The 254209-nt window shown below is 43.9% G+C and overlaps 1 protein-coding gene and 1 long non-coding RNA gene across 4 annotated transcripts; one reads left to right on the forward strand and one right to left on the reverse strand.

Annotated features, from left to right (window-relative positions):
* Positions 1-9045: 9045 nt before the first annotated feature.
* On the forward strand, positions 9046-207709 carry TMEM240 (transmembrane protein 240). 3 transcript variants are annotated; one of them, XM_068240582.1, is made up of 5 exons: positions 9046-9192; positions 9439-9545; positions 140857-141065; positions 184639-184668; positions 200989-207709. In XM_068240582.1, the coding sequence occupies exons 1-5, from the start codon at positions 9136-9138 to the stop codon at positions 201135-201137; spliced, it is 552 nt and encodes a 183-aa protein (XP_068096683.1). In that variant the 5' UTR covers positions 9046-9135; the 3' UTR covers positions 201138-207709. The 3 variants fall into 3 exon arrangements, with proteins under 3 accessions (XP_068096683.1, XP_068096684.1, XP_068096685.1); XM_068240584.1 differs by having other exon boundaries at positions 9103-9192; positions 9404-9545; XM_068240583.1 differs by lacking the exon at positions 184639-184668.
* On the reverse strand, positions 200921-210725 carry LOC137521400 (uncharacterized). The gene is made up of 4 exons (XR_011022117.1): positions 210647-210725; positions 204699-204725; positions 201297-201391; positions 200921-201196 (listed from the first exon to the last, which is right to left on the reverse strand). It is a non-coding gene; the product is annotated as an uncharacterized lncRNA (long non-coding RNA).
* Between the last annotated feature and the right edge of the window lie 43484 nt (positions 210726-254209).

Consider the following 254209-nt stretch of genomic DNA (forward strand, 5'->3'; position numbering starts at 1 on the left):
CTTCCCTGGGCCCTCACTGTTTTTGTGCACATAGGCTGGATTCTATCCAGCCTTTGCCTTAGCCTGGCCCTTAGTTGAAGAAAAAACACAGCGCAGCTCCCTCCCCTTTGAGATATTTCATTCCTGCTATATCAACAGTAGGAGTTTAGCCCTGAAAGGAGGGCTTCATATTAACCACCCTCCCTTGCAGGTTGCTGCCTCCACTGCTTAATCCTGGCTCAGTGAGGTTCCCAGTGATAGAAGCAAGGGTTTCTGGTGCTATCTGAAAATCCCTGGGTGATCAGATAAGAATCCCAGCTCTGGCTAAACCCCTTACACATTTCACCAGTGAGTAAATGTTTGAGAGGGTTGTCATTTGTAATATCTGTAATTTGTTAGGTGTTTTAAGTAGTCATAGGCTATTACTTTCATCATCATTTTCGTGAAAATGTCACATTTACGTACAGATAAGAATATTATCAAAAATATATGGACATGAGAAAACACATTTTTGCAAACATTCCTTGAAAATGTGCAGACATAATTAAGTTCATTTTTTTTGCCAAAATGCATTGAATTCTACTGTATGCGCTTGAGAAATGTGCATGAAAAAAATATTTTGAACAGATAAGAATTAAAAAATATACGGGCATGCGAACACACATTTCACCAAATGCATTGAAGTCAATGGGCATGAAAAAACACATTTTCAGGAATGTTCGCATTTTGACAAAAATGTTAACCTGCAAAATTACCAAAAAAATATTGAGTCAGGCAAAATGTACATTTTGATGTACAACTAAGTTCTGTAAAAATATGGGCTCATCCTTAGTTATCGGGGCTCATCACCAGGTCACCCATCCTCACCAGCTCCTTAGATTACAGTCTTTTTCCTCATCTCTGCACGTTGATTGTAGTATAGCTCCTGTTCGGCTGATTTCAAGCATTTCTCTCCATTGTTGACTGCCAACTTTACTATTCATGTTGATTGCAGTCTTGTTCCTGCCCTATTGATTACAAGCATTTCTCCCCATTGTTGACTGTAAGCTCTTCTCATGTTGATTGCAGTCTGGCTCCTGCCCTGTTAATTGCAGTCATGTCAGTTTGCTCAAAGAGCCCCTGGAGGAGGTTTCAACCAGATGAAGCCTGTATGCAACATAGGGTGAAAACTCCTATCAATGAGAAAGGAGCTGGACTGCAATCACCATGAGCAGAAGACGGCAATCAACAAGGAAGGAGCCATACTGCAATGAAGGGTGCTGATAAAGATGGGTCCTGGAGAAGAACCTTGAAGACCTCTAGAAAGTTGCAGCGAATACAATTCTAACCCCCCCTCCCCCCCCCTTCCCTGTGTGTTTTATTGTCTCTAAAGTTTTCAGACTGGACATATGCATAAGGGGTATCAGGAGACCCCCTGTACACATTGGCCAGAGCTGTGGTGTTGTTCTGATTTTGAGGTGATTGGATAGAAACATAAACTCTTTCTCTAACTACCAGTACCCTAAAGGGCCAGTGGGTTTACCAAAAATACTCTTGAGCCCACCAGCAGCATCATGGTTCCCATTGCTGATATAGTGGAGTTGCTATAGTTCCGGGGGAATTGGGTCATACTTGTTTTATTTTAATATGTAAGTTTAAAAAAAAAAAGATAATTATAAAAGCCTTAAAATTGCTGTGGGCCTGTTGCATGCAAGTCTTAAAATAGTTCTTAACCCAGCCTTGCCAGACGAATAGATAGCTTTCATGAATCCCTTGGTAAATTTGAAATGAGATAATTTATGTGCACTTTTTGCACATGCATTAAGTAGGCACTAAATAATACAAAACATTTCTCTCGCCTTCCTATTGTTAGTGGGGTAAAATACTTACAAGATTACAAAGTTAGATAAAACAGGCATTGTGTACATTAGTAAGTTCAGCAAAAGCAGTCCAAATAGAACTCAAGGCTCGGCAGATGATTTATTCAATGCTCATGTTTATCACCAATTGTGGTTACACAGCATACAAAACCAGCACAACGTTTCAGCCCTCCTTACATCAAACTCTCACATATAAAGACAATGTATTCACACACCACAACCTAATGATTTGGGGGGCTCAATCTTGAAACATTAGTTAACCCTCAGAACAGTATGTCACTTTAACCCCCTTGCCATTCCAATTCTGACGGCAAGGGGGCGGCGCAGCACTTTTTTTTAAATTTTTTATTTTTTAAATCATGTAGCGAGCCCAGGACTCACTACATGATAGCCGCTGAGCAGCGGCATTCCCCCACCCACTCCGATCGCCTCCGGCGATCAGAGTAAGCAGGAAAACCCGTTCAGAACGGGATTTCCTGCTTGGCTTCCCTGGTCGCCATGGCGACGGGGCGGTATGACGTTACCGACGTCATGGACATCGGGACATCAGAGGGAATCCCGATCCACCCCTCAGTGCTGCCTGGCACTGATTGGCCAGGCGGCGCAAGGGGTCTGGAGGAAGGAGGGGGGGGGGGGGGGGGCGGTGGCGATCGTAATATGCACGCAGCTAGCAAAGTGCTAGCTGCGTGCAATAAAAAAAAATGCAAGTCGGCCCAGCGGGGCCTGAGAAATCCTCCTGCGCAGGTTATCCCGAGCTGAGCTCAGGATAACCGGCAAGGAGGGTAACTACTTATTATTTTATAGACAGGTTATCTACACCCTGCAGGACTTCACTTACCATCTCAGGGGTATAGATATTCCTCTGTGGCTTCTAATATGTGGCGCACGTTAACCCCTTACTTCCCCCAAAATAAAAAAAAAGTCTCCAAAATAAAACATTTGTTTAAAAAAAAAAGGATAGTATTAACCCTTTTGCGTGCCACAGTTTTTACACCTTAAAGTTTCTGACATTTTTGACACTTTGGCTGTGTCGTTTTGATACAGCAGTAACTTTTTAATTATCTATGCCATCTTAGTGATACATATCTTGTTTTTTCAGTACAATCTAGGCTTTCTTTGAGTAATATTTTTCTCCAAAACTATTTTGTTTTATAGTCAATTTATCGGGAAAACTTAGGCGTAAATGCAGAAAACAAACATTTTTTCTTTTTTCACCCTTCCTAATTTTCACATCGCAAGTTCCACGGTTATAAAACATTTACAAATAAATTATTTGGACCTTCCCGATTAAAATGATATCCCATATGCCACATTTTACTTCTATCCCCAGTCTGCGCGTCAGTGGCGATCGAATGCGTTCGCTAGGGCGACAGTTCAGGGGGCCCCCAGTGCTGTACAGATGCATCACTAGGCAAAGGCAGAGCATTACATCTGTAGAGCATTGGAGCCTGAAACTTTCACCCTAGCGATTGCATCCGATCGCTACAGGCGGCAGTCATTAAACGTTTATAAACAGGCATAGGTATTGCAGGGGTTAATAATGGGTTAATAGGATAAGTTTGGGTTAAAAATTAATGGGGAATTAAAAAAAAATTATTTTATTGGGCCCATGTCACTTTATTTTTTTCTAACTTTACTGAATGATTGTTGCTAGCTAACAATCATTAACAGGACCATTAACGTGACTGTGTCTACGTCCTAGAACACACAGGAGAACTAATTAAGACGTAGAATCTACGTCCTGGAACCTTAACCAGTTAAAAAAAAATCCTAAATAGTTACACAAGGGATTCAACACTTTTAACCTCTTGAGGACTGCAGTGTTAAACCCCCCTAGTGACCAGGCCATTTTATGTAAAATTGGCCACTGCAGCTTTAAGGCCAAGCTGCAGGGCGCACAACACAGCACACAAGTGATTCCCCTCCCCCCCTTTTCTCCCCACTAACAGAGCTCTCTGTTGGTGGGGTCTGATCGCTCCCCCCCATGTTTATTTTTATACAAATATTTTTGTTTATTTATTTTTTAATAAAAAACCCTATTTCTTTAAAGATTCCCCCCCCCCTCCCTGCCTCCCCCCACCAGTCTATCACAGCTTCAGCCTATCACCACCGATCGCTTCTAAGTCCCCTAGGGCATGGGTCCCCAACCTGGGGGCCGCGGCCCCCTGGGGGTCCTTGGGCAGATTTCTGTGGGGCCGCGGCTTCTCCCTCTCCCCCCGCGGCCGCCGCTCCTGTTACCTTATGAGCGGGCGGCCGCTTCCTTCTTTATATTCCTCCAGCCGCGGCTCTCCTCTTCACAGCATGTCGTATTACAGCAGCACTTCCTGCATGGCTACTGTAAGGAGCCAAGGGAGCCGGGACAGCGGTTTCCATGGTAACGGTGATGCGTATCGCCGCTACAGGAAGCCGCTACCCCGCCTCCTTCCCTCCTTACAGCAGCCGCGCAGGAAGCGCTGCTGTAATACAACATGCTGCGAAGAGGAGAGCCGCGGCTGGAGGAATATAAGGAAGGAAGCAGACGCCCGCTCATAAGGTAACAGGTGCGGCGGCCGCGGGGGGGAGAGGGCACCTCTGCTAGCTACACTGGGGCAGCTATACTGGGGTAACTACTGGCTACACTGGGCTAACTGTACTGGCTACACTGGGCTAACTGTACTTGCTACACTGGGCTAACTGTACTTGCTACACTGGGCTAACTGTACTTGCTACACTGGGCTAACTGTACTAGCTATACTGGGCTAACTGTACTTGCTACACTGGGCTAACTGTATTAGCTATACTGTGGTAACTGTACTAGCTATACTGTGGTAACTGTACTAGCTATACTGTGGTAACTGTACTTGCTATACTGGGCTAACTGTACTAACTATATTGGGGCAACTATACTACCTAACTAACTATACTGAGGCAACTATAGTCCTTATACAGGGGCAACTGTGTTAGCTACCTATACTGGGGGCAACTATACCTAGATACCTATATACTACACTCAAAATCAGGGAAAAGAGGGGGGGTGCCGCCAGGGCCGGGCCGAGGCATAGGCTGGAGAGGCTCCAGCCTCAGGGCGCAGTGTAGGAGGGGGCGCAGAATTCATTCAGCTGTCATTCCTAATTTTGTTTGAAGCAGAAAGAAATAAGAAAAGGGGATACATAGCAGTGACTGCACGCCAGATAACTAGATATTAAGGTGTTGGGGAGGTTGTGGGCCCTGTGGCGGCTCTTAGTCTAATAGCAATCAGTGTGTGAAAGCTGGGGTGGGAGGGATGGAGGGGTGCACTTTGGTGTCTCAGCCTTGGGTGCTGGAGGACCTTGTCCCGGCTCTGGGTGCCGCTGCCACTAACTACGCCCCCCCCCCCCCCTCGGGGGGCCCCACAGAAAAGTTTGGTCGGGATAGTGGGCCCCGGGCTTTAAAAGGTTGGGGACCCCTGCCCTAGGGGACAGCCATGTCACACGGTTGTCCCCAGTACAGCGCTGCTGCTGTACTGACGTAAACACGGCGGTTTCGCCATGTAACAGTCTCCCGAACAGTGATCACAGCTCGGAGACTGAAGGCGGAGCGGAGCCCCTCAAGCAGGACATGCGCGCACAGCCAGTGCGCGATCTCCTGTAAACTGCTGCCCCAGGACTTTACGCCGATCGTTAGGCAGTCCTGGGGCTGCCCCCGCGGCCACGCCCGTCAGCGTGATGCGGTCGGCAAGCAGTTATTATGTCTATCATGAGGGCTTGTAACTATTGACCAGACGCTATAAACCCAAAACAGGAAAATACACCTTTATTTCCAAATAATATATTGTCTCCAAACATTGAACATGTTGTGAGTACAGGGCAAATAAAATGTGTGGGTTTTATTTATAGTAGCATTGCTTATTTTAAAACTATAGGGGACGGAATTGGAGAAATAGTGTAATTTTTTTCATTTTTTTCTTGTTTTTCTATATAAAATGCATAGAAAATAAAATAATTACTGAAAACAAGTATCGCCCACAAAAAGCCTAATTTGTGGCGAAAAAAAAACATGGTATAGATCATTTTGTTGTGATAAGTAGTAATAAAGTTATTGGCTAATGAAAGGGAGAAGTGCTGAGAGGTGAAAATTGCTCTGCTCTATTAGGGTAAAAACCCCTTGGGGGTGAACTAGTGAAGGAAGCACCTGAGACTAATGTCCTCAATCAGACCCCCTGGTGTCTGCGTCCCCAGCCTGTCCATCCACCATGCCTCACGTCTTAGCAAATTTTGATCCGTGATGCATCCGTCGATCTGGAATATTGTTCCATCCCCAATCTTGCAGCCTGTTTGGTGGAATGGGTCCAAACGGGTCTGCTCCAACAAAGCAGTGTGAATAAATGTTGTTGATTAACAAAAGATCCATTTACATCCATTAGGATATGGTTTGTTATGATCCGCTAAATGGACCATTTTTGTGGCCAGTGTGAACCAGCACTTAAGGACCATTATTGTGAAAAAAATGAAGAATTTAAAATGCATGAGTGTGCATATGTATAAAAAGCACATTTGCCCCAGAATATACAATTCTTTTACAATATATTGAAAAAGCTGACCAACAGGTTTTGGACTAGTCAATTTCCTCATGGAGGATTCTCGGGGTCTTTATTTGCAAAAGCACTCCCTAAAAGGCAGTTGCTCAGTCCAACTGCCAGAATAGTGTGCAGTGAGTAGGTAGGCTGGCATCTTTGTATAGATCCTTTTCAGGGAGTGCATTTGCAAAGAATAAAGGAAATACTGACCATCCCCCAAGAGGAGATGGACTAGTCCAAAACCTGTCAGACCTGTAAGATTTTTACTGCTTACTATTAGCTACATCAACATAGGAGATAATGAAGTTACACTGCATTTTACACTGGGAAAAGTGCACTTCTTTTACATGTGTATTTACATTTTGTAATTTTGAGGGATAATGTTCCTTTTAATATAAAAAATGTTGACAGCCCACAATATGACATGTAGAAAGTGACAGAAAAAAATGCAGATGATTCTGGGTCTCTATCCACATAAACATGGTGCTATGGCAGTTTTACCTCAATCCCCATCTCAAAAAAAAATAACCTTAACTGGGTATCCCCATGCCAGTACCGGAAAGCAATCCAGAATATTTGCTTTTTGTGTTTCTTTTACCCATAAGAACCAATCAGCTATCATATTGTAAACTTTAAGAATGACTGCTGACATCTGCAAGGCGCAAAGTTCTTTTTCCCTTCATGGATTCCATACCCTTTTCCATTCACCCATACAAGCCTACCACCCTCTTTAGCAATGCAGTGTCTATTGGTCTATTAGCAAAGGCACCACTAGATGGCAACAGTAAGTAGATATCATGCACCATATTATGTGCCTGCTGAAGCCACCTATTTTGACACAAGTGGAGGAATCACCAGATCTCCATCCAGACCACGTATTGGACCATAGACACGTCCAGCTCTAATAAATGGCAGTCATCACTTTCAAACTTGCACAACATACATAGTACAGGGAAAAGTGGAAATAAGGCTCAGAAACCAATGAAAAATCTTCTTAACCTATGATCTGTTAGTGATGTATGGTTGCTATGGGATATGGCATTTTGCACAACATTATTGATGTTTTCTTCTCGATTAGCATATTGTGCAGTTGTGCAAGCAGAGTCACATGTATCCTCAGTTATGTCACATAATCGAAATCGTTTGATTTTGTAATAAAGAGATAACTGCTGTGGAATAAATATTTATTATAAACTATATTATAAACTAATATCATATATTTATTCAATTATTTAACAAATTATGATTTGTTGCTATGGGTTATAGCACTTTGCACTACAGTATAGCCACAAGTACACATCCTTCCAAAAGGCCCTATACATCAGGAATGCATGCCAGGGTTAACCCTAAGGTGCCATCAAAATCTAAATCGTGCTGTATTAAGTGCTTTCGTACAGGTAATCAATGTGTAGCTGATATGTAGCTCATAGGCTTGTGTTGCATAATCTCCTAACTATGCCTATTGCACTATCCTGGCCAGAGCCGTGCCTAGGCAGGTACTGGCAGCAGTAGATTCTGGCACATGACAAGGGGTGCTGTCAGGGCATCCATTGGCATTTTTACTTTCGTGGAGGTGCAGAATTTTTTTTAATTTTTACAAACTAGAAAAGGAACATTCATTTAATATGTATGCAATGCTGATTTATTTTAATATCACCTTATTTGCAATAAAATTATAATTTTACAGTGGGGATATATTTTTTTTCCATTGAGGGTGGAAGGAGGTGTTAGGATTTCCCTTTCCATAGAGGTGCACATGGTGTAACCCCCACCCACCCATATCCCCCCAGGCCCCGTAACAGACACCCATGGGTGCTGGGGGCATGGTATTCGGAGGGGTGCTATTGCTTCCCTGACTTTCGCTTTCTAGAGAGAGTTGTCCAGATGCCTGCTATTCACTTAAAACAATGGATGATGCTATTAGCATATTCTAGTAGGTGGAAGCCCAGTGGCGTACTGCATGGTGCAGAATATCAATTGTGGCTGCAATGTCACTGAAAGGGAACAGGGCGTGCAGGATGCTCCAACACATCACGTTTGCCCCCCTCTCTGGAGGGGACACACGACTCAGCTCCCCCCTACTTCCGCTGTGCCATCTGTGACTATAGAACCTACTTATGCCTTTAGGATTTTTTTATATTGGTTCATAGATGGGGAGAGGCGATTAGGAAGCGATCAGCCCTTATGACGCCAAGGGAGAAGGCTGCCCCGCTGCTTTGCCACCTCTGCTGTGCTGCCGTATAGAGATAACATCGAGTTTTGAAAAAAAAAAAAGAAAAGGAAAAAAGGATCCTCGAACCATTGACTTTCCCTGTGGCTGGATCAATGAGCGTTTGATGCAGAGAAGGGGTGTCTGCCTGGATGGCATTGTGGCAGTCCTAAAAATTAACAGTGAGGGAGGGAGGCAGAAAGAGAGAGATGCTTGTCACATTGGTTTTTATCATGGGGGGGAGAAGAAGAAGGGCCATCGACACTGAGCCGACCCCCACACTCCACTAAGAAAACCAAAGGGAGGGGGTTTGCTATTAATCCTTCAAAGAGAGCAATACAGTAGTTTACCAACATGATGGTGACTCTATACATCTATATGTAACTGGATCCTTTGGCTTGGCTTCAACATCAAGGATTGCAGCTTTTTGGGGGGGAGGTGGAGGGAGAGGGGGAGATGACCAGTTCTGACCTTTGCGGAGAAGAGGGAGGAAAGAGAAGAAGACAACCTGCTTTTTTGGGGGCAATACAAACAACCTTGTCAATTCCATATATATGCACATGAGCGCTAACACCATGATATTCATGGTACTGGGGGCGTCTGTTGTTATGGTAAGCCTCACTCTGTCACTTTATTTTACTAGCATGTTGATGTATTTGTAGCAATGTCATATTGGCTCTATTTGTGTATGTGTGTATACGTGTGTATGTGTGTGTATGCGTGTGTGTGCATCGTGTGTCCTTTGCAAGTAGTGGCAGTGTTGTGATGACTGCTCCAGTCTTTCTAGCCAGCAAACTAGAGTCAATGTTTTATTCCATCTAGAGTTGACCAGATGCCTTGGTTATGGGCTCTTACAGGCAATAGCTTGCTTGATGGACATGAACGCTCTTTTGGACCGATTTCACAATTACATCTTACCGCATTTAAGAGGGGAAGATCGGGTTTGTCACTGCAACTGTGGAAGGTGAGTCCCCTCCTTTATTGCTATTTGGTCTGTCTCCTGATTGCTTCTGATAATGCTGAGGCTTGCCTGGGTCTGAGCTGCCTAGCGATAGGCGATGCGCCTGGTTTCAGCACCTTGGATAATACAGCACCCTGGACAGCTCCGGGTCCCCCCTGCAGGACGTTGCTTGTGTTTTTGCATTATGTTTATCTATATTTTGATGCCACCCTCACTCTCGCCTCTCCCCTCCCCTCCTTCTTGTGTCCTGCTTGCATGGTAACAATGCAGTTGATGCTTATATATTTCCAATAAGGCAAGCGCAGGTTGGGGTATACAGGTGCCTGGAATCTCCCTGTGGACAGATCATCTGTGCCAATGAAATTGCCAAGCATGATTATTATGGAACACATGGAGAATGCAATATAATCTGGCCCTTCATTTCCTGAAAGTACAGTTATTTCACCTAATCGCTGTCCTCTTTATTTGTGATGGATGATCATTGAGTTTTGGGGACAGTGTAAAGAGTAGTGATAATAATGTGCAAATTGCAGTAACCCATAGCAACTATTAAAACAAATCCAGTACATATTATGTGAGTCTCTCTCTCTCTCTCTCTCTATCTCTCTCTATATATATAACTGAATTGTTATAATAGGTGTTTCCACTTTTTCTGTATCGATATATACATCACTCTATGCAACACCACAGAAGATGGTGCTATATTATACAATGAATAATAAAAGTAAATTAACTATGGCACATAAACTATTACAATGTTATTTCTTTCCCCTTTTGAGAAGCCTGTGCTTGCCTTATTCCTTTACCCACTGAGTGTGAGTCTGGGGCCTGCAAGACAACACTAATGATTCTTACCACTAATGTGCTGTGTTATTTACTTATACTGCATGGTCCTGTTTTAATGCCTTGCAAGTTGCAGTACTAATTACCTTGGCTTGTTTTGATCCACAAGAGGTATGCCTAATCTGAGCAGCATTCTAGGAAGCTCGCTAGGTTTATCATACTGGAGGAAAATGGTGCATACTGCAGGTGTCATGTATTTTGCATGTAAGACTTTTACAATTAGCCTGTTGGTCTGGATAGACAGGGAAGTCACAGGCCAGGGCTGCATCATTTTATGCAGAATGAAAAGCTTTCTTAAACTGACATTTTCACTCTTTCAAACCTAAAGAGGCAAAGTCAGATTTGTGAATCAGCATTATTATTATTATGCCGGCACTTTTTATGTCAAACCACAGAGCCCTTTTCAAGACACAAAATACTTAAAGTGGACATGAACTCTTGCACAGGACAGAAGTAAAACATAGAGAAGTGCACCCTGTATGTCTTTAGAGAGTTTAGCCTGTCTAATTCCCTCGCATCTGTGTCTAATCACAATTTGTAATTTAATCTCTCAGCTGTGTTAGCTGACTGCCTTGGCAGAGCAGCTCATTTGTACGTTAACTTAACTTATGTCTGCAGCTGTAACAAATACATGTTTTTCTTTAAAAGGTTACTATGCTGTTGCGTATCTTTTAGAGCAGAGAGGAAGTTCTGAGTTCAGGCCTACTTTAAAGTGAACCTAAAGTGAATGTTTCAAGGACTTCTGGCACCTCAGTTATATAACTGACATGATGAAGTGCTAGCTTTGTCACCTACTGTCCTCATATTCTGCCCTGGAGATCTTGATCGTTCTTCAGTTCTTTTTAGTTATGTGCAGTCTTTTCCCAACAGGACACTTAGGGCTTGATTCACAAAGCGGTGCTAACCTAGTTAGCACGCCTAAAGACTTTGGGCGTGATAAGTAGGGTACTAACTAGGTTAGCACCGTTTTGACAATCAGATCTCGCGCGCAAAGTCCCACGTGCAAAACATGGTGCGCGCGGAACATCGCACCGTGATGCATCAAAAATGGCGCACTCGATGCGCCTATAAGGTCGCACCCCATACGACCTTATTGGCGCATCGGGTGCGCCGTTTTCAGCGCATCGCGGTGAGGAGTTCCGTGCGCACCGAGCTGTGTGCGTGCAAGGCTTTTCACGCGGAACTTTGCGCACGAGTTCTTTTTAACACGCCTAAACTGAGTTTAGGTGTGAAGAGGGGCTTTTCACAAGCATGCTAACAGTTTGCACTGCTTTGTGCATCAAGCCCCTATTGTTCTAGTGACCAGTTGCTAGGATTCAGGCTGGTTACGCAGGGTCATATGAAGATATTAAAGCCCTTAGATTTTGAGACTTCCCTATAGGAGTTGTAGGTTACAGCGGAGTTTAATCAAGAGTTTAGAGGGCATTTGACTCAGCTGGCATTTTATAGGATCATCTCTACTCTGAAGGGTCAATCATCTTTAAAATGTGTACCTTAAATGAAATCAGAGTTGGATAAAAGAAAAAGTTTTATACATACTTGGGGGCTTCTTCTAGTCCCATCTGCTCAGATCGCTCCCACGCCGCCGTCCTCTGCTGTCTGCAGCTCCGGTACCGGACACTTCTGTCATTCAGTCTGACGTAAGAGAAGTGCGCTCTTTGTGTATCTCTCCAGTAGCCGCTGGATAGATACGTAGAAGGCGCACTTCTCCTGCGTAGACTGGCTGAAGTGTCAGGACCCGATACCGGAGCTGCAGACAGCGGCGTGGGAGCGATCTGAGTGGATGGGGCTGGAGGAAGCCCCAGGTATATATAAATCTTTTTCTTTTGTTCAGCTCTGGTACACTACTACTGGCAGACATGAAAAAAAACCAGAGAGCACCAACTGCCATTATCTATAACCACACCCCCTCACAATTCGATAGGCTAAAAGGTTGTTTTTTATAGATATACATTTGCACAGAGGTAGATACTGGTTGCTTGGCAGTTGGAAACTGCTGGTATTTCCCACAACACAACAAGGCTCACAAACAGGAAACTGTCAGGACCAATGTCCTGACATCACACTGTGGGAGGGGTTTCACCACAATATCAGCCATACAGACACCCCCCTCAATGAACTATTCAAGAAAAGGTAAAGATTTCTTATGGGAAAAGGGGAATCAGCTACTGATTGAGATAAAGTTCAATCCTTGGTTACAGACAGTTCCTCTAAAGATGAACGGTGCCACTACTGCACAAAACTCTTAATTTGTATCTTGACCTGAGAAAACATTTTTCCTGCAGTACAATATGAAGTGTGATAGGACAAGGCAAATAAAAGTGTTTATTGAGGTAAATATGAGAGTGCAGCACTTCCTGTTTTTACATCTTTCTGTTTACCAGCACATCTCCAGAGTGACACACTGCTTTGTTATGAAGAGTGCAGCAAAACTAAACTAAAATCTCTTTAGTCACAAACTTGACTTCACTTCTTTATATGTGAAAAAGTGACGGGGTCACTTTAGGTGCTGCACTACAGCCTGGAATCCAATTCCTGCAGAGAACTTTGGTGTAGTCAGATCACCAAATGTAAAACCTTACCTTGATGGACAAAATAAATATAAGAAACAGAGCAAAGCGATCATGAGAGTCATTCACGAGAGCTCTTAGCAACCAATCACATTTAGCCTTAAAGAGAAGAATGACAGTGGGAGAAACGTTTGAATCCAACTGTTTATTTTGGGCCTCTGCAGAAACTTTGATGAATAAATCCCTCTTTATTCTGATAATTGTCTTCCCTATATCAGTAACATTTCTAAAGCTTAAAACTTGTGATATGGCGGTTAAGCTTCTTGTGGTTTTGTTAGGGGAAGGGAATAGCTTGTAGGATCTTGTTTGCTGCCAGACCATTTTGAAATGTGTGTTTTCCAACAACTGCTGACTTCATTAATAAGCACTGACTTTCCATCGGTGAAATCTGCCTGCCCTGGCCCTACTTGTGGCACAGTCTTCCAGTTGGCTGTTTGCTTTCATTCAGTTCTTTCTCTCTCCCTGAAGTCAGATCCTAAAGTAACTCTATCCAGAGATGGATGCAGAGGCAACCATAGTTATTTCCTTTTAAACAATGTCAGTGATTTAGCTGCCCTGATGATTTTTTTGAGTTTCAGTAATGTGTAAGGGCTGGAACCCACTAGAGCTTTTGTTTTTGTTTGTTTTGAGCATTGAGGGCTCGTTCCCACTGGAGTCACTTTTGGAGTTTTTTAACAGCTGGCGATTTTTCTAAATTGCCCTGAAAGCGCTTGTGCAATGATTCTTTATGAGAGAGTTCACATCTGAGCGGTTCATTTCCGATCTGATCAGAGAAGCGCTGCATGGACCATTTTTGAGGCGATTTGCCTGAATGGAAGGTATAGGAAAAACGCAAGACGCTCACAAAATCGCTTTGTGCAGCGATTGCGTTTGTGTTTTTAATAATAAATACATTGTATTTATTCTTTTCCGGATCAAAGAGAAGTGAAAAAATGGAATCGTTCTGCAAAAGCGTTTACAAAAACGCTTATCAAAACCACCCAACTCACAGAAATCGCCGGGAAGGGGAGAAAAAAAGTGTCAAAAAATGCAAACGCAAACGCGATTGGAACGCAATGTGAACGAGGCCTTAGGGATAGCTTTAAATGGCTAGCGATTTCTCTAAAGACTCTGCCAATGTAAATGGATGGGACAGATTCCATTAGAGCGATTGCAATAAGGCAAATCACAATCGCAGGATATGCAGTATTTTGGGAACGTTTCCACTCTAACGTATTGCATAGGAGCAGGGAAATCGTTCCCAAAATTGCTCACAAAGTGCTACCACAAATTGCTAGCGATGACGATAACGCTTTGCGCTTTGTAGTGGGTCCAAGGCCTGAATCACACGTCTGAAACAAGCACCGGCCAGTGTGGTCAGACTTTCATCGAAGTACCTGATCTGCATACTTGTTTTGGGTCAGAGGCAGAGGATCAGCGGGACAGCCATCCATTTAGCATTGTGTAAAAGGAAAGAATATGGCAGCATCCATATCCCTTTCACTAAAAGATTACGTCAACTTTGAAGTTTGGTGGCCACTGGCCAAATAAATAAGATTGAATTCTACTTGGCAAGAATTAAAGCACACACTGTGCTATGATGCTCCTAAACTGGAGCAATGGTGGAAATGTGGAAATGTTGCACATGGCATCCAATCCGATTCTTTGTTTCTGTTATTGTAAACCAAAGTCTGATTGGTTGCACTGAGTAGCAGCTCTACATTTGCTTCAGTCTCACAAAGTAACCCTTTTTATTTTATTCAGCTAGACAGCTGATTTATGGCTACATTTGTAATGTATATTTTGAAAAGTTATGTATCATTATCCTGTTGTTATTGTTATCCTTAACTAAAAACGGCCAACATTATGCAGTGCTGAACATTAAATATGGGGGTAGATGTTAAACTTGAATCAAGCAATCGCTCAAATATCCCAGGAGGAGAGATGTCCCATTCAAAAGTGCTTGGAATCCAAGATCATTGCTGTGTAAGTTAAAGGACACCTGAAGTAAGTGGTACATGGAGTCTGCCATATTTTTTTTCCTTTTAAACAATGCAAATTGCCTGGCTGTTCTGACTCTAGTACTTTTAGCCACAGAACCTGAACAAGCATGCAGATCAGATGTTTGAATAAAGTTTGACTGGGTTTGCAGCATGCTTGTTTCAGGTATGTGATTCAGACACTACCAATGCATGAAAGATCAGCAGGATGTCAGGCAACTGGCAGGGGCGTAGCAATAGAGGTTGCAGAGGTTGCGACCGCATCAGGGCTGATGGGCCAGAGGGGCCCCAAAGGGCCCTCTCTCGACTGAAGTATTAGCTCTCTATTGGTCCTGTGCTCATAATAATCACTTCTATAGATACTTTGAATAGTGGTAATCATTAACTACAGTGGGATGCAAAAGTTTGGGCAACCTTGTTAATCGTCATGATTTTCCTGTATAAATCGTTTGTTGTTACGATAAAAAATGTCAGTTAAGTATAGCATATAATTTTGTTTAAACAATTATTGCACACTTTCTGTAAATCCCAAAAACTTCATTTCACTTTTCAAATATCACTGTGTGTGTTTCCTAGATAATATATTTAACTGACATTTTTTATCGTAACAACCAATCATTTATACAGGAAAACCACGACGATTAACAAGGTTGCCCAAACTTTTGCATCCCACTGTACCTGTTCCCCATTCCCTTCTTGCACCTTTGACACTGTAGTTGCCATTGGCAGGTTTTGGTGCGCCGTATCAATTGTTATTTATAGAATACTTGGGGGGCCCCATTGTAAAACTTGCATCGGGGCCCACAGCTCCTTAGCAATGCCACTGGCAACTGGTATTGTTTAAAAGGAAATAAATATGGCAGCCTCCATATGTCCGTCAGGTTATGTGGCGTCCTTTAACCTGCCAACTCCTTCACCAGTGAAACGAAGTGTATACTAACTTGTAGAAATAGACAGTATTACCTGATTTCCCCAAAACTATTTTTTTTCCTTTGTGTGAAAAGGATGTGTTGCATTTTGCAAAATCTAAGTACAATGACAAGAAGGAATATTAGCTTCTATGGAGACTATCAGTTATATGGTGGTTTTAATTCAGGCAACACCTTAAAGTAAACCTGTACTTCCTTCGGGAGGAAGAAACCTCTGGATATCAAAAAGGCTCCCCCCATTCTGCTCAGCCATCTGGATCCAGCATGGGCTCCCTGTATATAGAGAGCAGCAATAATATTTACAATTGCCGCCGCGCACATGCACATTAGCGGCTTTCCACTTGGGCTCCGTTGGAAGTAGCTGAGCCTGATCCGGTCCGCTCTACTGTGCAGATGCATACGGCTCGTACTTGCACAGTAGAGCGTCCCGATTGGGATTGGCTATTCCTGCCGGAGCCCAAGAGGAGAGCTGCTACTGTACATGTGCACACTGTGACAAGCCGCTGACAAGGAGATCCGCAAGGAGTCCCAGCGCTGGATCGCCTCTACTGAGGAGGAAGAGGGAAGTCGCTTTAGGATCCAGAGGCTTCCACCCCCGGGGGGCTCTTGTTTTTTTGTTACAGATTCTCTTGTACCCAAGGCATCAAAAAGGTAAAAGTTAAAAAAATAAATATAGTTAAAAAAATAAACTCTGGATCCTATAGAGGCTTCTGATACCATCCTCCAGCCCCCAAGCTCAAACCCCCCTGAATTACATCAGGGCCACGCTGCTCATTAGGCAATTAGCATGGTCATGCTGCACCTGTGCAGTATTCCAGGGCCGCTTGTGCATGAGCAGCTCCTTGCTGCAGCACAGGCGCTGCCGCACTCATGCCAGAAGAGGTGGCCAGCCCCAATGTTAAAGAGGGTCCCAGCGAGTGATGGGGACCAGAGCACAGTGTGGGAAACCTCTGGAGGATCTAGAGCATACATGTCAAACTCCAAATCTGGACCTCAGAGCCATTCAATTTGGCCTTCATGTGGTTTCCCTACTTTGCATTATGTTTGGCCCACTCAAGACCACCAGGAAAGCTATATTGGAGGTGAAGCCCTAGAACACCATTTAAGCCATATGGGGAAGGTAGGGGGAAAGCACTAAACACTAGGCAACTATATAGGGCAGGGTGGCGCCACTAGACACCAGGGATCTCTATAGGGAAGAAAGGACCACTAGACCCCAGATAACTATATAGGGGTTGGAGGGGGGCCATTAAACACCGGGGAACTTTATAAGGTGGCCAGTAGACATTGAGGTTGGCACACGACTAGATCCCAGTGTTCAATTTTGTCACACATTGTATTGGAGTTTGGCACCCCTGATCTAGAGGCTTCCCTTTCCTTAGGTAAGAATTTAACTCTGTGACGCCTCGGGTTTCCTTCAAAAACAGTTTGCCAGCAGCTTTCATCTTAGGGAAACCTGGATAAATTCGATGGACTTATGTATTTTTTCAACCCAAATAACTATGTAACTATGTAACAGCCCTGTTTCCAAAATATTAAAACCCTGTGTAAAATACATCTAAAAATAGAATGCAGTGATTTGTAAATCATAAAAATCAATATTTGATTGGACATAGAACAAGGACAACAAGACAAATGTTAAAACGGAGAAAAATGTATTGTCTCATGCTGGGCATATGATCATTCTGAATTTGAAAAATAATTGAAAAGTTATGCAACGTTGAAAAAAAACAAAACCTCCCAGTGGAATATCTAGCAACCAGGGCCGGCCCGCTCATGAGGCGGGGTGAAACTTTTGCCTCAGGCGGCAAAGTTCTTGGGGCGGCATCCGCCTGTCCGTGAGTGCGGGGGTGCCGGCCGCCGAGCTGGAGGGGTAGCTGCCAGGACGGGGGTATTGGGCCTAGGGGTGGGGAGGGGGGTCAGACCCCCCCCTTCCCTCGCCTGGGTCCCCCGATCTGCGCTCCTCTCCAGCTTTAAATGTAGCGTAAGCAGCCGACAGACAGTAAGAGGCACGGCCGGGGGATCATTCACCTTCCTCGTTCCAAAGTGCGCTCCACTGATGTCACTTCCTGCAACGCCGCCCACTGTATTGTACGTGGCCAGCGTTGCAGGAAGTGACGTCAGTGGAGCGCACGTTGGAACGAGGAAGGTGAGTGACCCCCCTCCCCACCGCTAGGCCCAATACACCCGTCCTGCCAGCTACCCCTCCAGCTCAGCGACCCCCCACGGGGGGGGGGGGGGGGGAGAGCGGGCGGCGGTGGCAATTTTTTCAAAACTTGCCTCAGGCGGCAAAAAGTCTAGGGCCAGCCCTGCTAACAACTAACTTGCCTAACTGGCAATATGACAGTAACATACATGACTATATACAGTATCTCACAAAAGAGAGTACACCTCTTGTAAATATTTTATTATATCTTGGGAGTCGGGACAACACTGAAGATATGGCACTTTCATTGGACAACACTGAAGATATGGCACCTTCATTGGACAATGTAAAGTAGTGGCACTTTCATTTGATTCAATGTAAAGTAGTCATTGTACAGCTTGTATAACAGTCTAAACCTGCAGGCCCATCATAATAACTCAACACTTAGCCGTTAATGTCTAAACTGCTGGCAACAAAAGTGAGTACACCCCTACATGAATACACCCATGAAGTAAATAATGTTAAAATTCTGCCTAAAGTTGAAATATTGTGTGTGCCCACCATTATTTTCCAGCATTGCCTTAACTCTCTTGGACCTGAAGCTCATTACAACCTCACAAGTTGCCACTGGAATCCTCTTCCACTACTCCATGATGAAGCTGGTGTTCCTCCGGCTTCCGTTTGAGGATGCACCACAGATTCTCAATACGGTTTAGTTCTGGAGACATGCTTAACCCGTCCAGCACCTTTACCTTTAGTTTTATTTTAGCAAGGCAGTGGTTGTCTTGGAGGTGTTGGTGTTTTGTTGAAATACTGCCTGGTTGGGATTCATGGTCCCCCCAATGAAATGCAGCTCCCCGGTGCAGGCAGCCCTCATGCAGCCCCAAACCATGACACTCTCCACACCATGCTTGACTGTAGGCAGGACACACTTTTCTTTGTACTCTAGTCTTCAACCGGTTACTGCAGCACATGCTTGACACCATTTGAAGCAAATAAGTTTATCTTGGTCTCATCAGACCACAGGACAATTGTTCCAGAGAGCTCTCTGCTATGAAGTGCCATGATGAACTTCCAGTGATCAGTATGATTCAGTGTGAGAGTGAAGACAACAAATGTAATACACCTTCTGCCCATTCACACCTAAGACCTTGTAACAATTTTTTTATTTATTCATTTTTGTATTTATATAGCGCTGACATATTACGCAGCGCTGTACAGAGTACATTGTCTTGTCTTTAACTGTCCCTCGGGGGCTCACAATCTAGTTCCTACCATAGTCATATGTCTATGTATGTATCATGTAGTGCGTGATTCATAGTCTAGGGCCAATTTTAGGGGGAAGCCAATTAACTTATCTGTATGGTTTTGGGATGTGGGAGGAAACCGGAGTGCCGGAGGAAACCCACACAGACAGGGGGAGAACATACAAACTCCGTGCAGATGTTGACCTGGCTGGGATTCAAACCGGGAACCCAGTGCTGCAAGGCAAGAGCGCTAACCACTGTGCTGCCCTCTAACAATAAAAATTAACATGACTCTGGTGGGAGGGAAATTGTCTAATTGGGCACAATTTAGACATTCTCCACTATGGGGTGTACTCACTTTTGCTGCCAGTGGTTTAGAAACTATTTGCTGTGTGCTAAGTTATTTTAATGGGACTGCAAATTTACACTGTTATAAAAGCTGTACACTGACTACTTTACATTGTAAGAAAGTGTCATATCTTCAGTGTTGTCCCATGAAAATATATGATAAAATAATCACAAAAATGTGAGAAGTGTACACACTTTTGTGAGATTATGTGTGTGCACGTGTGTGTTTGTGTGTGCGTGCGTGCGTGTGTGTGTGTGTGTGTGTGTGTGTGTGTGTGTGTGTGTGTGTGTGTATCTGTTAAATAGTGTGTGGACAAATGCAAGACTGCATAAACATTAGAATTACATTCCTCAATGTAAAACTACAAGACAATGGTGAGTTTATCCTCTGCAGTACATGATACCATTACATTCGTTTAGAAATTTTGGAGAAAACTCTGTGCACAAGACCAAGACTGGCAAAAGGCCGCCCTCCTTCGCAGAATAACAATCACAACAGGGGAAATGAGGTGCCCAGGAAAGCTAAAATACATGAAATCCTTAAAGAGGAGCTCCAGTGAAAATAATGTAATTAAAAAGTGCTTCATTTTTACAATAATTATGTATAAATGATTTAGTCAGTGCTTTCCCATTGTAAAATCTTTTAAATCCCTGATTCACATTCTGACATTTATCACATGGTGACATTTTTACTGCTGGCAGGTGATGTCAGTGGAAGGAGATACTGCTTGCTTTTTTGGCCGTTGGAAACAGCTGTAAACAGCTGTTATTTTGCAAAATGCAACAAGGCTCCCACAGTGTGATGTCAGAACCCTGGTCCTGACATTACACTGTGGGAGGGGTTTCACCACAATATCAGCCATACAGAGCCTCCTGATGATCCGTTTCTGAAAAGTAAAAGATTTCTCATGGGGGGTACTGATTGGGATGACGTTCAATTCCTGGTTACGGTTTGTCTTTAATTTCAAATTAGGGCATGGCTTACCACAAAGGTGACATGGATCTTAGATAGGAAAGAAGTTTATTTGCACTAGGGCAGTGCATTTTGTGAGCATGTACAGATAACTTCATCGGCCCAAACATCATTGCTGGTATACAAAAACGCGTACACTCTTGCAAAAGTCCTGGCGGTGTTAATTACTATTCCCCCTCCAGGTCACCAGGACACTGGGGAAATTCGTCTTTCGGCTATTGCTGGCGACCAAATTACGCTGTTTTATAGTAATTTCGGCGCCGTCTTTTGATCTGTTTTTTTTTTTACGAAAAAATGGGATTAATCTGATTGTATCATGTATGGCCACCTTTAGGGATATCAGGAGCTAATATACTATAGGGCTTAATGTAAAGGAGCGCATCTTCCTTAGTAACGCGTATTTGGAGTCCATCATCTCTAAGAGGCAGTGGATCAGCAGGACATCCAGGCAGTGTGCATTGTTTAAAAGGAAATAAATTTGTCAGCCTCCATATGTTTCTCCACTCGGGTTGCCGTTAAAGAAAATCTGTATTAAAAAAATCGTCCCCTGGCGCGTACTTACCTCAGAAGGGGGAAGCCTCTGGATCCTAACGGGGCTTCCCCATCCTCCTTCGTCCCTCCGTTGCCCTGCTGGGACTCCGCCCTTCCCCCGAATCATGGTGAGGTAAATATTTACCTAACATGATCCTGCGCAGGCACACTAGCCGCTCTTCCTTCGGGTTAAGGCCGAAATAGCCAAACCCAATCGATCCGCTCTACTGCGCAGGTGCGAGTCCTTAGCGTCTGCACAGTAGAGTGGATACGATCGGGCTCGGCTATTTCCACCTAGCCCGAACGGAGAGCCGCTAATGCGCCTGCGCTGGATCCTGGCGAGGTAAATATATCAAGCCTTGTCGGGGTAGGATTCTGGGAGGATTTGGGGGAGCCAGTGCTGGATTCCTGCAGGCTTCAGAGGTCGGGGAAGCCACATTGGGACCCTCAGGCTGCCCCGTCCCGAGGTAAGTACCCCCCCAGAGGGTTTTTTCTTATTACAAAGTATCTTTAAAGGAACCCAAGGAGCTTTCTTTTTCTGCAACTTGTCCTGGTTTCTATTAGCTGTAGGAGCTGCCATTCCCCCTCCCCTTCCCTCTGCCCTTATTTATCTGGGGGGGGGGGGGGGTGAAGGTAATCAAGTGTGACTAACTGAGACTTTTGAAGTACATTGTCCTTTTGTTTAGTGTTACTGCTAATTACAGCAATCCTTATCTGCCTGCTCTGTCCTCTTTCTGTGGATGGCAGTCTGGTGGATGTAGGGCAATAAAAACATTTAAATGTAAAAAAAGAAGAGGTAGAATATAATTTTTTTTTTGTAAAACAACACATTGTTAACCCCCTTGGCGTTATGATTAGTTAGGAGGTCTGTTAGCTTGCTCCTTGCTGATATTTATTGCTGAAAAGCACCCCAAAACAGCTCTTTTGAGAGCTAATGTTCTTGTGATGTGGTTTTTTTTTTGTGCGGCCCACTGACACTGACTGCACTTACAGCCCTGTCTGTCGCTGCTGGCCCTTGCTAATTGCTATACTGTGCCATGCCCAGCACATTCAGTGTCTACCTTTTTATTGCACCTGTGACTGCTGCACATTGTATTATAATACCAGTCACTGCATACCTTTCACTGCACCGCTGTGACAGCACATTGTTATACCAGCAGTCACTGCATACCTTTCACTGCATCTGTGTGACCGCACGCTGTTTTATATACCAGGCAGCAGTCAGTGCATCCATTTTCACTGCACCTGTGTGACTGCACATTGTTCTACCAGCAGTCACTGCATACATTTTTACTGCACCTGTGTGACTGCACATTGTTATACCAGCAGTCACTGCATACCTTTCACTGCACCTGTGTGACTGCACATTGTTATACCAGCAGTCACTGCATACCTTTCACTGCATCTGTGTGAGAGCACGCTGTTTTATATTCCAGCAGTCAGTGCATACCTTTCACTTCATCCCCCCCAATATGGACAAAACAACAGGCAGAGGCAGGCCACCCGGCAGGTCTGTTCGAGGTTGTGCTGTTGTGATTTTGTGCGGCCCTCGACCAAAGTACAGTGTTCATAAGAAGGCACGTGCCATCAACCCCCAATGTTGTCAGGACGTAGTTGACTATTTAACACAGAACACCTAATCTTCCTCATCTTTCCGCATGGAAGCGTGACATATCCTCCTCCTCCTGCTCTGATTCTGGCAGGCACCCCACTTAACACTCTGTCAGCAGCCATCACCAAAGTGCCATCATCCCAGGGCTCAGCGGTGTGGACATTTTTGTGTGTGTCTGCCATCTGTACTCTCTGCCACCAAAAATTGAGCCGTGGAAAGACCAAGACCTGCGTAGGGACAACTGCCTTACAAAGGCACATGATGAAAAAGCACAAACTGCAATGGGATGACCACCTGAGGAAAAGCAGCACACAAAAGCAAAGCCACACACCACAGTGGAAGATACCAGGCCGCAATTATTTCTCAAAAAATGCAATACCCAAACTGTACCGTGATGTTGAAAGGAAAGTGGTGTCATCTCTGGCACACAGCGTCGAGTCAAGGGTCCATCTGACCATTGATGACTGGTCTGCAAAGCACGGTCAGGCCTGCCCAAAGACTAGGTCAGTCCCCACACACAGCATCTCTGCCTGCACACCGTGTGACTGCCTGCCCCAACACTAAGTCGGTCCTCACACAGCATCTCTGCCTGCAGGCCGCTTGACTGCCTTCTCCGCCACCACCAACAGGGTCCAGGACTCCAGGTGGATTCCTGAATTATAGCTAGCAGCGGCCGTTATAATAATTTTTCTGGTGTGTGTACAAGCCTGCCTAATTTTTCTGGCTGCACTGCAGCTGCAACAACAAAACAAAAGGCATGTACATGTGTCAATTCCCCTTCATAATCGTTACCTTGCCGCTGTGAAGGCGCTTGCGTATCACAATGAAGCAATGACCAGCTATATGAGTGTGTTGGAGGGCACACAGGTCATTGCTTCATTGTGGACAGACCAAATTCGATCAGCTGGACAGTCACTGTTGTTCTGTCATTGAGCTACCTCAGCCTGACCATATGGGCTTGAAAACCGCCATGGCCTGCACTCTCGCCATGGTGCGCACCAGTTCAGCACGGCCGTCACTACACAATCAGCTGTTTGTGGTGCGGTTCACGCGAACACAAACTTTTGTGGAAGTTCGCGTTCGATGTTCGCAAACCTAAGATCGGAGGTTTGAGGCATCTCTATTTCAGACCCTGAAACCTGGAAAAAATCATGCTGCCAAGGAGATCTGCAGCTGTTCTACTATCTCTCACCTCCCTGGCTCCAGCGCTGCAGTTATGCATCCATCCTCCGAGTGGCGCTGCAACTCTAAAGTGAAATTGCCTGGCGAACTCACCAGCAGGAAGCAGAGCCCCGGAGAAGAGGAAGAAGAATGGCGGCCGACGTTGGGATCCCCGGGAGGTATGTAAAACCCTGCACGCTATACTCTGCACACAGCCTCCGGTGGCTACCCCGTGCAGAGGTCGGGATTACCGCTCTTAGCTGCGGTTTTCTGCCCCGACCCTAGCTCGGGTTTCCTGCCAAGTAGGTTAATATGTATTTTTAACTGGTACTGAGATGCCCAGGGTGCAAAAAATGGTGCTCAGTTCAAGGCAAAGGCCATTCAGTGGGCAGTGACGAGAAGGGGGGTTTGGTTAAGATGTGGTACAAGAGATGGTGGAAAATACATTTGGGCTAGTTAGATAGGTTCGGGAAGGGAAGGGAGTCTCACAGGACATTTATTACCAGGGTACATAATTACATACAGTAGGTTGAAAAAAGTCATCATGTTCAACCTCTTTCCTCAGTTCTGATGTTTAAAGGACAACTGTAGTGAGAGGTATATGGAGGCCTCCATACTTATTTCCTTTTATGCAATACCAGTTGCCTGACTGTCCTTTTTGTCCTCTGCCTCTAATACATTTAGCCATAGAATCTGAACAAGCATGCAGCAGATCAGGTGTTTCTGACATTATCGTCAGATCTGACAAGATTAGTTGCATCTGGTCGGTATAGAGAAAAGAAAGAAAAAACCCGCAGGGGTACCAGGAGCCCTTATGGTGTATTATCTTCAGATAATGAAATAAAAATTAAGAGTAGATATACTCACAAGTGTAGGTTGCTTGAAGGCAACCACTTGTACAGGCGTGTGGGGAAGTCCCGTCCCCACTCGGTCTTTTATGGTCGTTGGTCGCTGCTCCTTAGAAAAAGGCTTCGCTTCTCGTGCGTCGCAAAGAACCCCACGAGTGGGGTAATACAAGATCGGTTTCCGAAGAGGATAGGAGGCGCCCGTGTAGTGTATTAGGTGTTCTCTTTGTACAAAGAGACTCCACTTGGTAAACGGTTAAGAAGGTTTATTTAGCACAATAGACAGACAACGCGTTTTGCGGTCCAATCCGCTTCCTCAGGTCAATGACAGGTGCTTTTTTTTAAAAAAAACAAATAAATAAAATCAATAGAGGCGCTCAGAGTCATGTAACATAAATACAGACACATGGTAGTATAGTGGTAATATAATGATAAAATTAACATAAAATTATATATATAGAGCTTACCACTACGAAACATGTGGGTCCATGGGGTCCAGCCCTTAATAGTGATAGTATGCATGTATAAAAAAAGGACAAATAATAATAATAACAAGAAGGATAATGCTTAATGAGGAAGATGTTGGGTTGTTATATCACGTGTGGCAGAGGGTGGTAGGTGGAAGAGGGTGTGTGTGTCTGTGGGACCTAAATCTATAATTGGATAGATGTACCAGGTATATTGAGTAGTATAATAGGTCTGGAGGTGCCAGGGGGGGGGGAGGGAGTGGGATGGAGGGGACTGGTGTGAGGTGATGTCGACTAAGACTGAGCGTAATCGCCCTAAAAGGAATATCACTTGAATGGTATAGGGGATCACTTCCTGGTATTGGAAGCGGTCAGGCTGGGATGTCACAAGGGTACCTATAAGTATGTAAGGATATAATACGATCCAGGTATATGGTATAAGGAACTAGGAAGAGGTAATAGGGAGGGTTACCTGGGATGGACCAATGTGTCCTCTGTAGGTATATTCCTATGTGGGTATCCGTGTGGGGATCTATGAGGTAGTGTGATAGTATATAGGTGGTCCGCATTGGCCGTAGGGTCTAAAAGGGGACCCGTGAGAATAACGGGTCTCTTACCTTAAAGGTAGGTTCAGGAGAGCCTGAGCGCCAAGCCGAGGGCTCTGTGGACAGTGGTTTAAATCCACGTAGATTCCGGAGGAGGAGAGGGTCGGGTAGGGGGCGTGAATGTAGCGGGGGCCTATCGGATAGGGCAGGGGGCGTGGTCATAGTCCGTACCTCCAGCCGATTGGTGTAGCGGCTGGAGGATGGAGCGCAGTGCGTCTCAAGTCTCGCATACATGCGAGAGTGGACGGGGCCGCTGGATGTGCGGCTTTACGTCAGGTCTAGGGGTGGGCGCATGCGCATGAGTATGATTCTACGTGGATTTAAACCACTGTGACATCCCAGCCTGACCGCTTCCAATACCAGGAACTGATCCCCTATACCATTCAAGTGATATTCCTTTTCGGGCGATTACGCTCAGTCTTAGTCGACATCACCTCACACCAGTCCCCTCCATCCCACTCCCTCCCCCCCCCCCCCTGGCACCTCCAGACCTATTATACTACTCAATATACCTGGTACATCTATCCAATTATAGATTTAGGTCCCACAGACACACACACCCTCTTCCACCTACCACCCTCTGCCACACGTGATATAATAACCCAACAGTTTCCTCATTAAGCATTATCCTTCTTGTTATTATTATTATTTGTCCTTTTTTTATACATGCATACTATCACTATTAAGGGCTGGACCCCATGGACCCACATGTTTCGTAGTGGTAACCTCTATATATATAATTTTATGTTAATTTTATCATTATATTACCACTATACTACCATGTGTCTGTATTTATGTTACATGACTCTGAGCGCCTCTATTGATTTTATTTATTTGTTTTTTTTTAAAAAAAAGCACCTGTCATTGACCTGAGGAAGCGGCTTGGACCGCGAGGAAGCGGCTTGGACCGCGAAACGCGTTGTCTGTCTATTGTGCTAAATAAACCTTCTTAACCATTTACCAAGTGGAGTCTCTTTGTACAAAGAGAACACCTAATACACTACACGGGCGCCTCCTATCCTCTTCGGAAAGATTAGTTGCATGCTTGTTTCTGGTGTGAACCAGACACTAAAGCAGCTAAACAGGTCAGCAGGGCTGCCAGGCAACTAGTATTCCTTAAAAGGAAATCAATATGGCAGCTGGAAGAAACTATACGTTGGTTGCTATAGGCAACAACACTACATCTTTTTTCCGGCACCAGCAACTCATTAATAAGAGCTTCAAACACGACTCTCATCACAGCAACAGCATAGGAGATAGAACTTCTTAGGCGTCCTCAAAGTTTAGGAGTTTATTCAGTCAACAGATAAGACAGTACATTTCGTTACATCTTAGCAAAGCAGATTGTTCTCTAGTCAGTCCTTGGCGTTACCGCTTCTTGATTCCATTCCTAGTGAATGGTAATCAGTATTAATCTTCAGTCTATACTAAGTTACATCTAGACTGCGTATATACAGCATACAGTTAGATAAGATGACAAGACATAAATAAAAGTAAAATAAAGATGGAAGCCAGCCGTCACAGGAAGCAAAGAGTGACTCCCTGCAGCCAGTCACCTGTTTTAATACTGGTAGCTACTAGCTAGAGTTAAATGTGACATCATCTGAGCCATACCCCCCAATGCTACAATTGGCTCAGACCCTCGTGGTATCATGACATGCACAGTTGTTACTGTGCATGGCCTGTGGCCTGTAGAGTCCCATGTTCAAGGCACCGGTCATCTTGCTCTGAACATAACCAATGTTTACAGAACAAGAATGCCTACGTCTGTACATCGGGTAGATAACTATTTAACCTTGGCTGGTTCTGTGTAAGGCAGAAACACCCATGTTTCAGTGTTTCTAGAAATACTGTTTGAAGGGAGACTTTGCACATCAAGCCTTTTAAGTAACTCAGTTTAGATAACTGAGGCCTACATATAATACTTAAATTCTAACAGCAGCCTCCATATACTACTCACTACAGTTGTCCTTGATGAGGTGAAAAGAAGAATTCAAAAGAAGTTGTAGCCAATTTTACGTCACAGGGCAGGAACACACTTCTCAAACAGATATGCTTCCCAGACCAGTCGGTTGCATTGCATGCATCAAAGCCCTGTATGCTTATTGCACACTGTGAATAACTCTTCCAATCCCTGTCTACATTTTGGGTATCAGGAGAAACCCTGGCCCCTAATCCTCTTTGCCCAAAGTATGCAAAGCTACAATCACACATACAACCCACCAGAGCGTACATACAAAACCCTATAGTAGAATATCAGTAGATTTACCGATATTCTATTACAGTTAAAATGATGATAGTAAAATATCAGTAATACACACTGATATTTTACTATAGCCAACCAATCCTGTTCTCACACTGACCCCTCCCTCTACCGGTGCCTAACCTAAGCCAACCTCCATGCTTAACCTTAACCACCCATCCCCAATGGCTAACCTTAAAGGCCCCCCCACCACCAATTGCCAAAAATAAAGAACTAAAAAAAACACCATAGGTACCCATTGAAATATTGGCATTAAGGGGAAATTTAGCAGTGATAATGCCAATATTCTTTTCACCTTATTTTTGCAAAAATAAGTACAATTTTCACTTTGACAAGTGAAAATTTGTTCGCATCTTTTACCTTTTTTTTCGCCTAATATTTGCCGACTTTTGTGGTTAATAGCAAAGCTCCCTTACCAGGTAAAATCACCAAATTTGCATGGTATGTTAAAGAGAAGAGTGGGTACAAGATGAAAAAATATTTTCAAAAACACTGTATAGTTTTGGAGAAAATCGCTTTTAAAGTTACAATAGGAAAAAAAGGTATACATTTAAATGTGGAAAATGGCAGATAATGTAGCAACCTAATGGCAAAAAATTGGCTTGTCCGTGCACTGGAAAGTGGGCACGGTAATGACGGGTTAAGAACAGGGCCAAATGTTCATGAACTTAGCAGCAGTTAGAAATTCACTGACAGTGGACATCAACAGGAAACTTTATATGAAGCCCCCTCTCCTAATAAAAAAGGATATCCTACATACTATACATATAGCAGAGATCAGGGCCAGATTTCTACTTTTTAACACCCAAGGCCAGCTATCACCAGCCGCCAGCCTCCCCCCCCTCCCCCCCCCCCCCAAAAAAAACTTACACATCTAAATGAGGCCTGTACATGTGTTTGATTATAGCGCATGGTATGCTGTGTCAATTGTACTTTCCTCCTACATCCCCAAAAATATTAATTTAATTGGCCCGCCACAAAACTAACCTAACTATGACTATGATAGGATAAGATTTTGAGATCCTCTGAGGACAGTCAGTGAAGTGACTATGTACTCTGTAATGTACTGCAGAAGATGTCAGTGCTATATAAATACATAATAATAATATGGTAGGACATTAGACTAGGACTATGGTAGAATTAGATTGTGAGCTCCTCTGTGGACAGTCAGTGAATTGACTATGTACTCTGTAATGTGCTGCAGAAGATGTCAGTGCTATGTAAATACATGATAATAATATGGTAGGACATTAGACTAGGACTATGGTAGAATTAGATTGTGAGCTCCTCTGAGGACAGTCAGTGAATTGACTATGTACTCTGTAATGTGCTGCAGAAGATGTCAGTGCTATGGAAATATACTATAACAAAATGATAGGACATTAGACTATGACTATGGTAGGGTTAGATTGTAAGCTCCTAAGAGGACAGTCAGCGACATGACTGTAATCTGTAAAGTGCTGCAGATGGTGTAAAAAAAATCTCAAAAACTAAAATGGCATTTTCGATGCAAAAATGCCTTTGGTGAAAGTTCCCAAGCAACACTAAAATGTAGGTGCTTGGAGCCCCCAACATTACACAGGTGCCCAAATTTCCCCTCAATGCCAATAGTTCAATGGGGCCCTATGGCAGTGCCCAAACTCCCGCCGCCAGCAGACACCCAAATTTTCCCTCACACCACCACAGTTCTTTGTAAAAATAAATGGCCTATGCTATTTCAGCCTGCTTATATTTTTTCCTATGCATATAAAACACAGCCATACCACAGAGTAAGAGCATTGAGCAATTCCACACAAAGCTAGCTCTGTCACAGCCTCTTGCTAGTTATTGAATCAGTTCAAATGTTGAAACCAAGTATTTGTTTCCCAGAAAAATGGGAAATTCAAGGATGCCTGTACTTCAAAGAGAAAACAGGTCCATTTCTCTTTTGGAAAAACTTGGCAAGATTAAAATTGAAGTGAAAATATCTCTTTTAATAACATTATTGTATATTTTGGACCATAAAACTCACCTTTTCTTCCCCAAAAGTGGGTAAAAAAGTCACTACATCTTATAGTCCAAATGCAAGGAGTTCCTGACTTGTGAACGTCTGCCAATACGAACCTTCAACCTGCCGCAATATCGGGGACTCCCTGTACTGTGCCCATGCAGAGGAGGACACGGGGCTAAATGGAGAACACAGGGGACACAAAGGGGCATAAAGGAGGACATAAGGGACACACAAAGGGGCATAGAGGAGGACACAACAGGGACACAAAGGGGAATAGAGGAGGACAGAGCCGGACACATGGAGGACACAGGAGGACACATGGAGGACACAGGAGGACACATGGAGGACACAGGAGGGCACATGGGGGACAGAGGAGGACACAGGCAGACACAAGAGGTACAAGGGAGCATGAGGTACAAAGGGGGCATAATCCACAATATGCCGCTTTACCATGGATGCACCAAGTTTAGTGTATATATATATATATATATATATACATATATATATATATATATATATATACCATATATACTCACATATAAGCCGACCCGCATATAAGCCGAGGTACCCACTTTTCCCTCAGAAAGCAGGAATTAGTGGTTGACCCCCATATAATCCCCCTCCCCAGTATCACCCCCTCCCCAGTATCACTCCCCTCCCCAGTATAGCCCCCTCTACAGTATAAATAGCCAAGTGGGCCACCAGTGTGAGACAGCCCCACTTCCCATAGCCAGATGTGCATCCACATCTCTGATAATTGTTAGTGCCCCACACGTCTGCTTAGCTCCCAGTGGCCAGCCTCTTCTTGATACAAATCCTACTGGAAACCAGGGACATTGCCAAAGACAGCCTGGAATTTGGACTGTCAAATGACTGTTGCTGACTGTCTAGAGTGAATTCTGCTATAAGGGAATATACTCCTAAGTAAGATTAAGTGAAGCTGGACTCACCAGGGCACCAAGTACTTCCCCAGGAACTGCAAAGCTCCAGGCAAGAAATATAACTGCCTAGCCTAGAGACACACAGCCCACATTATCTCCTTTGCACTTCACATGCTGCTTTCCTGTTATCTTCCATTGTACTGAGCAATGCATGTGCAGGGACAGCAAAGCATGCGGGGAGATGTAGTCTCTAGAGATCTTCATAGAGTTTTACCCAACTCCCTCCCCCTGCTGGGAAATGTTCATGCAGCTCCTGCTTGCCATAAATGCCTTTAAAGTTCTGTAGATTTCACTCCCTCCCCCCCCCTGCGATGTGGCCGGGAAATGTCTATTTGTTTTTTGTTTTTTTTTATTGCTGTATCTCCTCTCTGCAAGGCTGAGCTGTTAGGAGTCACACTCAGGACATGTGCTTTGTGTGACAGGCAGCCGCTGCTTTGTGTGACAGGCAGCCGCACACTGAGATTATGCTCAGTGCTGCATATGGCCGTGGCTGCAACTCACTACTATGTCAGAAGCGCTGATAGTGAGCTGCAGCCACGGCCTTATGCAGCGCTGAGCAAAATCACAGTCAGCACATGTCCCGAGTCTGACTCCTAACAGCTCGGCCCTGCAGAGAGGAGTATCCCAGCTACATTACAGGGGGGAGGGAGGGTAAGTAGAGAGAGTGAAATCCTCCGAACTTCAAAGGCATTTATGGCAAGAAGAGGCTGCGTCCCTTATCTATAATGCCGCACGCTCTGGGACAGGTTAAGTCAGCTCACTACCGCACGGATCATGTTGCGAGGGCATAGGGGAGCAGGGAGCACAGCCAGCTGACCCGCATACAAGCCGAAGGGGGGACTTTTCAGCACATTTTTTGTGCTGAAAAATGCGGCTTTTATGCGACTATATACGGTATATATATAAACCCTGGTGCTTCTTATAGTCAGGAGCGTCTTATAGTCCGAAAATACGGTAATTTAAAAATATATTAGTACAAAACATATACAATGAAGGCTTATACAAGTATTTTGAGGAAAGTGGGATTTCATTTTGAGGTAGAGGATGAGAAGTATAGCTGTCACTGCCGAAGAATTCTATCTTTTGGTTTAAGGTAGGAAGTGTTAAAGGAGTCTGTAATGTATTTATTTCTTGTCTTTTTAGCTTGGCAATATATAATGCCTTGCTTTGTAAGGTACATAGAGCTGTCTCTGTTACTCACAATTGAATGATCCCTACTACATAGAGCGTGTAACCTTGGTAGTCATTGAACCAAGAATGCTAGACACTGAGTCACCACAATACTCATTTCTAACTTATTCAACAATCACTTAAATTCAAATAATATCAGGCTACTTTGTTACAGAACTCTTTTATACTGGAAAAGGCCAGCTTCCTTGGGAATTTACCAATACATACAGAATCTCACAAAAGTAAGTACACCTATCACTATGCCACCGTCAAGCATGGTAGCGTAGTCTGGCAGCTTGGTGGCGTAGTGGTTAGAGCACTTGCCTTGCTGGGTCCCCGTTTTGTATGCCAGCCAGGGCACTATCTGCAAGGAGTTTGTATGTTGTCCCCATGTCTGCCTGGGTTTCCTCCATGCACTCCAGTTCCCTCCCACAACCCAAAAACATACAAATAAGTTAATTGGTGTCCCCCTACATTGGCATAGACTACCATACGCACACTATACACAATACATATATAGACACATGGCTGTGATAAGGATTAGAGTGTGAGTCCCTCAGAGGGACAGTTAGTGACAAGACAATATACTCTGTACATCGCTGCAAAAGATGTTGGCGCTATAGAAATACTAAATAATAATAATAACAAAAATTTGAATTTTTTATATAATTTCATTGGACAGCACTGAAATGTTTAAATTATACTTGTAAAATAGTCAGCGCACAACTTGTATAACAGAATACATTTGTTGTCCCATCAAAATAACTCAACACCGCTGTTTGCTGACAACAAAAGTGAGTACATCCCTAAGTGCAGAATATCAAAATTGTGCTCAAAGTGTCAGCTCTAGTGAACGCCATGCCCAAGAAAGATAAGCCGGTGCTGGAAAATTACAGTGGCCACACACAATACTGACACTTTGCGCACAATTTTGACATTCTTCACTTAGAAGTGTACTCACTTTTGTTGCCAGCTGTGTGGAGTTATTTTTGGGGACAAGCAAATTTACACTTATACTAGCTGTACAATGACTACTTTACATTATATCAAAGTGCCATATCTTCAGTGTTGTCTCCTAGAAAGATAAGCTATTTACAGAAAATGTGAGAGGTGTAATCACTTTTGTGAGATACTGTTTATACATAAAAGTTTCAAGCTCTAATTAGAATGCAAGATATATTTTATGAATAGGTTAATAAAAAAATGCAGGGGTACGCTGCTATTATTACTGATAGGGTTTTGCATTAAAGGATATCAATTGGACCATAACGCTAGGCATATACCAGCAGGGGTTTGTGGGCCTCTGGCTTTGGCATGAAGAGGGTCACTAAAGGTAGGTAAAGGACATTACACTTCTGCAGGCAGAAATGTTCATTCTGATCATTTCATTTTACAATCTGCTTGCTGGCAGCCATGTGACAGCAGCCATGATGTGACAGTTCCTGCAGCTTTGGCGCAGCTCAGCAATATGTACGGTCCTGTGGAGAGCAGGGCCAGATTTGTACTTTTTACTGCCCAAGGCCATATCGCCAACTGCCCCCTGACCAACAGCAAAACCCCCCACCCACACTTATATTGGTTCCAGTAATCAATGTATTTAAAGGTGCCCATTAAAAATGCAATTTTACTGAACAATCAATTTTCCGATTGATCGGATTGGACAGTGTTGATGGGGCCAATCGACCATAAACAATCGCATTGTCAATCATTGTATCAATCTGTTTTGCTGATTGATTGCATCTGAAATGATTGGATTGGTTATAATTTTTATACCATCTATGGGCCCATACAATGATTTCCAACTGTTTCCTTCTGATCACAGTCACCAGGTCGGAAGGATGATCGTTCTGTAAAATTGCATCTTTAATGGGCCCCTTAAGACCTTGGTGGTGCTATTTTTAAATTACATATCACACAATTCGCATACCTCTTTTTCTCTCTCCTCTCCTGCCCTGCTGCAGCTCCAATCCAAGTTTTTCTTCTTCTTTAGGGAGGTCACTCTCTCTGCACTTGCACCCTTTCTCTGACCTATCCAGCAGCCCCCGCGGTACTGCTAGACTCCCCCAGCCATCGATGAGTCCCATATAGTTTTGATGTAACACACTTTCACACCCCTCCATAGCTCATAGGTTGATAAGCTGAAAGGTTAGAACTGGGTGGAGGGAGGAGTCAGGCTCAAAGAACACAGACGGTGACATGAGTGACAGCACAGATCACAGACAGTATGCTGTTCCGTTTCCAGCCCCTTTATCCCTGAGTAACAGCACTTGCCTGACCACTGTGGTCCACATGTTTGGCAGCTTGACTGCACAAGTGTGCCTGGCTCTTGCTCCCTGGTGCCCTGGGCCTTTGTGGCCTTGCCTGAAACCTGGCCATGATGGACAGGGTAGGAGAAGGGGAAACAGGAAACCCACATTTAGAAAACAGCAGTGACCTGACAAAATCCACCACAGCTGTTGCTTGCTATGTGTGCGTTGATGGGCACAGCAACTGGAAAATGCCTCTACTGACAATAACGGACAGCCAGTTATTTTGAATGTCAAAAGTTTCATTTCTGTACGTAACTTAAGAGACCACATTTACTTGGTTTGTTTAGTTTTTCCTTCAATTTATTTTTTCCTTTATCTAGTGACCTTTAGCTAGAGATAAGCTGATCAATTCTCTTATGTATTCTGAGAGCAGCTCAGATTGGGCAGATATGAGCGAGTGGGTTTCTGCCACAAAGCTCTGTCACACGGGAAGATCTGTCTCTCCAGAGAACTGCTCAAGCAGACTTTGGTAAAACCATTTTCAGGATGGTGGAATGGGGAATTTCATCCCATAATGCACTGCACAGCTGAGCTGTAATGTAGATAAACAGGGAATCTGCAATGCCATGTTTGGGTTGATTTGCACTACAAGGGCTTTTTAAACGATAGAGATTTTAAAAGCTCTTGCTAATGCAATACTATGGGGGATTTTTACAAAATCACATCACTCCAGTGAGAACACATACATAGTATAACATTAGCAAGAGCTTTTAAAATTACAAAGCACTTAGAAAAGCTCTTGTAGTGTGAACCAGCACTCTGTGTAAGCTGACTGTAGTCCTGAGTAAAGCACAGGTTTCTAGAATGGGGATGTGAATTAAGCTGGGTACACATGTATGATGAATGTCACTTGGAAGTGACTGGGTCTCGATTCCTCGGGTGACAGTTTGGGCTGAGTACTGTACAGGTGAGTCACTAGCCTGCATGGTTAGCCACACGTTCTGTTGCCATGGAGGCAGGGGGAGGGACAGATGATTTAGCGACCAGGAAAAGGGAAAGAACAATGCCCTTGGCTGAGTTGATCCACAGCTGCACATCGACATCCAAGGCTTAATGCATCAATGGGGGTCAGGGGCTGTGTGCATGAGTGTACTTATCTGTATCTGTATGTGTGTGCATAAGTGTACTGATATGTATGTGTGGGCATGCGTGTATTTGTCTGCATGCATGTACTTGTCAGTATGTGTGTGCATGTGTAGACTTTTCTGTATGTGTGTGCATGCATGTACTTGTCTGTATCTGTGCACACCCATGTACTTGTATGTATGTCTATGCATGCGCATACTTGTCTCTACAAGTGTGCATTTGTGTACTTGTCTATATATGTGTGCATGCATGTACTTGTTTGTAGGTTTGTGCATGCGTGTATTTGTATGTATCTGTGTGTGTGTGTGTTCATGCATGCATGTACTTGTGTGTATGTGTGTACTGGGGTGTACTTCACTGTATGTGTGTGCATATGCATGCACTTGTATGTATATGCATGCATGTACTTGTCTGTATGTGTGTACATGCATGTACTTGTCTGTATGTGTGTGCAACTAAGGTATAGGCTTGTAACACCTTCAGTTCTTTATTCAAAAAGTTGAAAAGACATATAGTCCACAGGCCAGCAGCAACAGCCTACTGTTTCGGGAAGCACGCCCTTTTTCAAGCTGAGAAGTCCATTATTGTTTCATGTATGTGTGTGCATGTGTGTACTTATCTGTATGTGTATGTCCTTGCGTGTACTTGTCTGTATGTGTGAGCATGCATGTATTTGTCTGATGCACGTGAACACTTCATGTGGTTTAAGCTATGTACTTGTGCTAGATTAAACTTGGCCAGGGCGGCTAATAAACACTGCCTTGGCTGAGAATCTAGCATCCATCTAACAGCCACCCGACATCCCCTAGGGCCTACCTAACCTAGAGCCCCATTACATCTTAATCCATCTCTGATCTATACAGCATTAGGCCCCTGTACAGCATCATGTAAGACTGACTGACTGTAAGTTCAAACTGTATGGACTACTTTGCAAGCCTGGACTCTGTGGTGTCATTGGGGTATGGACTGTTCAGACGTTTCCTTCCTACTGCATGGACAATTGGCCACACACATAGGAACTCTAGTTACCCATATTCAACATCTGATTAAGTGACTGTAACTAAAATTTATGTGTGCGATTAATCCTTGCAGTCAAGGCCGTTTTTAGGCATGGGCAAACCAGGCAGATGCCAGAGGGATACCTGTAAGAGGGGGGAGCCATTCTTACCACACTGTTCTTTATGGAATTCTTATACACAGCTGCTAGTGCCATTAAAAAGGGATAGATGGTAATATTAGCAATTAAATGTGCAACCCAGCACTGCTGATTAGTATAACAAAGGAGGACTGAAAAGCATAACAATGATATGGAAAGTGCTATTAATATTCTAATTAAACTGTAATTGTCTGTATTGATTGTTGCTGCAACTTGGATTTCCAGGACAATATTCCAATCTATAAAGTTCCAGGCTGTACATAAGCAGTATAAGATGAGATGTATATGTAGGTTGTAGACAGTATACAGGGTACCAGTCTATGCAGTTATGGTTGCGGATTACAATACAGGCATACCCGAGTGTACAGATAAGAGACACCGGCCTTACAGCTGTTTCACTGGAATCCTGCTTCCTCACAGACCAATAAGTACACTAAGGGCCCGTTCACACTGCACGCGTTTCCAGCCGCGTTTTGGAAACGCGTGCAGGTGGCCAAAACGCACGACATCAGACATTGCATAGAGTGCAATGTCTGATGTTCACACTGCATGCGTTCCGGACCTGTGCGGTCCGGGAACGCATGCTGCACGCAGATTTTGCAAAAACGCGTGGCTGTCCCATTCACTTTTTAGTGATGGGATCAGCCACGCAACGCACACAAACGCGGATGGCCATGCGTTCGTACGCGTTGCGGTCCGCACGCGTTCCGCACGCATAGCCATCCGCATTTCTGATCTGAACGGGCCCTTAGTGCCTGTACACGCTGCTGCGCTTGCGCTTTTAAAATCTCATGTGTTTTTTTTTTTCGTTTCAAGGGTGTTTATTGATATATATCAAAAATATTTAACAAGTGAAAAAACATGAAAATCCCCACGCAGGGGGTATGCAAAATTTAAACATAGAAAAAGGAAAATATAATTGAATAGCAAGTTATATCAATTATCTTTACTAGAAATCAAATTTTTAAACTAGTATACATGAAAAATTACTTTTTAATAAGAAAAGAAGGGGAGAGGAGAGTTGAGATATAATTGGAAAATGGAGATGGATAAAAGGATTGTCCATGAGTGGGTGATCCACAACAGGCCAATGGACACATCCAGGGGTTGAAAAGGGGAAGAAGGGGATAGAACAAGAGGGGAAAGGGGTGAGGGTAACTTAGCTAGAGATAAACCATTTCTAGTGGGTCAAGTCATAATAAAACTGTTTCCAAACACACACATGACAGGGAATACAACAACAAATAATAGTCAAGTAAAGTTCAGGGTGATAAAACCACAATAATACCTGAGGCCTCAAAATGTATGCAATGTATATGATAGACCCGCATTATTCTGCCACTCTATCCATGGTGACCACATCTTAAAAAATTGTTCTAGTGAATCTCTAACCTTAGCCAAAATATGTTCTGGTATCATTCAGTTTGCTAAATACCAAATCTGAGGATAAGACAGTGGATTTCAATTGGGATGCCAAGTACCTTTTTGCTTGAGCCATAATATGTTGGACCAGTTTGTGAGAGGCATATGGAAGACTTGTGGGTTTATTGCCCAATAAAGCTACTGTAAGGTCCAAAGGAAGGGAAACACCCAACATCAAACACATTTTTCTCCATACTTGTTTCCAGAATTGTTGGGCCTTCGGGCAGGTCCACCATACATGCCACATGTCTCCTCTCATCTCACAGCCGCGAAAACACAATTGAGATTGTTGGGGGAAAAAGATATGTAACCTAGAGGGCGTATAATATGCTCTATGTAGAACTTTCATCGATGTCTCAATAGAGGAGTAGAATAGGCTATTTCTGGTTAGCGTAGAGCAACAATGGGCCCACCTACTGTCAGAAATAGCCACCCCACAATCTTCTTCCCAACAGATCTGTGATTTTAGTTTCTCCGCAGAGATGTCCTGTGAGAAAATTAAATAAAGTTCTGAGATTAGTCCTCTTTCCAGAGGATAATTCTTACATCTAACCTCAAATGGGGTATATGCAAGATCCAAGGATCCTTCCTTATCCAAGGATTTCAAAAATTTGAAAATGTTATTGGCTCTAAGAGATTCAACAGATGGCATATCATGGTCAGCCTGTTGTTGTTGCAGAGAAATAATTTTGAAAGATCTAAGAAAATTACCTAGAGTCTGAAAACCCTTACTAAGCCACCAGTCGTATTCATGTGTGTTATAACCAGAGGTAAAATCCGGGCTACAAAAAATATGGAACATACAAGAAACTGTGGATTGCAGTCCATATAGTATCCTACATTTGGACCATAACCCTAATTAATGGGCAGCAGCAGGTGAGGATTTTCTAATTTTATTAGGTGATATAGATTTTGCCCACATCATAGCTGACATGGAAAGAGGGGTCAATAAATATGACTCAATGTTAACCCATAAAGGTGCCGAGGCCTTGGCATTAACTGCGGCTAACTGGGTAATTTGGGCTGCTTGATAATAGTTCCAAAGAATCAGAGTATTAAGGCCTCCCGCTTCCTTGGATCTTGCAAGTGTATCATATTTAATTCTTGGCTTTCTCTTCCCCCAGATACATTTTTGGATTTGTCGCTGCAAATTATGAAGGGCACCTTTTTTGATAGAAATAGGTAAAACCTTAAATAAATAAAGTATTCTAGGAAGGAGGGTCATCTTAACTCTTCATGCGTTTTTTAATTGCAAGGTCCTTTGAAAGATCATGGAAATTGTGAAGACCTGTACACACTGGTGCGATTTTTCCATTTTTATGAAGGCTTTGCTATTTAAAAATTGCATGCGATTTCAAAAACGCAGCGTAAGCACAGCAGTGTGTATAGGCCCTTAGTTGCAACGTGTGTTACAAACGCGATGTGACGCATATAAAGCGTACAGTTTATCAAACATATGCTTCATCGCATCTGTAAAATGTATACGGTTTCCTACCAATGGATTGTACCGCACCTTACAGCTACCGCAGCGATGTTAATGTATCATTGCAATATAATTGCATTGCATTTGCTATCCGATTATATTGTCTGATGCAATACACTGCAGTGTGTCAGTGTGAATGTGTCCTAACATAGAAGCCCTTCTGGTCATTATTAACAGATTTTCCAGATTACATGGATGGGCCTGAACTCTCTAATGGCTATAGGGTTTTTGGAGTGTGTTACGGTAGGCACATTTGCTTAGTTGTAATCAGGATGTAGGCTGCTACGATGCAGCTCTATGGATGACTCTATCAATAATATTGATAGAAGCTCTGCATTCTTGGCCTGTCATAGAATGAAGGTTCTACAATTCCACAAATACAGAGCAGAAACCTCAGAGTACAAATACAGCAGTGGCAGCAGCTAGAATTTATTTTGCAACCAGACCATGAATATATCAAATGGTCATTGAGGATAATGGTACGTGTGCACTTCCACTGACAGAACATTGGTTTATGTACGTGGTATAATGTGATGTTCCATCCATCAGCTCCGCATACAAAGACTCATTTTAAAAAGAGAATTCTTCATAAAAGTGAGTTGAAACTCTAGAAAATTCTTGTACTTTAGGTACAAGAGTAATAGTATAACACTTATTCCCCCCCCTTTTTTTAAATATACATGTAAAAATAAAATTACCTGGTTGATCCTTCAGTTATGTTATAGCAGAGAGTGCGATGGGGAAGGTAGTTCTGCACAGCTCTCTCCCACTCCTGCCCACCTCCTCCTTCCTAGTAACGTGTCACCATGGCAACACCTGATGCTTCACTCATAAATGGACCGAAACTTTCCACCAACCTGTACATGTTGATGTCCCAGTGACTGACAGGTGGTTTAGTAAGGACTGTTTCTGGCGGTGCGGTCGCCACACTGCACCGCCAACATGAAGTGAGAAACCAGCCTGAGGATTCCACAGAAAGCAACCTGTGGGTGATGGCCAAAAGAGGAAGTCAGCTGATCGATCCAACTCTTGGAAGAGCCACCAGTGAGTGCAAGTAAACTTGAAATGTATACTGTAGATATATAGATAGCTATAGATATACAGCATAAGTGTGTGGTCAGAACAAGTGCAGAAAAAAAGGCTATGCTCATCCTGCTGGGATTTAAATAAGGGAAAAATAGGATACAGAGGCTAAGGAATGTGGTCAAATTACATGCAAACATTAACAATGTGTACAGTAAACACATGCTAACATTACAGTTATCTGGAACTGTGACAGCAATAATAGCAACAAGCAACTACATTATCATAATGTGGAATATAAGCCTTTAAAATGGACTGCAGTTTATTCTGTACTCCGCCAATTCACCCCGTCACAGTTTCAAGAACTAGTGTCTACTGTATAGATCAAATGTATCTAGGCATAGATTCTGGCTCTCTTGTTTTGCACATTTAGTTAAAACTTCTGATCAAATGTTGTTGACTGCATACGATATATCTATGGGTACCAGTAATACAAAGAGACCTGAACTGAGAGGGATATGAAGGCTGCCATATTTATTACAGGCAAAGTTTTAGAGGAATTTGAGGCAACCTATAGGCACATCTTTAGAAAACACATTAAAGGGCACCTGAACTGGGAGGCATATGGAGGCTGCCATATCGATTTCCTTTTAAACAATACCAGTTGCCTGACAGCCCTGCTGCTCACTGGCTGCATTACTGTCTGAATCACACACCTGAAACAAGCATGTAGCTAATACAGTCAGACTTGAGTCAGAAACTTCTGATCTGCATGCTTGTTTAGGGTCTATGGCTACAAGAATTAGAGGCAGAAGATTAGCAGGACAGCCAAGCAACTGGTATTGTTTACAAGAAAATAAATATGGCAGCCTCCATATGCCTCTGTTCAGGTGCCCTTTCATGTGTGTCCTAATGCTGTGCCTATAGGTTGCCTTAAAATCGTCTAAAACTTTGACTGTCCTTCATCAATCCTATGGACTACAGACCAGCTTCTCGTCTGTGTTTTGGCTGCATAATTGGGCTGCTCTGCCACTTTAAGCATGTAGCTGTAGTGAAAATGGCAATTTTCTTAATTGATCCATAAATTACATAAGATGAGCACACAGGGAGAAACAATAAAGCAATCAGTGCATAATGGAGATCTGCATCTCACTACAAGCAGGTCAGTTAGGGCTGGTGTAATTTATGTTTGCTGTGCTGCAGTTTGCCGGATCAGGTAGTGGATTCAAAACTGATGTATCAAGAACTGCATTGATGCAGTCCATTAGAACCTATTGAGTTAAAAGTTAGATTTTAGTAGACAGGCAAGTAGTTTTCAGTAGATTGTAGTAGCAGACTGGGAGTTAAAGTTACATTTTAGTGATGGGTAGGTAGTGTTCGTAGATTCTAGTGACAGGCTGGTAGTGATCAGTAGATTCTAGTGGCAGGCTGGTAGTGATCAGTAGATTCTAGTGGCAGGCGGGTAGTGATCAGTAGATTCTAGTGGCAGGCTGGTAGTGATCAGTAAATTCTAGTAAATTCCACTAAATTCTAGTGTCAGGCTGGTAGTGATCAGTAGATTCTAGTGGCAGGCTGGTAGTGATCAGTAGATTCTAGTGACAGGCTGGTAGTGATCAGTAAATTCTAGTGGCAGGATGGTAGTGATCAGTAGAATCTAGTGTCAGGCTGGTAGTGATCAGTAGATTCTAGTGACAGGCTGGTAGTGATCAGTAAATTCTAGAAAATTCCACTAAATTCTAGTGTCAGGCTGGTAGTGATCAGTAGATTCTAGTGTCAGGCTGGTAGTGATCAGTAGAATCTAGTGTCAGGCTGGTAGTGATCAGTAGATTCTAGTGACAGGCTGGTAGTGATCAGTAAATTCTAGAAAATTCCACTAAATTCTAGTGTCAGGCTGGTAGTGATCAGTAGATTCTAGTGGCAGGCTGGTAGTGATCAGTAGATTCTAGTGACAGGCTGGTAGTGATCAGTAGATTCTAGTGGCAGGCTGGTAGTGATCAGTAGATTCTAGTGACAGGCTGGTAGTGATCAGTAGATTCTAGTGACAGGCTGGTAGTGATCAGTAGATTCTAGTGACAGGCTGGTAGTGATCAGTAGATTCTAGTGACAGTCTGGTAGTGATCAGTAGATTCTAGTGACACGCTGGTAGTGATCAGTAGATTCTAGTGGCAGGCTGGTAGTGATCAGTAGATTCTAGTGCCAGGCTGGTAGTGATCAGTAGATTCTAGTGACAGGCTGGTAGTGATCAGTAGATTCTAGTGACAGGCTGGTAGTGATCAGTACATTCTAGTAGCAGGCTGGTAGTGATCAGTAGATTCTAGTGACAGGCTGGTAGTAATCGGTAAATTCTAGTGGCAGCCCGGCTGGTAGTGATCAGTAGATTCTAGTGGCAGGCTGGTAGTAATCGGTAAATTCTAGAGGCAGGCTGGTAGTGATCAGTAGATTCTAGTGGCAGGCTGGTAGTAATCGGTAAATTCTAGAGGCAGGCTGGTAGTGAACAGTAGATGCTAGTGACAGGCTGGTAGTAATCGGTAAATAATAATTGGAAGGCTGGTAGTGATCAGTAGATTCTAGTGGCAGGGTGGTAGTGATCAGTAGATTCTAGTGACAGGCTGGTAGTGATCAGTAAATTCTAGTGGCAGGCTGGTAGAGATATTTAGATTCTAGTGACAAGCTGGTAGTGATCCGTAAATTCTAGTGGCAGGCTGGTAGTGATCAGTAGATTCTAGTGACAGGCTGGTAGTGATCAGTAAATTCTAGTGGCAGGGTGGTAGTGATCAGTAGATTCTAGTGACAGGCTGGTAGTGATCAGTAAATTCTAGTGGCAGGCTGGTAGAGATATTTAGATTCTAGTGACAAGCTGGTAGTGATCCGTAAATTCTAGTGACAGGCTGGTAGTGATCCATAAATTCTAGTAAATTCCACTAAATTCTAGTGGCAGGCTGGTAGAGATATTTAGATTCTAGTGACAAGCTGGTAGTAATCGGTAAATTCTAGTGGCAGGCTGGTAGTGATCAGTAGATTCTAGTGACAGGCTGGTAGTGATCCGTAAATTCTAGTAAATTCCACTAAATTCTAGTGGCAGGCTGGTAGAGATATTTAGATTCTAGTGACAAGCTGGTAGTAATCGGTAAATTCTAGTGGCAGCCTGGTAGTGATCAGTAGATTCTAGTGGCAGGCTGGTAGTGATCAGTAGATTCTAGTGACAGGCTGGTAGTGGACAGTAGATGCTAGTGACAGGCTGGTAGTGATCAGTAGATTCTAGTGACAGGCTGGTAGCAATCAGTAGATTCTAGTGACAGGCTGGTAGTGATCAGTAGATTCTAGTGACAGGCTGGTAGCGATCAGTAGATTCTAGTGACAGGCAGGTAGTGAACAGTAGATGCTAGTGACAGGCTGGTAGTGATCAGTAAATTCTAGTGGCAGGCTGGTAGTGATCAGTAGATTCTAGTGACAGGCTGGTAGTAATCGGTAAATTCTAGTGGCAGGCTGGTAGTGATCCGTAGATTCTAGTGACAGGCTGGTAGTGATCAGTAGATTCTAGTGGCAGGCTGGTAGCGAAAAGTAAATTCTAGTGACAGGCTGGTAGAGATATTTAGATTCTAGTGGCAGGCTGGTAAGTGATTAGTAGATTCTAGTGACAGGCTGGTAGTAATCGGTAAATTCTAGTGGCAGGCTGGTAGTGATCCGTAGATTCTAGTGACAGGCTGGTAGTGATCAGTAGATTTTAGTGGCAGGCTGGTAGTGAAAAGTAAATTCTAGTGACAGGCTGGTAGAGATATTTAGATTCTAGTGGCAGGCTGGTAAGTGATTAGTAGATTCTAGTGACAGGCTGGTAGTGATCAGTAAATTCTAGTGGCAGGCTAGTAGTGATCAGTAAATTCTAGTGGCAGGCTGGTAGTGATCAGTAGATTCTGGTGACAGGCTGGTAGTGATCCGTAAAGTCTAGTAAATTCCACTAAATTCTAGTGGCAAGCTGGTAGTGATCAGTAGAATCTAGTGTCAGGCTGGTAGTGATCAGTTGAGTCTAGTGACAATCTGGTAGTGATCAGTAGATTCTAGTGGCAGGCTGATAGTGATCAGTAGATTCTAGTGACAGGCTGGTAGTGATCAGTAAATTCTAGTGGCAGGCTGGTAGTGATCAGTAGATTCTAGTGACAGGCTGGTAGTGATCAGTAGATTCTAGTGACAGGCTGGTAGTGATCAGTAGATTCTAGTGACAGGCTGGTAGTGGACAGTAGATGCTAGTGACAGGCTGGTAGTGATCAGTAGATTCTAGTGGCAGGCTGGTAGTGATCAGTAGATTCTAGTGACAGGCTGGTAGTGGACAGTAGATGCTAGTGACAGGCTGGTAGTGATCAGTAGATTCTAGTGGCAGGCTGGTAGTGATCAGTAGATTCTAGTGACAGGCTGGTAGTGATCAGTAAATTCTAGTGGCAGGCTGGTAGTGATCAGTAGATTCTAGTGATAGGCTGGTAGTGATCAGTAAATTCTAGAGGCAGGCTGGTAGTGATCAGTAGATTCTAGAGACAGGCTGGTAGTAATCGGTAAATTCTAGTGGCAGGCTGGTAGTGATCAGTGGATTCTAGTGGCAGGGTGGTAGTGATCAGTAGATTCTAGTGACAGGCTGGTAGTGATCAGTAAATTCTAGTGGCAGGCTGGTAGTGATCAGTAGATTCTGGTGACAGGCTGGTAGTGATCCGTAAAGTCTAGTAAATTCCACTAAATTCTAATGTCAGGCTGGTAGTGATCAGTAGAATCTAGTGTCAGGCTGGTAGTGATCAGTAGATTCTAGTGACAGGCTGGTAGTGATCAGTAAATTCTAGTGGCAGGCTGGTAGTGATCAGTAGACTATAGTGACAGGCTGGTAGTGATCAGTAGATTCTAGTGGCAGACTGGAAGTGATCAGTTGAGTCTAGTGACAATCTGGTAGTAATCAGTAGATTCTAGTGGCAGGCTGGTAGTGATCAGTAGATTCTAGTGACAGGCTGGTAGTGATCAGTAAATTCTAGTGGCAGGCTGGTAGTGATCAGTAGATTCTAGTGACAGGCTGGTAGTGATCAGTAGATTCTAGTGACAGGCTGGTAGTGATCAGTAGATTCTAGTGACAGGCTGGTAGTGGACAGTAGATGCTAGTGACAGGCTGGTAGTGATCAGTAGATTCTAGTGGCAGGCTGGTAGTGATCAGTAGATTCTAGTGACAGGCTGGTAGTGGACAGTAGATGCTAGTGACAGGCTGGTAGTGATCAGTAGATTCTAGTGGCAGGCTGGTAGTGATCAGTAGATTCTAGTGACAGGCTGGTAGTGATCAGTAGATTCTAGTGACAGGCTGGTAGTAATCGGTAAATTCTAGTGTCAGGCTGGTAGTAATCAGTAGATTCTAGTGACAGGCTGGTAGTGATCAGTAAATTCTAGTGGCAGGCTGGTAGTGATCAGTAGATTCTGGTGACAGGCTGGTAGTGATCCGTAAAGTCTAGTAAATTCCACTAAATTCTAGTGGCAAGCTGGTAGTGATCAGTAGAATCTAGTGTCAGGCTGGTAGTGATCAGTTGAGTCTAGTGACAATCTGGTAGTGATCAGTAGATTCTAGTGGCAGGCTGATAGTGATCAGTAGATTCTAGTGACAGGCTGGTAGTGATCAGTAAATTCTAGTGGCAGGCTGGTAGTGATCAGTAGATTCTAGTGACAGGCTGGTAGTGATCAGTAGATTCTAGTGACAGGCTGGTAGTGATCAGTAGATTCTAGTGACAGGCTGGTAGTGGACAGTAGATGCTAGTGACAGGCTGGTAGTGATCAGTAGATTCTAGTGGCAGGCTGGTAGTGATCAGTAGATTCTAGTGACAGGCTGGTAGTGGACAGTAGATGCTAGTGACAGGCTGGTAGTGATCAGTAGATTCTAGTGGCAGGCTGGTAGTGATCAGTAGATTCTAGTGACAGGCTGGTAGTGATCAGTAAATTCTAGTGGCAGGCTGGTAGTGATCAGTAGATTCTAGTGATAGGCTGGTAGTGATCAGTAAATTCTAGAGGCAGGCTGGTAGTGATCAGTAGATTCTAGAGACAGGCTGGTAGTAATCGGTAAATTCTAGTGGCAGGCTGGTAGTGATCAGTGGATTCTAGTGGCAGGGTGGTAGTGATCAGTAGATTCTAGTGACAGGCTGGTAGTGATCAGTAAATTCTAGTGGCAGGCTGGTAGTGATCAGTAGATTCTGGTGACAGGCTGGTAGTGATCCGTAAAGTCTAGTAAATTCCACTAAATTCTAATGTCAGGCTGGTAGTGATCAGTAGAATCTAGTGTCAGGCTGGTAGTGATCAGTAGATTCTAGTGACAGGCTGGTAGTGATCAGTAAATTCTAGTGGCAGGCTGGTAGTGATCAGTAGACTATAGTGACAGGCTGGTAGTGATCAGTAGATTCTAGTGGCAGACTGGAAGTGATCAGTTGAGTCTAGTGACAATCTGGTAGTAATCAGTAGATTCTAGTGGCAGGCTGGTAGTGATCAGTAGATTCTAGTGACAGGCTGGTAGTGATCAGTAAATTCTAGTGGCAGGCTGGTAGTGATCAGTAGATTCTAGTGACAGGCTGGTAGTGATCAGTAGATTCTAGTGACAGGCTGGTAGTGATCAGTAGATTCTAGTGACAGGCTGGTAGTGGACAGTAGATGCTAGTGACAGGCTGGTAGTGATCAGTAGATTCTAGTGGCAGGCTGGTAGTGATCAGTAGATTCTAGTGACAGGCTGGTAGTGGACAGTAGATGCTAGTGACAGGCTGGTAGTGATCAGTAGATTCTAGTGGCAGGCTGGTAGTGATCAGTAGATTCTAGTGACAGGCTGGTAGTGATCAGTAGATTCTAGTGACAGGCTGGTAGTAATCGGTAAATTCTAGTGTCAGGCTGGTAGTAATCAGTAGATTCTAGTGACAGGCTGGTAGTGATCAGTAAATTCTAGTGGCAGGCTGGTAGTGATCAGTAGATTCTAGTGGCAGGCTGGTAGTGATCAGTAGATTCTGGTGACAGGCTGGTAGTGATCCGTAAAGTCTAGTAAATTCCACTAAATTCTAATGTCAGGCTGGTAGTGATCAGTAGAATCTAGTGTCAGGCTGGTAGTGATCAGTAGATTCTAGTGACAGGCTGGTAGTGATCAGTAAATTCTAGTGGCAGGCTGGTAGTGATCAGTAGACTATAGTGACAGGCTGGTAGTGATCAGTAGATTCTAGTGGCAGACTGGAAGTGATCAGTTGAGTCTAGTGACAATCTGGTAGTAATCAGTAGATTCTAGTGGCAGGCTGGTAGTGATCAGTAGATTCTAGTGACAGGCTGGTAGTGATCAGTAAATTCTAGTGGCAGGCTGGTAGTGATCAGTAGATTCTAGTGACAGGCTGGTAGTGATCAGTAGATTCTAGTGACAGGCTGGTAGTGATCAGTAGATTCTAGTGACAGGCTGGTAGTGGACAGTAGATGCTAGTGACAGGCTGGTAGTGATCAGTAGATTCTAGTGGCAGGCTGGTAGTGATCAGTAGATTCTAGTGACAGGCTGGTAGTGGACAGTAGATGCTAGTGACAGGCTGGTAGTGATCAGTAGATTCTAGTGGCAGGCTGGTAGTGATCAGTAGATTCTAGTGACAGGCTGGTAGTGATCAGTAGATTCTAGTGACAGGCTGGTAGTAATCGGTAAATTCTAGTGTCAGGCTGGTAGTAATCAGTAGATTCTAGTGACAGGCTGGTAGTGATCAGTAAATTCTAGTGGCAGGCTGGTAGTGATCAGTAGATTCTAGTGATAGGCTGGTAGTGATCAGTAAATTCTAGAGGCAGGCTGGTAGTGATCAGTAGATTCTAGAGACAGGCTGGTAGTAATCGGTAAATTCTAGTGGCAGGCTGGTAGTGATCAGTGGATTCTAGTGGCAGGGTGGTAGTGATCAGTAGATTCTAGTGACAGGCTGGTAGTGATCAGTAAATTCTAGTGGCAGGCTGGTAGTGATCAGTAGATTCTGGTGACAGGCTGGTAGTGATCCGTAAAGTCTAGTAAATTCCACTAAATTCTAGTGTCAGGCTGGTAGTGATCAGTAGAATCTAGTGTCAGGCTGGTAGTGATCAGTAGATTCTAGTGACAGGCTGGTAGTGATCAGTAAATTCTAGTGGCAGGCTGGTAGTGATCAGTAGACTATAGTGACAGGCTGGTAGTGATCAGTAGATTCTAGTGGCAGGCTGGAAGTGATCAGTTGAGTCTAGTGACAATCTGGTAGTAATCAGTAGATTCTAGTGGCAGGCTGGTAGTGATCAGTAAATTCTAGTGGCAGGCTGGTAGTGATCAGTAGATTCTAGTGACAGGCTGGTAGTAATCAGTAAATTCTAGTGGCAGGCTGGTAGTGATCAGTAGACTATAGTGACAGGCTGGTAGTGATCAGTAGATTCTAGTGGCAGGCTGGTAGTGATCAGTTGAGTCTAGTGACAATCTGGTAGTGATCAGTAGATTCTAGTGACAGGCTGGTAGTGATCAGTAAATTCTAGTGGCAGGCTGGTAGTGATCAGTAGACTATAGTGACAGGCTGTTAGTGATCAGTAGATTCTAGTGGCAGGCTGGTAGTGATCAGTTGAGTCTAGTGACAATCTGGTAGTGATCAGTAGATTCTAGTGACAGGCTGGTAGTGATCAGTAAAATCTAGTGGCAGGCTGGTAGTGATCAGTAGATTCTAGTGACAGGCTGGTAGTAATCGGTAAATTCTAGTGGCAGGCTGGTAGTGATCAGTAGATTCTAGTGATAGGCTGGTAGTGATCAGTAAATTCTAGTGGCAGACTGGTAGTGATCAGTAGATTCTAGTGACAGGCTGGTAGTAATCGGTAAATTCTAGTGGCAGGCTGGTAGTGATCAGTAGATTCTAGTGGCAGGCTGGTAGTGAACAGTACATTCTAGTATCAGGCTGGTAGTGATCAGTAGATTCTAGTGACAGGCTGGTAGTGATCAGTAAATTCTAGTGGCAGGCTGGTAGTAATCAGTAGATTTTAGTGGCAGGGTGGTAGTGATCAGTAAATTCTAGTGGCAGGCTGGTAGTGATCAGTAGATTCTAGTGACAGGCTGGTAGTGATCAGAAGATTCTAGTGACAGGCTGGTAGTGATCAGTAAATTCTAGTGGCAGGCTGGTAGTGATCAGTAGATTCTAATGGCAGGCTGGTAGTGATCAGTAGATTATAGTGGAAGGCTGGTAGAGATATTTAGATTCTAGTGGCAGGCTGGTAGTGATCAGTAGATTCTAGTGACAGGCTGGTAGTGATCAGTAGATTCTAGTGGCAGGCTGGTAGTGATCAGTAAATTCTAGTGACAGGCTGGTAGTGATCATTAGATTCTAGTGGCAGGCTGGTAGTGATCAGTAGATTCTAGTGACAGGCTGGTAGTGATCAGTAGATTCTAGAGACAGGCTGGTAGTGATCAGTAAATTCTAGTGACAGGCTGGTAGTGATCAGTAGATTCTAGTGGCAGGCTGGTAGTGATCAGTAGATTATAGTGGAAGGCTGGTAGAGATATTTAGATTCTAGTGGCAGGCTGGTAGTGATCAGTACATTTTAGTGGCAGGCTGGTAGTGATCAGTAGATTCTAGTGGCAGGCTGGTAGTGATCAGTAAATTCTAGTGGCAGGCTGGTAGTGATCAGTAAATTCTAGTGGCAGGATGGTACTGATATTTATATTCTAGTGGCAGGTTGGTAGTGATCAGTAGATTCTAGTGGCAGGCTGGTAGTGATCAGTAGATTCTAGTGGCAGGCTGCTAGTGATCAGTAGATTCTAGAGACAGGCTGGTAGTGATCAGTACATTCTAGTGGCAGGCTGGTAGTGATCAGTAAATTCTAGTGGCAGGATGGTAGTGATATTTATATTCTAGTGGCAGGCTGGTAGTGATCAGTAGATTCTAGTGGCAGGCTGGTAGTGAACAGTAGATGCTAGTGACATGCTGGTAGTGATCAGTAGATTCTAGTGACAGGCTGGTAGTGATCAGTAGATTCTAGTGACAGGCTGGTAGTGATCAGTAGATTCTAGTGACAGGCTGGTAGTGATCAGTAGATTCTAGTGACAGGCTGGTAGTGATCAGTAGATTCTAGTGACAGACTGGTAGTGATCAGTAGATTCTAGTGACAGGCTAGTAGTGATCAGTAGATTCTAGTGGCAGGCTGGTAGTGATCAGTAAATTCTAGTGGCAGGCTGGTAGAGATCAGTAGATTCTAGTGACAGGCTGGTAGTGATCAGTAGATTCTAGTGACAGGCTGGTAGTGATCAGTAGATTCTAGTGACAGGCTGGTAGTGATCAGTAGATTCTAGTGACAGGCTGGTAGTGATCACTAGATTCTAGTGACAGGCTGGTAGTGATCAGTAGATTCTAGTGGCAGGCTGGTAGTGATCAGTAGATTCTAGTGGCAGGCTGGTAGTGATCAGTAGATTCTAGTGGCAGTCTGGTAGTGATCAGTAGATTCTAGTGACAGGCTGGTAGCAATCAGTAGATTCTAGTGACAGGCTGGTAGAGATATTTAGATTCTAGTGACAGGCTGGTAGTGATCAGTAAATTCTAGTGGCAGGCTGGTAGAGATCAGTAGATTCTAGTGACAGGCTGGTAGTGATCAGTAGATTCTAGTGACAGGCTGGTAGTGATCACTAGATTCTAGTGACAGGCTGGTAGTGATCAGTAGATTCTAGTGACAGGCTGGTAGTGATCACTAGATTCTAGTGACAGGCTGGTAGTGATCAGTAGATTCTAGTGGCAGGCTGGTAGTGATCAGTAGATTCTAGTGGCAGGCTGGTAGTGATCAGTAGATTCTAGTGGCAGTCTGGTAGTGATCAGTAGATTCTAGTGACAGGCTGGTAGTGATCAGTAGATTCTAGTGGCAGGCTGGTAGTGATCAGTAAATTCTAGTGACAGGCTGGTAGTGATCATTAGATTCTAGTGGCAGGCTGGTAGTGATCAGTAGATTCTAGTGACAGGCTGGTAGTGATCAGTAGATTCTAGTGACAGGCTGGTAGTGATCAGTAGATTCTAGTGGCAGGCTGGTAGTGATCAGTAGATTCTAGTGGCAGGCTGGTAGTGATCAGTAAATTCTAGTGACAGGCTGGTAGTGATCATTAGATTCTAGTGGCAGGCTGGTAGTGATCAGTAGATTCTAGTGACAAGCTGGTAGTGATCAGTAGATTCTAGTGACAGGCTGGTAGTGATCAGTAAATTCTAGTGACAGGCTGGTAGTGATCAGTAGATTCTAGTGGCAGGCTGGTAGTGATCAGTAGATTATAGTGGAAGGCTGGTAGAGATATTTAGATTCTAGTGGCAGGCTGGTAGTGATCAGTACATTTTAGTGGCAGGCTGGTAGTGATCAGTAGATTCTAGTGGCAGGCTGGTAGTGATCAGTAAATTCTAGTGGCAGGCTGGTAGTGATCAGTAAATTCTAGTGGCAGGATGGTAGTGATATTTATATTCTAGTGGCAGGCTGGTAGTGATCAGTAGATTCTAGTGGCAGGCTGGTAGTGAACAGTAGATGCTAGTGACATGCTGGTAGTGATCAGTAGATTCTAGTGACAGGCTGGTAGTGATCAGTAGATTCTAGTGACAGGCTGGTAGTGATCAGTAGATTCTAGTGGCAGGCTGGTAGTGATCAGTAGATTCTAGTGGCAGGCTGGTAGTGATCAGTAGATTCTAGAGACAGGCTGGTAGTGATCAGTACATTCTAGTGGCAGGCTGGTAGTGATCAGTAAATTCTAGTGGCAGGATGGTAGTGATATTTATATTCTAGTGGCAGGCTGGTAGTGATCAGTAGATTCTAGTGGCAGGCTGGTAGTGAACAGTAGATGCTAGTGACATGCTGGTAGTGATCAGTAGATTCTAGTGACAGGCTGGTAGTGATCAGTAGATTCTAGTGACAGGCTGGTAGTGATCAGTAGATTCTAGTGACAGGCTGGTAGTGATCAGTAGATTCTAGTGACAGGCTGGTAGTGATCAGTAGATTCTAGTGACAGACTGGTAGTGATCAGTAGATTCTAGTGACAGGCTAGTAGTGATCAGTAGATTCTAGTGGCAGGCTGGTAGTGATCAGTAAATTCTAGTGGCAGGCTGGTAGAGATCAGTAGATTCTAGTGACAGGCTGGTAGTGATCAGTAGATTCTAGTGACAGGCTGGTAGTGATCAGTAGATTCTAGTGACAGGCTGGTAGTGATCAGTAGATTCTAGTGACAGGCTGGTAGTGATCACTAGATTCTAGTGACAGGCTGGTAGTGATCAGTAGATTCTAGTGGCAGGCTGGTAGTGATCAGTAGATTCTAGTGGCAGTCTGGTAGTGATCAGTAGATTCTAGTGACAGGCTGGTAGCAATCAGTAGATTCTAGTGACAGGCTGGTAGAGATATTTAGATTCTAGTGACAGGCTGGTAGTGATCAGTAAATTCTAGTGGCAGGCTGGTAGAGATCAGTAGATTCTAGTGACAGGCTGGTAGTGATCAGTAGATTCTAGTGACAGGCTGGTAGTGATCACTAGATTCTAGTGACAGGCTGGTAGTGATCAGTAGATTCTAGTGACAGGCTGGTAGTGATCACTAGATTCTAGTGACAGGCTGGTAGTGATCAGTAGATTCTAGTGGCAGGCTGTTAGTGATCAGTAGATTCTAGTGGCAGGCTGGTAGTGATCAGTAGATTCTAGTGGCAGTCTGGTAGTGATCAGTAGATTCTAGTGACAGGCTGGTAGCAATCAGTAGATTCTAGTGACAGGCTGGTAGAGATATTTAGATTCTAGTGACAGGCTGGTAGTGATCAGTAGATTCTAGTGACAGGCTGGTAGTGATCAGTACATTCTAATGTCAGGCTGGTAGTGATCAGTAGATTCTAGTGGCAGGGTGGTAATGATCAGTAAATTCTAGTGGCAGGCTGATAGTGATCAGTAGATTCTAGTAGCAGGCTGGTAGTGATATTTAGATTCTAGTAGGAGGGTGGTAGTGATCAGTAGATTCTAGTGACAGGCTGATAGTGATCAGTAAATTCTAGTGGCAGGCTGGTAGTGATCAGTAGATTCTAGTGACAGGCTGGTAGTGATCAGTAAATTCTAGTGGCAGGCTGGTAGTGATCAGTAGATTCTAGTGACAGGCTGGTAGTAATCGGTAAATTCTAGTGGCAGGCTGGTAGTGATCAGTGGATTCTAGTGGCAGGCTGGTAGTGGACAGTACATTCTAGTGGCAGGCTGGTAGTAATCAGTAGATTCTAGTGACAGGCTGGTAGTGATCAGTACATTTTAGTGGCAGGCTGGTAGTGATCAGTAGATTCTAGTGGCAGGCTGGTAGTGATCAGTAAATTCTAGTGGCAGGCTGGTAGTGATCAGTAAATTCTAGTGGGAGGATGGTAGTGATATTTATATTCTAGTGGCAGGCTGGTAGTGATCAGTAGATGCTAGTGATAGGCTGGTAGTGATCAGTAAATTCTAGTGGCAGGCTGGTAGTGATCAGTAGATTTTAGTGACAGGCTGGTAGTAATCGGTAAATTCTAGTGGCAGGCTGGTAGTGATCAGTGGATTTTAGTGACAGGCTGGTAGTAATCGGTAAATTCTAGTGGCAGGCTGGTAGTGATCAGTGGATTCTAGTGGCAGGCTGGTAGTGAACAGTACATTCTAGTGTCAGGCTGGTAGTGATCAGTAGATTCTAGTGGCAGGCTGGTAGTGATCAGTAGATTCTAGTGGCAGTCTGGTAGTGATCAGTAGATTCTAGTGACAGGCTGGTAGCAATCAGTAGATTCTAGTGACAGGATGGTAGTGATATTTATATTCTAGTGGCAGGCTGGTAGTGATCAGTAGATTCTAGTGATAGGCTGGTAGTGATCAGTAAATTCTAGTGGCAGGCTGGTAGTGATCAGTAGATTCTAGTGACAGGCTGGTAGTAATCGGTAAATTCTAGTGGCAGGCTGGTAGTGATCAGTAGATTCTAGTGGCAGGCTGGTAGTGATCAGTAGATTATAGTGGAAGGCTGGTAGAGATATTTAGATTCTAGTTGCAGGCTGGTAGTGATCAGTACATTTTAGTGGCAGGCTGGTAGTGATCAGTAGATTCTAGTGGCAGGCTGGTAGTGATCAGTAAATTCTAGTGGCAGGCTGGTAGTGATCAGTAAATTCTAGTGGCAGGATGGTAGTGATATTTATATTCTAGTGGCAGGTTGGTAGTGATCAGTAGATTCTAGTGGCAGGCTGGTAGTGATCAGTAGATTCTAGTGGCAGGCTGGTAGTGATCAGTAGATTCTAGAGACAGGCTGGTAGTGATCAGTACATTCTAGTGGCAGGCTGGTAGTGATCAGTAAATTCTAGTGGCAGGATGGTAGTGATATTTATATTCTAGTGGCAGGCTGGTAGTGATCAGTAGATTCTAGTGGCAGGCTGGTAGTGAACAGTAGATGCTAGTGACATGCTGGTAGTGATCAGTAGATTCTAGTGACAGGCTGGTAGTGATCAGTAGATTCTAGTGACAGGCTGGTAGTGATCAGTAGATTCTAGTGACAGGCTGGTAGTGATCAGTAGATTCTAGTGACAGGCTGGTAGTGATCAGTAGATTCTAGTGACAGACTGGTAGTGATCAGTAGATTCTAGTGACAGGCTAGTAGTGATCAGTAGATTCTAGTGGCAGGCTGGTAGTGATCAGTAAATTCTAGTGGCAGGCTGGTAGAGATCAGTAGATTCTAGTGACAGGCTGGTAGTGATCAGTAGATTCTAGTGACAGGCTGGTAGTGATCAGTAGATTCTAGTGACAGGCTGGTAGTGATCAGTAGATTCTAGTGACAGGCTGGTAGTGATCACTAGATTCTAGTGACAGGCTGGTAGTGATCAGTAGATTCTAGTGGCAGGCTGGTAGTGATCAGTAGATTCTAGTGGCAGGCTGGTAGTGATCAGTAGATTCTAGTGGCAGTCTGGTAGTGATCAGTAGATTCTAGTGACAGGCTGGTAGCAATCAGTAGATTCTAGTGACAGGCTGGTAGAGATATTTAGATTCTAGTGACAGGCTGGTAGTGATCAGTAAATTCTAGTGGCAGGCTGGTAGAGATCAGTAGATTCTAGTGACAGGCTGGTAGTGATCAGTAGATTCTAGTGACAGGCTGGTAGTGATCAGTAGATTCTAGTGACAGGCTGGTAGTGATCAGTAGATTCCAGTGACAGGCTGGTAGTGATCACTAGATTCTAGTGACAGGCTGGTAGTGATCAGTAGATTCTAGTGGCAGGCTGGTAGTGATCAGTAGATTCTAGTGGCAGGCTGGTAGTGATCAGTAGATTCTAGTGGCAGTCTGGTAGTGATCAGTAGATTCTAGTGACAGGCTGGTAGTGATCAGTAGATTCTAGTGGCAGGCTGGTAGTGATCAGTAAATTCTAGTGACAGGCTGGTAGTGATCATTAGATTCTAGTGGCAGGCTGGTAGTGATCAGTAGATTCTAGTGACAGGCTGGTAGTGATCAGTAGATTCTAGTGACAGGCTGGTAGTGATCAGTAGATTCTAGTGGCAGGCTGGTAGTGATCAGTAAATTCTAGTGACAGGCTGGTAGTGATCATTAGATTCTAGTGGCAGGCTGGTAGTGATCAGTAGATTCTAGTGACAGGCTGGTAGTGATCAGTAGATTCTAGTGACAGGCTGGTAGTGATCAGTAAATTCTAGTGACAGGCTGGTAGTGATCAGTAGATTCTAGTGGCAGGCTGGTAGTGATCAGTAGATTATAGTGGAAGGCTGGTAGAGATATTTAGATTCTAGTGGCAGGCTGGTAGTGATCAGTACATTTTAGTGGCAGGCTGGTAGTGATCAGTAGATTATAGTGGCAGGCTGGTAGTGATCAGTAAATTCTAGTGGCAGGCTGGTAGTGATCAGTAAATTCTAGTGGCAGGATGGTAGTGATATTTATATTCTAGTGGCAGGTTGGTAGTGATCAGTAGATTCTAGTGGCAGGCTGGTAGTGATCAGTAGATTCTAGTGGCAGGCTGGTAGTGATCAGTAGATTCTAGAGACAGGCTGGTAGTGATCAGTACATTCTAGTGGCAGGCTGGTAGTGATCAGTAAATTCTAGTGGCAGGATGGTAGTGATATTTATATTCTAGTGGCAGGCTGGTAGTGATCAGTAAATTCTAGTGGCAGGCTGGCAGTGATCAGTAAATTCTAGTGGCAGGATGGTAGTGATATTTATATTCTAGTGGCAGGTTGGTAGTGATCAGTAGATTCTAGTGGCAGGCTGGTAGTGATCAGTAGATTCTAGTGGCAGGCTGGTAGTGATCAGTAGATTCTAGAGACAGGCTGGTAGTGATCAGTACATTCTAGTGGCAGGCTGGTAGTGATCAGTAAATTCTAGTGGCAGGATGGTAGTGATATTTATATTCTAGTGGCAGGCTGGTAGTGATCAGTAGATTCTAGTGGCAGGCTGGTAGTGAACAGTAGATGCTAGTGACATGCTGGTAGTGATCAGTAGATTCTAGTGACAGGCTGGTAGTGATCAGTAGATTCTAGTGACAGGCTGGTAGTGATCAGTAGATTCTAGTGACAGGCTGGTAGTGATCAGTAGATTCTAGTGACAGGCTGGTAGTGATCAGTAGATTCTAGTGACAGGCTAGTAGTGATCAGTAGATTCTAGTGGCAGGCTGGTAGTGATCAGTAAATTCTAGTGGCAGGCTGGTAGAGATCAGTAGATTCTAGTGACAGGCTGGTAGTGATCAGTAGATTCTAGTGACAGGCTGGTAGTGATCAGTAGATTCTAGTGACAGGCTGGTAGTGATCAGTAGATTCTAGTGACAGGCTGGTAGTGATCACTAGATTCTAGTGACAGGCTGGTAGTGATCAGTAGTTTCTAGTGGCAGGCTGGTAGTGATCAGTAGATTCTAGTGGCAGTCTGGTAGTGATCAGTAGATTCTAGTGACAGGCTGGTAGCAATCAGTAGATTCTAGTGACAGGCTGGTAGAGATATTTAGATTCTAGTGACAGGCTGGTAGTGATCAGTAAATTCTAGTGGCAGGCTGGTAGAGATCAGTAGATTCTAGTGACAGGCTGGTAGTGATCAGTAGATTCTAGTGACAGGCTGGTAGTGATCACTAGATTCTAGTGACAGGCTGGTAGTGATCAGTAGATTCTAGTGACAGGCTGGTAGTGATCACTAGATTCTAGTGACAGGCTGGTAGTGATCAGTAGATTCTAGTGGCAGGCTGGTAGTGATCAGTAGATTCTAGTGGCAGGCTGGTAGTGATCAGTAGATTCTAGTGGCAGTCTGGTAGTGATCAGTAGATTCTAGTGACAGGCTGGTAGCAATCAATAGATTCTAGTGACAGGCTGGTAGAGATATTTAGATTCTAGTGACAGGCTGGTAGTGATCAGTAGATTCTAGTGACAGGCTGGTAGTGATCAGTACATTCTAATGTCAGGCTGGTAGTGATCAGTAGATTCTAGTGGCAGGGTGGTAATGATCAGTAAATTCTAGTGGCAGGCTGATAGTGATCAGTAGATTCTAGTAGCAGGCTGGTAGTGATATTTAGATTCTAGTAGCAGGGTGGTAGTGATCAGTAGATTCTAGTGACAGGCTGATAGTGATCAGTAAATTCTAGTGGCAGGCTGGTAGTGATCAGTAGATTCTAGTGACAGGCTGGTAGTGATCAGTAAATTCTAGTGGCAGGCTGGTAGTGATCAGTAGATTCTAGTGACAGGCTGGTAGTAATCGGTAAATTCTAGTGGCAGGCTGGTAGTGATCAGTGGATTCTAGTGGCAGGCTGGTAGTGGACAGTACATTCTAGTGGCAGGCTGGTAGTAATCAGTAGATTCTAGTGACAGGCTGGTAGTGATCAGTACATTTTAGTGGCAGGCTGGTAGTGATCAGTAGATTCTAGTGGCAGGCTGGTAGTGATCAGTAAATTCTAGTGGCAGGCTGGTAGTGATCAGTAAATTCTAGTGGGAGGATGGTAGTGATATTTATATTCTAGTGGCAGGCTGGTAGTGATCAGTAGATGCTAGTGATAGGCTGGTAGTGATCAGTAAATTCTAGTGGCAGGCTGGTAGTGATCAGTAGATTTTAGTGACAGGCTGGTAGTAATCGGTAAATTCTAGTGGCAGGCTGGTAGTGATCAGTGGATTTTAGTGACAGGCTGGTAGTAATCGGTAAATTCTAGTGGCAGGCTGGTAGTGATCAGTGGATTCTAGTGGCAGGCTGGTAGTGAACAGTACATTCTAGTGGCAGGCTGGTAGTGATCAGTAGATTCTAGTGGCAGGCTGGTAGTGATCAGTAGATTCTAGTGGCAGTCTGGTAGTGATCAGTAGATTCTAGTGACAGGCTGGTAGCAATCAGTAGATTCTAGTGACAGGATGGTAGTGATATTTATATTCTAGTGGCAGGCTGGTAGTGATCAGTAGATTCTAGTGATAGGCTGGTAGTGATCAGTAAATTCTAGTGGCAGGCTGGTAGTGATCAGTAGATTCTAGTGACAGGCTGGTAGTAATCGGTAAATTCTAGTGGCAGGCTGGTAGTGATCAGTGGATTCTAGTGGCAGGCTGGTAGTGAATAGTACATTTTAGTGGCAGGCTGGTAGTGATCAGTAGATTCTAGTGGCAGGCTGGTAGTGATCAGTAAATTCTAGTGGCAGGCTGGTAGTGATCAGTAAATTCTAGTGGCAGGATGGTAGTGATATTTATATTCTAGTGGCAGGCTGGTAGTGATCAGTAAATTCTAGTGGCAGGCTGGTAGTGATCAGTAGATTCTAGTGACAGGCTGGTAGTGATCAGTAAATTCTAGTGGCAGGCTGGTAGTGATCAGTAGATTCTAGTGACAGGCTGGTAGTAATCGGTAAATTCTAGTGGCAGGCTGGTAGTGATCAGTGGATTCTAGTGGCAGGCTGGTAGTGAACAGTACATTCTAGTGTCAGGCTGGTGGTGATCAGTAGATTCTAGTGACAGGCTGGTAGTGATCAGTAGATTCTAGTGGCAGGCTGGTAGTGATCAGTGGATTCTAGTGGCAGGCTGGTAGTGAATAGTACATTTTAGTGGCAGGCTGGTAGTGATCAGTAGATTCTAGTGGCAGGCTGGTAGTGATCAGTAAATTCTAGTGGCAGGCTGGTAGTGATCAGTAAATTCTAGTGGCAGGATGGTAGTGATATTTATATTCTAGTGGCAGGCTGGTAGTGATCAGTAGATTCTAGTGATAGGCTGGTAGTGATCAGTAAATTCTAGTGGCAGGCTGGTAGTGATCAGTAGATTCTAGTGACAGGCTGGTAGTAATCGGTAAATTCTAGTGGCAGGCTGGTAGTGATCAGTGGATTCTAGTGGCAGGCTGGTAGTGATCCATACATTTTAGTGGCAGGCTGGTAGTGATCAGTAAATTCTAGTGGCAGGCTGGTAGTGATCAGTAAATTCTAGTGGCAGGATGGTAGTGATATTTATATTCTAGTGGCAGGCTGGTAGTGATCAGTAGATTCTAGTGGCAGGCTGGTAGTGATCAGTAGATTCTAGTGGCAGGCTGGTAGTGATCAGTAGATTCTAGAGACAGGCTGGTAGTGATCAGTACATTCTAGTGGCAGGCTGGTAGTGATCAGTAAATTCTATTGGCAGGATGGTAGTGATATTTATATTCTAGTGGCACGCTGGTAATGATCAGTAGATTCTAGTGGCAGGCTGGTAGTGAACTGTAGATGCTAGTGACATGCTGGTAGTGATCAGTAGATTCTAGTGACAGGCTGGTAGTGATCAGTAGATTCTAGTGACAGGCTGGTAGTGATCAGTTGAGTCTAGTGACAGGCTGGTAGTGATCAGTAGATTCTAGTGACAAGATGTCTATGAAGAGAAACGGAGCGCACAATAGTGCATTACCTGTGTTTATTTATAGTGGTGAATTAAAAGTTATACTCACAAGGTATCAAAAGTTAAAACGCTTCTCAGCGGTAAAGCCAACCGCTTATTATCCTAGGCAGGGCGGCAGCAGCGCACTGTGGCCAGCAGCGCGGGACCCGGTGGTTGGGAAGAGCCGTCTCGCTGTCAGGATGGGCGTGGCTTATGGGCCTCTCCTGAGACCTGGCTTTTTCCTGATGGCACACTGACTCATGGAAAAGAGATGTTAAACTTCTATTTTAGGATGGCCATTGTTCCCCTCTCCTTCTAGCCATGGCATATGGAGGGTGCCTACAACTCCACCAAATAGTTTTGCTGCAATTTGGCTTTACCGCTGAGAAGCGTTTTAACTTTTGATACCTTGTGAGTATAACTTTTAATTCACCACTATAAATAAACACAGGTAATGCACTATTGTGCGCTCCGTTTCTCTTCATAGACATCTTGCCTTACCCTACCGTCTGGAGCAGCACAGTACATTACCCTTTTTAACAAGGAAGACTCACCATTGTGTATGAGTGTCTGCAGCCTCCGGAGAGGAGCGCAAGGAGTTTTTGCTAAGATTCTAGTGACAGGCTGGTAGTGATCAGTAGATTCTAGTGACAGGCTGGTAGTGACAGGGGTGCCTCTAGTCATTTTGTCACTCCAGGCGAGAAAACCTGTGGCGCCCCTCCCCCCCAGGAAAATAATCATAATGCAGCATCGTTTCACCAGAAAATAATCATAATGCGGCAGTGTTTTATCAGAAAATAATAGTAATTATCGTAATTCAGAATCGTAATTCACCAGAAAATAATCGTAATGTGGCAGTGTTTCACCAGAAAATACACTTATTGCAGCAGCAGTTCACCGGAAAATATTCGTAAGGTGGCAGCGTTTCACCAGAAAATACACTTATTGCAGCAGCATTTCACCAGAAATTAATCATAGGGCAGCAGCGTTTCACCAGAAAATAATCGTAATGGGGCAGCGTTGTCAGAAAATAATCGTAATGTGAAAGCGTTTCACCAGAAAATACACGTAATCCGAGCAGAGGGAAAGAGTAGAGAGGGAGAGGCAGCATAAGATGTAAGAGGGAGGTAGAGGAACAGCGAGGGGGAGGGATAGACAGCATAAGATGGAAGAGGGTGCAGAGAAACAGAGGGGAGAGGGAGAGACAGCATAAGATGGAAGAGAGTGCAGAGGAACAGAGAGGGGTAGAGACAGCATAAGATGGAAGAGGGGGCAGAGGAACAGAGAGGGGAGAGGGAGAGACAGCACAGCACTAAAGCACAGGTTTACAGCTTTACCAGCCTACAGCCTAACCAGCTTTCAAAGAAAACTCTAGTATTAAAAGAGCAGGGCACATTCTAGCAGTTATAACAGTACTGGGAGTCTGCACACAGGACAGGAAGTGTTCTTAGCAGCCTGCCTGCATACCTTCTCTTCTGCCTGTGCATGCAGCTTATTCTGGAGCAGAAACTTCCCTTCTCCCGGGCAGTGTTGCTGTCTTGTGCGGGGGCGAGGCTCCAACACGGACACATCACATTCCTCTCTCTGTGACTGCATCTGTCCCCTGGCTGTCTCGCTCCAGTGTCTGTGTGCAGCCAGTGACACAGGTGGGGGGGGGTCAGACTGTCGGGGACATAAGCTGGCTGGCCGCTGGCTCCTGGTTTGACTGGCGTGGGGCGGAGTTAAAGGCTGGGCCACACGAGGTAAACACTTTACCTGTGTGGCTACTGAGAAGAAGGGGCACGGCTTTAAAGAAGGAGCCTGGCAGAGAAGAGCAGTATTGATTGCTCTATTGGCTGGGGAGAAGTGGAGGTGGAGGCACTGCTGAGCACATGGTAGCGTGCCGAGCACCGGGGACTGAGTCGGGAGGTAATATAATATAAAAAAAACAAAACAAAACAAAAAAAACATGGTCACGCTAGCAGAGGCGGGGGAATGCGCCTCACCACCTCATGGCGCCTCACCACCTCATGGCGCCCCAGGCAACCGCCTATACTTGCCTGGTGGGTGAGACGCCCCTGGGTAGTGATCAGTAGATTCTAGTGACAGGCTGGTAGTGATCAGTAAATTCTAGTGGCAGGCTGGTAGAGATATTTAGATTCTAGTGACAAGCTGGTAGTGATCCGTAAATTCTAGTGGCAGGCTGGTAGTGATCAGTAGATTCTAGTGACAGGCTGGTAGTGATCCGTAAATTCTAGTAAATTCCACTAAATTCTAGTGGCAGGCTGGTAGAGATATTTAGAATCTAGTGACAAGCTGGTAGTAATCGGTAAATTCTAGTGGCAGCCTGGTAGTGATCAGTAGATTCTAGTGGCAGGCTGGTAGTGATCAGTAGATTCTAGTGACAGGCTGGTAGTGGACAGTAGATGCTAGTGACAGGCTGGTAGTGATCAGTAGATTCTAGTGACAGGCTGGTAGCAATCAGTAGATTCTAGTGACAGGCTGGTAGTGATCAGTAGATTCTAGTGACAGGCTGGTAGCGATCAGTAGATTTTAGTGACAGGCAGGTAGTGAACAGTAGATGCTAGTGACAGGCTGGTAGTGATCAGTAAATTCTAGTGGCAGGCTGGTAGTGATCAGTAGATTCTAGTGACAGGCTGGTAGTAATCGGTAAATTCTAGTGGCAGGCTGGTAGTGATCCGTAGATTCTAGTGACAGGCTGGTAGTGATCAGTAGATTCTAGTGGCAGGCTGGTAGCGAAAAGTAAATTCTAGTGACAGGCTGGTAGAGATATTTAGATTCTAGTGGCAGGCTGGTAAGTGATTAGTAGATTCTAGTGACAGGCTGGTAGTAATCGGTAAATTCTAGTGGCAGGCTGGTAGTGATCCGTAGATTCTAGTGACAGGCTGGTAGTGATCAGTAGATTCTAGTGGCAGGCTGGTAGTGAAAAGTAAATTCTAGTGACAGGCTGGTAGAGATATTTAGATTCTAGTGGCAGGCTGGTAAGTGATTAGTAGATTCTAGTGACAGGCTGGTAGTGATCAGTAAATTCTAGTGGCAGGCTGGTAGTGATCAGTAAATTCTAGTGGCAGGCTGGTAGTGATCAGTAGATTCTGGTGACAGGCTGGTAGTGATCCGTAAAGTCTAGTAAATTCCACTAAATTCTAGTGGCAAGCTGGTAGTGATCAGTAGAATCTAGTGTCAGGCTGGTAGTGATCAGTTGAGTCTAGTGACAATCTGGTAGTGATCAGTAGATTCTAGTGGCAGGCTGATAGTGATCAGTAGATTCTAGTGACAGGCTGGTAGTGATCAGTAAATTCTAGTGGCAGGCTGGTAGTGATCAGTAGATTCTAGTGACAGGCTGGTAGTGATCAGTAGATTCTAGTGACAGGCTGGTAGTGATCAGTAGATTCTAGTGACAGGCTGGTAGTGGACAGTAGATGCTAGTGACAGGCTGGTAGTGATCAGTAGATTCTAGTGGCAGGCTGGTAGTGATCAGTAGATTCTAGTGACAGGCTGGTAGTGGACAGTAGATGCTAGTGACAGGCTGGTAGTGATCAGTAGATTCTAGTGGCAGGCTGGTAGTGATCAGTAGATTCTAGTGACAGGCTGGTAGTGATCAGTAGATTCTAGTGACAGGCTGGTAGTAATCGGTAAATTCTAGTGTCAGGCTGGTAGTAATCAGTAGATTCTAGTGACAGGCTGGTAGTGATCAGTAAATTCTAGTGGCAGGCTGGTAGTGATCAGTAGATTCTAGTGATAGGCTGGTAGTGATCAGTAAATTCTAGAGGCAGGCTGGTAGTGATCAGTAGATTCTAGAGACAGGCTGGTAGTAATAGGTAAATTCTAGTGGCAGGCTGGTAGTGATCAGTAAATTCTAGTGGCAGGCTGGTAGTGATCAGTAAATTCTAGTGGCAGGATGGTAGTGATATTTATATTCTAGTGGCAGGCTGGTAGTGATCAGTAAATTCTAGTGGCAGGCTGGTAGTGATCAGTAGATTCTAGTGACAGGCTGGTAGTGATCAGTAAATTCTAGTGGCAGGCTGGTAGTGATCAGTAGATTCTAGTGACAGGCTGGTAGTAATCGGTAAATTCTAGTGGCAGGCTGGTAGTGATCAGTGGATTCTAGTGGCAGGCTGGTAGTGAACAGTACATTCTAGTGTCAGGCTGGTAGTGATCAGTAGATTCTAGTGACAGGCTGGTAGTGATCAGTAGATTCTAGTGGCAGGCTGGTAGTGATCAGTGGATTCTAGTGGCAGGCTGGTAGTGAATAGTACATTTTAGTGGCAGGCTGGTAGTGATCAGTAGATTCTAGTGGCAGGCTGGTAGTGATCAGTAAATTCTAGTGGCAGGCTGGTAGTGATCAGTAAATTCTAGTGGCAGGATGGTAGTGATATTTATATTCTAGTGGCAGGCTGGTAGTGATCAGTAGATTCTAGTGATAGGCTGGTAGTGATCAGTAAATTCTAGTGGCAGGCTGGTAGTGATCAGTAGATTCTAGTGACAGGCTGGTAGTAATCGGTAAATTCTAGTGGCAGGCTGGTAGTGATCAGTGGATTCTAGTGGCAGGCTGGTAGTGATCCATACATTTTAGTGGCAGGCTGGTAGTGATCAGTAGATTCTAGTGGCAGGCTGGTAGTGATCAGTAAATTCTAGTGGCAGGCTGGTAGTGATCAGTAAATTCTAGTGGCAGGATGGTAGTGATATTTATATTCTAGTGGCAGGCTGGTAGTGATCAGTAGATTCTAGTGGCAGGCTGGTAGTGATCAGTAGATTCTAGTGGCAGGCTGGTAGTGATCAGTAGATTCTAGAGACAGGCTGGTAGTGATCAGTACATTCTAGTGGCAGGCTGGTAGTGATCAGTAAATTCTATTGGCAGGATGGTAGTGATATTTATATTCTAGTGGAACGCTGGTAATGATCAGTAGATTCTAGTGGCAGGCTGGTAGTGAACTGTAGATGCTAGTGACATGCTGGTAGTGATCAGTAGATTCTAGTGACAGGCTGGTAGTGATCAGTAGATTCTAGTGACAGGCTGGTAGTGATCAGTTGAGTCTAGTGACAGGCTGGTAGTGATCAGTAGATTCTAGTGACAAGATGTCTATGAAGAGAAACGGAGCGCACAATAGTGCATTACCTGTGTTTATTTATAGTGGTGAATTAAAAGTTATACTCACAAGGTATCAAAAGTTAAAACGCTTCTCAGCGGTAAAGCCAACCGCTTATTATCCTAGGCAGGGCGGCAGCAGCGCACTGTGGCCAGCAGCGCGGGACCCGGTGGTTGGGAAGAGCCGTCTCGCTGTCAGGATGGGCGTGGCTTATGGGCCTCTCCTGAGACCTGGCTTTTTCCTGATGGCACACTGACTCATGGAAAAGAGATGTTAAACTTCTATTTTAGGATGGCCATTGTTCCCCTCTCCTTCTAGCCATGGCATATGGAGGGTGCCTACAACTCCACCAAATAGTTTTGCTGCAATTTGGCTTTACCGCTGAGAAGCGTTTTAACTTTTGATACCTTGTGAGTATAACTTTTAATTCACCACTATAAATAAACACAGGTAATGCACTATTGTGCGCTCCGTTTCTCTTCATAGACATCTTGCCTTACCCTACCGTCTGGAGCAGCACAGTACATTACCCTTTTTAACAAGGAAGACTCACCATTGTGTATGAGTGTCTGCAGCCTCCGGAGAGGAGCGCAAGGAGTTTTTGCTAAGATTCTAGTGACAGGCTGGTAGTGATCAGTAGATTCTAGTGACAGGCTGGTAGTGATCAGTAGATTCTAGTGACAGGCTGGTAGTGATCAGTAGATTCTAGTGACAGGCTGGTAGTGATCAGTAAATTCTAGTGGCAGGCTGGTAGAGATATTTAGATTCTAGTGACAAGCTGGTAGTGATCCGTAAATTCTAGTGGCAGGCTGGTAGTGATCAGTAGATTCTAGTGACAGGCTGGTAGTGATCCGTAAATTCTAGTAAATTCCACTAAATTCTAGTGGCAGGCTGGTAGAGATATTTAGATTCTAGTGACAAGCTGGTAGTAATCGGTAAATTCTAGTGGCAGCCTGGTAGTGATCAGTAGATTCTAGTGGCAGGCTGGTAGTGATCAGTAGATTCTAGTGACAGGCTGGTAGTGGACAGTAGATGCTAGTGACAGGCTGGTAGTGATCAGTAGATTCTAGTGACAGGCTGGTAGCAATCAGTAGATTCTAGTGACAGGCTGGTAGTGATCAGTAGATTCTAGTGACAGGCTGGTAGCGATCAGTAGATTCTAGTGACAGGCAGGTAGTGAACAGTAGATGCTAGTGACAGGCTGGTGGTGATCAGTAAATTCTAGTGGCAGGCTGGTAGTGATCAGTAGATTCTAGTGACAGGCTGGTAGTAATCGGTAAATTCTAGTGGCAGGCTGGTAGTGATCCGTAGATTCTAGTGACAGGCTGGTAGTGATCAGTAGATTCTAGTGGCAGGCTGGTAGCGAAAAGTAAATTCTAGTGACAGGCTGGTAGAGATATTTAGATTCTAGTGGCAGGCTGGTAAGTGATTAGTAGATTCTAGTGACAGGCTGGTAGTAATCGGTAAATTCTAGTGGCAGGCTGGTAGTGATCCGTAGATTCTAGTGACAGGCTGGTAGTGATCAGTAGATTCTAGTGGCAGGCTGGTAGTGAAAAGTAAATTCTAGTGACAGGCTGGTAGAGATATTTAGATTCTAGTGGCAGGCTGGTAAGTGATTAGTAGATTGTAGTGACAGGCTGGTAGTGATCAGTAAATTCTAGTGGCAGGCTGGTAGTGATCAGTAAATTCTAGTGGCAGGCTGGTAGTGATCAGTAGATTCTGGTGACAGGCTGGTAGTGATCCGTAAAGTCTAGTAAATTCCACTAAATTCTAGTGGCAAGCTGGTAGTGATCAGTAGAATCTAGTGTCAGGCTGGTAGTGATCAGTTGAGTCTAGTGACAATCTGGTAGTGATCAGTAGATTCTAGTGGCAGGCTGATAGTGATCAGTAGATTCTAGTGACAGGCTGGTAGTGATCAGTAAATTCTAGTGGCAGGCTGGTAGTGATCAGTAGATTCTAGTGACAGGCTGGTAGTGATCAGTAGATTCTAGTGACAGGCTGGTAGTGATCAGTAGATTCTAGTGACAGGCTGGTAGTGGACAGTAGATGCTAGTGACAGGCTGGTAGTGATCAGTAGATTCTAGTGGCAGGCTGGTAGTGATCAGTAGATTCTAGTGACAGGCTGGTAGTGGACAGTAGATGCTAGTGACAGGCTGGTAGTGATCAGTAGATTCTAGTGGCAGGCTGGTAGTGATCAGTAGATTCTAGTGACAGGCTGGTAGTGATCAGTAGATTCTAGTGACAGGCTGGTAGTAATCGGTAAATTCTAGTGTCAGGCTGGTAGTAATCAGTAGATTCTAGTGACAGGCTGGTAGTGATCAGTAAATTCTAGTGGCAGGCTGGTAGTGATCAGTAGATTCTAGTGATAGGCTGGTAGTGATCAGTAAATTCTAGAGGCAGGCTGGTAGTGATCAGTAGATTCTAGAGACAGGCTGGTAGTAATCGGTAAATTCTAGTGGCAGGTTGGTAGTGATCAGTGGATTCTAGTAGCAGGGTGGTAGTGATCAGTAGATTCTAGTGACAGGCTGGTAGTGATCAGTAAATTCTAGTGGCAGGCTGGTAGTGATCAGTAGATTCTGGTGACAGGCTGGTAGTGATCCGTAAAGTCTAGTAAATTCCACTAAATTCTAGTGTCAGGCTGGTAGTGATCAGTAGAATCTAGTGTCAGGCTGGTAGTGATCAGTAGATTCTAGTGACAGGCTGGTAGTGATCAGTAAATTCTAGTGGCAGGCTGGTAGTGATCAGTAGACTATAGTGACAGGCTGGTAGTGATCAGTAGATTCTAGTGGCAGGCTGGAAGTGATCAGTTGAGTCTAGTGACAATCTGGTAGTAATCAGTAGATTCTAGTGGCAGGCTGGTAGTGATCAGTAAATTCTAGTGGCAGGCTGGTAGTGATCAGTAGATTCTAGTGACAGGCTGGTAGTAATCGGTAAATTCTAGTGGCAGGCTGGTAGTGATCAGTAGACTATAGTGACAGGCTGGTAGTGATCAGTAGATTCTAGTGGCAGGCTGGTAGTGATCAGTTGAGTCTAGTGACAATCTGGTAGTGATCAGTAGATTCTAGTGACAGGCTGGTAGTGATCAGTAAATTCTAGTGGCAGGCTGGTAGTGATCAGTAGACTATAGTGACAGGCTGTTAGTGATCAGTAGATTCTAGTGGCAGGCTGGTAGTGATCAGTTGAGTCTAGTGACAATCTGGTAGTGATCAGTAGATTCTAGTGACAGGCTGGTAGTGATCAGTAAAATCTAGTGGCAGGCTGGTAGTGATCAGTAGATTCTAGTGACAGGCTGGTAGTAATCGGTAAATTCTAGTGGCAGCCTGGTAGTGATCAGTAGATTCTAGTGGCAGGCTGGTAGTGATCAGTAGATTCTAGTGACAGGCTGGTAGTGGACAGTAGATGCTAGTGACAGGCTGGTAGTGATCAGTAGATTCTAGTGACAGGCTGGTAGCAATCAGTAGATTCTAGTGACAGGCTGGTAGTGATCAGTAGATTCTAGTGACAGGCTGGTAGCGATCAGTAGATTCTAGTGGCAGGCTGGTAGCGAAAAGTAAATTCTAGTGACAGGCTGGTAGAGATATTTAGATTCTAGTGGCAGGCTGGTAAGTGATTAGTAGATTCTAGTGACAGGCTGGTAGTAATCGGTAAATTCTAGTGGCAGGCTGGTAGTGATCCGTAGATTTTAGTGACAGGCTGGTAGTGATCAGTAGATTCTAGTGGCAGGCTGGTAGTGAAAAGTAAATTCTAGTGACAGGCTGGTAGAGATATTTAGATTCTAGTGGCAGGCTGGTAAGTGATTAGTAGATTGTAGTGACAGGCTGGTAGTGATCAGTAAATTCTAGTGGCAGGCTGGTAGTGATCAGTAGATTCTAGTGACAGGCTGGTAGTGATCAGTAGATTCTAGTGACAGGCTGGTAGTGATCAGTAGATTCTAGTGACAGGCTGGTAGTGGACAGTAGATGCTAGTGACAGGCTGGTAGTGATCAGTAGATTCTAGTGGCAGGCTGGTAGTGATCAGTAGATTCTAGTGACAGGCTGGTAGTGGACAGTAGATGCTAGTGACAGGCTGGTAGTGATCAGTAGATTCTAGTGGCAGGCTGGTAGTGATCAGTAGATTCTAGTGACAGGCTGGTAGTGATCAGTAGATTCTAGTGACAGGCTGGTAGTAATCGGTAAATTCTAGTGTCAGGCTGGTAGTAATCAGTAGATTCTAGTGACAGGCTGGTAGTGATCAGTAAATTCTAGTGGCAGGCTGGTAGTGATCAGTAGATTCTAGTGATAGGCTGGTAGTGATCAGTAAATTCTAGAGGCAGGCTGGTAGTGATCAGTAGATTCTAGAGACAGGCTGGTAGTAATCGGTAAATTCTAGTGGCAGGTTGGTAGTGATCAGTGGATTCTAGTGGCAGGGTGGTAGTGATCAGTAGATTCTAGTGACAGGCTGGTAGTGATCAGTAAATTCTAGTGGCAGGCTGGTAGTGATCAGTAGATTCTGGTGACAGGCTGGTAGTGATCCGTAAAGTCTAGTAAATTCCACTAAATTCTAGTGTCAGGCTGGTAGTGATCAGTAGAATCTAGTGTCAGGCTGGTAGTGATCAGTAGATTCTAGTGACAGGCTGGTAGTGATCAGTAAATTCTAGTGGCAGGCTGGTAGTGATCAGTAGACTATAGTGACAGGCTGGTAGTGATCAGTAGATTCTAGTGGCAGGCTGGAAGTGATCAGTTGAGTCTAGTGACAATCTGGTAGTAATCAGTAGATTCTAGTGGCAGGCTGGTAGTGATCAGTAAATTCTAGTGGCAGGCTGGTAGTGATCAGTAGATTCTAGTGACAGGCTGGTAGTAATCGGTAAATTCTAGTGGCAGGCTGGTAGTGATCAGTAGACTATAGTGACAGGCTGGTAGTGATCAGTAGATTCTAGTGGCAGGCTGGTAGTGATCAGTTGAGTCTAGTGACAATCTGGTAGTGATCAGTAGATTCTAGTGACAGGCTGGTAGTGATCAGTAAATTCTAGTGGCAGGCTGGTAGTGATCAGTAGACTATAGTGACAGGCTGTTAGTGATCAGTAGATTCTAGTGGCAGGCTGGTAGTGATCAGTTGAGTCTAGTGACAATCTGGTAGTGATCAGTAGATTCTAGTGACAGGCTGGTAGTGATCAGTAAAATCTAGTGGCAGGCTGGTAGTGATCAGTAGATTCTAGTGACAGGCTGGTAGTAATCGGTAAATTCTAGTGGCAGCCTGGTAGTGATCAGTAGATTCTAGTGGCAGGCTGGTAGTGATCAGTAGATTCTAGTGACAGGCTGGTAGTGGACAGTAGATGCTAGTGACAGGCTGGTAGTGATCAGTAGATTCTAGTGACAGGCTGGTAGCAATCAGTAGATTCTAGTGACAGGCTGGTAGTGATCAGTAGATTCTAGTGACAGGCTGGTAGCGATCAGTAGATTCTAGTGGCAGGCTGGTAGCGAAAAGTAAATTCTAGTGACAGGCTGGTAGAGATATTTAGATTCTAGTGGCAGGCTGGTAAGTGATTAGTAGATTCTAGTGACAGGCTGGTAGTAATCGGTAAATTCTAGTGGCAGGCTGGTAGTGATCCGTAGATTTTAGTGACAGGCTGGTAGTGATCAGTAGATTCTAGTGGCAGGCTGGTAGTGAAAAGTAAATTCTAGTGACAGGCTGGTAGAGATATTTAGATTCTAGTGGCAGGCTGGTAAGTGATTAGTAGATTCTAGTGACAGGCTGGTAGTGATCAGTAAATTCTAGTGGCAGGCTGGTAGTGATCAGTAAATTCTAGTGGCAGGCTGGTAGTGATCAGTAGATTCTGGTGACAGGCTGGTAGTGATCCGTAAAGTCTAGTAAATTCCACTAAATTCTAGTGGCAAGCTGGTAGTGATCAGTAGAATCTAGTGTCAGGCTGGTAGTGATCAGTTGAGTCTAGTGACAATCTGGTAGTGATCAGTAGATTCTAGTGGCAGGCTGATAGTGATCAGTAGATTCTAGTGACAGGCTGGTAGTGATCAGTAAATTCTAGTGGCAGGCTGGTAGTGATCAGTAGATTCTAGTGACAGGCTGGTAGTGATCAGTAGATTCTAGTGACAGGCTGGTAGTGATCAGTAGATTCTAGTGACAGGCTGGTAGTGGACAGTAGATGCTAGTGACAGGCTGGTAGTGATCAGTAGATTCTAGTGGCAGGCTGGTAGTGATCAGTAGATTCTAGTGACAGGCTGGTAGTGGGCGTACGTACGAAAAGGGCGTCGGGAAAAAAGGGCGCGTGGTATAAACGATAAATGGAAATATCGTTTATAGAAATTATTGTGTAGAATTTCGTTTATAAATAGTGATTTAAAAATGTATAAATCACTAAATAATGTGTATGAGATCGGCAATTCTTAAAACGTTAATCTTCCCTGTTTGTAAAGTGAAACTTATATTTTCGTTTATTAAAAACCCTCCCTGTACCTATCCCTAACCCCTAGACCCCCTGTTGGTGCCTAAACCTAAGACCCCCCTGTTGGTGCCTAACCCTAAGACCCCCCTGTTGGTGCCTAACCCTAAGACCCCCCTGTTAGTGCCTAAACCTAAGACCCCCCCTGTTAGTGCCTAAACCTAAGACCCCCCTGTAGGTGCCTAACCCTAAGACCCCCCTGTAGGTGCCTAACCCTAAGACCCCCCTGTTGGTGCCTAAACCTAAGACCCCCCTGTTAGTGCCTAAACCTAAGACCCCCCTGTAGGTGCCTAAACCTAAGACCCCCCTGTTGGTGCCTAAACCTAAAACCCCCTATGGATAATAATGTTTTACAGACATGAATAAATAAAGAATGTAAAGAAAAAAAATGTAAATTATTTTTTTGGGTGGATAATAATGTGTTAGAAATGTTTTAGAAATAGTGATTTATTATCTTCATAAACGTTATTCTTCACGGGCTCATTTTGTAAACTTAAATCATCACAAACATAGTTATAAATCCTTAAAAATCTCCGGGCGCCGTTATAAATCCTTAAAAATCTCCGGCGCCTTATATTCCCCGTTCAGCGCCCATTAAACGATATTTATAATGAAAGTGAATGGGGCGCCCTTTTTGTCCACTTGTCTCATGCGCCCAAATCTACTGCTTCCGGTAGTGGACAGTAGATGCTAGTGACAGGCTGGTAGTGATCAGTATATTCTAGTGGCAGGCTGGTAGTGATCAGTAGATTCTAGTGACAGGCTGGTAGTGATCAGTAGATTCTAGTGACAGGCTGGTAGTAATCGGTAAATTCTAGTGTCAGGCTGGTAGTAATCAGTAGATTCTAGTGACAGGCTGGTAGTGATCAGTAAATTCTAGTGGCAGGCTGGTAGTGATCAGTAGATTCTAGTGATAGGCTGGTAGTGATCAGTAAATTCTAGAGGCAGGCTGGTAGTGATCAGTAGATTCTAGAGACAGGCTGGTAGTAATCGGTAAATTCTAGTGGCAGGCTGGTAGTGATCAGTGGATTCTAGTGGCAGGGTGGTAGTGATCAGTAGATTCTAGTGACAGGCTGGTAGTGATCAGTAAATTCTAGTGGCAGGCTGGTAGTGATCAGTAGATTCTGGTGACAGGCTGGTAGTGATCCGTAAAGTCTAGTAAATTCCACTAAATTCTAGTGTCAGGCTGGTAGTGATCAGTAGAATCTAGTGTCAGGCTGGTAGTGATCAGTAGATTCTAGTGACAGGCTGGTAGTGATCAGTAAATTCTAGTGGCAGGCTGGTAGTGATCAGTAGACTATAGTGACAGGCTGGTAGTGATCAGTAGATTCTAGTGGCAGGCTGGAAGTGATCAGTTGAGTCTAGTGACAATCTGGTAGTAATCAGTAGATTCTAGTGGCAGGCTGGTAGTGATCAGTAAATTCTAGTGGCAGGCTGGTAGTGATCAGTAGATTCTAGTGACAGGCTGGTAGTAATCGGTAAATTCTAGTGGCAGGCTGGTAGTGATCAGTAGACTATAGTGACAGGCTGGTAGTGATCAGTAGATTCTAGTGGCAGGCTGGTAGTGATCAGTTGAGTCTAGTGACAATCTGGTAGTGATCAGTAGATTCTAGTGACAGGCTGGTAGTGATCAGTAAATTCTAGTGGCAGGCTGGTAGTGATCAGTAGACTATAGTGACAGGCTGTTAGTGATCAGTAGATTCTAGTGGCAGGCTGGTAGTGATCAGTTGAGTCTAGTGACAATCTGGTAGTGATCAGTAGATTCTAGTGACAGGCTGGTAGTGATCAGTAAAATCTAGTGGCAGGCTGGTAGTGATCAGTAGATTCTAGTGACAGGCTGGTAGTAATCGGTAAATTCTAGTGGCAGGCTGGTAGTGATCAGTAGATTCTAGTGATAGGCTGGTAGTGATCAGTAAATTCTAGTGGCAGACTGGTAGTGATCAGTAGATTCTAGTGACAGGCTGGTAGTAATCGGTAAATTCTAGTGGCAGGCTGGTAGTGATCAGTAGATTCTAGTGGCAGGCTGGTAGTGAACAGTACATTCTAGTATCAGGCTGGTAGTGATCAGTAGATTCTAGTGACAGGCTGGTAGTGATCAGTAAATTCTAGTGGCAGGCTGGTAGTAATCAGTAGATTTTAGTGGCAGGGTGGTAGTGATCAGTACATTCTAGTGGCAGGCTGGTAGTGATCAGTAGATTCTAGTGACAGGCTGGTAGTGATCAGTAGATTCTAGTGGCAGGCTGGTAGTGATCAGTAAATTCTAGTGACAGGCTGGTAGTGATCATTAGATTCTAGTGGCAGGCTGGTAGTGATCAGTAGATTCTAGTGACAGGCTGCTAGTGATCAGTAAATTCTAGTGGCAGGCTGGTAGTGATCAGTAGATTATAGTGGAAGGCTGGTAGAGATATTTAGATTCTAGTGGCAGGCTGGTAGTGATCAGTACATTTTAGTGGCAGGCTGGTAGTGATCAGTAGATTCTAGTGGCAGGCTGGTAGTGATCAGTAAATTCTAGTGGCAGGCTGGTAGTGATCAGTAAATTCTAGTGGCAGGATGGTAGTGATATTTATATTCTAGTGGCAGGCTGGTAGTGATCAGTAGATTCTAGTGGCAGGCTGGTAGTGATCATTAGATTCTAGTGGCAGGCTGGTAGTGATCAGTAGATTCTAGTGACAGGCTGCTAGTGATCAGTAGATTCTAGTGACAGGCTGGTAGTGATCAGTAAATTCTAGTGGCAGGCTGGTAGTGATCAGTAGATTATAGTGGAAGGCTGGTAGAGATATTTAGATTCTAGTGGCAGGCTGGTAGTGATCAGTACATTTTAGTGGCAGGCTGGTAGTGATCAGTAGATTCTAGTGGCAGGCTGGTAGTGATCAGTAAATTCTAGTGGCAGGCTGGTAGTGATCAGTAAATTCTAGTGGCAGGATGGTAGTGATATTTATATTCTAGTGGCAGGCTGGTAGTGATCAGTAGATTCTAGTGGCAGGCTGGTAGTGATCAGTAGATTCTAGTGGCAGGCTGGTAGTGATCAGTAGATTCTAGAGACAGGCTGGTAGTGATCAGTACATTCTAGTGGCAGGCTGGTAGTGATCAGTAAATTCTAGTGGCAGGATGGTAGTGATATTTATATTCTAGTGGCAGGCTGGTAGTGATCAGTAGATTCTAGTGGCAGGCTGGTAGTGAACAGTAGATGCTAGTGACATGCTGGTAGTGATCAGTAGATTCTAGTGACAGGCTGGTAGTGATCAGTAGATTCTAGTGACAGGCTGGTAGTGATCAGTAGATTCTAGTGACAGGCTGGTAGTGATCAGTAGATTCTAGTCAGGGGCGTAGCAATAGGGGGTGCAGAGGTAGCGACCGCATCAGGCCCTTGGGCCAGAGGGGCCCCGAAGGGCCCTCCCTCAACTACAGTATTAGCTCTGTATTGGCCCTGTGCTCATAATAATCACTTCTATAGATACTTTGAATAGTAGTAATCATTAACACACTGTTCCCCATCCCCCTCTTGCACTCCTGACACTGTAGTTGCCATTGGCAGGTTTTGGTGAGCCGTATCAATTGTTATGTATAGAGTGCTTGGGGGGGCCCCATAGTAAAACTTGCATCGGGGCCCTCAGCTCCTTAGCTACGCCACTGATTCTAGTGACAGGCTGGTAGTGATCAGTAGATTCTAGTGACAGACTGGTAGTGATCAGTAGATTCTAGTGACAGGCTGGTAGTGATCAGTAGATTCTAGTGGCAGGCTGGTAGTGATCAGTAAATTCTAGTGGCAGGCTGGTAGAGATCAGTAGATTCTAGTGACAGGCTGGTAGTGAACAGTAGATTCTAGTGACAGGCTGGTAGTGATCAGTAGATTCTAGTGACAGGCTGGTAGTGATCAGTAGATTCTAGTGACAGGCTGGTAGTGATCACTAGATTCTAGTGACAGGCTGGTAGTGATCAGTAGATTCTAGTGGCAGGCTGGTAGTGATCAGTAGATTCTAGTGGCAGGCTGGTAGTGATCAGTAGATTCTAGTGGCAGTCTGGTAGTGATCAGTAGATTCTAGTGACAGGCTGGTAGCAATCAGTAGATTCTAGTGACAGGCTGGTTGAGATATTTAGATTCTAGTGACAGGCTGGTAGTGATCAGTAGATTCTAGTGACAGGCTGGTAGTGATCAGTACATTCTAATGTCAGGCTGGTAGTGATCAGTAGATTCTAGTGGCAGGGTGGTAATGATCAGTAAATTCTAGTGGCAGGCTGATAGTGATCAGTAGATTCTAGTAGCAGGCTGGTAGTGATATTTAGATTCTAGTAGCAGGGTGGTAGTGATCAGTAGATTCTAGTGACAGGCTGATAGTGATCAGTAAATTCTAGTGGCAGGCTGGTAGTGATCAGTAGATTCTAGTGACAGGCTGGTAGTGATCAGTAAATTCTAGTGGCAGGCTGGTAGTGATCAGTAGATTCTAGTGACAGGATGGTAGTAATCGGTAAATTCTAGTGGCAGGCTGGTAGTGATCAGTGGATTCTAGTGGCAGGCTGGTAGTGGACAGTACATTCTAGTGGCAGGCTGGTAGTAATCAGTAGATTCTAGTGACAGGCTGGTAGTGATCAGTACATTTTAGTGGCAGGCTGGTAGTGATCAGTAGATTCTAGTGGCAGGCTGGTAGTGATCAGTAAATTCTAGTGGCAGGCTGGTAGTGATCAGTAAATTCTAGTGGGAAGATGGTAGTGATATTTATATTCTAGTGGCAGGCTGGTAGTGATCAGTAGATTCTAGTGATAGGCTGGTAGTGATCAGTAAATTCTAGTGGCAGGCTGGTAGTGATCAGTAGATTTTAGTGACAGGCTGGTAGTAATCGGTAAATTCTAGTGGCAGGCTGGTAGTGATCAGTGGATTCTAGTGGCAGGCTGGTAGTGAACAGTACATTCTAGTGTCAGGCTGGTAGTGATCAGTAGATTCTAGTGACAGGCTGGTAGTGATCAGTACATTTTAGTGGCAGGCTGGTAGTGATCAGTAGATTCTAGTGGCAGGCTGGTAGTGATCAGTAAATTCTAGTGGCAGGCTGGTAGTGATCAGTAAATTCTAGTGGCAGGATGGTAGTGATATTTATATTCTAGTGGCAGGCTGGTAGTGATCAGTAGATTCTAGAGGCAGGCTGGTAGTGATCAGTAGATTCTAGTGGCAGTCTGGTAGTGATCAGTAGATTCTAGTGACAGGCTGGTAGCAATCAGTAGATTCTAGTGACAGGATGGTAGTGATATTTATATTCTAGTGGCAGGCTGGTAGTGATCAGTAGATTCTAGTGATAGGCTGGTAGTAATCGGTAAATTCTAGTGGCAGGCTGGTAGTGATCAGTGGATTCTAGTGGCAGGCTGGTAGTGAACAGTACATTCTAGTGTCAGGCTGGTAGTGATCAGTAGATTCTAGTGACAGGCTGGTAGTGATCAGTACATTTTAGTGGCAGGCTGGTAGTGATCAGTAGATTCTAGTGACAGGCTGGTAGTGATCAGTAGATTCTAGTGACAGGCTGGTAGTGATCAGTAGATTCTAGTGACAGGCTGGTAGTGATCACTAGATTCTAGTGACAGGCTGGTAGTGATCAGTAGATTCTAGTGGCAGGCTGGTAGTGATCAGTAGATTCTAGTGGCAGGCTGGTAGTGATCAGTAGATTCTAGTGGCAGTCTGGTAGTGATCAGTAGATTCTAGTGACAGGCTGGTAGCAATCAGTAGATTCTAGTGACAGGCTGGTAGAGATATTTAGATTCTAGTGACAGGCTGGTAGTGATCAGTAGATTCTAGTGACAGGCTGGTAGTGATCAGTACATTCTAATGTCAGGCTGGTAGCAGGGCCGGCCCTAGACTTTTTGCCGCCTGAGGCCAAATTAGAAAAAATAGCCCCCCCCCCCCCAGCCGTGGGTGGGGGGGGGCACCGGGTGGGAGGGGTAGCGGGCAGAAAGGGGGTATTGGCCTAGCGGTGGTGAGGGGGGTCGGACCCCCCCTCCCTCGCCTGGGTCCCCCGATCTGCGCTGCTCCTCCAGCGTGCATATCATTAAGAGGCAACGGGCGGGGGAATCACTCACCTCTTCCGCGTTCCATCGTGCGTTCCACTGACGTCACTTCCTGCAAGGCCGTCCACTTTCAATACAGTGGGCGGTGTTGCCGGAAGTGACGTCAGTGGAGCACACGATGGAACGCGGAAGAGGTGAGTGATTCCCCCGCCCGTTGCCTCTTAATGATATGCACGCTGGTTTAACGCTGGAGGAGCAGCGCAGATTGGGGGACCCAGGCGAGGGAGGAGGGGTCCGACCCTCCTCCCCACCGCTAGGCCCAATACCCCCTTTCTGCCAGCTACCCCTCCAGCTCGGCGGGTGGCCCCCAGCATCCGAGGACAGGCGGGTGTCGCCCCCCCCAGATCTGCCGCCTGAGGCAAATGTTTCACCCCGCCTCATGAGCGGACCGGCCCTGGCTGGTAGTGATCAGTAGATTCTAGTGGCAGGGTGGTAATGATCAGTAAATTCTAGTGGCAGGCTGATAGTGATCAGTAGATTCTAGTAGCAGGCTGGTAGTGATATTTAGATTCTAGTAGCAGGGTGGTAGTGATCAGTAGATTCTAGTGACAGGCTGATAGTGATCAGTAAATTCTAGTGGCAGGCTGGTAGTGATCAGTAGATTCTAGTGACAGGCTGGTAGTGATCAGTAAATTCTAGTGGCAGGCTGGTAGTGATCAGTAGATTCTAGTGACAGGATGGTAGTAATCGGTAAATTCTAGTGGCAGGCTGGTAGTGATCAGTGGATTCTAGTGGCAGGCTGGTAGTGGACAGTACATTCTAGTGGCAGGCTGGTAGTAATCAGTAGATTCTAGTGACAGGCTGGTAGTGATCAGTACATTTTAGTGGCAGGCTGGTAGTGATCAGTAGATTCTAGTGGCAGGCTGGTAGTGATCAGTAAATTCTAGTGGCAGGCTGGTAGTGATCAGTAAATTCTAGTGGGAGGATGGTAGTGATATTTATATTCTAGTGGCAGGCTGGTAGTGATCAGTAGATTCTAGTGATAGGCTGGTAGTGATCAGTAAATTCTAGTGGCAGGCTGGTAGTGATCAGTAGATTTTAGTGACAGGCTGGTAGTAATCGGTAAATTCTAGTGGCAGGCTGGTAGTGATCAGTGGATTCTAGTGGCAGGCTGGTAGTGAACAGTACATTCTAGTGTCAGGCTGGTAGTGATCAGTAGATTCTAGTGACAGGCTGGTAGTGATCAGTACATTTTAGTGGCAGGCTGGTAGTGATCAGTAGATTCTAGTGGCAGGCTGGTAGTGATCAGTAAATTCTAGTGGCAGGCTGGTAGTGAACAGTAAATTCTAGTGGCAGGATGGTAGTGATATTTATATTCTAGTGGCAGGCTGGTAGTGATCAGTAGATTCTAGAGGCAGGCTGGTAGTGATCAGTAGATTCTAGTGGCAGTCTGGTAGTGATCAGTAGATTCTAGTGACAGGCTGGTAGCAATCAGTAGATTCTAGTGACAGGATGGTAGTGATATTTATATTCTAGTGGCAGGCTGGTAGTGATCAGTAGATTCTAGTGATAGGCTGGTAGTAATCGGTAAATTCTAGTGGCAGGCTGGTAGTGATCAGTGGATTCTAGTGGCAGGCTGGTAGTGAACAGTACATTCTAGTGTCAGGCTGGTAGTGATCAGTAGATTCTAGTGACAGGCTGGTAGTGATCAGTACATTTTAGTGGCAGGCTGGTAGTGATCAGTAGATTCTAGTGGCAGGCTGGTAGTGATCAGTAAATTCTAGTGGCAGGCTGGTAGTGATCAGTAAATTCTATTGGCAGGATGGTAGTGATATTTATATTCTAGTGGCAGGCTGGTAGTGATCAGTAGATTCTAGAGGCAGGCTGGTAGTGATCAGTAGATTCTAGTGGCAGTCTGGTAGTGATCAGTAGATTCTAGTGACAGGCTGGTAGCAATCAGTAGATTCTAGTGACAGGATGGTAGTGATATTTATATTCTAGTGGCAGGCTGGTAGTGATCAGTAGATTCTAGTGATAGGCTGGTAGTGATCAGTAAATTCTAGTGGCAGGCTGGTAGTGATCAGTAGATTCTAGTGACAGGCTGGTAGTAATCGGTAAATTCTAGTGGCAGGCTGGTAGTGATCAGTAGATTCTAGTGGCAGGCTGGTAGTGATCAGTAAATTCTAGTGGCAGGCTGGTAGTGATCAGTAAATTCTAGTGGCAGGATGGTAGTGATATTTATATTCTAGTGGCAGGCTGGTAGTGATCAGTAAATTCTAGTGGCAGGCTGGTAGTGATCAGTAGATTCTAGTGACAGGCTGGTAGTGATCAGTAAATTCTAGTGGCAGGCTGGTAGTGATCAGTAGATTCTAGTGACAGGCTGGTAGTAATCGGTAAATTCTAGTGGCAGGCTGGTAGTGATCAGTGGATTCTAGTGGCAGGCTGGTAGTGAACAGTACATTCTAGTGTCAGGCTGGTAGTGATCAGTAGATTCTAGTGACAGGCTGGTAGTGATCAGTACATTTTAGTGGCAGGCTGGTAGTGATCAGTAGATTCTAGTGGCAGGCTGGTAGTGATCAGTAAATTCTAGTGGCAGGCTGGTAGTGATCAGTAAATTCTAGTGGCAGGATGGTAGTGATATTTATATTCTAGTGGCAGGCTGGTAGTGATCAGTAGATTCTAGTGATAGGCTGGTAGTGATCAGTAAATTCTAGTGGCAGGCTGGTAGTGATCAGTAGATTCTAGTGACAGGCTGGTAGTAATCGGTAAATTCTAGTGGCAGGCTGGTAGTGATCAGTGGATTCTAGTGGCAGGCTGGTAGTGATCCATACATTTTAGTGGCAGGCTGGTAGTGATCAGTAGATTCTAGTGGCAGGCTGGTAGTGATCAGTAAATTCTAGTGGCAGGCTGGTAGTGATCAGTAAATTCTAGTGGCAGGATGGTAGTGATATTTATATTCTAGTGGCAGGCTGGTAGTGATCAGTAGATTCTAGTGGCAGGCTGGTAGTGATCAGTAGATTCTAGTGGCAGGCTGGTAGTGATCAGTAGATTCTAGAGACAAGCTGGTAGTGATCAGTACATTCTAGTGGCAGGCTGGTAGTGATCAGTAAATTCTATTGGCAGGATGGTAGTGATATTTATATTCTAGTGGCACGCTGGTAATGATCAGTAGATTCTAGTGGCAGGCTGGTAGTGAACTGTAGATGCTAGTGACATGCTGGTAGTGATCAGTAGATTCTAGTGACAGGCTGGTAGTGATCAGTAGATTCTAGTGACAGGCTGGTAGTGATCAGTTGAGTCTAGTGACAGGCTGGTAGTGATCAGTAGATTCTAGTGACAAGATGTCTATGAAGAGAAACGGAGCGCACAATAGTGCATTACCTGTGTTTATTTATAGTGGTGAATTAAAAGTTATACTCACAAGGTATCAAAAGTTAAAACGCTTCTCAGCGGTAAAGCCAACCGCTTATTATCCTAGGCAGGGCGGCAGCAGCGCACTGTGGCCAGCAGCGCGGGACCCGGTGGTTGGGAAGAGCCGTCTCGCTGTCAGGATGGGCGTGGCTTATGGGCCTCTCCTGAGACCTGGCTTTTTCCTGATGGCACACTGACTCATGGAAAAGAGATGTTAAACTTCTATTTTAGGATGGCCATTGTTCCCCTCTCCTTCTAGCCATGGCATATGGAGGGTGCCTACAACTCCACCAAATAGTTTTGCTGCAATTTGGCTTTACCGCTGAGAAGCGTTTTAACTTTTGATACCTTGTGAGTATAACTTTTAATTCACCACTATAAATAAACACAGGTAATGCACTATTGTGCGCTCCGTTTCTCTTCATAGACATCTTGCCTTACCCTACCGTCTGGAGCAGCACAGTACATTACCCTTTTTAACAAGGAAGACTCACCATTGTGTATGAGTGTCTGCAGCCTCCGGAGAGGAGCGCAAGGAGTTTTTGCTAAGATTCTAGTGACAGGCTGGTAGTGATCAGTAGATTCTAGTGACAGGCTGGTAGTGATCAGTAGATTCTAGTGACAGGCTGGTAGTGATCAGTAGATTCTAGTGACAGGCTGGTAGTGATCAGTAGATTCTAGTGGCAGGCTGGTAGTGATCAGTAGATTCTAGTGACAGGCTGGTAGTGATCAGTAGATTCTAGTGACAGGCTGGTAGTGATCAGTAGATTCTAGTGACAGGCTGGTAGTGATCAGTAGATTCTAGTGACAGGCTGGTAGTGATCACTAGATTCTAGTGACAGGCTGGTAGTGATCAGTAGATTCTAGTGGCAGGCTGGTAGTGATCAGTAGATTCTAGTGGCAGGCTGGTAGTGATCAGTAGATTCTAGTGGCAGGCTGGTAGTGATCAGTAGATTCTAGTGGCAGTCTGGTAGTGATCAGTAGATTCTAGTGACAGGCTGGTAGCAATCAGTAGATTCTAGTGACAGGCTGGTAGAGATATTTAGATTCTAGTGACAGGCTGGTAGTGATCAGTAGATTCTAGTGACAGGCTGGTAGTGATCAGTACATTCTAATGTCAGGCTGGTAGTGATCAGTAGATTCTAGTGGCAGGGTGGTAATGATCAGTAAATTCTAGTGGCAGGCTGATAGTGATCAGTAGATTCTAGTAGCAGGCTGGTAGTGATATTTAGATTCTAGTGGCAGGCTGGTAGTGATCAGTAGATTCTAGTGACAGGCTGATAGTGATCAGTAAATTCTAGTGGCAGGCTGGTAGTGATCAGTAGATTCTAGTGACAGGCTGGTAGTGATCAGTACATTCTAATGTCAGGCTGGTAGTGATCAGTAGATTCTAGTGGCAGGCTGGTAGTGATCAGTAAATTCTAGTGACAGGCTGGTAGAGAGATTTAGATTCTAGTGGCAGGCTGGTAGTGATCAGTAAATTCTAGTGGCAGGATCGTGGTAATTGGTAGGTAGGTAGTGGTTGGTAGCTGTAGCGTCGTGAGGGGGGTGCGGGGGGGGGGGGGGGGGTGCGACCCGCACCAGGTGGGGTGACCCCTGCCGCCCTAGAGGGGTGCGCTTTAATGGAGGGGGGAGCCGCGGGGAGGGCAGCCCGACCTCTCCCTCCCTCTCCCCGGGCCGCCCTCCATGCTCCCCCCTCCCAGTGCAGAGTGAGCACGCAGACGCAGGGAAGCGCTGTAGTAAACTACTCACCTCCCTGGCTCCAATCGCTGCACTCGTCGCCGGTCTCCTCCCGCTCTGCATAGATGCTGATACACACGCTGCTTCCTGTTTAGCCGGAAGCAGCATGTGTATCAGCATCTATGCAAAGTGGGGAAGACCGGCGGCGAGTGCAGCGATTGGAACCAGGGAGGTGAGTAGTTTACTACAGCGCTTCCCTGGGCTGCGTGCTCACTCTGCACTGGGAGGGGGGAGCATGGAGGTCGGCCCGGGGAGAGGGAGGAAGAGGTCGGGCTGCCCTCCCCGCGGCTCCCCCCTCCATTTTATCGGGGGGCACCTACCTACCTAATACTGGGGGGCAGCTAACTATCTAGCCTATACTGGGGGGCACCTATCTAATCTAGCCTATAGTGGGGGGCACCTACCTAATCTATAGTGGGGGGCTGCAACCTATCTAGCCTATACTGGGGGCACCTACCTAATCTGACCTATAATGGTGGCAGCTACCTAATCTAACCTATACTGGGGGGCACCTACCTAATCTAACCTATACTGGGGGGGCACCTACCTAATCTATACTGGGGGCAGCTACCTATCTAACCTATACTGGGGGCACCTACCTAATCTAACCTATACTGTGGGGCAGCTACCTATCTAACCTATACTGGGGGGCACCTACCTAATCTATACTGGGGGGCAGCTACCTATCTAACCTATACTGGGGGCACCTACCTAATCTAACCTATAATGGAGGGCAGCTACCTATCTAACCTATACTGGAGGCACCTACCTATCTAACCTATACTGGGGGCAGCTACCTATGTAATCTATACTGGGGCACCTACCTATCTAACCTGTATTGGGGGCACCTACCTACCTAGCTAGCCTATACTGGTGGCAACTATACTGGCTACCTATATTGGAGGCACCTACCTAACTAACCTATACTGGGGGCACCTACCTATCTAACCTGCTGTGCGCTTCACTTTTTTTTTGGGGGGGTGTCGGTAAATTATCCGCACCGGGTGTCAAACACCCTAGCTACACCACTGGTTGGTAGATTCCAGTGCCAGGCTGGTCAGTCATAGATTTTTTGGGTGGGGTAGGTATTGTTCAGTAAATTATAGTGACAGGTAAGTGGTGATAGGGCATAGGTGACAGGTAATAGATGACAAATAGACATTGATAGTTGGTTGAGAAGTAGCAGTTAGTGGTTGACTGACAAGTAGCAGGTGGCAAGTATTAGTGAGTGGCAGATAACAGTGCTAAATATCGTTTAATGGCCAAGTTGCAGTGTGTGGCAATTAGCATTTGGTGCCAGATTGCAGGGATTGCTATGTAACAACATTTTTTTTAAGAAACAGTGGGTGCCAAGTTTCATTGCATGCTAAGTAGCAATTTGCAGTGGACAACCAAGTTACAATGGGTGCTAAGTACTAGTGGGTTCTAAAAACAGTGGGCACAAAGTTGCAGTATGTGCCAACTAAGTAGCAACGGAAGTTAAGTTGCAGTGGGTGCTATTCAGCAGAGGGTTCAGAGGTTGGGTGATTGCCAACTTGCAATGATTTGCAGTGGATGCTATGCAGCATTGGGTGCAAAGTTGCAATGGGTGTAAAGAGCATTGGTTGCCAAAGTGCAGTACATGCTAAGTAACAGTGGATGCTAAGCAGCAGTGAGCAGTGAGGGCCATGTAAAAGTGGGCACCATGCTGCAGTGGATGCTAAGTATTAGTGGATGTCAAATAGCATTGCATGTTAAGTAGCATTGGGTCCAAAGCTGTAGACAGTGTGTGCTAAGTAGCAGCAGTGGGTGCTAAGCAACAGTGGTTGCAAAGAAGCAGTGTGTGCCAAGTTCATTCATCATTAATACAGACCACTGACATACAAAAAATGTAATACCTTAAGCCTCACCCATCAAACCTTTCCACAACCACAAATTATGCCCCTGTTATGCAACCGTCAAATTATATAGTCCATTTCCCCTGGATGCAAATGCACACATAGGGAAACAAAAAGGCCTCTTTCACACAGAAGCCTGCAGAGGGTGAATTATGCACCTGACAGCTGCCCCCATGCTTCAGCTGGGCGCTTGCTAGTGCTCAGCCTCCCGGGTAGTGAAGAGGCGGTCACTGTATCGAGTCACTTCTAAGCCCAGCCATAGCAATGCTCTGACGCAAGTAGACCACCCCATGTGTGGACGATTAAAAACGCTGCCATTTGGCTGCATTAAATTGCAGCGGAAAGGCACTCATAGCTGGCAGACTGGAGGCTGAACTGTCTGACAAGCGCAGTTAAGCCATTAGCTTGAAAGAGGCCATACGAAGAAGAAAGCGGAAAGGCACAATGTACAGAAGGGAACAGAGAGATGTATGCGGGATTTAGATAGGGTGAAACAGGTACAGGCAACACAGTTGGGAGCAGGTGCACCTACAGCAGTAGCACCTCTAGGCAGAAGGCTGCCATGCCTCATGGCAAATCTGGCACTGCTTTATCACCATTATTTCTGCAATCAACAGCAATTCTTTTACATGAAAAGTGCACCATTTCCTTCCTTTGCACATCTTTAATAGATAACAGCAATAGTCATTTAGAATAGAACGACCCTTTAAAAGCACATGATTTTAACGTTTGTGCCATTTCTGAGATGACACTGATGACTAAGTGCAAGAGATGCAGTTCTGCAATTACTAAGCCATAAAGGGCCATTGACGTGTGAAACTTAAACAAAGCGCCTTTGGCTGCCCATCAGCAAAATCTGGTTCACACCAACATCTGCAGGGAGGCAGGGGAAAATGATTTTTATAATGGAGTTATAATGTAGGACACTTAAAAAAATAGCTGCGGCTCTGTTAGGAAGGCTTGGAACACACAGCACAAGCAATATGTGAGATAAGGAGATAATTACTGGCTCCCAAGCATCTCCTACAAGGCTTTTTGGAAGCTAATTTTATGAAATACTCTCACCCGCTCACCTTAATTCATGTAGCAGATACATAATTGTTTTCTAATCAGATCGCTTTATGACCAAACAATATCGCTAATGCTATAGACGTGATTCTCTAAATGCAGACATCAATCTGCCAGACAGTCAGGACAATCTATAGTATTATGTTCATATTTTTTGTATGTTCTATTAAAAATAGATTTTTGTGTATTCTTATTAAAGGGGAACTCTGTGAAAATTCTTGACATCGGTCACTAAATAAGAATAAAATGTGATATATATATATATATATATATATATATATATATATATATATATATATATATATATATATATATATATATATATATACATACATACACATATGCCGATGCATGTACGCATGTGCAGCTTTGCCACCCCAAACTATGGTCCACACTTGATCTGTTGGATAATATTTTGGGGTGTGAACATGTGACAAATGACCAGTTGAGTAACTGATTACAGGCGGTTTGCCCGATCCAATAGGTGGATCGACTCACACGACTGTTGGGCTGATATTGTAGAGTTGGCTGCGTGTGTACAAGTTGTTCAAACGACTTTTACTTGTTTTGAATGCAGCCATATTGTGCAGTCCGTCATTCCACTTGCGTGCGCAGTATGCAAACGAGTTGGTCGTTCAGTTGGTTGTAACTTGTTTTACTGCAGTACTTAATCATTAGAAGTATATTATTGAACTATTTCCTTAGTAAACCATTTACAGTTCTCTATGCTTGAAAAATATGTTTGAATGTTTGACACTTTGAAATACAGTAAATAATTTTTTTTAATGATATATTCACCATACTTAATTTCTTATAACCCCTCGTCTCCCAGCTAGGTAATCAAGCCTCATTTTAATGATGAATTTGAGTAGTTTACTACTCGTGAGCACTTGTGAGCTCATCCCTGCTTCCAATAACTAGCAAACTCTATAAATGGAGGATGGAAATTTGTATCAGTGTGCTCCATGGAGATTAACATGCACTAGCATGGAATTCTGCATACGTTCCTACACATTTCTATAAAAGAAAAATTATAGATTCAGTTAAAATCAGAATTACAAATGTTTATGTGGTTTAGGCTTCTGGGTTGTCTTGTAATTTTATGAAGGAAACGATCAGAGCAGGCATAGGAATGAAAGGGCATTGGAAATCATACAGTTCGGTCACATATCATTTATTTTTATTAGCGATGGAAGCTGAGGATAGCGCTGTGGTTCAGATCCTGGCATGACTGTCGTCCCTCTCTACACAGAATGCAGTCTGCTAGTGAGACAAAGTGGAGATGCTCACATGCTCTGTCTGGAGCATTACTAAATCAAGCTCAGTATGCATAGACTGTTCATGTTCAACATCTTCACAAGCTTTAAAACCAAGGATTGCACTACACGGCCGTAGAAACACTAGTGGCTCAAAATCTACCTCCAGCAGAAGAGCCAACGTTCACACCTTTATACAGTGAGAATTGTCATGGAGTGAGGACTGCAGTGCATATGAGGCTGCACACCCTACCATGGTGCTCAAGGGTGCTTAGCCAAAATACCTTTGGCTCTATCTGCAGTAATGTGAATGTCAAAGTAGCTTACTACACCTCAGGAATGTCTTCTTTATTTCACACTTCAATGTCTCATAAGAGTTCCAACAGTTTTTTTGGATGCATAGCAGATCATGCTTTTCTCAAGAATATAAGTATATAAACACAGTGACCATAATGCATCACAAAAACTCATAAATACTGTACCCTCTCAAATCACAACACACTGTGTAACATCATACCATGCCACAATCCCACCACAAATTGCAGAAACAAAGGCAAACCATACATAACCTTATCAAAAACATTCCCCTCCTTCAGCTTGCCATTTGCACCCATCAAGTAAATTGTGAAAGTGATGCAGACGTGTCCACAGCGTTACTGGTCAATACAGTAAGCCAGAGGCAAGTGTGTGCAGGTGGGTGTGCGACAGTGATACAGGTGCACGTCCAGGACACAGTGTTAACACCAGCCAATCGCATGCGGTTGGACATGGTTCACTAGACAGTGTTCCCCAACCCTGTCTTCAAGGGCCACCAACAGTTCAGGCTTTGTGGAAATCTACAGAATTAGATAATCAGCTCCGCTGAGACACTAATCTCCCCACTTGTGAATGCTCGCGGAGTCCTGCAAAACATGGACTGTGGTTGGGCCTTGAGGATAGGGTTGTAGCACCCTGCACAAGGTGCTAAGTGCAGAGACACCCCCCCCCCGGCACTTGCCCATAGTATGCACCAAGTTTCCAGGGGTCACACAAGTTCATTTTCAGAACATTCCAAGCATAAAATCATTAAGAATAAGTTGTTTCTGCATAACTGAACTACAGTATTAATATTTTCTCACCATTGAACTAAAATATTAATATTTTCTCACCATTTATAGGTACTTCTTAGTAAAAAAAAAAAAAAACAGATACGGTGAGAACAGTTTTGGGGATCTACCCCAAGGTTTCTTTACATATTGCCTAACAGTTACCATTAACAAATACCAGAAACACAGGAAAAGGCACGGATGTTAAATTAATTTCTAAATGCCCATTCTCACGATATCAATGAAAAACTAATCCGAAAACATTGAACAGGAAGTTGTACCAGAAATATAGATCAGGATGACTACAATGTCCACAATGTCTCCATGTGTTACATTTTTGAAGGCCGAAATCCCTTTTGCCTACATAGGCCAAGTGACCATATTTCAACAAACACACAAAAATGTGTCTAATGTGAAATAGTCTTTTATAGAGTACTATTTTCATTCCGTGGATGAGAAAAACATGACCGCAGAATTTATGCACGGCAGATATTGCATTTTTGACATGTGTAACAATTAGTCCAATCAAAGAGCTTAAAGATGCTGCATTACTTAGGCCTTGGATCTGTCTGTACCAGTCAGCTCAGTAAACTGAATGTGTTTTTATAAGCATATACAGTATTGGGTATTTCTTAATGCAAAGCATGAGTTGTCTATTGGACTCAAAAATTGACAAATTCATGTTCATGAATTGTTTCTCTACTCCAGCCAAAGGCCGTGCTTTAGCACAAATGTGAAACATTTTATTTCTCCAGTTTTAGTGTTGGAACAGAATCTTGCATATGCCTTGGTCATGGCACCTCTTAAAAATCTTAAAGGGGGTTGTAAGATCCAAAAATAAAATATTGCCTTAAAACAGTTAGTTCCCCAAATATATATGTATTTTTTTGTAAAATAGGTCTCTATACGTCTCCTATTTTTATTTTTTTACATGGTTTGTGTGCCTTTGCTGAACTGTGCCAAACTGTGCAAAGCCAACAGGATTGTGGGAAGATTTTTTTTTTTTTTTAGCTACAGTAACAAACCTATCTCAAAATACAAATAGCAGACATTTCCCATTTCAGAAAAGATAAGGACACTATGACCAGAAGGTAATTGAATCCCCCCCCCCCCCCCCCCTTTGAAGAGTTTACACAGCGCTGTAAGCCTGTTATCTAGGTGATGTTTGCTGTGGGAGGGACAGTAATAAGAAAAGGGCAGACGTGATGTCACTTTTGGTATCGCAGAGCAACAGTAAAAATGGAAACCAGCAGAAATATTCTTTTCTTTTTTTTATATCACATTTCTCCTAAATCTGACAGTGAACACTAAAAACAACAGGATAGGTAAGCTAAATAATTTCTTATTGGGTGATTTACAGTATTTTTTCATTAATATGGAGTTTCATACCACTTTAAAGTGTATTCAAGCAGAAACTCGGGTACACAAAATCAAATGCTTACCTAAAGAGATGGAAGCCTGGGGATCCTATTGAGGCTTTCCTCTCTATTGTAATGTCCCCCGTCGCTGAGCACAGCCCCCCGGAAGATTAGTGACAATGCATTGTTGCTAATCAGATCGGGGTCGTGCAGCTCCTCTACTTTACTCATGGCCACGCAATAGCCGACTGAGCCTGCACACGCATGCGCAGTGAGCTAGAACAGTGGGCTCTGTACTACTGCGCATGAACGGGGGGGGGGGGGCTCTGGTGGCTACAGCGGGGCAATGAATTAGGAAGTGGAGCTGCGCGGCCCTGATGTGGAGACAGCCTGCGCTCTGCAACGGGGGGGGGGGGGGGGGGGGGGTTGGGTTGGGTTGCGGACAAGGGAGGGAAGCCTCGATAGGATCTTGAGGCTTACCTCTCTTCAGGGTAAGATCTTGTATTGAACCCAAGCTTTGGCTCACGTTCACTTTATGGCCTGAACACACTTCTGTCCGCTTCTGTGCTGTGGGCCTGAACATATTTGCGGACTTCTGTTGAATTCTGCGTTGTGGGCCTGGACACACTTGCGCACTTCTGTGTGCTTCTGAGGTGAGGGCTTGAACATACTTGCATGCCTCTGTCCAGTTCTGGGCTGATTTCAGCTACACATCGATGTTACAGTCTACACATTAATAAAATCAGACAGACAAAATTGGACAGAAGTACACAAGTGAGTTCAGGCCTTCAGAGAACAACCCCTCTCAAGGAATCTCTCATCCATGCACATAACCTTTATATCACGAACCCATTGGAATTTCTAAATAGAAAGACCACTGAGCAGATGTTTGGGTTGGAAGCTATCATATTGTGATAGCATATCTGTATTAGTGAGTTTATGAAGAAACCTGATCACAAAGATCTCCATCAAACAAACTATTCAAAATCATGCAAACAGATCAAGTTGATTATGACTTTCATCCCGAATCATCTGTACCTCAGCTACATGCCTACATGTATACCCAATACTGGGAAATAGGCTTTTTCTTAGGGATGCCTACAAAAAATGAAGGCTGGAGCTGCTGAGTATCCCCTTGATGTTCCATAGAATTCATTTCACCTGTTTTTGAATGTTTATAATAGTTGTCATTCTCTATACAGGAATTCAAGTTCCAGTTCAAAATATCCAGCTTTATTACCCCAGGATCTAGTAGTGCTTTCAACCTACTCTGAATAGTCTTTGTTGGATCCCGTAGAACACAACACATAACATAACCCTCCCTTATCAGCTAGTTTTATAATAATATTAGTGACGTTCCTGGGGGTTTTTAATGTTTTTTTAATCATTAGATTGGGGTAGGGTTGAATCTTATTCAAATGTTTCTATGTGTCATGATCTAGATAAAACTCCAAATTGAGGTTAATTTATTGATGAAAATATTACTGTATTTTTTAGAGCATCCTATTTAAGCCAACTCTAGTTTTAAGTACCATTATACTGTTGGTCTGTTATCATGGCAGCACTAGGAACTTAAAGAGGAACTCCAGTGAAAATAATGTAATTTAAAAAGTGCTTCATTTTTACAATTAATATGTATAAATGATTTAGTCAGTGTGTGCCCATTGTAAAATCTTTCCTCTCCCTGATTTACATTCTGATATTTATCACATGGTGTCATTTTTACTGCTGGAAGGTGATGTAGCTGCTGCTTGCTTTTTTGACAGTTGGAAACAGCTGTAAACAGCTATTTACCAAAATGCAACAAGGTTCACAGACTGGAAACTGCCAGGACCATGGTCCTCAAAGTTTCTTGTAGGAGGGGTTTCACCACAATATCAGTTATACAGCGCCCCTTGATGATCCTTTTGTGAAAAGGAATAGGGGGTATCAGCTACTGATTGGGATGAAGTTCAATTCTTGGTCACGGTTTCTCTTTAAGTAAGCTAGACTTGTGCACAACGTTTTCTGTCAGGAATACATATACTAGGGGAAGAGGCGGAAGAGCCACTATATGTAGCATATTGAATGCTCCTTGGAAAATTAACTTTAGTTTTACTCCCAGGATACAGTCACTCATTGTGCAACTCATAGAGGCAGCTGGGCAATATTAATGTGTTGCCATTGGGTAAGGGTTCCCGTAATCATGCAGGTGGCTTTCCAGTTTGATTCTTCCCAGGATGTGGCAACAGACCAGGAGATATCTATTTCACTAAAAAATATTTCACTATAACAAAAGGGGTGGGAGGCAGTGATGAGTGTAATGACCTCATTTCGATTACGAAAAATGTGCATAATTCGTGAAATTACTATTATGACCGTAAAAATTTCACGAAGTTCACAAAATTACGCAAAATTTTGCATTCATGGGGAATTTTTGTAATTACGATTGTTTTTTTGTAATTACGTAACACAAACAAATCAGAATTTTGGAAATTCATCCGTTCTCGAAATTGTGTTCGGCACTGGACTGGAAATACGCTTCTTAGAGTAAGGCCTTGTCCACATCAAGACGTTCACATGGCCGTGTGATCGAAACGCAATCCGTAGAGACGCACACCTTCTGCGCTGCTAAGCGCTATACTGCTGATCCCATTCATTACAGTGAATGGGTCAGCGCTGAACACATGCGGCAGTATGCAAGCGCATCATATCGCATCATATTGCTTCACAGCGCCTATGATGTGAACGGCAAAAGGGTTATGTATGCTCTTTTTGCCGTTCTTGCGTGTCGCACATTGTACGCGCTTCCAAATGCGCACAGAAGTGTGTCATGATGATGAGGCCTAACAATTGATAGATGGAAGCACCCCCAAAATAAAATAAAAACCATTGAAAAAAGGAGAGGTATGCTTGGCTTACCTCTCCCATGGATGTCAAAGCAACAAATATAACTCAAATGAGATTTCAAGAGATTATTGCACAAAGTAGGGTCAAACAACGAGTTTCACAAGCATTTCCCACTTCATCAGGCCAATAATAAAGACAAAAATTGTCTTTTGGCCAGAGAGGGTTAGACTGAGGTGCTCAAGTCTAGCTCTCTTTGTCCAAAAGGCACTTTTTGTGTTTTTCTTTTTCGACCCGATAAAGCAAGATAAGCCCGTGAAACGCATTGTCTGACGTGTACAAAAAAATAAATAGATAAAAAGCTATGGGCAGTGCAAATAGTAAAGTAAAAATTTTTTTTACATTTTTAAAAAGTGTTTTTTTTAAATAATGCATGCATGCTTGCGGACAGCTTGCATGACTGCAACTTGCAAGCAGTCCGCAAAAATGCTTACAATGTAAAGAAATGCTTAAAAACATGTACAGCTATTGGGAAATGAAATGCTGGGGAGGTTAAGACCATTAACACTTGTATTGTTATTGAGTTCAGGGAACCATGCAACTTGGCATCATGGGAGATGTGGTTCACAAAACGGCAATTGGCTTATTACTGATAAATCACCCCTGACTCCTCTTACTCAGCAAAATATCTGAGATGTCCCAGTACAATGTGCAGCTCTAGTCAATTAGGAACCATTTTTCTTATTCATGGTATTGATATCCAATTACTTGATTGTGCTCCACTCCATTCCAATTTTCACTGTACTCTTCAGCAATCTGCTTATTACACAGCAGATCATTGTTTGGTGATGTAGTAGTGTGTGTTATTTTGGTGTAGGACACATTAGCAGTTTATAAGAATTTGAATACCTTAATTCTCTTTAAGGTAGAAGCCCTTAGCTCAGGCAATAGACAGGGTTATTGTGACCTCTGCAGCCTGAAGGAAGCAGAAGATTGAAAATGAATACAAGCACATCCAGACTAGTTAAACTTGTTTTTTTAGACCAATGTGAGAATGGAGATTCAGGTTAATGAAGGCTCTCATTTACCAGGTCAAGTTATATCCAAAGTATAACTCCAGGGTGGCCCAACCAATAGGAATCGGTAAGGAGAGACTCTGCAGGGCTTTACAGAAAATGTGTCTGGCTTCAAGTTTCTCTTGGAAAAGATTAAAAGCCATTAACCAAGTCAGCAGTATCATGGTGAAGCCACACCATCAGAGCCGTGACAAGCAGGGCCGGCCCTAGACTTCTTGCCGCCTGAGGCAAATTTTGAAAATGTTTTGCTGAGTGGTAGTATTCCTGCTCTTCTAGTTTATAGGAACATAACTATAGGCTGCAGTTGCTATTAGTTACGTTCTTTCCTGTAGTCTTGCCTGTGTGGATGCTTGCTGGTGACTGTTGTTAGCCTGCTTGCTCTGCTTCTGTGGACGTGACTGTGAGCTGCGGTTGCTACTAGTTACGCTCCAATCTATAGTCCTGTCTTTTATCTGTCTGAATTCTTGCTATCGCTTAGGCAGCACAGTGCGAACTCGGAAGCCCAGAGCTGCAGTTGTTCTGGGCAACTTGTGTAGCCTCTTCCATTATTCAGCTACCAGCCTTGTTGCTCTGGGTGGTCAAAGTATAACCCCCAGGCATTACATACCTATAGCATATTACATTTAGGTTTGCCTGAGCAGGTGTGTTTTGAGAATACATTTGAAGATTCCTGGCTTGGAGCATGAAGGATAGAGTGAGGGAGAGGGTTCAAAAGAAGTGGTGATGCACATGAGAAGTCCTGGAGGTGGGAGTGAAAGGAGATGCCCAAGCTAAAGGACAAGAGGGTCTTCTGGAAGGAGCAAAGGTTCAAAGTGGGATGGTATCTGGAGATCAATGTGGAAATGTAATTAGATGTCAACGTATGTAGAGCTTTGTATGATAGGGTGAGGAGTTTAAACTGGATCCTTTGGGTATTAGGTAGCCAATAGAGAGATTGGAAGAGAGGAGCAGCATCTAATGAGCGGCAAGAGATGTAGATAAAGTCAGCAGCAGAGTTCAGTAAGTACTGGAGAGTAGAGAGTTACTACTAAGACGGGATATGATTAGAGTATGTACAAGGATTTTAGTAGCTTCCTGTGAAAGGAAGGGACAAAGTCTGGAAATGTTTTTGAGATGGAAGTAGCAGAAAGTAGTAGATGTGTTAATATGTGGTTTAACGTTGGGAATACGTGGCTCGATTCCGAGCCATTTAGATGGCTCGATAGACAATTTCCGACACGTCCGATCTCCCGCCCGATCGTTTTGCCGCTCGGCTCTACATTGAGGACAATGGAAAAAGATAAGAAAAACGAGCGGAAGATAAGAGAATCGCCTGTAGAATCAAGCGGGGAATCGATCGAGCAGGAGAATCGAGCGGGAAAATCGAGCCGTGTATGCCCAGCATTACTGAGAGTGCAGAGTCTAGAGTTACCCCCAGGCACTGAGCTTTAGGAGATGATGTTATTAGGGGGTTTTCTACATAGATGGTCACTATCGGTGGAGAAGCAGAGAGATAATGGCTTCAATTCACTAAGCTTAACTCCTGTCTTTAATAACTCTTCAGAGCTGTTTTACAGTTATCACAATTATATCACCATGGTGATAACTGTAAAACAGCTCAGAAGAGTTATTAAAGACAGGAGTTAAGCTTAGTGAATTGAGGCCAAAGTGTTGTTTTTTCCTGCACATGTAACCGGGGACAGTTGTAGCTACAATGGGGCTCCGGGGCAAAAGTAACTGGGGGGGCAAGTCACCCTAGCAATTGCCCCCTTTGCCTCTATGGAAGCGCCAGCCCTGCATGGGAAAATGCATACATAAAAACGTGAATTTCAGCAGAAGTGCAATTCTCCTTTGACTTTCATTAGATGTGCAGTGGCTGGTTCCTTTACAGAGTTAGCAATCCTGCAACAGGCAGGAACTGTGCAGATTTTTGATAAACACATTTTCGCAAATTCACAAAACACAAATTTTAATAAGTGTGAAGTGAACCCTGATTTAATATTACTCTGTTCTCTTGACTACAGTACTTTCCATACCTTAATTTATGGAGTATTAAAAATATCCCCAGAATAACATGTAGCCCTGTTTTCAGGGCAGGCAGAATAGGTGAATGCCAGGGAAGCTGCGGCGGGGGGAACGCAGGCACAGAGCAGTAACAACTCACCTACCAGGATCCACACACAGCCTATCTTCTTCCTCCTTAGCGTCCATTGCATTAGTAACAGCACCCCCTGTGATAACATAACCATATGTCATCACAGGAGGCGCTGTTACCAACACAACAGACGTCAGGGAGGAAGATGATAGAGGCTGTGTGTGGATCCCGGTAGGTGACCTGTTTCTGCTCTCTGCCCACGCTTCCCCCGCTGCTTTGCTCCCACTTCCCCTGCCATTAAGTGGAACTGGGAAGACCTGGCCACCTGTGGGAGGGGACGGGGACCCTGGCAACCTATATGGGAGGGGGGACCCTGGCTATCTATTTATATAGGAGGGGAGAGGCCATCTAGCCACCTATATGGCAAGGGGGACCCTGGCCACCTATACGGGAGGGGGGAACCCTGGACACCTATGTACTGGAGAGGGAGCACTCTGGCTCCCTATATAATATGGGAGGGGAGGGGGCACTCTGGCTACCTATATAATATGGGTATAATATGGGAGGGGAGGGGGCACTCTGGCTACCTATATACTATGCGCTCAAGTCTACGGCGGGGGGGCAATCCCCTCACTCTGGGAGCTAAATAGCCTAGAAACTGCCCTGATGACATTTTTTTGCGAGGATACTTTGCTTTGCTGGTAATGTACTGTGACATATCACGAAAGTAAGGTTATTTTTCTCTTTTTATTACCTCATGAGTGTGATACAGACTGGAAGTAAGCGTCTCCTCACCTCTTCCTCACCTCTCAGCAATGCAAAGTCATTTCTCCCAGGCACTAACTGCCCATCCTATATCTCTGGAGATATCTCCGTAGTCTCTATCACTCTCAATCTAGTAATTCAATTCATCAGCCTGAAATCAGTCTAATTTCCCCAAGTGAGTTAAATTGATGGTTCTGCTTTTCAGAAATATTGGCAGAAATTTTAACTTTACTGTATTGATACAATGGCAAATTACACAGAAGTCATTCAGAGAGTAAATATGTAAATTTAAGATGGTCTTCAGATGTGGTTGGTGTACTATGAAGGCCTCCCTTTACCTCAGAGCCATAAGCAGAATCTTTGCTTTAAGTACAGTTGCTCATCTGTCCAGTCAATACCTTTGTTGTCATGACCGTGGTCAGTCAGAAAATGGTTTACAGAATACCTGTTGAGGCATATAGTAGAATATAGAAAAATGTATGGATTGTTGCAAAATGTCACCGTCTGACAAACAGGATTGAGCACAGGCAGGATGCTGTGAGCTGCCATTCTTTTCCTTAAAACATGGCACATGCTGCCACAGTATTGATGGCAGTGAAAACAGTTTAATATCAGAAATGTTTGTAGTTGGTGAGTTTTAAAGTTCTATACTGTACATTAAAAAAAGGTATAAAAATACACAATTTAATCTTAGTCAGTGCCCAGTCTAATTGATGTCTGTGGCGGTCCTCTTTAAAATGTAGGAGGATGAGCCAATCAAACCTTCCCTTCTATTAAAACTCTGCGTGTACATTTACTATGCTAAGTTTCTCAGTTATGGTACTGTGTATGTTAATAGATGGATATATGCATTATTATGTTATATATTCTTCGTTTCATTTTTCCTTTTTTTTTACGTATTGTAATTGCCATAACCATAAGGAACCCGTGTTGGGATTCTGTGTTTGTATCATATTCCTTTGAAAACTTGGTACTCGGGCCTAATGAAAGACTTTTCCTACTAAAATGTAGAAGGAACATCACAAATTAGCCCTGTTTGGTAAACCTGATGAAGGAACGTTCCCTAAATACAACTGTTATTTACTCTTAAAGAAGCTTTGTTCTTGTCCCATGAAGTCAATATAACGTCATGGATGGCCTTTGGAAAACCAGATATAACACTGAATATTGGTAAGTAGCACTGCCCTCCCAGTGATGGTTAGCCATGCGGAATTCTCCTCCCAGAGCATTCTGGGAGACCAAGAATTATTTTCACTGGCTTCGGAATTCTCAGAAACAAACATTCTGCAGAGCTGCACCTGACGGGACTAAAGATGTCGCCACCTGTAATAAGTTTCAGAATGTAAATCAGGGAATGGAAAGGTTTTACAGTGGGCAAACACTGGCTACATCATGTATAAATGAATATTGTAAAAAATTAAGTACCATAATTTTATTCATTAAGTTATTTTCTCTTTAGTTCATGTTTAATTTACATTTTATACATAGCGATATCTGCTGGATATTGGTAGTCTCATTACACCATGAAGTTGGAAATTTGGATTGGCACTGGTACGCAGACTACGTTAACGATTCTTATCAAAGGGAACTAAAGTTGAGAGAGATCTAGAGCCCAATATAGTGTAGTATGTCAGTACTGGTTGAATATGTAGAAGAGTGAGATGGTTATACTCACAAACATGGGTTACCGCCTAGGCAACCACTGTATAGGCAGGTGAGGAGATTAGACCTGTCCTCACTCAGGATTAAGAAGTCGCTCTCTGTAGATCGGAAGAAAAAGGGGGTAGGTCACCCCTCCACCAGGGATGGACTCAAATATACTGGTAGGAGAACAGAGGCGCCAGAAGAGTAAAAGTGCATACAATTTTAAAAAATTGCTGGGAGGAAGTGGTGGACTTACCTCCATAAATCAGACACACAGGACTGTTACTATGTAAACATACACATTTATTGAAAGTACCCCAAAAATGCAACTCGTTTCGCGGGCACAACCCACTTCATCAGGCAATAAGCAGGGGCCAAAACAGCAATTCAGTTATAGCCAGTGGAGCACCTCTGTGGCGCTCCACTGGCTATAACTGAATTGCTGTTTTGGGGTACTTTCAATAAATGTGTATGTTTACACATTGACAGTCCTTATCAAAGGGAGTTCATTCAATATTCTTGCTGTTTTTCATATAACTATTGATTGGCAATTGACCAATATTAAATGCCAACATGTGAGAGGTTGCCTTGTTATATAAACATGTGTAACGATTGGGGAATTATTTCCGTGGTCAGTGCACAGGATGCACGCTGACACTGCGGAAATCCTCCACAAGTGTGTAATTTGACAGAACCCAGCTATGGTGCTATGCATCTGTAGAGGGAAATTCCCACCGGCAGATGGAGCTGTGGAGTGCAGACGAACACAGCCTCTGCCCTGCCACAGATGCCAGATGGGAATTGTACGAGTTGAAGCAATGCAGGGCAAGATAGCCCTTAAAGAGAGAGAGCACAGAGACAGAATGTATGTGTGTCCACCAATCTAGTCACCACCCAGCGACGGCGAACACACAAGGAAACGAAGTGGGAACGCAATCGCAAGAGTGGCGATTGCCAAATAGTGACACAAGACCGAATTAGACAGGGCACAAGTGTAGCAAGAAAGACATAGCAAATAACAATGATCAGAACAACAAGGAAAATAACAAACGCTAGCTAAACACGAACACGCACTCATTCGCAACAGCGAACGCGTTTAAGACACGATCACTGCGCGTTAGGCGCCCAGTGATAAGTGTGCCACCCTAACTAACCAAAGTAACACAAACACGAAATAAAGAACGCGAACGCTTGCTAAACGGTAACCTCCCCGAGCCTACAGCAAGCGTTCGTACCAGACAAGACAGACAGAAGGAGTAGCCAGCAGCAACCGCAGCTCTGGCCTACACTCCCATACAGAGGGAACCACCGCCACTACCGCTAGGGTGAATGTGATCCCAATAGACAGCACGATTTCCTGTCGACTGCCGCTGGTGACAAGACAATCACAACAGATAGGCAGTACAAGGCAAAACAGATAAGTACAACCTGACTCCACTGGAAGGGATGCCTAGTGCAGTCCCAAGGAATTACTCTAAACTAATCTTAGCAAACAATATCAAAGGCTGATATTCCAGGTGAGTTAGCAGGAACAAACCATCATAACCAGCAAGGAATTCTGGGAGCACAAGGTATTTATACTGCAAGCCATTAAAGGAGGCAGCTAGGCAATTTGCATGACAAGTGTATGCAAATTCCTGACCAGCAGAGCAACTCTGAAACTTGCAAAGTGAAGACAGCACTCAGACCTAAAGAATGGACAAACAGCTGTCTGCCCATGCAGACAGCTGAGCAGATCATTACAACATGTTTCTTTTCTCCTAGTTTTAGGCTATGTTTACAGTGGTGAGTGGTGTTGCGTTCTCCGTAAAGAAAAGAGCGAAACCCAGTGGAGGGGGAAAGTCGCATCACAGGTTATGCTTGCAGTGCCATGCATACAGTGAGGCTGCTTTTACACTTTTGCGGCACAGTGATTCCATGGCATGGCTGACTGCCATGGGATGTACGCACCACACAAATCAGTACTTTAAATGACTCTGCGGCAGAATGCGCTAACAGGTCCATATGCATAGGCGCTCCCTCGTTCAGTTATGTACGCCCTGCTGGACCGGAAGTACAGCCGTTATGCATGCGCTCCGCGTCACAACCAGCTCTGCCGTTTATGCTTACTACGTCGCTATAGACTTGCATTACTGCATAATCCTTCTGGTGACCACGGATCATGGGGTAAGGCGTTGATTACTTTGTTGCATGATTGCGTTGTACCGTACTTCTAACGCCCCAGTGTGAACCTACCATTACAATATAATTGCATTATGTTAGCAATGCAATTATATTGTATGACGCGTGAGCTTATTGTTCCAGTGGAGCGCAGTATATCCTCTCACTTTTGGTAATGCTATTATATTGTATGACGCGCCACAACACTGTAAACTAGTGATGATTGTAATTAGCTAATTACAATTGGGCAAATTTTCATGTAAATTTTCGCAATTACGTTTATATGTAATTAAGATTTGTAAATTCAATTGATTTTGCATAGTCATTTGTAATTTTGCGTAAAATTTCACATAATTTTTTTAAATTCAGAAAAATGACAGTTTAAAAAAAACATTTTTCTTTGCATTTTTAAAATTGATTTTCTCAAAAACTACAGGGTCTTTTTGAAAAATTCTTTTTTTATTGACTTGTACCCACTATTCCCCTTAACGTATGTAGCAATTTTGGTAGCAATAGCATGTAAGGGGCCTTTGATATTATCCACTAAAGTCAACACAAAATTATGCAAAATTCTGCGTAAATTAGGTGAAAAATTAAGCGAAATTATGAATTATTACTGTTACATACGAAATTACGATTTGCTCTGAAATTTTGCATTACGATGCGCAATTGCAAATTTCGATGTGAAATTTTGCATATGCGAAATTTCGGCCCACCACTGCTGTAAACCTACCCTTACTATGACACATGGGGCCATATGCAATTTACTTTTTCACCTGAGTTTTCTCCTAGGAGATAATTTTTCATCTTCAAATTAAAACAACTTTCTAGCACTTTTCAACTAAAAAAAGCACCAAAAAGTAAATGAAAAAGTACTATCAAAATTATTTTGAGCATTTTCTTGCTTTCTGATGGCTTAAAATGCATTTTATTAACAAATGTAAAAATATCACCCAGGAGAAAACTTAAGAGAAAAATTGAATTGCATATGGGCCATGGTAGTTTTATATGTCTGACAATTGAATGATAAACAAATTAAAAAAAAAATGAGGGGGAACCAAAGAGCTAAAATTCTGATTCCACTTTTCCCACATGACTAGCGATGTCGCGAAGCCGCATTTTTTGGTTCGTGAACTGCAAACACGAACTTGCGAAAAAGTTTGCAAAACGGCGAATATCGCGAACCGTAATAGACTTCAATGGGCAGGCAAACTTTCAAAACTACAAACACTGATTCTGGCCACAAAAGTGATGGAAAAGATGTTTCAAGGGGTCTAACACCTGTAGGGGGGCATGGTGGAGTGGGATACACGCCAAAAGTCCCAGGGAAATAGTACGGATTTGACGCACAGCAGGGTTTTAAGGGTAGAAATCAAATTGCATTTCTAAATTGGATGCATTATGTGCTTTAAAACATCTTGCGTGTGTATACATCAATCAAGTAGTGTAGTTAGTGTACTGCTTCACACTGACAGACCAAACTCACTGTGTAACACACCGCAAGCAGCTGTTTGTGTAGTGATGGCCGTGCTGGACTGGTGTACACCATGTCGAGAGTGCAGGCGATGGCGGTTTTCAAGCCCATATGGTCGGGCTGAGGTAGCTCAATGACAGAACAACAGTGACTGAGTGTCCAGCTGATCGAATCTGGTCTGTCCACAATGAAGCAACGACCTTATTGTTTTGGGTCAGGGTGTGCCCCCCAACACACTCATATAGCCATCGGTCATTGCTTCATTGTGATACGCAAGTCCCTTCACCACGGTAAGGTAACGATCATGAAGGGGAATTGACACATATACATACCTTTTGTTTTGTTGTTGCAGCCGCAGTGCAGCCAGAAAAATTAGGCAGGCATGTACACGCACCAGAAAAATTAAAAATTCAGGAATCCACCTGGAGTCCTGGTGGTGATGGAGAAGGCAGTCAAGCGGCCTTCAGGCAGAGATGCTGTGTGGGGACCGACTTAGTCTTAGGGCAGGCAGTCACACGGTGTGCAGGCAGAGATGCTGTGTGTGGGGACTGACTTAGTCTTCGGGCAGGCCTGACTGTGATTTGCAGACCAGGCATCCATGGTCAGATGGACCCTTTACCCAACGCTGTGTGCCAGAGATGACACCACTTGCCTTTCAACATCACAGTACAGTTTGGGTATCGCTTTTTTTGAGAAAGAATTTGCGGCCTGGTATCTTCCACTGTGGTGTGTGGCTTTGCTTTTGTGTGCTGCTTTTCCTCAGGTGGTCATCCCATTGCAGTTTGTGCTTTTTCATCATGTGCCTTCATAAGGTAGTTGTCCCTACGCGGGTCTTGGTCTTTCCACGGCTCAATTTTTGGTGGCAGAGAGTACAGATGGCATTGCTCTCATCTGAGGCAGACACACAAAAAGATTTCCACACCGCTGAGCCCTGGGATGATGGCACTTTGGTGATGGCTGCCGACGGAGTGTTAAGTGGGGTGCCAGAATCAGAGCAGGAGGAGGAAGATATGTCACGTTTCCATGTGGAAGCTGAGGAAGATAGGGTGTTCTGTGTTAAATAGTCTACTACGTCCTGACAATATTGGGGGTTGATGGCACGTGCCTTCTTCTGAACACTGTACTTTGGTCGAGGGCCGCACGAAATCAAGACAGCATGACCTCGAACAGACCTGCCGGGTGGCCTGTCTCTGGCTCTGCCTCTGCCTTTTGTTTTGTCCATATTGGGGGATGAAGTGAAAGGTATGCACTGACTTGACTAATACAATGTGCAGTCACACAGGTGCAGTGAAAGGTATGCAGTGACTGCTATATAAAACAGCGTGCAGTCACACAGGTGCAGTGAACCGGTATGCAGTGACTGGTATATAAAACTGCATGCTTTCACACAAGTGCAATGAAAGGTATACAGTGACTGGTATACAATACAATGTGCAGCTGTCACACAGGTGCAGTTAACAGGTATGCACGGACTGGTATATAAAACAACGTGCGGTCACACAGGTGCAGTGAACAAGTATGCAGTGACTGGTATATAAAACTGCATGCTGTCTCACAGGTGCAGTGAAAGGTATACAGTGACTGGTATTACAATACAATGTGCAGCTGTCACACACAGGTGCAGTGAAAAGGTAGGCACTGAATGTCCTGGGCCTGGCACAGTATAGCAATTAGCAAGAACCAGCTGCGACAGACAGGGCTGTATATGCAGTGTCAGTGGGCCACACGCAAAAATAAACAACACATCACAAGAACATTAGCTTTCAAAAGAGATGTTTTGGTGGTGCTTTTCAGCAATAAATATCAGCAAGGAGCAAGCTAACAGACCTCCTAACTATCGCTTTCCCTATCTCTCCAATGTCTCTCCCTTCTATCACTAATACTGCAGCACAGAATGAGAACATTGGGCGGGGCTCCAGGAGGGAGTGCAGCCTGATTGGCTGCCATGTGTCGGCTGACTGTGATGTAGAGGGTGAAAGTTTATCCCAATGATGTAGTATAGGGGGCGGGTCAAACTCGCATACAGTTCACGTTCGGCAAACCTGCGTTGTTCGTGCGAATAAGTTCGCATTCAAACTGTTCGGGTCATCTCTAGGGGCGGCACTATGTTCTCACAGGTCCTGATAGTAGACACAGGTCAGGTGGGCGTTAGTACATACAGATTTTATACAAAAAATTTAAAGAAATGTATGCAATCATCAGTTTAAATGCTTGCTGACTGGATTTTTATGTTTTTTTTGCTAAGATTCCATCTTTTGACAATATTTTTTTACAGTGCAAAGTTTTAGGCCTGGAGTGTTGTACATATGCTAGAGAAAACTTAGCTGGGACAATCTTCCTTCATGGTCTTGGCTGATAATCTACTATGTGTAGCTGCCACATAATGGCAGATAGCTGGACGATGAGTGATAAGCGACTGCATTATCATCTTTTGTTTCCATGTTGTAGGGCACTGCTTATTTGCATGCCACTTGTTGCCTTAGTTTCCCTTTCTGTCAAACAGTACATGCTGCACTGCTATAGCCAAACAGTAGATTAGTACAGTGCTTGCTCCCACACAATATCACCCTAAGGATTGATCCACGACAGCCAAGGGCAGCAATAATTTTGTCTGTGAATGAGGCTTTAGACTGCATTGTTATATTGTATTACAGATAACCACCTAGCCATTGCTCATCATACAGGTGCAAGTATGCAACATAACTATGTCACATCTACCATCCAGTCAATATTCCTGTTGGCAATCCACATTTTCCAGCTTGAAATTGATGAGCAATTTTCAGTATAGGTGAATGTGCATCTAGTTATTAAACAAATACCAGTTGTTCCTAACCTGATTAACGTATTAATACTCAGCTTCCTGACAAACGTACTTCAGTTCCACTTCCATTTGATTTCCATGACTGTACTGAGAGTGTCTCTTCATAAAATAACACAAACTCTCAAACCAGCCCAAATATATATATATATATATATATATATATATATATATATATATATATATATATATATATATATATATATATATATATATATATATATATATATATATATATATATATATATATATATATATATATATATATATATATATATATATAGCATAGTAATTAAAAAAATAAATAAATAAAATCTATTCTTGTTTAATTTTATTTTAGGTTTTATCAGTCTCTACACTGCAGCATTTCTCTCAAACAAATGTTATCACAATTGATTATACTGAAAAAGAATACCTTTTTTCACCTTTTTTGGAACTTAGTATGCTTTCTTGTGACTGCAGTCAGTGCCTGGTGAGCTTGTTTCAGAGCCCATGTGCATAAGCATATTTGTGCAATATGCCTGTGGCTGAACATCGGGACCAGGGCTGGTCCTAGACTTTTTACTTGTGAGGATTCCCCCCCCCCCCTTCCCGATTTGGAGTGATCGCACAGCACCCAACAATTTACTCTGATTCATTCAGTTCAAATAAAATGCTGCTGCTCTCCTGCCTCCCTTCTCCTCACTCACCATCAGACTCCTCACACAGCACAACAAGCTGTTTTTTTCCCAATGATGACCTCTTCACCTCACTCACAGTACAAACATGCTGCCCCTATAATCCCTGCACCTGATGCAAGTGTTTCACCTTGCTTCATGACAGAACCGGCCCTGATTAGGAATTTCAAAATCTTTTAAGTTACAAGACATATAATATCATTACAGTTTGATTTGATTCATTTAGTTTATTGGCTTCAAATTCGTACATAGCCACTCAAACAAGATTGAATACTGTAGATGATAACTTTCAAATGTTTATCTGGATGAACAATAATTGTTATAGGTCTCCTATCTAAGACCAGGAGCAGTACTAAATAGTAATATAAGAACATGGAAATATAATAAGAAAATTCTACTACTGCGTCTTTGATAGACTTGAACATGCATTGTTTACATCTATTTTTCACAAACACTCTAGTATCACATACATTGGTGACTTTTATCGATCGACATTATACTGTGTATACTGCTACCTTATTTTCAGATGATCTGGGATATAGGATACAGTAGATTTATCTGGAGAGTTGTATCCGTTTATCTGTAATTGTTTTATCCCCAAAGGACTAGTTCTCCCTGTGTGTGGTTTTGTTTCTATTTCTATCGGTATAATAAATATTTTGTAGTTTTTATAGCTCTAGGTAACCAGTTAACATAAAATATTCTCTAGTATTTATTTCTCAAGCTATTATTGCATAAATCTTTATTCATAACTTTTTTATTCATACTGCCACTGTCCTGGTGTGACATGGCCTTTCTCAATCCTGTTCTGTGTTGTACCTCTGGCTCACCACACTGGAGCATTCACGGGGGGCATTGAGTAAGTATCCAAACAGGCGTATGAGAGGATTCGGCGTGGGAGACTTGGGCGCAGGATACAGCCGGTATATGGCATATCCTGCTGCTGCACAAGTCCTGGCTGTGTTAATTAATATTGCCCCTCCAGGCCACCATGGATAGTGGGCAATGATGTAATTTGGCTTTCAGCTATTGCTGGAAGCAGAATTACAGTATTTTAAATGTAACTTCAGCTCCGTCTTACGGCCTATGGTGGCACCGGCTGCACCCAAATCTCCTGCGCTGGATTCTTAGTGTTCATCCAAACAGTCCCAGCAGGGCTGGGCCGAGGCAGAGGCAAGAGCGGCTCCAGCCCAGGGGCACAGTGTATGAGGGGACGCATAACCCACAGAGCTATCATTCCCCATTGTGTTTAAAGCAGTGAGAAATTAGGAAAGAGTAGACATGCCAGCGACTGCAAGCTAGATAATTAGAGAATAAGGTGTAGGGGGGTTGTTGGCTCTGTTGAGCCTCTAAGTCTCATAGCAACCAGTGGGTGATGGCTGAGGTGGGATGGAAGGAAGGGCAAAATTTGGTGTGTCTGCCTGGGGTGTTGGGGTTTTTTTTTGTGCAGTTCATAACACTTTAATAGGAAGATGCTTATACAATAAAATGGTGATAAGTAAGGCTACTTTCACACTAGCGTGTTGTGGTGTATTGCGTTGGACAATATAATCACATTGGTACATTCAGATTGGCGCATTACCTGTGTCTTGCGATGGAATCCTTCAGAATAATGCAAGGCTGTGCGGCATCGCACAATGGGCTTGATTCACTAAACCGTGATAACTCAAATATCGCACCTTATCAAAGATATCACACCTTATCAAAGATATCACACCTTATGAAAAGATATCACACCTTATGAAAATATATCACACCTTATGAAAAGATATCACACCTTATGAAAAGATATCACACCTTATCAATGGTAACACACATTATCAGAATAGCATATAGAGCCCCGCAGGGGCTCAGGGCAGGACGAGTGCCATTGCCAACTAGCAGGCATACGTTTGTAGCACTCGCTATGCTACTCCGATAAGGCGTATTAACTTTGATAAGGTGTGATATCTTTGATAAGGTGTGATATCTTTTAATAAGGTGTGATCTTTGATAAGGTGTGATATTTGAGTTATAACGGTTTAGTGAATCAAGCCCAATGTGCGAGTTACCAGTTGCAGTGAAGCATTATTGTCATATACTGTATGCCTCACTGCATGCGTTGAATTACACGCGTATCACGCAATGCGACTTTTCCATTGCATTGCGAGCCTGCTTATACAGGGTGGGCAATCCAATGTCCCAGTGTGAAAGTAGCTTAAGATGTCAAAACTGTGTTCAGTGTTAAGAAATGGGAGATTGGGGTCACAGCCGTGAAAGGGGCTGCAAAGATATTAAATAGTTTCTAAAAAGACACATATCAATATTGAGTCATATTTCTGAGAGATATTTATACAAAAAATTGAGAATTAAGTATGTCTGGTGAAGAATAAATAAATGTTTGCTGAAACTGAAAGAATACACTTTAATCACTTCACCAAATCATAACTACAGCTTAGAAAATATTAGATGTGATACATTTATTCAAAATTACAGTCATGTTTAATAAAATAACTTCTAATCAAAGTACTTGGTTATAAAGCAGCATCAAGTGCTGTTTTCTGATGAGGAACAGATCAGAATCATTTTATTTCACTAAATAAGTTTGCACTTACAGTTCAAGGAATTTGACTTGGCAGTTGCGTGACTGACACAGACAATGTGATAGAAGGACAGACAGTAAAGATATTACAAGTCAAGGACAGTATAGGAGTTAAAACATTTGGAAAATTAAATTAAACATTCATTTTCCAGCTCCAGGTCTGTGCAATAATGTTTTCAAGTTGTAGCGTTTTCAGAATTAGAGTGAGTCTACATTAAGCAGGGTTACCACCTGGGGGAACAAACGGTTCCTGTGCCTGAAAGTTTTTGTTACAACTGACCAGTATCTCACAGGTTGGAAGATGGAAGATAGAGTGAGAAGGGTGAGAGTGGTCAGAGGCAATCTTGGTGGCTTGCTTTCTGCACCTGCTATTGTAAAGGTTCTTCAAAGAAGGTAAACTGCAACCATTCTTTCTACTGATCGGATGATGCGCTGCAGTCTCACCTTCTCCCATATGGAGCATGAGCTGAACCAGACAGTTTTGCCTTGTTCACATCATGACGTGCAGATGGCCGTGCAATCGGAACGCAATGTGTAAGATCGCACGCCATCTGCGTTTCCATGGGTTGCGTGGCTAATCCCATTCATGGTCAGCTGTGCATTTTGCCAAAAAAATGCGTGCATCAGTGCGTTTGTGCATCGCACTGCTACGCAACACATGTAATGTGAACACCAGATGTTTGTGCGTGTCTGCCTCCGCATGCATTGCTGAAATATGGACGGCAATGCATCTAATGTGAATGAGGCCTTATTGATGATGTGATGGAGGATTCAACGATTGCAGTGAAAAACATTGCTTTCTGTGACAGGCCAAAATTTTTCAGCCCCTGTAGGTGGTACATCCTCTGTTGTGCTTTCTTGATGATGGTGATTGACAGTGTTGTTTTCCCATTTTAGGTTGTTAGAGATTTAGAAAATATGGAGGCAAAGAATTTGAAAGACTTTACTTGGGTCACAGTAAAACTATTTATGATTAGGGGTAGGGGCTGGGGGGTAGTTCTCCTGAAACCTACAATGATCTCCATGGTCCTAAGTTCCAGGGAAGCTTGTGGCGTAGCCGTAGTGGATAGCACTCTCTCCTTGCAGCTTCCATATTCCCCTGAACCTTTGTTCATTTGAAAGTTTAGTAGAAGATGTATTGTAGCTTATTGCTACATGCTCTCTGTGCTACATGAAGACAAATAAGTGCCAGACTGTGAAGCTTTAGTTTGCCACTACAACGGTTTTTTGAAACTTTAAAATTATTGCTACTCAGTGAAGATTATACAAAATGTAAATATTTGATTTTCCAGATGACCAAAGTGTCAGAGAATCTACAACAGATGTTCTCACCTATATTGAGAAAGAGAAACTCATATGTAGAGAAACATTTTCCCATGACCTCACGCAAACATATATTTTAAAAAGATGCACTTAAATCAGAATTTTAAATTGCTAATTATATTTTTAGACAAATTTATTTACTGTTAGAACAAGGACAAATATTTTTAGTATATTTGCTTAATAACACATTATGTCATTTTGATAGGAGAATAGTAATTTTAAATGTTTACAGAAATGTTCAAAAGTAGTCACTGATCAATAATGCACATATATCGGATTGCTGATTTTATCAGGGAATACAAGAAAACAGCAATGCCCCTAAATCTCTTTAGAGCTCAATGTCTGCAGTAACTTATCCGCATCCCTGGCCTATTTCTACTCTCTGTTGTGACAGCCAATGCAGTGACCTTGGATGCACTCACTGGCCTGGTCCATAGGAGTAATTAAGTACCAAAGTACTTCTCTGCATTGCTGTCCTAAAACTTTAAGGAAGAAGCCAGACTGTTCACGAAATGACAACAGATTCCTCACAAACCTCCTAATTTTGAAATTACAGAACTTTTTTAAACAAGGTTGTCTGTGGGAAAGCTGAATTCCATCCTCAAAAAAAGTATATTTCCAATATTTACTTGATGCCAAAATGTGCAAAATGATTTGAAAACCATTGCAACCTCTGCCTAACGAGTAAGAGGTATATTGAGGCTGCCATATTTATTTCCTTTTAAACAATACCAGTTGCCTGGCTACGCTGCTAATTCTCTGCCTCTAATACTTTTAGCCATACACCCTGAACAAGCATGTCAATCAGATGTTTGACAAAAAAATCTGTATGCTTGTTTCAGGTGTGATTCAAACACCACCGCACCCAAATATATTGCAGGACTACAAGGAAACTGGTATTGTTTAAAAGGAAACTAATATAGCAGCCTCCATAGACCTTTCTCTTCAGGATCCCTGTTGTCACCAGTGGTTCTAGGGGCAATAAATGTGATGGATGGGTTTAACCCTCTGGGGGATAATCCCGAGCTGAGCTCGGGGTAAGCCGCCACAGAGGATTTCTCAGGCCCTGGTGGGCCGATTTGCATAATTTTTTTTGTTGTTGCACGCAGCTCGCACTTTGCTAGCTGCGTGTATATACCGATCGCCGCCGCTCCGCGCTGATTCGCCGCTACCCGCCGTGCCGCGCCGCTCCCCCCCCCCCAAGACCCCGTGCGCAGCCTGGCCAATCAGTGCCAGGCAGCGCTGAGGGGTGGATCGAGACTCCCTCTGACGTCACGACGTCATTGACGTCGATGACGTCATCCCGATCGTCGCCATGGCGACGGGGGAAGCCAAACAGGAAATCCCGTTCTGAGCGGGATTTCCTGTTTGCATTGTATGCCGGAGGCGATCGGAGGGGGTGGGGGGATGCCGCTGCACAGCGGCTATCATGTAGCGAGCCCTGGGCTCGCTACATGATTTAAAAAATAAAAAATTTTAAAAAATAGTGCTGCGTCACCTCCTGGGCGATATAATTGTATCCCCCAGGAGGTTAAAAGTTATTCTGATCTTTGTGAATTTTAGTACGGGGACTAGGCCGCAATGATCTGGAGGGTCACTTCGAGGTCATTGAAGTATTTGGCACCCATCTACCCATCTCAAATTCTATAAAAATCCAATATTGCTATATAGATTTGATTTTTTTTTCTTTATTGGGGATGGGGTTTAAACATGGCTTAATGTATTATGAGGTAAAAGAGGAGGTAAAGGCAGCCATATTGGGGATGATGACCACTGGTATTGAAGGGGGAAGGGCAGTCCTAATGACTGCACTTGTATGACCCCAAGGTAGAGGGTGAAAGTGGAGTGGAGGGGAACAGGAATGTAGGGACCCCCCCTCATTAAAAGGTCATGGGGGGGGGGCATGGTTTATGGCTATGCTCCTGAAAATGAAAATAGCATAACGGCTTGTCAGTATGCATATTTTTCTAATTCCAGTTTGCTAATTCCTGGCTGTTTTTTTTATTTTTTTCTTACAACAATGGAGCTTCTTCCATTGAGCCCACTGCAGGGTCAGACTGGGCCACCAGAGGGATGGGGAAACCTCCGGTGGGCCCTTCTGTAGGCACCTCTGGTGGGCCCTTCTGTAGGCACAGAATTTAAATTCCATATGACATCCAACTTCCAAGACTCTGAATGAGTCTATTGTTATGCCTCTTCCCTCCAGTGTTCGTGCCCAGTGCCTGATTGGCCTGCCTGCAGTGATGTTGCAGCAGCCGGTGCAACTTTATGTAACTCTGCCCACCCATGGTGCCATGCTGGGGTTGATGGGCAAACTGTCTGCAGCCACTGCATCCCTACTGAGTGCGTCATGCGCTTATGTCACCGCGTGATGACATCAGTCGCAGTTTGAGTGTCTACCATCTATAAGAAGAGCTGAGCCTCTGCCACAACGGTGGTGATCATTGGAAAGAGTGGAGAGAGAGCAAGGATGCGCCAGCCTGGATGCTACAGCCAGGCCCAGGGATTGGAGGGTGGAACTGGATCAATTCAGTGAAGAAGACAGAAGGAAGCACACAAACAGTGTGACTGCCTGCTAGAGGAGAGTGACTGTTTCTGCATGCTGGTCAAGTTAGCAACTGGCAAGCAGCCAGCAGGAGGTTAGGAATGGGGTCATTAGGGTGAATAAAATTGAGATGCAGAAAGCAGGCTGAAAAAGAAATGTGGTATAAGAGAAGTCAGGGGCAACTTAAAGGGAAGGTCCGAGGTGTATAAAAAGCAAAAATCTACTTACCTTGGGCTTCTTCCAGCGCCTTGCAGCCATCCTGTGCCCTCGCTGCAGCTCCGCTCCCCGCCGGTGGCCTTAGGTCCCCTGTGGTACAAAAAGCCTAGTTGCGCTCCAGCGTGCGGCTCATGTAGTCATGCTGACGTCATCCGGACTGTACTGCGCAGACACAGTAGTTCTGCGCCTGTGCAGTACAGTCCGGATGAAGTCAGTGTGACTCCATGAACCGCAAGCTGGAGCGCAAGTAGATGCAGACCTGGTGAGGTCGGCATCTGCACCGGAGGGGACCAGGAGCCACCGGAGCTGTGGAGAGGGCACAGGACTCCTGCAAGGGGCTGGAGGAAGCCTCAGGTAAGTAGACTATTAATGTGAAATATTATAATCAACAAAGGGCAGCTGTATAACTTGTATTAAGTGCAATTTTGTGCATAAGAGGCATGTTACCATGATAGAGGATCAGCAGAAAGCGTGATGGTGGGTGTAGCAGGGCGTTTTCTGTGGTATTATGATAACATTCCTCTCTTGCACAAAATTGCACTTTTATACAATTGAAACAAAACAATTTGCACTTTGTTGATTGTAATAATAAATCCAACTTGGCAGTGCCAGCTTGCCACTGTTGTGTCTCTTATACCATATTACATTGTTCTTGAAACAGCCTGGGCAAGCTAATCAATTTGGAGGTAATAAAGCCTGCCAGTAATTGATGTGCTGCTGCCCATTTAGTGGCGACACAATATACATTTATACAATATTTTTTGAGTCCTTTAAAAAAAATAGTACAGCTAAGTCCTCTTTATCCGGAACTCAGGCGTCCAGAAGTCTCAACTAACCGGCATGCCTGAGGTGGACAGTGGAGACTGTACTTTTGTTATGTGCAGAGGTTTTGTGCAGCAGAAGCAACTTACCAGTCCTCTGGGAGTCGTCTTTTACACTTCTGCAGCTTCCAGTTGCTTCCCTGTGTCCATATACGGGCCCTGGCTGTTATGTGTGTGCGCTGTAAAAACAGCGCAGGGAATTTGAGCACAGCCGGCGCCACCATAGGTTTTAATAGGAATTACGGCTATAGTGGTGCTTAGTGAGTAATTTGGTCACTATCAAAACACGGAGCACAAATTACTACAGAAACAGTGTAACTGGCCGCCAGTAGTGTTGGGCGAACACCTGGATGTTCGGGTTCATTCGCCGAACATGGGCCAGATGTTCGGCATGTTCGGCCCGAACCCCGAACTCCCCCGAACATCCCGCTTTTGGGGGCCCTATGGGGTCGCAGGCATAAGGGGGGAGCATGCCCCGGTCGCGGGGGGGGGGGTCGGAAATTCCCCCCACCCCCACCGCTAGCGCTCCCCCCTCTGCCCGCTTCCCCATACAAAAATTTTGCGTAAAGTTCAATAGTACCTTCAGTGGCTGGCTGGCACTGTGGTGTGAGTGAGTAGGAGTCCGAGTAGGACGCGTTGAGGCCGGGCAGCGGGCGGTTCAGCGGTAGTACCCTTGTGGTACTTCCGCCCTTTCTCTGACCTCACGTCCTCTGCATACGAGGGTACGCGTCACGCGTACCCTCGTATGCGTCATCACGTAGAGGACGTGAGGTCAGAGAAAGGGCGGAAGTACAACAAGGGTACTACCGCTGAACCGCCCGCTGCCCGGCCTCAACGTGTCCTACTCGGACTCCTCCTACTCACTCACACCACAGTGCCAGCCAGCCACTGAAGGTACTATTGAACTTTACGGAAAATTTTTGTATGGGGAAGCGGGCAAAGGGGGAGCGCTAGCGGAGGGGGTGGGGGGAATTTCCGACCCCCCCCGCGACCGGGGCATGCTCCCCCCTTATGCCTGCGACCCCATAGGGGGGCAGTACTCGGCCGAACAGGGGCCCTGTTCGGCCTGTTCGGCTGGGCATTGAGCTGTTCGGGCGAACCCGAACTAAAAAGGCCGAACACCATGAGGTGTTCGGCCGAACTCGAACATCACCCGAACAGGGTGATGTTCTGCAGAACCCGAACAGTGGCGAACACTGTTCGCCCAACACCAGCCGCCAGCAATAGCTGGAAGCCAAATTACATCTTTCCCCACTATCCATGGCGGCCTGGAGGGGGAATAATAATTAACGCTGCCCGGACTTGTGCAGGAGCAGGGTGAGCCATATATCGGCTTTACCGTGCGCCCAAATCTCTCGGAGACCATTTAATAGATACACCCTTATGTGACCTGCTTTGGGTCACATGACATGCCAGCCTTGCATTGTTATGTCACTGCCTGTCATCTGAGGAGCTCACACTTTAATCCTTACCATAGTCTAATGTCCTAACATATTATTGTATATTTATGTAACACATCTTCTGCAGTACTTTACAGACTACATAAGTATACAAACTTCAAATCATGGGACCGTGGGCCCCAAGCTGACTTTTCTCTGATGGGCCCTCAGTGCCCCAGTCCACCCACTGTCACTCAGGGAGACACTGATGGACCTTGACCTTGGAGTTTCACTTGTATCTCTTTGAAAGTTGTCCTGGACCACACCCCTTCTCTTCCTCCTGATCACTTCCAGCACTAAAAGCTGATAACGCACCTCCCTATACCTGCCTTTGAATGAAGAAATGTCCCAGGTTACCTAGCATGGTAGTCTGAGATCAGGTAGAAGATCACATGACCAGTTCTTGTACTGCAAAAAATAAGTATTTAATATTACCTTTTATAATGATTTTAATAGTGTGAAAAGCAGGGGCAACTAGGAGATAAGTATCTGTATTACTGAAATAGTTTTCTTTTTACTGTGTCAATAATACCTAAAGTATTTAGGTTTTAATGAGTCAGATTTCACATTGTTTAAAAATCTGGCTAATTTCTGATTGCCACTAAAGTAATCACTATTATTAACAATGTTTCCAATACCTATACTTGTGAGGTTAGAGGGTTCAGCCACAAGCACGTACTGTACTGGCTTTCACACAATACATGGAAACAAAAGCTTTATGGTATTTAAATAGCAAATCAGTAGCTGTCTGGAAGCATCGTTATACCTCTGCGCTCGTCTGGCTACGTCAGTAGACTCGCTAGTTATTTTGACTGACACAACCTTGACAAGAAAACAGTTCTTGCGTATAATCCAAGGTCACCGAGACTCTTTGTCTACAAGGGAAAGTGCTGAGACGTCAGACCCGAGCTTAAAGGGGCACCATCAATGTTTTCTTTTAACCTAAATGACGTACTCAACGTGTTCATGATAAAAGAAAAAGGGAAGGAAATAAGATGGATATTTTTTAAAAAGCTGTTTACATTCTTTACATTTATAGCACAGTAATTTTAGTCTCATCTAGAGATAAATGATTAGTAGCCGCTTAAAATTTGTAAAGAAAGATGAGTCACTCAGTTTGACCAGTCTCAGTTTTGCAGTCAGAGTCCAGCATGAACTTTAGTCCTCTCGCGATCAGATCCCTCTAGTCACCCAAAGTGGTATGATAAAGGGAACTTTTGATCTAAATCGCTTCAAGCAGGCAAACAACCTTATACAGTAATATATTAAAGTGAACCTCCAGACTAAAAATCGACTTGGCAGCACTGAAAAGGCCTGGTGTTTATTTAACAGTTTCACAGCATCAGAACTTTGTTTCTCTTATACAAGCCTCATTTTTAGCTGCACAGAAGAAAACTGCCCGGGCATTTTTCCCCTGATGCTGTGCAAAGCATGATGGGATTTCTGATGTTTTTGTTCTCGTTCTACTGTTTTGGTGCAAATTTTTTTTTTTTACATTTTGAATTTGACATTTGAAGCCTAGGGTGCGCAGCTGGGAGGGGTGATCAGGACACAGGACAGTTGGAACTGTGTCTCCTGCTCCTTGTCACCTCCTTTCAACCAAAAAGATGGCTGCACCCATGACAAAGATGGCAGCCCCCATTAATCACAAACATTTGACTGTTCTTTTAAAACAGGGTGGGTAAAAAATTATATTACCTATCTATTCTAATTAACATAATTAATGTAACTTAATTACAGTATATTTGTTTAGGCTGAAGTTCCCCTTTAATGAGGTTCAGAAAATGGGAAAAATGGAAAAACAGCAAATGCATAGAAAAACATTACACCTCAATACAAGCAGTTATCAGTTATCAAGAGCAATCTGTTAAAATGAGGGAACATCTGGGTGAGCCAATTCAGATTGGGAGGGATGGAGGCACCCCAAAAAATATTTAATACATTTAAAATAATAAATTAAAAAAATTATAATAGCAAATATAAAAAAACTGTTTAAATGGTAAGAGACACTTACCCCAGGAGATGGACCATAGTTAAGGTAAAAAAAAGAGGTAATTAACTGAAAAAACACATTTCACAGGTATCAACTTCATTCCTCAGGTCAGTGAACAGTGTCTGAAGGTAAGTATCTCGTGGTTCAGAGTGCCTCACCGGTGTGTTTTTAAGTATTATATATTTTAGGGGGTGTGCCTCCCTCCCTTCCAATCTGCATCATGACCCCCTACAGGGCTGTTATTAGTATGTACCTTTCACGGTTTTCCCAACACCCCTGTTGACCCCAATTATACGTTTTCCGTACTGGATGCTGGCAATAAACACAGCGGTTTGCATTTTACTGGTGCCCATGTGATTATTGGACGTTGCATGGCATATATCTTCTTCCCAATCACGTGGAGGCACAGTGTTGAAGCAAAAAGTTATTGACATCCTCATAATTATAAAAAAATTATATAGTATATGTCCATTAAAGGTTTTAAAAAAAAACTTGTTGTTGGGTCCGGGCCACTTTTTCTAATCTTGCAGTCACTCAATGTCCAAGATTGTGAGCTTTGGGGTCCTTGGCATCAATAATGCGAGAATGGAAGTAGTTGAAATTTGCCCATTAAAATTAATCAAACAAATCTGATTGGTTGTTTTTGGCTCATCCCCCTTTCCACTTTTCCTGAGTTTTTAACCTTGGTCACAGAGTGACCAACTGTGTCAAGTTTGGGGACTCTGGCTTTATTATTGTGAGAATGGCAGCCTTCTAAATGTTCCCATTGACATGAATGGGGGAAATCTGATTGGCTGTTTGTAGCTCCGCCCAGGTGTGCAGGGAGACATGAGACCCCAAGAACATATCTTCCCAGGTAGTAAGAGATCTGTATACCAAGTTTTGTTGACATCAATATACACACACCCACATACATACATCCAATTTTATATACTGTATACAGATGATCAGTGGTCTGAATGACATCATTATATTTATCAGCACTGTATTGATTTTCTGGTTATCTGTAGTTAGTTTTTGAGCTTGTCTATAATTGGATGTAAAGCCAATCAAGAAAAACCCTGCCTGCATTCTGAGCTTCCTGAGACCTTTATGTGTGATTCCTGTTATCAAGAAAAATATGCCAAGCATCAAATGTGTGAAATTTCCCATTAATTCTATCTGCAGTTAGAAGTGATGATCCCTCCACATTTAAATATCATTAAGTGTAGAACAGAAAGTGTGTTGTCAAGCCAGACAGACACATCAGGCGAATACAACAGATGGGAATTTACTTTGGCAAAACATACCTCAAATATAAAATTACATGAACTGAGGAGTTATTGTTAAAAATATAATGTTTGTTCCGAACAATCTGGTGTCAGGAAGAAAAAGTGGCTAGAACCTAAAGAGAATGTATTGTATAGTTATTTTTACATTTTCATGTATTGTATAGTTCTTTTTCCATTTTCATGTATTGTATAGTTATTTTTACATTTTTTATGAGTCATACTAATTTTTAATATTTACCTGATATAGTCAGGAGGTGGCCTGCTCCTTTCCTGTGTAGAACAGGAACCACTACTTGTCGCAGCCTGTACATCAGTCATAAGCCAGTCTACTTGATTAGCAGCTGTAAAGCTGGCCAAAAACACAATGCTTCTATATGCAGTTTGTAGTCTCATAAGCAAGGCTGGTTCTAGCTACAATGGCGCACCTGGGCAAAAGTAACCTGGGGGCCCCCTAATACCTCTCCCCTCAACATAGTAGTCAGATATGCCCCTAACGACCCCTCCCCAGTTTAATAGCCAGGTGTGCTTGTCCCCCCCCCCCCCTTCAGCCCATTATAATGGTCAGATGTTTTTCCTGCCTCCCCAGTATAGTAGTTAGATGTTCTAACTCCTTTCCCCCCAGTATAGTAGCCTGATGTGCTCCCCTCCCCATTAGGTAGATCTGCCCCCTCTCCGCAAGTATAGTAGCCAGATGTGTGCTCCCACCTCTAGTATACTAGCCAGATGCATCCCCTAACAACCTAGTGCCCCCCCCTCCACCCCCAGTGTTACGAAGAGCAGTGGGGAGAAGCAGCACTCACCTCCCCTGAGTTCCAGGTATTGCAGGTTCATCTGACGCCTCTGTGGTGTTATTGCTCTGCATTTCCTGCTTCTAGAAGTGGGAAGTGCAGGGCAACACCACTACATGGGAGACAGATGGACCTGCAATGCCTGAAGGTGAGTGTGTACCAGTCACCACTGCCTCCTTAATGCTGCAGGGGGGAGGGGGGGGGGGGCTCTGGCCGACAGGCACATAATTAATGAAGTGGAGGTGGACACTTGGGGGCCACTACGGATGTGGAGGCCCTGGAGCAATTGCCCCCTTTGCCCTTATGGTGGTGCCAGCCCTGCTCACAAGCATATTCAGCCAGCCTACCTTTGGCAGATGTGCCCATACATATTGTAGAGCAGTCTGCAAAGCCTGAGCAGGGCCTGCTGGAATAGTGCCTTCCGGGTTTTTTTTAGCCAGCACATTTCAGCTGAAGGTATTGTAGTTTTGAATGCAATTTGTACACTCCTGGCCAGATAAATTTGTCATAACACTAAGCGGATGCTAGCTATTGAATTGCCCACTGCAGGGCTGATTTTAGTTTTTTTTTTTTTTTGCTGAACTCTTATTGGTTCACACCAAAAACATCAATTAGAGCCTAGGACAAAAAACGTTGAACATCTGTTTGTGGCCAAGTAGCCCTAGACAAGTCATTTCACTCATGATGACCTGTCTAGCACTGAAAGCTCACACATTGGGCATGTGAACATCTGAACTGGGCCAGGAACCTATGGAAGAAGGTAGACTGATCTGATGAATCACATTTTCTTTGCATCTAAATCCCATGGATCTTATTGTGGCCATACATGGTACAATTTTTTCATACAATCTTACCATTTCTATGTAATATAAGGGAACTTCCAAAATTATCCAGTCAATATATTCACTTAATTTACTCTTATACTACATAGAAATGGTAAGATTGTATGAAAAAAATGGTAACTCTGATCAAGCATCTATGGAATGTGCTGGAAAAACAAGTCCGATCCATAGGGTCCCCACATCACAACTTACAGGACTTACAGGATCTGCAGCTAAAGTCTGCCACAGGCCTGAAGCAGGTAATTTCGGTGCTCAGCCCAGAGTGCCAAATCTGGGCACCGCGCAAGGCTATTTCAGGGATCCGGCGATCGGCAGACCCCAAATTACATCTCCCTTCATGTTGCTACAACTCGGAGGTGGAATAGTATTTAACAACGCGGGTCTCACTGGTGGCGGGACAATACTACATCATAAGCCACCTTTTGAAGATCTTGAAGTCAATGTCTCAACAGGTCAGAAGTGTTTTGGCAATACAAGGGACCTTTATAATAATTAGGCAGATACAGGGGCGTAGCAATAGTGGGTGCAGAGGTAGCCACCGCATTGGGGCCCTCCCTCAACTACAATATTAGCTCTCTATTGGTCCTGTGCTGGCAATAATCATTTCTATAGATACTTTGAATGATAATAATCATTAACAAACTATTTCCCATCCCCTTCTTGCTCCTCTGACACTGTGGTTGTCCTTGGCAGTTTTTGGTTTGCCGTATCAATTGTTATGTATAGAGTGCTTGGGGGGCCCATTGTAAAACTTGCCCACAGCTCCTTAGCTACCCCACTGGGCAGATAGTTTAAATGTACTGACTGATCAGTGGATAAAGTACAATATCAAAACTCATCCTCAGTCCCTTTATTATCCCACTAATAGGACCAGGGCTGAATTTACCATAAGGCACTTTAGGCATGTGCCTACAGGCGCCTGATGATGGAAAGGCAGCTCACTCCACCTCCCTCTCACCTTCCCTATGCAGAGTCCCAAGCGGAGCGTAAATGAGGGGTTACTTACCCAGCTCTACGCATTCCACTGATAAGATCTCCCTTCAGTTGTGGGCACCTCTAGCTACCTAATGCTTGGAGGCACCTCTACCTACTTAATACTGAGGCTACCTTTGGCTACCTAATGTTAAGGGAACCTGTCGCTACCTATGACGGGCAAGGGAAGTAAGGGAGAAGTGACAGCTGGGCCAGCCAGCACACTTGTGGTGCCTTTCAAAGGAGGTTTATAGGTTTGAGGAGGGTGAACTGAAGTCTATGACATCTGTGCCTATAGGGTCCGGTGATGTAGCTCTGGGCCGGAATAGAACCCAGTACAGTAACCACATTGTACATTCCTGCAGCTAGCCTAGTGTTGATAGTAACTGGCATGGTGTTTGCTTACCAGTATGTACTTTGCCACTTAATCTCAGTCGTGGGACCATGTGACATCTGACTACAGCTCTTTAGTAAATAAACAAACTCTGTGAAGACTATTGTGATCACCAGGCCCCTATAGATGCAAACATAAACACGAAACCTGTGCTTTAAATGTGAAAACTGTTGCTTGAAAGAAGAATGCCTTGATATTTCAGCAAACGGCATACAGGTGAAAAAAATGTACTTTAAATAGCAAGTCAAACATCTAACCTAGGTAGATTAGACTTCCATATAAGCAGTTTCATATCGTAGATTCATTTTCTTATAAATACCCATTTGTAACTGGTTCTCTTTAATTTAGATTCACTCTCTGCAGCTTTACCAGTTCTGGTGCATGTTGCAGATGGTGGAGAATGTAGGTGAATTTAGACAAATGAGTAGGCCGGGGGACACCTTACAATCCTTATGGCTTGCATAGAGAGCTATTACGGCACACACACTGCTGTAGACATGCTGCAGTCCCACAAACCCCCTGTGTCAGTGTGTGCTGGCTCAGCCTCTGCAGTCTGATGAGAGCTGTGTACGGATTTCCTCTCTCTCTAGGTAAACAGAGGTTTCTGTCTGTGCAGGTGCGCCACATTAACTCATCTCTAAATTGTGTCTGCTTGTAGATGTATTCAGCCGTGCAGCCCTGTGTTTACAGCAAACACTGCTATGTTTCTGCTATTTATGCCAAGACCTGAGATGTATGTTCACAGGCAGGTGGTGATTGACAGGAGCCCCTGGTATCTCTCCGCATAGCCGTCCATACCTATAATATTGCTGCATTGTGTCAGAAGGGTTGCAGCCATGGATGCAGAACTCTGTACCATTAATCCCCTGCTGAGGAACTGCAGATAGACACAAGCATTACTGACGGCAAACAAAGCACAGGGTGGGCTATGAAAAATGCTTCTCTGATCAGGGAATAGTGAATGCAGTTGGGTAGATCGAGATCCAATATGGCAGGGTTACAAACTCCTCTATATAACATAGGAAATATCACTGGTTCTATGGGTGGTTTAAAGTGGATCTGTTATCAAAAATAGCCTTGTGAGCCCACTGGAGAAGGCACAGATCCTGTGGATTTGTTGAATACAATACAAAAAGCTGTGTGCAGACATTCAACTTTTGATGCATAGACATTTCTTATTTCCTGTGCTTGTCAAATCATGGGCTACAAGCCATCAGCCGCAGCAGATCCATCTAGCCTATAGCCTTAATTCTTTAGTTTCTGCCTCTCCATCCCCTTTTCTCAACATAACACAGTGCATGTCACTTGGCTGAGCTAAGCATGGATGACTGTCAATGGTTACTAGGAGACTGTCAGCCACAACAATCACCAATGGTCATTCTGACCGACAGATATTTCTAGTGCTGGGTGATTGTGCAGGTAGAGTGATGTTAATGAAAGCTGTACAGCAGGGGTGCCCACACATTTCAGACTAGCTAACTGCTTAAAAACTTCCAAGTCTTCCAAGATCTACCTTGCTCCGCCCCCTACTGCCCCCCCTCCCCGCCGAAGAAAAAAACATAATTAGGCAAACTCCCTTCCCCCACCTCTAAACATAATTGTCGTAGTGTACACAGTAGTGGGATGGAGCTGAATAGATTACCTGGCAGCCTGGCTTGCTTGCTGGTCCTGGCTAGATGTGCCGGTAGCAGCTGCTGGTTAAGCAGCAGCTGGTAGTACTGGCCCCCACCCCAGATGCAATGATGGTGCCATGCAGGAGACCAGGGGCATAGCCAAGAACCCTGTTCCAGGAAGCAGTGGCGTAGCAATAAAGGGTGTAGAGGTTGTGACCGCATCGGGGGGCCCCATAGGGCTCGCCATCAACTGCAGTATTAGCTCTTTATTGGTCCTGTGCTGGTAATAACCACTTTTATAGATGCTTTTAATAGTAGTAATCATTAACAGACTGTTCCCCATCCCCTTCTTGCACCTCTGACACTGTGTTGTCCTTGGCAGGTTTGGTGCGCTGTATCAGTTGCTATGTATAGAGTGCTTGGGGGTCCCAAATGTAAAACTTGCACTGGGGCCCATAGCTCCTTAGCTTGCCACTGCCAGGAAGTAGAAGCCGTGGAGGAGGAGGGGGTTGCGTTCCTATTGGCTGGCGTGGCTGCAACTTCTAACGGGGCTTCTACTGAGCAAGCGAGGAGGCGGAGGAAGACGGCGTGGGAGTGATCGGTGTGGAGAGGGCTGGAGGAAGCCCCAGGTATGTATAAAACTTTTATTTTCTTACGTTGGTGGTACGCTTTAAAAATAATTTTCAAAATGTGTTTGTTTATTCAATGTTATTAACCTGTTTTGTTTAATGTATCTTCCATTTTTAAAACAAAAAAGAGGGTTAACTGAACAGGCCAAATGATGCACCCAGGGAAGCTGAGCAGGCAGGGCTAGATTTCTGGAAAGGCAACAAAGGCCCAGTCCTTGGGCAGCTGCAGCTTAAGAGGACACCTGGAGGTGAAATAGGGACTGTTACATATGAAAGAAAAGGCTGCAAATGGGGAGCAACACATGAAAAGGGAAACTGAAGCCCAAGGGAGCTATACATGAAAGAAAGGGCTGCAGGTGAAGGAATGTTACACATGAAATGGGGGCTACATGTGGAATGAAAAGGGCATTGCTGCACATGGGCGGGGAGCCCCAACATACTAGGCCTAGGGGGGTGGAAGAAAAATGAAGAATAAATGCAGGGTGCCTGTGCAGACAGACTGATGGCTGTGGTGGAAGAAAAGATGGAATAAAAAAATGCTAAATGCCGTGTAGCTGAGATGGGCTATGTGTTGGATGGCTGAAGGACAATGTGTTCCCACAGCAAATAATGCAGAATGTGCCCAAGCAGAAGCAATGTGTTGTGTGGAGTCTGGCAATGTGCATCCTCCTGTCACAGCTCACCTCTCCCTCTAGCGATGGCTTCTCCTCCTGCGTCCTGTGACGTGAGGAGATGTTGGGCAACACTGTCCAGGAAGTACCTGGCTCTCCTGAGCAGGCTGACTACTAGTGCCTGACTGAAACATACAGAGCTCTGTAAACACTGGGAAACAGGCACTTCGTAGTCAGCCTGCTGACGAGAGCGGGGGCCTTCCTAGTAGGCACTGTGTAACTCTTATGTGTTTGTGGGTGTGCTGTGCTGGGATATTGCAGAGCTCTGTAGCATAACGCAGATAAGCACTGAATGTGCTGTGAGTCTTCCACTGCTCAGCCTGGACACAAGTTCCGAGGTGTGTTGCGTGACACGAGACCAAACCTACCAACCCAGGGCAGTCCCGACGCAATCGGTAAAGTTGGGAGGTATGCACTCTTATATTGTAGGGTAAATTAATCTACAAGCTGGTGTGATAGCCCATTTATGTGTGGATTACAGAGTGTGGCAGGTGGTAAAGGGGTCAAGAAGATTACAAACACACAGTCAAATGAGAATAAGCCAGAGGAGCATAATACAGTTGTACAGCAGTTTTTGGATAGGAATTGCAGCATCAGATGAAAGCAATTACACCAAATAACAGGCTATGGGATTTCAGCTTGATGACATGGAAGCCCGTGTTGTCTCATTTCTATGATTGGAGCGACGCCTTAATGGAAGAGAAAGGCAGGCAGATATCCCTGTTCTGCTGCAGACTGCACTCTGCACAGCTCAAGCCGGAGGTGCTGCATTTATACTGAATGCCACAAAGCAGCACTCCTGGCTGCAGCAGGTGGAGCTGGGAAAAAAGGGCGCATGCCGCTAGTGGACAAAAAGGGCGCCGCCATTCACTCCCATAATAAATAGCGTTTAATGGGCGCCGGGTAGGAAAAAAGGGCGCCGGAGCTAAATAAAAGTTTATAAACGGCGCCAGGAGCTAAATAAAGTTTACAAACGGCGCCCGGAGCTGTTTAATGATTTATAACTGAACTTGTGGTGATTTACGTTTATAAAATGCACCCGTGCCGAATAACGTTTATGAAAATACTAAACATATTTATCTTATTTAAATAATTAAAACATTATTTAAAGTTTTATCCCTTACTGTTTGTAAAACATTATTATTCACAAAATAAAGCGATCAGTACGTAACGTAAATTGCAAAATATTTTTTTAATCCACAATTAGTAAAACATAATTATCCACATAATAAAGGGGGGTCTTAGGTTTAGGCACCAACAGGGGGGTCTTAGGTTTAGGCACCAACAGGGGGGTCTTAGGTTTAGGCATTAACAGGGGGGTCTTAGGTTTAGGCACCAACAGGGGGGTCTTAGGTTTAGGCATTAACAGGGGGGTCTTAGGTTTAGGCATTAACAGGGGGGTCTTAGGTTTAGGCACCAAGAGGGGGGTCTAGGGGTTAGGGGTAGGTACAGGGAGGGTTACTTAGGCACCAACAGGGGGGGTCTTAGGTTTAGGCACCAACAGGGGGGTCTTAGGTTTAGGCACCAACAGGGGAGTCTAGGGGTTAGGGATAGGTACAGGTAGGGTTCTGTGTAAGAGTAGGCTTAGGTATAGTTTTAGTAAAATTTTAGTAATAATTACTAATGTATTACAACACTTATTACGAACGTAGTTATATTTATATCATCTTTATAAACAATATTTTCAGATTTTATTATAAGAACAAACCATAAATGACTGTTATTCACAATAATATACAATTATAACAATTAAACATATATTATTGGTTTTTTTATAAACGTAATTATAAGTTTAACTTTTGAAACAGGGAAGATTAACGTTTTCACAATTTCCGATTTCATAAACATTATTTAATGATTTATAATTTTGTTAAACATTATTTGTAAACGAAATATAGCACACTACATTTATAAACCCTATTAATGATTAATTATTATTTAGAGTTTACACCCCGCGCCCTTTTTGTCCAGGCGCCCTTTTTGTACGTACGCGCAGCAGGTACAGTGATAGCTCAGTGCAGTGAAAGGTGTTTTTATACTAGCACGTTTGGGATACTGTATCTTATCCTTTCCACAATGCTGTGCAACATCACTATATGGCAGTCTGTTCTGCAGGAACACTGTGGCTCAGGTTTCCATGAACCCTTAGGGGCCCATTTATGAAGCTATGAAGTGTTACATTGTAGCTTTATCTATCCTTTAATGCCAAATAATGTTTCTCTTCTACACAATTCTGCAGCATTAGCACTGCAGAGCTGCATAGATTAACAGCAAACCCAATTTATCAGACATTGCATGGTTAGTTGTAGATTATATTAATACTAGCCGACCCGCGTCGTAGCATACGCCGCATCTTCTATCTATCTATCTAATAGAGTACGTGCCTCAACCTTGAAGCAAGAAGAATAAAGGTGGGTACACACATCAGACCATAGTCTTTTGAAAATGAAAGATCACAGACACAATCTTATGCTGGATACACACCATGCGTTTTCGCGTTCGATGCGGCCGTCGATTCGCGTCGATTCGATTATTTCCGAACATTTCCGATGAATTTCGATGATTTTTAGGTCGAATGCCATGTAAAGTATGGCAAATCGACATAACGATCCATCGAAGCTTGAATCGGACATGTCGGAAATAATCGAATCGACGCGAATCAACGGCCGCATCGAACGCGAAAACGCATGGTGTGTATCCAGCATTACCCCCTTCCATGTAGTATGAGAGCCATTCCTACACAGTCTATTCTATGGAGCTGAACTCCCCATCAGACAGAAATCTTTGCAAGATGCTGCACACAAAGATGCTGCACACATGCAACAGATCAGTATCTGCAAAAGATCTGTTCCTGCAAAAGATCAGTACCTACAAAATACATTCATAGTCTATATCTGCAGATCTCATACACACCTTGTTTAACGGACAATCATCTGCAGATCAGATCAACCAGGATGGATCTTTGGATCTGCAGATGATTGTGTGATCTGCAGATGAATGTCCGTCAAACAAGGTATGTATTATGCTGGGCATACATGGTACGTTTTCTACCGTGTAATCGAGCCGCTGGCTCGATTCCCGCTCGTCCCCGCGGGCGGTCGGATCAATTCCCGCTCGTCCCCGCGAGCGCTTTCTTATTTTCCACTCGTTTCTTCTTTTGTCCTACCCGCCGGTATCGAGCGCAGAATCGATCCGGCGGGGTATCGGGCACGTCGGAAATTATCAATCGAGCCATCAGCGGCTCGATTACATGGTAGAAAACATACCGTGTATGCCCAGCATGAGATCTGCAGATATCATAGACTACGAATGCATTTTGCAGAAAATGATTTTTTGCAGGAACAGATCTTTTGCAGATACTGATCTGTTGCATGTGTACAGCATCTTTGTGTGCAGCATCTTGCAAAAATTTTTATCTGATGGGGAGTTCAGCTCAATTGAATAGACTGTGTAGGTATGGCTCTCATACTACATGGAAGGGGGTAACATTGGTCTGTGATCTTTCATTTTCCAAAGACTTTTATCTGATGTGTGTAACCACCTTTAGGTTTTCCATTAGAAAATGTATGCGTGCTCAAACACCAAGTTTAACCCTAGCAAGTCTGGCTTTCCAAATCTGGCCTAATTGGCTATTCATGAGGCAATGCTCATGCAAATATGCATTTGCTTTCGCATGCCAAACTATGCAGGGTCAAAAAAACCAATACTGTAAAGCGGTCGCCCTGCGGGAATAAGTTCATGCTACATTAGCACTATCCAGGAGCGCCACAGGGAGGATTCCCAATGCCCCCCTTTTTATACAACCGGGGGGTCTCACTGCCTGGGAACCACAGCGGCACCCCGGAGGGGGAGGCTGGGTGGCGCAGCCGCCCCCCCCCCCCCCAAGTGTGGCCAGCGCCAGGGAGAGCCGTCCGCACCCACCTCCCAATATTAAAAACAGGCACTTACCTTAACGTCCATTGCGTTCTGCTACATGCGCATTAATTTTCTCATGGAAAGCATTTTTTGCAGTTTGCATCCTTTGGAGGCAGGTGGTGGATGGCTTGCTCTGGCGGTGTGAGCCCTGGAGTGAGTTGTCTGTGCTTGTCCTTCCCCCCCCCCCGAGTGTTGTATGTGAGCCAGCCCTGAGCTCTAAAGTTTGGGGTGACCCATGCTTCACTCCTTTCTCATGTGGTGCCCCCAAGTTAATGCGTATGTAGCAGAACGCAATGGACGTTAAGGTAAGTGCCTTTTTCTAATATTGGGAGGTGGGTGCAGACGGCTCTCCCGGCGCTGGCCACGCTTGGGGGGGGGGGTCGCCTGCACCACCTAGCCTCCCCCTCCGGGGTGCCGCTGTGGTTCCAGGGCAGTGAGAGAGCCTGGGACCCGCGGTCCCCCCAGTTGTATAAAAAGGGGGCATTGGGAATCCTCCCTGTGGCGCTCCTGGATAGTGCTAATGTAGCATGAAGCAGTTTTGCATCGAAAATCCCATTTTCATTTTTGGCGAATTTTCACGAAAATCTTCAGAAATATTTGCGTTTTCGACCAGCATCGAAAATTCATTGTATGCAGATGCTTATGCCCTTATGCGGAAAAATGTCCACAATAATCCGCATGGAAATTCAGTCTATGCGGACGTTTATACGTAAAATGTCCGCAATAATGCGCAAGAAACTTCTCTGAATGCAGACGCTAATGCCCTTATGCGGAAAATGTCAGCAATAATACGCAAGTAACGTGAAAATGACTGGCATTAGGCGAAAATTAACGCGAAAAAATTAGATGGAAAATTTGCCTGTCAAAACGAAATTAGACGAAAATTCGGTAAAAATTTGTCGAAACAAATTTTTGCATTTTCGCTCATCACTGGCATATAGCAGGGCGACCGCTTTGCGGTATTGGTTTTTTGACCCTGCATAGTTTGGCACGCAAAAGCAAATTTGCATGAGTATTGCCTCATGAATAGCCAATTAGGCCAGATTTGCAAAGCCAGACTTGCTAGGGTAGGCCTCTTTACCACGGACAGTTTATAGGCAGTAAAATGCCTCTCAAACTCTCACAATTGCTTACTGCTGCCTGGTAACTGCTTGCTGCTGCCTGGTAACTGCTTGCTGCTGCCTGGTAACTGCTTGCTGCTGCCTGGTAACTGCTTGCTGCTGCCTGGTAACTGCTTGCTGCTGCCTGGTAACTGCTTGCTGCTGCCTGGTAACTGCTTGCTGCTGCCTGGTAACTGCTTGCTGCTGCCTGGTAACTGCTTGCTGCTGCCTGGTAACTGCTTGCTGAGCACACAGCTCAACAGTCCGTGGAAAAGAGGCCTTAAACTTGGTGATTGAGCACGCATACATTTTCTCATGCAAAGTACTTCTTCTTCTTGCTCGAAGGTTGAGGCACTTAGTCTATTATATATATAGATAAGGATACACAGAGTTGGTGCATTTTCGCCTGTCATGATAGAAGTCATGTCATCTCCATTACAAGTCACTGTGATGTCACCGAGGATTTCCTCTAAATCATCACAGAGCATTTTCTGCAGTGCTTTGTAGAGGGAGCAGCTTGCCTCCTATCAAGATGGAGCTGCACTCGAAGCGCCTATGTCCTTGTATTGCCCACTTCTGTAGAAGTCTGTTGCATAGCTCACAACTGTCCCTTTTTTGGAACGACAGCCCCTCTTTGGGAACCAAATCCCCTGTTCCTCTTTCTGCCTCACTTGTCCCGATGTACAGATGTATGTAAATACAGTATATGTATTTTTTTCTACTGAAAAATGTGTTGAATTTACTCCAAACTTTATTCCTTTTCTTTAAATTGATATATTTCTTAATTTCAAATGTTAATATGAAGAAAAAGTAGTGATGATAGAAAAAAAAACTGTGTGGTTTGAATTCTAAAATGACATCTTTTGCTTATGAATTTTTAGTGGTATGCGTGGCTAGGAGTGTGGGTGGGGGCATGATGAGAAGTGTGGCAGGGGTGTGTCTTTAACCACTTACTTACCTGCGGTCTCTGCCCCCTTAAGGACCAGAGACCGCTGGTACAATAATGAGGGAATACCAATAAATCGCTGTACATACCCGCTGCAACCGCTGTCCATGCCGCACGCTGGAATCCTCAGGACACCCACTCTGCTGTCTCTATGACTGCAGAGCCATGTGAGCCGGTCAGGAGCCGCTTTCATTGGCTCCTGGTCGTGTCTATCAATGTAAGCCTAGGGGAGGTGCTTACATTGATAGATACGGCCAGGAGCCAATGAAATCGGTTCCTGACCGGCTCACCTGGCTCTGCAGTCATAGAGACTGACAGGGCGAGTGAGCTGCGACAGGAGACGGCGGGGAGACATCGGCAGGAGCGATGAAAACGGCAGATGCACTCTGTGGAGGTGAATTGAAATGAACGTCATGGCAAAAGTTGGGAGGAATGTCTATTCCACCAGTGCATTACCTCATAACGCATGCCTTAACAGTGGCAGTGAAGCAATCGTTCAATGTATTGTATGTGCCACACCACATGGCATAACGTGAATAATGTGCGATGGGAATTTTACCCTCTGTTGTTCCTATTTTTATAGGGAACACAATGCAAGTCTTCACTGTGAGCGTAACAAAAAAGCATTACTTTAGGCTCGGCTCACACTGGTGCATTGCGGTGCATTGCATTGGACAGTATAATCACATTGTTAACCTAATGCAATTATATTGTAACACTATGTTTACATAAGTGCGTTAGCAGTGCGGTGTGATTTATCTGCGATGTACACAGTGTGGTACCACCAGGGCCAGTTCAAGACTTTTTGCTGCCTGAGACAAACTTGTGAGGATGCGCCCCCCCCCCCCCACCCCATTTGAAATGATCGCACAGCACCCGACAATTTACTCTGCTTCATTAAATGTTCTCACATGAGATGCAGCAGCTCAACACAATAGTACATTGGCTGGCTGTGAGTCTGTGACGGTATTGGTTTTTTGACCCTGCATAGTTTGGCACGCAAAAGCAAATTTGCATGAGTATTGCCTCATGAATAGCCAATTAGGCCAGATTTGCAAAGCCAGACTTGCTAGGGTAGGCCTCTTTACCACGGACAGTTTATAGGCAGTAAAATGCCTCTCAAACTCTCACAATTGCTTACTGCTGCCTGGTAACTGCTTGCTGCTGCCTGGTAACTGCTTGCTGCTGCCTGGTAACTGCTTGCTGCTGCCTGGTAACTGCTTGCTGCTGCCTGGTAACTGCTTACTGCTGCCTGGTAACTGCTTACTGCTGCCTGGTAACTGCTTACTGCTGCCTGGTAACTGCTTACTGCTGCCTGGTAACTGCTTGCTGAGCACACAGCTCAACAGTCCGTGGAAAAGAGGCCTTAAACTTGGTGATTGAGCACGCATACATTTTCTCATGCAAAGTACTTCTTCTTCTTGCTCGAAGGTTGAGGCACTTAGTCTATTATATATATAGATAAGGATACACAGAGTTGGTGCATTTTCGCCTGTCATGATAGAAGTCATGTCATCTCCATTACAAGTCACTGTGATGTCACCGAGGATTTCCTCTAAATCATCACAGAGCATTTTCTGCAGTGCTTTGTAGAGGGAGCAGCTTGCCTCCTATCAAGATGGAGCTGCACTCGAAGCGCCTATGTCCTTGTATTGCCCACTTCTGTAGAAGTCTGTTGCATAGCTCACAACTGTCCCTTTTTTGGAACGACAGCCCCTCTTTGGGAACCAAATCCTCCGTTCCTCTTTCTGCCTCACTTGTCCCGATGTACAGATGTATGTAAATACAGTATATGTATTTTTTTCTACTGAAAAATGTGTTGAATTTACTCCAAACTTTATTCCTTTTCTTTAAATTGATATATTTCTTAATTTCAAATGTTAATATGAAGAAAAAGTAGTGATGATAGAAAAAAAAACTGTGTGGTTTGAATTCTAAAATGACATCTTTTGCTTATGAATTTTTAGTGGTATGCGTGGCTAGGAGTGTGGGTGGGGGCATGATGAGAAGTGTGGCAGGGGTGTGTCTTTAACCACTTACTTACCTGCGGTCTCTGCCCCCTTAAGGACCAGAGACCGCTGGTACAATAATGAGGGAATACCAATAAATCGCTGTACATACCCGCTGCAACCGCTGTCCATGCCGCACGCTGGAATCCTCAGGACACCCACTCTGCTGTCTCTATGACTGCAGAGCCATGTGAGCCGGTCAGGAGCCGCTTTCATTGGCTCCTGGTCGTGTCTATCAATGTAAGCCTAGGGGAGGTGCTTACATTGATAGATACGGCCAGGAGCCAATGAAATCGGTTCCTGACCGGCTCACCTGGCTCTGCAGTCATAGAGACTGACAGGGCGAGTGAGCTGCGACAGGAGACGGCGGGGAGACATCGGCAGGAGCGATGAAAACGGCAGATGCACTCTGTGGAGGTGAATTGAAATGAACGTCATGGCAAAAGTTGGGAGGAATGTCTATTCCACCAGTGCATTACCTCATAACGCATGCCTTAACAGTGGCAGTGAAGCAATCGTTCAATGTATTGTATGTGCCACACCACATGGCATAACGTGAATAATGTGCGATGGGAATTTTACCCTCTGTTGTTCCTATTTTTATAGGGAACACAATGCAAGTCTTCACTGTGAGCGTAACAAAAAAGCATTACTTTAGGCTCGGCTCACACTGGTGCATTGCGGTGCATTGCATTGGACAGTATAATCACATTGTTAACCTAATGCAATTATATTGTAACACTATGTTTACATAAGTGCGTTAGCAGTGCGGTGTGATTTATCTGCGATGTACACAGTGTGGTACCACCAGGGCCAGTTCAAGACTTTTTGCTGCCTGAGACAAACTTGTGAGGATGCGCCCCCCCCCCCCCACCCCATTTGAAATGATCGCACAGCACCCGACAATTTACTCTGCTTCATTAAATGTTCTCACATGAGATGCAGCAGCTCAACACAATAGTACATTGGCTGGCTGTGAGTCTGTGACGGTATTGGTTTTTTGACCCTGCATAGTTTGGCACGCAAAAGCAAATTTGCATGAGTATTGCCTCATGAATAGCCAATTAGGCCAGATTTGCAAAGCCAGACTTGCTAGGGTAGGCCTCTTTACCACGGACAGTTTATAGGCAGTAAAATGCCTCTCAAACTCTCACAATTGCTTACTGCTGCCTGGTAACTGCTTGCTGCTGCCTGGTAACTGCTTGCTGCTGCCTGGTAACTGCTTGCTGCTGCCTGGTAACTGCTTGCTGCTGCCTGGTAACTGCTTACTGCTGCCTGGTAACTGCTTACTGCTGCCTGGTAACTGCTTACTGCTGCCTGGTAACTGCTTACTGCTGCCTGGTAACTGCTTGCTGAGCACACAGCTCAACAGTCCGTGGAAAAGAGGCCTTAAACTTGGTGATTGAGCACGCATACATTTTCTCATGCAAAGTACTTCTTCTTCTTGCTCGAAGGTTGAGGCACTTAGTCTATTATATATATAGATAAGGATACACAGAGTTGGTGCATTTTCGCCTGTCATGATAGAAGTCATGTCATCTCCATTACAAGTCACTGTGATGTCACCGAGGATTTCCTCTAAATCATCACAGAGCATTTTCTGCAGTGCTTTGTAGAGGGAGCAGCTTGCCTCCTATCAAGATGGAGCTGCACTCGAAGCGCCTATGTCCTTGTATTGCCCACTTCTGTAGAAGTCTGTTGCATAGCTCACAACTGTCCCTTTTTTGGAACGACAGCCCCTCTTTGGGAACCAAATCCTCCGTTCCTCTTTCTGCCTCACTTGTCCCGATGTACAGATGTATGTAAATACAGTATATGTATTTTTTTCTACTGAAAAATGTGTTGAATTTACTCCAAACTTTATTCCTTTTCTTTAAATTGATATATTTCTTAATTTCAAATGTTAATATGAAGAAAAAGTAGTGATGATAGAAAAAAAAACTGTGTGGTTTGAATTCTAAAATGACATCTTTTGCTTATGAATTTTTAGTGGTATGCGTGGCTAGGAGTGTGGGTGGGGGCATGATGAGAAGTGTGGCAGGGGTGTGTCTTTAACCACTTACTTACCTGCGGTCTCTGCCCCCTTAAGGACCAGAGACCGCTGGTACAATAATGAGGGAATACCAATAAATCGCTGTACATACCCGCTGCAACCGCTGTCCATGCCGCACGCTGGAATCCTCAGGACACCCACTCTGCTGTCTCTATGACTGCAGAGCCATGTGAGCCGGTCAGGAGCCGCTTTCATTGGCTCCTGGTCGTGTCTATCAATGTAAGCCTAGGGGAGGTGCTTACATTGATAGATACGGCCAGGAGCCAATGAAATCGGTTCCTGACCGGCTCACCTGGCTCTGCAGTCATAGAGACTGACAGGGCGAGTGAGCTGCGACAGGAGACGGCGGGGAGACATCGGCAGGAGCGATGAAAACGGCAGATGCACTCTGTGGAGGTGAATTGAAATGAACGTCATGGCAAAAGTTGGGAGGAATGTCTATTCCACCAGTGCATTACCTCATAACGCATGCCTTAACAGTGGCAGTGAAGCAATCGTTCAATGTATTGTATGTGCCACACCACATGGCATAACGTGAATAATGTGCAATGGGAAATTTACCCTCTGTTGTTCCTATTTTTATAGGGAACACAATGCAAGTCTTCACTGTGAGCGTAACAAAAAAGCATTACTTTAGGCTCGGCTCACACTGGTGCATTGCGGTGCATTGCATTGGACAGTATAATCACATTGTTAACCTAATGCAATTATATTGTAACACTATGTTTACATAAGTGCGTTAGCAGTGCGGTGTGATTTATCTGCGATGTACACAGTGTGGTACCACCAGGGCCAGTTCAAGACTTTTTGCTGCCTGAGACAAACTTGTGAGGATGCGCCCCCCCCCCCCCACCCCATTTGAAATGATCGCACAGCACCCGACAATTTACTCTGCTTCATTAAATGTTCTCACATGAGATGCAGCAGCTCAACACAATAGTACATTGGCTGGCTGTGAGTCTGTGACAAACAAACTGCTCCCTCCTCAGCCACTCCATTCCTCCTCAGTCAGGACAGTGGTGCCACCTGCTCCCTTCTGCTGTGCAAGTCAAATGAAACACTGCTACTCTCCTGCCTCCGCCTCCTCACTCACTGCCAGACTCCTCACACAGCACAACATGCTGCTTTTCCCCAATATGACCTCGTCTTGCTCTCCTGTCACTTCTCCTCCTACTCTGACTGCATGCTGTTAGGGTAAACACACAGTACAAACATGCTGCCCCTGTAATCTCTGCGCCTGATGCAAATGTTTTACCTTGCTTCATGAGAGAACTGACCCTGGGCAGGGTTCACACTTGACGTTCTTTCGATTCGTTTTTCCACACTTGACATTCTTTGGAGTCGTTTTTCCACATGCAAATTCACATAAAAACTTACAACCAATGTAAGTCAATGGGATCATTCACACTCAAATGTGAATTTTACATGTGGGAAAATAGCTTACATCATGCAGCATAATTTTGCACACTGTGCACAGTTCTCATTAGCAATCATTAGGGGTTGTGGCACAGTGTGAACAATGTAATCAAAACAATGTAATGAAAACTAAATGCGGTTAGTCAGTGGCGTAGCTAAGGAGCTATGAGCCTTGGTGCAAGTTTTACATTATGGCCCCCTAAGCACTCTATACATAACAATTGATACGGCGCACCAAAACCTGACAAATAGCACACCTTATCAAAGATATCACACCATATCAAAGTTAACGCGCCTTATCAGAGTAGCATAGCGAGAGCTTCAAACGTATGCCTGATAATTGGCAATGGCACTCATCCTGCCCTGAGGCCCTGCAGGTTCATAGCGCTCGCTATGCTACTCTGATAAGGCGTGTTACCTTTGATAAGGTGTGATATCTGAAAAAAACTGTAAAATAAAGTAAAGAAGTACGTTTTTACCAGAGTAAAATACACTATAAATGTATTTTTTTCCTACGCTCCTGTCTCTTACAAATAGGTTGAAACAGCAGGCGGATCTGGTTTTTAACTAGACAAGACAAGACAAGACAAATAACATTTATATTGCGCTTTTCTCCTTGCGGACTCAAAGCGCCAGAGCAGAGCAGCAGCCACTAGGGCGCGCTCTATTGGCAGTAGCAGTGTAAGGGAGACTTGCCAAAGGTCTCCTACTGAATTAGTGCTGACTTACTGAACAGGCAGAGCCGAGATTCGAACCCTGGTCTCCTGTGTCAGAGGCAGAGCCCTTAACCATTACACCATCAGCCAACTGCTCTCTCTCAACGGGAATTTTCAGGGTTTTCTTTATATTCGAAAGAACCTACTAAATGCTGATTGCTCAGCCCAACTGCTAAATCAGTGAACAAATGAGAAGGCAGCATGACTGGCATTGCATAGCTCCATTCCAGGGAGTGCTTTTGTAAAGAATACAGGAAATACGGAAAATCCTCCATGAGGAGTTGGACTAGTCCAACACATGCCAGATCTGTCAGATTTTTACTGCCTACTGTAAATGTAGGAGAAAAGTAATTTATAATGCATTTTACTCAGGGGGAAATACATCTTATAGGTATGTGCACTTTAGACCAGAAAGGCCACCAATAAAAATAGGCTTCATCACCACACAGCTTGTATTGGGGCTTATTTTACAAACAAAAGAAGAATGAAAAGCTGACTTAACTGGAGAGAAAACCAAACAGTAAAGACAAAGTAAAGACTCCAGTGAAGTAAACAGTAAAGAAGTGTAGACCACCTAAATTTAAACGAATGGGTGACACAACTTTGCATGTGTTCTAGCGTGATAAGAGAGAAGTGAAAATCATAAACAGGAGTAACTAAAGTAATAGAACCTAGAAGGAATGGGGAAGAGAAGGAAAGAGGAATGGGGGAGGGGGGGGGATCCTTCTTCTGGTAGGTCGGTCCACCCCTGGTGGAGGGGTGATATACCCCTTTCATTTCGATCTACCGATCTACACAGAGAGACTTCTTAATCCTGAGTGGGGACAGGTCTAATTTCCTCACCTGCCTACACAGTGGTTGTCTGGAGGTAACCCTGGTTTGTGAGTATCCTCCTTCTTACTCTTTAAGAGTCATCAATTACTTATTAAACTATATTGGGCTCTCAGTGTCCCCATTTTTGTAAAAACATAAAAGAGGCTGCCTTTAAAAAACTATAACAAAAAAAAACAATACCAGTTACCTGGCTGTCCTGCTGATTTTTCTGGCATCAGTAGTGTCTTAATCACCTATTTCCCCCCCTATTCCTTCAGATTGTACCCTCACAAGGGCAGGGCTCTCTCCCCCTTTTGTGTCTTGGAAATCATTATACATTTTATTCATCATGTTACTTTCATCACTGTCATTACCTATTCTGTATTTTGTATTGATTTAGTATTTTGTCACCAATTATGTATTTTGTATCTTGGTGTACACCATTGTCTGTATTATTATGTACCCCATGTTCGTTTCTTACTTTGTACAGCGCCACAGAATATGTTGGCGATTCATAAATGAATAATAATAATGATCACACACCTGAAACAAGCATGCTTTCTCAGGGTCTATGGCTAAAGGTATCAGAGGCAGAGGTGCAGCAGGCCAGCCAGGCAATTTGCATTGTTTAAAAGGAAAAGAAAAAACATCAGCCTACATATTCCTGTCTCCTTTTAAGCAATAAAATGCAGCATATGTGTTTTTGTATACTTTTTATGCTGATGCAGAACGTTCCAGACATCTAAACAATACACAAAATGCTGCATTTTTATTAAGAATTCTTAAAGGATTCATAACTGGAGGCATGTCAGTGGTGTGTCCTTTGCTTGAATAGTTTGGTACTTAACGTTGTCTCTCCTTTCCGTCCTAAAACATTTGGAAGTATGACTAATCTATACTCCACACTCCAATAATGTTCTCTCCCAACCCACATCTTCATTTTCATTATCTAATGCAGCCATTCAGATGCACTGAGATATTTGTGTACAAATCTTTAAATGAGGTAAACATGTACAGTAAATTCAATCTATTTACTGTAATTTTAGCTTTTCTCTATCATTGTAGAGCCCATATAAAGAAACAGCTTGTTTGTAAAAGTGGTAAAGGTAGATTTCTGGAATTTTCCACATGGCTGCCAATGCTTGCAATTTATTCTTTACCAATGAAAAGCAAAAGCTGTTTCCTTTTCCCTTTATCTTGTGAAGACTTAGGGCTCGTTTCCACTATTGCGGTGCAGAATCGCCTGGATTCCACCGCTGTTGAAATTCCATGAATTAGCATGCGGATGCGAATTTTTGCGCGTTTTTTGCCGCGAATTCGCATGCGAATTCGCATAGGTGAGGGTATATGCGAAATTAACCATGTCACTGCCTGTTTGAATTACATTGGTACCTATGCGAATTCGCATGAAAATTCGCATACCATAGCCGCATGCGAATTTCCTATTAAATACATTAGCGGCGATTCGCATGCATTCCACTCGCAGGCGAATTCGTTGGCTCTTTTGTGCGTTTTTTTACCGCTGAAAAAAACGCACCTCAACAACGCTACAGTGGAAACAGGCCCATCCACTTGCATTACATGTGCGAATCTGCATGCGTTGGACGCATGCAGATTCGCGATAGTGGAAACGAGCCCTTACTATTTTTCAGCAGAGACAATAGAGAAGGAATTGTCCTCTAGGTGGCGGAGTTCAACGCAATTTTACATTTTGCTGCTTTTACACATCTTCCATTTATTTTTACTGCACATTTTTGGAAATCCGTTTATATCCTCACATTCGTATTTCAAACCTCAACAAATTATTGTGAAAGGGTATTTTTTTGTGAAACTATGTGAAGGTGGGGGCAGCTTGTAGTACAGAGCAAAGAGTAAATTCCATTTTTTTATTAATGCGGACCTAAACTCAGAACATCCTCTCTGCTCTAAAAGATAAGCAACAACATAATAACCTTTAAACAAAAAACATGTATTTGTTACAGCTGATACAAATCCTAAACTAAATCTGCACTGTTTCTACTTCCTGATTCATGGAAGCTGACCTATTGTTAGCATCCTGTGCTTTCAAATGGGCTTATCTGCCACCTCTGCCATTGCCAGTCATGTGACACGGGGAGAGATCAAATAACAATTTGTGATTAGACATAAATGAGGGGGATTAGACAGGCTAAACTCTCTAAATACATACAGGGTGCATTTCTCTATGTTTTCCTTCTGTCCTGAGTTCCGGTCCACTTTAAGAGTATTTTACTGTATAGTGATTTTAGAATTATTTTGTTTATTAAATTATATTTGATGCTAAAAATAATGTATATGTATATTTCAGATTAAAATATTATTTATATCAGTTTGTGGTGATCTGCCTGCATTACCCATCTGCTAGAATTTTCTCCACAGAAGAGAGTGTGACTTTAATGTTTCAATAAAGAAGTCTCTAGGATTACGGAGGCAAAGTCCCCAGACTTGAGGGCTGAAATTCTAAATCTATTGTTCTCTGTAAAGATTTTTATGTTTACAGCGCCACTGCACAACATGGCCTTTTTTGTACTTTGAAAGCTTGCCAGTGAAGCAGGCGTGTGACAGTAATAGTTTGTCATTATAGATAATGAGCGTTTATTTGGTTGAATTAAAAGTCAAACTTTTTAAAATACTATTTTAGTTCCTCCAGCCCCATAAGCATAGGTGAGTCCCTCGCTGGCCTCCCGCAGTCTGCCGTTCAGCCGCGATCAGCCCTGGTAACTGGCTCCGTCGTGTCGGTCCGGGTGTACTGCGCATCCACGCTTGCGCAGAAGACCCAGACTGGACCCGACTGAGCCTATTAACCGGGCTGATTGCAGTAGAACGGCAGACCGCAGGAGGACGGCGAGGGACTCACCTATGCTTATAGGGCTGGAGGAAACCCCAGGTAAGTATCAAAACTTTAGGTAGCAACGTTTCTGGTACACTTTAAAGAAAAACATTTCTTTGTTACAGCTGATACAAATCCTGCAATAAATCTTGAGTGTGTCTTCATGGAAGCAGCTATATTGTTAACTTCCTGTGTTTATCAATCTGCTGCTCTGCCTTCGCAGTCAGCTGACACAACTGAGTGATCAAATTACAACTTGTGATTAGACACAGATGAGGGGGAATTAGACAGGCTAAACTCTCTAAATACATACAGGGTACATTTCTCTATGTTTTCCTTCTGTCCTGTGTAAGAGTTCAGGTCCATTTTTAGCAAATGAAGAATGGTCATGTCACCTCTCCATCTTCTATGGATTTATCCAAGCACTAATAGGTACATGTAGGTGGGACTGGTCACACCAGAGCCCTTTTCGTGCGTTTCAACGCAAAGGCAATTCTTTGCGTTAATCAAGGTAAAATGAAAGTCCATAGACTTTCATTTTACCTTTCAAACTGGACGCTGCGTTTCAGTGCGTTGCGGTTCGACACACCCGGGAGCGTCGATCCGCCGGGAGCCAACGTTTTCCGTCGGGTTCAATTAATAGCTAACGTCGCCGATTGTGTCACACCGCAGATTCCCAACGACATGCCGCAGGGGCATATAACGCATGCAGGAAACACCACCTGCACGCATTGATAGATGTGAAAGAGGCCTAAAGGACAACTGAAGTGAGAAGATTATCAGAGCTGGCGCTCCCATAGAGGCAAAGGGGTCAATTACCCGGGGCCCCGACCTCTGCAGGGGCCCCACACTGCCCTCCCTGTCAATGCTGCTCCCCGCGTCCCTGCAATTGTGCTTCCTGTAATTACCTATCTCAGCGGGCGGGCAGGAAGCGGCTGTACATACCGTGCACACTCTGAGGCTGGCACACTGTCTCCCGCCCACTCTATGAGTCAGAACGTGTTCACACATTACGCTCCGGGTCATCGAGAAGGAAGAAGACAGCGTGCCAGCCTCAGAGCAGAGTGCTCGGAAAACGTGCAGCTGCTTCCTGCCCGCCCACTTGCAGGGACCCGGGCACCAAACAGGTAACAGCCCGGGGGGGGGAGGGTATGACGTTTCAGGGAGGTGGCCCCACACTTAAGTTTGCCCCAGGGCCTTGGGGACCCTTAAACCGGCCCTGAAGATTATGGAGGCTGCTATATTTATTTCCTGTTAAACAATACCAGTTGCCTGGCAGCCCTGTTGGTCTATTTGGCTGCAGTAGTGTCTGAATAGCATCAGAATCAAGCATGCAGGTAATCTTGTCAGTTCTGACAATAATGTCAGAAACACCTTATCTGCTGCATGCTTGTTCAGAGTATATGGCTAAAAGTATTATAGGCAGAGGATCAGCAGGACTACCAGGCAACTGGTATTGTTTAAAGGGAAACAAATATGGCAGCCTCCATATCACTCTCAGTTCAGTTATCCTTTAAAAAAATTGTCCAGAGCTTGCCATTAAAATTTTGTGAGTATTGAACTTATAGAAGTCATAGACTATGAACTGATCAGCAAAAAAAAAAATCCGAAACATTTCTTATTTAGTTTGATTCTAGCTGCTTATTATAATTGTGTCTGTGTGTGTCCTTATTGACTTGCTTTTTTGCCTGTTCTATGCCAATTTCTGTAGGTACCATGTTCACTATGTCATCCCGTATGACGGAGACCAGTCAGTGGTGGACTCATCACAGAATTACTTTGTGACCGACAATGTAACTAAGCAGGAGATTGACCTGATGCTGGGACTGTTGTTGGGATTTTGTATAAGCTGGTTCTTGGTCTGGATGGACGGGGTTCTACATTATGCTGTCAGAGCATGGCGGACCAGTAGAAGATATGGTAAGTCCACAGCATATCAGTTATTACCTGCCATTCAAGATTGCTACCTTACATTCCATATGTATCTAAACTCTATATCATTTCCTGTAGGAAAGTAGATCCGGCTTGTATTTATATAATACATCGTGTGGAGGTACAGTATTGGTTGGGGTGGCCTACAGGTAGACAATTTCTCTGAATATATCCAAATGTGAGGCCATGGCATTTAGTATGTCTTCCTTTCAGCAAGAATCCTTGGCTGCTGACTTCAGTACAGGCTACAATGCAATGGGATGAAGTATTTAGGCATATTTATCACTCCCTCTATAGACCACCTCTACGACTCAAACTATTCTCCGATGATCAATAAACTTCATGGGCTCTGGCTCTGGAATGGCAACAGTACAAACACTCATGGGCAGAATGAATGTCCTAAACATGACTGCCCTACCTAAAATTCTTTATTTGTTTTGCTTCCTGCCCATTCGAGTTTTCCTTTACAATCTAAAGAAGCTTCAATTCCATTTTATCTCCTATATTTGGACAGGCAAGCAGCTAAGGATCAGTTACCAATACCTGGCCAGGGATAAGCCCAGGGGTGGCCTAGGCACTACTAAACTACTACAGTATTACTATGCTTCCAGGCTGGCCCTGCTAGCGCAGTGGTTTTATAGCCCTGATACTGCTAGATGGGTTGACCTGGGAGGTGGCTTTGATCTCCCCTTCCCAATTAGCTACCTCCTGTGGACTAAGAGCCCCGTTTTGGAGTTGGCCTCTCCTTTCTCAATAATAAACACATCTCTGTACATTTGGAAAGGCTTTGCCAGATGATTAGCCTTTCACAAGCTTGCCTCTCTAGGCGAGTAAGTCCTACTCAATGGGTATTTCCCCTCTGGTCGAGAGTTTAAAGCCTGGTGCCCCTGCCTAGCTCAAGGTAATGAAAATTTGTGAACTCCTCTGTGACAACAACCCCCTCTCCTGGGACCAGGCCAGGACTAATTTTGGTCTCCCATCCTCTCAGTTCTTTTGTTTCCTTCATTTGAGACACTTCTTGATCTCCGTATTAGACAAGGCATTGATTTCCAACCTCTCTCTATTATATTCAAGTTCCCTTCTAACATGCACATGGCCTAATCTCTGCTATGTGTTCTGAGGTTTGGTGATGCAAAATGGAACCGGCCACTCCCGCTATGTCCAAACAGAAAGACCAGACTATGTTAACCTCTGACCAGTGCTTTAGAGGATGTGGTCAGATTGCTGATCAGCTTCACTGCTGGTGGTTGTGCCCAGTGGCAAAGGATATTTGGGACTCCTGTTTCCAGTTAGTCTTAAATGATGTCTTCAGATTTCCAATACTACAACACACAGTATTTTACACTATTTAAATTCAATCATTTCCACAGTGTCCCTTTGTAAAACTACATGACTCTACCTGTTTACTTATGCAGTGGTAAAGGTTTGTTATTGATACCATTGAAATGCTAGTGGTTATCTTTTTTTTTGGGGGGGGGGGCTAGTTCTCTATTGGTGGATGTAATTAGCGGCGGATGCCAGATGCCCAGCAGATCTAAACCGTCCAAGCAAAAGAGTCAGCGTGGCATCTAATCAAAGTTCCGCCACAGTCAAAGTACCCGCCTACATCACGAAGCCACCCTGAGCTAGAGATAGATCACAGGGTCAGGAGCCAATTGTAAATTAGGTTTCTGGTTTTGGGTTACTGATTTGATGTTCCATGGGGCAATATTATTGAATAACAAATGGAAAGGAAGTCCGCTTAACCGAATGGTGTGAAAGTAGTATGAGCTATGACTAAGGAGCGAGTGTGTGCTCCGATACGCGTGAGCTGATATGTCTCTGTCCAGAACGATTTGCCGATAGAGATTGGACTTTCATACACCTTGGTAGAGTGAGCTTCCCTTCCATTTGTGTCTATCTGGTTCAGTTGTGCCTGGTCTTGCTCCCATTTGTGATATGGCAATGTGGTAAGCAGTGTTCCTTTTTCAATATGATGATATATTATTGAATGTTTCATATACCATGTTGTTGTATTGGTTACTAGGGTGTTGAGGTCCATTGGACTATGAAGCAGATTTGTAAAATCCATGTTGGCAGTTATCCTCTTAATCCTGTTAATTTATTCAGGGGATGGAATCTGATTGTTCCCTTAGGATGCTGCTTGATATAGGTTGATGTTCAATAGCAAACTGTATTATGTAATGGTCTGACCATAGTACTGGAGTGACCAGTTTGTTGCTAATGTCCATCCCTAGGTGGAACAGTAAGTCCAGGGTAGGTCCTCCTCTGTGGGTAGCAGATTTTACAGCTTGTGTGAAGCCTAGTCTGCCCATGAGGTTTATTAGTTGATTTCAGTCTCATTTAAGTAACCCTCTCTAGATGTTTTATGGATAATTGTAAGACAATAAATGTATTACCTCTCATTGACTGGCTTAGGAAAAAAACTTCATATGTGGAACAAACTTCCTCCACCCATGCAAGGGCCATTAGCCTTGTCTAAATTCTGGTTTAATTTATAGCTAGTCTCGTTCCATCAAAAGCTTTACTCAGTTTTATGTGAAATGTCAATCTTAGAAAACAAATTCTACAAAAACTATCAAGTCGGAGGGACATAGATATGCCAAATGTTTTTAAACACTACTAAGGATCTCAATTAGGTCAGTAAGCCAAATGGTTTGCTTCTTACACTGACCATAAAGTACAACTCTATTAAAGCAAAATAAGGGCTCTAAACTAATGCTTTACCGACTTGTCAATACTCCAATCTCTTCTAATGATATTTAACAAGCTAGATTTGTGTGGGAGAAAATATTTAAAGCTGCAGTTCAAGCTCATGATTTGAATGCAGATTGAATGGAATATATCATATCAGTGTGCAAGGTATAATGTTTTTTTGCATTGCACATAAGCCATTTTTTATGGTATGGCTGGCTAGTCTGCATTGTTGACTTCCTGTTCTGTCAGATGTAGCTTGGTTAGGCTGAATAGCAGTCTGTGTTCTTTGTAAAGGGTGCCTGAGACAAAAGGGTTGAAAAATTGCATGCATACCTGGAGCTTTCTTCAGCCCCCTCCACTGCCACTGTCTTCCATCTGCTGACCTCCTGGATGCTCCGGTACATGCCCCGTTATTTTTGGCCAGTTGGGCAGACTGCGCCACGGGCCGACTGGCTAAAGATAACAAGGCATCTACTGGACCATCCAGGAGGCGGAGGATGGTGATGAGGAAGTAATCTGCATGGAGGGGGCTAGAGGAAGCCTCAAGTATGTATAAAACTTTTTAACCCTTTGGTCTCAGGTACACTTTAAACTCCTTCCCTAAACCCTTTATCACCCACAGAATGAAGTAAGGGAAGAGCTGGCAGGGAGCACCAGCCAGTCTTTTCTGTGAACCCAGAGCTTACCCTGCCCACCTCCTTACTACAGGAGGAAGCGGATGGATGAGGTGGTGGGGTCATTTAATGGCTCTATGTGTATCATTTAATGGCTCTATGTGTAGAGGAAGAAACTCCCACACTGCTGGCAGCTCTATACTTTGTGCACCGATCTCTTTGTCAGTTAACTAACTTTTCCAAAGGGAATTTCTTTAGAACAGGGTCGTAACAAAAGGCCCCCTACCTCGAACCCCAACAGAGGCTAGGGGGGACCGCCTTTGCACAGCAGTAGTGGAAATGGAGCATTCTACATTACCTTCTTCCAGTGGAAGGACAGGTCCTCTTCACTCCTCTTCAGTGTACAAGCGCCTGCCAATCACCATGCGAATGTCTTTTAAAGTGGAAAGTAAATCTTTCTTCCTTAGTTAAAGAGGTTTGGGAGAAATATCTTGTCCCAAGTGTCAAGACCCTATACTGATTTCATTTTATGGGGTCATGACCTAACATTTTAGCATTTGTACAACAGATTGTTAAATCTAATTTGGAGAGCATAGGCAGATCTATCCCACTGGACCCCTTTGTTAGGTATTCTCAGCGAAGTCTCCGCATCTCATTATATGAAAACTCTTGTGCAGGAACTCCTGTTTCTGGACAGGAAAGCTATAACATTGAAACGTAGAAGGGGGAAGGCTCCCAAAAATATGTATCTCTTGGGGTATACGTTATGAAAACATAAAATAAAGTAAATTTGGTATCTTACCTTTCCAGCAATTAACAAGCTGACACATCATTGCATTCTAGTGGTTCTGGAGGTGTGGCTAGCTTACATGACCAACAAAGGATAATTTGCATATTCTGCAGTGATGTATCATGGGAGACATCAGACGCTCACTCCAACCTGAATTATTGCAAATACCTTCTGTTTTAAGAAGGCAACTTTTGTTTTGCTTAACATTTTAGTAAAAGGGCATTTTGGTCCTTTGTAGCCCCTTACACACTCCAATGAGTTTTGGTTCACCATGAGCTCGCTGGATAGTCTGTTTACTTTCCAGATGGCACAACCCAGAAAAACGAGGGTTTAGATCAGCTAAGGTTTATACAAGCGCCATTTTAAAAAGACTATGCATTTCATGGGTCTCTGCCCGCTTCCTCAGGTCAATAAAGTGCTTTTAGAAATTAAATTATGAGCGTGGGTGCTAAAAATAGAGGGGGCATGGTTTGTCCTTCGATACTGAACCATTTGGCTACTGGTCTCGTTTTTGTTACGCAGGCTACCGTGGTTCCCCCACAGTGACTGTTCCTACTTCTACATAGTATTGAAACGTATTGTATTGGACATAAGTAGTATAAAGTTCTGGATTACAGTAGTTAATTGCTTTCTTCCATATAAAAATGTAGCCTGAACACACAGGAACTACTGTGACAAGTACAACCTCGTAGGGAACCCATGGATAAATATTCCTGATAGTCTTATGTTATTTCTCATAACAATTCCGAGCTGCTCTTTTACTTCAGCCCTCTGGTTATCCCAGGTTTTCAACACTCATTTTCTCATTACTAACTTGTTGAAGGTCTCTGCTCTACTTTGTCCACAGAGCAATCAAGAATTATGTAGTGCCTGAAATTGGCCTACTTAGCTCTGGTGACATATTTATACACCTGTGAAATAGGCAGTATTGCGGGATTGTTTCTCCTTGGTTGTTACCTGCTGCTGTATTGAGTCAGTTAACTGATAACATTTGCAGTTTAATTTAATAAACTAGTGAGGTTTTGTTTTGTTTGCTTATGGACTTTAGACATCTAATTTGAATAACATATGCGTTATATAGACCTGCGTTCATTATGTTAAAGAAAACAATGCAGCAAGCCTGTCTTAGGCTGGCATTTTTTGTTTTCATGCTATGAAACGACCATGTTCCACACTGGTATGTACTTTCAATTATTATTATAGTTATTTTTTATTAATATAGCGTGACCAACATCTTCTGCTGTACATACAGTAGCACAAAACAAATGTCGGGAACATAGATACATGAGACATTCAAAACACTGTACAATCATGAAATCCAGCAATACAAGTGTTTGATGGAAAAAAAGCCATGGGGTACATACAAACTCATATTGTGTACCCATGATCTTAAAGGGGAACTGAAGAGAGAGGTATATGGAGGCTGTCATGTTTATTTCCTTTTAAGCAAAACCAGTTGCCTGGCAGCCCTGCTAATCCTCTGCCTCTAATACTTTTAGCCATAGCCCCTGAACAAGCATGCTGCAGATCAGGTGTTTCAGTGGTTCAGACTTATAAGTCTGATCTGGCAAGACTAGCTGCATGCTTGTTTCTGGTTTTAATCAGATACTACTGCACAGAAATAGACCAGCAGGGCTGCCAGGCAACTGGTATTGATTAAAAGGAAATAAACATGATAGCCTCCATATACCTCTCTCTTCAGTTCCCCTTTAACTCTAATCCTACTCCTGTATATTTAAAAGCAGCGTCTGCTTTGCAAATACATGTGCCAGGAACTGTCTGCGTAACCAAAATGAGAAACCAGCACAGCTATTCTCAGGAGGTGTAATAATCTGATTCATTTTATTTGAGGCTAGGCTATGGGCCTGATTCACAAAGCGGTGCTAACAGTTAGCACGCTGGTGAAAAGCCCTTTATCATGCCTAAGCTCAGTTTAGGCGTGATAAGTTTAGGTGTGATAAGTTTAGGTGTGATAAGTTTAAGCATGATAAGTTTAAGCACCAACTGGGTTAGCACCACAGTGCACAGCTGATCAAAAGTTTTACGCTAGCAAAGACTGGTGCACTTCGCATAGAGTTTAATGGCGCTGCTTTGCGTGTGGGACTTTGTAAGCGATCTAAACTTATCATGCCTAAACTTATCACACCTAAACTTATCATGCCTAAACTTATCACACCTAAACTGGCTTTTCACCAGCGTGGTGCAATGGTTATCATGCCTAAAGTCTCTAACTGGGTTAGCACCGCTTTGTGAATCGAGCCCTATGTGTTACAGGTCTGTCATAGGAAATTGGAAGCCATTATACAGGAGACGGAGTGACCAGTGCCATGATACAGACGCTGTTCTAGTGATCACTGTTAGTATTTTCTGTGCGGTCACCATTAGTATATAGGAGATTAAAGGACCAAGCCATTAGAACAACTTGTATGCAAAAAAATAAAAATCAAAGCCATAAGGAAGCATTCTTTAGATTGCCATTACTTACAACACATACTGTATTTGCACAGTGGTATGCTTTATAACAGGGGTCAGGAACCTTTTTGGCTGAGAGAGCCAAAAACATCACGTATTTTAACCTCCTGAGCGGTCTGGACGAGCTCAGCTCGTCCATCACCGCCGGAGGCTGCCGCTCAGGCCCTGCTGGGCCGATTTTTATCAAATAAAGTGCAGCACACGCAGCCAGCACTTTGCCAGCCGCGTGTGCTGCCTGATCGCCGCCGCTCTGCGGCGATTCGCCGCGAGCAGCGGCGAAAGAGGGCCCCCCTAGCCGCCTGAGCCCTGCGCAGCCGGAACAAAAAGTTCCGGCCAGCGCTAAGGGCTGGATCGGAGGCGGCTGACGTCAGGACGTCGGCTGACGTCGATGACGTCACTCCGCTCGTCGCTATGGCGACGATATAAGCAAAACAAGGAAGGCCGCTCATTGCGGCCTTCCTTGTTTATTCTGGGCGCCGGAGGCGATCGGAAGATCGCCTCCGGAGCGCCCTCTAGTGGGCTTTCATGCAGCCAACTTTCAGTTGGCTGCATGAAATAGTTTTTTTTTTATTTAAAAAAAACCCTCCCGCAGCCACCCTGGCGATTTAATCAGAACGCCAGGGTGGTTAAAATGTAGTTCCTTGAGAGCCATATAATATGTTTCAAACTGGGACAGTGCACATGCGCAGCAGAGGGCTCACGTCCCTGTTGCCATGGTGATGTGTATACAGTTGATCTGTCGGGCAGTGGAAGTGTCAGACACGTCTTCAGCTCCTCTTGGGTTTCAGCAACATCAGCAATTTCATCGAGAGCCAGACAGGAGAAATATCGACTAACAGCTTGTACAATTAGCTAGCTGACTTGGGGGTTGATTCACTTTGTAGGACGAGATCCCTGCACTTTGGCCCAATAGGCTGCCTGTCAAGTGACAGGCAGCCTATTGGTGCAATCAAAATGCAGGGATCTCGTCCTACAAAGTCACTGGACCTGACAATGTCCAGAGTGGGACAATTGGAGCAGCTGTTCATTTTGGGGGGAGCACAAGTAAGTTAGTAGTGCACGCTACTAGTGTGCCTACTTTGAAATTTTACTTGCGCTGCTTGAGCAGTGTAGCTTAGGGCCTGTTTCCACTAGAAGCGGTGCGATGTGGCTACATAGCCGCATCGCACCGCGTGTATGCTGAAACACATGCACGGCAATGGAAGAGTTTCCACTGCGTGCATGTTGTGCGGAGCGATCCGAGAATCTGCAGCATGCTGCATATTCTTGCACGGCCGCATCCGCCCGCAGCCGCCTCCCATCTCCTCCAATACACTTCCGCATCGGGAGATGCGGAAGTGATGCGGCCGGCGGCGGAAGTGATGCGATGCGGCTAGGTAACCGCATTCGCATCACTAAGAAGTGGAAACGGGCCCTTAGTGAATCAATCCTTACTGATTTGTCTGTGAGCCAGATGCAGCCATCAAAGGAGCCACATCTGGCTCCCGAGCCATAGGTTCCCTTCCCCTGCTCTATAACTACAGCTCACAGTTTTCTATGCATTATATTCTTTCATACTACTTTAAGTGACAACTGATTGAAGTATATGGCAGCTGTGTAGAATTTATGTGCCATGAGTACCCCTAGCTGCCTATCATGCACTCAGCATTAGGAGGAGGGAAAGCCACAAAGGAATAACTTGAGGGACAAGTTGTGACCCTAGAACCTTATGTTCTATAATGTTTCACTGTGGTACTGTAACATTATCCCTCAATTTGACATCATTCTAATTGTTGAAGCCTTCTGTTCACATGGGATTAACACTAAATCATGTGGCAAGATCTTAAGGTGGCCAGATCAATGTTTTGAATGATTTTGGGCTGAAATGAGTTGCAAGGACTGATCAGACACGCTGGAACATCTCAGTCGCAAGTGCTTGATTGGATGTCCCGACAGACCCCCACCCGACGGACCCCCACCCAGTCTCCCCGCAAAGAGCATCTGTACCTTATGGCACCAGACACTCACAGTAAAGGTGGACACGTCTATTACAGGGGGAGGCCAGGCATCACGCCGGTGGAGAGGTGAGGTTTTATGGAACCTGGCACCAGGAGGACATTTTTATACATGGGGGCGGCCAGGCAGGCAGATGCCATTTCTGATAAATATCATCTATCGGAAATCGGTCTGTGGTGTATGGGCAGACAACAGATCAGATTTGATCACATGGTCGATCTAACCATACATTGCCTGATGTGTGAGCACCTTTACAGTTCTGCTGCAGTACAACATACAGTTTGTAGAATCTGATCACATAGGATTATGTAGGGAAGGAGCAATCCATATAGTGTGATACATACTTTAAAGCAGCAGAGTCAGCCATACTATCCCAGGAAAAAAAAACATATAAATAGATAACTGCTTGTTCTACTTACATAACAGATGTATTGTACTGTCCACATTTTGATGTCAGTGGATTTTATATTGTGAATAAAGAGAATTCTGTTCTTGCCATTTTTCATCTTGATTCCCTCTAACTGAAGCCAATACTGATGTAATTTCCTCCCTTACTTTTTTACTGCCCTCAGCTAATCCCTCAGTCCGGAAACGCCCTCAGCCAATCAGTAAGGAGCAGGAATGTGGAAGGGGCGATGACAAGCTTCCTTCTCATTGGCAATGGCAAAAATTTAGCCAGGCTGACTGAGATACCATTTATTACAGCAGAAGCATTTCTGAATAGATTGGAGTTCTTGTAATGCAGGATAAGGTTGCATGCTGCATATGAAACACAGGGCAGTGGGTAAAGGAAATTGATTTTGTGGCTGACAATCCCTCTTTAAAGGGGTTATTTCATGAATGAGGGAAAAAAATAAAAAGTGGTTTATGCATAAACTATTAAAGATCCTTGTAAAATAGTGTAATTTTTTTTTTTTTAAATGAATGGTTTCATCAATATAACATGTATTGTAAATAGTGACGGATGATGGCTGGGGGGCAAATCCATTTGTTAGGGGTGTTTTTTTTTTTACTTTCTTTTCACAACCATAACTGCTGCCTACATAGTTTTCAGTGGTATAACCCACTTCTAGCAGGAATCGCTGTTATAACCCTAACAGCTGAGCTCAGCTGAGCTGCTGAATATGTGTTTACATTGTTGCTAGGCAACTAGACCCTGGTGCAGAGACTCGTTTGTGAAGAGTCATAAGCTGCAGGGAGAATCAGTCCCATCTACACCATATGATTCTTTGTCAGATTCGATTCAATTTGATTCGATTCATTGATATGATTTGATTCAATCTGACATGTCCGATTCATGATTCGATTCAATTGAATTGAATCATGAATCGGACATGTCAGATTAAATCGAATCATATCAATGAATCGAATCAAATTGAATCGAATCTGACAAAGAATCATATGGTGTAGATGGGACTGATTCTCCCAGCTGCTTATGACTCTTTTCACAAAAGGAGTCTCTGCACCTGGGGTCTGGTTGCCTAGCAACAATGTAAACACATATTCAGCCGCTCAGCGCAGCTCAGCTATTAGGGTTATAACGGAGATTCCTGCTAGAAGTGGGATATACCACTGAAAACTGTGTAGGCAGCAGTTATGGTTGTAAAAGAAAGTAAAAAAAACAAAAAACACCCCTAACAAATGGATTAGCCTCCCAGTCCTTCATATGTCACTATTTACAGTACATGTTATATTAATGAAACCATTCATTTCTTTTAAAAAAAACTTTTTACACTATTTTAGAAGGATGTTCAATAGTTTATGCATAAACCGCTTTTTATTTTTTTCCTCATTCGCGGAAGAACCCCTTTAAGACACTGTTCACCGACCTGGTGAAGCAGGTTGATTTCCGTGAAAAGTGTTGTCTTGTGTTTTTTCATCACTTACAGTAGGTCACTACTCACAGTAGGTAGTAGAAATCTGACAGAACTGACAGGTTTTGGCCTAGTCCATCTCCTCAAGGGGGATACTCAGGGTTTGGGTTATTTGCAAAACCACTTAGTGAATGGCAGTTGTTCCGTCCAACTGCCAAAAAAGTGTGCAGTGAGCAGGCAGGCTGGCTAGCATCTTTGTATAAATCCTTATTTAGCGAGTGTCTTTATAAAGTATAGAATCCCCCATGAAGAGATGGACTAGCCCAAAACCTGTCGGTAATGCCAGATTTTTACTACCTGCTGTAAGTGACAGCAACATAGGAGAAAAGTAATTTATGGCTCATTTTACTCTGGAAAAAAAATGTACTTATTTATATGTGTCTACATGTATTTCAAATGTTTTCGCGATAGTGGTCTTTTAACTAGGTTTCATCTCTTGAGATACTGTAAGTTCCTCTTACCTTTTATACTGTTTCTAAATATTTTATATTTTTTGAGGTGCCTCCTCTCCCCCACCCCCATCTTCATTACCACACCCCAGGGGGTTGTTATTAGTTCTGTATATTTTTTATTTTTTTTTAACAACCCCTTGTTGACCCCATTAGATGTTTTATCTGGAGAGTGACTAAATCAGGACCAGGCCCGGCCCTAGACTTTTTGCCGCCTGAGGCAATTTTCTAAGAAGTGACGTCAGTGGAGCGCACGCTGGCCTGGAACGAGGAAGAGGTGAGTAATCCCCGCCCGTTGCCTCTTACAAATAGCTGCAGCCAGCACGGACCTTGTTAAAGCTGGAGGGGAGCGGAGGACGGGGGACCCAGGCGAGGGAGGGGGGGTCCGACCCCCCCTCCCCGCCGCTAGGCCCAATACTCCCTTCCTGCCCACTGTCCCATCCAGCTGGAGCGGCCCCCCACACACACGGACGGGCGGATGCCGCCCCCCCAGAAGTGCCGCCTGAGGCAAAAGTTTCACCCCGCCTCATGGGCGGGCCGGCCCTGATCAGGACACACACATCTCCACAGGGTGGTCAAACCCACCACACCCATGCCTTATGCCCTTTACCTTGGTTGCTGTTCCACAACCCTGATTTGTGACTACCATCTTTATTTTCTGTATTTCCACTAGAAAAAAACAATCACATGCACTCATCTTGTACATATACATTAAAGATTCATGGAGACAGAGCTCCAGCTTTTCTATGGGCACATGCATACAAAATATAGCAATTCCACAATGTTCCTTACAGAAACTGTCAGATGGGAGTTTCAAAACATTCTGCCAATAGCTAGCTCATTCCAGGTGTTGGAAATGAGTGTCAAGGGCTCCCGCTCTGTGTAGCTAATTATGTGTGCAGGAGAGTTCATGTCACTCACCATACAGATTTTGTCTTTGCAAAGAATGGTAATTGAGATTAAAGTCAGTTTCCAAAATTAAAAGCTAAATTCAAACTTAAATGACAAGATATTTTTTGTGCAGCACTGTAATATAGTATTTACAGCATATGCAATACTTATATTTTTACAAAAGGCTAATTTCACTTTAAAACTAAGCCCGGGCCTGCAGTCCAAACATGCATACAGATAGTTAAACAAAGCTATGTTGATATCTTAAAGAGGCACTGTAGTGAGATATAGTAAAATGTAGTAAATTATTCAGGATACCCACTTTTTGTTGTTGTTGTTAATTACCTTGTTTTCAGCATCAGAAACGCTTCCTATAGCTATATTGTGTTATGCTGTGCATTGGTATGTCATACCTCCCAACTTCGAAGACAAGAAAGAGGGACACTTAAGTCAAGCTCCTGTGCAGCCTTAAGTCACACCCCTACTTTTGCAGGCGAGTGCCAGTGGGTAGGAGGAGGGTGCCAGTGGGTAGGAGGAGGGTGCCAGTGGGTAAGGAGGAGGGTGCCACTGTATGGGGAGGAGGATGCCACTGGATAAGAGGAGGGTGCCAGTGGGTGGGGAGGAGGGTGCCACTGAGTGGGGAGGAGAGTGCCAGTGGGTAGGGAGGAGGGTGCCAGTGAGTAGGGAGGAGGGTGCCAGTGGGTGGGGAGGAGAGTGCCAGTAGGTAGGGAGGAGGGTGCCAGTGGGTGGGGAGGAGTGTGCCAGTGAGTAGGGAGGAGGGTGCCAGTGGGTGGGGAGGAGAGTGCCAGTAGGTAGGGAGGAGGGTGCCAGTGGGTGGGGAGGAGTGTGCCAGTGGGTAGGGAGGAGGGTGCCAGTGGGTTGGGAGGAGGGTGCCACTCTGGGTGGGGAGGAGAATGCCAGTGGGTAGGAGGAGGGTGCCAGTGAGTAGGGTGCCAGTTGGGTGAGGAGGAGGGTACCAGTGGGTAGGAGGAGGGTGCCACTGGGTGGGGAGGAGGGCGCCAGAGGGTGCCAGTTGGTGGGGAGGAGGGTGCCATTGGGTAGGAAGGAGGGTGCCACTGGGTGAGGAGGAGGGTGCCAGTGGGTGGGGAGGAGGGTGCCACTCTTGGTGGGGAAGAATGTGCCAGTGGGTAGGCAGGAGGGTGCCAGTGGGTGGGGAGGAGGATGCCACTCTGGTTGGGGAGGAAGGTGCCAGTGGGTAGGAGGTGGGTGCTAGTGAGTAGGGAGGGTGCCACTGGGTGAGGAGGAGGGTACCAGTGGGTTGGAGGAGGGTGCCACTGCATGGGGAGGAGGGTGCCAGAGAGTGCCACTTGGTGGGAAGGAGGGTGCCATTGGGTAGGAAGGAGGGTGCCACTGGGTGGGTAGGAGGGTACCAGTGGGTGTGGAGGAAGGTGGCACTCTTGGTGGGGAGGAAGGTGCCAGTGGGTAGGGAGGAGGGTGCCACTGGGTGGGGAGGGTGCCAGTGGGTAGGGAGGAGGGTGCCACTTTGGGTGGGGAGGAAGGTACCAGTGGGTAGGAAGGAGGATGCTACTGGGGGGTGCCACTGGGCACACAGGAGGAAAAAAATGATATAGGCACCATCCTGAGTAATGCAGGGATGTGTGGAGGGGGGGGTCTAAAAATTGGTATGTGCAGCAGTGTCTAAACTACCTGAAAAATGTAGTATTTATCTGCCTCAACATTTTAAATTGCAGCCACAGTATTGTGAGGCCAGAAAGATTGGGCAATTACCTGCCAAATTAATATCTGAATTTCAGCCCGTGTATGAGACAGAGGTCTGAATTAACTGGGAATCCACTAGGTTAACTAATAATATTAATAATTGTTTTGGGTGAAGCCAATCGAAGTAGGACCATATGACATACTGGGTGTCATGCTGGTGGTGGTGCATGATAGCTGTGCTTGTGGCCATGGCAGACATGATCCCAGAAGTAACTGGCATGCATCAGGGTAATAATACTTTTTTCGGGGGTAAAGCCAATCGAAGTAGGGGGAGATGACAAACACGGGCCCATATGCAATTAACTTTTCTCCTGAGTTATCTTCTAGGAGATAATTTCCATCTTCTTTTTAACTATAATTTTCAGCACTCTGCAACTGAAAAAGTACCAAAATGTAAATTAAAAAGTACTATTGAAATTATTTTGAGTATTATCTTGCTTGCTGGTGGTTTAAAATGCATTTTATCACAAGGTGTGAAAATATCTCCTAAGTGAAAAGCCAGGAGAAAAAGTAAATTGCATATGGGCCACTGTGTGCCATGCTGCTGGTGGTGCAGGATAGCTGTGTCTGTGGCCATGGTGGACATGAGGCCAGAAGTGACCCGCATGCACCAGAGTAGTAATAATTTTACTTTTTGGGGGAGGTACAACCAACCGGAGGTAGGTACAAACAACATACAGTGTGCTGGTGGTGGTGGTGCAGGATAGCTGTGCCTTTGACCATGGCGGACATGAAGCCAGAAGTAACTGTCTGTCCTGTGCTAAGGTAATAATAATATTTTTTTTTTTTAAGCAAAGCCAATCGAAGTAGGACCAAATGAGAAACTGTGTGCCATGCTGGTTGTGGTGCTGGATAGCTGTGCCTGTGGCCTGGAGTAAGAGCTGGTCCACACTAGGTCCGGAAACGTATCCGTGGCTGCGTTTTTCAAACCTGATGAAAAACGGAGTCCCGGATACTAATGTTTAAAATAGCAGCCAGCCTCACCCAAGTAAAAAACGGATCAGTCTGCGTTTGCGGGGACCCGTTTTCAAAACCTGAACGGAAGGTCCGGACCTGCTGCATTTTCTCGCAACGGATCAGGACCACGGATACACACAGGGGTAGTAAAAAAGCAATGAGAAAACGCAACTCCAGCTCCACAGGCAAAAAACTGATGAGAAAACGGATAGCCTGAGCTTTATGATTGGCCCAAAAAAATCCTCGCACTCCTTCCTGATGATAGAGACGTTTTCTGTCAGGGAAAAACTGAACGGAAACTGATGCAAAACTGATGCACTTTCATCAGTTTGCAGTACGGAGGTACTTCCCCTAATCTTCCCCTGATCCGGACTGCAGTGTCCGTCCTGCAACTGTGTCTAGTGTGGAGTGGACCTAGCCTAATTTGAAAGCACCAGGGTAATAATGTATAAAGGTCATATTACATGTCGGTGCTGTAACCCTCTGAGATCCATGACTCATTCATTTTTATAAATGTTAAGTAAGCTACACTACTGTGTGCTAGGCGACTTCACTTGTCTGTCACCATCCCTCCAGCTGCACTGACTGTCCGGTCAGATAGGACCCTTGATGCAGGACAAGCCAAAAGCTCCATGGCAAATTGTGACAGCTCTGGCCAAAGGTCAAGCCTGCACACGCAGAGGTCCAAAGGTTCCTCAGCCTCAGAGTGTTCCAAGTGATTGTGAACCAAAGGAAGTAGGATGCCTGGAGGTTGAGGCGTTCTCTGAGGGGGGATCCAGAAGCACCCTGTTGAGGCATTGTGCAGAAGAAGGACCTCATATTGGACATGATTAGCACATCACCTTCAATGGCAGATTACCCTGTTCTTGAAGGCGGGGTAGTGTTACTGTTGCCAACTCTTTGGCTGTTAATGGCTCTTTCTGTACCACCACCCTGAAAAGCATAATACAGCCGCTGTCTCAGCTTGGTATGGAAGTTCTGCATTTTGGCTAACCTCTGTGATTGTGGTAGCATCTTTACCATTTTCTGTTTGTACTGACAGTCTAATAAGGTTGCAACCCTGTACAGGTCCGTGTCCTTCATGGTTTTGATACGGGAGTGACTTTGGGGCCACCAATTATGTGCTGCTTGGGGCTACAAAAACCTTAGCAACACCCCTGGTCTGCATGTATGGGGTGGTATTTTTACCGATTAAAGGGGGTAATGGATGACTGTGCTTTAACTGTGCTTTACTTCCTAGGTACAGTGATCCTTTAACCACTTGATGACCCAGCCTTTACCCCCCCCTTAAGGACCAGCGCTGTATTTGCTGATCTGTGCTGGGTGGGCTCTACAGCCCCCAGGAAAGATCAAACACCAGGCAGAGCGACCAGATCGCCCCCTTTTTTCCCCACTATAGGGATGATGTGTTGGGATTGTCTGATCTCTCCTGCCTGCATGTGGCTGGCGGGGGGGGGGGGGGGGCACCTCAAAGCCCCCTCCACCGCAGGATTCCCCCTCTCCCTCTCCTTCCTCCCTTCCCCGGAGATCGGAGGCTGCACAGGAACGGATCTGTCCTGTGCAGCCTCTAACAGGCTCCTGCCTGTCATGTGACAGCGATCCCTGGCCGCTGATTGGCCGGGGATCGCTGATCCAGTACAACGCTGCTACTGTTAGCAGCGTTGTATAAATGTAAACAAAGCGGATTATTTCCGCTTGTGTTTACATTTAGCCTGCGAGCCGTGATCGGCGGCCTGCAGGCTATTCACAGAGCCCCCCACCGTGAATTGACAGGAAGCAGGCGCTCGCGCGAGCGGCTACTTCCTGATTAATTAGCCTGCAGCCGGCGACGCAGATCTGCGTCGCTGGTCCTGCAGCTGCCACTTTGCCGACGCGCGTTATGAGTGCGCGGTCGGCAAGTGGTTAATCCATGAAGTTCCATAGCACCTTTTACACAAAGTTTAGAACTGGAGCGCATACTTGTGCTTTAAAATTCTGGTTTATGCATCTCCAGTACTAGAGTGTATCTTGTTTATAGAAAGCTATTTATTGTGTTGCCACATCAATTAAGATGAGCACAATTCTGAATGACTGTCCTTCCTTTAGAGCTATTTAGAGGCTGCAGGACAAGTTTTGTGCTGTCATGTTGGCAATGCAAGATGACAAGGCCTAGAAGGCAGAGTGCATGTTTTTATAGATCTTATAGGTAAAGAGCATTGCTGTGGAAATGATTGGCAGATGCCCACTTTTCAGCTCTCTCAGAAGCTAGTTAGCAACACATTATTAAGCCTTGTAAACCCATTGGATTGTTCTATCATGTCTTACGAGTTGCAGAGTCTGGCTTTAATGGATCCCCAGAACACAGTGGCTTTTGTAGGAGAGCTTTACTTGAACAGTGAAGGTAAATGAATGACATAGGTGATATGATCAACAACACATAGAGAGGAAGAGGAATCGGTAGAGTATAATTAGAAATTGCATGATAATAGATAAGTTTCATTGCTGTAGCCCCACAGTCTTCAGTCAGAAACAGAACAAACAAACTTTCTTACAGTGCCAAGCACAGAAATTACTAGGCTGTGTTTCTTCTTTTTTTTTTTCTCGGTCTGAAAGAGTTAAACATCAGGTATGCAAGTGACAGTTTTTGCCCGAGTCGGGATTGGGTCAGACTATAGCATAACCCTCACTGATTAGCACTTACAGCCATTAAATACTTTTCTGTCAGTAAATGGCTTCTCAGAGCAGAAAAGAGATATAAAGGGTCAATAATTCATAGATTTGCGCTCTGACATACTTCAATGAAGGTGTCATTGAGCAGAGACAATGAAACAGTAAAAACTTGAAAACAAGATTGAAATATAAAATAAAACTGGCGGATATCTAAAAAAGTCATTTTCAGGAGAAGGAGGATCGATACAATTGTTTTTCTCATCAGTTTATTTTCACCTCAGGTGTCCTTTAAGATTATCTACCTCTACACTTCTTTCCTCTATTGGCCTAGTCTAAAAAAATTACACAAATCTCTCCTCAGTTGGGCTTCCCCATAAAACTGTACTTATTTCTAGATACCATCCTAAAGACATGTTTTACCCTGCTAATAACATTCTCCATTCATCCTCACTAGTAGCTTCATTGTTTTCGTATCACACATAGGGCTTGATTCACAAAGCGGTGCTAACTGTTAGCACGCCTGTGAAAACCCCCTTAGCACGTCTAAACAAGCTTTTCGCGCATAAAACTTTACGCGCGCAAAACTTAATGCGCATAAAACTTTACGCGCATACTGCACAGGGCGCTCCGCGCGAAGTGCCCATTAAAGCCTATGGGACTTAGCGCGCGTAAAACTTTGCACGCGCAAAGTTAGCGCGCGATCTGATTGAGAAATCCGGTGCTAACCTACTTAGCACCCTGGTTAGCGCGTCTAAAGACTTTAGACGTGCTAAGTAGGTTAGCACTGCTTTGTGAATCAAGCCCATAGGATTTTCGACATGTTTCTCCTATCGTTTGGCTCTCTTTTCCACAATCTTTCTGGCACTCACCCACATTTGCTATCTTCCCATAGAAACTAAAAAACATACTTTTTCCTTTAGGTATCCAATTTAGGACCGGTTAGTGACAAACCTGCCATTGCACCATATCCTCTACAGCCCATACAGCTGCACCACAGCTAGGGCTGAATTATCCTCTAGGCTCCTCTCTGTGTATTTCTCTCTGCAGCCCACCATCCGATGTGTCCATTTCTTCCTCGTATCACTCCGAGCCTGCATCACTACCTACCATGTGACTGTCTTTCCTTTTGTCACTAACAATCCTCCTTCCCCATCCCATGGCTATCAGTCTCTCCCTAATTCAGTATCCTCCATGTGACTGTCTATCCCATGTGTCACTCCTCTAAATTTGGTTTTCTTTCATTCCTCTAAATGTAGCTGTGTTAGCCTCCTAGTGTCATTTTCCCCCATGTAGCTATCCCTCACTATGATTTTGGTAGGATTGGATTGTGAGCTCCTCTGAATACAGTCAGTGAGATGACTAGGTGCGCTGTATAGTGCTGCAAGAGATGCTAGGGCGATATAAATACATAATAATAATATGGAAGGCCATTAGACTATGAATATGGTAGGACATAGATTGTGAATTCCTCTGTGGACAGTCAGTGACATGACTACGTAGTCTGTAAGGTGCTGTAGATGATGGCAGTACTATAAAAATACATAATAATTATAATAGGGTCGGACATTAGACTATGACTATGATAGGAACTCTCTCCCACCAGCCGTCAGACTCGCCCCCACCTTTAATACCTTCAAACAAGCTCTCAAGACTCACCTCTTCATGCTCGCAAACCCCCCTACATCAGCACCATAATATGTTCTGTTTGACCCCCTCTCAAATGACGCACCTATTGTCTCCACCCCACCCTTTAGATTGTAAGCCTCTGGCAGGGCCCTCCTCCCTAGTGTTTCCAGCTTGATTATGCAATCTTACTCACAACCACCCCTCTTGTAGACTCGAACAGTCTCTATTTTGACCTATGACACTGTATTGTTATCAAATCATTTGCATGATCTTGTTTTGTTGTGAGTTTCCGTATGTTCTACCTGTATGTTAACCCATTTATCTATTGTGCAGCGCTGCGTAATATGTTGGCGCTTTATAAATGCAATAAATAATAATAATAATAATAATAGGATTAGATTGTGAGCTCCTCTAAAGGGCAGTCAGTGACACGACTATGTACTTTGTACAGTGCTGCAGAAGATGTCAGTGCTGTATAAATATTACATAAAAATAATAATATGGTAGGACATTAGACTATGACTATGGTAGGGATTAGAACTCCTCTGAGGACAGTCAGTGACATGGCTATGTACTCTCCAAAGTGCTGTGGAGTATGCAAATGCAATACAAATGCACAAAAGTAATATTTAAATATGTGGTGGTAGTTAGGACCCCCTTTTTCTACATTAATATCTTTGCAAGTGTTCATCTTTTAATTTGGCACATGACATTGTTGCATGAGGCGCAGTGATAATTGCTAGTGGCCAGTCAAGTACATGTACAAGTAAACAAATGTGTGCTACATTAATACAGTGCCTACAGAATGTGACCTAGGTTCATGCACTGTTATGACATCAACATTATTTGGATTCCCCCCCCCCCCCCAATTTGGGCTCACATACGCATGTACTCTAGAAATTTTGCGCAGACGTCAGTGCTATATAATTAATTTGGTAGGACATAGATTGTGAGCTCAATCTATAACAGGGAGATGGGTACAGCGCAGCTCACCGCAGCAAAAGATGGAAAAAGAAAATGGGCGTGGCCATGATGGGTCATGGGCAGACCCAAAAATACACAAAATAAGTAGCGATGTTATTCACAGAGTGGGTCTGACAAAATAAACTTTAGGTAAAATAATCAGGTATTAACATGCCTCATGATAATTCATCAAGTATTCAAATGCCGCTAGATAAAAATATTAAATAGTCACACCTCCAGATAAAATAATTAAGTAGCCAGGTGCCTTACAATGAACAAAAAAAATAGCCAGGTGCGTCAAAATAAAATGATTTAGTAACCAAATGGGCCCTGTATACATAAATTAAGTAGCCATGTTCCCCAGAAAATAGAATTAGGTAGCCATGTGCCCATATATATCAGTATTAAGTAGCCAGGGCGGGGTGCTTTGCTGGGTGCTACTGCCTGCAATGCTGGGTGGCCTTAGAGCATGCAGGGCCTGAGTCAAGTGTCAAATGAAGGACCTAGAGCCTGAGTATAGGTAGCCAGCTATAGGTGTCCACAGTACAGGTAGTTAGATATAAGTGCTCCCGGTATAGGTAACAAGTTATAGTTGTCCCCATTATAGGTTGTTAGCTATAGCCCCCCCCCCCCCCCCAGTATAGGTAGCAAGTTATAGGTATCCCAAGTATAGGTAGTTATAGGTGTCCCCAGTATAGGTATATACAGTGGGTTGCAAAAGTATTCGGCCCCCTTGAAGTTTTCCACATTTTGTCACATTACTGCCACAAACATGCATCAATTTTATTGGAATTCCACATGAAAGACCTAAACAAAGTGGTGTACATGTGAGAAGTGGATCGAAAATCATACATCATTCCAAACATTTTTTACAAATCAATAACTGCAAAGTGGGATGTGCGTAATTATTCGGCCCCCTGAGTAAATACTTTGTAGAACCAACTTTTGCTGCAATTACAGCTGCCAGTCTTTTAGGGTATGTCTCTACCAGCTTTGCACATCTAGAGACTGAAATCCTTGCCCATACTTCTTGCAAAACAGCTCCAGCTCAGTCAGATTAGATGGACAGCGTTTGTGAACAGCAGTTTTCAGATCTTGCCACAGATTCTCGATTGGACTTTGACCGGGCCATTCTAACACATAGATATGTGTTGTTTTAAATCATTCCATTGTTGCCCGGGCTTTATGCTTAGGGTCATTGTCCTGCTGGAAGGTGAATCTCCGCCCCAGTCTCAAGTCTTTTGCAGTCTCCAAGAGGTTTTCTTCCAAGTTTGCCCTGTATTTGGCTCCATCCATCTTCCCATCAACTCTGACCAGCTTCCCTGCCCCTGCTGAAGAGATGCACCCCCCGAGCATGATGCTGCCACCACCATATTTGACAGTAGGGATGGTGTGTTCAGAGTGATGTGCAGTGTTAGTTTTCTGCCACACATAGCGTTTTGCATTTTGGCCAAAAAGTTCCATTTTGGTCTAATCTGACCAGAGCACCTTCTTCCACATGGTTGCTGTGTCCCCCACATGGCTTGTGGCAAACTGCAAATGGGACTTCTTAAGCTTTATGTTAACAATGCCTTTCTTCTTACCACTCTTCCATAAAGGCCAACTTTGTACAGAGCATGACTAATAGTTGTCCTATAGACAGAGTCTCCCACCTGAGCTGTAGATCTCTGCAGCTCGTCCAGAGTCACCATGGGCCTCTTGACTGCATTTCTGATCAGTGCTCTCCTTGTTCGGCCTGTGAGTTTCGGTGGATGGCCTTGTCTTGGTAGGTGTACAGTTGTGCCATACTCCTTCCATTTCTGAATGATCGTTTGAACAGTGCTCCGTGGGATGTTCAAGGCTTTGGAAATCTTTTTGTAGCCTAAGCCTGCTTTAAATTTCTCAATAACTTGATCCTTGACCTGTCTGGTGTCTTCTTTGGACTTCACAGTGTTGTTGCTCCCAATATTCTCTTAGACAACCTCTGAGGCCATCACAGAGCAGATGTATTTGTACTGACATTAGATTACACACAGGTGCACTCTATTTAGTCATTAGCACTCATCAGGCAATGTCTATAGGCAACTGACTGCACTCAGATCAAAGGTGATCGAATAATTATGCACACACCACTTTGCAGTTATTTATTTGTAAAAAATGTTTGGAATCATGTATGATTTTCGTTCCACTTCTCATGTGTACACCACTTTGTGTTGGTCTTTCATGTGGAATTCCAATAATATTGATTCATGTTTGTGGCAGTAATATGACAAAATGTGGAAAACTTCAAGGGGGCTGAATACTTTTGCAACCCACTGTAGGTAGTTATCTATAGGTATCCATAGTATAGGTAGCTATAGGTGTCCCCAGTATGGGTAGTTAGCTATAGGTGTCCCCAGTATACGTAGTTATAGGTGTCCCCAGTAGAAGTAGTTAGCTAAAGGTGTCCCCAGTAGTTAGCTATAGGTGTCCCCAGTATAGGTAATTAGCTATAGGTTTCCCCATTATAAGTAGTTAACTATAGGTGTCCCCAGTATAGGTAGTTATCTATAGGTGTCTCCAGTATAGGTAGTTGGCTATCTGTGTCCCAGTATAGGTAGTTAAAGGAGTCCCTATTATAGGTAGTTAGCTATAGGTGTCCCCAGTATAGGTAGTTAGCTATAGGTGTCCCCAGTATAGGTAGTTATAGGTGTCCCCAGTATAGATAGTAGGCTATCGGTGTCCCAGTATAGGTAGTTAAAGGTGTCTCCAGTATAGGTAGTTGGCTTTAGGTGTCCCCATAGTTAGCTATAGGTGTCCCAATAGCCTGGAAGGGGAAGCTTGCTGGCACACAGCGGTGGAGAGGGGTGGAGAGGGGGCCCAACTCTCCCCTCCCTCATCCTTTAAGAGGAACTTAAAACAAGGATTGAACTGTATCCATACAGTAGCTAATATCCCTTTTCCTATGAGAAATATTTACGTTTTCTCGAATAGATCATCAGCAGGTCTATATGGCTGATATTGTGGTGAAGCCACTCCCACAGTGTGATGTCAAGACCAAGATCCTGACAGTTTCCCATCTGTGAACCTTGTTGCATTGTGGGAAATAATGCCTGTTTCCAACTGCCAAGCAACCAGTCTGCCAACCCTCTGGGCATGTATATCTTTAAAAAAAAACAACCTTTTAGCCTATCGCATTGTTAGGGGTTGTGGTTATAGATAATGGCAGTTGGTGCTGTCTGTTTTTTTTGTCTCATGTCTGCCAGTAGTAAATATGATTACGTGCAGGCAAAGGATATGAACAAATTACATGGCGAATATCAATCATATCTTGATCTCTCTTCTATTTTTAACTTCTCACTTTGCATTTGATTTTTGTGCCCCTTTCGCCAATGTTCCTCTTTAAAAGTTGTGCACAGGTGTGCCTAGAGGAACTTGTGAACCTAGGAGAACTTGTGCACTTTCTAGGCTGTTAGTTAACAAATAACAATTATTCCATGTATTATTCTCTCACACACTTTACGGCAATTTTTCACAGGTGTGTTTTGCACAGTACTCTAGTGAGGTCTGGATTGAGGGTATTAAACATCTTAACATGGAAACTGACTATGGTTGCAATTATAGGACACTGGTTACCTCTTGTTACCTTTTTTTTTTATGTAAATTCCATTAAAAGTCTATTAGTTTCTCATTAGCTTTTCTGAGAGGCTGCTCTAGAGAATTGCAATACAGACAGGTGGCTGTGATAAGAGGAGAAGGACCCATATCTGCCTCCATCTGAAAATAGCTGCATTCTATTAGGAAAGTGTTCCATATTTGCTGTGCTGTGGTTGCAGTGCCTGAACACAGAGGATAGGAGGAGCTGTGCGTATGCAGCTGCAGGCAGCTGGCTGGAAGATTGTCATGCAGATCAGCCAGATATTGCCTCTTGTTATGATGGCTTTTCACATTCTACTTAAGAAGCGTTTTGACAAGATGCTGGAGTGCAGAGACGGGTTTCGGAGAATCACCTCCGGATCTGCTCCTGGGATTCTGCCGTTTCTGAGGACAGATGTCCCGTTTCTGAGCCACTGCAGAAGCATAACATGACTCTGCTAACAAGCTGCTTACAATGTATATTTTCTGTATGTGACTGACAGGAAAGAAAAAAAATACTTTTCATCGCTCGTCTCAGACATAAAGGATGAGTAAAATAAATTATAAACACACCTGAATAAAATCAACCCCAGGCTTTAAAAGTATGGATGCAGCAGTGATGCCACATCTTATTAGCTGTACATCATTTGCTATTGGGTTCTACCCATTGTTCGATTTACCTAGTAAATTTGCATTCCTTTAGAGACCAGGTTATGCCTGTTAAGGTGGCCACACACTTATTGATTTTTCCCGTCAATATCGGGCAGATTCAATCACTGTAATTGATTTGATTGTTTCTTTTTTGGAGGGGGGGGGGGGGGGAGCTTCAACTCTGGCATTTTTGGCTTCAGCTCTGTCACCCCTAATCTACCACCACTCCACTGAAAAGTATTTAAATATGAAATCACCTGCTTAGCCTTAGTTTGCCACTGATCAAGAAACCAGTTTTAATGCAGATTCTGTGTTGGGATGCGAATCCCCAGGCTGTTTACTTGTGCGTGTGATTTACCTGCACTCTGTGCTCGTCCAGCTACCACTACTTTGGCTCTACCTAACAGAGTGCCTTCGCAGAGCAGAATCACCCGCCAGGCAACCCAGGCACCTTCTTCGATCGCTCATTATTTCCGTGTACCAAAAGGACCACAAGAGGGCCCCAAATCTACTACCTTGCCTAGGGCCCTATTACATCTTAATCCTTCTCTGTGCCTGGGCGGTTGACAGTTAAAAAGGCTAAAGTGGATGTCATAGACCGCACGAGCCGCTCCTTGATCGGGTCAATCACTCAGCGTCAGGAACTCGGTCTCGCTGTCGCTTTGCACATAGATGCCCTTATGTGGATTCGCAGTCTATGTACCGACTAGCAGAGAGGAGCGTCCTGACCCTAAAGGATTCACCACACATGTACAAATCAAAGGCTTGCCACCACCACCTGTGAGTCAGCACAGGACTGTAAATATATTAACACACTGCGAACACTGTACGTTAACCCTTAGCTGTATGCAGGGATCAGCGCCAGATCTGTCTATCTGTGCCCGATTCAAGCATACGGGTTATAAATACAAGATACTCTAGAACACAAGGTAACGTTTTTGAAGGAGTAAGTACGATTGTGTATGTTCAGGAACAGGTCATAACTGTAAAACGATTTTTAAATGTCTTAATAACAAAAATGCATTACACACATTTACATACACTAATCAACATATACACACAAAGCTTAAAATAAAAGGTTCTGCAATTGTAAAATCCGGTGCACAGGTCCTTGGAAATTAGTTCACCCAATTAAGGGGAAGGCAGGTCACCAAAAACTATAAATGGCACAAACAAAGGAGTGACCGCCACTCAAGGAACTATAAAATTACAAATTTTTATTGATCAATAACTCCTTCAAAACACCAGCTAAATATTCAACCCCATTCCTCCCCCCCAAAAATTAAAAACTGCATTGGCTATCCTAACAGGAGCGCTCCTGATCACACACTCAGCAACAGTTACACCACATGCATGCAATCCAGATCGGCCGATCTCTTAAACTGAACTCATGTGGAAACTGTGAGACTGCGTCTGGTTGTCCACTGCACTGGGCTCAGAACCTACTTGCCTAGTTCTTTATATCCTCAGAGAGTCACGGAATCCACCGTGTATAACTTAACTAATAGACCATAGTCCATAATTTCCATGCTGCCTAATAGCCGGAATCCGCCTTAGTGTGATCGAGCAGTTGTAACTCCGCAACAGCTAAACATGGCCCCAGTGTAACAGTCACTTGTAGCAAAAGATTCCTCTTCTGGCAGCCACTCTATGATAATATAAGCTTTTACCTTTTCTTCAGAGTGTAGAATATCTTACAGCTCTATCGCGGCGTCCCGCGACACCAGGTACCCGGTCAGTACGGCCCAGTCATGGACACCAAACTTCCAGCGTGTGTGTGGTAGAGGAGCGTCCCATCAGCCATTCGCAGCTTACCACGCCCACATACGCGTTACGCCCACATCACATGGGCTTCTTCAGTGTGATGATGCTGTGGTTGAAAGGTAGTGGGCGTGCTCTCTCTCTTAAGCAGTCGCTTAAACCAAGCCTCGTTTTGGCATGCGGAGCTTATGATTTATCTCATACTTCTGGTACCACCTCTTTTTGTAACCAAGCCTCTCTTTCTTCTCACAACAAGGGCCATACCTCATTTTCGCCTTTAGATAACTGTCCAGTATAGCAATATATCAATCCATTATATAGTTTCTATTTTTATACACAAGTCCTGAACATAGTACCCATAAGGTTTTTGTCTCACAGTATGTTTTGTATTTTTAAGTCCAAATGGATATGCCTGCAATGTTGTTTTCCATAGAAACATACCTATCACTCCTCTAAAAGGGGAACACACCTCTTTAACATATCCCAATCATCCACATACATTTTCTCAACTTCCTTAGATTACTTTTTATATTCAGGCAGGAAATGGACCAAATTTAGATCAGAATTTAATCCATTCGGAATCAATGTTCCCAAATTGTAGATCCATCTATTCTCAGTTTGATACAGTAATTTTTCATGGTCACCTCCCCGTTTATTTCTGCTGGGTTTCAGAATGCCTTTAAATCGCAAACACTCTGGATTCCTGTCATGGAACAATGCAAAGTGTGCTCCCAATGGGCTTTTTTCATCTGCTTCTTTGATGTTAATTACATGTTCCCCTATGCGTTCCTTTAATTTCCTTTTTGTTTTTCCTATATATTTAAGCCCACAGGGGCACATAATCATGTAAATTACTCCTTTTGAGTTACAATTAATGAAACTTCGTATCTCATATTCTTTTGTTTCTCGGGCATTTTTAAAAATCTTAGTTTTTTCTACCAATTTACAATGCATACAGGAACCACAGGGGAACATTCCATTTGGTATAGGGCCAAGAAACCCTCTTCCATCATTTTTCTTTGTACTTTTAGAGTACACCTCAGCCCTAACCAATGCATCCTTCAGATTAGGTGCCCTCCTGGGAGTCAGAAGTGGGTAAGGGCCCACCGCCCTAAGTATATCAGGATCTAAGCTTAAAATATGCCAATGTCTTTGTAAGACTTTTCTTAATTGAGGCCAATGTGCGCCATAAGTGGTAATGAGTCTGACCTTGTCATCCTCATTCTTTCTTGTCCTTTTCTTAAGGCATTCCTCTCTATCAAGAGAAGAGGCCTTTTCCAAGGCCTCTTCAAGAACCTGTTCAGGGTACTCCCTCTTTCTGAACCGCTCACACATTTTGATCGCTTCCTCTTGGAATTCCTCATCTTTAGAGCAATTCCGTCGGATCCGCACCAGCTGACCATATGGTATCCCCCACTTCTGACTCTCAGGGTGAAAGCTTGTCCCATGCAAATAAGTATTGCCTGCCGTTTTCTTTCTATACAGAACTGTCTCCAACTTTTTGTCTCCCTTTCGTATCTCCAGATCCAAGAAGGAAATCTTGTCTGTACTGATGGTATATGTGACTCTTAAATTCCTCGAATTTCTATTTAGCCCCTCTAGAAACTCAATCAAGCTATCATAAGGGCCTCTCCAGACGAGGAGGGCGTCGTCAATATAACGAAGCCAGAGGGCCGTGTGCGCACTGAACACCTGCTGGCGGTAGACATCATGTCTCTCCCATGCCCCAAGATGCAAACATGCATAGGCCGGTGCGCACGCGGCCCCCATCGACGTCCCCCTCGTCTGTCGATACTTCACCCCATCGGCCAGAAAGCAATTATTTGTCAAGACCAGCTGCAGGAGATCAATGACCACCCGGTTTCTCGCATCCATCCAGCCCCTGTATTGGTCAAGGAAAAAGCTCACGGCCTCCACCTCCACCCTATGCGGTATGGAGGTATACAGGGACTCGATGTCAATCCCCACCAGATAGTCAGAGTCCTCCAATTCAAAGTCCTTAATCAAATTCAACAATTCTCTGGTATCTCTGACAAACGAAGGCAATTCTTCAACTAAACCTTTCAAGTTTTCATCAATAAAGGTCCCGATTTTTTCCAGCGGGCCATCAATTGCTGAAACGATGGGGCAGCCTGGAGGGCATTCCTTGTTCTTGTGTATTTTTGGAATTAGATACAGTACTGGTATCTTGTAATGTTCTGATTTCATAAATTGGTACTCACTAGCAGAAATTGCTCCCTGTGACATAGCTATGCTCAAGATTTTATCTCTTTTTTTGATGATATCCAGGAAGGGATTCTCCCTCAATCTAGCATAAGTCTCACTACAACTTAGTTGCCTATTCATCTCTTTAAAATAGGCCTCTTTGCTCCATAGGACGATATTGCCCCCTTTATCACTTCCCCTGATGATGATGCCGTCCGCCTCCTTTAGTTCAAGCAACGCCCGTCTCTCTTGTGGGGAGAGATTGTCAAACCGACTAATCAATAAAGCTTTCCTAGATCCCTGCCGACCAAATCGGCAAAGATCTGTACACTCTTATTCATAGAGAGAGGGGGCATATACCTGGACATTTTTTTCAAGTTTGTATAGGCGACACCACCACCAGGGGGAGCTCCCCCATACTCACCTCCATCATCCAAGAGGGTCTCAAGATCTCTTAGGGACACTCTATCATCCAATGATCTCAACCTGGAACTTGCCCCAGCCGGTTCCTCAGGTGGAGAGGATTTATCATTCTTTTTAGAAAACATTTTCTTGAAAAGGACTCGTCGTAAAAAGAATTGAATATCCTTAAATGTGTCAAACGGGTCTCCTCCACATACTGGAGAGAAAGATAGTCCCTTATTGAGGACTGACACATGATATTCCGATAACGAAAAACTACTCAAGTTGACAATGTTGTTATTATCCTCATCTCCTTCGCAACCGGCTATTGCCTGTTCCTCTATTGTCTGTTTTTCTTCCCCTTCCTGTAAGGTTGAACTCTCTTTTTTAGAATGGGTTGGGGATCCCTGTCTCCCTTCTGTTGGGGTTTCCTGCGGGTATTCCTTCTTAGATTTGCATTCTTTTTTGTTATCTTGTCTCCTTTTTGGGCCTCTTCTTCGTCTTCTCCTTCCTCTTCTGTTTCCTCCTCGTCCTCTAAAAAAAGGACAGATCTACCAAAAGAGGAAGGGGACCCTCCCACACTGTCCTCATCCTCTGTATCTTTCCCACTTCTACCTCTAGACCTAGATCTTGCCCTGCCTGGCTTGCAATTGTAAAAGTCTCCATCCTTCCATTCCTTAACATCAGTCTGAAATTTGGCCTGTTTTACCATTTTGATCTTTTTTTGGGTCAACTCAACCTCCCATTTGACCAATTCATTCAGGCGTTCAAACTCCTTGTGTGACCTATAGCCTTTTAACCTGGCTACACTTTCCTTTATTTCTGACTGCAAACTTTCCAATTGCCATGTTTCTTCCTCAATCATGATTTTCATCACATTGAGGTCATTGGCGATTGCCATCGCCTTCCATTTTGACATAAATCGTGGGTTGTGAAGATGGCCAGCTGGAACAAATCTATTTCTCATACCCCAGGGTACAACTCCCTTATCAACATACGATTGCATAGTACTAATACTCCACTTCCGCCTTAAATGCCTCAGAGTGAGTTTTTTATGTATTCTAAACAATTTCTTCAGATCTCTAAGATCATCCTGATCGTTTTCAGTTATCTCCTGAAAGGCTGATGAGATATCGGAATCAATTTCAGTTCCTAATCTGTATGCCATCACTTCTGCCCAAGGAGAGAGCACTTACACTAGTAAATTAAAACTTAATGTGAACCCCTATGAGGCATAAAGGGCTGGAAGCCGGTAGTGGATATGTAAACTATTGATCTTTAAAATAGACCGTTCATCACGGAATTAAGTATAGATTCTGCAATTGTAAAATCTGGTGCACAGGTCCTTGGAAATTAGCCAATGCAGTTTTTAATTTTTGGGGGGGAGGTATGGAGTTGAATATTTAGCTGGTGTTTTGAAGGAGTTATTGATCAATAAAAATTTGTAATTTTATAGTTCCTTGAGTGGCGGTCACTTCTTTGTTTGTGCCTTAAAATAAAAGGGAATAATTATGAAAAGGTTTACTTAGCTGAAATGCAGTCCGTGTGTGGATATTTCCTTCTGGGACAAGAAATGCAAAGTCCTTGGTTTCCGATTCATAGGCTTTTAGGTATATTTTGTAATCCAAGCAGATGTTACAGTTCCAAGATGGCTGCTGGGGGGTCCACTGCCCAGCAGCAGGTCAAGCTGTAATCCAGACGATGTTAAAATGGAGGACTGAAGTCCGCCTGCTGGCAATGTGCTTTTGATGAAGCTGGTTTGGGGGTGTGGCAACGCCTGCCCCCTCCGAATTACCCACCAATGACAGTCCACCTCCTCCTAGGAGGATTTTGAGCTTAAATTGTGAAATACTGTAACTCATAACAGTGGCGTACCTAGGGCATTTGACACCTGGTGCTGGGTATTAAAAGACACCCCCCCCCCCCCAAAAAAAATAATAATAATGGGTCTGGCTATAACCTGCAGCGCGCGAAGCGCACTGCGGTAAAAAATGGGCATGGCCATGACCAGATGAGGGCGGAGCTAACTAATTTAAAGTGAACCCGGGATGAGAGTGATATGGAGGCTGCCATATTTATTTCCTTTTAAACCATAGGGAGCCCTGCTGATCTATTTGGCTGCAGTAGTGAACTGAATTGCACCAGAAACAAGCATGCAACTAATCTCGTCAGTTCTGACAATATTGTCAGAAACCCCTGACCTGCTGCATGCTTGTTTAGGATCTATGGTTGAAAGAATTAGAGGCAGAGGACCAGCGCGGCAGCCAGGCAACTGGCATTGCTTAAAAGGAGATAAATATGGCAGCCTCAATATTATTCTCACCTCGGGTTCCCTTTAAAAGTGCAACGCAAAGACAGTGGGCCCAAGTTTTGGTGAGCCTTTTTTCCAGAAAATTCACATAATTGTTCAGGTTTTCTCAAGAAAATACACGTAAAGTGAGTAGATTTGCCCAAAAAATAAATGCAATCATGGCGGTAGATTTGCCTAGAAAATACATGCAATCATGGCGGCAGATTTGCCAAGAAAATACATACAATCATGTGGAAGATTTGACCAGAAAATACATGCAATCGTGGCAGACCTGGCCAGAAACCACTTCAATCATGTAGCAGATCTGACCAGAAAATGCATACAATCACGTAGCAAACCTGGCCAGAAAGCACTTCAATCATGTAGCAGACCTGGCCAGAAAATACATGCAATCATGTCGGCAGATTTGACCAGAAAATACATGCAATCATGTGGAAGATTTGACCAGAAAATACATGCAAACGTGGCAGACGTGGCCAGAAAACACTTCAATCATGTAGCAGACCTGGCCAGAAAATACACGCAAGCATGTGAAAGATCTGACCAGAAAATACATGCAATTATGTGGAAGATTTGACCAGAAAATAAATGCAATCATGTGGAAGATTTGACCAGAAAATACATGCAATCATGTGGCAGACCTGACCAGAAAATACATGCAATCATGTGGAAGATTTGACCAGAAAATACATGCAATCATGTGGCCGACCTGGCCAGAAAACACTTCAATCATGTAGCAGACCTGGCCAGAACAGTCGATACACCTGCTAATATAAATTAAAAAAAAAACCATGTACTCACCTAAAGCAGCAGCAGACCTCCTGTCCCGGCCTCCATCCGGCGCAGCTCCCACAATGCTCTGCAGCCAGCCAGCAACTGAAACTCCTGCGCTTAGAGCAGGGCTATGGGAAAATGGCGCCCGAAGCCCTGCACTGCAGACTCAAAGTCTCCAGAGCAGGGCTTCAGACGCCATTTTACTGTAGCCCTGCTCTGCCGCAGCTGTGGGCTGCTGCTGTCAGTGAACTGACATGGCGTCTATAAGACGCCGAAAGTCAGTTCACGCTGGGGGGTGCTTGGAGAATGGCACTGACATTGCCCCAGTATAGCTAGTATAGTTGCCCCCAATATAGCTAGTATAGTTGCCCTTAGTGTAGGTAATATAGTTGCCCAAGTATAGCTAGTATAGTTGCCCCCAGTATAGCTAGTACAGTTGCCCACAGTATAGCTAGTATAGTTGCCCCCAATGAAGTTAGTATAGTTGCCCAAGTATAGTTAGTATGGTTGCCCCAGTATAGCTAGTATGGTCGCCCCCAGCCAGTATAGCTAGTATAGTTGCCCCCAGACAGTATAGCTATTATAGTTGCCCCCAGCCAGTACAGTTAGTATAGTTGCCCCCAGCCAGTATAGCTAGTATAGTTGCCCCCAAGCCAGGATAGCTGCCCCCAGTATAGCTAGTATAGTTGCCCCAGCCAGTATAGCTAGTATAGTTGCCCCAGCCAGTATAGTTGTCCCCAGTATAGCTAGTATAGTTTAGTTGCCCCCAGTATAGCTAGTATAGTTCAGTTGCCCCCAGTATAGCTAATATAGTTGCCCCCAGTAAGTATAGTTGTCCCCAGTATAGCTAGTATAGTTGCCCCCAGTAAGCTAGTATAGTTGCCCCCAGTATGGCTAGTATAGTTGCCCCCAGTATGGCTAGTATAGTTGCCCCCAATATGGCTAGTATAGTTGCCCCCAGTAAGCTAGTATAGTTGCCCCCAGTAAGCTAGTATAGTTGCCCCCAGTATGGCTAGTATAGTTGCCCCCAGTAAGCTAGTATAGTTGCCCCCAGTAAGCTAGTATAGTTGCCCCCAGTAAGATAGTATAGTTGCTCCCAATATGTATAGTTGCCCCCAGTAAGCTAGTATAGTTGCCCCCAGTGTAGGTGCCCCAGGAGTGGGAAGCAGGGCTAGATGGAGGGGCTGTGAATGGGTCCCTAACCTGGGACCCCTCCTTCTGTCTCTCTCTCCCCCTCAAGAATAGCGGCGACAAGTGCGGGGTGGCCAAAGGCGTACAGACTATTACTCACCTAATCTCCGCGATCCAAGCGTCATGACGTTACAGGTCTCCACCTCCAATGCCGCCCACTGTGCTTCCGCTAATCAGGAAGCACAGTGGGCGGCATTGAAGACGGAGACCTGTAACGTCATGACGCTGCGCTCCACGCTTGGAACGCGGAAATCAGGTGAGTAATTATCCATACGCCTCCGGCCGCCCCGCACTTGTTGTCGCTAATTTCTGGAGGGGGAGAGAGAGGCAGAAGGAGAGGTCCCAGGTGAGGGAGGGTGGGGATATGTCCCCCCTCCCCACCGCTGCCTCCACAGCCCCTCCTTCTAGCCCTGCTTCCCCCTCCTGCTGTGCTGCTGTGGGGGGTCGTGGCGACACCCCCCTGGATGTCTGACACCTGGTGCGCCACACCCCCCTGCGCCCTATGGTAGGGACGCCACTGACTCATAAACTATACATGTCATATTTAGGTGGATAGCAGATTCATCATAGTCAGAAAATACCGATTAATAGGACATCTTACATGAGTGCGTTAGTGACCAGGGGTCCCCAACCTTTTTAAGCCCGGGGCCCACTATCCCAACCAAACTTTTCTCTGGGGCCCCCCTGGGGGGGGGGGGGGGGCGTGGTTAGTGGCGGTGGTAGCCCCCCTCTTTTCCCTGATTTTGAGTGTAGTAAATAGGTAAGTAGGTAACTAGGAATAGTTGCCCCCAGTATAGGTAGCTAACACAGTTGCCCCTGTATAAGGACTATAGTTGCCTCAGTGTAGTTAGTTAGGTAGTATAGTTACCCCAATATAGTTAGTATAGTTACCCCAGTATAGCTAGTACAGTTACCACAGTATAGCAAGTACAGTTAGCCCAGTGTAGCAAGTACAGTTAGCCCAGTATAGCAAGTACAGTTAGCCCAGTATAGCAAGTACAGTTGGCCCAGTATAGCAAGTACAGTTGGCCCAGTATAGCAAGTACAGTTAGCCCAGTATAGCAAGTACAGTTGGCCCAGTATAGCAAGTACAGTTAGCCCAGTATGGCAAGTATAGTTACCCCAGTATAGTTAGCCCAGTGTAGCAAGTACAGTTAGCCCAGTGTAGCAAGTACAGCCCAGTGTAGCAAGTACAGTTAGCCCAGTATGGCAAGTATAGTTAGCCCAGTGTAGCAAGTACAGCCCAGTGTAGCAAGTACAGTTAGCCCAGTGTAGCAAGTACAGTTAGCCCAGTGTAGCAAGTACAGTTAGCCCAGTGTAGCAAGTACAGTTAGCCCAGTATAGCAATTACAGTTAGCCCAGTGTAGCCAGTACAGTTAGCCCAGTGTAGCCAGTAGTTACCCCAGTATAGCTGCCCCAGTGTAGCTAGCAGAGGTGCCCTCTCCACCCCGTGGCCGCCGCTCCTGTTACCTTATGAGCGGGCGGCCGCTTCCTTCCTTATATTCCGCCAGCCGCGGCTCTCCTCTTCACAGCATGTCGTATTACAGCAACGCTTCCTGCGCGGCTGCTCTAAGGAGTGAAGGAGGCGGAGCAGCGGCTTCCTGTAGCGGCGATACGCATCACCGTTACCATGAGAACCGCTGCCCGGCTCCCTTGGCTCCTTACAGCAGCTGTGCAGGAAGCGCTGCTGTAATACGACATGCTGTGAAGAGGAGAGCCGCGGCTGGCGGAATATAAGGAAGGAAGCTGCCGCCCGCTCATAAGGTAACAGGAGCGGCGGCCGCGGGGGGAGAGGGAGAAGCCGCGGCCCCCCAGAAATCTGCCCAAGGACCCCCAGGGGGCCGCGGCCCCCAGGTTGGGGACCCATGCGTTAGTCTGTCTGGTCCCCTAGGAGGTTCGTACACCAATAACCGGACGGGTTATGATTTTTTTATCAGCACATTGGGCAGATTTTAAAAAACAAAACTATATTAATTTCATAGCTGTGCTGTACACGGTTTTCATTTAACAGACCGAAATTAAAAACCATATGCATTTAAACCTGTTCCCCAGCAGTGCCGCTTCGGCTGGACTCTCGCTGGGAAAGCTGCCTTAGGCCTTCCTGTGATGAAAGGAACTTTTGGTGCTCAATTAGCATCTGAGTGTGACCAGCCAGAGCAACACCCTTTGATGTATGACCAGGCTAGGGTTCACACCTCTGTGTCCCTGGCCAGCAAGGAATTATTTTGAACAAGTTAATTAAATGGGGGTGATGGGCTTGCTTTCACTCAGCAGAGAGGGAAAGACATCTGTTGTACGTTTAAAAATAAATAAATGTCATTCTGCTCTGCTGTGCGGAACGATACAGAATCGCTAATCGTCTCAACTTCCGTATCATTCATCACAGTGGAAATTTCAAATGCTTGCCTTTAGCTCATAAATATGGCCCTGTGTTGTTCCTACTCTACCTTATTCAGCATGAATTGCCTAACACAGGAAGGTGTGTATACATGTCTAAATAAGATCAGGATGGACTAGGCACCTGGCCCAGATGGCATCCACCCACCAGAGTTTTAAAGGGGTTGAGTTTAGTTATCGAAAAGCCAATTTATCTGATTTTCTGAGATTCTCTTTCAAATGGGTCGGTTCCTTATAACTGGTGTACAGCTCATGCTTTCCCCTTATTCAAGAAGAAAAATCAGAACAAGGTAACTATAGACCTGTAAGCTTAACATCAGTTGTGTGTAAATTGTTTGAAGGTATCCTAAGGGATGCTATACAAAATTGTGTAGCTCAGAATAATCTTATTTCAGTTCGACAGCTTGGTTTTACTAAGGACAGATCCTGTCTCACCAACATGCCCACCTTTTATGAAGTGGTGAATGAAAATATAGATCTTGGGAAAGCTATAGATGTAGTGTACTTGGACTTTGCAAAGGCATCTTGACACTGTTCCCCACAACAACTTGGTGCAGAAGCTGAGGATACAGGGACAAGGAAAAAATGTGTGTATGTGGATAGAGAACTGGTTACGGGATAGAAGGAAAAGAGTTGTGGTAAATGGAGCATACTCAAAATTGGAAACTTTTAGCAGTTGGGTACCATAGGGGTCAGTATTTGGTCCAATTCCTTTCAATTTATTTATTAATGATTTAGTAAAAGAACTACAAAAGTAACATAGCCATCTTTGCAGCTGATACAAAATAATGCAGAATCTTCAACCCTAAGACGGATAGTGACATTACAACAGGATCTTGACAACACAGCCATATGGGGAGGTGAAATTTAATGTTGAAAAATGTAAAGTCACGCACCTTGGAGGTAATGGTAGAGCACCATATAAAATAAATAGCATGTAGCTGAGAACATCAGACTTGGAGAAGGATTTAGGTAATACTGGTTGATAACAAGTTAAGTAAATGTATACAATGCCAAGCAGTGGAAGCTAAATCAAATAACATTCTTTGATGCATAAAACGGGAAATAACTACTCCCTCTGTAGAAATCACTTGTGAGGCCACATCTGGAGTATGAGATACAGTTTTGGGCATCACATCATAGAAAGGACATTGACCTTCTAGAATGGGCAACTAAATTAACCAGAGGGATGGAGGATCTCACTTAACAAGAAAGGTTGGACAAACTGGGCTTATTTAGCGTCGAAATGGCCTGCTTAACATATATAAATACATCAAAGGCTTGGCAGATGACCTTTTTGTACCTTGGGTTGTACAATGGACAAGGAGACATGATCTGCGTGTGGAGGATATCAGTTCTTGCCATCTGTTTAGAAAGGGGTCCTTCACAGTGAGAGTGGTTAAAATCTTGAACCTCTTACCTCAGGAAGTTATGGCAAACTTCCTGAGGGCTTGGATGCTTTCCTTGCATTGAAGGGCATCCACTGCTATAATTATTAGGTAATTCACAGAAGAGTTCATACAGGGATCGAACTCACTGCAATCTGGAGTCGGGAAGAAATTTTTCACTTTTAAGCAGGGGCGTACCTAGAAATCCCTGGGCCCCCCTGCAAAAAAAAAATCGCCCCCCCCCCCCCCTGCCCCAGGGCCCGCTCAGGGACTTTTGTGGGGCAGGAGGGGTCACAGCATAAGAGGAGAGCATGGCCGCAGATCGGTCGGGAGGGGGGACATTCCCCCCCCTCCCTCACCTCGGGCTCTCCTCTCAGCGCTCCCATCCTGCAATCACTGGTGGCAGCGGGCAGCGGCAGGCTGAACACATACCTCCTTAGCGCCGGAGGTCTTCCGATCTCTAAGTGCTTCATGTAACTTCCTGTGTAAAACCTCAGGCGCTAAGGAGGTATGTATCCAGCCTGCCTGCCGCCGCCCGCCCGCTGCCACCAATGATTGCAGGAGGGGAGCACTGAGAGGAGAGCCCGAGGTGAGGGGTGGGGGGTGGCAGGGGTTGTTATTGTTACGCCAGTGCTTTTAAGGCTAATTGGTCAATAGTTTTGTGCGTTTGGTTTTTTTTTGCTGGGATTTGTGCATGTTCAGGACAGTGCTTCAGTGTTTTTTTTTTTTTCTTTTTGAATTTGTTGGACATAGTGGCGTTGCTAGGATCCTAAGAGACCTGGCACACTTTTGGGCACTCCAGCCAAAGGTGGGTGTGGTCATGGGTGGAGTCAAATTTACATGAACTTAAAGTGAACCAGAGACGAAGCACCCTCATGTATTTTACCATATAGATCAGTGGGAACATTAGAGAAAACACCTACCCTGCTCTCTGTTTCATTCTTCACTGTTCAGCCTGCTTCTTATGAGCCCTGATAAAATCCCAGACTGAGCATTAAGTCTGGATTTGCTCAGGAATCCATTATAGCTAAGTCTGTCTTCTCTGATGTCTTTTCAAGGACAAGCCTGCCCCCTTGAGGCTCTGCTATAATGACTCAGCTATAATGATTCCTGAGCAAAGCCATACTGAATGCTCAGTCGGGGATTTTATCAGGGCTGATGGGGAAGCAGGCTGAGCAGTGAAGAATGAAACAGAGAGCAGGGTAGGTGTTTTCTCTAATGTTCCCTCTGATACAGTATATATGGTAAAATACATGAGGGTGCTTCGTCTCGGTTCACTTTAACCATGGTCTAAATAGGCCTACCTAGCAAATTGTTGGATGTAGCCATCTCTCCATTAAAAAAACAAACAAACAAACAAAAAAATGAAGCATATCACATAAATAGGCAGTGTCACTTAAACATAACAAGCCAGGGTTACCTGGCTTGAGTGCTGGCTGGTCTGGCTTTCTGCTGGGCGGGCTGGAAGTCCTCCCATAGCATTCCTTGACCTTCTATTGAACCCACTCCCATGCTCCCACGGGCCTTCCATTGATGTACCACAACTTCCATATATGACCCCATAGAAGAACCACAGCTCCCTGCATAGAGGCTCCACAGCTCTATGGGCATATGCTGGGAGCTGTGGTGCCTCTATGGCAATATCCTGGGCGCTATGGGGGGCCTCAGTAGGGGCATGCAGGGAGCTGTGACACATCAACGGGGGCATTCTGAGTGCTCTGTGATGCCTCTATGGGGCATGCTGGAAGCTGTGATGCCTGGGGCCTCCCTAGTGTATTGTTGTTTGTGTCCCCACTGTTCCAAACCCCGACCGACAACAGAGTAGCACAGCGGGATGAGCTACTGTTCTTCTCCATCCTCCCTCCAAGTCTGGAGACATCCTCTGTAGCTGGTGATTCTCCCACAAGTAACAGCGTATCAGATGCTAGGAGGTTCTCCCCCCAGCGTCTGATTTATTCTCAGACACTAGGGGGGAGAAGCCCAGGAGAGAAGATGTCTGCAGAATCTGGAGACCAATTGGCCAGAGGTGAGTACTGCTGCCCGCCGCTTGACTGTGCCTGGAGGACATCCGGGGCACCCCAGAATAGATCCGGGGCACATGCCACTGATCTTTGGGGCTAGCAACGTATCTGGTTGAACAGATGTCTTTTTTCAACCAAACTAACTGTTTGCGCAGGATACTGCACCTTACTGGATGCATCAGTTATTAATCTTATCAATGACAGCTGTACTATAGAGGGAAAGGGGGTAATTACCCTAGGGCCCTCCAGAGCTGCCGCCCCCCCTAACCCCCAGGTTTCTCCTGACTCGAGTTCCCTTAGTCTCTACAAAGTATTTTTCAGCATAGCAACTCACCTGTGAGCTGCTCCATCTCTGCATCCTGTCTTTAACCTTGCTGGCTGCCTCTTCTGCATGAACCATTTGCATGTCATTAGGCTATAACTTGTGCTGGGTCACTGAGAAGAGGCAGCCAGGGAGGATGAAGACATGAAGCACAGACTGGAGCGGTGCACCAGGACAGATGTGTTGCTATGTTGACAAAAACAGCACAGGTATAAGAATTCAATATTGTTGTATTTATTAATATCCAATTGTTGATGATATATTTTCAACAATATATATTTCCCATAAAGTTCTAGGTGGCTGTTGGAAAAAGAAGTGCACACCAACAACAGTATACATAAAGTTCGTATTGTATGTGGGATCTGCAAAGCATGCACAAACATTGATGCACTACATAAAGCAAGATTTAAACAATATTTCAACAATATAAAAACATAAACCATCGAAAACAGTTCTCACAATGAATACATTAATATCTATTATTAGTACAGCTTCCCAAGACCTTCTAATGTACTTACCATATTACAGAGACCTGTACCATCTTATCCCTCCAGGATCACAGGCAGCAGATCAAGCAGAAGACAAAAATCCCTTTTGTCACATTGTGACAAGAGTATATTCCCTTTGACCCCACCCCCTCAGTACACATCACTTCCCTTTTAGTAGCTGCAGTGTCATTAGCTGAAACAATGTTTTTCAGCAGATTTAAACTTTAACTTAAAGTGTACCTAAGATGAATCAAAAGTAAAAATTCATACATACCTGGGCCTTTCTCCAGCCCCCTTTGGCCTGATCGCTCCTTTGACCACCCTCCTCCACTTCCTGGATCCTCCTAGATCCTCCCGGTAACTTCGGCCAGTTGGGGCCAGTTGGCGCAGGCACAGTGCTGCCACGTATACTCCTGGTGAAGAGAACATGGCTGGGCCGCACATGCGCAGTAAGCCCATCTCCCGAAGTTACCGGGAGTCATAGCGGAGGAACCCAGAGGCAGAAGCTGTTGTTCTGTTCCTGTACTGCTAGTAAACTAGCGGCAGTGTGTGCTGATCTCTGCTACCTCCAGCATGTACAGTATAAGCTGTGACTCTGTGTCTGTACTGATAGTAAACTAGCTGCAATGTGCTGATCTCTGCTGCCTCCAGCGTGTACAGTATAAGCTGTTATTCTGTGCCTGTACTGATAGTAACTAGCGGCAATGTGTGCTGATCTCTGCTACCTCCAGTGTGTACAGTATAAGCTGTTACTCTGTGCCTGTACTGATGGTAAACTAACTGCAGCGTGTGGTGATCTCTGCTACCTCCAGTATGTACAGTATAAGCTGTTACTCTGTGCCTGTACTGATAGTAAACTAGCTGCAGTGTGTGCTGATTCCTGCTACCTCTAGTATGTACAGTATAAGCTGTTACTCTGTGCCTGTACTGATAGTAAACTAGCTGCAGCGTGTGCTGATCCCTGCTACCTCCAGTATGTACAGTATAAGGTGTTGCTCTGTGCCTGTACTGATTGAAAACTAGCTGCAGTGTGTGCTGATCTGTTACCTTCAGTATGTACAGTATAAGGTGTTGCTCTGTCCCTTTACTGATTGTAAACCAGCTGTATTGTATGTACAGTATTAGCTGTAAAGCCTGGTACTCACCCCTGTTTGCCTGGGTATGTTTGTTGTGTTGGTCCTATAATCTGTCCAGGGAATTTATGCTTTATAATGTAGCATTTTATTGTGTTTTTAGTATTCTGGAGTGGTTAAGCACTTGTATTATTATCCTATTTAAGTGTGAAGTTTAATTAGGCATGTTTGTATAATACAAATTGGTATTTCCAGTCAGCTTTGTGACCCAGTGCTAAGGTGTGTGCGTGCGTGCGTGTGTGTCAGTCAGCAGCAGTGTGTATGTATATATATATGTGCGTGTTGGCAGCAAAGTTTTTAAACGCAAGTGTGAGCCGGGCCTTATGCTGGGAATACACGGGTTGATTCTGGGGCTCGATTCTGCGCCCAATCGTTTTTGCCACTCAAATCTGTGGGCGATTCTCTTATTTTCCGCTTGATTTTCTTATCTTTTTCCATTGTCCCCAATGCAGAATCGAGCGGCAAAACGATCGGACGTGTCGGAAATTATCTATTGAGCCATCTTATCAGCTCAGAATCGAGCCGTGTATTCCCAGCACTAGGTTCGGGCTGATCTCTGCTACTTTCAATGTGTACAGTATAAGCTGTTATTCTGTGCCTGTACTGATAGTAAACTAGCGGCAATGTGTGCTGATCTCTGCTACCTCCAGTATGTACAGTATAAGCTGTTACTCTGTGCCTGTACTGATGGTAAACTAACTGCAATGTGTGCTGATCTCTGCTACCTCCAGCGTGTACAGTATAAGCTGTTATTCTGTGCCTGTACTGATAGTAAACTAGCGGCAATGTGTGCTGATCTCTGCTACCCCCAGCGTGTACAGTTTAAGCTGTTGTTCTGTTCCTGTACTGCTAGTAAACTAGCGGCAGTGTGTGCTGATCTCTGCTACCTCCAGCATGTACAGTATAAGCTGTGACTCTGTGTCTGTACTGATAGTAAACTAGCTGTTATTCTGTGCCTGTACTGATAGTAAACTAGCGGCAATGTGTGCTGATCTCTGCTACCCCCAGCGTGTACAGTTTAAGCTGTTGTTCTGTTCCTGTACTGCTAGTAAACTAGCGGCAGTGTGTGCTGATCTCTGCTACCTCCAGCATGTACAGTATAAGCTGTGACCCTGTGTCTGTACTGATAGTAAACTAGCTGCAATGTGCTGATCTCTGCTGCCTCCAGCGTGTACAGTATAAGCTGTTATTCTGTGCCTGTACTGATAGTAAACTAGCGGCAATGTGTGCTGATCTCTGCTACCTCCAGTGAGTACAGTATAAGCTGTTACTCTGTGCCTGTACTGATAGTAAACTAGCTGCAGTGTGTGCTGATTCCTGCTACCTCTAGTATGTACAGTATAAGCTGTTACTCTGTGCCTGTACTGATAGTAAACTAGCTGCAGCGTGTGCTGATCCCTGCTACCTCCAGTATGTACAGTATAAGGTGTTGCTCTGTGCCTGTACTGATTGAAAACTAGCTGCAGTGTGTGCTGATCTGTTACCTTCAGTATGTACAGTATAAGGTGTTGCTCTGTCCCTTTACTGATTGTAAACCAGCTGTATTGTATGTACAGTATTAGCTGTAAAGCCTGGTACACGCATACAATTTTGAATAGCCAATTTTACTACTTCTAGGTATTATGAGAGCCCAGCTCTGTTCACAGTATTCAAAGTCTCTTGGCCCTCATACTACATGCAGTGGTAAAATTGGTCAGTGATTGACCAATCAAAATTGAATGTGTGTATGCATCTTTATTCTATGCCTATACTGATAGTAATCTATCTAATTAAAGGCATCTTGCTACTAATTGCCCTATTTCCTCTGGGTGCTGCGTATGTCTGCAAATTGAATGTGGCACCCATGCTGCTGCAAAGCTGAATTGATTTAGCCATGCCATGCACAGCTATAGGGATTTGGATATGTGTGTGCGTCGGGTGTTGAGGGAGGGGGCGCGGTTGTTGCCGGGGGGGGGGGCACATCCAGATTCCGCATCGGGGCCCAGAGGTTTGTAGCTACGCCACTGCTCATGGACTAACTCCGACTTGTTTTGCCGAGTCTCTGTAAAACGCATTTTATACCCTGATTGCATGTATAACCTTGTGCTATGTTGTATAACCGCTACCTCTCTGTCTGTCACCCCTTGTTGCAATGTATGTATCCCTATTTATTGTCCAGCTCTGTGTAATATGTTGGCGCTTTATAAATACAATTATTAATAATAATAATAATAATAATTCTGAGAGCGGGGGGTGGAGGGGGGTGAGGGAGTTGAGCAACACTGCACACCCGACTGAGCTCTTTCGATTGCTTTGGCTGGAAATGATCAGCCGGACGGCCATGTTACGGCACCAGTCTGCCAGATTCAATCATTGTGATCGAGACGGCTGGATATCGATGCCTCAAACCGAGTGCTGTATGGGCACACTAACACTTGATTGAGGAACCTATGGAATTATCTTTTCTTCGATATACTTCAAGTATTGTTGTATTCTGAGTGTTATTTTAAGAACAACTAATTCAAAAATAGCCATTGTAGTATGACAACCCTACCTACATGTTTTGGGAAAACCAGAGAAAACATAATGTATAGCGAATAGATTTCGACTATGGATAAGCACTCTAGATGCAAGAATAAATATATCGAGGGAGCAGAGGCACTGCTCGATAAAGGGCACAATTTAAGTAGCAATATTCTAGAGGTGTCTTTATCAGTGAACAGTTTAATAGAGAGAATTCATCAAAAACACACCAAGGTTGTCAGGGGACAGATTCAGCGCTGATAGGATTTGGCCTATTATACGTTTTGCCTCTGGGATTCTGCTTGTAGGCAGAAATTGATGGGTGAGAGAACTGGATTTTTTTTGTTTCAGTTTATTTAAAGAGAATCTATCACCAATAAAACACTGCATGGACACTGAATATTTTACTAATTAGACAAAGTCAGAGATACTCACACGGTCCATCAGTAACTGAATAAATCTTACAAATGTAATAATAAATTTGCCTGGGGGGCTGCCATACTGTATAATTTTCTGCAAAGTTCATATACAACAACTGCATGTTAGTCCTATGGAACTTTTGGGATATAGAAATAGAAATCTATAGTTAATTTTTATTAATCATTTTTGTTTTATCGACCTACTAGGTTTAGTATTAAAAATATATTTTTATTCTACTAGAAAATATTGGGTATCACTAACACAAATCTGATGTTTGTTTACAGATCCACCTGCTGGATTGACTGGCAAGTTTTGTAAGTACAAGCTCATTCCAGTGTAGTAAAGTTATGATTAAGGGCTCTTTTACATGGCCAACGTTTGTGCATGCGTTTTGCGATGACCTATTGTTCGCATGTGATCTGCCAAACGCAGCACACATTGTTTAAAATAAAAATCACGGGTTCTACTTTAAACTAGCGTGTTGTGATTTTTCGCGCTCAGAACCGTCATGCACGATGCATTTTTCCTGCGATTCCCACTGCCGAAATGAAAACACAAAGTTAAAAAATTGCATTGTAAAATTGCAAACACAATCGCATTGCGTTGGCGTTTTGAAATTTAAAAGAGCCCCAAGGCAGGGGGTCACACTTGCTGAAACCACAGGTGTTTTACCGCAATGCCAAAATGCATGCGAAAACACAACTAATGCTTTCCTATGGGCCTGTTCACCAGTTTTCAGTAGCCATCTGCACTTCTGTATAGCATTTAAAGAAAGGTACAAGCTTCACTATTTTTTCTGCACAACGCATGCTATGCCACAATGAAATTCATTAGTTACTGTAAAAAACCCTTCTGCGTTTAGGCTACTTACACACTAAGACGTTACAGGCGCACGTTAGTGCAGTCTGTAACGCTCCCCAACGCACAGCAATGTAACTGCAATGGGCTGTTCACAGTGCCCACGTTGCGTTACATTGTAAAGCTGCACGTCAATCTTGGGGTGCAGCATGCTACGGCGTTAGAGCGGCTTTGCCGCGTTAGCCTGCTTGCACAGGCGCAGTGATTAGCCACATGGCTAATTAATATTCACTGCACTGTGCTGACGTCACTGGCGGGACCACGTGATGCGGAGTGTTCCGCTCACGTGGTCTCCACCAGCGCATGCGTACTATAGATAGTACGCATCACGGACGCATCAAAGAGCCGCTTAACGTGGCTCTTTGCTAACGTCCTCTGCCACCACCACCATGGGTTTCGCATTAGGTGCACGTTATGCCACCTTAACGTAGCACCTAACGCAATGTCTTAGTGTGTAAGTAGCCTCAATCACAGAAAAATTCACATATATCGTGCAAAAAGATGATTGTGAGGCATTGTCCCACACAAGTGTGATCCCTCCCTAAATCTATACAGGACAATAAAATAAGTCAGTCACCAAGTCTGGGGACTTGGCACTTGTAATGTTGGAGACATGGGGTGAATGCAGTAAACTGCGTTAAGCAAAATTAGGTGGGTAAAGTAGAGCACGATGAGTAGAGCAGAATGCAATCCATTACATGCAATGCATTACGCTATATTCATTGTGCATAAGACTGCAGTTTATTGCATACACCCCATATTTACTGCAATAAACTGCTCACTGAACATTAGCAGTCAATTTAGCAGGTGGAGCTGAAAAAAATAAATACTTATACTAATAACAGTTCCTAACAAGAAAATTCTTCTAAAATGTTTATTTTTAGCTAAAAACAACACATTAATTAAAGAAATATCATTTTTTTCCTTTATTTATTTAGTTTAGTTTATAGCTAAAAATAGATTACATATTGCATTTGCATAGAATGCTTTTTAAAGAACGTCCGAGGTGAGTAACTTAATTTAGCTGTACTTACCTGGGGATTTTTCCAGCCCCTGAAAGTCCTTTGTGTCCCTCGCTGCCGCTCCGGTATTCTCCAGGGTCCCGCTAGCAATGTCTAAAGTATCACCACTCCTCGATGGGTCAGCGCTTTCTGCGCATGCATGGCACATCACTGGGAGTGTATTGCACCTGCGAAGTACTACTATGCAGGTGCAGTATGCTCCCAATGACTTGGGTGCATTCGTATGTGCCGCACGTCTGCGTATGCACAGAAGACGCCAAACCCATCGGTGGTCAGCAATACTTCAGAGGCTGCCAGCGGGACCTGGAAGATATGGCGAGGAACGCAAATGACTTCACAATCACTTTATTGTGCCATTAGATAGCAGTGTACCAATAAGCCACCTTTGTTAAATGCTCAGCATGCACACAACTCATTAGGCATATAGATAGTGATTAACCATTCACCCCCAAGGGTTTTTACCCTAACGGACCAGAGCAATTTTCACCTGTCAGTGCTCTTCCCTTTTATTCCCTAATAACTTTATTACTACTTATCACAACAAAATGATCTATACCTCTTTTTCGCCACCAATTAGGCTTTCTGTGGGTAGTGCATTTTGCTAAGAATTTTTTTTTATTCTAAATGCGTCTTAACGGGAAAAATTAGAAAATAATGGGAAAAACGTCATTATTTCTCAGTTTTCAGCCATTATAGTTTTAAAATTAAAGGTAGTCCTGTGGATAAAACTGACACATTTTATTTGTCCAGTTGTCCTGATTAGTAAACCGGTTAAATTATGTCCCTATCACCATATATGGAGACAATATATTATTTGGAAATATAGGTGTTGTTTTTCTGTTTTGTTTCTTTTTTGTCTGGTCTATAATTACAAGCCCCTGTATAGTAAAGTAAAATTAATTTTCCCTCATAAAATATAAATTAAAAAAGCTGAGTCCCTAAGGAAACTATTTATGTATTTTTTTAAACTGAATTTTTTTACAAGTGTTTTTTTTTTTTTTGGAGGGGGGCGGGGGCTTTAGAAGTGTAAGTTATTAATTTTATTAATATTGTGTATGTATGTATGTGCCTGTATGTGTAATTTTACTTTTTGGCTACAATATGGCGCTAGTGAACACTCTCCCATTTTATAGGAAGTGTTCACTTTTTTTTTTTTACATTTAACTATGCTGTGTTTTATGAATGGACGTGGCCGCTGATCGCGGTCATGTCCATTCATTCCAGGCATTGCGATTGGGTAGAGGGCTTCTTCCTCAACCATGGAACACTGAGTCCCAACAGAAACGGTGGCGGGAGCGGCGCGCACACAGCGGCAGGAATGAGCGACTTATTAAAACGTCCTGTTGCCGTTAACAGGCTCAAACAGGACGTTTTAATAAGTCAGGATGCCGATGCTGGTTAAACATGCTCTTAGAGAAGGGACAGGCTCTTACTTTAAGTCACAGAACAGTTAACCTGAAAGCAGCAATAACAGGTAACCCATTCAAATTAAACTGTTCATTAAGGTGGCTGGGCTTTCATTGTCCCCAGGCTGTCAATCCAGTAGCACTCCCTATTTAATAGTATGTTTTTTGGGTCTGCACCTGCCGGTACATTTTATTCCTTAAGCACACACCATCTAAGTTGGCTCACACCATGTCTCAGCTCAACGAAATTCTTGCCAACCAATGTTTCACATTCAGGTTTAGTGGTAACCGCAGTGGGGGCCTTATTAATAAACTATCTTTTGTGTATTTGTGTATGATAAATGATTCCTTTTGTGTATGGTACAATCCAGATTCCCTCCTATACACAATCTCTGCTCTACTAACAAAATTCTCCTGTCTCTCTCTCTGGCCACCTCTTCTCACTCCCGCTTACAACACTTCTCTCAATCCTCTCCCCTCCTCTGGAACACTCTCTCCCTCAACACATTCGCCACTCACCCACTCTTTTTAGGCGCAATCTGAAAACTCACCTCTCCAGGCAAGCATACTCCCCTACCTAGGACACTTCACCCACTGACCATCATTTCTACCACCTCATACACAGCTTCCCTTTACCTACTGTCCTATCCCCTAAACCTTTAGATTGTAAGGCCTTTGGCCAGAGCTCTCTTCCCCTTTTGTCTCTCAATGCTGTGTAATGCTAGGTACATACGATGCAATGTTCTGACAGATTTACTGTCAGATCGATTATTTCCATCATGTCTGATCTGATTTCCGATCAATTTTTCAATCCATTTTCTGTTCACTTCTCTGAAAAAGTCATTCGAAAAATTGATCGGAAATCAGGTCGAACATGTTGGAAATAATCGATCTGACAGTAAAACTGCCAGAAAATTGCATTGTGTGTACCTAGCACAATGTGTTTACATACATCCCCCAGTGTAAAAATCTGTAGTTGATTTGTTCACTGCATCAGTGGTAACCCACCATTGCCTTGTATTAACCGTTGTATTGTTTATTTTGTATTGTTATACCCTGTATGCTGTTGTACAGTGCCACGGAAGATGTTGGCACTATATAAATCAATAATAATAATGGTGGTGTAGACCTTGATTTTCCTTGTGGACTGGCCCACGTAGACCGGACCACATGGACACATGATCGTGTATATAACATGATCCCTGTCCCATGTATGGTAATCCCTCACTGCAATTCTCTTGCCCAACAAAGGGTGTAGCACATATTCCTGGATTATGCCAGAACAGTTTTAGCAACTGGGACATGGGAAGGTGCCATGTTGTGGCTTCCCCAGTACATTGCATAGGGATCCTAGGATGCTATGGGCCCTCTTATGTACAACAAGTCTGTTCCTGGTAGGCAAGTATTATTTTGTTGTATCATACAGATACTTTGCTCAGCAACTGTGAGAATGAAATACTCCTTCCCATACATTACAGGCTGGATAAATTGCAATCAGGACAGCCTATATACATGATCAGCCAGATGGCTGTAATTAATTGCCTTACTCCAGAATGAATAGCATAGTATTTGGTTGCACTGTCCTCTCAGATGAACAATGTAGCAATGGAGCAGTTGATTAGTTGAACATCTGCTGGTCTGACTGAAATGAAGAAGGGAAAAATTCCCAGCTTCTCCTTCTATGTCACTTTCAATTCACTTTCACTAGCTCCCTTAAAGAGGAACTTTAACTAAGCATTGAATTTCATACCAATCAGTAGGTAATACCCCTTTCCCACGAGAAATATTTACCTTTTCCCGAGTAGATCATCAGGGGGTCTGTGTGGCTGATATTGTGGTAAACCCCCCTACCACAGTGTGATGTCATGACCATGGTCCTGACAGTTTGCTGTCTGTGAACCTAGTTGCATTGTGGGAAATAACAGCTTTTTCCAACTGCCACGCAAGCAGAATCTCCCTCTGTATATGGAACTCTCAGTAACGGACATTCTGTACAGATCACCTAGCAGAACTAAAGATGTCACTACCCGTGATCACGTAATACATTTAAATCGGGGAGCGGGAGAAAATAAGCACTTTTATTCATTGTGTTATTTTCACTACAGTTCATTTTTTAAACAGATGGCAGAGTCACTGTCCGATACATGTCAGTGGAATATTTGGCAGCATGATGTACTGAAATCCAGTACATTTGTATGGTTGTAAGGCTATATGGTATGCATCCACTTGCACAGATTTCCTAGCACAGAATAAGTGATTTAATGACCATAATAATGCCTAGCCTGTCCCACCAAGACCCTAACCTTAACTACACAACCAGTCTACAAATAGCCTTCACCCCTCCACTTGTTCAATGTCCTCTTATATATTTGTTAGGTTAAGTGATGGGCAAACTTCTTGTGGTATGGTTTGCTGACTGAATGAGGAACGTAAGAGCATAGCGTTCACATTTGCACTCACAAACCCACATTCCCAACACAAAAGCAGTTTACAGTTCGCAAACTCTTCGGCTGACACCCTTCTGTCCCTTCTTCACGGGTTAATTGCTCTGTCCAGGACAGGTCTCAACTGAATTCAAACGGCTGTTGGTGAGATCCAGCCTGTATGCGCTTGTGTCCCTTTAAAAGCCAGGGACCAGGCTCTGGGGATGTCCACACAGTGAGTGCCTATGAGAGGTAAAGCCAGTATTGATGTCCAGTTGGCGTCTTCACTTCCTAGATGGTGGATGGGCGACAACAGCACTTGCTCCACAGCAGGACTGCCAGCTCTCCACAGCCAGGGCAGCAACACCAGAGCGGAGTCTGCATGACAAGGTGCCATCGCCCACTTTTATATGACCTGAAGAAATGGAGGACGTACCTCTGGGAAAACCGTTGTCTTTAAGCCCAATAAATACTGTTATACAACCCACGTATCTTGCCACCTCTTTACAGTACTCGACCCCCTCCACGGCTATGGTGAAATGGCAGGAGAGATTTAATTGGCCTGAGGATGAAAAGCACTGGGAGCAGATATTTAGTGCCATGGCCAGTTCTTCTAAACATACCCTCACCAAAGAACGTAGCTACAGAATACTTTACGACTGGTTCCGTTCTCCTGCCCAGCTTGCTAAGTGGGGAATAATATCTTCTAGCCTATGTTACAGGGGCTGTCAAGCAGAGGCGGACCAAACCCATTGTTGGTGGTCTTGCCCTTGTGTGGCCAGCTTCTGGAACTTGTGCTTTTCCCTTGCATCTGGGCCTAGAAATTCAGCCAAACCCGTGGTCAGCTCTTTTCCATAAACCCCTTCCACAACTAAGCAAATCCCAAAATAAATTGTTGGGCCAATTATGTAATGCTGCCAAAACCCTCTTAGCTAAAAGCTGGAAGTCACTTCCCCCTTCGAAACCAGAACTAATTAATAAAGTCCAATCAATTTACATAATGGAAAAGATAACCTCCACTATTAGAGAAACTACCCCATTATTTGATAAGATTTGGGACCCCTTGGAAACCTGGCTCTCCTCTCGGCCCTGAACTGGCTCTTTGTCCACTCCTACTCTTCCCTCACCTCCACTAATTTTATTCTACTCACCTCAAAATAACTATGGCAAACCCCAATTTACCGGACTGGGCTGAACCACATATAATGTTGGTTTTCTCCCCTTCCCCCTTCTTTTTCTCATTTGTCCGCTTGGTTTATGCGGTCCCTACCACCCTGTTAAACCCTTTTTCTACAGCAAATTACCATCACTTTTTTCTGTCTTACAAGAGGTTTTATCACTTCAGCAGAGTAACTTTCTCAATTCCAATAATTGATGTAAATTCCTGGGCATTTTACAGGTGCAGTACACATAATGCCCAGTCTAGCTAATTGACACCATTAGGTAGGTGCCCATCTTACAAGCATCCTAAAACAAGTGTGAACAATCTTCACACCCATAACAAGTGTAGCCACAAAAACACCTGATCTGGAGAATGGACCCCTTTATAGGGAGTGAAGTAGTAATTGGAGCCCCCTTACAGCTCTGGGCCCCCTATGGTGGGCAGGGGCTGCCCTCCACTATTTAGTGATGATTATTCCAGTCTGACAACCCCAGTGTCTCCTATTGCAACAAAACAAGGTGGTGGAAGGAGTACCACTGTGAACACACATACTGTAAATGTGTCCAGTTAATGCTACTTCGTTCTTCTTTTGGCATAGCTTGTAATTACATTATATAAGAGTTGGGATGGAAGTGTTATGTAAAAACTTGGCAGAGGGACTATAACAGCTACCCATGCTAGTAATTTAAAGGGGCACTATGGTGAAAAAATTATAAAATTTCAAATATGTGCAAACATAGACAAATAAGAAGCACGTTTTTTTCCAGAGTAAAATGAGCCATACATTCCTTTTCTCCTATGTTGCTGTCACTTACAGTAGGTAGTAGAAATCTGACAGAAGCAACAGGTTTTGGACTAAACCATCTCTTCATGGGGGATTCTCAGCAAGGTTTTTATTCTTTATAAAGATATTGACTAAAAAGGATTTAAACAATGATGCCGGCCAGCTTCCCTGCTCGCTACATAGTTTTTGGCAGTTGGACAGAGTAACTGCCATGCCATTCACTAAGTGCTTTTGAAAATAAATAAATCCCTGTGAATCCCACTTTGAAGAGATGGACTAGTCCAAAATTCTGTCACTTCTGTCATATTTCTACTACCTACTGTAAGTGACAGCAACATAGGAGAAAAGTAATTTATGGCTCATTTTACTCTGGAAAAAAACGTACTTCTTATTTGTTTACGTTTGCACATATTTTAAATTTTAACATTTTTCGCTATAGTGCCCCTTTAAACCTCTGTTTGGCGTAGCAAAAATGGTTAGAATAATATAACAACAGTGTGGCAGGTGCCATTAGTGGTCTAATTAAGTTCATGATCATTTTAGTTCCTTGTTGGTTGTCTCAACACTTCTAGATATGTCTAGAAGCTGCTTGCACTTCCAGCAGGGATCGGGATTTTATCCTTCCGATGACCATTTGGGGCAGAGTTCTGTAAAGGTGCGACACTGGCCTACAGGATAGTGACGCTTTCTGTTGATATTGAGGGGGTAGTAGGGCCGACGGCATGGTACATGACCAAGCAACAAGAAACCAGCGGGGTGAGTAGGTGAACAATAGGGTCGCCCTGTGCATAGCCAAGATGATCTACCAGTCCAGATCACTTGGCGACACATCGGGAAGGATCGGGGACTGCTGTACACATTCTAGATTCTCAGCAGAGGAGGCCCCCACTGGCCATCGTGGGTGAGATCCATCTAGCATGTGTACAAGACTTTAGGGACCTACCAAAAAAGAAAAGTTAATTGAATCAGGGTCTGAGGGCTGCACTGTGAGCTAGTCAGGCTCTGCCTCCTCACATTGCAATGCACATTGGTCCTTACCAACCAATCAGCAGGCTAGATAAGGGCTTCTACAGACGTAGGAGGGCACAGAGCTGATTGTGCTGGCTTTTCTATGCGACTTGTTTATCAAACCGCAGCACTGTCTGAATATGTCAAGAATCTTTCATCAGCTAAGAGATTTCACTGTCTATTTAGCGGTGTACTTGGAGTCCAGCTTCATTCCATGGTTTTCAGGATCATAAAATGGAAACGTCTGGGCTAAAAAAGCAGCAGCTCTTGCATCAAGGTCATTAAACTCGGGAATTTCCAAAGAGGAAACTCCATTATTCTATCTTCCCTTAGGTCTGAGATAAGGATAATTGCTTTAAAACCACTTCAAACCAGGGAGAATGACATTTATTCTTATTATGGTAGAAGGGAATGGCTGGTCAGGAAAATTCAGATCTTCACGGTGATATCTTTGAAGCTCCTAATAATATACAGAATGCGGGCTGACTTCAACTGCATTGGACACTGTAATTGTTCGGACTCCAGTGTCTTACAGACTATCCAAGGTCCTTGAGCATTAAAAGACAAACAGTTGCATAGAAATCTTAAGGTACATACACATACACACCTTAAATTAAAATTGGTATAAATGACTGTTGACAGACGATCGATCAGTAAAGGTTAACAATCTCAAACAACCGCATCGTATACACTCATGAATGATCCATAAAAGAAGGAATTGACGATCAATATTTGTACAAACATGAGCGATTGTGTACGATTGACTGTGGCGTGTGCTGTACACAACAGGATCGTTGTACATCACTTAATAAATTGTACACACTCCCCTTGATGAATGATCGTCAGTGGAAAACAACCAACAGGATGGATCACGACCGACTCCCAATATTGGTAATTTGCTGCCGTCATTGAGGGTCGGTCACGTGACGTCTGCTCTACGATGATCGGTCAAAAAATTAATAAAAGTACTAACTAACTATATCAGAGCTCTTTCACATAGTAGACTGAAGGAGGTGAATTCACTGCCTGTCAGCTGCTCCCATGCACTGACCAGGGGCTTGCTAGTGCTTGACGCAGAAGGTGGAAAGGCAGACCTTCTATGGAAACAAATCTGAGCATGGCCGCTGCTGCACTCAGACGTTCTATGATGTGTTTTTTTGCTGCCAGGTAACCACACTTTGTGTCAAACCCTGAGACCTGTGGGGTTACAAACACTGACATTCAGCAGCATTGAATTGCAGCTGAGAGGCCCTCAGTAGCCAGCAAATGGGAGGCTATACTGCCCAACAAGCGCACAGTTCAGCCGTCTGTCTGAAAGAGGTAAAATTGGAAAAATCTTTTTCCGCTCCTGCACAAATTCCCATTGATTTTAAATACTATTCCCCCTACAGGCCACCATGGATGGTAGGAATTGAAATATTTCAGCTTCCAGCAATTGCTGGAGGCCGAATTATAGTGTTTTATAAGTAACTTCAGCTCCGTCTTCTGACGGTGCTGAAGTTACTCACTGCTGCGCCCAAGTCTCCTGCGCTGGTATGGCAGTGTTCGCCTTTTACCTTGCTTCTAACATACCTTGAAAGAAAGCTAAACATCAGCTTTTTATGCCCCCTGTACCAAGAAGTGAGTTTACATTAACTTTTAGAAAGCGTTTTACAGCCCCTTCTCAAGTGATCAAACTTTTATGGGATGTGCTGTAACAAGTCCGAACCACAAAGGCTCCATGAAGGCGAACACTGTGGCAATGTTGGGTGGTGGAGGGGCGACGGAGCAGCTGTGACGTCATATGGCGTGTTAGTTAGGGTTTGTTATTTACTAATTGGTAATTACTGTAATATTAGTGCCTCATAAGTTTATTAGTGCACAATCCTTGCCACATTTTTTCTTTTTCCTCCCCTTTTTTCTGTCCTTCCTCTTGTTTATCTTTTATACATTAATTGATTGAACCTATTTCATTTTAACCGTATTTGCATGCATTATGTACTACTTGACATTTTTGCACAAAGCACTTTCTGAAGTGCCTGTTCTTTTGAAAATGATGGTGGAAGTGTTGCATAAGTACTTACCGTATTTGAATAATACTTTGCCGAATTGTGTTTTAGGAGGAAAAACGGCCTAATTATATTGGTGCACACGCTGCTGAACTACCAGTATGTGTTTTGGGGAAACATTCCATCTAACTTGTGTGGGGGATCTGCCTGTCTAAGTATAAGTGGTTGATGTGGAAAATGTCCCTTTTGCTACATCTCATATGGCTTTTTGTATGGTGATTAGGGCCTCCTCCAAAGTTTTGCAGGGCAGGCTTAATGACTTTACACAATAAAGTGTATGTACTGCAGCCATGTACGTTTGGCTCCGCCCATGACTAATCATGGCAACACTCACTTTCTTGTTTCCCAGTGGTACCCTGGATCTTTCAGGATCCTACCCTGGGCCCTGACTTAACTGATCATCACCTATCATCTACTAGCGCTGACTGCCCATGTTAATTTCCCCATTTGGTGTATACAGCAACTGAGAAGTTGATAAACCCCAGGTGCTGTGTAGATGAACAACACAGAAAGCATGTGATTCAACCTTCCATATGAGCTTACACTTACAGTACTGGCCTCCACGCTGACTTCTCCAGTGTAGTAAGAGAACTCCCTCCCTCATTCATGAGTGCTGTGGTAGCTTTTACTTAGTACTTCAAAGAATTCTGTTTACATCTGCAACGTTAACAAATGTGTTAAGTGACCGAATACACTTGTAGTGTTTATATTTACCCATGACTTAAAGGGGCACTATGGCAAAAAATTGCAAAATGTAAAATATGTGCAAACATAGACAAATAAAAAGTATGTTTTTTTTCCAGAGTAAAATGAGCCATAAATTACTTTTCTCTTATGCCGCTGTCACTTACAGTAGGTAGTAGAAATCTAACATAAGCGACAGATTTTGGACTAGTCCATCTCTTCATAGGGGATTCTCAGCAAGGCTTTTATTCTTTATAAAGATATTCCCTAAAAAGAATTTAAGCAATGGTGCTGGCTAGCTTTCCTGCTTGCTACACAGTTTTTGGGCAGTTGGACAGAGCAACTGCCATTCACTAAGTGCTTTTGAAAATAAATAAATCCCTGAGAATCCCCCCATGAAGAGATGAACTAGTCCAAAACCTGTCGCTTCTGTCAGATTTCTACTACCTACTGTAAGTGACAGCAACATAGGAGAAAAGTAATTTATTGCTCATTGTACTCTAGAAAAAAATGTACTTCTTATTTGTTTATGTTTGCACACATTTTAAATTTTACAATTTTTCGCCATAGTGCCCCTTTAAATCTAGTACACACTTAGGGATTCAAACTTTGTTAAAAGGGCAGACAAACTCTACAGTAATAGTTAGATCAAGAAAAGAAGTAGAGCCTGGCACCAATGCTTTTAATCTTTAAAGAGAGTCTGAAGTTAAATTTAAAACAAAAAACATATACTTACATAAGGAGAGAGAAGGCTCTGGGTCCTGTAGGTCCTGGTTCCTGTTCTCCTCCTGGTCCCTGTGTTCCCCCGCAGGCTCCCCCATTAGCAGTCTATGACCCATGGGTTATGGACAGCTCTCTTCCGCGTTGGGTGGCTTCAGCAGTCTTCAGAAGCACTTGGGCTTCCGAAGATGGGCCCTCTGTACTGCGCACACGCGAGCGCTATCTCTCATGCACTCACACGTGCGCAGTACAGAACTGTCGATCTTTGGAAGCCCGAGTGCTTCCAAAAACTGCCGAAGTCTCCCAGGGTGGGAGATTTAAACCAAGAAGGAGACCGGGAGGAGAATGGAAAGGCTCTATTGGACCCAGCGCCTTCCCTCTCCTTAGCTACAGTAAGTATCTGTTTTTTGTTTTAAATTTAACTTCAGATTCACTTTAAGATACATCCGTTACAGCAAGGGTGTGAGGAGTGGCCTGACGTATTCCCCGCTTCATCAGAGGCCATAGGCCAAACATCTCTCAGGCCGCTCCTCACACCTTTGCTGTAACTGATGTATCTTAAGGATTAAAAGCATTTAAGCATTAACCCATCGGTGTCCATCTCTACTTCTCTTTATCTAATTTGTGGAAATTGTTTCTGCTGAGAGCACGTTGGAGCTTCTGCATTCCTTGTAAGTTTCAACCAGTCCGCAATGAGTGCCAGCCACATTCTCCTCTCCTTTTTGGGCTACAATATAAACACTGCAAGAACACTCTTCTTACTGTAATCATTTGTAAAAGTGAAGTGTATGTTTTATTGCCCTTCCTACAGTGTTCAGTAGCCATTATAACTGTGGCTGAAAGTGCAGATAGTTGTAACAAGGTGTCATAAATGATTTTTTAAGAAATAAGAAAAAAAGTCTTGACATTACTGGAGAAATCTGTGGCCTGATAAAACACAAGGGAGACGCAAACCAGGAGCCACTAGTGCAAAAGGTAAAAACAACAAAATATATAAGAGGTAGTAGAATCACTCAAAAAAATTTGGTTGTAATACTTATGCAACTACCAACAGGAGCATTTCCTGTCACATACAGGTCTGTGAGGGTCCTCAGAAGGTCACACTTCAGGTAGTTAGGTAGGTCCCAACTGAAAACAAGAACTACTCAAAACATGCAACCTCCCAACAGAGGTATAAACATAGGTTTTGGTGAGTGGAGATGCCTGAATAATAAATACCCATGAAATATATTGTCTGAAACCAACTGTGTGCAATTAACTTTTGAAAATAACATTGAGCCGTATTGGCTGTTTTGAGATCTCCAGGAGAGGTAAGCCAACCATACCTCTCTTTCTTAAAGCGGAATATAACCCTGCATTTCAACTTTGCTCTAAAACATTATTTACAGCATATTATATGCAACCAGCATTTTTTTTTTTTTACTAGACCAGCATTGGAAGGGTTAAGGTGGCCATACACTGGTCGATTTGCCATCAGATTCGACCAACAGATAGATCCCTCTCTGATCAAATCTGATCAGAGAGGGAATCGTATGGCCACCTTTACTGCAAACAGATTGTGAATCGATTTCAGCCTGAAACCGATCATAATCTGTGGAGCTGCCGCTGCTGTAACACCCCCTCCCCCTGCATACATTACCTGCTCCGGCCGGCGCGAGTCCCCGCTGTCTTCTTCTCCACTCCAGCTCCGCTCCAGCTACTGAACTTCCTGTCCAGGGGAAGTTTAAACAGTAGGGGGAGCTCTACTGTTTAGACTTCCTGCCGGGACAGGAAGTTCTGTGTAGCTCTAGAGCCCAAAGCGGAGAAGAAACGGTCTGGAGTTTGAAGCGGAGAAGACCAGGGGACTCGCGCCGGCCGGAACAGGTAATGTATATCTGCTGTATTGCGTCGGTCGTCGGGCATTCGAACGCTGCTAACGACGCACTCCCGACCCGCCGGCGACCGAGGAAAATGTTCCGCATGGATGGGTCGATGGGAATCGATGGGAACGATTGATTTCGGACGGAAATCGATCGTTCTCTCAGCGGTGTGCGTGGCGATTTCACAGCCGTTTCGAACACTGTGATCGAAACGGCTGTATATCAGCGGGAAAATCGTTAGGTGTATGGGCCCCTTTACACACAGAGCTTTACATTTCCGTGGAGAGAAATGCTGCCGCAGCCGAAGTTTAGTTACGTACAGTTAAGTTAACACAATGTAAGTGTGGAATGTGACACACACTCTGACTGTGCAGGAGCTCCCGGACACAGAGAGAGAGTGAGTGACATTCCTCACTTGTTACATTGTGTTTACTTAAATGTATCTATCTAAACTTCGGCTGCAGCAGCATTTCTCTCCACTGAACTTTAAAGCTCTGTGTGTAACCCTTCCAATGCTGGTCTAGTAAAAAAAAAAACGCTGGTTGCATATAATATGCTGTAAATAATGTTTTAGAGCAAAGTTGAAATGCAGGGTTATATTCCGCTTTAAACTATTTGTAATTTTTTTGTTATTTTTGGGCACTTCCACCCACCAATAAGTATTGACATATCTACCATCTATAAAAATATAAAGAAATATCCTGTATTGAAACATCAGCACTTTTCTACTTGCAGGAGGGTGCTGCTTCTGAAGTCTATCAGGTTAGGCAGACAGTACAGTGGTTAAGTAATTAGCATTCTTGATTTCCTTTGTTGAGTTTAGATCCTGTCAAAGATACTGTATGCATGGAGTTCGTAAGCTATTGTTGTGACTCAATTGGTTTCATACCATAACTCAAAAATATATGGCCTGCCAAAACGAATTGCCTGTTTCAGCTGTGAAACGTTTGAACATCCTTCAGATTGGCTTTAATGAGCATTCTGACTAATGCCTGGGGATTGAGCTAGCCATACACTGGTTGATAAACCCCCTTTATGTCGCTATGAGGTAGATTCACTTAACTTTAATATGGGCTGTTAATGCTTGTAAAGTTGAACATAAGGTAAGGCATGACATGTAACGTGCAATGCATGTAATGGAAATTGCGAACGTTATTACATATGTTAATAATGCATGCCCCAATTACAAGTGTTATTGGTTGATAACCCTTGAATAATGTGCAGCCAGTCAGCCAATTACATACATAAAAGGGGCATACATCATCATCGTGCATCATGTGTGCTATATGTCATGGGTTGCATTGGGTTAAACTTTACGTGCTCTATGAGTGTGCAATAAAGTTTAGTGAATCTACCTCTATCTGTCTTTGAAAGTGCGCATAGGCTGATGTCTGCAGCACATTCACACAGAGCATGGCCAGCATGAAAAAGTGAAAAGCAATTTATAATATGAATCTGTGGGGGATTTACTATATTTTGAACAAAAATCAGACTTTGATATGAAATAAAATGGCAGAACTGCAGACTCTATAGCCAGTTACAGCCCGGATCATTATGGTAAAATTTGGCTTCAAAGCAGCAATTCAGCAATCTAAATCAATCAAACATCCACCAGAGATTTGTTGCTGAACGACAGACACGTCTCTTAAAGCTCTGGCACAAAATTATAAGGAATATAATTTGTAATGAGTATTTTAGTGGAGATCCAGCTGGATAGATCTTGAGATATGTCCTCTCGCCCTGTTTTCTGCGAAATTCATCTGCAGGAAGCTCTGGTAACAACAGGGGCTGTCAGCTTGATGGCTCGGTGTGAAATGAGAAGTAAGACAATGGATAATGAATTGAGTGGGTAAAGGAGGGGTGTAAAGCAGAGCCATGTTTCAAAGTAGTCAACAGTCTTATGACTGCGTCAGTCTTATGCACCCCGGGGGTCCATTAAACACAAAGCACTCATGATTAAGACTACCGCTGCTGTTGTAAGGGCACATGCAGGAATTATCACAGCGGGATCCACAGCTTTGTCTTGGCATCAAAATTGTAATGTCAAATATAAAAATAAAAATCGTCAATCGAATGACAGTAAAGGTCAGTGTGAAGGTTGTGCTACTAAGTACCAGAGACTTGCAGTTCAGATTGATACTTTTGTATCATAGATCAATTGATTTGTTCTACTTCTTCTGGCATGTGCTATAACCTCATGTACAGGAAGCTCAAATTCTATTGATTTCAAATTCTATTGCGAAGCAAAAAACACATTACATAAAAATATGCAAGGCGTATGTGTCATATACAAAAAACAACTATTATCGTCCAACAACGAATATATCACATACACAATGCCACTACCCAGGACATCTATAATAACTTCAACATACCATTGCAAATATATAATGGAGAAGTTGTGGGTTACGTTTTCCCCAGCTAACAACCACTCCACCAGATGTCTCTGTGATGTAACAATTAATGCTATTTTTAAAAGTATATTTTTATACACTATTACTATTGTGATTTTGTAACACGAAGGTCTGCTTTTTTTAAATGACTTTAATTCTCCTTTTTGTGCACTTTCCATTATTGTGTTATTCTCCTTATAATTTAGCTATCTAGGGTTATGAAAAAATTATATATCTTATGTTTCTTTTCTCTTTTTTTCTCCATAGACAACTCCTGGTCTTGGATTCCTAAGTTTTGTAACTTAAGAGATTTCCGAAAACGTCACCCGCGGCAGTATGACGATACCAGCGGAAATATGGTTCATATCAAGCAGAAGCTCTACCACAATGGCCACCCGAGTCCCAGACATCTTTAAGGGAGCCAACCACAGACAATATCCTCTAGCTTTGGGGGATATATAAGAACTCTTCTTTCCTATTGAGGAAAAGGAAAACAAAAACCAATCAATTCATTTTCCGAAACGGGAAGACAGTAGGAAATCAGTTTTATTTCCTTCACGCCTTTTTGCTCCTACCTTTGTCTGGTGAGAGAAAGACTCCACATGGAAAGGGCAAGGGAAAGCCTGGACCTTGGTACATGTCTCTTGGCATCCGATTTTAGTGCTGAACTCTTGTAAATATGTAAAAACAACCACAACAAAAATATAAAAAAAAGACGTGTTGCTGAAAATTTTCAAAAAGTGCAAGGTGTGGAAATCTCAAGACTTACTGTACCTTTTATGTGTGTCTGTAGTGTTGGGGGAGTGGAGGATTTGCGTGTCATTTCTTGCTAAGTGTCATTTGTTGTAAGATTTGATATGGGCACTTCTAGAAAAAGAAATACATACATTGTCCTTAATGTCACTTACAGCTCTGTAAGTGAATAATCAAGTCTCTCTTTGTGCCAAATTAAAGAACTTCCAATCAAGACCATACCTCTAGTAATGACACAATGGTCTTCATTGAAGTGTTCTTTCTCATTAACCTCGTCTTACTGTTTGCTTGTGAGCAGTGCCAGATGCAACTTTTTTTAAAAGTGCAGCTCCACTTGTCTAAAAATAAAGGTAGTATTTTTTATAGATCATTTTTATTTTCACCTTGGGCGCATACTTTGTTGTGAGATGATCAACTAGTTTTCTATGTTTCAAAAATATGTTTAAAAAACACAAAAAAACAAACAAAAAAAACCAAGTTGTGCATAATGTTATAATGTCTGACCGTTTACCTGTGGTCTTAATGTGAGAATGATTTTCAAACTCAAGTTTCCAACACAAATATTGTAGCAGTAAAACTCGTAGGTTCTAAACAGGAGATGAATTATACAAGGGGGGTTTTACATTTGCAGTTTAGAATGCAAAAGGTTAAGAAAACAAATTCAGTATAGTTTTCTGGTGTATTGTGGAGTCTAAATGGAATTCTTTGGATACTCACAATTTTTTTAAAAGAAAATCTTTTTTCTTAATATGTGCAGTATATGCAGTTATCTAAAATATCTAAAAGTGAACATACCTCTATTAAAAATAAATATTATTGCCACAGAAGCAGTTATTTAATCATTGTTACCCAGTCTTAAAACAGTTGTATAAATTGGGCAAAAATTGTCTGCAAAATGAGCAATCTCCTCAAAATACGTTATATTTCACAATTTATTATCCAATTGTTAAGGGGGCTCTCCATTTCAAGCTAAAACTGCACTCTGCTTCAGCCTTGTTTCCATTGCTGTATCAGTGAAGTCCTCGCCTACCAGCTGCTCCTGCCAATCACATAGCTTTGTTACACTATTCATGGAGAGCTGACAGCTTTTACAGACCCATTAACAAATCCTGCTGCTAATATTATTAGTATGATGTAAAATTTGGCAGTGGTCCCTCATAGGTAATGGTTTAGTGACGATATTACAAAGTAACTTGTGTTACAACGTCCAAGGTATCTGAGGAGGTTGACATAACATCATAGAACTGTGTGAAGTATACAGAACTTCTCACTAATTGGCAAGCTACCGCTAACTACATTTGAAATTGTACACCATGATTATGGGATGTAAACATGGTATGTGGCTGATAATCAAATACAGGGGACTTTTTTGCCAAATCGTTTTTACATATTTTACAGACAACCTTCAAATGCCTGCATTTTTTAAGGACAACCCATAACTGTCCAGTGCTCTGATCAGTGCTGACAGTAAAATATAATATGGGTAGGATCACCTCCGTGCAGCAAATGGTGGGGTTCACTTTATTTTGTTAAAGAATCACCATCTTAAATAATTTGGAAAAAACATGAAAAGGAAACATTAGTATTAATTTTGTGAATTAGAATAGGTAGACAAGGTGTTTTTTTTATTTGATAATTTAAGGAGTGGGACTGCATCTTTAAAAATAGTCTGCTATGGCTGCCATCACAGATTGTCATGGGGGGGGGGGGAAATTGGCAGTGCTTGTTGACCTGGCTTCTGCTTCATTTACAGGAACCGGAGAACTTTATAGCAGAAAGCTTAGTTATAGCCCAACCATCAAGTGGTTTGAATACCCCTGGTTTGTGTTAATTTCCTGAACACGTTTCTTGTACTTCTGTGTTCTGTGAGGTTGTAAAATGTTGTAGAGATGATGATGATGATGATGATGATGATGATGATGATGATGATGATGATGATGACGACGATGAACAAGATGGTGAAAGCAGTGGTGTGATGGAACTGCATGGGAATGTGGCAGAACTTCATAGGACTTGCATGAAATTTCTCTGCCATTCTAAATATTATTTCCCGTTTTTTTGTCTTTGGTTTCCTCTCATGCGTTTTGAGTTGGTGTCACATAGCTGGGTATATAAATTGCGCTCAGATGTGTCGAAGGTCTACTTGTGGTTAACTCTTAAGAGGAGTGCTGTGTGTATATTTATTTGTGTAACTTCCATTGCATAGCTTTAGTGCACTTCAACATGTTTATTAATTGTTTGCTTTTAACGGTACTAGAAAATATATATATATATATTTTTTGTGGGTGAAGCTGAAGCCATATTTAGATATGCTAATTTAGGATTTTTACATTATTGCATTTTAGTCCTAGCCAAGGTACACAGTTAAACTAGTTTTCATTAAAGCACTTTACTTTAAACACAACATCAAACCTCTTATATTCATCCATTCTGAGATCTAAGGGGTCTGAACTAAATTGTACACTTTGCTCTAAACTGGAGGGCCAAGTGGTTCTTTGTGACTTGAAAAGCCAGGCTTGGAAGGCTTTTGTACTCCTCCAAGATGGCTGCCAGTTAGCCTGTTTGATTCTCAATCCAATTAGTGGTTACTTGCAACATAAACTGTTGCTTAGATAACTTTATAAAAGATTTACAAAAGTATATGAGGAATGTGTTCTTGCTGCTGCCAACCAATAGCATAGTTGCCAAATGTTTTGATTTTGAGACACTGTACCCAGTTCTAATATTTTTCCCTCGATGTGTTGCTTGGGCTTTTATCATTCTTTGCCATATATAGCTTTTATAGTTGGACCATAAAAGCACATGTCTAATGGGGTTGAAAAACAACTGTCAAGAGTGCAAGGAACACAAACTTGAATGCAGCATTGCTTTTCACAAATTGGTCCCAGTAGGGCTCTGTAGATCACATGGTCAGGACTTAACTTCTTGGCATGTCCTCCTCCCATATGACCATACATTGGTACAGAGGCTGGTATACAGATTAAAATGACTTGGGCAGGTGAAAGGGAATGCCTGAACATCTGTATTTAAATGCCCTGCCATCTTCAAGGACCAACTCTAGTCAAATTTTAAAGATTGCATTTATAAATCCTTAAACGTTACTTTTGTTTTAAAGTCACAGCGGGTTTACTTAATGTGGCTCAACTGCATAGCTGTCCATGTAGTAGGGTCTCTAAAATTCAAAATCGTTTGATGCTCAAGTTTGATACATAAGACATGCTTACCGTCCCCCTAGACATCAGAGTCCAGCACTATAAATAGAAAGCTAAGGTAAAACATTCAGCAACAAAAGTTTTTCTGAAAACAATTTCAAAATGTTCGCAGTTATGTTGGTCTTCCTATAGGTACAGTATATAAGAATTGCACTCAAGGCAACTAGGAACACAGAGATGCTGTAAACTAAAAAAAAAATGTTTTTTCTCTTTTCAGCTATCTTCATTATGATCTTGCATGAGTCAGGTGAGGGTTCCTACCATAGAATACATTCAGGCCAAGTTTACAGTATAAAGGTGCCCATACACTCGTCAGATTGGCAGCAGATAGATAAGAAATGCATCTGATGATCTATCTGATGCGTTTTTAGAACATTTTTTACCAGGATAGAATTCCAATAGAATTCAGTTTGAAATCTATTGAAATTCGATCTGATGGCATTTTTTTGCCATCAGATTTCCATTAAGGCCAATGCAAACTGATAAGCAATCTCATCAGATCGACCTAAATTTTCCATCCTGCCTGGTCGATGGAAATCCATCGAAATCGATTGAAATCGGCCATCGATCGGTCGATTGGCCAACCGATTTGCAAACGATCAATCGATCGATCGATCGGGATCGATCGGTCGGCCAGAAAATCGGCTGAGTGTATGGGCCCCTTAACTTTTACTCTAATTAAACTCCACCCTGGAAACTCCTCAGTGAATCAATCCTAGGGAGTAATATTTGTCCAGTTATATAAAAATAAAATATTTCCTTAGCATTTATTTATTTATTGAGTTTAGCACTAAAAACTATCGTTTAAGGTTCCACACTTTTTACAACCTCCTCAATGGCAACTCTTACGACCGGACCAAGACCGGATTTGGCAATCCATAAACAGTTCAAGCAAGGCCAGCACTCAGTAGTGAATCAAATGCCTAAATATTTAAATTAATCGCCAAAAAGCCAGCATTGTGGGGTAAAATCCCTTTCTCAAGGCATAAAGTAGAAGCATACATTGGTGCACTGATGTATATATATTTTCGGTTTACCCGACGTCTTGAGAAAGGGGTTATGCTGGGTACACACAATGCTATTTCTTATCCGATCGATGGGAATCGGATGATTATTGCCGTCATGTCCGATCTGATCCCGTTCAATAACGGGAACGATTTTCCAATGTTATAAGAAAATCAATCTCGTTATCAATTGGGAACAGTTTGGACATGTACACATGATGCAACTTCCTGTCAGATTGTCCATTGATCGGATGGGAAATTGCATAGTGTGTTCCCAACATTATACCCCGCTGAAGCGAAAAAAACTTATGATATAATGAATTGTATGTGTAGTATGGATTATTAATAGCACATTAGTAGCAAAGAAAAGAGTCTCATGTTTTTATTTTCAGGTATATAGCTTTTTTTGTATAGCATTGCATAATTCTATCATATTTGCAATTTACAAACCACACTGTATTTTAAACTATGAAACAGAGCAGGGCTAATGACCTTTTCAACTTCCCTCTTATCTGAAGCTGCTTTTCACTGTTTCTTTGAAGTATAAGTGCCTCTGAAAACAGCACTGAAGCCGACCCAAGTTGGGTCGGAGAGCTCAGAGAAGCTCTTTTGCATAGATACTGTAACATTAACGCCCCAATTGGCCTTAACGTGCATTCAAGGACATGGAATTCAAGTCCTGCAGTTAAAAAGCTGCAGAGCGCTCCTGCACATGCACGTGCATGCCCCTGTCGGTCCCGCGCGTGCACATGCTCGTGCATTCATTCAACAGTAAATGGCTTTCATGAAAACACGAGAAAAAAAAGTTCAGCTTAAGAAAAAAAAAGTATTAAAGTTACAGTGTCCCTCTTAAATAATAAAGTGTTTCTCTAGCCCCAAGTAAAATACTAACTCCTACCTAATTAACTCCTTGTGTCACTTGTACTTAGCCCTAAGATTAGTGGACACCTAAAATGTCTGTCACATGTACCAATTGTATGCAATCGCTAGGGCGACAGTTCTAGGATCCAGCAATGTATCAGTAGAGCACTGGGGTACCAAAACTGTGTGCCGAAGCAATCAGATCCAATCGCTACAGACGCACAAGTTGGCAATAATGGTATGCCCCGTTCCCAACTAGTGATGAAATATGGCATGTAGGGTATCATTTTAACCGGGAAAAGACACATACAGTAACATATTTTAAGGTATTTTATAACTGTGGCACTTGTCCTGTAAAATTTGTGAAGGAGGAAATGTGAAAAATGTGTATTTTTTGCACCTATGCCTAATTTTTCTCTATAAAATGCCTACAAAATTAAATAAATCCTGAAAAGAAATACAAGTATTACCCAAAGAATGCCTAGATTGTCCTAAAAAAATACGAGTATCACTTTGATGACATAAGTAATAAAAAAGTTATTGCTGTATCAATAGTGACAGCTGAAATGTCAAAAAATTTCAGGAATCCTAAGGGGAGAAAAACCTTGGAATGCAAAGTGGTTAAACATCTGATTCTTTACTGAGCGCTGGCTTTGCTTGAATGAGCACTAAAAACGCATACAATATCTGCACACAAAGCCATTCTTCAGCTCACAAAACTTGCTAATCAAAGCAGCAGGTTGAGCACTAAGCAAATATCACACGTTCAATTGAGATACTGAATATTTTTTAGGTAAAAAAAAAAATAATAATAGTTCCTTTTTAAAATCAATCTTTAGTACTAAACGTAATAAATAAATTACTGGTAAAACCCAAATAAAAATCCTGTACTGTACATTCTCTTTAATGTTCGTTGATTAAGTGGATCCAAATTCAAAACGGTCACAGTATCGTAAATAAATTATGGAACTGAACATGCAGGAAAATGGGATTTTATGGCACGGTTGGTTAAATTTGACCTCTGAACTAGCAATCAAGGTACTCTTGGCTTCAGTCAATTTAAAACAGTTATTAAAGAAACCACAGTGCAATAAATAAATAATATATGCAAAACCTAGATTTATACAGAGTAAAGTGATATTAAAAAATATATAAGCATATGTAGTGTTTTTTTATTGTGTAGTTATGGTAACTAAGTTGTTTTTTAAAACACCTCCTAAGGGCCCTTTTCCACTAGCAGTCGCTAGCGTTCACGCTGAACGCCAGCGACTGCTGAATCGCAAAAGGTAAAAAATTACCGGCGATTTCCAGACGTTTGCGGCCGCGATTTTGCTATGCTATGCACTGCATAGCAAAATCGCGGCAAATATCGCTCCGCGCCGCGGTCGCGTTTCAGGCAAAAACGAATCGCAGTAGTGGAAATACCCTACCGCGATTCCTATGTTATTTAGCAAACCCTAGCGATTGTTTGCGCTAGTGGAAAAGGGCCCTTCATGTTTTGTCAACTTGATATTGAAGTGGACCTGCAATTTTATACACAGCAAGATTTACTTTAGAACTCCACTCCTTTCAGGTCTTCCTTAATTTCTGAAAGCTTGGAGGGCATCAAATAGATATCTCCCTACCCTGAACATACTTAGCTGTAGGGGATGAACTCCTACCCCACTGTATGTAAAAAAAAAGAGTCCAACTTGGGTTATAAAAGAGAATTGCAGTCTGGCAGTAAATAGCTCCTGCCTCCTGGCAATGAGAGGAGAGAGGCAGATCCTTTTAGTGTTGCAGATCTACCTCTCTCCCCTCCTTTCCAAGGGCTATTTACTGCCTGACTGAAATTTTTGTTGTACCCTTGCTGATAATGGTCTCAAGGAAACAAAACTTTAAAGGCCCCATATCAACCTCACGATTTTCCCAACGATTTTTCCACCGACCAGCGATTTTCTGATTGACGAGCAGTCATTTATGCAAACTCACAACGTGGGTACAGGCACGCAATCACATGAACAATGTTTAGCGATGCTTGCCGATGACAATCGATACAGTGGATTGGATCATTAAGATCCCCGACACCCCTGCCCAAAGTACCACGATCACTTCACTTCTCGTTCTCAACTGTGCAACGTGTAACGTCAGAGCAGGAAGAGGCGTCGCTAAATGCTTGTCGTCAAGGGAGCGTCACTGGCCCCGCTGGGTGTGGAGTACTCAGCTTTAGTTTTCTTTTTAACCAGACTTCCTGGCAATCTGCTCTCATGTGAGGTAGTTTTTATGCAGTCTGGTTTGTTTCACGAAACACCAGTAAAACTGATATGCACACACAGAACATGAACATTTCACTGGCATTTGCGCAAGTAACATAACGTGCGCTGCGCTAATAGCTTAACTTGCATAATGTACATAATGTGCTCTTTGCTTGTATAACAACCAATAGTTGTGTATGCGCATCAGTTTCCCCTGACTTTCGTGACTCAAGTTCCAGTCTGTGCTGAATCATAAGTCCAGAAAGATTAAACAATCAAGTTAGACAGCTCTTTATGCCTGAAAAAGACGCCACCGTGAAGACAATACAGTCTCTTTAAACCTATGATAAATATGCAATGTGCTGTAGCCAGGGTCTGTCAGTCAGATTACTACGGCATAATTTGCCTTCTTCTAAGAGAAGATATTTGTGATAATTCAGATTTAAGTGAGCAACTGTGGTTTACCACAATGCATCATTACTGTACTTGGAAATTATCTATTTATGCCCCTGAAGCCAGGCTTATGTCCAGAACCGCTGGTGTATAGCAAACCTATAGCTTATAAATTTTACAGAGCTGCTTGGGTATTCTGTCAGATTACTACAGAAAGAATTGTAAAAGGCAGATTTCTAATTGGTCTCCATTGCCAGTCGTATTGTACTTTGCTGTAGTAATCAAATAAGGTTCCACAATCGCATTAAAGCATCATAGATCAAAACATGAAGTGTGTGAGGAAGTGCACATATACGCACATATACACCGCCGTGAGCTGGATGCAGGGTGAGCTGAATGATGGCTCTCCCTGCTGCCGCTCAAATCCCCAACGACGTTAAATACTATCCCCCCCCCCCCCCCCCCCCCCGAGTCGTAGCTACTTGGAGGGAGCCCAAGCGCTGAAACAACCTGCTTCGTTGCCTATGCCTATGGTTAAAGTGTACCTGAGATGGCCATCAGGGGTGTATTTGTACTTACTTGGGGCTTCCTCCAGCCCCATGAGGCTTGTGGGCTCCCTCGCTGTCCTCTCCGGTCACTCCATTATCTTCTAATCCTCTCCCGGTAATCTGGCCAGTTGGGGCGAGTTGTACGGTCCTGTGATTAGAAGATTAGAGGATAACGGAGCAAGTGAGGCGGGGTGAAACTTTTGCCTCAGGCGGCACTTCTGGGGGGGCGGCACCCACCCGTCCGTGGGTGTGAGGGGCCGCCCAACCTGGAGGGGATAGCGGGCAGGAAGGGGATATTGGGCCTAGTGGCCGCTCCCCTCCAGCTTTAAAAAGTTGCGTGGCTGGCTGGCTGCAGCTGTAAGAGGCAACGGGCGGGGATCACTCACCACTTCCTCGTTCCAGCGTGCGCTCCACTGACGTCACTCCCTGCGGCGTAGCAGGAAGTGACGTCAGTGGAGCGCAGGCTAGGCTGGAACCAGGAAGAGGTGAGTGATCCCCGCCCGTTGCCTCTTACAGCTGCAGCCAACCAGCCACGCAACTTTTTAAAGCTGGAGGGGAGCGGAGGACGAGGGACCCAGGCAAGGGAGGGGGGGGGGCAATACCCCCTTCCTGCCCGCTATCCCCTCCAGCTCGGGTGACCCCTCACACCCACGGCTTGGGGGGGGGGGGTTGCTTAAAGCTTGCCTCAGGCGGCAAAATGTCTAGGGCCGGGCCTGGGGACAGCAAGGGAGCCCACGAACCTCAGGAAGCCCCAGGTAAGTATAAATGAATACACCCCTGATGGCTATCTCAGGTTTACTTTAAGTGCGCCTGTTTTTACCAAAAAATTAGGAAATCAATGCTAACTTTTTTTTTTTAAACTGTAATTGTGCTAGCTGCAATGCTAAACTTCTGACTAAAGTACTTACCGAATCACTTACCTGGAACAAATAAACAAGTATTCAGATTATAATCTCTGACTGTCCTCTGGCTCTCCTGAGCTGCATTTTTGCTGTAGCTGAGTGATGTAGAAAGTGTTGTAACACGAGGATCAGCATTACAGCATGTCACATTTTCAGCTATGGTTGCAATGTTTCTCTTCACTTCAGACTTGGGAAATAAAAATTGGTGATATGATGAAAAATTACATCTCCAGAGGTTGCATTCGGAACTTCAAACAGTTCCAGTATACCGCAATGCACAACCACCTGCATTCATTTACAGTGTTGATGCTATTCCTACACGGAATGAGGTAGCCCGATGTATCATGAAATCTAAGCCTGGGCACTATCTATCCTTCAATTCCCTCCCACATCCCAGAAACATACTGATAGGGTACTTGGTTTCCCATGGAAAATGTCTTAAGTCTATGGTACAGGCACTGGGCTATGACTAAGAATTAAATTATGAGCTCCTCTGAGGACAGTTAGTGACATTACCATGTACTCTGTAAAGTGCCATGGGTGATGCCAATGCTATATAATTGCATAACGATAATAATAATAATAACATTCATACTGCAGTGCGTTCCTACAAAAAATAACTTAAATGTAATGCCTTGTACTGCAATGCAATGTGCATAGTTTAAATGGATGGTGAGTGATTAGAGCACCTGAGTTTAATGTTGGCCAGTGTAGACACCCATGACAAAAGGGACATTTAAGAAGTGGTAGAGATGGGGCCAAACTTCACTTAAACAGGAAGTGGCAAAATGTGTAATTGACTTCAGCAATCCATATCTCTGTAACTATTATTATTATTTATTGTATTTCTAAAGTGGCAACATATTACGCCGCACTGAACAATAGATATAGAGGCAGACAGACACCAAGGTACTAGGTACCGGATACAAGATCATGCAACAGAGTTTAAGTCTTAAAACCACAAAGATCAAGTCCAAGTCAGTTTGGAGGAAGGGTACCCGATAAAGGCGGTGCATGATCAAGTTGGATAAAAGAGGGGGGAGGAACCAGCCAGAGGCTTACAATCTAAAGTAGGGACCATAACCGGCCTTTGACCTGAGCGGCCAGAGCGGTCGCTCAGGGCGCCGGCTTCCAAGGGGGCGCCTATAGTTGGTTGCCTATACTGAGGGCATCTACACCTGATTTCCTATACTGGGGGCACCTATTGCTGGCTACCTTTACTGAGGGCACCAACACCTGGCTACCTATACTGGAGGCACCTACACCTAGCTACCTATGGGGGGGATGGATACCTTCAACTGACTTCCTATACTGGGGGCACCTATGCTTGGCAACCTATATTGAGGGCACCTACACATGAGATCCTATACTGGGGGCACCTATACCTGGCTATCTACCTATACTGAGTCTGAGGGCTTTTTGGGGGGGGGGGGGGCACTGCGGCTATAACGCGTGGTGAAAGGTTCTAGCCTTTATTTTTAAGTGTATTCAGGCTTATGGACTCTTTCCATCCATTCGTAGTAATTAATAATATTTTTTTCTATTAAACATATGTGATGTGTCACAGAGATCTGAGCATTTTTGTCACAACGTCAAAAACCCACTGTCCTAGGAGATATCTCAGTAGAAAAGGTGAATTGCATATGGGCCTGTGTGTGTGCACATGTGTGCGTGTGTGCGCACACGGGAAGACGATGAAAGGTTGGGGGGGGGGGGGGGGAATCAAAAATCAGGTTTCGCTCAGGGCGCTGTGAAACCTAAGGCCGGCCCTGGTAGGGACACACTAGGTACAGGTTGCATAATAGGTTCTCAGATCAAGTTATAGCATTGAAGCAGGGATGGGGATTTGGGGGGGAAGGGGGGGGGAGGGCGCGTAGGGGAATTAGGCAATCCTGAACTTTTTGGCCTCCAGTATTCATTTCAAAGACACTACTAGCCCAACACACTGTATGTCTATATTTATTCCCAGGACCACATATTGCAAGGTCATAGTACCCAAAATGAGCTTGATAATGCTGCACTACCCTCTATGGACCACCCCATTCCTGTTGTGCTAAGTTCAGTAACAGCCTCAGTTAACACTAGTTTTGTATGCTACAGATTATCTTTTTTTTCCCCTTCAATATATTACAAAAAAATGAGGTATGGCTAGTTCTACCCACCCATCTTTTATTCCTCCTAACCTCTCCTACAATCATCACAACCCCCTCCAACCATCATCAATATTCTCTGCCCACCCATCTATGTTCCATTACTAACCTGCCCTTCACTGTTCACGTTCCTGTCCTGCCCATGCCCATCAGGCACCATTTTGCAGGTACTACATAAAACATGAGAGTAGCTCATCACTGGGATAATGTCATAATACAAAATGTTATTGCATGCTTACTTAATCGGGCGGTTTTTATGATGGGCGTTAGTAATGGATGATGAACGGATATATTGTTTTTGAAGGCTAACGGTTTTTGTATTTTGACATCATCCCAGTGGTTAGATGTTCCCTCTGTTATTGTTGTTGTTGTTGTTTCGGTTCATTTATGACACCCTCTGATTTTGAATTTTTCATCATATACTTACCAAGTATTGCTGATATCTGTGAAAGGTTCACTTTCAAAGTTACCTCGTTGAAATACTGATCTTTTCATTGGAGGGGGGGGGGGGGGGGGCTTATTAGTGCTTTGCATTTTCTGCTTTCTTGTACATCCTGTGGTTGCCAGACTGACAAAAGTGTGCCCTTTTCAGAGCAGGTGGATGCTGCCAGGAATGGACTGTTAGGTGTACAGAGAGATAAAGAGAGAAAAAGCGTGAAACATGCAAACCTATGCACATATGTTACATATTAGTTGCCCAAAATGATCGCTCATGATCATTTTGGATGACAATTCACTGAATGCACAGGCATCCCTGAATATTGGCTTCATCCTCTATACTTAGGCAATTGCTATTGTACTTCCTACTGCAGCTGACAGCAGGATGCCTCCTGCCCATCCTCCCCCCATCTGCACAACAATCCTTAGTAAAATGTCATCTGAAATGATGACAAACCATCATTTTGGACAACATAATGTCTAATATCTTTATGTAGCTTTGGAATAGAGAAAGTCATAAGATCGAGATAAGAAGTGCGAGAGGGACATGGAATAATAATGAGAGAGACAGGTAAGAGATAAAGAATGTTGCAGCTTTTTTTTCCCATTGCTCTGCGATCACATTTTGGTACACATTTTACGCATAGGATTCTTCGTATTTTCACTTGCAATGAAATACAGAATTAGAAATGTGCGGAAGAAAGCAAACAGCTGTCTGTTTGCAGAGAAAAATACAAAAATACAACGCAATTTTTTTTCCCTGATAATGCAATGTGCATTACCTGTAGTGAGCAATAGTGCGCAAAATGCGTGCGATTATAACAAGTGCAACCCAACGAGACACACACACACACACACACACACACACACACACACACACGCACGCACGCACGCACGCACGCACACGGAAAGAACAAGCCAAGAGACAGACATACATGGTTGAGAGGAGAAGAAGGTGGCAAAGAGAGTTGGTATGCGGGAACGATTTTTCAGAGACAGGTGGCAGGCTGTAAGAGAGATGCCTCAGAGAAAGAGAGGTGTCAGATAAGTTGCAAAAAGAGTGAGGAAGGAAGAGACAGAGATAGGTTGGGGAAAAGGGAACCTCACAGAGGATGGGGCAGTAGAGTTTGAACAGACAGTGGGTAGCATGAGATAACTGGCAGGATCAAACATTTAGTATTTGCATCAGATGATCTTCTTCTACTGTCCCTGTGTGCTTCATAATATAATGCAACTGTAGAGAGAGAGATCGTAGGTATAAGACTAGTGGGAAGGAAGACAGACATAAACTATTGCAGTTCTTAGTGGACTCTCTCGGTGATATAAGCTGATAGTGAATGATGAAACCAATCACTGCTCACCTAAAACATAAATAAAACATTTTAGCTGGAGTTGCCCTTTAATGCTGTCTCTCTGGCGTTTCAGCACAAAGTGATATATCAGATACGGCCTAAGTGAATGGACGTTTTCTGAAAAGATGCTGCATATGTTGACAAGCTGCAGAGGAAGCAGGTCCAGCGTTACCATGACAACAGTCTCAGCCAATCACTGTAGACATCTCCTATGCAACATAAGGCGCTGCACACTGCACTGTGATTCCTAGTCACACTCCTGAATGAGAAAGCATTTTTGCTGCATTCCTATGAAACTATAACATAACAATATAACCCCTGGTTATTCCAGATCAGAGCTGTGCCTATCTGCCTAAAACACATCCCTCCACCCCAGCTTCCCAACTCCCAAACGGATTTATCTATTCAATGCAGAACACTATTTTCCACTAGTTTTCCCAGGATACACTTTGGGTGTTTTGTTTAGTCTAATTTACTGATTTTTATAAGAATTCAAACCAAGAGATTTGTGCTGTAGAAATAATTTATGCTACAGTCCACCTGTATCAAGTATTTGAGTTTTGAGTGGATGCTGTGCAACTACCAACTGGTTTCTTATACCATTTGGTACTTACCTGGTGGCAATATGCTTTGAGTCAAGTATTACCATGTCACAATATTTTTTTTTATAAAATCGCAAATTGAGGTACCAGGTAAGTCAGAGTGGACATGTTTATAGGAGAAGGGAGAGGGTGCAGAGTTCCAGTGGCGTAGCTAAGGAGCAATGGGCCCCAGTAGAAATTTTGCATTGGGGCCCCCCAAGCACTCTATACTTAACAATTGATACGGCGCACCAAAACCTGCCAAGGACAACCACATGGTCAGAGGTGCAAGAAGGAGATATGGAACAGTTTGAATCTCGGCTCTGCCTGTTCAGTAAGCCAGCACCTATTCAGCAGGAGACCTTAGGCAAGTCTCCTTAACACTGCTACTGCCTATAGAGAGCGTCCTAGTGGCTGCAGCTCTGGCGCTTTGAGTCCGCCAGGAGAAAAGCGCTATATAAGTATTTGTCTTTTTTTTTGTCTTTTACTACTATTCAAAGCATCTACAGAAGTAATCAATACAAGCACAGGACCAATAAAGAGCTAATCATGCAATTGAGGGAGGGCCCCGATGCGGTCACAACCTCTGCACCCCCTATTGCTATGCCACTGCAAAGTACCTGTGGCAGGTGGATGAAAGTTAGAGTTTGGGTGGCTGTGCAGGCAGAGTATGGGCTAAGCTGGACGAGTGTGTCAAACAGAGAAAGGTTATGTCAAGGGTGACTGAGCTGACTGTAGCGGAGAACAGGTTATGTTATGGCGGGCTGTGATGGACTGGGGGTAGGGTGTGCAGACCAAAGAACAAGGGATCTAGTAGTTTCAATGAAATTGGAAATGAGAGGAGTATGTGATGTGTTACTATAATGTTTTTTTCTTTTTAATATTCATAGATGTGGTGCTCACTGCTCATCATTTCCTTTTCTAATACTTTGATAGTTTCTGGCCTATAGGGTATTCAGCTCTTGTGTTGTGACTCCACCTTTTCCTGCATACTTGTTCCATATCCATATTTGTACTGAAGCCAAGAGACTAGCATGACAGCCAGACAACCGGTATTTGTAAACAGGAAACAAAGAGAACACCTTCCATATCTCAATCAGGTCAAGTTCCCTTGGAGGGTTAAACAGCTGTGTAGGCGGGAATGGTTTTATGCAGATCCCCTGTGCAGGCAGAGAAAGGGTAAGTGCAGACCTCCATGATAAAGTGTCACCCACCACTGGTATCCCTGATACATACACTATATAACCACTAACACTTGATCTACAAAAGTTATGTGCAGATGTTCAGGGATCATGTTCATGTCATGGTATGGTGGTCATAAGCAGTGAACTATGAGAATTTCTTTGCTGCAGTGAAGATAGGGCTAATGCACTTGCCATCTTGTTTAAAGAATTGTTTTTATTGTGTAAACCTGTAATAGTCTATGCTTATGAGAGTTTCTCATATTATGGTTATTATGCACTTTATATGCCTTTATCATCCTTCGCAACTCCTGATTCTTCCACTTCAAGGCAATCTTATAGTGGTTTGTGCCTACCTAATTGATTTAGCATTACTAATTGATCACCAATGGTGCACAACTGAGTCTGATCAGTGTCAGATGAAAAAGCAACTTAGGACATAATTATTAAGCTCACCTGTCCTTCCTGCCTGTCAGCTGCTTGGCTTCTGCATTGATGAAGAGGCCAGGCTATAGTGGTGTCATGGAGAGGGGAGGTGTGTGGGCAGCACTATGCAGGTGTGGTGTCTGATTGTACTTCTTTGTCAGCTTGGGCTGTGCATCCTCATCAGCTGCATCCATTGCATGTTGAAACGCATTGTCCTTCTGGTACATGAAACCTGCTCATGAATTGACCCTCCACGACGTACTCAGCTGGCCATGGCTGACGTGCAAAAGTGGATTTCTGGTTATGTGAGATAAGCCTACTATACTATTTTATCGTGTACATGCAGAATTTGAAGAATTGCCACTAGCGGTAAAACGGTGTTATACCATGAAAGTGCTCTTGCCTTTTTGATTTTCTGCACGTCATCAGTCGCATGGCCAGTATGATGTTTGTGATCTCTGAAACAGCTGATAAATGGCTGTTTCAGAGGGATGTGCAGTAGTGACATTTTTATCAGCTGGTGCTGCTCTAGTAGAAAGATGCACCAACAATTCAAGAAATGTGAGGCTGAAGATCTCCACAACCATGCCTTCTGCAGATCCCAGATTTTGAGGGTTGGGAGGAGATCCCTCAAACTACTTCTGTGCCAATCTGCAGGCTCCTCTAGCAGTGGAGCAGACTGTCTATTCTAACTATATTCTATCTTCTCCGTTGTTGTACCTGATCACACACTGTGCACCCGACTCACTGCCCTCTACTGGACGTTGGTGTCTATTAAATGCCTGCTGGCGCCTATTATATACCTGCTGGCAGGCATGGGCTTTCAAATTCGGAATTCAAATGAAGTCTAATGACTTCAGGTGTGACCACAGGCAATGGGGGGGTTAACTTACCCAGAGGTCTTCAGGGACGTCTGCGTTCCATTACGCGTTATAGGCATAATGAAAGCCGCATTCCATGACTCACTACTGCACTGCCACCTTCCGGCTTGAAAGCGGGAAGCGCGATAGTGAGTCATGCAACACGGCTTTCATTACGCCTATGACTCGTAATGGAATGCAGACATCCCCCGAAGACTTCTGGGTAAGTTAACCCCACATTGCCTGTGGTCACACCTGAAGTCATTAGAGTTCATTTGAATTCCAAATTCGAGTCCGTCTGGACTAGAAAGACCATCCCTACCTGCTAGAGGGAAAGCCCACATCACCTGATCCCCCTCCGGGGGACTCTCAGGGATTCCTAAAATGCTGTCCCCCACCAAGAAATCCACTGCCCTAACCGTAGTATGATGAGAGATCCTCGGTATAATTTTACCATCAACTATCACATCCTGATCATCATCTGTCACATTGTCTCCGCCATATAACCATCACATCTTATTCACAATTGCAGTGTCACATCCTCCCCACCATCTAACTATCACGTCCTGACCATCATCTAACTGTCACATCCTCTCCACCACCGAAGGGACACGTTTCCTACCATCAAACCATTACAACCTCCCTATGATCTAACTACCACATCCTCTCCACAATCTAACTAACGCAGGTGGAGGAGCCAAGAATATAAAAACAAATAAGTAATTATTAACGAGAGGTGGTGTGTCTTATCTCTCTTTCAGAGCAAACCAATATTACTGGAAAATGTTTTATTCATTCAAGCACATAAAAAGCAACACATTTCACAGGTGTTGTCCTGCTTCTTCTTCCTGCATGTCAATATGGTGTCTTTTCAACAATATTATGCAAGCGTGAGTGCCTCTAGTATCTATCTTTCAAACTAGAGGTGCTCATGCTTGCATCACATTGCTTAATAGGCACTGTATTGACCTGAAGAAGCAGGCCAGCACCAGTGAAATGCGCTGTCCTTTTTGTGCTTGAATGAATAAACAATTTTTCCAATAATATTGGTTTGTTATTTAAGAATTGTTTGTTAGCCTTCATACCTCTGATAGGGGTTTACAGTTTTTTAGTGGGTTCCTAAATAACTCCAAGGAGAGTGACCAACCAGACATGGAAATCCAAGGGTGGAGGTATCTCCCGCAGGCTCTGATGGTGATTATAAGTATTGCAACCCTCCTTTGTGAGTATATACATTTTCTCTCATATAACAACAACCTACCGTATACGAGCAATATTGCACTATTGAGTTACTGGTCTCTCTCATTTTTCAGAATCCCTGAGGTTTCTGGGTCCCCCGTCCTCCGCTCCCCTCCAGCTTTAAACAGTTACGTCGCTGGCTGCAGCTATAAGAGGCAACGGGCGGGGATCACTCACTTCTTCCTCGTTCCAGCGTGCGCTCCACTGACGTCACTTCAGCAGGAAGATTTCTTGAAAGCTTGCCTCAGACGGCAAAAAGTCTAGGGCCATGCTTCCCACCATATAGTTGTCACATTCTCAACATCAAACTGTTATGTCCTACCCACTATCAAACTGTCACATCCTCCCCACCATCTAACAGTTACATCCTCTGACCATGAATCTGTCACATCATCCCCACTGTCTATCACTTCCTTGCCACTATCTGTCACATCTTTTTACTGCCACATTCTGCCCAAAATAAAACTGCCACACCCTCTCCTCTATTACTCATTACTGTAATATCCTCCCCTCTATCTGTCACATCCCACCATCAAGCTGTCACATCTTCTCTACCATCTAACTGTCACATCCTCCCATCATCAAACCATCACATCCTCCCCACTATTATTTTAACATCCCTCGTAGCGCTGTACTGAGTACAAACAGACAATAGTGGGGAGCATAGATTGATGAGTTGTTCAGCGCACAGTACAATCAGGAGATCCAGCAACACAAGTACAAATGCATACATAACTGATGTGTGGTTTGAAACATCACTAATGCTGGTATATGTTAATTTTATAAAGTACATCAGAAACAGATAATTGTCACATCCACTCAACCATCTAACTGCCACATATTCCCCAACATCAAATTGTTATATTGTTAAATTGTTGAAAAAAGGCTCTGGTCCTTAAAGGGGCCAGAGTCTTTGGTACTAAAGTGTTCAAACCACCAGCAAGTGAACAAAAAATACTGAAAATAATTTGATAGTACTTTTTTCACCTACTTTTTTCAGTAGCAAAGCGCTGAAAAGTTATCTGAAAGAGAAGATGACAAATAATTTCCTTGTAGAAAACCCAGGAGAAAAAGTAAATTGCATAGAGGGCTACAGACTCATGCAGTATCACAGTAGTACCTCAGTAATATCATACTGCCATCTACAGGCCAGAAGCATGGACACCACACTACTTTGCAAGTATTCTCAACAAATTGTATTAGAAAGCTGTACCTCTTTTTGGATAACTTCCTGCCAAACGAGAGTTTGATTATGCATCTTAAAAATAGGGTATCCCCAACATTTCCCCAGACATGTAAATGTCTTCCTTCTGAGATAACAAAAGTAGTAGGTAAACCTCAAGACAATCAAATGTGTGAAATTTTACTTCCTGATTTGTGTGGCATTCTGGGTAAGCCCTGAACCAAACACACAACGAAAGAGATCAGAACCTTTAAAAGGTCAGTTTACCAAACTGTAAATGGTAAAAAAAAAATTCTAATTTGACTCACTTTCAGTAGCTTTGCCGTGATATAGATTGATGAAAACATAGATTAGTGGAAGCCTTTCACTCAGACTATGGCAATAACTGCAGTTTTGGCATTTGCAGGGTGCATGGTTGTTGACATTAGTGAAGGCATGAGGTGACAAGAGTAGTATAGCCTTTGTAGTTAACTCTAAACCATAATGGAAACCAGGGCTTTGGTAGTGTCAGGAGGGAGAGATCTGAGAGAAGCTATGCACATACTTTCATTAACTGCCACCTATAGGGATCGTGTCTCTTGGATGACAGTTCCGTGCATAAGTGCCTATAGATGTGTTATTCGGCTAAAGCCAAGTCATGTGATCATTTGCTATGGAAGTACAATGGCATATTGCACTACGGAGTGAGTTGGTTAAGGACTCTAAGGAGGGGAACAATGTACATGGCCATTGAGGGACACCTGTACACATGCTAGATTCTAGAATTCAATTTAAATTGTGTACAAAGCTTAAAACATTACGGTATGTCAAAATGGACACTAACCGTTGCCTTCTCTCCTCCTTTCAGGGTTCCTCTCTCAAAAGTTTTTAACCCTGACCACCCAAACAAATCAGTTGAATGTTACTGCTCTCTAGAGAAATGCATAGTTTAGCACAGTGAAAACCATCTAGCCTCTATTTACAAGTATGATGTGGGTAATACACTCGACCACACCCACATTAGAGGCAAACAGCACCGAAGACTGACTGCATTAAATAATAATGCTTTGATTCTGTATTCACTTTAAAGGAATACTATCGATTGAAATGACTTTTTTTTTATACTCTATATTGGTGTACACATTACAACTAGTGCTAGGGGCACTTTATTTATTCACCCAGGTTTCTCTCTCGCTATCCCTGCTTAAAAAATCATTTCTCACACAGCTCATAGTAGGTTGGGTCACCCTGAGCTGCTTGGTTACTCTGTCACACAGCTCACAAATATATTTCACTGTGTCACTCACAGCATGCAGCAGACATGAGGAGAAATAGGCTGATCTGAGGTGGTAACAAGTAACTAAATGAGCTGTAATATTGCTGGAATATAACTAGCTAAAGAAATAGTCTGTGTTTACACTCAGACTGGCTGCCTGCTTGTGGTGATTCACTCCAGGCTGCATCCACTTTACAAGCTGCTGAGAGGGGCAGACCACTGTCTACAATTAGCATTATTAGTATCTTTATCAGTCAAGAGAAGTAAAGATAATAAACACACAATGCTAGAATATTTACCCCATTACCACTATATCAATAAGATTCTTTCAGCAAGGTGATAATTAAACTATAAACTGAGGAGTTGATAGCAGCTCCCCTGTGCAAAGACATGGTCTAGCCCTCTGGGAGCCCAGTATTTAGATACAGTTTGTATCCAACACTGACGCCAAAACTGACGGAGGATTTTACAGCTGAGAGGCTGAGCTGTGTGAGGAATTAAATTGCTCCTAGTACTTGCCCTAATGTGTGCTACAACATACAGCATTTAAAAATAAATACATACATCGATAGTATTCCTTTAAGTAGTTTGCACCCTAAAACTCTGTAGGTGATCTTTTCAGGCTCGACTTAGGTATTCTACTGAATCCCTTTACTTTCTACTCAAAATAAGTTTCTCCTGATGTATTTAACTTTTAAATTATTCTAGCAACTAATTTTAACCACAGAATTTGTTCTTGTTCTGTGCTGAATTTTTTTTTTTACAAATGATGGTTCATGGTGCCAGATGAATTCCAGTTTACAGACAGGTCAATAGAACAATTTATGTTAGGACTAAAAACCTACATTTTCCTTGTGTGATCACAAATGTTGTATATTGCATATCTGAAGGGATGCCTGTTGGTCTTGAAAGTCACTTGCCCCGTAAATTGTTAATGCAAGGCAATGTAAACACATGACACAGGACAGCAAGAGGACCCTGTCCAATCAGCCTTAACTAAGAGGTAGGGGAACATAGGATACCGTAGGTTAGAGACCTACCAGTGTCTGGACTCAGGTGCTGGGCATTAATGTGAGTTTGTGAATGGCTAGGGCATGGAGCAGGATAGATAGGCAATTTTCAATAGGTAGGCGTTAAACTTTTAAGGTTTTTTTCTTGTCCTATCACTTCTGGCAAAATAATGCTGCACATCAATGATTGGTCAGTTGGGATGAGTCAATTTTCACCACCAATGTCAGGCCAACATATGACTGTGAAGAACCAAAGTTAGGTTGTGGATCCTAGGATGACAACGGCACTTGATGACTAGCTCACTGTGATCAGCCCTTGTAAATGTAAAAGGAATCATCTGAAATCATCAGTGTTTGCTTGATCGTTTGTGAATTAGTCTTCAACTCACTATGTAGCATCTTCTCTTATGAGTTCTTGCCTTGTCTTTTTGCACTTTGTAAGTTATTTTGCTCTTCTAACTTGAGGCTGCTGTCAGCGTTTGAATATTTGTTTTGACAAGTCTTTAGGGACATGTAATAGGCATCCTTGTAACACTACAAAGCAAAGGCTGTCCTGTTAGGAATATCTCTGGAGAAATGACAAGCAGAAACCTACCATGCCAGAAGCATCCTGCAGCCAAGAAAGGATGTGAGGGCTTCTAGGAAAGGCTGTATTTTGAAGAACAACTCTACTAAGCACTTTATGAATCTAAAGTGGCTGCATACCATTATCCCAGTGCAGTTTCAATAAATGAAAGGCATATGGTGCCCCAAAGCTTTTGCTGGAAACATACAAACAAATATGAATATTAGATCTTCATTATGGCCACTAGCCATGTTCAACTTGTCATAGCGAAGCATATGTAAAATAGGAATACAGAGCTGAGCTTCCATGGTGCAGAGTGGATCTATCTCAGTTCTTCTGGGTATTAGCTACAAATGAGTTAAGCATGATTTAGAGAAGATTTTATTCAATGCAGGTTACATGTCAATTAGGCACACCCTTCAGTGAACCTGAATTGAAAATAAATCTGATGAGTTGAACAATTGTAACTATAAACCTTATACTAAATAGGACTTTCTTGAAATTCTGTATTTTGGTTTTAACGATTAAAAATGTAAGTTTGAAGATTTAACTATCGCAGTTTCATGAGTGCAGGTATATCCTTTATTCAGCTCCCTTACAGGTTAATTATGATGTATTGCACTATTTATCTGTTCCTGGCAATGTTCATCTCAGCCACACACAAGTTTTATGACCTTTAATTAGTTATCAGAGAAAGTTGTTCTGTGAAGTATAGCCCTGGGTTATTATCCCTTAGGGTCCTTTTACACCTAATGCGTTGGTATGTGTTAGTGTGTGCTAGTATGCGTTAGTATGCATTGGTATGCATTTTTTTCCATAGCAGTGCATTGTGAAAAAGCTTTCAGTTAACCTTCTTGGCGGTAACCCCGAACGTAGTTCGGGGTAAGCCGCCGGAGGGTGCCGCTCAGGCCCTGCTGGGCCGATTTGTTTAATTTTTTTTTTGCTGGACGCAGCTAGCACTTTGCTAGCTGCGCCAGCACCCTGATCGCCGCCGCCGCGCGCCCCCCCCCCAGACCCCGTGCGCTGCCTGGCCAATCAGTGCCAGGCAGCGCCGAGGGGTGGCCCGGGACTCCCAATGACGACCCGACGTCAGTGACGTCGGTGACGTCATTCCGCCCCGTCGCCATGGCGACGGGGGAAGCCCTCCAGGAAATCCCGTTCTTTGAACGGGATTTCCTGATCGGAGATCGCCGAAGGCGATCGAAGAGGGCGGGGGGATGCCGCTGAGCAGCGGCTATCATGTAGCGAGCCCTGGGCTCGCTACATGATATAGAAAAAAAAAAATAAAAAAAAAACTGCCGCGCTGCCTCCTGGCGTATTTTTTTATACCGCCAGGAGGGTTAAAATGCGTATAGTGGGAACTGAGCCATAGGAAAAACTGGACACTACTTTGAAAATCAGTTTTCTTTCAGTTATAACTGAGAGCAACTGATTAAGTGTAAAAGGGCCCTTAGGATAAAAGAAATAGGGAACTCTACCAAATTTTTATTAGGATTGGGGCTTGACTACACAAATAGTGTATCTTTATGTTGTTTGGTTCCCAAATAATTATATAAATTTAGAAATGGTATTAAAGTAAAATAAATAATAAAAATGAAGCAAATGGCTTCTGGGAATAAATAAAAGAAAAAAGCAACTAGATGCCCCTTGAAAACTTGTCCCCTTAGGCTGCAGCTTGTGTAGCCATTGCACAAATCTGGCTCTAGCAAGGAGCAAAGTCCTAAGTTAAAAGAAAATGACAACAGCCCTAGCAGAAATTGAATCCATCGTATACTGGTCTTCTTCAGTAAAGTGAATTCTGATTGATTGCTATAGGTTATTGCACTGTTACAGTCTCCCTGCATAGCTCATTACTTTTAAGCTTTCTCATTTATTTGGTTGTCAATGTACAGAACTGGAAATATATGTTATGCAATGGGTGTACCCACTAAACCCCAGGGATAATTCCAAAGAGGTCAGCCATGATAGAAATCCTGGAGAGAACACTGTGATACACTGGCCTTGCATTGCATGATGGGTAACTCTACCTATGGCACATGCCTCAGCGGTGCAAGGAAAGTGGGTGGTGGGAAGTAACAAAGCTTTGTCTTCCAGTAGGATATAGATTGTTGGTGAGGTGTGTGCTTTCCACATATGTGTAAATTCCACCATTTTGCGGTTAGCTGTAGGTAATAGTCATTAAAGTTAGTAATATTAAATGAACAACAATGAATCAGAATCTTAAATGGGATTTATTCAGGAAAATCAGCTTCCTATTTAGCTTCACTGGGGATAAAAATCTCAGCCACACATGGGCGAAGGAGAGTTGGTAAAAATTATTCTTTATTTGGTTTTAATAAAACAGTGTGGTTAACACAGTAATCTAAAGCAGCCAATCAGAGGTCCTGTTTGCAAGCTTGACTGTAGGAAACAGATCTAATTGGTTGCTTGCTAGAGGCTGTGCGCACAGTATAACTGCCATTTACACTGCATTAGGCCATGTTTAAAGGACACTCGAGGTAAAAATAAACTAATGAAATAAACATTTGTATCTATCCTACTGACTTTTTAAGATATTGCACAGTTTTATTTTAAATTTAAATCTACTTTTTAAGTTTTTACAGTTTTATTGTTTTTGCTCAATGACACATTCATTGAAGTATGCCAGAGCTACAATCTATGAACTATTGAACCTTTTTATCTCTTTCCTGTTCTCAGAAGCCATTTTCTGGTAGAAAAGTGTTTTATAGTTGTAATTTCTTATCAGTGAGGGTCACACTGTAGTCTGACCAAGTCCTGACTCAGACAGGAACTGCCACTTACATACCTGATGTTCAACTCTTTCAGGCAGAGAAAGAAAAAAAGTAACACAGTATAGTTATGTGTGTGCTAGGCACTGTACATACCCATGTTTATCTCATCATGTCACACGTCACTTCGGGTATCCTTTAAACAAATTTTAAACAAATTAACTAGACCATTTTGTTTAAAAGAAAAATCATCCCAAAATTTAAACTCATTGTTGGATAAATGCTAGAATATTAAAATGCTGGGAAAATGTAAACACAAAGTATGGCTAATATGATTGGGAATTCCCAAAGTCCCATGGCCCTCCAACACTGCTAGGGGTAGCCAAGTGAACCCAGTTCTGAATTTTTCATTCATTTCAAAAATTCAGCACCCTATCCTGCTATGCTAGTAATGGTTAACAGCCAAGTAATTCCAGTCAAAATCTCCATGCTTAATCAACTAGTATAACAAAACAGCAAACATATAGTTTCAAGAGGGCATACCACGGTTTAATGGACAACTGAAGTGAGAAGAATGTGAAAGCTGCCATATGTATTTCCTTTTAAACAATGCCAGTTGCCTGACAATCCTGCTGATCTATTTGGCTGCGGTAGTGTCTGAATAACACCAGAAACAAGAAGGTAGCTAATCTTGTCAGATCTGACAATATTGTCAGAAACACCTGATCTGCTGCATGCTTGTTCAGGGTCTGTGGCTGAAAGGATTAGAGAAAAAGGATCTGCATGATAGCCAGGCAACTGGTATTGCTTAAAAGGAAATGATTATGGCAGCCTACAAATCCCTTTTACTTCAGTTGTCCTTTAACTAGAATCCACTATATACAAGCCTAGTGTCATAACTGAATGAAATGTGCTAGCGTAATTAAAGTGGTCTGAAACGCTGACATAACATTCAATAAAAATGTGTTTTCCTACTTTTTATTACTCATACAGTTATTATATTTGCTTTGGTGCATAAGTAATATTGTTTGTTTATAAATTAGAAGTTTCCAAAGTGTAGTTTATCTTGCCCTGAAACCTGCCATTGCATTTTATTCCAACTGCTTTTTATTATATATTAACATCTTCTAATTAGCTGTTCTGAGCTGTTTGTGTGCTTGAAGCACAGAGAGCTTCACTGAGAGCTACTTTTCACTTGTTACACTGTGTTTACACACATGTATCAACATTGGAATGCAAACGAAGATACTGTTATCTCCAGTTTGGATGCCGATTTGAAGCTGAATAGCAGGATAAAGTGTTTTGTTTAACCATTTCAGTGATGTTCTGCTAAAAAAAAAAAATCTGGAATAGTAGCTTTCAAGCTGTAAAGAATGTTTTAGAGCAAAAGTAGAAATGCTGACTTTCAGACCACTTTAATATTTTGTAGCAATAATAAAAAAAAAATACACTAAACTTGAAGTTATATGCTACCCTTAAAATTTCACAGCCCGAAACAATAGTTTCTAGAGTGTGTACAGGTGCTTATCTGGAAGCCAAGCAGCATGTCTGTACAGCGATGGTTCCTAAACAGTCACCTCAAAATAATAAAGAACAGTTGTTTTAGGTTATGATATTCAGGATGTGTGTATGTAGTTTTCTCCTGCCTCCAAGTAGGACCCTATAATCAGAATCTGATCATTAGGATTTTTTCCTGTAACTAATATTCTATGGCTTTTTTTTTTTTTTTCTTAAATACAACCTTTCTTTATGGAAAAGGCCTTTTGGTAGATGTTGTATCTGCTTAAATATCACAGCAATGATTTGTTCAGCTTCTGTTGATTTCAACCTTTAAGAAAAGCCTAATTTTTCCAGGTGCTTAAAGAATATGTGCACTTCAAATGAAACTTAAAGGGAACCAGAGACGAAGCACCCTTGTGTATTTTACCATATATATCAGTAAGAACATTAGAGAAAACACTTACCATGCTCTCTGTTTCATCCTCCCTGCTAAAAGTGTCTGTTATCAGCTGTGATAAGAATCCCAGACTGAGCATTCAGTCTGGCTTTGCAGGGAATAATTATAGCTGAGTTATTATAGCAGAGCCACAAGGGGGCAGGCTTGGGCTTGAAAAGACACCAGAGAAGACAGACTCAGCTATAATCTTTCCGTAGCAAAGCTAGACTTTTTCTTCTCCTTACCCCTCCTACCTCACCATGCCTTGTGCCTCCTTCCCGCTCAGTAGCGATGCCTTTTCTAGCCTTCAGGCTAGCAACACGTCTGTACAGCACTTGGCCCTGAACTGTGGTCCGAGAGATCAAGTCCTCAAATGTGGGTGACAGTAATCATGCATGTGTACACACTTTCAGCCTCGTACAAATGTACGAGGACTATCACCTACTGGAACTCGGTCCCTTGGGAGGAAGTTTGAGGCCAGGTTATCTATATCCTGTCACTACTAGCCTAGAGGCTAGCAATGCATTTGTTACCATGGAGCAGGGAGGCAGGACAATACACGGTCAATGACAGAGTGGCTTCTGGCAGGCGGAGTGCGTTGGAGAATAATGTGCTTGGGAGTCAGTTGGCATTGGAAGTCGCAGAAGATCCAGCATGCTGGATCTTTAGCAACATCAGGGGGCTCCCATGCCCGCAATACATTCTCGTCTGAGGTACTTTTCATCGGCCACCTCAGTTGAAATGTATTCAGTGTGTGTAGCTTTAAGCCTAAAAGTTTAACATTTATGTTATTTCAGATTGATGAGACATCTTCACAGGTCTTGAAATGCAGTAGATGTTGATATAAGAAATTCTTGTAGACCTGTTTTCTAGCAGTTCCCAGCCTCTGTAAAGATTCGCAGTGAATATGCATATCCAAAGGGTTTTCAGGGAGCAACCACACAACGCTGGAACTGGAATACTTCTGCATTCATCTTCTTTCAAGGTTTTTTTTCTCACTAGCTGCCAGGCATTGTCGTCCCCAAGAGATAGGCTATGGAAATATACATTATACAATAACAAGCTACCAAGAATGCTGCAGCCCTGTAGGCCCAACAAGCTCCTAATAAGAAAGATCCATTTAGTGATCTTCATTATTTGTTATCACAAAGGTGCGCTTATTCTTTAACCTGTGACTTCTGACGACACTAAATGAGATCTCACAATCACTTTTTTTCGCACAAGTTGTGAAATATGCCATACATTCTAATAGGATGAATTTCATTGCAGGCTACAGGACAGTGGCAAGAGAGAATTGCACTCCATTGTTGGGGGTTCTAACTAGCAATTTTTGATCTGTAATGGTGTATCTGAGAAGCTCCTTCCTGCTAATGACAGATCCATTTACTCATGTACAGGGATTGGAAAATCTGCATGATGAAGAGAGTGTTTCTAGAGGGCAGGTACTGGACGATGTATAATTCAATAGGAAGGTCTATGTGAGCGAACTGATTTCTTGAATCTGTAATACAAAAAAAAAATCCAAACTGTTCTGCCTGCTAATTCTTATTTTTTAATAAAAGCACCAGTTCCAATGATTATGGAGACCTCTTCATTTTTTACTTTTTTTTATTCTACTTATTCACATTAGGGATGGTCAATGAGATGCAAATAATTTCGAGTTGATGCAGCATTCTGCATATTTTGTATGCAAATTTATGCATCTTGAAAATGGACCAATCAAATTTAACCTCAGCAGGATTTGAATGGTTAATTTTCAAACTGCATACATTTGCATAATACTGCATCAACTCAAATTATGTGCATCTCATTGATCTTCCCTAATTCACAGCATACTTCCAGAGGATGACTTTTGGTTTATCAAAGATATATGTAGCCTGAGGGCTGGTGCACACCAGAAACCGCTTGCAGATCCGCAAAACTTTTCTTATTATTATGAAGCATTTTGCAGTTTTGTGTAGCAGATTTAAATAATGTTACAGTAAAAGCTGTTACTGAACAGCTTCTGTAACAAAAATGCCTGGAAACCGCTCTGATCTGGCGTTTTTCAAAGCATTTTGCGTTTTTCCTATACTTAACATTGAGGTAGAAATACCTCCGAAATCCCAAAAATGCTGCAGCCCGGGAGTATGCGTTTCTGCAAAACGCCTCCTGCTCTGGTGTGAACCACCCCACTGAAATACATTACCCAAGCGTTTCCACATCTGCAAGCGGATCTGAAAACGCGTCAAAAGCCGCTCGGTGTGCACCAGCAGTGGTGGCTCCAGCTTCAGATTCTTGGGGGGGGGCTCAAAGGGGGCACGAGGGCTGGCAGGTTGGGCTTGGGGGGGGGGGGGGGGGGAATTTGCGCCGATGCGAAAATTTGGTCGTGGTCATGATGTCATGTGGGCGGGGCTAACTGTAATGTAGTTGTACCAGCTAACGTAGTTACATGAAAAAAAAAAATGAAGTAAACACACATAATGACAGGTAGCCTTTCACCAGTAAATGCACATAAGAATCAGCTTTTCAGCAGTTAATGCACGTAATGACAGACAGCGTTTCCTTATTAAATGCACATAAGAGACAGCTTTTCACCAGTTAATGCACATAATGACAGACTGCGTTTCTGCAGTAAATGCACATAAAGGGACAGCTTTTCACCAGTTAATGCACGTAATGACAGACTGCGTTTCCGCAGTAAATGCACATAAGAGCCTGCTTTTCACCAGTTAATGCACGTAATGACAGACAGTTTCCCCATTAAATGCACATAAGAGCCTGCTTTTCACCAGTTAATGCATGTAATGACAGACAGTTTCCCCATTAAATGCACATAAGAGCCTGCTTTTCACCAGTTAATGCATGTAATGACAGACACTTTCCCCATTAAATGCACATAAGAGCCTGCTTTTCACCAGTTAATGCATGTAATGACAGACAGTTTCCCCATTAAATGCACATAAGAGACAGCTTTTCACCAGTTAATTCACATAATGACAGACTGCGTTTCCGCAGTGAATGCACATAAGGGACAGCTTTTCACCAGTTAATGCACATAATGACAGACTGCGTTTCCGCAGTAAGTGCACATAAGGGACAGCTTTTCACCAGTAAATGCACATAATGACAGACTGCGTTTCCGCAGTAAGTGCACATAAGGGACAGCTTTTCACCAGTTAATGCACATAATGACAGACTGCGTTTCCGCAGTAAATGCACATAAGGGACAGCATTTCCCAAGTAAATGCACATAAGAGACAACTTTTCACCAGTAAATGCACATAATGACAGACAGACAGACAGTGTCCCCAGCATAGGTAGCCAGGTGTATAGATGTCCCCAGTATATGTAGCCAGGCATATAGCTGTCCCCAGTATATGTAGTCAGGCTGGTGGTGGTGGGCTGGGGGCCCCAGGGCACCTCAAGCCTGACTGGTGGTGGGCTGGAGGCCTCATGCCTGCGTGGCTGGTGGGCTGGGGTCCCAGGGAAGCTCAGGCCTTTCTAGTGGTGGTGGGCTGGGGGCCCCAGGGCAGCTCAGGCCTGGCTGATGGTGGTGGGCTGGGGGCCCCAGGGCAGCTCAGACCTGGCTGGTGGTGGTGGGCTGGGGGCCTCAGGGCAGCTCAGGCCTGGCTAGTGGTGGTGGGCTGGGTGGAAGGGCTCAGGCCTGGCTGGTGGTGGTAGGCTGGGGGCCCCCCAGGGCAGCTCAGGCCTGGCTGGTGGTGGTGGGCTGGGGGCCCCAGGTCAGCTCAGGCCTGGCTGGTGGTGGTGGGCTGGGGGCCCCATGGCAGCTCAGGCCTGGCTGGTACCAACATCACATGTAAAAAACATCATTAAAGTTGGCTGGCTTGGCTGCCCACCCACCCACCTGGAGTCCTCCTCCTGCTGCTGCTGAGCGGCTGTCAATGGCTGGCTGTCCTCCTCCTCGTCCTCGGACATAGTGTGCCGCGTGCTGTCCGTGAGTGAGTCACTCACTAGTAGTGAGTGATGCAGTCTGGTCTGGTGTGGCTGGCGGCTGCAAAGTCCCCCGGTGCTGCCTGCTGCTGTTTAACTGCTGGCCGTCATACGAAAAGCGGCAGCAAGCCTCTCTAAAGCTGGGCGGGCGGGTCAGGCAGGTGACTGAGGCGAGGCAAGCGCATTGCACACTGTGTGCGTGTAACGTGACGGACGTCTTCATCGTCACACAAATGTAACCGCTAGGAACGTTCCCGTGCGGGCCGCTCTACCATACCTCCCAACATTTGAAGATGGGAAAGAGGGAAACTTAAGCCACGCCTCCTGTGCAGCCTTAAGCCACACCTCTGCTTTTGCAGGAGGGTGACAATGGGAGGAATGAGTTTGCGGAGGAGGGTGACAGTGGGTTAGAGAGGGTGACACTGGGTGGAAAGGGTGGTGCCAGTGGGTGGGGGAGGAAGGTGACAGTGGGTAGGAGGAGGGTGTTAGTGGGTAGAAGGGTGACACTGGGTGGGGAGGAGGGTACCTGTGGGTGGAAAGGAGGGTGACACTGGGTGGGGAGGAGGGTGCCAGTGGGTGGGAAGGAGGGTGCCACTGGGTGGGGAGGAGGGTGCCAGTGGGTAGGAGGAGGGTGTCAGTGGGTAGGAAGAGGGTGCCAGTGGGTGGGGAGGAGGGTACCTGTGGGTGGAAAGGAGGGTGACACTGGGTGGGGGAGAAAGGTGCCAGTGGGTAGGAGGATAGTCTCAGTGGGTAGGAGGAGGGTGCCAGTGGGTGGGGAAGAGGGTGCCAGTGGGTAGGGGGGTCGTCAGTGGAGGGGGGAGATTGCTTGTGGGTGGGGAGGAAGGTGCCCCTGTGTGTGAGGAGATTGCCCTGGGGAGAGAAGACAGGAAGAAAATGATCGAGGCGCCATCCGCGCTAATAAGGGATGCGGGAGCCTGCTTTATTCCTCCCTCCCTTCCTCTGAATGCCCCCACCTGCTGTGAATGTCCCCCCCGTAGGCAGTGTGTGTGGAGCAGAGCGGAGCGGTAGGTCCTCTTACCGCAATCCATGCTCACCGGCAACTAGTCTCCTGCTTCCTGTGACGTCATGGTAAACAGGAAGCAAGAGACTAGTTGCCAGTGAGCATGGATTGCGGTAAGAGGACCTACCGCTCCGCTCTGCTCCGCACACACTGCCTACGGGGGGGCAGGGGACAGTCATTCACAGCAGGTGGGGGCATTCATAGGAAGGGAGGAGGGAGGGAGGAATAAAGCAGGCTCCCGCATCCCTTATTAGCGCGGCTGGCGCCTCGATCATTTTTTGTCATCTGACAGCCAGCAGGCCAGCCCCCCTCCAATCCTCCTTCTCTTCTTCTGAAAATACGCAAGTACAGACTTGCGGTGGCCACGGCCAGCGGGGGGGGGCTTTAAGAGGGGCTAACAAGTTGCCAGCTGGGGCTGAAGCCTGGGCAAGCCCCAGTGTAGCGCCGCCACTGTGCACCAGCCCTGAGAATGGATTCATTTAGGACCCATTTCCACTGGTAAGAGCTGTCTAACATGCAATTTGAATACACACATACATACATTCTAAATGGGAATTTGCCCAAACTGAGTTTTCTGTTTTCAATGCAAATTGTTGCTATGAAAACGAAACACAAATAATTTGCATTTGACATGTGGGACCATTGACTTTAATTACATGCATTTTGAATGTGGAACAGTCCGTAGAGCGAATAACTGCAGCAGGCTCTGCAAAGTAATTTTTTCCCCGGTTTGGAACTGGATTAAAAGTACACCTGATCTGAGAGGGATATGGAGGCTCCCATATTTATTTCTTTTTAAACAATACCAGTTGCCTATCTGTCCTACTGATCTCTTTAGCTGCAGTGGAGTCTGAATAACACACCGAAAAGAAGCATGTGGCTATTCCAGTCAGAGCACCTATCTATATGCTTGTTCAGGGTATATGGCTAAAAGTAATAGAGACAGAGGCACAGCAGGACAGTGAAGCAATTTACATCGTTTTAAAAGGAAATAAATATGTCAGCCTCCATATCCCTCTCAGTTCAGGTGTTCTTTAACCACTTGCCTACCAGAAGTCTCTGGCCTCTTAAAGGGGAACTGAAGAGAGAGGTATATGGAGGCTGTCATGTTTATTTCCTTTTAATCAATACCAGTTGCCTGGCAGCCCTGATGGTCTATTTCTCTGCAGTATCATCTGATTAAAACCAGAAACAAGCATGCAGCTAATCTTGTCAGATCAGACTTGTAAGTCTGAACCACTGAAACACCTGATCTGCTGCATGCTTGTTCAGGGGCTATGGCTAATAGTATTAGAGGCAGAGGATCAGCAGGGCTGCCAGGCAACTGGTATTGATTAAAAGGAAATAAACATGACAGCCTCCATATACCTCTCTCTTCAGTTCCCCTTTAAGGATCAGAGACTACTGGTACAAACCCCCCCAAAAACAAAGCTTACTGATGTTTCACCGCATGGACCAGCCACTCTCGCTATTCGCCCGTCACTAAACCCCACTCGCTCTGCCGTCGCTATGATGGCTGAGCTCTGTGAGCCAGTCAGGGGCCGAATTCATTGGCTCCTGACCTTGTGATCAATGTGAGCCAATGGCATTGGCTTCAGAGTGATCACGGGGTCAGGAGCCAATAAAATAGGCTGCTGACTGGCTCATGGAGCTCTGCTGTCATAGCGACGACAGATCGAGTGGCCTGTAGCTTCGGGAGACTGGCATGATCAGTGGTGGCAGGTCTGTGTGGCACGGTAATTCATATCTACGCCCTGGCAGTAATAAGCAGCCATTTACAGGGTGTAGATTTCAATTACTGCGGTGCGGAAGCATTTAAAGAAATGCATTCAATGGAAACTATGCCTTTGAAATGCATTGCCGTCAGTTCTTATGCGGATTTCTGCATTGCGAATTTGCATGCAATGGAACTGGACCCTTGGATGTCCTACCACTGTAACCTGGATTGACAATTAACTCCAAAGAAACAGTCTGCATTGTATGAATAGTATACAGTAGTGTCACTGAAAACACTATGGCCATTCCTATAATATATAAATCTGACATCTGTTTTTCTTGTAAAGATACTGATTTCTCGCAATCCTTGCATTAATCTGCTCTCTAACTGCACTGGATGGTACTGTGTATGGGAGTGGACGCCGATTTAGTTTCGCTGACTCAATGAGTGACATCACTGGGTGGCGTAGAAACATTTCTGATAAAAAAAAAAATGTGGCTTACTCTCTTGATATGCTATGTGTTTCCCTTGTCATGTGGAGCAGACAAAATCGACAGGAAAGACCGCATTACTGGCCATTGTATTCTGGGTCATTACAGCCAGAGCCATTAGCAAGTCAGTGCAGCAGTGTCAGAAATATTAAAGATTTACATGCAATATCTCAGACCTATCTTGAAGACTCAGGTCAACTACACACAGGGCCGGGCCGAGGCATAGGCTGGAGAGGCTCCAGCCTCAGGGCGCAGTATAGGAGGGGGTGCAGAATTCATTCAGCTGTCATTCCTAATTGTGTTTGAAGCAGAAATAAATAAGAAAAGGGGATACATGGCAGTGACTGCAAGCCAGATAACTAGATATTAACCTGCTGGGCGGTCTGGACGAGCTCAGCTCGTCCAGTACCGCCGGAGCCTGCCGCTCAGGCCCTGCTGGGCCGATTTGGCTCAAATAAAAAGCAGCACACGCAGCCGGCACTTTGCCAGCCGCGTGTGCTGCCTGATCGCCGCCGCTCTGCGGCGATCCGCCGCGAGCAGCGGCGAAAGAGGGCCCCCCTAGCCGCCTGAGCCCAGCGTAGCCGGAACAAAAAGTTCCGGCCAGCGCTAAGGGCTGGATCGGAGGCGGCTGACGTCAGGACGTCGGCTGACGTCGATGACGTCACTCCGCTCGTCGCTATGGCGACGATGTAAGCAAAACAAGGAAGGCCGCTCATTGCGGCCTTCCTTGTTTATTCTGGGCGCCGGAGGCGATCGGAAGATCGCCTCCGGAGCGCCCTCTAGTGGGCTTTCATGCAGCCAACTTTCAGTTGGCTGCATGAAATAGTTTTTTTTTTATTAAAAAAAAACCCTCCCGCAGCCTGCCTGGCGATCTTAATAGAACGCCAGGCAGGTTAAGGTGTTGGGGAGGTTGTGGGCCCTGTGGCGCCTCTTAGTCTAATAGCAATCAGTGTGTGACGGCTGGGGTGGCAGGGATGGAGGGGCGCACTTTGGTGTCTCAGCCTTGGGTGCTGGAGGACCTTGTCCCGGCTCTGACTACACAGACATTTTTTTTGTGTAGTTGATCTGGATACTCAATCTTAACACAGATGTCATCTACATGGAGTTTGTATTATGTTCTTTAACTACCGAAAAATATAGATCGATAGACTAATTGGCTTCCCAAACACACACACAGACAGACACTCCAGGAGGTCCCAGGTTCCTTTCCAACTTCCCAGCAAAGCTTTACATCCTTGTTAAGGCCTAGTGCACACCGAGCGGTTTTTGGAGTGATCCGCCGGCCGCATCCGCCTGGAAAAACGCTTGGCTAATGTATTGCAATGGGATAGTGCACACCGGCGGTTTGAGGTTTTTGCCAAGCCGCAAACGCCCCTTCTGCTGCGCGTTTGCGGTTTTCAGAAGCGTTTCGTCCTCAATGCAAAGTATAGGAAAAACGCAAACCGCTCTGAAAAACGCTACTTCAGAGCGGTTTGCCAGGCATTTTTGTTACAGAAGCTGTTCAGTAACAGCTTTTACTGTAACAATATGTGTAATCTGCTACACAAAAATGCACCCAAAACCGCTAGGTATGTTTAGAAAACCTCTCTAAACATACCTAGAATCGCTCTGAAATCAGCTCCCAAAACCGCTAGCGTATTGCGGATCTGCTAGCGGTTTTGGTGTGCACTGGGCCTAAGTCAGCATTGCAGTTAACTTTATTGAGTGCTGAAATCAAAACCAGTATGTCTGGGCGCTATTAACCCTGCTTTAAGATGGCAAGGCCCCAGTTACATCAAAGGAGAATTTAGTTAGCTAATAAGCATTTGAAAACACTTAAAGGGAACCTGAGGTCTCAGGTTTCATACTTACCTGGGCCTTCCTTAAGCACCCTTAAGACCACTCGTCCCCCACAATTGAGCCCCGAAAACCTGGCCGAATCGCGCATGCACGGCCCGACATGCTCACCCTTTGCGCTCCCATTACTGGTAGCATTCTGCGCTTGCGCAATACTACTGTGCAAGTGCAGAATGCTCCAAGCCAAGGGAGCAAGATGGGGGAGCACGCCTGGCTGCATATACACAATGAAGCGCGACTTGGCCAGGCTTTCAGGCTGATCTGCGAGAGACCAGAGCCACCCAGGTAGACGGGGAGGGACGAGCGGCCATAAGGAAGCACTTGTCATCTCACGTACACTTTAAAGTGAACCTGAACTGAGAGGAATAGAGAGGCAGTTATTATTCTATTATAAAATAATGCCAGTTGCCCATCTTTTGTGCTGATTTCCCGCTTCTAAGGGCCCTTTCATACTACCTACGGTCCATCACGTTGCATCCCATTGCAGAAGTAGTGATATGGGGCCATCACATTGAACATGGTGTGATGGGTCCTGCCGTGATGACACAGGAGTGCGCCGTTGTGCATTTCACCTGGAAGTGAGACATACTTTCTGTGGGAAGAATGCCACACTATATGTTCACACCACAGCGGTGTGGTGCAACCTTTCAGGACCATTTTTGTGTTGTTGCAGAAGAATTGCAACGCAACAGACATTTGAAGTGTGGAAGGGGCCTTATATTTGAGTCAGTGGCCCAAAATGAACATGTAGATCAGATACTCTGACTCTGGTCTGACTCTGCTGGCTGCATGCTCGTTGCAGGTGTGTGCCTCAAATACAAGACAGCTTGGCAACTGGCATGGTTTGCCTCCTCACTTCACATTCCCTTTACATGCATCCAAATGTCTGTTGTCCTGTACAGTACAACAACACGATATATGAAACACTTGACAGTATTGCCCCATGGCGCACCAAATCAGCAACCAAAAAGCAGAAAGCTAATTGGTTTGACAAAACCATCATGGATCTAAAAAAGAAAGAGCGCAGACTAGAAAGACAGTGGCGTAAATCAGGGACTGGGGAGCACAAATCTAGCCTAGTTCAACACCTCAGACAATACCAACAAGCAATAACCAAGAAAAAATCAGACTTTATCTCGCACAAAATATCTACAGCCAACAACAGAGCTGCTCAACTCTTCCACACAGTGGAATCACTCTGCAATCCTTCCTGCCTAAAAGCCCCAACCACATACTCCAGGGAAAGGTGTGAAGAATTCTCTGCCTTCTTCACAAACAAGGTGTCTACCATCCGTGCCAGCATTACACCAACATCAATTGACCACTGGACGTTGCATATGCCTACTACCGTACCACCATGGCAAGTCTTTGACACTCTGAGTGTAGAAGATTTTGGAATTCTCATTCAAAGTCTCCGCCCCACTACCTGCGACCTGGATCCTGGCCCAACTGGATCCTTAATGCAGTGCCCAGCGCTGTTCAGGCCAGCACTTCACAAAATCACTCAGTGCTCCTTGCAAAGTGGACTTTTCCCAGAAGAACTAAAGAAAGCAATCATAAAACCCCTCCTGAAGAAACCATCACTAGATCCTGATTCTGTAACCAACTACAGACCTGTGGCGAACTTACCATTCCTATCAAAAGTTATCGAGAAAGCAGTCGCCAACCAGCTAGAAGCCAGGCTTACAGATAACAACATCTTTGATACTTTTCAGTCAGGATTCAGGAAAAGGCACAGCACTGAAACAGCATTAGTCCGAGTAATGAATGATCTACTTACTGCAAGGGACAAGGGTGATTGCTCAATTCTGATTCTTCTTGACTTGTCAGCAGCATTTGATACTGTGGACCATGAAATACTAATCCAGCGACTGAAGAATTACTGTGGCCTAAGGGGTACTGTTCTTAGCTGGTTTCAGACCTTCTTATCTGGCAGGACACAGCAAGTATGTCTGGGCACACACTACTCTAATCCAGTGCCACTTGCCTATGGAGTTCCACAGGGTTCTGTACTATCACCATTACTCTTTGCAGTCTACATGCTCCCACTGGGCAAAATAATCCAGAACTATGGTTTAGGATACCATTGTTATGCAGATGACACACAACTGTATCTGTCCTTCAAGCCTGGCACCCAAGACCCATCAGCATCCATAAATGCGTGTCTAGTGGATTTACAAAATTGGATGAACACCAGCTGGCTGAGGCTGAACTCTGACAAAACAGAGGTGTTGGTGGTAGGTGGTTCACACATGATGGCTAAAGTTCAAAACGCTCACCACCTCAAACTAGCAATTGGGGGAGATACTGTACAGTATAAAGACTCTGTGCGAAACCTTGGGGTGATCCTGGATGGAAATCTAAAACTCAGACAGCAGGTATCAGCTGTCGTCAAGTCTTCCTTCTTCCATCTAAGAAATATAGCGAAAATAAAACACCTTATCCCAGCTGAAGACCTACCTGCCCTGGTTCACGCATTTGTATCCTCCCGCCTAGACTACTGCAACGCCCTGTTAATCGGATCTACAGATAAGGTTCTGCGCCCCTTACAGCTAGTACAGAATGCTGCAGCCAGACTCCTAGCCAATGCCCCCCGCAGCTCACACATCACCCCAGTACTGCAAACTCTTCACTGGTTGCCAGTAAAATGGAGAATCAATTTTAAGATCTGCCTGCTGACATTCAAGGCTCTACACCACATGGGACCCAAATACATAGCGGATCTATTGGAACTTTATGCCCCTCCACGCACCCTCCGCTCTGCCAACAAGATGAAGCTGGTTATTCCCAGGATACACTTAACATTTGGTGCTCGGGCCTTTTCCTATGCAGCCCCTACTCTATGGAACTCACTTCCACAATCAGTACGAGAGGCTCCTTCTCTGGACAGCTTTAAAAAAAAGGCTAAAAACTCACCTCTTTTCCCTAGCCTTTGAGACTGCATTATGCAGGGTCACAGCGCTTTGAGTCCCCAGGGAGAAAAGCGCTATATAAATATTATTGTTATTATGGAACAGAAGAAGAAAAATAACTCGAGACAAGCTTAACGGTAAACTTTTTATTTCACTTTAGGAGGTGCATAAATTGTATGTTTTCCCACAATTGTCTGATTCTTGGATGAGTGGCTCATCCTGTAAATAGGCACGGTAAAGGCCACTGTGTAATTTTAATCCAGTTGATGGGAACCGCTGCCACCCCTCAGCCACAGAGCTAGAGCAGCTGGTTTACAGTCGGATAATTACTTGGTAATTAGCAAGTTTAGCTGGCTAATTCTATAATTGTTTTCCCTACTAAATGGATTAAGGGGAATGGAAATCTCTTTTAAACTGACATTTCTATGTTCCCAACAACGTAAAACATTTATTCCAGCAGAGATACAAAATGATCTATTTACGCAAAACAATTCCAGGTCATCATTAAAGTGGACCTGAACTCAGAACTCCTCTCTGCTCTAAAAGATACACAACAGCATAATCCTATATAATAAAACCCTAATGTCTCTGCGTCCCATGTCCCTGTGTGTGTTTTTATACTGCACATGCGCAGGGAGGGACGCAGAGACACTGAAGGGGAGGAAGAGGCGGGGGCGTGTGTGCACGAGTGCGCGGCGGACAGATGCGCGCGGCAGGCGGGCGGAGACTGACCTAGCCCGTTTTTTAAACGGGCTAAGGTCATTAGTAACCTATAAACAAAAAACATTTCTTTGTTACAGCTGATACAAATCTGTAGCGTTTCTACTTCCTGATTCATGGAAGCAGACATATTGTTTACAGCCTGCACTTTCAAATGGGCTTATCTGCCACAGGCAGTCATGTGACACAAGGGAGGGATCAAGTTACAACTTGTGATTAGACATAAATCAGGGGGAATTAGACAGGCTAAACTCTCTAAATACATACAGGGTGCATTTCACTTATGTTTTCCTTGTGTCCTGTGCAAGAGTTCAGGTCCACTTTAAGGGCCCGTTTCCACTACAGCAAATCTGCATGCGTTTTCTGCATGCAGATTCGCACAAGCAATAGAAGTGGATGGGCCTGTTTACACTTGTGCGGGATTCTGTGCGGTTTGTCATGCAGAAAAAATCTGCACGGCAGACCCATCAGAATTCGCACGCCGCACACCCGCATGCGATTCGTCGGTAAGGTAACTAAATAGGAAAACCGCAAGCATTTTAGTTTTGCGGTTTTCCCAGCGTTTCCGTGTACGTTTTTGCTTAAAAAACCATGTCAATGCATGCCGGCATTGACATGGTTAAAATCGCGTTGCACAAACTGCGAACGATTCCGCGTGAAAATCCGCATATAAATGCCAACTGCATGCGGATTTGTTGCCGCGATTTTCCCATCGAAATCGCGCCACAGAGGTGGAAACGGGCCCTAAAGGGTAACGACAAAGGAAAAAAAGTATTTCTCCATCTGCCTCCTTGGACGACTGCATAGAACCTACCTAGATGCATTGGTAAGTAGATCAGAATGCTATATCCCAGTTTGCCCTGGTTCCACGCTGATGATGTTTGACTGTGTGGCACCAGGGGTACCAGGCAGCACTGTTCCAATTACCTTAAATGGTGCACCTAGTCAAGGTAAAAGACATATGGAGGTTGCCATATTTATATCCTTTCAACCAATACTAGTTGCCTGGCAGTCCGCGCTCATTTTTCTGGCCAGTAGTGTCTGAATCACACACCTGGAAAAAGCATGCAGCTAATCTTGTCAGATTTTTGTCAGAAACATATGATCTGCATGATTATTCTATGGCTAAAAGTATTAGAGGCAGATGATCAGTTTGACAAATATATCAACCTCCATATTTCTCATCTTGGGTTCCCTTTAACCACTTGACGACCGCAGTGTTAAACCCTGTCCTTTTTTGCAGCACTGGGCTGTGCAGGCTTTTCAGCCTCCTGCACAGCCCAGGTAAGGAATATGGCGATCGGACTCACTTCCTATTTTTGTCCCTAAGGGGACATGCTGCGGGAGGTGTCCGATTGCTGCTGTCACTTTTTTTTTTTCCTTAGCCTCATTAGAGGCTCTCTCTCTCCCTCCGTTCCCCTCCATCTCCTTCCTCCCTCCCCTCAGCCTAGAGAAATGAACAGGACGGCGAACCGTCCTGTTCTCCGTCTCTCATAGGCATCAGCCTATGAGAGGACGGCGATCCCTGGCCAGAGACCGGGGATCGCTGATCTCGTACAGCGCTGCTGGAGACCACAAGGCTGTATGCATTTAAACAAAGCGGATTTCTTTCCCCTTTCATTTACAAGCAGCCTGCTAGCCGCAATCGGCGGCTAGCAGGCTAATCGCGGAGCTCCGCTCCGTGAACGGGCAGGGAACGATCGCGCATGCGCGCGGCCGTTCCCTGGGAAACTGCAGCCCCAGGACTTGACGCCAATTGCCGTTAGGCGGTCCTGGGGCTGCTGCCGTGGTCACGCCCATTGGCGTGAGGCGGTCTTTAAGTAGTTAAAGTGGATCTGAACTCAGAACTCCTCTCTGCTCTAAAAGATACACAACAGCATAATAACCTTTAAACAAAAAACATGTATTTGTTACAGCTCATACAAATCCTAAAATATATTTGCAGTTTCTACTTCCTGATTCATGGAAGCAGACATATTGTTTACAGCCTGTGCTTTCAAATTGACTTATCTTCCATAGGCAGTCATGTAACAGGGAAGAGATCAGGTTACAACTTGTGATTATACACAAACGAGAGGGAATTAAACAGGCTAAACTCTAAATACATTCAGGGTGTATTTCTCTACGTTTTCCTTCTGTCCTGTGCAAGAGTTCAGGTCCACTTTAAGTCTTATACAGTACCTAGGTTCACAACATGTGGTATGCGTACCCCTGGGGGTACTTATGATGGGCACCGTGGGTACTGCAACTTGATAAAGTTATTAAAAAAAGGTGTGTTTAAGAAAATCATAAGTTACAGTAGGTTGCAAAAGTATTCGGACCCCTTGAAGTTTTCCACATTTTGTCACATTACTGCCACAAACATGCTTCAATTTTATTGGAATTCCACGTGCAAGACCAATACAAAGTGGTGTACACGTGAGAAGTGGATCGAAAATCATACATCATTCCAAACATTTTTTACAAATAAATAACTGCAAAGTGGGGTGTGCGTAATTATTCGCCCCCCTGAGTCAATACTTTGTAGAACCACCTTTTGCTGCAATTACAGCTGCCAGTCTTTTAGGGTATGTCTCTACCAGCTTTGCGCATCTAGAGACTGAAATCCTTGCCCATTGTTCTTTGCAAAACAGCTCCAGCTCAGTCAGATTAGATGGACAGCGTTTGTGAACAGCAGTTTTCAGATCTTGCCACAGATTCTCGATTGGATTTAGATCTGGAATTTGACTGGGCCATTCTAACACATAGATATGTTTTGTTTTAAACCATTCCATTGTTGCCCTGGCTTTATGTTTAGGGTCATTGTCCTGCAGGAAGGTGAACCTCCGCCCCAGTCTCAAGTCTTTTGCAGTCTCCAAGAGGTTTTCTTCCAAGTTTGCCCTGTATTTGGCTCCATCCATCTCCCCATCAACTCTGACCAGCTTCCCTGTCCCTGCTGAAGAGATGCACCCCCCGAGTATGATGCTGCTACCACCATATTTGACAGTGGGGATGGTGTGTTCAGAGTGATGTGCAGTGTTAGTTTTCCATCACACATAGCGTTTTGCATTTTGGCCACAAAGTTCCATTTTGGTCTCATCTGACCAGAGCACCTTCTCCCACATGGCTTATGGCAAACTGCCACAAGCAGTTTGTGCTTATGCTTTCTGTTAACAATGCCTTTCTTCTTGCCACTCTTCCATAAAGTCCAACTTTGTACAGTGCATGACTAATAGTTGTCCTGTGAACAGAGTCTCCCAACTGAGCTGTAGATCTCTGCAGCTCGTCCAAAGTCACCATGGGCCTTTTGACTGCAATTCTGATCAGCGCTTTCCTTGTTCGGCCTGTGAGTTTAGGTGGACGGCCTTGTCTTGGTAGGTTTACAGTTGTGCCATACTCCTTCCATTTCTGAATGATCGCTTGAACAGTGCTCCGTGGGATGTTCAAGGCTTTGGAAATCTTTTTGTAGCCTAAGCCTGCTTTACCTTTCTCAATAACTTGATCCCTGACCTGTCTTGTGTGTTGTTTGGACTTCACGGTGTTGTTGCTCTCAATATTCTCTTAGACAACTTCTGAGGCCCTCACAGAGCAGATGTATTTGTACTGATATTAGATTACACACAGGTGCACTGTTTAGTCATTAGCACTTATCAGGCAATGTCTATAGTCAACTGACGGCACTCAGATCAAAGTGGGCCGAATAATTTTGCACACACCACTTTGCAGTTATTTATTTGTAAAAAATGTTTGGAATCATGTATGATTTTTGTTCCACTTCTCACATGTACACCAGTTTGTGTTGGTCTTTCATGTGGAATTCCAATAAAATTGATTCATGTTTGTGGCAGTAATATGACAAAATGTGGAAAACGTCAAGGAGGCCGAATACTTTTGCAAGCCACTGTATATGAAAACAAATCTAAATATGAACTTTAGAGGATTACAAATACTGATAATAAATGTACAGTATATAGTATGTGCCATGGGGTACTTAAAGGGGCACTTGAGATAACATTACTAATAAAAGGGGCTACTTGGTAAATACAGGGATGCATAAGGGATACATATTCAAATAATGTTGAGAACCACTGGTCTAAAACACACTGGCTAACCCTCAACCAAGAACCCTGTTTGCGCATAGTTGACCCACAATGTTTTTGAGTAACACGCTAAACAAGTGTAGAATGAGCGGTCTTTGTACCATATACGGTCTTTGTACCATATACTTGGTCCAACACACTACTTGCTTGTTCACCACCTATGATTCCTCCTCCTTTCTCCATAGAGAGGTAAATGCTACTCAGCTATAGCCCAGCATTAGGTCCAGATGGCACTTGCTCCCAAATCCGCCACCCCCTAATGACAGATTTATGAACATTTTAAGCAGGGACCACACTTCTCAAAGTCAGATGCTTTTTTTTTTCCTGCATCCAAAATCTTACTACAACTAAAGCAATTGTTAATAAATGGGATGGTTTAGTTTAGATCAGTGGTCCTCAAACTAAGGCCCGCGGGCCGAATGTGGCCCCCTGAGGCTTTTTTACCAGCCCCCCACACATCTATGTAGTATAGATGCGGTCAGCTACATCTTTAAATATTGGTGGTCTGCATATAGAATGAAGCCAGAAAGCAGTAATTTGCTGGTTTCCAATCAAGTTCCACATCAGGTGACACTGATGTGCAATTGGACTGCAGGTTGTCACTTGGGTATGCTTTACTGTCTGGTGCACAAACATAATTTTATGTATACTCCGGCCCCCCAGCAGTCTGAAGTATGTTGACCCGGCCCTCGACCCAAAACGTTTGGAGACCCCTGGTTTAGATGATCATGAACCATTTTCAGCCTCTCTACAGCCCTGAACACGGCACCAAGATCTGGTTATTCGTTACAGACCACTTAAACCAGTTCCAACATTTCTCCATATCCAGCGTTCACCATCTCCGCTTTCTTGCCTACCAACACTGCAACCTTTACCAAGTTCATGGTGTTCAGGTGGAACTTGAAATCAAATACAAAAAAGGCTGTATACCATCCAGTACTGCAAAATCCTGTGTATTATTTGAGGTATGGCACAGCCACCCAGCACATCTTTGGCATGTTTCACTATGGACTGATGCACACCACAAGAGCTTTTTAAATGCTAAAGATTTTAAAAGCTCTTGCTAATGCAATGCTATGGTGGATTTTTACAAAATCACATTGCTCCTGTGTGCACCCGAACATAGGATAACATTAGCAGGAGCTTTTAACCACTTCACCACTGAGGGGTTTTACCCCTTGAGCACCAGAGCAATTTTCACCTTTCAGCGCTCCTACCATTCATTCGTCTATAACTTTATCATTACTTATCACAATGAAATGAACCATATCTTGTTTTTTTCGCCACCAATTAGGCTTTCTTTAGGTGGGACATTATGCCAAGAATCATTTTATTGTACATGTGTTTTAATGGGAAATTAGGAAAAAATGTATTTTTCAGTTTTTGGCCTTTATAGTTTTTAAATAATGCATGCTACTGTAATTAAAACCCATGAAATGTATTTGCCCATTTATCCCGGTTATAAAACCGTTTAAATTATGTCCCTATCACAATTGTGGTGAAAGTTGCTCAGATGTAAAAAATTCTCAAGCCTGTAGGCTGAAGTGGTTAATCTGCAACCATGCTCTAGTGGACTTGGAGGTATGCTTGGAATCATTGTCCTGTTGAAAGGTCCAATGTCTCCCAAGCCTCAGGTTTGTGACAGACTGCATCACATGTTCATCAAATATCTCCTGGTACTGAAGAGAATTCATGGTACCTTGCACACACTGAAGCTTCCCTGTACCTGCAGAAGCAAAACAGCCCCAAACCATGATTGACCCCCCCCCCCCCCCCCCCCGCCATGCTTCACAGTAGGCAAGGTGTTCTTTTCTTCATAGGCTTTGTTCTTCCTCCTCCAAACATAGCATTGATCCATGGGCCCAAACAGTTCTAATTTTGTTTCATCAGCCCACAGAACACTACCACAAAAGTTTTGGCATAGTGTTATGTGGACTGATTAAATAAAATTAGAACTATTTGGGCCCATGGATCAACGCTATGTTTGGAGGAGGAAGAACAAGGCCTATGAAGAAAAGAACACCTTGCCTACTATGAAACATGGCGGGGGGGGGGGGGGGGGGGGTTAATCATGCTTTGGGGCTGTTTTGCTTCTGCAAGTACAGGGAAGCTTCAGCGGGTGCAAGATACCATGAATTCTCTTTAGTACCAGGAGATATTGGATGAAAATGTGATGCAGTCTGTCACAAACCTGAGGCTTGGGAGACGGTGGACCTTTCAACAGGACAATGATCCCAAGCAAACCTCCAAGTCCACTAAAGCATGGTTGCAGATTAAAGGCTGGAACATTTTGGAGTGGCCATTGCAGTCACCAGACTTAAAACAGACTGAGAACCTCTGGTGGGACTTAAAGAAAGCAGTTGCAGCGTGCAAGCCTAAGAACGTGACTGAACTGGAGGCTTTTGCCCATGAAGAATGGGCTAAGATACCCTAGATCGCTGCAAGACACTTGTGTCAAGCTATGCTTCACGTTTAAAAGCTGTTATAACTGGAAAAGGATGTTGTACTAAGTACTAAGAATGAATGTCACCTGGGGGTTGAATAAAACTAATAATGTGAGCACAGAAAAGACATTTATATTATTTCATTATAAATGTTATGTTTGTCTGACTTACAAGTGCCTCTTTGATTTAATTGTAAACAAGATGACTGAAATTATCAAAATCAATGTCAAACTGGCCAAAACACTAAATTTGAACACAACTGTATTTATCCTCCTACTCATATGGCTTTATTTTATAAACATGTACAAAGTACCGTATTTACTGGCGTATAAGACGACTTTTTAACCCCTAAAAATCTTCTGAAAAGTCGGGGGTCGTCTTATTTGCCGGATGTCAGTCAGGAGGGTGCCGGGCAGAGTTGTAAATACAGTACTTATGGCGCAGTCCCCTGGTTAATAGATCGCATTCTCCGCCTAATTGTTCCTTGCGAGCAGCCGCTCGAGTGGGTAGCAGTGCCTCTTCCGGGGTCACCTGACTGGTGATGCGTGTGCTCCACTGATGACACTCATAGAAGAGATTGCCAGGCTTTTCCATGAGCGTCATCAGTGGAGCGCACACATCACCGGTCAGGTGACCACGGAAGAGGCACTGCTACCCGCGCAAGCGGCTGCTCGCAAGGAGCAATTAGGCGGAAAATGCATAAGTACGGTATTTACAACTCTGCCTGGCACCCGGCATGCTCGCTCACGCACAGGGGTAGTCTTATACGGCGAGTATACCCCAAACTGTATATTGTAAGAGGAAAAGTTGGGGGGGGTCGTCTTATACGCCAGTATATACGGTAGATTGAATGTTTTGTTGTCTCTGCTCAGTGGCAGAGTATTAAAGCAGGAGGATTAGCCATACTATGCCAGGAAAATAAAAACATATAAGTAGATAAATACTTAATCTACATACATAACAGATGTATTGTACTGTCCACGTTTTGATTTCAGTGAATTGTATATAGTAAATGAAGAGAATTTTGTTACTGGCAGTCTCCATGTCTTTTCCCTATAGTCTAAAGCTAAATCCTGATGTAATTTCTTCCCTTAGTTCTCCTCCAATATGCTGTGTCATTCTGAATTGCTTACTAACCACGTGTTAGCACAGGATCATGTTCAAGCTAAGCCTGTCACACTGCAGTGTGCTCAGCCCAATCAGAGAGGAGCAGGAATGTGGGAGGGGAGACGACAAGCTTCTCTTTCTTCTGTCTTCGGCAAAACAATAGAGCCTGGGTAACTGAGATAAGATAATTACAGCAGAGCCATTTCTGAATAGATTGGAGAGCTTGCACTCCAGAGTGAGGTTCCTGGCAGCATTAACACAAAGCAGTGTTTAAATGGAATTTGATTTTGTGGCTGACAATCCCGCTTTAATTGTCCCTAAATGAAAAAACATGAATTAACTTATCTATCTCCCTCTGCTCTCAGAAGTTGTATTCTGCCAGGAAAACTTTTATGGCTGTAATTTGCTTATCAGTGATGTTTACTATGTGCCCAACAAAGTACCGACAAGACAGAAGCTGTGACTTCCATACCTAAAAATTAACTCTTTCAAGCAGCACAATAAAACAAGTAAAACAGCTCGGTTTTTAATGTTTTGTATTGTACATATACATGTTTATCTCCTGTCACAAGTCACCTCAAGTACACTGAATTCTATTCTTTATGCCCAATAACGTATAAAAACCAGTCATGTGACTGCTGGTGCTTATTCTACTGCCAGCCCTTTTTGGTTCTTGGCACAGATGAACATTACATCACCATCATATGTGCAGCTGGCATGATGTTTTCCTCATGCCAGCTACACATATGATGGTGATGTAATGTTCATCTGTGCCAAGAACCAAAAAGGGATGGCAGTAAAATAAGCACCAGCAGTCACATGACTGGTTTTTATATACCAGGAATCTGTATGGAGGGATCACCAGTGGTCACATGATCATTTCTTCCATAAACTGTATATGCAGTAGTTTTTATTTTATCTGAGACACCAGGTTGCACTGATTGCAGATGGACCTGAAAATCCCAGCCTATAGAATTTGTGTTGGGATTTCAAATATCCCAGATTGTGGAATGTACTGTTTGTACACATCAGAGTGTAATCAACAAAGCAAAATCAAACCCTTCTATATAGTAGTTCTATGCTCTTGCAAGGACAGTGTGAATTGTAAAGCCATAGAAAGAAGGTGTTAATGCTTTCGAAGGTTGTGGACAGGAACAGAGTTAAACATTCCCCTCGCAGTGGTCTGTCATGCCATTACTACAAAAAGTGAAATGGCTGGCAAGCATTTTTCAGAAAATAAGAGCTGGACTCATTTAGTTGTCACCCCGGCCAACTCGATCTGCCGCTCACTAGCTGCTGGGGCATGAAATAAGATGCCAGAAAGCCTTGTGCAAGGGTTAGATGAGCAATGTGTCTTGAAGGCCAGGATTCCAGGGCCGATACTGGTGTTAATAAAGAGATTTGTCTTCATTTGGCAGCCCTGTCTGAATCAGGATGAGTATTTGGGAGGCGTGCGTATGGGGAGGAGGGGGCTGCTGGAAAATCATGGGTTTCCTACAATAGACTAAGACATTCCGATCCTCATGTAGACAATAGTGATTTAAACTCCCTATAGGCATTCAAGTGTAGAAAAGAAAGCCAAGCTAAGACTGCAGTGTTCCCCAAAGCACTGACATACATTAATGTCTGCCATGTAAAATATTCTTCAAGGTTTACACTAAATAAGGCAGCAGGAATCTGATTTGAGCATGGAGCGAGGCAGCTGGAGAGAAGGTGAAAGGCATTGAAAGGAGGAGAGAACCAGCCATGAATAATCAATCTACAAATGCAAGCTAAGATGTGGGCAGAATAAAGGTTTCTATATTGGGCAACCGCCCCATCCCTGAATGTAACACCTACTTTTAAATGCACCAAAATGGCCCTTAAAGTGAAACTGAACTAAAAGTACTGTGCACAGTACCAACTAAAAACTTGCTTTTTGAAATGTGAAATCTGCCCAGTTTCTAGTAAATTATACTGCTATTCTATGCAACTTCTTCAATTCAATTAAACTGAAGGAAATGACCAGAGACTAATGTGTGTAGATACTTCTTGGCCTAACACAGGAGGCTAACTCTGCAGGTGCTCAAGGTGAAGAGACATTATTTTCATGATAGTCAGGTGCACAGATTGGACTGAAAAGAAACCTGGTTGGTAAGAGATGTGAAATAAGCCATGCATATCCGTAGTAAAATGATTGTTCATATTTTCCAAGACATGGCTTGCAGCTTCTAGCGTCACAATGCGTTTGTACTTGCTCACTCCCCCTAGGGCCTCAAACGTGACGGCGAACTGATGGGAAACTACGAAACGAGCCGATAGCAGCTAGTCGGGTGAACCGGTCTCAAGACGCAATGACGAACTGACGGGAAACTATGATGCCGGCGAAACAAACCACTGGCAGACAGCTGTGTGAATCGCCCTCAAGACGTGACACAATGCTGCTGGTGAAACGAGATATGATGCCGGCGAAACAAACCACTGGCAGCTAGCCGTGAGAACCGGCCCAAAGACGCAACCACGAGCCGATGGGAAACCATGCTCCTGGCCAAATGAGACGCTGGCAGACAGCCGTGTAAACCGGTCACAAGACGCAACCACGAACCAATGGGAACTGATGCTGCTGGCGAAATGAGACGCTGGTAGACAGCCATGCAAACCGGCCACAAGACACAACCACGAACCGACGGGAAACAATGCTGCTGCCGAAAAGAGACGCTGTCAGACAGCCGTGTGAACAGGCCTGCACATCTGCATGTGTCACTAGAATCTTTTTGTTGCACTTGGGAGCAAAGCGATCTCCTAGTACATATATGGTACATTCTAAAGATATACCAACACTTCCTTGTATTTAGGTTGCTTTATTTAGAAAAAACATGAAGCCTGGCTGATTCAGGACAGGTGGTGTTATCCACCACATCCCAGTTTAGCACTGTCATTTGTTTTGGCTTCATCACAGTATGTGCAAGGTGTACCCCTCTTCAATATTAACGGTACATTATATATATCCATATGGACTGGATATGTCCTTTGCCTTGTTGGAACTGTACTGTAGCAGTCACTTATAGATTCACCCTGTGGGCTAATTCCCAGTGCTGAGAATATCTCTACATGTCACCTTACTGCCCATACAAACTTATGGGGCTGTTCACAGCACTGCATTGTAATGGATTGTGTTATTGTAACTTGCTGCACGCAGGGTTTGCATTAACGTCCATGCCCAGTCTCCATTGCAGTTCACACTTATAATGTGTATGTTATGCAACTAACCACTGTGAGAAATACAAAGCAAACAAACAGCCCAAACTAACCAATCAGGAAGTATCATCATAAGAAGTACTGGCAAAAATGGAGATTCAGATTCTGTGACTGGTGACCTCTTTAACCTCCTTGCCGGTTATCCCGAGCTCAGCTCGGGGTAACCTGCGTAGGAGGATTTCTCAGGCCCCGCTGGGCCGATTTTCAATTTTATTTCCCTACACGCAGCTAGCACTTTGCTAGCTGCGTGTGGTACGCGATCGCCGCCGATTCGCCGCAACCCGCCGCGTCGCCCCCCCCCCTCCAGACCCCTTGCGCAGCCTGGCCAATCAGTGCCAGGCAGCGCTGAGGGGTGGATCGGGATTCCCTCTGACGTCCCGACGTCCCAACAGGAAATCCCGTTCTGAACGGGATTTCCTGCTTACTCTGATCGCTGAAGGCGATCGGAGTGGATAGGGAGATGCCGCTTGTCAGCGGCTATCATGTAGCGAGCCCTGGGCTCGCTACATGATTAAATTTTTTTTTTTTTTTTTAAAGTGCTGCGCTGCCCCCTTGCCACCAGAATGGTAACGGCAAGGGGGTTAAGGGTCTGTTTCCACTACACGCAGATTTGATGCAGATTGAATGCAGAATGGATGCAGAAAAACTGACTCCAATGAATGCCTATGGGCCTGTTTCCACTAAACGCTATTTTTCTGATGTAGATTTTTCCATAGGTATTCATTGGAGTCTGTAAGGGCCTGTTTCCACTACACGCAGATTTGATGCAGATTGGATGCAGAAAAACTAACTCCAATGAAAGCCTATGGGAAAATCTGCATCAGAATAATCGCGTTTAGTGGAAACAGGCCCATAGGAATTCATTGGAGTCAGTTTTTCTGCATCCATTCTGCATCAAATCTGTGTGTAGTGGAAACAGGCCCTAATCCAATCACAAACCTTTTTCTAGTCATGGGAAGGCAGTAATTGGCAGAACTTGGCAAGCAACTTGATTAGCAGATATCAAATAGATTACTTTTACATTACCTGGTCATGTGCCCCATTCACTAATCTCTTGCAGCCACACAACCTGCCGGCTTCCCTGGAAGCTCTGTATGTGTCCCGTTACTTATAACAAAAGCAGAAGCTGCAGCCACAGAACTACTGCTACGCCCTTCAGCTGGGCTTCTTTAGGTTGTTTTTAAGTACTGTCTCCAGAAACAGTTTGCCAAAAAGCAACACTTTGGCTCTCTGTATGCCACACTATTATAGGGTACATTTAATTCTGTGCTGTGAGTGTGGGTAAGGCCAGTGACTTTATAGGACAACTCCATGAAGTGTCATTGCATTGGGGATTCAAAAGGAATACTATCTGTATTTCATACGGTTCACATTTTTTGTTCTTCAAATGTTATCGCTGTTAATGGTAAACACTTACTCCAGGCAGCTGGCTCGTCTGTTCACAAGAACAGCGGAGAAACAGATGTGCATTTCAGCTTTGAGGACGATGGTGTTATCTTTAAAACAATACAATTTCTGTTTGAGCTGCTTATCATGTTTAGCACATCAAGGGATGAAGAAACGCTTCAGAATTATCCATTTAAACTCGTTTCTGGAATACGCAGTGCTTTCCACAGCAAAAATGCTGTTGTCAGCAATATCTCAAAGCGTATAATAAGCAAGGGAAAAATGCATTGAAAGAGGAGTTACAATAACTGATTTACAAAGCCGATTCTCAGCACATCCCAGAGTTCTCCTTTAACCACTTCATGCCACACATGCAGTTCCGTGGCACATGTGCAGTTTGGCAGAATTTACATTTATATAAACGTCCTAATGGTGCACAAATAGAATGGTTATAAACATCCATTTTGCAGGAGGTGGTTAGAGCCCAATGATTACTACAGTTCAGCACATCATAAGAAAGGGACCTGAATTTCCTTGCAGAAATGCAAAATATGCATACCCATCAGTGCATTTCCAGCAATGGCAATAGTGGCAATGATCAGCAAATTCAAAATTTCCTTAAAGCAAACCGAAGGTGAACCTCAGGTCAGAAAAGCACCTCCTTCCTTAAAGCGGATCCGAGATGAAAAAATGAACTTTAACAACTAACTCGTCTACATATCTTATCTAAAGTTTAGATAGTTTACACAGCATATCTAGCTGCAAACAGCTTCAAAAGTTTATGATTATTTATTCCTGTGAGACAATGAGGGCAGCCATGTTCTGTTTGTCACATTGTCACAGGCTGAGGGCTAGAGATGCTATCAGCTTGCCTATGTGTAAAGTCAGTCCCCTCTCCTCCTCCCTTCTGCCTCTGAAATCAATGGCTAGTAACCTCCTCCTCCTCCTCCTCCTGCTGCCCAGACTAAGCTCCCATAAGTCCTTGCTACAGTGCCAAGGCACAAAAGGAGCTGTGGACGAGGCGTGTTTAGTTTTAAGGGAATTAAGAGTATTAAAACAAATTTAAAAAAAGTATTTGGTTTGAGGAATGCCGTATAAACTATATGAAAGGAACACAATTATGCAATGAGTAAAAGCTTATCTCTCATTCACTTTAAAGGACACGTCCAAGGAATAAAAAAAAAAAAAAAAAAACAAGATCTACTTACCTGGGGCTTCCTCCAGCCCCTGGCAGCTGATCTGCCCCTCGCCGCAGCTCTGGTGTCCCTAGACCCCTGTCGCTGGAGGTGCCAACCTCGCCAGGTCGGGATCTTCCGTGCCTGTGTGAGCACACTGCTCGGAATCACGTGGCCTGGAGAGTTCTGCACAGGCGCAGAAGTACTGCTCCTGTGCATAACACTCCAGGCCACGTGAGCACGATGACGAGCAGCGTGGCCGTGGGTTCATGCAGGTACAGAAGATCCTGACATGGCGAGTTCGGCATCTCCAACTGAGGGGATCCCTGGACACCGGAGCTACGGCGAGGGACAGATGGGCTGCCAGGCTCTGGTGGAGGACCCAGGTAAATAGATCGTGTTTTTTTAATTTACTTGGATGTGTCCTTCAAGAAGAGGACCTCCTTGCCTCTGCTGTTCCCCAAGACCCCCGAGAACAGTGTTTCGGTCCTTGTCACATCCCCCCCCCCCCCCAACAGTGCATTTTGCAGGTGACCTCACCTATGCACAGGTGGGGGAGTTAGTGTCTCAGCTAGGTGGATTTCATGTAGCTGAGACATTGGTAAGGTTGCCTGCAGA

The sequence above is a fragment of the Hyperolius riggenbachi genome, chromosome 6 (assembly GCF_040937935.1).
Source record: "Hyperolius riggenbachi isolate aHypRig1 chromosome 6, aHypRig1.pri, whole genome shotgun sequence".
In the NCBI taxonomy this organism is placed as follows: domain Eukaryota; kingdom Metazoa; phylum Chordata; class Amphibia; order Anura; family Hyperoliidae; genus Hyperolius; species Hyperolius riggenbachi.

Bases quoted from the DNA above. Each gene is read 5' to 3' on its own strand.
- TMEM240 (XM_068240582.1), top strand. From the start codon at position 9,136: ATGCACATGAGCGCTAACACCATGATATTCATGGTACTGGGGGCGTCT. The intron at 9,193-9,438 runs GTAAGCCTCACT...GGGCTCTTACAG, and splicing joins TGGGGGCGTCTGTTGTTATG to GCAATAGCTTGCTTGATGGA. The intron at 184,669-200,988 runs GTAAGTACAAGC...TTTTCTCCATAG, and splicing joins TGGATTGACTGGCAAGTTTT to ACAACTCCTGGTCTTGGATT.